Raw genomic sequence first — 205,553 nt, 5'->3', positions numbered from 1 at the left:
CCCCAGGGCCTGTTCATTAGTATAGACTTCGGATGGTCCACCCTACACACTGCTGAGGCCCAGTTCTAAGGTCTCATCAGCCCAAACACTCAACTATGGCTGGTTTATCATCCTTTCTCTCTGATCACCATCCATTAAACACATCCACCTGTGAGTTGCCTACAGCCACACTTTCTCCAGAAATCAAAAAGCTTGGATCCAGGCATTACAATGGGAATTGAGGTCTGCAGACAAGAGAGGAACATGGGACAGACGAATAAAAAGTGGCAAAAGCAAGCTGGGCAGAGGAACTGAAACCCAAAATACTGTCACATAAGCAATAGTTCATACAGCGCATGCCCTGCAACCCCTATAACAGATCTCACACCAGCCCAAGCCATCCTTCCCTGCCACTTCTGCACCTCCCGGTACAAGCTGGTCGCTTACACCTCCACCTCTGCAGGCCCGCATAATCAGGTTCACCTTTTTTCATAGTTTCCCATAGGGCAATAGGATTACATGAAGACTATTTCAAAGAGGGCATTTTTCTTGCACTTCTCTAAGATCCATTGCACACATTTTAAAAGAAGGAGTTTTAACATCCTGGTGTTAAGCCAAACAATTGTGCAGGTCAGGGAGCCACAGGGGCCAGCTGCATCCTACAGGACAGGGAGCCCAATGCCACAGCAAGGCTGGCAGGACAGGGGCTGGCCAGCCAGGGCCCAGTCTCACAGTACTCAAGCAAGGCAGGCAGGCCTGGGGATGGCAGTCAGGACCAACCAGGAGCCCAGACTGCCAGAAAACTTCATGGCGATCAGGCAGGTCTGAGGTTAAGCCAGGAAAGCAATCCACAGGTCAGGTCCCATGATGGTAACTGGGGCCAGACACAGCAGTTACCAGGCAGGTCCATGGTGATGTGGCAAACTCAAACCAGGAAGCCAGCTCACAGGTCACAGTCCAGAGCAACAGGAGCCAGCAACAAGCACATCTCTGATGGAGCTCAGGCAGGGACTGATGGTCCAGGGCTGAGCTTAAATGGAACCCCTGGGCCCATGGACAGGGGTGTGGGTGGAGGTCCCAGGTGAGGTTGGTCAGGGCCATTAAGGCCAGTTAGCGCTCCCAGGGCCCTGACAGTCTGTGCTGCGTCCCCCTTCACTATTCTCATTATGAAACAATGTCAATGTCAAAAAGTGTGGGTCAGACTGCATCGTTATTTGACTACAATGTCAAATAAACGCTGCCAGAGCTTATTTCTAGTGGATGCTTCTTGTTTGACACCAATTCTTACGAAATTAGGCTGTCTGAACTAAACAGCATCTTTGCACAAATTGCAGAACTTGGCATCAAGGTAAATCATTTGAAGAGGTTCGAGTTGCTAGGCACTTAGGACTCAGAGCTTGGAAAGATTGTGCAACTTCTATTGCACAGTCAAACAGTCTGCCTTGTATCACTTACAGGTCACCGCAGTTAAATCCCTCAGTTCCTTGTCCCTGGGAAAACAATAGTTATCCATCGCAAAACCTTTATTTCCACCATGTATTTCCATGTATCCTTTTGTCTCAAATATTTCGTCATCTTCAATTTCTCTAGTTTCCTCCCTTGATTGTACTTTACAGCCACTTCTCTGTATTCAGTTTCTCAACACACACTTTCAAATTTTTGCCTTCACCCAATACTCAGATTTTGCAAGGTGTGGATTTTTATTAGAATTCTGGCAATTACCAAATCAGAATTTGAGCATTTTATTCTCCAGTTTACACAACTGGAAATAACTACATGGTATGTGAGAAGGTAGAGAGTCAAGTTTTGTATTTGTCCACAATTTGATACATTTCTTATGATATCACCCATTTCTCTTTGTGGTTTTAAGATTTTATAAAAACACAGTTGAGATTAAAAGAATATATTCTTTTACCAACAAAAATAATGGGGACATTTCTGGCTCAAAACATTGTACTCCTTTAGGAAAAAAAAAAAGTAAATTATTCAGTGCATGGAGCCCAAAGACACTCCTACACTGTATACTCACAAATTTCAAGCTGTCATTTATGTCTCCCTTTACCCTAGATGACTCCTGTGTGTAGTACAATTCACTGTCTATATTAACCAGTTCGTATTATACCAACCTTTCTTTGCATTTTCATTTCAGAGTACTGTTTTCTCTCCCATGAATGCCCAGAATTTTCTAACAACAGCTTTGTAGTTAATTGTTCTAGTCATTCTGCCCCAGCTAAACTTTTTCATGCTTTTTAAAACTAGTTTTGTTATTTAAGGTAGATTGAGAATATCCCTCAGCAAACTGATACCTACGTACATTTTTCATTTGCACCAATTCTTCCTTTCTTTTCTGAAGAGATGCGACTTGCCAACACCTATGTCTATGACTTACTATAGCAAGGTCACTCTTCTTTGAGGATGGACTGTCATGGGCAGAACTGCCATGGACATGTGTAAAAACAGGACATACTCTATAGCTTCCTTTAAAAATTCATTTCATTATTAATCTGACAGGTTACCTGGTTTTTTAACTTCTAAATTCACTACAGTTCAGAATTTATTACTCCATTTAGGATACTGATGACAATCAGTGTTATTAGCACAATAAAATAAACACAGATTTAGTTTTGAGGTTAAACTCTAAGAAATGTATTCAGGTTACATCCTCTGTATCTCATCTTTGGGCACTGTCTTATGAACCCAAAACCTGTAACTTTGGGGTTGTTCTAGCATTTATTGAAGTAATGGAAAAACTTACCATCAAAAGTTATAGTGGCTGAGAAGGCTGATTCATAAGATGCTAACATATGTGGGGCACCAGGCTTTATCAGGATCTTTTACCTGCTGAGATATTGCGGTATGAATATTAGTAGAACTTCTGAGAGAGAAACAACTTGGAGAGAAAAAAATGCATGAGGTTTCATTGAGAATATGGAAAGAAGGGGGGGGGGGGTAGTATTTGTATTACCCCTATGGAGGTTCAAAAATCAAAGGGAATCTTAAGAATTAGGCTTATAAAGGAGCTCTGACTTTTAAAGGTTGCCTAGAAGATGTGCCAGGCCTTTCAGATAGGTTGGCTACTTTCTCCGCCTATTGTGTGTTACCCTTGTTTAGCTGTACTACCTGACTAATAGGTAGGATAGCAGATGCCTTTCACCACCTGTCTTCCCCCAAAAGGGTCACCTTTCATGTGGTGTGTGATGCCATGCAATGCATAGGTAGCTCTACCTGAGCAGATTCAAGATGATTACAGAAGCAGCACAAGAATCTCACTGCTATGGTCAGTAAGCCGTAACATTCTAAACTGGGACCATTAATATGGCTTAAAATAACATATAATTCCACTCGTCCTTACTCCAGATAATGTGTCACATACGAGGCTTGTTATATCTACAAACAACCACGAGGTGACAGGCAATGCTTCCAAACAATTCTGTGAAGTCTGGCTAGTTAATTGTTTGGATGGTGATATACACAATAACATTCCTAAATTATCATACGGTCAGCGGTCAACTTTAATGCTGACTGACAAATACCTGAAATCTCAGAAACAGAAGAAGCCTCACAGGAGGATACAGTGGTTGCATCTTAAGATCATAAGGACTGAAAATGTTATTAAACTTGTTTTCCTAAAAGCTTGGCAAAATATTTTTGTTTGCTTCACAATAGGTAAAGTACTCTTAGGAAAACTGCAGATAAGGCCCACGAGTGAGGCCATGGATGCATTATCAGTTAGAAGTAATGGAAATAGAAAAAATAGACTAAGAAACAGGAGGCAGGAAGTACTCATAGCTTTTCTATACAGGGAATTTATGTTGACAGAAAGTATGAAAACAAGACCAAAAAGTCCATGTATTAAGCAGCATTTGCGTAAGGGAGGTTATGTAATGTGTGATCCTCAATGAGTGATTATCAGTGGCAGAACACCTCCACTGGGATTGCAGTAATCTCCACTGTTAAATCTGGTTCACGAAATGGATGCTATACGGTGTTTTATTTTGCTTGGTCACAACTTCAAGATCTAAACATGCAGAAATGTCGTTATTCTTAACAGTGACATATTTACCTTCACAAAAAAGATCTTATTCTGTAACCTTTTTCTTACCTTTTGCATATAGGATTACAAAATATTTACAGAACATGCTTTCTAAATGTGTAATTCCATTGCATTGCAAAGCTTATATTTTATGAAAGAATAAGAAGTGGAGGGCATTTATACTGTGGTTTGGGTACGGCCTCTGAGGAATACAAAATTAAAGTGTGCAGAAGACACTTTATTTTATGTCCTGTACCAGCTTGTACAGATTATTTCTGTTTGATCAGCTGTCTTCTTGACTGAATTATTTTTTGCAAAGGGATATCTTTGAAGATCGGTTACAGAATTAAAAAGTAACAGTAACTAAGCAATTCTCAGTTTCATCATTACGGTTCAGAAGCTGTTAACAGTTGTAAAGGGCTAATTAGTGTAACGTAATCCTCTTAGGAGGCTGTAGGCATTGAGCTAGATTTCTTTATAATTTGTATGTAGGCCTTCTTTATTCCATTAGAATTACAATAATTACAGATAGCAGTATGTATTTGCATTCTATCCATCCACATTATGTTTACCTTGCATACTGAATACTGCACAATAAATGCAGAAGTAGAATTTTCTATTTAAATATCAAAATGTTTGGAAGAACAGCCAAATCTTGGTTTTATAACTGTGCAAAATCTACCAAAAGAGAACATGAAAACGGGAAGAAGTGGCTTTCTGAAATCCCAAGCAATCAGAGAGAGAAAATACTGGAAGAGCTGGATGTGAACAAAGTGCTGTCATATTTGGTTTACAAGAGAGTCTTTTCCTTGGAGGAATACAAAGACATTTGGTCCCAGGAGAGCTACAAGAAGAGAACTGAATATTTTTTAGATAAACTCTCTTTAAAAGGCCCAAGTGCTTTCTCTGCTTTTTGTTCCATTTTGGAGGAGGTCTGTCCTAACTTGCTGACATGCTTTCTCCTTGGCTATGAAGGTAAGGTCACTGTCTGCTCTGAAATGCTTAAGTGTATATTGGTAATGTCTTGGAATCCTTTGACACTAATAGTTATTTGCTATAATTAGTGTTTACTTTCTCTCTTGCACTAAACAAGAGAGAGTTTTTGCTGTCTTTATGATTCTTTGTTATGAAAGAGAAAATAATGGGAAGGAAAATTTATTAAACAAATATATGTTATTGTTATACTTCTTTGAACATTTAAACTGGTAGCAAAATACTGTATATTAACATTGCTGCTACTAATGAATACGAGTCAGGATAGGGAAAAGGATTCTTAAGTGCTACTGACAACGCTTAGCTCAGAAATGTAACACTGATCTTTTACTTTCCTTCCCATTTCTGAAATATTTAAAAATAGACTGAGAAGTTCTGTAGGCATAGTGCCTGAGTAATTGATCCCTTTCACATTTTTCTTGTAAGTCACATTATTTACTATACCTATCTGTAAAAAACTGCATTATTCATACCTATTTGAGAAACAATGTTTTACTAGATATTAGCAAAGATAATGTGAAAAAATATGTGCAGAGTGTTTACAATTATATCCTAGTGACCTATTTTTATTTTTTGTGTCTGTTATATTCCAATTTTGAATCTTTCAAGTCAGCTAGAGTTCTCTCAGCAATGACTGCAGGGTTGTGCTCAAAGGTTATATACAGAAGAATGTCCTTTTAGAATTTAATTAAAATAGTCATGTCTTTTACCAGTCTGTTCAGTAACAGGCTTAAACACCTTAGTATTACAACTGTTTATAAATAAAAACCACTAAGTCTGAGTACTGTAAGAATTTTAATAAATTAAATAAGAAAAATTAAAATCTAAACCCATTTTGACCTTTAAAATAGCTGTAGTCTGTGTCCTCTCTTGAAAACCTGATTACTTTTAAAATTGACAGTTAGAGAGCCAATTATTCGAGAAGGCAACAGATATTTTACCGTAATTTGCTTATGAACAGATGCCCATTTAGTGTATCTTTTCAAGATCAATTTACAGTACGGTTTTATGGCAGTTACAAGAAAATCGAAGGAGATTCATAAATGTTGTTGTAGATTTTAATACATGTAGAATGTACTTCATGGACAACCACGTTATGAAAAGGCTACTTAGGGCCTCTTTACACTATCTTTTTTTTAAAAAGCATACAAATAAAAATACAAAGGATTATAAATACATTATAAAGCCAGGTCTTTCGGAATACGCATTTTGGAATGAAGTTTTGGCTTCCTCTGAATTAACTGCAGACAGCACAGGGAGATTTTTATTCTATACCACCTAAATATTTCATGCAGGGGCCTGTCACAGAACAGACTTAAATCTTCCAGTGGGTGCAAGGTTTGGGGAGTAGTACTTTTATAAAGGGTGATGGCCTTGGCAGTTGGGTGCAAGTCAAGGACTCTGTCTCCCTGACAACATCATAGTAGATACAGAGAAAAAAGGAGAAAGCCAGTGCTGCACATTTCCAAAAGAGTAAAGGATATTGTTGGAACAGCGTCCCCAATCCATTCTGTCTGTCTGTGCCTTCTGTAGGCAGAAAAATGCCTCGGGCTGCCTTAGCTCAGCCACTATTACACTCTTTCCTCCTTCCCCTCCCCCAGCAGCATACATCAAATGTGCAAAGCTAGTTTTAGAATCTGTTATTGCTAATAATAATCTACTGGATAGCAGGCAAAGAAAAACACATGCTATATATTCACATTAATTCAGGCACATAATCCGTTTAAATTCACGCACGCATATGTTGCAGATTCAGTTAAATGCATTATGCATTATGGATTTTCATGCATTGTGGATTTTTATAGATTGATTTTGATAAACCCTGTTATAAAGTACACAGAAAGGTATGATGAAAAAGAGCATCGTTTATTATTTCCATTAAAATAATTTTCTTCTCTACCCTGTAACAGCCGATTGATAGGACAAAGGAATCAAAATGGAAGGAACACTGTCTAGATGGATGATAAGAAGTTGCTATGCCTGTGCTATGTGGCTTCAACACCTCAGCTACCGTAGCAGTTGTGTGCCAACCTGCCCACTGTACTTGTTAAAGAGACTCTTTATGGCAGGCTGACTGAGCACACAGAATAGAATCAATCCCCGTTATTGATCAACTGCATGTACAGCAGGGTCCAATTTCTCTCTTCTGGACCTGCCCATGTTGGCAGATATGGGTATTTTAATGTGTTTCCATTGTCTTCATGCCCGACAGAAAGAACCATTTGACAGGTGCTGGAAACGTGGCATGGTTCCAGGAGGTCACTCAGCCTCTGGACTAATGTAGTTCACTGCAAAAACTGTAAACTGTGCTAGTGGAATGTGGCCAGTGAATGATGTACTGTCGCTTGCACACGGTTGATTTAACACCACTTTGAACTCTTTCCTTTCATTGTTTCAAAGAATTACACCCACAGTAATTTAAGGGGTGTTATAGCAGTATTTATTCTTCAAGACACTAGTGACTTGATTCTTCTACTCTTCTAAAATTCTCATTATAGTATAAAGCAAAGCTCCTAGTGACTCCATGGGGAGAAACATTTGGTTGTTACTTGCCCATATGATACAGTATGAAATCAATTCTTCATTGGCCAGGCAGGAGTTATATGGAGTAAGAATTTCAGGTTTATTTCCAAAATTCCTATAAATTGTCTGACCTGTACCTCTCAAGTCTACTGGAAATATAAATATGGAAGCAACTTTATCTATAAAAGGTCAAAAGAAATTATCTTTACCTAAAACAGCCACTTACCCAAATGCAACATCACAGACAGAATTACATCAAACTGTAGGTGTTATTTTGAACTATGTATCAGCTATTAAGAGAAATTTCTTTATTGTTATCCAGACAGTATGCATAGATGTTTCCCACGGTTACCACGGCAAACAAAACTGACGGCTGTATCAGAGATGGAGCTGCATGAAACCTGTCAGATGAGTGACCAAGAAGGAAGCCCTTCTGCTGAGGAACAACTGAATCAATCATTCAACAAATACAGGTTAAAATTATCAGTGTCATGATGTCTTTAATGATCACAATATTTCCTGTCACTTAGTTTCCATCTAAGTGAAGTACACCACTGATGCTTTCAAGAAGTTTTTCATTTGCATCTGATTTTACTTGGCATTTGTAAACTATGATTCTGTTTTGTGTAACAAGTATCTTTTGATGCTGATGAATGCTGGGGCTCACCTCTGGTCTTTACTACAGGTATTCAGTAGTGATGTAATGCATTGATGACACTGCTAGTTTTCAGTGTTCAGGGACTAAGCACATACGTAGAAGTACATTTTACTCATAAGCTTTCTTGGAATGTGAGAGACAACCTAAGTTAATATCACAGTTCCTGTTACTTTTATTTATTTTAAGAGGAATAGAAACTGAGGAAGACCTATGTAAGAACAGCATGTAACTTGATACATGCTGGGATACTGGGATTTAAGTCCCTGCTTCAGAGATCTGAACCTAAAAAGAGGACACAAACAAAACTTTGGAAAGTCGTAAAATGCTGCATTTTAGGTAGACAGTATTCAGTTCAGGCATTTGCAGTTATGTGTTTGGAATCATGCTTCGCCTAATTCAGTAAGGAATCTAGCTGAGAATGGACTAGAGCTCTCAATAGCTCATTAGCTGTTAAGAAATACTGTAGGTAATTTACATATGTCCAGCTAAGACAGAAACTTAAATTCTGAGAAAAATGCTTGAAAAGTAGTTAAAAGCTGTACTGCTGTTTTGATGTGTCAGTAGCATATAAACAGTAAATTATGAAGCCTTAATACCTTTGCATGTCTAGTTTAGTTTTGTTAAGTTTCAGCTAGGGACTGGATTACACTAGCTTGTAGAAGTATAGTAAAACTTAATGACTGTGAAGTGATTGGAAAAAATTGTGATCGTAAGAGGTTAAGTTAATCTTGAGTAGCAGTGAAACATGAAATGGTAATGGAATATGAAGACACTTGATACAATATAGCTTGGGCCCAAATTGTACAGTATGGGCTGATCTATACCCACAACTACTGACATCCCAGTCAGAACTCCTTTCTCCATATACATTCACAAGAGTTCCAGGAGACTTGCAGTCATTCATAATCTGAATATGTGCCGTTCGGCTTTAAATAGATTAATTCTGTAGCACTGGTCCTGTAACATCACAAGACAATTCACTTACAAAACCAAACCAATTAAGAAGTGCCTGCAGCTAAAGAACCACATTAGGGAAGTAGAAGACAAATATGAAAACTTTCCTGAAGCCGGTCTATGCTGGAAATACTTGATAGCTCTAAAAAAATCAACCAGATATCATAAAACATGACAGTATCAGTATTTGCAGAGTCAGGTAGTCTCACTAAAAGATTGTTATATACATTCCACCTGATAAGAAAGTATATGGTGTATCAGTCCTGCATATACCCTGGAAGACGGAAAAAAGATGCTGGGGCTATACTCTCCCCGCAGTGTATCAGTATTAAGCGTGGAAGTTGATGTAGCCCCAGAAGTCACACAGCAAGAAGGGAATAGTCATCTCTATTGGAAACAGAGAACTCAATGTGAAGACAAACTGGTGTGCAATAGCACACAATTTACTTCAACACCAGTGTCCTGGGAAAAAAATATACCTTGACACTAGGTTAAAAAAGCGCCAATCTTTCCACATCTTCTGTTGTATGCTGACACTCATCTCCTCCATCCAAGAGAAAAATATAATAGGTAACTGGCTTATGCTAGTTTTTTCTTAAGTGCCACACTCGTGTCAAACACCAGAAAGAAAATCTTACCCAATCAACACTGTATTTGTGGAGAAGAGAGTCTCAAGTGCTTGTAACAATTTGTGAAAATGACAACCCCACTTTTGAAGAAAACAATATAGCTGGAAGCAAAGCAAATGTGCCACCCGCGTGTATCATGCATAGATTCACACACTACAAACCACAGTTGCAGGGGCCCTATCAACAAGGCAACCAATCAGTACCATCCATAAATACAACGGTGCACAACTATAGGGTTCACAAAGACAACTAGAAATACGTAGCAGTAGTTAGAAGCGATGAGCATAAAGAGAAAATGGAGAATAGCTTCACTGCCCTTTTCCCAATATTTGTAAATATTCTCAATCATTTGTAGAGTATTTTTTCCAATGATAGAAAAATGTCAGACACACAGACACTCTAAGGACAAGAACTTCCTACCTCTGAAGTAAATGACAAAATTCCAGACGATGTTAGTTGGAGCATCACGGTAAGCTAGAGTACCTTGATAATACAGATAATAATAGATGTTACACAATTACATAGCAATTGTAAAGCTATGTTTTTATATTTATGTTTATACAAGTTATCAGAGTCTTATCACTGCAGAATAGATGGTACATATGGTTACTTTACATGTCTGGGAAGAGCAAAATCACCTCAGTTCTAAACGCTAAGATGATCGTATAGCCATTACATAGTTCAGTCAGTAAAGCACCTTGGGCAAAAAGAAAACAAAATTAAAGATGCAAAAGGTGCGTGCATTCACACCAAATTTTTCATTTAAAGGTGAGAGCCCTAATAAGGATACCCTGCTCTACTTTCGCAATTTCCCCTTTTGAGACAGCTCCAGCATTTCTGATGAATGCAATAAAAATGTGATCTTTAAGCCAAGTGAAACAGTAAATTTGGGGTTTGCATATTGTGATTTGGTCTAGGCCTTCACAGGGCAAGCAGCTTATCTACAAACACCCTCACAAAGATGCCAGACAGAAGTACCATATTGCTTGTCTTCTGCAAACCAGTGTTAAGGATATGTTCTTGGTCTGGTTTTGGATCAGAAAACGTTGTCCCTGGTTCTGTTTATTGTCCTCTCTGTACCTTCTTTCCCAGAATACCCTCTCCAAAAAGGACAATCTCTATTAGACAAGTGGATGGAATTATAGGTTGGGTCAGTAATTGCCTGAATATGACCTCAAATTAATTAGTACTGCTTTCAACACTTTTTTTTTTTTGCTACCTTCCTTTATCTCTCGAGCATCACTGGACATTTGATGCTGGCCCTGTGAAAATCATGCAGATGACATAAAAGACGACAGCTAATTATTTTCCTCAGACTTTCTGTTTCTCCTCCAACAACAGTTTTTATTCTCTTATTGATTGAGAACTAAAATGCTGAAGCAGACAACTCTCAGTAGCATTAATAGTACATATATGTGTTACTTTCCCATGTATTAAGAAAAGGTTGTGTCACAATGTCTGTCAAATAAATTATCACAATAAGTAATATCCAAACTGTGAAAATCCGATACTATTTTTGCAGTTGTTATAACACAAGCCATTTATTTTCACACTGTGAGCAACAAGAGATTTTTGCACGCAGCTTTTCCATTTTCACGTAAATGGATTATGTTTGTGTGTATACATGCTTCATAGTTCATGCAATTAATTTGTATTTGAAGTCTGCTTTATGTATTTCCCACTTACGTTTAAAATTTTGGACTGGCTCAGTTCTATTGTAGAATATACCTTTCTGAATCTATTGGAATTGTATTTTACAGCTCTTAAATAAATCATTTTTCAACATTTGAAATTCAACATTTTGCACTGAGGAAAAAAGCTTAAGAGCTTAAGTGTGGCAAAACTTCACTGCTAATTATAAGTCCTGTGGGAAAGGAGACAGTCACTGCTTTGCTTTAGATAATAAAAAATAACGTATACAAATCATGTAAACAGCATTTATTCAGGAAGAAGTGCAGAGCTGAGCCACAGCACCAGATCTTTACAATTTATTTGGACAGCCATATATTGGCATCTGACACCTCTAAACATCATTATTAATTTAGGAATTAGAATTTTTATGGCATTTTAGCGTGTGTTTTGTGTTCCTTCAGAAACTTGGTAAGAGCACAGGGAGCACAATCCAAAAAATTGAATTCATGCCTTAATCTCAGTACTGTTGAGGACAAAGACCCAATTATCTGACAAGGCACTATAGCCTAGCAGTCACAAAAGAATTACTTGCATTTTTCTGTAAGATGGCAATCTGATGCTTATAAATGTAAGTTTCTATTTAACTTCTTACTATTTCATCACATAATCATCAGATTATCTATACTGTATGTTAGGCTGAAAAGCTTATGGTCTGGCTAAGTAACTACAACATTTTTTTTCCTAACAATTAAAAAACCTGAGTTACAAAAATTAAATTCACACTAAGACAGGATGATTGAGAAGGTGTTACAGTATCAGGCTTATTGAATGAATGTAGTAAATTGGCCTTTTCTCATTTTCCTTACCATTTGAAAAGTAATAGCTCAGAACTCCCTTAAACTTTTTCCTTTAGAGATAGAACTTACTTTTCTTTGCAATGAATACTCAGTGAAATAGTAATTGGCAAAAAAAATCTCAAAAAAGCAATGTTGGATTTAAAACTGCAAAGACATTTTTCGAGTATCTTCTGTCCTCCTCAATCAAAACCACAGGATTCAAAAAGCTGTGTCTGAGAAGAAGCTGAGTGAACAAGCCAGGGCAATAAGTTGTTATATTTAGATTTGCAAGGTTATGCAGTAAGTTACATATCTATTAAAAGTAGAAGGATGCTTTCTGCACCATAATAATAATAAAATCAGGCAGCAACTATGCAGCATTTGGCAGTTAATACTGAAAACTTAAGGTACCAGTCTCTGATAAAGTCCTGTTCAATTTGGCCACTAGATGGTACTATATCACAGTTGTTAAAAAATTCCTTGGCTACCTATTTGAAATTATTGCTGTGAATGATTATTTAGAATTGTAACAATATCATAACATTTAGTAGTGATGATTTGTTTGCCCAGTTTTCCTGGACATGATACACACACACACACACAAATATAGAGGATACATATAAGAGGTTTAGAAGCATTTCTTGGTTTGATTCACTAATATCACTTAATGAATCTATGTTCCTTACCAACCAATACAAATGTAACTATGATGTTTCAAAGGCATAGTGACAAATACTGCCTTTTCTTCATTGCACGTGGTAAACAAAATACTCTTTTGGACTCTGTGTTCCCCAGACAGGAACAAATGGCATCCAAACACAACCCAGTGAAGAGTACAAGCCCAAATTTGGAGATATGATAATTTTCACACTTCAGGAATTTGGAGGTGATTCCTTGCTGAGTTGGAAACATTCATACCCACTTTCCATATGCAAACAACAAAATTAAGTGCACTGTAGTGGTAAATCAAGCCCATGAAGTCCAAACCAAATAAAAAACAATAGCCATTTAAACGTTCAGTTTTTATGTTTTACTACTGCTGCTGATATACTCACTCACTTCCAACAGATTATATATGGTTCCTTTTGCATGCGTATATCAAACCAAATCATATTTCTATAGACTTTCTACTCCTCTTTTACATAGTTTCCTCACCAAACTGCTGTATTGGGTCCTATCTTATTGGGTCACGAGGCTGTGAACTGTTAAACTTCCTTTGCTCTAAAATACTTTTTCTATGCCCTGATGCATTCTTTTGGCAAAGAGAATTAGCGTCCTACCTCCTACTAGAAGTCAGACTTCTGACGTTTATTCTTTCTTACATGTGGGACTTCATGTATCTGATCACATGAAGAGGGATATGTAACGTGGGGGTCAAACCACATGACAGGCAAAGGCCATAGGGCTGGACTGCATATAGAAAAAATCCCTTTCAAGAGGACTTCAGTGAATGCAGAATCTTGGCAGAAAATGCACAGTCCTCCACTGCTGGGAAAAGCCAAATTATCCCCTCACTTCCTGATCGGTGTGTCAGGCACAGAAGAACCAGAAGTCACAGATCAGGTTGATCAGCTCTAGCTGGTATGCAGGATCCCACTGCAAGAGACAGAGCATAGTACAGTCCTGCAAACGATTCTTATGCATGAAGTCTGAGATAAGGGACCACACAGCTCTGTAACACCCTATAGACCCATGCTGAATACCACATTCCCCAGCACCATAATCGTGCCCCATCCCAAACCTTCAACTATGTGAGCACAGTGACAATACAGAGAGAAGTCATCAGTGGAATTCTGCAGGGGATTGATTCTTCTTAACAAACTCAAAAATTGATTGGAAAAAGGTCTTAGCAGTGAGGTGGAAAAGTTTGCTGAGGATACACATTTACTCAATGGAGGAAGTGTGAGAGCTGAATGCATAGAACTGTAGATGGGTCTTAAGACTAAGTGACTGGGTAACAAAACGGCAGAGGAAATTTAGTGTAGATAAATGTGAAATGATGTACGTGGGCAAAAGTGTTCTTGGCTTTATGAATAAAGCCATGAGCTCTGAGTTGCCTGTTAACACTCAGAAGTGAAAGTTTGGGATTGTGACAGATGATAGACAGTTTCATAAAAACATCAACTCAGTGCATGGCAGCAGTCCAAAAATTCAAATGTTTGGAATTGTTAGGAAAGGAAAAAAGAACAAAACAGGAAATATGTCAGTCTATAATGCCACCATTTGCTCACACCTGGAATACTGTGTACTGTTCCGGGGCTTGCATCTTGAAAATGTTACATTAGCTCTGAAAAAAGTTCAGAGAAAGGCAATGATGATCAAATGCATGGGACGGAATGTTTTCCATAGGGAAAATAATTGAGCAGGCTGGAACTCTTTATTCTGGAAAAGAAACAGCTTATGGAAGGAGATAAAAAATGAAAAAAGGAGAGGGCAAGAATTAAAGGCTCAGATATGCAAGTATGGGAAACTAGGCTGAAGTAGGGTACACTGAACATGACAGCACGCACTGCTTCTAAAAGGTGTCCGAGGAGCTGTTAGATCCTTCCTAGTTGTGCTTTGTTCAGTGACATAACAGGGTAAGGAAACAGAAAATGGCTTCACAGTAAGTTGGATCCCCCTTGTCAAGCTTCCCTCTCTTCTTGGTGTGGTGAAAAGCCAGGCCAGGCTGGCAACGGCAGTAGGACATTGACAAGGAGGTCCTCCAAATTAGAAGGTCCTTAGATGTGCCACTGTTCATTTTTTGTTAGTGAGTAATTTGTAAGATGAATGAAATCAACCAACCACTGAGCAGGCAGTTCAGAGTAACCAGAGACTCCATCCAAAGACAGAAATGAGGGTCACTGTACTTTCAGAACATGTATCAGAATGCACCAGCTAGCACTTTACAGAAACCACACTTTTAAATCCTAGTAAATACAGCAAGTCCATGCTATATCAGGCAGGATTGTCATGTTGCTGTGATTCATTAACTTTTTAATATTTAAACAAATGTGTAGGGAATCTGAAATATACCCATTTCTAACGAGATGCCTTGAACTATGAACAGGAAATATCATCACAGAAATCCAGACATGACAGTCTTCAAACATAATTGTAATTTCTTACCTGTAATCATCTTTACACTACTGATGTAGTAACTCTCGTGTAGAAATGTAAAGCAGCATTCCAGTCAAATCTCAGTGCTGCCAGTGCCATGCAGTGTTTTTAAAAAGCAGGACTGACTGTACCCCATATTCTGTACAGAGCAATTCTGCATGTGCAAATTCATTCCCTTTATTCTGAAAGTAGGCTCACAGGCTTAAATGATACTACTCTTCTTCCTTCCCCCTCCCAAACTCCTATGTTTTGTCTGGGGAAAGAAGTTGGGAGGATAGGTGTTTCTGTAAAATAGCAACTAGAAAGGAAAAAGCAGAGCCTGGTGCATTTGTTTATTCTACCTCACATTTTCCTACTTCCAAGGATTATTTAGAGAAGTAGTTAGTCCTCAAAAGAGCATCTAAGGATGTGCTTAGTATGGAAATACAGAGCTCCATGAATGGTCATGTTTTTCTCCACATCTGAATGATTTGGAGTGGCATTGGAAATAGAAAACAAATCCTGCTCTCCTGATGACATTTATGTGGGAAGAATCTGTAAGAGAAAATTCTCATGGATTACGCACCTCCTCATAGAGGGTGTTCTGCAAGAGAGGATGTATTGAGCCAATGCAATCAAGGATCAAGAAAAGCAGGAACAGCCATTTCTTGCCAGCAATTACTGAGACAAAACCTTGACTGGCTTCCTCCAAACATCTGCTACTTGGCATGCCCAAGTCATTGCCAGTATTACTGCTGTGAGGGTGCCATCCCTAATTTTGCATGTATTTTTAGTGCAAACATGTTTTGTAAATTGGGAGCTAATACAGCAGGTAATAAGCATATGGAAAAGGTTTTATTCACATTATGTCTGATCCCAAATGTTTATTGAGGTTCAAGAGGATTAGATTTTGATGAAGCAAGGGGCTGCACTGTTGTGCTTCTTTGCCACCTGATATTTTTATGACATGCATCAACAATAAAAATTAGCGGTGACATACCTAACAATTGTTACCAGTTAGCTTGTGGCTTTTGGCATCACAGCAGTCATGTCAAGGTCAATTCGTCCAGTAGCATTGGCTTATTTGACAGGAAGCTGCTCATCTCAGTTTGGAACCTGGAACAGACAAGCCATGGCTATCGTCAGCAGTAGAAAGAAATGTAAAAGAGAAATGAAGGATAAGAAGAGAAAAGCAAATAAAGATGTCAGAACAAGTGTCTTTCCCAAGTAGTTTTGGAGATTTCCATTTCAGAAATACCATAAAAAGTACTTTCCAGTCTGTTATTGGAATTTCTTACAACTGTTGGCACATTAGCAGTTATCAGATACTGTAGTTAATTGTATTGTAAGTATAGTACGTCATAACAAAGACAAGACTGTTTCTTTAGTAGCCTGCTCAGCTCAGGGTAATAACCTGCTTTTTCATCTATATACATTGTCACTTCTGTAAACTGCTACCTTTGCTACACAAAATGTAAAATATGACAAGTTCTAAGATATTATAGATAACTAAAAGGCACTTCTGAGTAAAGTAGCAGTTGCTTATGTAAGCTAACTACACTTACACAGAATTTAATTTTTTTTTTTCCCATAAAAGATACCAACTGTGGTAACCATTACCATAGCAATGCATTATGCATGCTTCCTGACTCAATACCCCATGTCTCGAAATATCCAGAACGCAGTTATCTATTCTCCCTGGATTCTGCTTGCAACAAAACCAGAAAAAATGATGAAGGTAGCTTTTGGCCTTGAAAACATTTTTTCTGATCTTTGAATTTCCCTAATTTCTGGCTTCTACAGTTAATTAGTGCAGCCTCAGACTACTCGAACTTATTTTTGGCTATTCTTGGCTAGGAATGCCCAAAAGGTTGTTCTTTGCGTCAGAAAGAGTCAGAGTACAGCAGTAATCCAGCCAAATACCATACTCCGGGAGCTGTGATGGGGCTACTATAAGCATATTAAGCCATCTCTTCACTATCCAGAGAGCTTTTTTGCATTATGTATGCTTCCCAGGTACACTTTGCATCGTTATAGTAGCCCAGATACAGACAAGGGGATTGGGCCTTACAGCTGCCTGTCCAGCCAGCCAGCCAGCCACCCACCCACCCAATATTCTCATCTTAGGATGATTCTTCCCTTCTATAATGGTTTCCTCTTATAAAACTGAGGGGGTTTTGGAAAAGGTTAATAAAATGGAAGTGTCAGTTTTGAGAAGGGGTATGTGTGAGAGGAGGTGGACTTAGTATGCATACCCACTGTTACTGTGCTGATCAGTCACTTGGAATATGCATATATACTTGCCATAACTTAATTTACATTTAAACCAGTCCTTGAGTAAGAGATCATAACAAAATGACTGCATCTTAGTAAAAACTTCTTACAGAAGCATTCTGTCTTAAGACTTGGCTGTAGTTAGAAAGATTACCTCTCTGTAAATTTACATATTCTTTGCTACAGCTCCACCCCAACAGCACTGAATCATAAAATTGCCACAAAAATATTTCTTCTAAGAGTGCTGTTGGCATATGCTCTGCTTGCATACTGAGGAAAAAAATGTATTAAACTATATGTAATAACATCATTTAGACCTTTCTGTCATAGCAATATTTCCATAAAGACATATTTAGATTGTAAACACTTCTAGGTCAGAATACAAGTTTATCAGTCTCACCTGGGAACTCCAGGCACTGAAGTCATATAAATAACACTAGTAACAATATTACCAAGAAACAGATACTGAGTTTATGAATAAATAAATAAATAAATAAATAAATGTCATTGTTGCTGCTTTTGGTATCATTCACAATATATATTGTACAGCTTTTTGGAAATTTTTGTGTCGGATATTGCATGAATAGTCATGTGAATCTCAGCACAAAGCTTTTAGAGTTCTTGCACTGAAAGTATATGTAGGTGTTTACTGTGCAAGCTAATGATTTCTCAAGAGGCAGAGAGCTATATACACAATCACTTAAAGCAGCATTTCAATCAATCAAATTACTTTTTTTTCCACATCTTTTAAGACTAAGCTATAAATAAGAAATTGTATTATCCACAAATCTGGGAATAAAGCAAAGCATTAAACTTAGAATACCTTTTATACAAATATATTGACCCTGATGCCCATTCTTCACTACACTTTTAAATCTAAGTGGAATGTTGAACATACATACACAAAATTACAGTACAGGCACTGCAATCTTCAGGATGTTTTACGAAGCCAGAAGAAAACTGACAAAGGCAGACACAGGGTTATGAATTGATTTTAGAAGGGATCAAATAATTTGTAACCACTGTCCAATCTTGATTAATTTCATGATTTTTGAGAAAGCTATACATTAATCTACATTGGCGATGCAACACTTGTACAGAAATGGCCCAAATAAATTTTCATGAATAGATCAAAGAGATTATTATATTCTACTTACACATTTTTCTTCATGGTGCATATGTCACAGCCATATAAATGATCTTGAATGCTTAGATTCAGGACAGTTTCTTTTCACAATAAAGTCTGCCCCATAACTTAAGTTTTAATGGTAAATATGGATGAAGATTTTCACCTCCTGTTTAACCTTGTTTACTGACATAAGTAAGGATTTGGGGAAAAAAGTCCTAGGGTAATAACATTCAAGTTTTGGTGTTTTATTAAAGACTTTAGCATCAAAAGTATGCTTGTATTTTAAAAGTCTTACTTTACTGGAGTAGTAACCATGATGGTTTTATTCATTGGTTTGTCTGTTCATTTATGGACACAGGTATAACTGGGATGAAAAGAATTGCCTGCAAGTTAATTTGGCCTATTATCTTTATTTCTAAATTTATGGTTACCATGGGAGGAAAAAAACAAAGTACTTGCCAGTAATATAGAAAGCTCAGTAAGAACTGATGATTGGTGGTCTATAGCAGCCAAAAGAGCAAACAAAATATTAGGGTGCAGAAAGAATCTATTGGAAAACTCTCCTCTGTAATACTGTTCACCGTTCTTTTTACTCTATCCCAGAAAAGAAGAAATAAAAAATCAATAAGAATAAAATTAAAATTATTAGGCAATATATATTATTACTCTAATAAGCAAAGATATCTTTCTATCTGAGTTCGAAAAAAGGGACCGTTTGATTTAGACTAGAGAGTAGGAAAAGGCAAAAGGTAAGTAATAGAGGATATGAATTGAACTTTTAGAGAAGTTATATCAAGAATCCCTTTTCACTTTTTGTCCTGAGACAAGAAAAAATGGAGTTTGAAAGGACAGAGAAGAACAGAGCATTTATTTTTAATTCTTTTATCAAAATCATAAGTAATCTGTAGAATTCATTGCCACCAGACATGATCAAAATCATTAATTTAATGGGATTCAGAACTGCATTTTATTTTGGCACGGATAACATACACTTCTATAATCTCACTAACAGTAACTTTAATTTCCCTGCCATATTGTAAACCCACATCTAACAGAAGAGCATTTAGAAGAAACATGTCCTAGAAAGAGTTTACTCTTACTAAAATCCAAAGATAAGGCAGCTGTGGTAACACAGGTAGTGCACCCTACAGAGTCTATAGGGCTGGCGCAGGAAAATAAAATCTATGCTCCTCTGCGCTATCTGCACTGCTTTACGAGAAGACTAAAACCAAAGTAGATAAAAAATGACGGCATATGAATGACCATAGCCTACACCACATTTGCCAAAATAACCCTGCAGCATTACCTGAAGACTTTCAGAATGCAATGAATCCTCGTCTACTGGTACTGCCTTCTATTAAGATTTATGTTCCACTGTGCCAACTCATCCCATGGCTTTAGTAAAACACAATCCATCAGCTATTCCAGGAACAGTTTGGTCCTTTTTGTGCACTGGTTCCTGTCTCTTCTTTTCTTCTCAAGGCTACTTTCTCAACTCTAAATAAAAGGAGTAAAATAAAAATACTGATTGAAAGTTTCAGTATGTTTCTTAAATTTATAACGTCCCTAGAAACCATTGATGTGATTTTGCATAGAAAATAAAAATACTTTGACTTTTTATCACATTATATTTAAAAATAATCTAGTAAGGTTTAAATTAGTTATTTAATGTTAAAAATTAAACACTTTTAGTCCTAGCATTACTGAATAATATTTTTTTAATGATTTAAATACCACAGAATATCTTAAATATGTTTTCTGATAGATCTGGGGCAGCAAATCCCTTCTGGACATTTATCTCTGAAATTACACTGAGAGGAATAAACAGCTGTCGGGAATATAAATGCTAACTCATCAGAATGCTGACTCAGTGCTGTAGAAATCAAAATATGTTCATACACTGCAGAGGTAACATGTCATACACCAAATAGTCATATTTTATGTTGGACAACCATAAAACCAGTTGAACTAAAATGCTGGAACAAAACTAGGGAGTAGAAATCAAATTATGAATAGGGAAAATTTTAAGGTCCTTGTAAAGACCTGCCATATGACTGAAAAAACAGTAACCATCAAAGTCAGGATTTGTTAATTTGTCACCTTCAGTGGTAACAAACCTACTCTTTAACAAGGATTCTCTCTTGAATCATCATGTGATTAAAGGCCCACTTCTGCTTTCCTTGCAATTAACAGAACGCATTAATTTTGTGGAAGCAGGATTTAGCAATGAATGAACTGGACAATCATTCTGCAATGCCATACTTATGCTAAGTGTCCCATTAGAGACATTGGTCCAATTTTGTCACTAAATATGAGTTGAATGCTAGTGAGTTTTTGTACTAAGATTTCTTCAGGGTGGAAATTTGTTGCAGGAGAAAATTACTGTATTTTACTAAAATATCTGATGTTCTGCCAAGAGATGTGAGAAGACTTTTTTTTTCAAGTAAGTTTTGTTCTGGTAATAAATTCTCTTGGGAAAATAACTGCTATCTAGGCATTATTTCAGGACTTTTTATCCAGACTAAATTTATCTTTGATACCTTGGGTCAACTATTTTGACTTCAGTTGAAGATCTCTGCACTCTGTGGCAAAGATTTTGGCTCAGTCTGGAGTTCTGTCCAAGCAAGTAATGACCTGGACTAATAGGTCGCTGGATGTTTTCTGGTGGAACAAATTACCTTACATTTAATGCATTTCTTGCTTAATATTCCAAAATTGTATTTTCATGTGAATGTATGTGTATATATTCCTAAAACCATTTCTACAGTTGCTGATTTTCCCTTTCATATTTCTTTGCTGATCTGCATCTGACTCTTGTGCCAGACACATCCCTTACAGAATTCAGCCTATATCTTATAAAAGGGTAAGTGCCTAGTCCTCTGGATATATGCTCTGCCATAGGTCCTGCAGCAATGCTGCAAAGGAAGAATTTGCTTTTCAAAAGTATGACCCTGGGCATTACTCAGCAATGATGGCTGTCAAAGGGAAAGAGCAAAAGACAGCAAGAAAATTTATTTTGAAATATGACATTAAAGCTAAAGAGTCTTTCCACTGAAAAAAACCCCAACCCTCTGCCAAAAGAGAATCTAAAAGCAGAAAATCTTAAGCACTTCATACAATGAAATCTTTCTAAAGATAAATGATGATAAACTACAGGTTTATTTCTTAAAGAAATCAAAATATTCATAAAGACCTACTAAAGCATAGAAGCATAGACTTCCATTTTTAATTTTGTAACCTCAAGCTTAATTTTTTTATTCATTTCAACTCTTCAAGCAATCAGGATTTCTCAAGCCAGAATCTTTCCAGGCAGCAGAATTTCTCTGCTGGGCTGCCTCATCCTGTGGCATCTTTGTCATGCCTAAGTTATCACACAGTTTCACAAGGGAGCCCCAGGTTCTGCAAAATCCAATCTAGAGGCATTGTTTTATTGCCCTAGGTAAAGTAGTCTTGTTTTGTAAACTGAGTGAAATTTGCCCTGTACTGGCATGTTAGGCCTTCTGGTTCCAAATCATCCAGCTGTTACTAATTTGTTATGTAGCTAGTATCTCTTTGTGCTGTATGATCTATGAGCAGCCAACTTTTCTGCATATTTTTATACATCAACATGCTTAATAACCTATAACATTATAAAATACTCATGCAGATATTATAGAACAAGACTGCAACTTGGACCTACTTAAGGCTTACCATAGCTTATTGCTTTTGGTTTGAGAAATTAGTCGAGCATATTTCCGTATTTAGTCCTTGGACATATTTTGTTAAAAATCTGTGAAGCAACTTTTAGTTACTTTAAAATAACTACCATAATTTAAACTTTTGACTTGTGCTTAATATCTTTTGTCTCTTCATTAAAAAAAAAAAAAAGCTGTACCTCCCTCCATATTATTTTTTTCTTTTTTCTTGCAATAATCTTACATGAGACGAATAAAAGGAACTTCTTATTATACTCCTAGATACAATATCTGTGATCTTGCCTCCTAAACTTCCTGGCTTATGAAAGATTTGGTGGTTTGGAAGGATTGTTATCTCAGCCAGACTTTCACATCTGGCACCAATATCAGCACAGATAGAAAGAATCTGAAGCAATTTAACCTCTTGCTCTAATTCCAACTTCTGTTGAACAGCCTTTCTTTAGCTGTTCTACTTCCAAATTAGCTTAGGATTTCTTATGTCATGGTAGTTCTAATCCTTCTAGTTAGGGACGTGTTATCCAGTGGCAGCCCCAGGACAAGATTTTCACCGTAGCTGCATACATTCTTTCTGCAGAATTCAGACAAAATGATGGGTTTATATGTTTATTTTGTATTAGCAACTCCATTTTCATTGCTGTTGTAACTATAGATGAGATAGTGGATTACTTCTGAAATGGGATTTTTACCTTGAGTAGTCCTGCCAAATAAAAATTCATTTATCCAGACTTGGCCCATGGCTTCTGATTCTGTGGTTTAACTTTCTTGTTTGTATTAACAGTAAGCTTCGGATTTGCTGCCAATCTCAGTGAGACTTTGAAAGGCTCCTCTTCTCAGAGCTCTGACTGGATTATACAATTCTTTTCCATCTTTCCTCCTGACTTTCTCCTGCTCCTTTAATTTACCTCTTGCAGTCATGAAACTATAGGAGTTTCATAAATTCTCCAGGTTTCCTAAACCTTCTGTTGTGAACTTTCTGTCCTGAATTTCACATTCTCTATTTCAAGTTTATTCCCTATCCCTTTGGCAATCTAGTCTCTCCAGGGAACATATACCTTGGGGAATTTTACCTGGCACAAGAGCAGTTAATGACGGTGTCTAGTCTCAGCTTCTGGCACTTCTGTTTGGGACTCTGGCGTGTGCAGTAATGAAGCCTGACTAAGTATGGTTGGAGCTATGTGATATTTCTGTGTGATAAAAATAAGGATTGAACATCATTATTTGTGATCAGCTCCTCAAATAAATCTGGCGCCTTAGATCTCTCCTTCTTTAAAAGTGACTTGTCTTTAAATCCAATGAGTCTTTTAAAGAGAAAATAGGGTTGATTCTCACCTAAGGTCTGACACTAAATTTTTTGTGATAGGTCTCTTTATATCCAGCAAACAAAACTCCATTTTAAATCAATCTAAACTCTCTGAGTAATAGGAATTTTAAGAGTGCCAGTGCCGCAGGATAATAAAAACCTGGCACAGAGACGTTGCTGTCATGGAGAAATGTTAGGTTGTTGCATTAACTAGTAACAATAGATGAATTAATCAGTTTGCTTGCTTTTCTTTGCTGCCAGCCTGGTAGACTGTGATTAAGTTCTCCATTGCTGGCCAGGTTGAGGGTTTTATTTTTGTCTTATTTGCTTATATGTCTATTTTTCTTTTGCCAATACAATCCCCATTCTATTCTTAGGTCTCCATAGACATCTCCCTAGAAGTGTTACACTTGTGATAAAGAACAGTGTCAAAACAGCCACAGTCTCCCTTGGGAGGCATTCGATCATTCTTTTTATCTGGATCACTTAAAATCTTCAAAGACCAGCTGTACCTGGGTATTAATGCTCTTTCAGAACCATATGTTTCCCTTCTGCATAAAACCCATGTAAGGGGGACGCTTACGTAAAAATCTTGCTGCAAATTATTGCCGTGTGCTCCTTCTGTAAGGGATAAAGGATAAGGAACAAGCAGGAACACTTGATTTTAATCAACCCATGGAAGACATAAGAAATCCTATGGGATATTTAAACATGGCTATATCTTTCCCTTGCCTTCCTCCAACCCTGCCCCAAAGTAACGGTAAATACTGCCTGCAGATAACCCCTATCTATTCAGCTAAGTAGAAATATAGGCAGCTCTTTTAGACTAGGCGCAGCTGGTTTTTTCTTGATATGTTCCTCAGTTACAGAACTGAGAATGTTATATATTATGCTATCTGTTGCTACACACAGCATACAGACATGATGGTTATCTGATAAAGGAAAATTGGATTACATACACATCTATCCCACTCTGCGGCATTTTGAAACATATTCTGCATATGACTTTTGCCCATTGGCTTCCTCTACTTTACATAAGCAAATATGCCATCATTATTAGTAGAGACATAGAAAAATAAAGGCAATATGCAGCAGGCAGGCACAAGAGGATAATTTAAATTCAATTTTGAAGTTCTCTGATTTCCTGGGTTTGTTCATCCCTTTAATATTGTTCTCCTATTCTTTATGTGAATTTCCTTATAACTTTACCAATAGTTATTACTGAAACATAGGTAAGAGGATGTGTATTCCTTCTACAAACAAATGTGAAAAAAGGAACAATATCTTTATAAACCACCTGTAAACTTTGTTCATAGAAACAGAGCTCAGTTATGTGTGTTTCCATTAATTATTTGTAAGATTACAGAAAATTGGCATGTGCAGGCCAGGTGATGGAACTCCTCTTTTCTCTGGGTTGACAAGGGTAGATAAAAATAATTATATGTACCACAGTAACAAGCAGTGTCTGGTAAATAGAATGAAGTTACAGAATGGAGGAATAGTATCTGGGGAGGGGTAAGTTTGCTTCTTCCAGTGGTTGGCTCTATGTCAAACGCCCAGCACAATTTATGAGTAACTTCAGCGCTGCTGCTAAACAAATGGAAGACAGCATTGTCACTCTGTGTAGGTGATACAAGATGAATTTCGTTGTTTCTAGAACACTTACAACAGACTGCAAAGAAAAATTTAGCTTATGATATTGGAGGGGGAAGCATAAAAAACTGAAGCACATCAAAAGCTAGCAACAAACTCTCTGAAAATGTCTCAAGATGTTTCAATGTTGGGCCTGCAGAAGAAGCTAAAATGAAACCTACAGGGCTTTTATATGGGTCCTTTCCTTACTGGCCTCTTTCTATTTAATGTTAGCCAGAAAATATGTGAAGAACAAGAACATGTGTTCAAGGTGTCTTGACAAAAAATTGCAGAAAATATTCTCTGGTTGTTCCATCTAGTGAAGGTCAATTGAGTTCAAAGGGCAAATAGCTGGTTGCTAGAGTAAAGCATGCTAATGAGATTCAGAGAAACACCGACTGAGACAAAAGGTGATAAGAGTATGTACTGTAGGTTAGAGGAAGAAGTGGAATAATTTTTAAATAATGTTATGTATCAGAGCAGGAATGTTTGTCATTGGTGCATGTTAGGTGTGTTAACAGATAAACGTTATTTGTACAGTAGTATGACGATGCATTTGTAAAGAGAAAAGGAAAGTCTCTCAAACTTACGGTTTTTGTACTGTAAAAGACCTATGGCAAAGAAAATGCAAATTACATCTTAAGATTTTATGAAGGTTCAGATAACTCTTGTAGCCAACTCCCCCAGAAATTCATCAGTCTCAAGGCTGGTGTTATTCACCATTATACTCCTTCAGAGAGGCTCGTATAAATTTGAAGATGACAGAAACAGGAATGAAATTCTATGCATTATATTTAATTTAATCATATTCACGCAGATTCTTAGCTATGACCTTGAATTTTGTTGTATTTGTAATGTAATTCACCAGAGAGAAGCTGAGCTTCTGGAGCATCAGATTTGTCAGGAGATGTCAGATGTCTGCATCAAGTAGGATGAAAAGTAACTGAGAAATGACATTGGTACTATTCTGATTTTAAATCCATCAAAAAATAAAATTCCTTGCAGCCAGAATAGCATCAGGATGCTTATATAGAACTTTTCTTCCTTGCTACTGGACAACTCTATCCCGCTGCTATGCTGGATGATTTTTCTTAGTGTGCTTTCCACCCATTGGGAATTGCTGGGATCAAAGCTGTGTAAGTCAGTTGAAAGTTTTATTCTGGTAGAATAGCACTACGTTGTCAAAATTTACAGAAGTCAGTGGGAACTGAAGGTATTTAGTACATGTGATCAGATAAAAGGTGCAGCACAATGCTAAGACAGAGATGCATTCAGAAGTTGCAGTAGAAGGTATCATTTAAAAATAACACAGATTACTTAGAGATGTGTTCACATGAAAATACAGGAAGGGAAAAGCAGAGACTATTTCTGTTTCATTCACAGTGTAGATACCACAGTAATAACATTTCATAAATGCCCAAGACAGATGGTATGTATGTTCTTTGCATAATAAGATAACCAGAAACTTATCTATTGAAAGGAGTGAATCCAATACAATGTGACCCACCTTAATCTTTGGCTTCAGGTTCACAGGAAACCTTCCCTCTAAACAGTTGTAGAACCTGTGATTTATTGCTGCTGTCACAATGATGTGCACAGATCACCAGACTGAATGTGTTTTGCAGTGACTACTTGCAAGTGTTGGTATTTTTGCGTTGTTCCTACAAGCACTATGTCTTCTGTCTTCTACAGAGATCCGTGCATCTTCTTTTAGCGTTAGTGTACTCCGGTACACATTCAAACTGTCAGTGCTGCAACAGGGTATCTCCAGCCACTGCGAGGTCACTCACAATAAGTGGAACATCATCACTTTTGGCTATATGAGCAGATATGAAGCTTGATTTCATTATCTCCATTTGAATATTCACTGCTATTTATTTGTTCTGGTGTCTGGTCACTGCTTTATTCATTCTATTTGTTTGTCACTAAGGTCCAGGCAAAGTTTTGGAGGAGGAATATCACACTAGATTTGTGTGAGACATCAGCTGATTTTCTTCAGAGAAATGCTCTGAACTTCTGTAGCATTTGTATCTTTCACTTGGGAGTGAGATCAATGAATATGTGCTCTAGCTGCTTGGACAGCTGGCTTGAAGATAAGGGCAGTGGGTTTGAGAGTGCCCTTGCTCATTATCCATTAAACAATGGTCTTTTTTGTGTGTTCTGGTTTTCAAATCTCAGTAGTGGTGCAGATGGTTCTGAGGAAGAGTTTGCACTACTGCAATAAAATGAACAGATTTACAGAGATGTTTAGGGTGCCAGGAGAGATCTCTATTTATGGCTCTTTTAGTTAATCTTCAAAATTTGTCCTTTGTACATTATTGAGGAATTTTCACAAAATCAAAAAGTAGGGTTCTTTAACTAAAACAATAAAACCCAGAGCTTTATTTTCATTTTTGTTGCATCCTCTCTTGCTGCTCCAAACATTGGAGAGCCAATGAATAGCTCCCAAAAAGCCGGAGTGCTGAGGAAGAACCAGACAGTTTCATAACTGCTTGGGTGCTCTTCACATGCAGATGGTAGGTAAGTTGCTTGGCTGGCAAGAGAGCAAGTAAGCTCTCAAACCTGCTAGTGTGTAATGAGAAAAAAAGGTTGTAGGTTATACTGACAAGAGTAATTATACTGTAACCGTTAATGTGGTGTATGCTGGCATTGTAGCAATGCAGATCACAGCGTGACAGATCTCAGGACAGATACTATCCAGGTCAGCTCCAGGAAAACACTCATTAGAAATACTGCTTCCAACACTCACCAAAATGCATGGACTAAACTACGCTAGCAGACCCTCACATGGTATAAAATGATGACTTCAGTGTGGCCTTGTTATTTTATGCCAGCTGAGTACACCTGACCCTAACAAGGTCTTGCTTTTTCTTTGGCTGCTCCAAGCAAAAATGTTAAATATTAAAAGGCAAACAAAGGGCAAGGACAGAGAGTGTATTAAAATATAACTTCATTTCATATCTTTTGCTGATTCATTTTTGGAACATGTTAGGAAGCAGAAATATTTCAGTATTAGAGAGTACTAACGCGATGACCAATTTTAAGTTAAATGAATAAAATCTTGTACAACAGTATTGTACATGCTTCTGTTATTTTAATGTCTAAAAACAACCAAGAGAAGCTGCACTGATGAGAAAAATGTTATATAAACTGCCATAACAGCAAAAGGTGATTTAAGGCTATTTACCTTACCAGACAAAATCTTAGTAGTGCATTATTTACCTTATTCTTTTGCTTAAAACCAACCAACCAAAACACACCACAACCCAAAACTTTGTGCTCTGTGTTACGGGAAGGATAGTAAGTTGTTTAATTCTCCCCTTTTTCCTTTTTGCTCTTCACGTGTTTTCTCCAGGATGTAAGGCCTTATGCAATTTGATAGTGTAACATCAGGAATGCCATAAAGGCAGTTTTATTTTTATACTGGGGCAATTAAAAAAAATTGGTCTACTCACAGCAAATTTGGAGCCAGATCATCTATGCCAAAAGTATCAATAACTGCAGTGTGTAAGAGAAGCTAGAATTGATTGTGTCTTCTCTGAAGCAGAGGACAGAAAATTGCTTATTTGTTATAAAAATCTGGTTTGTAGCAAGATCGTTGATCTGCACATGAATTTTTGTTGTTTATAAATAACTTACTGGAGTCTGGAAAAGTCTTGACACCAGTTAGTAAAAGAAGAGAGAAGATTGTAAAGCCCTTATGTAATCAATGAAGTAAAAAGAAATACATGTTTGATATTCAAAAATGCCTGTATCTGGAATGAACAGATCTGTTCTTTATTTTGTATGAGATGGTCTTGAAGGAAACTAAGGAGAAAAATGCTTAATTTCCATATTCCTAAAAGAATGTGATCCAGTTGTTGATTATTTTAATAACATATTTAAAATTTTTATCACATTGTTTTATTAAAAATATTTTATATTCATTTGGACCAATATTTTCACAGTTGAACAAGAATTGGGATACCCAGTCAGACATATAATATATTGTCTGAAGTTAGGCTCTCAGAAATTGAAACATTTATTAAACTTTGGCTCAAGAGTTCCTTTAACCTGATTTTTACAGCTTTCATACATACACCCCTGTCCTCCCCGCCCCCCCCGCCACTTAATGGGAGGGCTTTATCTCCCTGGAACGTTACAAATGCTACCGCTGCCGTTTTCTTAAAATTAAAAATTTAGTGACTACAAGACCGGATCTTGCGGATTCTTAACAGCATGAAGAGCTTTTGCTCTTGAAAATAGTCATATTGGATTTTTGAAAATTTTGTAGATGCAAACTGTAACCCACTACCATATTTTGAATCTAACCAAATGTCTCCAATGGGATAGGTTACCACGTCACTAGGGTATGGCATGAGCTAATTACTGATGAAAGGAAAAGCGACATGGTAGGAACCAATCCTTCAACCTGTTGTGTTCAAGCTGATTCTTTCACCAGGTGTAGTCCCAGATACTCACAAAAATAGTTCCCTGCAGCATCAAAGCTTCTGTTATTAGGTTTAGCTATCATTTTTGGTAGCTTTACATTTTTTAATTCCTACCTGCTAGGCTTACTGTGTGTTTTTACTGTGATCATCTTAAGTTTTATGATCTATCAGGATGTTACAAGAGACAGGTATATAACAACAGTATAATCACTTGGGAAACAGATCTGCAATCTGCACCAAAATTTCATGTAGGTTTCCCTACACTGGAATTATAGGAACATTTGGTATATATTAACACTGATAAATATTGAGCACTTATAGGCTTAAAACCATAAATTCAAATTTGATTCCTTCATCCACATTGTAAAAGTCTTGTTTATCACCATTTTATCATTTATACTCTTTGTTTTCATTTTATCTTTTATTCTGACAGGACAATGAAATTAGTAGCTTGTAGTCTTTTAGTTTTTTTCTGTTTGTATTTAGTTCCACTTCTCTCTGTCCCAGACAAGAGTAATACTTGACTACAACTAACTCTTCTGGGTTGAATTGTTTGATTAAAGTTTTGTCAAAAAAAAAAAAAAAAGAAAAAAGTCTGATTAAAACCAGGCTTAGTGTGATTTTTAAAAATTTGAATAATTAGCATAAACAATATCCCTGTAATGAGCTCCACTAACATTTTTGTGTTCTCTTCATAGTAGATTACTGTATACTTGCCTCTAATTATAGTAAATCCTTTTACATCAATTTTCATTGTACTGGTAATCTGATTAAAATAGTATAGCGTTAACAGTCGTATACATTGTAATGAGAACAGCTTTCTTCCTGAAAGCGAGAAACGGTTTTGTATTTGTAGTAAGTGTGCAAATATACAACTAGACATATAAAACAGTCTTCAGCTAGGATTCTGAACAATTTCAATACATTCATGAAACATCCAGCTAGCCTTCAGGCTTTATATCTCATGGATATGGAAACATTCCTATCAGCATTTAATCAAAGATATTAATGAAGCTAAATAAGGGTCTGAATTACTACTAATTTAAAAAATGAGGCATGTGTACAATTTTTGGCAGGAGAAGCTCCTTAAATTTTAGTAACGCTGTCTCTCATTTTGATCTATTTATCCTGACGTGTACAGCTACCATGCACACAACTCACTATTCAACTAAGAAAAATGTAAAGGAAACGTGAGGAAGTAGTCTTTCTAGACAATTGAGTACAGTCTTATGAATTGGTCCTCATTTCCAATTTTTCACAGTGGTTCTATAACACATTTACCACAACAGTTCAGATATACATATTTTTCTCTCAGCCTCCAATATTCTAAATTTTTGTTTTTCGGAATTCCACACCCTTGCTTCAGGGAACCTTCATTATCCCCTGCTTTTCACAATCTTCCCTTCTCTTTTAAACATTGTGTGCTTGGAGGCTTCCCCATCAGGCATAACATCTAAAAATGAAAGCTATTAGCAACTCTACATCCCAGAATGATAGCAAGGTCTGGTCACACCTCACCTCGGAGTTACATACTCTCACAATTCTAACAATATGCAGTTAGCAAGACTAATTAATTAGATCTTTGTGTACTGAGATTGTGATGTGTTGCAGATGGCAATCTATTTCTTAGAGTCTTTTCTGGGAAGTGATGTTACTTACGCTTCTTTTTCTTTTGCATCTCACATTGAAATTGTATGCTTGGTGATTTCTTCCCTCCAGTAGTTTTCTACATGAATAAGCCGTATCAGAGAGCACTAATGGAATTCATGCATATGCTTATTTTTTTCTACATTAAGCTTATTTTATCCTGTGAGAGGGTCATGCTTGTCAGGCATAATGTGGTATTTGGATAATTTTGACTTAAGGTGTTTCTTCTTTTTTTTTTAAAGAGTAAAATCTTAGAATAACAAGCTTGCACAAAATGGGTAAATGTACTGCCACTATCCAGTACTTTTACAGGTCTACTTTGTTCTAGCCTGAATTCTTCACTTTAATAGTATTCTTATTTTTGCAGTAATCTAAAATTTGATAGTAATAGTGTAAAGCAGCTCCACATTAGACCTAGTAGAACAGCACTAACACTATTTGTACAGGAAGCCATTACTAAAGAGGCCTTACATAGTGAAACGGGGATACTTGCTTGCAAGTTTCTTGTAAATATTTCAATTGCTTAATCTAGCAAACCCTTTCTTCTTGATAATCCATAGTCAAATAAAAGTTATTTATTCTGTGAAGATATTCTTCTTCTTCCAAGAAAACATGGTGAACATTCTTTCCTTCCAAAGCAAAATTATTTACCTCTTTTTATTTTGGCAGCTCAAATGAATGACCAGGATAAACTGTTTCAGAAAATGCAAGTTAGTTCTAAATGACTGTGTCAGTTTATTACCATACCCACTTAGACCCATAGTTTTCTGCCACCAGTCAAGCTAGCCTGTCATGAAGACACTTCAAGGAAATGCGAAAACTTCCCCTTTTGTAGATGGTCAATTGTGCAGTGAAGTGCGATAGGAAAATTCCTCTGAGTGCTTTTGTTTTTTATGATGGTACTGTATGTATCTTTATAGATCTTCACATAACATGGAGTTAATGGAAGAAACAGTAATAGACCAGAAAAAGGCTTTGCGTTATATACAATAAATACATTAATGTGGGTATAGAAAAGCCCTAGTAGATCAGAAAAAGTCACAGAATTACGTATTGTAAATGCATAGATAGGAAACGCATGAACACACACGCACATTTTTTTCTTACTTTTGAGGAGGAAGAAAATAACCCCTGGAGTCACTGCATCTGACATACTTGTAGATTCTAAGGAACTCTTTTGCCTTTGACAGGTATGATCCCTTTCTTTTTCTTTCTGCAGAGAAAATGGGAGATGTACGAAGCTTACATACGACAGATTGAAATGGCAAGTCTGTTTCAGTAGCTTTCTTGGCTGAAGGATCTGCATTAATGCTCTCAGTTAACATAAATCTTTACTAATATTATAATTGACTAACTGTACAAATTAACAGAATAAAATATTACTAACAACTACTGCAGAAAAAGAACCCTCTTTAGTAAACAGGAAGATTTAGATTAAATTAGAGTAGAGATGGAGATCAGTCATCTAATGTTATGTTTTAATGTCAGTGTTGTATTCTATCAGTCTTTGGCATGCTGCCACTTTACCAACTGAACTGTGTAATAAAAAGTTCTCAAATCATATTAAATACCACAGAAGCACAGAATATGACATGTGTATCAAGATTTTTTTATCAATCATTGGAGTAAAAGTCAGCAAGGGGAACAGGTATATCCTAGGAATAAACAAAATGTTAATTCTTCAGCATACACAGTAGCACAGTATTGAGAACTATATGGAATGGACAATGTAATGTTATGAAAAGTCTCTGTTATATGCAGAGTCAAGCTAAAATCAAGACTATGCTACAATGCAAATAGAAGATGCTATTTAATATGCCATAAAAACAGCAACAAGTTTATTTAACGTTTGCTTTAGTTCTAATACAATTTTGACAACCTAAAAATGAATGCAATCAAAAGCTTAAAATGTGTCATTAAGGCCTAATCTACCCTCAAAAGTTGCTGATGCGGCCGTTACAGTACTAATAAAGATGCCATTTATTCTGGTAAGATTATTTTTTTCTTTTTGCCAGACAGTGTAGCTTATACAGGTTTGCTGAACAAAATAAGCTACACCAGCAAAAAAAGAGTATTTTTGCTTGTTCACCAGCACAGCTATGCCAGTTAGAGGTGTGGTTTCTTTTTCCTCACATTATTGCAGGAAAACTACATTATCTGAACTAACTTAAGCACAGCCAAGACTTTTAAAAATGTGTTTCTGTAATGTCTCCAAAGAGTTTTTTGAGTCAGACCTAAATTTCTCCTCCTCCTGTGAGCTCAGTCAAGACTGGGAGAGTCTGAAAAGGACAGGTGAGAGTTTGAAAAGGATGGTACCTAATGGCAACTGGCACTACAGGGATGTGTGATGGGCTAATGATAAAGGAAAGCAAGATAAAGTTCCGCAATCCCTTTTCTAGTGACCGGCTTACTGAAATCAAATCTAAAATCAGCAGAAGTAGATAATGCTGTAAAATCTTGCTTTGCACTACCTGGAATCTCATATATACTCTAACAGTATTAAGACTGAAAAAATGAGAGGCACAACTTAGGATGAAAATAGCTTTACGCCACAACTACACTCCCTTATTCTTAGCTGCTGATGGGAGCTCCCAATGTACAACTGCCTCAGTGGCATGCTCTAAGTTGCAGCCAGTCAGTCTCCCACTGCTGACAACAGCCTACTCTTCACCTAAAAACACCAAGGCACGGGCCAAGATTATATCACACACACTGGCATTAAACTCCACCTTCTCAGGGTCCATCCATCTATCTTCTAGATACATCACTGTCCTAGTATAAACATACTATCACGAGCGGAGTTTGTGCCAACCACACATCCATTCAAGTGCAGCAGTCATACATAATATTGTAACTTGTAATTGTCTGAAAAAGCAGTCTGTTCTTCTGAGCCAAGAAGTGCATCGGAAGGTCATTCTGGAGACAGGCTTCGGAAGAGGCAGGGGCATCGTGGACTGTAAGCAATGGATAGATTATAGAGCTTGTTCTGAGGTAAAGTCTGAAGTTAAGTTACCCAGGCAAATAAAATTAAGAAATTAGTATGGTTCTGCTTGGTTTTATACTGAAAAAAACTATGAAACAACTATATTAACCTGAAGCAATCTAACAGGAATTAAATTGTTTGTAAAATACATGCAAGGTTCAAAAAAATGTAGGCAGCTTTCAGCTTTCTGTAGTGAAGGAGAGGGTATCTTGTCAGACAGAATGAGTTTGCATTGAGAACAGCAAATATGATCAGACTGCCTCTCTTGCAGGGATATCTACCGTATAAATTTTGGACTTAGCTCAGCTAATGGGTCCACGCAGGCCTCAGAGCTACCAGTGGGATGGCTGGATGCTTACCCTAATCTGGAAGCTGCTGACTGACTCCTGTTAAAAATAGGCTGTTCATCTGAAAGGCAAGAAAGACAGGATCTTTCTACTCTTTCAGCTATATAAAACAGAGGTGCTTAAAGTAAGATGTTCTGAAAGGCAATATATAATGGAGCAACACTAAGAAGGAACAGGTATGAGAGAAACAGAAATAATGCCAAGTAAAATTAGAGGATAAAATTTCTTCATTAATATCCATTTTTTGTCTCTAATACACACCAAGAAGTATGGAAGATGATACATAAAATGTACAAAACAAGTTAATTTGTTAGTACCAGATTGATAGAGTATAATCATTGAAAACTATAGAGCTAAATCTGGAATAACTGTAATTATTTTGCAAAGTTAAATAGATTTAGGGATTCCTATTGAATTAAGAATAGGAATCACATTACGACTTTTAAAGAAGCTGAATAAAGATTTGAATACACAGCCAGGCTTCATTGTATGTCTTTATGCAAGGTATTGTTAGCACATTTCTTAACTCTTTTGTATATAGATACTTAAAATAAATTTATGTCCCAAACCTGTTACTGTAAAAATGAAAAGCAATGTTTCGGGACTCTCTAATAGAGAGTCCTTTTACAAGGTAAAGAACTCTGAAAGCTTACCTGCTTCTTTCAGGTTTATCAGCTTTGAAATAAACTTTGCTTCCCTTATATCCTAGATTGTCTTATCTATGAAATTTCTACCACTACAACCAGATTAAGACTAGATTTTTCTTTCAAGAATTTCTATATAAGGATAACATGTATTTTTCTGACAGGTGTGACATTCAAACTGAAATGTGACATTCAAACTGATACAGCCTCATCATTCCTTTAGTCAGCATTTCCTACCATTTCAAGGTGTAAATGATTTTCTTAATAGGATTGCACAAGTATAAATGAATATTTCAATTACAATGTAGCTAGCATTCTACTAATGATGGTGAGAATAAAATCCAGCCCACACTTACTCTCTTATAACTTGTGTGGGTAACAAGCATTTTTTCAGTCAGCTAATGATGACTAGATACGCAGAAGGAGAAAGCAATGTGTTGGTTTTACAGTTTTTGTTTTTAAGGCAAAGTAAGATCTCCACAGGTTTTCAAACTGACTTGATGTTCTGTCTATAGAAGATACAGACTTCCTAGTTAGTATACTACTAGCATTGTTTAAGTACAAAAATTAATTCTTCCTCCTTAACCTTTCTAATAGTTTCAAGTTAGCCATCCCTCATTGCTTTTAATGCTTCATCTCTCCAAAGACAAAGAACCCATTAACAATATCTTGAGAGCTGCAGATGTACAGGATCATACTGGGCATTGAGTGGCCATTTGAATTTTTTAAATCGTTTGTGACACAGAATTTCAGGACTGTTGTATACACCTCAGATTTCTTGGCTGAAAATGCAAAGCTATCAATCTCATTAACTACAGTAATACAACTATTATGTTTCTAATTAAAATCATCTGTTGTGCTTTTAAGTAATACATTTATCTTCTCTGCTTCCTGCATAAAGAGCATGCCTAGGTAGAATGTAGCCTACTACAGTCTTGAGGTATATATTACACACAAAAAAAGAAGAAAAATAATCACTGAAATGCTTATCTCTGAGCCATAAAGCTACAATGCTGTTCACAGTATTTTTCCTAGCTGACAGTGCCACCTTAGGACCTCAACTCTGGGTAAGTATTACAATTCGTACTATTTACATTCAGCATCTTAATGAAAAGTTGTCACTTCAGCATGGATTTGTTCATATCTGCATTCTGCAAAGTATCTATATACTTAAACAGGATATCTCTAGCCAAAGTATTTCCCACCACTATTGATCAATGTGTCAGCTAAGTGCTACCCTTCACTTCAGGGATGTTTGCGCTGAGGAGGGTCTCTGATCATATTGTACCGTGTTTTAGAATTAATTCCAAAAACATTTGTCAAACACCACGGTCTTCTGCCGCTCTCAGTGTGGAGCTTGAGGAGGAAGGCACAAAACAGATTAAAGTTGTAATGATAATTGTGTCACACCTAAGGCCACTACACAGTTACGTGTTCAGCTATTTTTGCTAAAGTATCCACAAGGTGGGCACCCCTCTAAAACCATTTAATACTTTTAGTTTGACTTAATCACCATCTGATTTTCAAACACACTTTAGTTGCTTTCCTCACATGGAAATAAAAAAAACGGGGGGGGGGGGGGGGGGGGGGGGAGGATGTCTTCTCATCCCTATGGCCTCAGTAGGCTTTTTAGAGGCGACTCCCCATGCCCGTGCTCGGGGTGGTGCAGGGGGGAGTGCGGCGGCGGGAGCTGCCCCCCAGCTGCCTCACACACCGCCTTCCCTGAGAGAGGCTTGGCGGGAAGCGCTGATGCTGCTGCAGCGCTGTCCGGGCGGCCCGCCCTCCTCCGCACCTCACCCCACTCTCACCTCACCTCCATCCTCAACTCACCCTCACCTCACCGTTACTTTCACCTTCATCCTCGCCTCACCCCCACCCTCCTGCTGACCCTCCTGCTCACCTTCGCCCTCACCGCCTCCACACGGCCGCCCCGGCAGGTGATGAGGCGTTTGCCTCCGCAGCTCGGTTACAGCTAACCCACAACCGACGTTGTTACCCGGGGGGGAATGATTAAAATAACATGGGGCTATTCTAGGCGCTAATGGGATTAGAGACGAGGCCAGCGAGGCGGCGGGGAGAGGGCACCGCTGCGCGCCAGCCGGGCTCCGGCATGGCGCCCCTCTGATGGCGGGAGGGCAGAGCAGCAGCTGCGCCACATGGGTGCGGGCGGGATACCCCAGGTAATTGGGGAGGGGAGCGGGGCGGGAGCGCCCCGGTAGCCGGGAGGGGGCAGAGATGACGGGGAAGGCCCGCTTGCCCAGGGGGGAAGGGGAGGAGCGGCCCCGCCGGCGGCCCGGCCTGTGGGGCGAAGGGGCAGAAGAGGAGGCCGAGGCCCCACCGGGGGCCTAGCGAGGGGAGGGGGCGGTAGCCAGGAGACAGCCCAGGTGAGGAGGAAGGGAAACGGGGGGCGAGCGGCCTGGTCCGGGGCAGGTGCGGGGAGCGCGGCAGGGCGGGGAGGAGGGGGAGCCCCGCAGCAAGGTGGAGGCGCGGCGGGGGAGAGGGAAGGCGCGGTTGCAAGTCGGGGGGAAGAGTGCGAGGTGGGGGGGGGCTGAGAGAAAGGGAGTGCGACAGCGGGAGGAGGAGGAGAGGAGCGTGGGCCCGGGGGAGGGCAGAGCGCGGCGGGAGGCGGAGGAGAGCGTCAGCTGGAGCAGGGATAGCGGGAGCGCGGCGGGAGGTGGAGGAGGAGAGCGTCAGCTAGGGGCAGAGATAGAGGGAGTGCGGCAGGAGGAGGAGGAGAGCGTGAGCCGGGGGGCAGAGAGAGAGGGAGCGCGGCAGGAGGAGGAGGAGGAGGGGAGGAAGCGCGGCGCAGGGACGGCAGATGCCTGGAAATAAAAATTTGATGATTGCATGCAGCGGCTGGAGAGACTCTGTCGGTGGCGGCGGCGGGGACGAGGCAGGGACAGGGGGGGCGACGGAAAAATGAAGTATCAGAAATACCTGACTGTCTTGCAGATGGCCATAGGGGTGACCGCCTCCAACAGGGGCAGTCTGATGCCCTTAAAGAGGAAGCTGTGGTGAGTAGGCACAAACGGGGCCGGCGGCACTGCGGGCCGGGCCGGGCGGGGGGCGCTGCGCCTGGCCGAGCGCGGGCCGCGGCGGGACGGACGGGCGGGGCGGCGGGGGGTTCCCTTCGGACATGACGGCCGCGTGAGGGGCGCCGTGCCGAGACCCGGTCGGGGCGCTGACCGAGAGCGGGCCTGCGGCTCCCGGCGGGCATCTCCGGGGCAGAAAGTTCCCGGCGAATTCACCGCCGCTCGTGTGGAAAGCGCGGGGAGGCGGCGGTGGTGCCGGAGGAGCTGTCCGCGCCGCGCCTCGCCCGCCCGCCCTCGAGCCCGCCGGAGGACACCCGGCTCGGCGCTTTCCGCGGCTGGAAGCATGGTTCCCGTTCATAACGACTGACGGGTGCTATCGTAGGCTTTCAGGAAGACCCACTGTCGGACGCTTTTCAGAGCACGGCAATGGCAGCTTCAGCGGAGGGGCGCGGGAGTAGCTCGAGCAGGGTCTACCGCTTGCGTGACAGCCCAAGTGTTGCCTCCGACTGTAGCGCATTCTCCTCCCCGCCCCGGGCTGTGCAGAAAGCCGGGGTCTGAATTTCCCAGCCCCTGCTTCTGCTGACAGGTGTATTTAAAAAATGGGAAAAGGGAGATACAAGTCTAATAGGTTAGTGAGCGACAGAGGTAGTACTGTTCATGTATGATAATTTTTTATTTAAAGCCTGCTTTTTCCCCTGACTTATTTCCACTGTTTTTTACTTGCTGATTGTGTGCTGAACTGATTTTTCTGGATGAATCAACAATATGTTATGAAAAATTTATTAAAGTATAATGGTGTAATGTGGGTGAGTAGGGCACCAACAGGCATATGGCACTGCAATACCCAGTCACTCATGGACTTGTAAGAGCCCACTGTTAGCTTGATGGAAGCAGTGGGGTGTGTGTCATCATCAGGACAAATTATAAGGAGAAAATCTGTGAACTTGTGAAGTCAGATGTTTTGGGAGGAAAATAGCAAGCACAAATTTGTACACTGAGAATTTCTTATCTATAAAAGACCAAGAGTGATATTTGGGTGGTAATGTTCATGCGGTTTTCTTTCACTGTACTTACATGTTCCTAGTGAAGGAAAGTAAAGTGTTACAGAAGGCATGATAGGTCATTTTATTTAAAAATAAGTTGTTCACAAATAGAAATATTTTCATGTCAGCAGTTGTAACAAAAATGGGCCTTACGTGAATTGTAGAATGTGTTCTTTTGCCTTCCCCCCCCCCGTCAGCTAGTGTAGACAGTGTCAAGGAAATACATCACTTGAAGAAACATAATGTGGAACTAGTAAGCTTTCTGTCATTAATTCCAAATCTTGCTATTCCTTGCAGATGAGAACACAATTTGGCAAATCTGTTCATCCTAACTGTAATGTACAAAATCAAATGTAGTCTTAGACAAAAATATGTTGTCATACAGATAAGTTTATTACATTTAATCAAAGGTCTTTATAGTGTATTCAGTGGTTTGATTTTGATTATGTAAGTTACATAAAGTGTACCATACCTATTTTATTCTCCCCAAATGCCACTCCTGTCTATGTGCAGCAGTGTATGTATTGGTGTGTTACTTCTTAAAAGAAGTTTAATTATGGGTAATATAATGATAGCAATTGTTCTATTTCATATTTCCTGTGTCTCCTTGGAGATGTTTTCTTTTCTGGCATGTTAAAGTGAAGGTATCTATATTTACGTACTTTAAAAGTAAGTCTGAAAGGACCCCATTCAACTCCTACTTCATGTCTTCAGTTGGAGTTAGATCGGCTCTATATTGCCTAGTTTAATGGTGAGATTCTGTCCTTTTTGAGGTGTAGCAAAACAATATAGTAGATCCCCACTAATACATACTGTAAGCATTGCATTTCATAACATTTGTAACTTGACATCATGTTTCTGCAATGCTGTGTGAAGATTTAGTTGACTAAGATTGTTAAGGAAAAATATTTTTTTTTTAAATTTTACAGAGATGTAGGAATTACTTGAGCATTTGAAGGCATGTCTCTGGGATATTCTTATTAATAGGCGACATGATATTATGTAGTCACATTTCCTTTCAGAACTTTAATAGCATTAGGCATTATCTGTATGGATAGAATTTATGCTTGTGGGTGAAATACTATTTTTCTGATACGTTTAGAGAAATGCTTAAGGATACTTTGTCATGTTAATTTTTTCTTATTTATGCATAGTCTATATCAAATCATGCAATAAGAAAATCTGAATATTAGGGAGAAGAGTATGTTGCTGTTACTAAAATCAATGCCATATTAGTGTATATTTCCAACACGTAAAATAAAAGTGTATTCCAGTACTGTGTCACTGGAAATCTCAGAAATACCTAAAGAAAATGTATAAATCAAGTCAGTCTATAATCAGAGGATGCTTTTTCATCTCTTTTTATTTACTTATTTTTAAAAACTTACAACATTCTGTTTAACTGATCAGATTCATAAACTCTTTGATGTGTTAATACATATTGTAAGTGGAAGCGAAGACATAATTTAATAAAAAAGGGTTAAAATACTCATCTTTTTGTTGGTGGAGATAATCCACCTGAATCCTACTGAAAGAAAATGAAAAAGGTAACAGCAATGTTTTATTTCTTTATAGAGCATCTGTCACTCCAATTTTCTCCTGCTTCCCCCCCCCCAAATGTAAGTCCTATTCTGTGATGCATGAAAGCAGAGCTACAAATGAAAACAAAAAAGGACACCGATGTCTCATGATGGGTTAAGAATAAATTGTTATAAACTAGCTGAGAATAAAACAGACAATTGAACAAACAGAAGGAAGCTATGCCACAGGCTTGCAGTGGGAAGTGGTGGAGCCAGAAACTTGCTTGTATTTAATGTGGAGCTTGATCATTTTATGATGAGGTTTACTTGGGGCAGTAGAGTTTTGGACTCGGTGATGGAGGAAGTTGCTGGAGTCCCAAACTGCTGATTCAGACCCTTTCCCATATTTGTGCGGCATTGTAATCTAATATGTAGGAACCTAAATGAGATGAGTAGGATGTTTTTAATTGTCTTGCTGGGAGGACATTGTATTTGGATCCAGGTATTTGGATACAAAACCCACCATCATAATGCTGCTAGTACAGGTAGAGTGCAGCGGGGACTAACATTTGCTAAGGTGTTCAAGAAAAACTAACTACTGATCTGGGAGCGCCTTAAAACAGTAAATTGACATAAATATTTACTGAAATCCCAGTCTGTGCAACCTGAATGCTTTTACAATAGGGAAATACTAAATCACATTATTAAGGGGAACTACAGAAGTAGACCATAATTTCTTGTCACACTGAATATTATGTTTCTCTGCTGCAAGGAGAAGGAGCAGGCAAACAAACAAACAAAAAACCAGAACAGGATATCTTACCAACTCTAATAGTTCTTCTCACTAATATGCCCTTCTGTTTCTTACAGCATTTGTCTCTACTTTGAAAGGCTTCCTCTGCTTTGGCTTACTCCCCCTGTGCTCCCCTTGGTGGAAGGGAGTGCAGAGTCATGAAATAAGACAAAAAGCTCGGTTAGTGATAAGTTTTCGTAGTGAAGAATATTGTGGAAATGGCTGAGGCTATTCCATATTTCCATTTCCTGCATCTTTTAAGAATGATTGGTAGTTGTCTGAGGCAATCTAGGTTACAGAAAAGAATGCAGATGCAATGCACTACAGAATTTGAGTTTTGACTGGATCCAGTTTCCCTGTTCGGTGCTATTGTTAAAAGAACGTGTGATGTGGAAGCCTGGATGTTAAATGATAGCTGCTTCTTGTAAGATATTGCACAGGCATGTTTATTTTCAAGCATAGGAGTAAACTTATTTGAAATCAGTGAAGAGTAACCAGCGTGTCTGGAATTAAGCACCGATCTAAAAGCTTTGTTGACTCAGAGTCTTTGTATTCAGGCTGGGGCTTGGATGTAGAAGCCCAGGCTTGTAATGAAGGATACCTGTTTTATCATTATGACCATCCCTGGGGAGAAAAGTGCCATTGTTTGTTTATGTCCTAAGTAGAGTCATATTTGGAATAGTCAAGTAATGGAAAATGTCGCTTTAGTATAGGAGAAAGAAAGCATCAAAGATTGAACCTCTTGGGTGTCTCTACAGAACTATGTGGAAAAATACAGATCACCAGAGCGGATATTTTCCATTTTTGAGTACTGGTTCCTGTTAATATTTGTTTGAAATGGGGATAACGATTTCAGTTTAGTCCATTGTAAGGATTTATTCATGTTGCAAATTAATTAATACCTTTTTTTTTCTGATGAAGGCAGGATACTGTGCTTAGAACTGAAGATATTTGCAGACGTGCACAAGAATTTAGCATAGCAGCTGACTGTTCCGTATTACTAGTCATTGTTTCAAATTTGTCTTCCCCCCCCCCCCCAAAACAAATAATGAGCAGCTATAACTATTAGGTCTTCCAGTTTGATCAGTGGGAGTAAGTTTCAGCTTTTCCACCCCTGTGTATGAGCCAGAAGGCATACTGATCACATTCAGCTGAGTCCAGCTGACGTCCTCACTTTCTGTAGTACTGAGGAAGCCTGTCTTCTAATGGGAGGACATATGATTATGGAAATTTTACACATCTCTTAACTGAGATCTGTATAACTACTAGAGGTAGAAGGTTCTAAGAAGTTTGACTTACATGTTGTGAAATCACTTATAATGATAGTTTGCTAGAAGTACCTAAATGCTTTTTTTATAAGATAGGCAGACAACTTGCAGTATATGAAAAGCGTAATAATTATGTCACTGTTCTAAGTCTTGTTGAGGCTACATAGTTGTCAAAAATTTGTCCTCTCTGCATTAACTCTAGCATTAATACTACACTCGGAAAACAAATACAGAAAATGTGTCATTTCAAGAATTGTTTTTTAAATATTCTGATATTGTCTTTTGTAAAATTGTGCCGAACTCTAATCACTAAACAAGAAGAGAATTTTTTCAGTTCTTAAAAGATGTTCAATCTAACTAGTCTGTCTAGAAAATAACATGAAATTAGTCTTTTCAGACAAAATTTAACTACAAAAAACATAGGGAATATTGGAGGTGGTTATAAATAGTAATTATGTGCAAGTAGAATATAAATACAGTTTTTATTAACAAAAAACTGTTACATGATATACATTCCATCTAATTATGTTATGAAGTGTATTAAGTTGTTAGCCCTTGATGTGATGCTGCACCTTGAAGTCATTGTTGCATAGTATTTTGTTAGGCTAGCATGTTCATCAGCGGAATACAAATACTGAAAGTTTAAGGTTTTTGCTTATTTTACAAACTAGAGAAATAATTTAGAGTCACTGTTATGTAATGTGATATATGATCAGGAACCAGTCAAGGTCAATGAAACTGTTGTAAGAATTGTGGATAATAAATAAGGGCCTTGGGCTCCAGGTGAGATTTATAAAATGGTTCAATTTTACTTGACTAAAATTTCCAAAATTTAATGAATTGCGGTGCCTTAATTTAGGATTCCCGTGATGAGCTCCATTAGAAAGGTGTTATATTTCCAGAATATTAAACACATTATTTGAACAGAAACAGCACATTTCAAACAAGGCCTCTGGAATTGTTCACTCCCTTCGAAGATCTTGATGCTATATTCTACTTTTGAAAGCTCTAGACTGCCTTGAATGCATCATTCTTAGGTTTTGATTCAAGAGTACTTGCCTTGAAGTAGTTGATGAGCTGCAGACATTTTAAAAGGGCTCTTACAAATCTTTCTGCTTTAACCTGTGATAATTCATGTATACCCCTGATGCATGTATGACAGCCAGTGACTTAGCAATTCACTTATTAATTTTCTATTAATTAAGCAATACAAATAAAAGATGAAAGGAGATTATCAGGTGTAGTAAATTTAATTAATAATTAATTTTTTTAAACTTAAGGTTCAGATGCCAGAACCGTAGAATATTGCATTATAGTTTCAGTATTCATTTAAAAAGAATAAATTCTGTTTCTCTGGTTACAATGAACACTTTGAGAACACAAAGCAAGATTCAAAAGTGAGAAGGATTTTAAAAAGCTGTTTTTCAGATTTTTGAATAATTTAGTTTCAAGTCAAACTCAAACACTTTGGGCCTTGTCTCATGAATTTGGACTCACTGAAGCTGACACTCGTGTTTATCTTGCAACTTTATAGTCTTAACTTTTGAGTTGTATTCCTTGTGGAAATTTCTAGTACTTGAAAGAGTTCCTGTTGCAGTACTGCACGAGTGTTACTGGAAATGGATTCTTGAGAGTTTCATTGCTGCATCCAGCATTCTGAGAAGACGGGGTGAAATAGCTCCAAGTCTGTCTCAGGTCTGTTATTGCTTCTCTTTGCTAAAACTGTAGAAGTAGCAGAGGCACTGGAGAAGCTGATATTTAATTTCTTTGCACTTGTCCCAAAGTTTCCTCATCAACCATAGAGTCAAACCCCCATGATTCTGTAAATATGGATATCTTGCTTCATAGCCTTCCTTTGGTGCACAATACAGTACAAAGCTTCCAGATTCCCAGGAATGATACTGATTGGATTTTTCTTTGGTTGGTTAAATAATACTTTATTTTCTTGTAAAGACACCTAGAAATTAATGATTTTATAAAGGATTGAAGGGAGTCTTTCAATTGTGATGTTTCTTCCCATGAAATTATATTTTGAAAGTTAAATGTGATTTTAAAAGCATTTTTCTGAATCTCAGAAGCTAACAAGTAATAGCCATAATTTATTCTCCAGCAGAATGAAATGATGGATGGATTCCAGAGGCAGCAAGTTCATTTTTTCAAGTGGCTTTAAAGAGTGGAGCTCCCAAGTGGAAGGGCCTTCAAAACATACCATTAGTTTAGTTCTTTGTTAAGACTACATAACTTTGATTAGCCCGTTATTTTTACTTGTTTTTCTTTCACATAAGGTTTTTCTTATTTTATTTTTTTTTGTAAAGGCTTCTCAATGTCAGAAAACATAAAAGACTTGCAACTTAAAGAAATGCACATTTATAGGTAAGGACCTAACATAAGTGGCTTGAAATATAGTTCAAAATGAAGAAAAGCCCAAAGCAGCTTACAGCTGTTTTAAAAAAATGTCTATTAAGTATAAGGAAGAAGTCTAAAGTACCAAGCATTTAATTCGCCGGAGGTGCACGTGAAGATTTATTGACCCAAATGATAAGTAATGAAATAGACAGCCCTCAGAGATTTTCTGGAGAGAGAATAAATACAGACCTCTAACTGTACTGAAACAATGGAACTCTCTGTGGGCTCCAACATCTGCGTTTGACATGAACTCAGAATACGTACAGTTACGTACATTTGGATTAACTTTTATCAGAGGTGTTTGGAGAGCTTGGTAACAGAAGATACATTCATACAATAGAAACGTACTATCACTGTAAATGTCACTGTCTGTGGAACAAGAGTAGACTGAGCAATTGTCTTTGGAAATTTGTCGTGGTAATTCTTTAAGACATTTTAGCAGGGAATCTGTGGCATTTTTTGCAGTTTCTGTTCTGTGAACAAATAAGTTACCGTAGTAGCCAGGCATGTTTCTCAGAATTTAATCCAATTATACCAAAAGATCTGCTGCAGTTTCAGCAGGAAGTTCTTAATGTAATTGAAATGTCTGAATATTATAGTTATGTTTTCAGTTAGAAATTTTTATTTATCTTTGCAGTTAAAAGTTGGCAGTAAATTAACCAAGGGGAAAAAAACATCTAAAACAAATCACTATATTATCAAGAGAGCTTACAGCAAGCTGTTCATGTGTGTGTATGTGTGCATGTGTAAAAAAACCCAAAAAACTCGGCATCTGAAAACAAAATATTGATTTGGTAATCACAGTAATTCAACAAAAAAATGAAGGGCTTTATCTTTATAAATTGAATAAGAGATTTGAAAAGATCTGTTTTCAGGTTTGGCTATTGCAACTTTTTCTTCTCCCTAGCCTCCTGTGAACATGCATTTGGACCTTTTATCCTGATCATGAAGCTGTGTAGACCTAGGAGTCTCACTAATCAAACAAGTGTATTCAGCCTGTGGTTATTCTATTTTGTACTTTGAATTTTGTATTTCAAGTGTTAATGTGGCCCACTCTATGCAATGTCCCTTTTTGGTGATGTGTATGTATAAGACATCTCCACCTTTCTTTTTGTAAAAACATTTATGTGTATACCAAAGCCATTAATTCTAAGTAAAAGAACCTAAAACACAAATATTTTTTTGTGAGAGGAATCTTAATGGTTACAGAGAAAAACAGTGAACTGCTGTCCAAAGTCTTGGGAAATGCAAACCAGATATATATTATTTCTCATTTAAGCTAGTTTTTTAAGTCTCTTATGGCTGCAGTTGAGAAATTACATGAAACAAGTGTAAATCTGCACATGAAGAATTTTACGTTTTTAGGCGATTCTTGGTGAGCATATTTGCTGGAGTGCAGTTTTCCTTTTTCTAATGTGGTGTCAGACTGACTAGAGACTATTTTGCATTTAAAATATTGACCTCACAAACCTTAATACATTTGGTTAATTGTTAACCCCACTTACTTCTACTCATTAGCAACTTCCAACAAGTTCCTTGAAATATGGATTACTTACTCAAAATATTTTAGTTACTGACTCCCCTTAGGACTATGTGTAGACTACAGTGTGATGAAAGACCTTATAAAGTGTAGTTCCTTAATATATTACCCCTATAACTTTAAGAGATCCTATTCATTTCATTATTGTTCATTGTTACTCATTGCTAGAATAGCTGACGTACCATTAGCGCTCGAACTGGAAAGGTCAAAAGCCAAATACTGCCAGGCTATACTGATTTAACTGACAGCCATCAACATGTATCATAGGATTCAGTTTTTCACTGAATTAATAGAGAAAAAATATTCCTTTTAATTTTTCAGAAGTTAAATATATTTTTCTGTAATCTGTCTTTTTTTCTGATACTTCTCACTTTTGTACAAAAATGATGACTATGATATGTTTTTGACTAAATCTGCAAGCAGTGGTGGACTTGATGGGACCTAGATTTCTACACACTTTTGTGGTCTTATTTTGGCACTTACTGATTGAAAAATAAAGCCTGGAATGGCATTCCTTCTTTGTATAGCATGGCAATGTTTTCCTTTGTAAATTTTTTACTTCAAGCAAATGTATTCAATAAAAACATAAATTCTTTGTCTGATATGTGGCTCTTTTTGTTTGGCAGGGTAACTCCATCTTCTGAAAATCCCAATGGTGCTACCTGTAGTGTAAGTCAGGGAAAGCCCTCTTTAAGAAGAATAAAAGGGAGAATACACAGAAGCAAAAGTCTTGATAGCATTGATTTCTGTGAATTCACTGTAAGTACCATATCTTTTACATTTATCCTATATGAAATTATGAGAATCTTGCTAATAAAGCAGTTGTCCCTCTTGCATTGGGTTTATCTCTTTGTCAGAATTAGAAAAGGTATTGTACTTAATGATGTTGTAATTGCAGTTCTGCGCTGCCAAATGTTAAGAACAGTGAAGTTGCTTTCATAATTAGTGATGCATAAGTATGTTTTTGTTCTTCAGCAACCATTAGATATAAATTTTGATGTCAGATTTCAATATTGCCACCTGCGTAAGTTGAAGTAATTAACTGGAAATGGAGTAATTATGAAAAATGAAATGTGTTGTTTTCAAATTCTGATTTTATATTTAGATTTTGGAAGTTGCATTTAAAGTAAAATAGATTATTTTTACAAAACCCACAAAATTATTTTAGTTGTATATGGCTATAATAGAGTACTGGAAAAAGAAATAAATGTTCCTAAAAAGATGTGTGTGCTTATAGCACTTAGAAGCTAGTATCACAGATGATGTTTTACTACAGTTAAGCAGTACTGGTATATACTTATTTTCTTCTCTTTGGTTAGGGTGTAGATATGTTTGTCTTACGGTTTCAGAAAATTCAATGTGATCATGGTTTCAAAGAATTTGTATAGGTGATACTTTAGAGATTTCGCTGAATTGAGAGAGGAAACGAATAGTTTTTTACACAACTTCTAAGTCAGGAGGAGTTGTTTACATTCAAATAATGGAAGAAAAGAAATTGTTAATGTGAAAGAGTATGGGACACAGGGGTGGATTTCCTGCTATTTATACTGTTTACAAAATATTGGAATTAGTGCTAAACACAGTATGTTTTCAAAAAATCTTTATTGAAAAACCATTAAAAGCTACACCTCTCAACTAACTGAGGGGAATTTGGCCAAAACAAATTATATTCTGATAAATTAATATAATGGAGTTTTGAAATACTAAAATAATGTCAAAGAATATGTTAAATTGTAAACTGGTTATTAAATACGAGGATGAAAGAGGTAGATAGGAAATACGTGCTGTCTTTAAAATGTACAAATCAATAGTGACGTGGAGATATTGTCTGGCATTACATGGTAATATAAACAATATAACTAAAATGTTCAGATGCAATTTGGGGCAACATTTTTAAAGCAAAACAATGGTTTGAGTATGTTGCATAATTCAATGGGATGTTTTTTACAGATGATGCCAATAGCATAATTGGTATTTTTTTCTCAGGACTATTTTGTTTCTAATTACTAAGTCTTATAGTGCTATCTTTGGGACAAAGAGCTTGTTGATTGGTGTTTAAGGAAGTAATGAAATTAGTAGCAAGGATTTGTGATTTAGTGTATTGTATGGTGTCCAGATACTTCTAGCAGTGTGGGTGCTGCAAAGCTGGGTCCCATAGCTGGGGAAACACGTGTGCAGTGAGCCTGTGCTCACTTCTGTGCTGTCAGTAACTCGCACTGCCTAATTTAAAGCTAGTTTTGGTGTATCTGTTGTCACAGCAGTGATATCTGTGTAATCATTACCTTACTGAAGGTTAAAAATTTCCTTAGGGACCAAGATTACTGAAACAATAATTCTGGCTTGTGCTATATGGATCTTCGTCTGTGTGGTCCTATTAAGGAGTTTTATCTAAATCTACTCTTGGGGCCTTCAAAGAAAAAGAGATTATAGCCAACGGTAAAAAGAATATCTTGCATGCCATAGAACCTTTGCAAAGAGATTTGAGACAGATAGTAATGGGGTATGTCTGTATCTGTAGCATACAAATGTGTAGAGTAGGTACATGTATAAATTCATACATTAATAGCTAAGTATTGATAATTAGGATCAGGAGAGGAAGCTCACTTTTTATTCTGAGGTCTCATGTTAAAGGATGATACCAGTTTAAATAACTAAGCACACAAATCAGTTATAAATATGGATTTTCTTGCTGCTACATAATTTAGAATCACACTGAAATATTTCTTGATACTGTGTAATGGTACTTTTATTGTTTTAAAATTGTGATTAAAAATAGATCTAAAGAAATAATTGAGGAAATTAGTATGCGTAAATCTTTCCAGAGTGCTCCCAGAACTGAATGTTTTTCATGTTAAGCATCTTTTTCTAGTAAGAAAGCTCAGGCACTGGCATATAGAATAAAATTGAAAATAAAAGATTTAGTAGAAGTGAGAAATTCTTTTACACAATGAGGGGGAAGAGCTTTTTAAAACTTTCTCTTTACAACTGTTTTATGCTGCAGTATATCCTTTTTATATACAACAAAGATAAGACGTTTCATATTTAAATGTGTGGATAACTTATATGCTGACAAACTCAAAGTGATTTGAGCATCCAGTGAAGTGTTGGTTTTCTTCATCATGTAATGAGATTGAGATCCATTAATAATTCTGAATGTTACTGAATTTCACTGTAAAATAAGTAATGCCTATGTGCATCCCAAACTGATCTTTTTTGTAAACCTTTTGTTCCCTATCACTAAGCAAATTCTTACTGAGGAGAAATCCTATCAGCAGAAAGACGTAAAAAATAAGTTATGCTTTCTTTTCTCCAAGCGTGAAGAAATGTGTCCCCAGTGGGAAAGTTCTGGATTTCCATGCAATATGCACATAAAAAATTCAATACATGAAAATACTGTATTTACTACTTTACCGTGACTTCAGCTATGGCAGGAGATAAGTTGCGGGAACTGCATTAAGCTGGGAGGCTCATTAAAAAACAGGGTGGATATTTGGAAGGGAGGGGATAATCAGCAAAGAGCCTATTGCATGTGTAAAACTTCAGCAGAGGCCAAAGAGTAACTTGGAGGGAAATACCACAGGTGCCTTCTGAGGGTTGTCTGAGATGCGATGCTGCCAAGTTTCTTTTTTACCACAGTTAATAAAATCTGAAGTTTGTGATATTAATGACTTTTAGTTATACCTGTGGCTCTTAATATGGATGATATACCTAAGAATATAGAGAGGTCTTTGCATATAAAACCTCATTATTGGATGGCTTGCTGCTGCAATGACTTATTGCAAGCCTCAGGTATTTGTGAGAGACTGTCAAAGCGCACAACTCCTGGTTGTTGCATTGCATACCTGTGTTACCATCCCATAGCTGGCTCACACTTTAGTATCCTTAACATCCTTTTAAGAGGTATAAATTCTCCCTGATTACAAGTGGTGGGAGTCTGCAGGATTGCTGACAAAATCTGTTTTTTATTTCTTAGTGATACCTCTGCTGTCTTAAGTGGATGATACGGGGGTTTGTAATAGTGATGCCTCTCGTTACCATTTTGCTAAGACAGCAAGCAAGAAGATAAAGCAGTGAAATAATGTTAAGCCACAGGGTGACAGTACAGCAGCTCCCTTAAAACGTGTATCTGTCTTCAACTTCTTTCATCCTTCTTTTCTTTATCTTCTCCATGTATTAGTGCTACCACTTAGTCAGATTAGGACCTGTTCCCACAGACTAAGTAAAACCTGTTTTATTGCCCTTCAGTTCTCCTTTAAGGAGGATCATCATGCTGTGCTTCCCCAGATATTAGCCCTTGAAATGCTCAGCTTTAGTGGTACGTATAAAAAAGAAATATCTGTATTTTTTGTTGAATATTGATAAATGGTTATCTGCAACCCAGAAATGTTGCAGAACAGCTACTCCACGTTGCAGAAGACTTGGGAGAAAAGAGAAAGAATAGGATTATCAGCTCTCAGAGAAAGATGTGGAATACATACTGCCTTGTAGAATGAGCTTGTTGTAGTAACGTTCATTACATGCATATTTTAATGTTTATTACAGTGAAACAAACTCTGACTTTGCACAAGCTACCTTGTATAGCAGTAGCACTTCTGAGTCCAATTCCTCAACAGGGATTTTGTTGTACTAGGCATTGTGTGAACACAAAGTATTTACTCTCAAGGACCTTACAATCTATTTATAACAATAGTTAAGATGTGACTAACCTTTGATTCTTTAGCTGCATATGGCTCTCAAGCTGTTCAAGTGCTGCACCGGTGCTAGGGCTTCTGAAGGTCACGTTGGGATGCAGGTGCATTTTGGGACTGCCCTACGTGATAGAGCACTTGGGCCGCTGGGGAGTCATCGTCCTCATTTGTGTGTGAACTGCCTTGGGAGTCTATGTGACAGCTCTGAGGTGTATGAATGGATCTTGTGGTTGCTGACCATATGACAGATTTTGTACATGGCTCATAGCATTACAGACATTGACCACCCCTACAATGTATAGATGCAGAGAAATTGTTCCCTTCTTTCCCTGAGAGACAGTGATGATGTTTTGTGGGAATGACAGCAAGGGAGACTTTTTGAAAGCATTGATAAGGAGCTTGTCTTATGAACTTTAATGGTGATGGAATGTCTAAGATCTAAGGTCTTTTTCATTTTTAGTATTGTAACTCTTTGATTGGACTTGAGACACTACTAAAATCAGCATCTTGAGAACTGTATGTTTAAAGGAATATGGGCATAACACTTTCCTGCTAAAATCAGCCCCTGTGGAAGAAGGAGCTCTCCTTGGAGATCAGAGCACTGCAGTTACTTAAAATATGAACAAGTGCAGTTCTGCATATTTTCTGGAGGCAGCTGGTGCTAGCCTGCTCTCAATAAACATGCACACAGCAAGTTTTCAGTTAACCTACAGTCATAGTGAGACAGATAATCTCCAGTGTACTTCCACTTGCATCAGGGTGGAATTCCAAGGAGTAATTTTGCAAAATGTTATAGAAATGCCTAGTCTTCTTTTTTTCCACCCACCTTTCCATTCTTTTCTAGTCTTACCTTTTTCAGGTGCATTATTTTGTCTCTTCTTGCCATGTACTGACAATGAAGTGAATTTGGCTAGAATTGCTGTGTACTACTGCTTTAGAGGTCAGTGGATGTCAGCATGCAAAATACAAAAGTAACGCAGTAGGGTTGGAGATTACCCAAAAGAGAAGAGAGAGACAATAAGTACAAAGGGCAGCCTGAATAAAGCACTGTGGAATGCACAACAAAATGGAAGAGGCAACAAAGGAAGAGGTAATCAGAAAGTGAGAATTAGCTAGGGCATGATTGCCTTTTTTAGATAGGGGATGCACATTTTCACCTATAACATTAATTTTTAGTTCACTGTAGTAAGTATTATGCCATTGAATGGGTATGATATCTTGTATGCTTCCTTGCAGAGGAGATGTAGAAACTCTGTGTTTTTTTCTCTGTGCTTGCCTGCTCTCATTAGCAGGATGGAGTGATTGACCTCGCACACTCTCTGTGGGGATATGCATGTGCCCAGCATGCTCTGTGTGCAAGGAGATGTATGTGCACCAGAGTGCTCTGAGAGCAGCTGTGAGTGTCTGTACATTATTTCACTGCATCTGTTGTTACTAGGAGTTTCATCTGCTTTATAATTTGTAATAAAGTTTCAAGACTGTTCAGAAGCTTTAGTGATTGGATGTTTGTGATGACATCCTTATTTTGCTTCCCCAATCTCTTTGGTAGATTTTTAAAGTATATGACAGGCTGCAGAATCAATTTGTTGTTTGAAATGTCCTTACCAGTACACTGGGTAATTGTTGCTGTGATTAGCCCCACTCCCCCCAGTGAAAAGATCTAGTGATCAAAACAGGATACTGTACTATACTGCTTAACTAGTTTGTAGAGCATATTGCTGAGCAAGGCAATCTAGTCTGTAACTGAAGACCATGGGTTTATTGCAGTTTCTATTTTATTTAATCTAACCCAAACTCATCTTCCCTTTGAATCATCTTATAAATGGCTTCTGAGGTGGTAGATATTATTCTGTAGTTTGATTTTTTTAATAAAAATTGTTCTGGTTTTATACTTTGTCTTGATTTTTCCTACTGAGTGTTTTAATTTGAATATGTGTCTGTAAAACTAGTAAAATGATAAGTGAATAATAACACAAATGATATGTATCGGAGTTATTTCTTAGGATGGAGGCATAAGAACACTGACATTCTTTAAAAAGTCCTGTAGGTATTTTGATCATCTCTGTAGATGTGGAAGGAAGAATTCATTAGCACAGCTGGAGTCTTGTGGATGCCCTTAATTTGTTACTGTTCAGAGAAGTGTGGTTGTTATGGAGCTGTTTCCGAGAATTAAATCCTCTGTAGTAGCTTAGACTTGCTTCACAATATTGTTGTTGTACTGTGACTCATTTATTATAATAATAATTTCATCTATTGATGGATATACGAACACAGCACTGACCTTATACAGTAGAGCCAGTTTTGGCTAGTTTGTTTTACCTAAGATAGTTTAAATGATTAAAAAAAAAAAATTAAATTGTTCTATTGAACCAGTTAACACATTTTACATTTAATGAAATGAAAGTATTTTATGTCTTTCTTTTGTATTTCATTGGTCGAGTACATAGAAAACAATGCAGAAAAATACATATGACTGGTTTTAACATATATAGTTAATAGTTTTAAATACAGAGAAATTTTTTTTTTTTTATTTTAATTGGAACAAGTTTTGAAATATAATACTGATGGAAAGGGAAAAAACTGCCGGCTTTTGATCCAAGATTACAAGTCCTCTGGGAAAGAGGAGTATATTTTCAGCATTGTTTATTCTGTCATCTTGCTTTTTATTTAAAAACAAATCCGAAGTTTTATGTAAGAACTATTCTAAATGTCGAGGCAAATTATTAAGTCTCAAGCATAATACTAGGTGAAGCCTATGCAGCCTTAAGATTAACTTAAGGATGTTAACCATAAATGAACAAGGAATTTCATTTGCTAAATTTTAAATTGTCATTAACCTTGATTTGTATTTCTGAATTGATTCAGACTCATTGATTTATGTTTCTGAATAAATTCAGCACTCCAGTTTAAATCTACCAAGTATATTAACTCCATAATAGTCATTATACCAGCGACTGGATTTACATTTAATTTAATTAGAAATATATTTTTGGGTGAGTACATTTTTAAGGTTATTTTTATTTCTCCTCAGAACAGCATTGTGAATTGGGGCAGATGGAGCTGTACTGAAATACTCTTTGGCATTTGTTAGAGTAATACCTGGTTGATTACTTCAACACCATAATACTTTGCATATGTTTGTGACTTGTCAGGTCTCTCGTTTCTTAAGAAAAAGTCGAAAGATATGTAGGCCATCGTGTAGTTTGTCTTTAAATTATATAATATCAGATCCCTTTGTGTGGTTGTATAGGCATCTAGTGTAATGTATTCAGTCTCAATATTACCATGCACATGCAGTTACCTTCCAGTGAACTGAAGCCCCAAGCAGGATGAAGGTCTAATTGTTTGTTCTTCAACTAGCCCAGGGATCCAGGGAAGCAGAGAGGTGATTGACAATGACCACTGTCTCTGTTTTTGAGGTAGCTCTGTGAGCTCCCTTGAATGTCTTAATTTCTGAACTGGATTCTGTATGCATCCACATGATGATCAACGTCGTATTAAAGTAATTTGAGGGGATGACTCAGGGAAAAGAATAACATTCATATAAGTACAAGCTTCTTTAGATAAATGCTAATTTTTTTTTTTAATCAAGGTTTCTTGATACAGATTAGATACCTTAACATTTTGTTAGGCATTACATATTTATGTAGTAAATAATTGTTTCTGTCCAAAAGAATTTTATGTGAGTGAATCTAAACTGTTTTTGAGTCTAAGTGCATTTATCTTGCGTGCCAGAAATTCTTCACTGATTTATTTCTAGAGTAGAAGTTAAGATTATATTGCTCAATCTATTTTCCTGTTATTGATAGATTTTATTTGTTTGGCCTTTCTCCACTGTTGTGCTCAGAGAGGCAGACTGGTTATAGATGAGGAAACAAAGGCTGCAACAATTTCTATTGCAGGCTCTCAGCCTTGTGCTTAAAAATAGCAAATAACAGGAGTGTCAGTATGAATGGCTTTTCAAATATATGACTAGAATGTATATGCTGAGAATTCTAGTAGCATGTCTGTTTTAATATTTTTATTAGGTTGTTGTTGTTTTGGTTTTTGGTTTTGGGTTTGGTTTTTTTTTTTGGCTTTTGCCAATTTTTTGGCCTTACCAGAACTGTTTCCCCTTGGAAACTAGAATTTGTGAGTGATTAATTCTAACCGTCTTTAAAATTCGGTTTTTATTATTAAAAAAAAAGTATGTGGTGTTTTTGTTCGCAAAAGCGACTTGGAATTTTATGTCATGAAATACATGTGTAAATGTGGGCACCATTGGCCAGCCTGCAAAGATATAATAATTTCATGGAAATAATAATGATCCTATAATGCAAGTACAGTCAGCCTCAGAATGCAGTGTTTGGTGGGGGCAGAAATTTTTCTTGCTACTTTTTCCATTGAAAAAATTGAAATGTTTTCCATGACCTTCAGGCTCTTAGCTTCTGTTACCGTCTCAGAAACAGGATCCCTTGGTCCGTGCCTGGCATTACTGCAGGAACCCTTCTGGTTAAGGATGGGAATATTAGTATTTCCCACACACTCAAAACTTGTTTGTGCACTGAAATGAACCGAATATTTTCTTCCTGAAATATGGGAATTGATCTACGTGAAAAATCAGAGTATCTTCGTAACTTATGTACAAAGACAATAGCCACAGTTATAATTAAGGTCTTCAGCTTTTCAAGAGTTTTTAAGCAGTGAGCCTTTCACTAAATGGCATTCTCTTAAAGTGCCCATCTGTTGGTATTCTCACCAAGCAGCATTTCAGGCAGACAGGCCAGCTTGGTATAGAGGTGCTTTTGGAGTTTTCCAGAGGAACAGGTATAGACGTATTTGTAAATGATGCAGACAGAACGTCTGCAAATGTTGCAGTCATACTCAAGGTTTGTTTTGATAAGCCGGAAGACACACTTAGTGAAATACTAAATTGAGAGGCTGAGAGACAAGCTGGGCAAGATCTTGAAATACATTTGGCCTCACTACAAGGTCTTTGAAATTAGTTTTTTCTTAAGTTACGATAGAAGAAATATTAATCAAAAGTATTCTGTAACCATGACTTAGATACTCCAGTCAGAATTGCTACCAGAAACTCTCAAAGTGGGTATTTCACAGCACGGGGTTATATTTCTTTCTTTACACTTTGAAGAAGGTCTTTATAGTTACACAGAGAGATGAGAAGATAGTGTGAGTTCCTGAACAGCTGCAGAATACCTCTTTTTAAACTCAGCCATGCTCAAGGTTATCTGCCACTATCCAGATGCTGTTGTGCATATCTGTCTATATAAATTATATAAATACACATGTATTATATATACACACATGCATGCACATTGCATTTAATATACAAAATTTTACTGGTTAAGGTAGCTTTTTGTCAGCATGTTCTCTACATAAATTTTAGAGTTTTGTTGACTAAACTCTGTCTGTCAAATTATACCTTCTCTGCCAGTAGCAAGCATCTCCAAGAGCAGGGCCTGACCCTAAACAGGCAGTCCTTCAACAGTAGTTGTAAAATGTCATCGCCACCCTGTAAAGGTCTGCTTTTACCAACTTTTTTTCTTTGTTCTCTGGAAGTCCTGGTGGGTGCTCAGGAATGTGTCATTTATCACTCAAGTAAAATATTGCTTTTTTAAACTTTCTTCACCATTCCAAATAATTCTCCATCTAGCCCTTTCCCCATCTTTGTCATCCGAATGGCTGAGGGGTGTGCGAGGCAGGGAACAAAGGAATTTTCCTTTAGCAGATGTTTTATTTTAAGAGGATGCTCCAGTACTAATGTAGAATAATTGACAGGATACTCTCAGCAGTCAATTAGGATTTTGAAATATGGGCTGTAGCATAAGGTTTTGCTGCAGTCACTGGAAAAATATTAAAAAGAAAGAAAATGTTAAAATAATGGAAATAGAATTCTGTGCATTGAAAGTTGAAAATGAAGTACGTTCTACCCAACACCTAAGTCTTCAACCTAAATGCAGAATAAAGTAAAAAAGATTGATTGTAAGCACCTTGGACTTCAGACTGCATGAATTTGCAAAAATGTCGTAGCAAACTTCTAGGAGAACGTTGGGATTTTTAATCAAAGAAATTTTTTATTTTTGCAGTCTGGGGCTATGAATGGAAAACAAATTGTTTATAAGCTGTACTTAGACTGAAAAAAGAGTTAGAATGCATTAATGGAATAGGGCAGTTAGTGTGGGCTGGCTCATCGTTTTTGCAGCAACAAAGACACTTTTAGTTTGCAGAGATTCTGGTTTCTTTTGGCACAGATGTCCTTTTTGTCCTCTGGCACAGTTTTCCTTGATTTTTCAAAGAAATAGTAGATGTTTGTTGCCTGTCTGTATCTAAGAAGAGCAGCTTGCTTCTCCCACTGGTATAATATGCCTTCGCTTATTGCTCTGCAGTATTCCGTGAGGGAGCATACAGGACTGGATAACCTCTAAAAAGCAGCTGCCTTTGGATATTTGGCACTGTTATTAGCAATATACTATTGGGATCACAGGCTCCTGTAATAAATTTAGCAATCTTGGCTGCCCTATTGTTATACTTACCTAGCACCCCTCAGAGCTAGAGAATTTGAAAAGTACATATCTTATTCTCGCTGTAGTGAATGCCACTGCATGAATAGGAGGCAAATAATAAGTGTTTGTATTTTTATGAAGATTTGACATTCAACTTTTGATATCTACTGACTTCCTCCAGCTGTATACTGTGTTGCTTTTCATTGCCTTTGAGGACAGCCGAGGGGAAGGGGGCAGAAAGATTGTTCATGACAAAGAAGGGGAAAAATCAGCAAGGAGAAGATATGTTTTTGGAGCTGCCCAAATGTTCAGAAACCAGAGTGCTTTCTGAACTTGCTCTGAAGGTAAGTTAGGAATAGACAATACTCAAGTCTGAGCGATACGCTTTTCAGTGAGGTTTCCTACAGTTCTTCAGATAAAGGGAAAATAATAGTCACATACTCCAGTGTAACAGTGAGATCATACAACATAACCTAACTACAAACACAGTTAATTTTCTCCCCGTTAGGAAGCCAGTGTGTCTTATTCTTTGACCTGACTCTGATGAATGTAGAATAAGATGATTGTGAATTCATGTACATCAAAGTTGGATGCTGCCTGAAATGCCCGGGCAGCACTTCAGCTGCACTTTTTTAGGTGTATTTTTTACATGTGGACAGTAAAACACTGCCTTGTGAAATCATGATTCATTCACTCTGAGATAGGGCTGTGAGCTCCCAAAGGAACAATCCGTCAACAGCTGCATGAAAGCTTTTCACAATTTATAACTGGATATGCAGTCTATATTCTTTTATTCTTAAACATGTGATCCCTGTGAAACTTGGTGGACCAAATTAACCAAGTTCAACTTACTTGGTTATCTACCAATGTTTGCATAACCAGAGAAATACATGGCTTTTCCTTTCTTTATCTAGAAGGTAACGTAGGGGTGGCCTACATCAGGCTTTTTCATATTGCACCACCTTACTAAAAGATCTTTCCAGTAACTGCATACAGTGTTTCCTCTATGTTCACTGGCAATAGTTTTGGGCAGTATAACAAAATGTCTTTGGATACCTGGATGATTACTACTGAATCATGTACTCACAAAGCAATAGCAATCCAGGGATGCAAGCACCCAGAGCTGACCTGCCTTTATTTCTCCACTTTGTAGCAATTCTTCTGTATGTTCCCAGGCAAGCTAGAATGAGTTCAGACACATGCCCAGAAGTGTGATGCATTAATCCAAAAGTTTTGCAGCCAATACTTTGTAATCTCGTATTTGCATTGTTAATCTCCTCTGAAGTAGCTGTTTCATGGATTCAGATCTGCTGCTGTGCATTCTGTGAGGGAGTCTTGGGGCTTTAAGATGGGTGCACGAAGAAATACAATTTGGGATGGAAAACAGACAGTTTTTTAGAACGAGTGCAAAACCAGGAAGATAATGGATGAGTCAGGAGGATTTGTTGGAATTGATCCCAAACACCTAAAATTCCCTGACAGGAGCTTCATTTTTTTCTTCTACCACTGCAAACTTTCCATTTAAGATAGTACTTAGAATGGTGCCTGCACTCTCTGGAGTGCTCGCAAAAGTGGTAAAGCACAGTTTGCAATGTTGCACATCTTCTGTTGATACATACTGTCTTGTGAAAATATACCTGTATGGGCAGCAATTGGAAATGTAAGTTATCAGCAAAGCATTATAAGTAGCTCCCTGCCAGCAGAAATCTTTCTTATAAACTTTCTGATTCTGCTGATAATCTGGGATTTTCAATATCGAGATTGTGTTCTTTTCAGACCATACCTTTAAAAAGAATCTTCGATAAATTGATGGTACTAACACACTATGCAGGTTTGGGATGAGGCATTAGGTGTCCTTGACTAGATCTGCATACTTCATGACTTCCAAAAAGATCAGCTGAAGATCTGCAGTTATATGTTGTCTCTTAATGATTTTCTTTACTCAGGGGTTGCAGTGGCTTTTACATTAATGTTTACGCAGCTTGTCTTCTGTTTCTTGTTTTCATCTTCAGCTTTTGTGGTTCTTATTATTTATATTACAGTGGTACTTAGAGCACCCTGTTAGCATCAGAGTCCCACTGTACCAGATGTTCTACAAACATAGAAGAAGATTTAATTCTCTAAGCCTCAAATATGTTAAAAAAAACACTAGCGCAGATATATCAATCTGATATAGTGATATATTATGATAGTTTGGGTTCCCCTAATTTTATCTGAAGCAAGGCACTGCGTGTAACTCGTTAGTGTTTGCTCTTCTACCTCTTCACTTTCATGCAAACATCCTAAAATATTAAATATTCAGCAAATTGAGCTGGATTTGTCCTGAAATCACTTTTTATCAGGGCATGTAGTTACTCTGGCATTAAAACATGGGCACTCGTACTGCCTCTTCTGTGGCTGCTCTAATTAAAAGTGCAAGTGGATGCTCAGTATCCTATCAATGGGGAAAACCGTGTATAAGGGTATTAGAATGGAGCTCATGGAAATGAGGGATTGTTGGCAGACCAGAATGACCAGGATAAACGTGGGATTGAACAAAAAGATGTGCTGTAGGGGAACACATGGGAGGAAACTCAACCAGTGCATTTTCACCCAAAGGACATAGTCTGTAATGTTTGTTTAAAGGCTGTATGTTCTTAGTAAAAAGATCATTGAGGAAACACCTTGAGTGAAATAAAGTACGTTTGAGAGGAATAGGACCGAGAGTAATAGCTCTTTTTAAAAATATTTGCTTTTTGAAAAAAGAGAAAAATTCTGAGAATATTAGTTGTCATCATTTTATTTATGGTTCATAATGTGATATTAGAGGAGAGAACATTCTATTTTAAAATTATTGTGGGAATCCTGTCTCAGACAAACACTGTGTTCACTTGTAATGGTGCAGAGAAAGTAAACAAATTTCAGCAGAACATCTGAGAATAGAAGCAGTCACCTCTTTAATGCAGCTGTACCTGTTTTCTGGAGTGCAAGGAAGTATTCTCAGATAGTTCTTTGCTGATGAGGAACAAGGTGACCAAGAGAAGAATGAGACCCATTAATTGATAGTTTTTATGCTCCCGGACTAATGAATGAGCCTGATCTTGGTAGTGCTTTAGGATGCCACTTAACTAAAGATGATAATTGCATCTAAACATTACCTGTGGAGATGCTCAACATGAATAAGAGTTGTCATCTTAGGAACTATTCTTATTAGATAGACTTGTAGGGGGCGGGGGGAAAATCATTCTTGTACCAGAAAAGTTTCTGGGGCCTTTCTGATTGAAGAGGTTCTAAGGAACATAGAGAAAAATACCAACATGTATGTTGAAATTCTACCAAATTTTACCTAGCATTGAGAGGAATGTGCTATGTAAACTATCTTGAAGGCTAAAGTCAGAAGCGGGCAGTAATTACCTTGCTGCTTAAGAGTAGAAGCCTGAAGAAGTGCAAAAATTCCAGAGCCTCCAGTCTAGTCAAGATTTCTCTGTGTGTGCCACCTTTCCTGCAGATGAATTAGATTATTTCTAGTTGTACTGAGAAAAAAAAAACAATCTTTGCCTTTGTCCTGGTTTCGGCTGGGACAGAGTGAATTTTCTTCTTGGTAGCTGGTGCAGTGCTGTGTTTTGGATTTAGTGTGAGAATAATGTTGATAACACTCTGATGTTTTTGTTGTTGCTAAGTAGCGCTTATCCTAAGTTAAGGAATCTTTCAGTTTCCCATGCTCTGCCAGCAAGCAGGTGTGCAAGAAGCTGGGAGGGAGCATAGCCAGCACAGCTGACCCGAACTAGTGAAAGGGATATTCCATACCATAGAACATCATGCTCAGTATATAAACAGGGGGGAGTTGGCTGGGAGGCGTGGATCGCTGCTTGGTCATCGGTCAGCGGGTGGTGAGCAATTGCATTGTGCATCACTTGTCTTTTCTTGGGTTTTATTTCTCTCTCTTTTTTTTTTTTGTTATATTCCTTTTCATTACTATTATTATATTTTTATTATTATTATTGTTAGTATTGTATTTTACTTTAGTTACTAATCTGCCTTTATCTCAACCCACGAGTTTTACTTTCTTTCCCGATCCTCCTCCTCACCCCACTGGGAGGGGGGAGGAGGAAGCGGCTGCGTGCTGCTTAGTTGCTGGCTGGGGTTAAACCCCGACAGCCTTATAGCATATATAAAAATGATAAAATGAATGCAGGGATCTATACCTAATTGAAGGGGATTTTAACCAAATGGAATGGAATCTAAAAACTAACAAAATCTTCCTCTTTGTTAACACAATGCATTTTCATAGTCATTTTGGAAAAACACCAGTAGGGTGCGTAGTTGGGCTGCACAGTGGTATGATGTTGCCATTTACGGTAGTTTTAGTCCAACCTTTTTGATGTACGTGGTGTGGGGTTTTTAAGTTGTTCTTCCTGGGGAAGATTTTCATTGATCCCCTCCCTCGTAACTGTGGGAACAGCTTTAGAACTTGGTTATAGTATGTACCAAAAGCTCAAATAAGAAAGGACAAAAAAATTGTCAGACCTGAAAAAATGTGAAAGAACCCCAAACACCCAAACCCTATGCCTTTTAAGTCACTTATGACTCACAGTTTTGACTGACTGAATTTGGCAGCATTTGTGGTGTTTTGGCTATATTTGTGGAAGCCCACAATAGTGGGTTTTGTCATTCTTTGTATTAAATAATTCAACACAGATTTTAGTCTTTTAAATCGTTAAGTCTTTTTGAGATCTTTTCAGGAGTGAGAGTTAGCTTTGAATTACTTGAAAAGTATTATTAAATAGATTATGTAACGAAAGTGTGATCTCCTTCGGAGGTTTTCAATCCTTTAATCAGGGGCAGAAAGCCTGGGAGCAGGGCCAGAAGTAAGGAGTTGGCAGGGACTGTGCCTCCTATAGAAGAGGGAAGGGAATTTGAACTCTAAACCTGAGCAGACAAGGAGATGGAGAAGAGTAAGCCAAAAACAGGGTGTGCAGCTTTGAGAAGGGGCAGAAGCAGTAGGGAGTAAGGCATACTGACAGCAGCCATTTGACCAAACCAGACTGTACCATCTCTTTCACAGCTGGAGTCAACCTGCATGTGGTCTCAAAGTTGCAGTCACCTGCCATTGTCCTGTCTTTAGGGACACCACTCTGCAGACCTGTGTCCCCACATCATTGTCTTGCTTCTGCCCCCTCAATAGCAGGTCCCTTGGGACAGGGTGGCGGGTGCACAGCTCTACAGCTGTCACCCTCAGCACTGGTGCTGGGAAGAGCCTGTCGCAAGCCTCTGACAGACCCTCTGCACTGCTCTGGGCCCTTTATGTAACATAAGGGAGCTGGAAGAAACTGAGGATTTCAACCTTTTTTTTGTGTAAAGAAGAATCATTTAATCTAGCTGCTAGGGTGAGTCAGCAGAAATAACTAAATATGTGGAAGATTTTAAGTGTTTGGTATGAGGGTGAATCAGCTGCAAAGCTTGGCATGGTCCAAGTACCTGAACCCCAGTAAACTCTGTTTTTATTAAATTAGAGTAAATTACAGAAATTAACTTTTCTAAAATCTTTGTCAAACCTTTATTCTGACACTCAAAGGATGGGCAACCATCTAAGCCTGCTTTCTACTCTTTGATTAAACTAATTAAAATACATTTGAATATAAAGTAAATTCATCTTTAAAGAAGATATTAAAGTATTATACAGTAATATTGTCTTATGTCAAAGATGCTTTATGAAATCAGAGTAGGTCAAATGAAAAACTCCAGTCTGTTTTTTGTTTGTTTTGTTTGTGTTTTTGTTTTTTAGAATATAAGAGCTCAGATGGTTCAGATACTTCAAGATCTAAAGAGTAATGTTGAAAGGATATAAAAAATAAGGCAGTGTTAAACTCCTAGACCGCTTCTCAGAGTTGTGTAGCTTTTCTCCAACATCTAGCCACTGAAATTTAGTTAGAGGTAAAGCTATTTGAATATTGGCAGAGCAGTACCAGAAGTAATATAGCTGCAGTCATTTCAAGTGCAGGTGATCTGTCCTGGGCCAGTCTCTTGATTTTAAGGTAAAGACTTTAAGCACAATGCACAGTTTTCTCCTTTTTGAAACAAGTTTTTACTTATTTTGTAAATATGCTAGATTAATTTTCAGTTAACAATTCCTTCATGACCCATAGGGACAGTTTCTGCGACTTGCTCACTCACACTTTGCTTAGCTATGATTTTCAGTTTATACAATTAATTAAACTAATGAACTTACAAAGCAAGTAAATAATATTATGTTGTTATTAAGCCCTCTTGACTTTGCTTTTTGACCTTTTTGGATGTTTGAGGGTTTTTTTTCTTCAAAAAGCATGTAAGAAAATCCTGTAACTGCTTTTGGAGAGCCATCCCAAGCTTACTGTCCTGCTAAGAACCACCCATATCACAGTCCGTGAGGGATCATGTCAAGTAGGTTACAGAGCGTATCCCATCTGTTGTTGCTTTCACAACCTCCCATTAAAGGCAGTTGAGCCATACCCTATGATACTCCAGTAGTGGTACATAGTGGTTTATACACTAGACTAAACTTTCATGCTTCTTTTTTCCTTCCTTTTGTTTTTAACCATTCCACATTTCCAGACTAATCTTGTTACACTTTTAGTGACCAGAGAAACTTCAGAACTTTTGACAAGTCCTTCACTGTGCAGCTTTGACAACTGGAATTAAGTGTCTAAATTAGGCTAGCCATCTTTTCACAACTGTGTGTATGCTAAATTTAAATGTGATGTAAAAGGTATTGGTATGTCAGTTTGAATGCAATGAAGAAATGAAGTTTTAAGCAGGAAAAGCAGCTAGAAGAATTGATGAGACAAACTATATCTTTTCTGATACCACCTGTAACTTTGCTGACTTACCTGCCTGTGTAAGACATGTTAACATTAAATAAGGTATACACACCTCGCAAATATAGCTTAATGCTGAATCCTGTAAAAAAGTTTTTGAAGAGAATACTTTTCCACAAATGAATGCCTGTGTGCATGATAGGAAATTTATTGTATCACAAATAATCTACTCGCAGAGTATATGTTCAAGCATTTTTATAAAAAAAGTAGGAATATTTCCATGGGGAAGCCTACTGGAGTTTTCTTAGTAAGGGCCACTTGCTTTTCCTCTCTCATACTGCTGCATTTTCTCCCATTCTCCAAATCTTGTGCTAATTAGCCTCCTACCTGCTTTTTCTCAATGCCAATTCTCACTGTCTCACACTACGTTCAGTGCTTGAATCCCCTTCCTTCTGTCTTGTGCTGGCTGAAATCCATCTCTCTGCATGCTAAATATGTTAATTAATTTTCTCATACACTGGACTGATATATAAACTTGTTTTATCTAATCACACATATTGGTCATGCAGTTTCTTACAGTATACATGTACTTTCATATATGTTCTGTAATAACACAGTAAAATTAACTTAAGAGGCCATATCTCCAAATACATACTTCTCCATTATCCCTAGAAACTGAACATACCAGTCAACCAGAAATGTGTCATGAAGCAGTCCGTCTCTGGTTGCATCTCTGCTTTCCCTGTCCATTTTCAATGCAGTCATGATTTTCTCTTTGAAAATGGAGGAGTGTGCAGGGAAGAGAAAGCTATAATGGTAGTGAGCAATGTGATAATATTGTAAGTTAGAACTGCTCTACTACAAAGTACATTGCAGTACAGAACAGTAGGAAGAATTTGTACACAATGCTACATTGCATTTGGGGTTACAATGTCTATGTAAGGGATCATTAGCAAGTGACCAATTTGCCCCTAAGGAAAGGTACAATCTCTGCTAACTATTTACATAGTCATAATATCAGTGAGGGTAGCAAATGATAACAGACATACTGTTTACAGTAGTACAACTTCCTGTCTGTGAGAACAGCTAGAACCAGATGCTGGACATGTTTCAAGTAAGCATAGGTACAAAAATCTTCCCCTTAAATAACTCCATGTTGCTTTTATTTCAAAAGAAATTAGCTTAGATCTTAAGCCAAAATTTTAATATCCTTTTCAAAACTGTTGACAATGTTTGTGTATTCTTGAGATGCAAATATCTCATCTCTGTTACATAGGAGAGAAGAGACAAAGTTTCTGCCCTGACAGCTTCCTCTGGCAATGAGTTCCGTAGTTTAACCAAATTTAAAAAATGTTGTTCTTTTTATGATTTTCTTTTTTATTGGTTTTAGGAAGTTCAGATACTAATTTATTAAATCTTCTTTCTGATAATCTGAGACAAAAATCTAATCTTTGTGTACCCACCATGAGAACATACCAGTTTGTCCAGTTGCAGTCTTTTATCTTTCTTGTAAAAGAGATTTTTCTATGCAATCTTGTATCTTTCCTCTGGTTCAGTAGTTCCCTTTTTAGAAGGAATGACACCTAAATGTAGAATTCAGATGAAGACCCATTATTGATTCCTTGAGGAAATTATAGTGGGTTTGGTGCTATTCTCTATCCAGTTCCCTGTGTATCTTAACATTGTGATACCTTTTTTTTTTGGCACAATGATCAGGTGTTTCTGCTGAGCTTTCTACAGTTAAATCAATGGTCACAAAATGTATTTAGTTTGATACAATGAATTTAGAACTCTCGTAAATTTTTTTTAGTTTTTGTTTACATTACTTGGTATTTTTTAGCATTAAGTTTTATTTGTCTTTATGTTGCCTGTTCAGCTTGATTGTTTAGGATTTCTGAAACTTTTCATGGCATTTTTGGTTTTGACTTGTCAGTTGTTTTATGTCATCTGCATGTATTTTTTAATTTACTACTTCTTATTGTTCCTAGGAGATTTAGTCAGAAGTATGGAGCAATTCATTGCCATAGTGAAAATCAATCATTTATTTTTATTCTTCACTTTATAGCCAGGTTTTGACCCAATATGATGATTTTCTATTGGGCCAAAACGTGCATCACACATTAAGGGTGAGTATTTAGCAAGAGATCTAAAACATTCCTATGCTACCTCAGCACAAGAAGATACTTGTCATGGTTTAATCCCAGCTGGCAACTAAGCACCACACAGCTGCTCGCTCAGTCCGCCCCATTGGGATGGGGGAGAGAGTCACAAGAGTAAAAGTGAGAAAACTCGTGGGTTGAGATAAAGACAGTTTAATAGGTAAAGCAAAAGCCGTGCACATAAGCAAAGCAAAGCAAGGAATTCGCTCACTACTTCCCATCGGCAGGCAGGTGTTCAGCCATCTCCAGGAAAGCAGGGCTCCATCACGTGTAATGGTTACTTGGGAAGACAAACGCCATCCCTCCAAACGTCCCCCCCTTCCTTCTTCTTCCCCCAGCGTTATATGCTGAACATGATGTCCTATGGTATGGAATGTCCCTTTGGTCAGCTGGGGTCAGCTGTCCCGGCTGTGTCCGCTCCCAACTTCTTGTGCACCCCCAGCCTCCTCGCTGGTGGGGTGGGGTGAGAAGCAGAAAAGGCCTTGACTCTGTGTAAGCGCTGCTCAGCAATAAGGAAAACATCCCTGTGTTATCAGCACTGTTTCCAGCACAAATCCAAAACATAGCCCCATACTAGCTGCTATGAAGAAAATTAACTCTATCCCAGCCAAAACCGGCACAATACTTCTGTGAAAAGCACAGGTTTTACAAGTTTTAATTATCTTAGCTAGCTTTGAGTTTTTTCATGTTTTAAAGGATTCTATTGTATATTCATTCAGTATGCCAAGGAACAATATATTGCAATATTTTTTATTTTGTTAGCACCCAGCAAACCTGTAACCCTGTGAATGCACTTTATAAACATAGGTGCATCCAGAACCAAAGTGAGGCATCTTGCTCAATAAGGACCTTTCACCACCTCGTTGGTTTTATTTCAGCTGCTCTACCAATTACCTCATTGCTTCAACAGAAAGGAAACTGCAAATAATAATATAAATGCAGAGTGAAATGAAAAAAAAGCATTAATTGAATGGAAATCCTTTAGTTCAATTTTGTCAATGCCTACTTCTAACCTTACTTTGCTATTTTTGTCTTTTTATTGCCATATAGTGTTCAGACATTAGTGCTATCTTGCTTCACTTTCGGTAGCTTTTCTTTAAATCCATTAATACTCTAAATGGGATTAGTCTATCTGATGTCCAAGAATCAGAAGTGAATCCTCAGAAGCGGATTGTTACGATTTAAAAATGAGAGTATTGCTCCCACTAATGCAAAATTTGAATTCCTGGTAATCATACCCCCTCACAGATGTGGACAGAGGTGTATCTGTTGAAAAGATCTGGCACGGAGGTTAGAGAGCAGAGAATTAGGCTTTTATGCATCCTCCCTTTTTTGTCCTTGTCCTTTGGAACGTGCTTTTGTGGAGGCGTGTTTTCAGGCATTTGCAAAAGACAAGGCAGTAGGGTAGCTCTATGGGTAACTAGATTTTCACAGATTTCTTGGGGTATACCACATCTGCAGGCACAGCTCAGGACTTAAGATGCAGAGCACTACCATTTGGTTTGGTGGGAGGAATGTGGTATAGCCACGGTAAAGGTTCTCTTACCCTGAGTACGTTCACAGGTTTACTGGTGCTTTCAAGTAGATCTAGCTTGAAACCCCTCTTTATTCTGAATGTATCTTTGATACAATCATAAAAGGAGTAAGAAGATGGTCAGTTATTGTTTTAAATGATTGGGTTACAGGAAATACTTGAAACACCGTACATTTTTAAAGATTCATGTTTCAATTGGGCCAGCTGGCTTTACTTTCACGAACTTTTTGCAATGTGACAAGCAGCAGATAGTAGGACTGGGAAAGACCAGGGAATTTAGAACCACAAAGCTACTGACTTGCAGTTACTGCTTACCAGCAGGAAGGGGGTTGTCTCATTACTTTTCCCTTGAGGTCTAAGCCCAGCCCACACACATACCAGAATGTTTAAATATGTATAAAAAGTATTTTCAAACCGTTCTGAGTCAAGTTTTTTCTCACCCCAGCTGGCTTCGTTTCTGTTTCTTGGCCTCTGTTAGGTTCCTGTGTTGAACTTGTAATTCTTTCATTAGTGCTTCTTTAAGGAAAACTACAAAATCTGCTGACACAAAGAATTTTGTCAGTTGTATTGAGTAAATCTTCTTTAAATGTTAAATTATGTTCCAGGTACATCATTCTTAGTATCACTTCAAGGCTTACGTTCACATTGTATGCCGGAATGCATCAGAATGTTGTATAGCATGAGTCATGAAGAAACCTGCAGACTATCTTTGAAAAAATTTTTTATACTGTGTCTCTTATTCTGAACTGTAGATCTGAGAATGTTTTAAACAAAGTTGAATTGTCTAAAAGGGTTAATGAAAGAAAACCAGGGACCTAGAACTAGAAGATAAAGAGTAATTTGTGTGACAAATAATTCAGAGGAACTTCTGAATATTCTCTGGAAATTTTTTAATCTTTGTCTTTTACCTTCCTAGGAATCTAAGATTCCTGAAAACACTAGTGATTTCACCAAATAGATGTACTCATTTTGGCTTTTGAGCCAAATCTGCTGCCTCTAGATTGAGAGTTATGCAACTAACTGGTGAAATTCATTTGACTAATTCTTTCTTATATAGAGAGGAAGGTGCAATAATAATTCCATTTGGAACAGAAGCATGCCCAGGGTTAAGCATGTAGGTAGCTCACTGAAGTATGAGGTACCATCACAGATAAATACCATCTTCTTTGGAATCTCCTGTTTGAGAAAACAAAGTGTTTTCTTTCCTCACATTCAATTCTGTTTGATGTTTAGGAGTGTAAAGATCTCTGATGTTTTGTAGAGAAGACAGAATGTGTAACATCATATGGTGATGAGAATATAATAGTTACATAATGAATCTTTCCACGCTGATACATATTACCAAAATTGTTAACGTTAAAGTTTAAATATTTGGGGTTGTTATTCATGTTTATACAACACTCCATGGACACTGCAGGGGTACCTTTCTGGTACATTTAGAGAAGTGAAAGTAAGGGCAGCTTTAAAAATAGTAGGATGGGAGCACAGCTGGGTTGGATGGTGACCAAGCATCTCAGAAGTCCTTTAGTGACTCACTGTCACAGCTGTCTCGGCACTCCGATTCCTGAGCAGCTGCTCTCCAGGACAGCCATACTGCTGACCCTGTGATGTATCAGAGCTGACTTGAGCTACTTCAGAACTATATGTAACTCAAGAGCCACGTGTTGGTCCCTCTGCCATAGATTGTTCAAGTTTATGTCTTATGGTTGTTGGATATGCTGTATGGTTTGTTATCCTACTACATTATGTAGGTATTACAAGGGAAGAAGCATATCCCTGTGATAGTCCCTGTGAAAGAATTCGTATGAGTATGAAATATAGATACTTCACATTTTTCTGAAAATCTCTTCATGTGTCACTTTGATTCTACAACAAAACTTGTTTTCTGAAGTTCAATTCTTAGTAGGCATTGAGCTTTTAGTGATGAATACTGATTAACATGTCTGACTTTCTGTGCAATTTGTTTCCAAACCAGTTTTTTAAATTGGAATTTAATTTTTTGTGCCTCTGCTAAAGGTAAGGTATTAGACCTTTACTATTTTTATTTTATATCATGTTACACCTTTTTTCTTTCACTATAACAGGAAAATCAGTGTGAAAGCATGAATCTCATATTCCTTGTTCCTCCATTTAGTGCTTTGATTAAATCATAGATTTTAGCATATACAGAAGACATAAGCACTGAATACTTTTCTGACTGAATGTCTTTTTGCCTACTGCCATCACAATTGCCTCGTGCACTTTTTTAGTTGATGCTGATTCTTACTGACCTTAAGCCCTCTTCTGAAGAGAAATGCCTGTCGAACCTTGTAATACTGTCAAAAAGCATGAAGTTCAGAGAATCATAGTGTAGTGATGGAAAAGTCCTGTTAGGTCATCCAGTCCATCTCTTGCCAGCACAAGATTCTCCACAGGGATACTCTCTAATGCTCTGCCTACTTGAGAATGGTCTGTAGTTCTTCAGCTGAAAACCTAGAGGTTGATCCATTGTACATATAGATGTCCCGTTGCAACATTTCTCCTCTGTATTTGCTTAAACTTTGACCTGGAGACCATTCAGGTAATAACCGATTGTTGATCCAGGGCATCTACATGTGCATGTGGCTGTGGTGTATCATATCTAAAAGGCATGAATGAATACTGGCAAAATAACAAAATATTACCAATGTGTAAAGGGACACATGACTGAGCAGACTAGCATCCTATTTCTGCACTGGCAGGCAATTCTTGCCAAGAAGCTGAGTATCAGTGACTATGTTTTTTAGTTTAATAGTATGGCAGCTGTCTTCTCAAGTATCTCAATACTATATTGGGTAAAATTTTGAGCTTAGGAAAGCTGTATATTTCTTTCAGGTTACGTGACCTATAAGGTGGTATGTAAAGCTGTACATCTTACAATAGAAAGTCATTTGTGATACTGGAGGATCTTAAGTAAATGATTATGGATTGATATTATTGAAAAGCTATCTTACTGACAGTAATCTCAAGTGAACTCTATATATACATCTCAGAGTCCGTTTATTTAAAATAAATGTAATATATACCTAATAAAACTTGAGAGATTCTCAGGAGGAATCCTGGTTCATTTACATGGTCCTGGGGCATAAGGCTTCTCATCTGCTACAGACTGTGTTGGGCAGAGGCTGGGTTTTGGAGCTTTTAATTTTGGAGGCTTTTATATGTATATTTGTAATGGTCTTATTTGAACTAAAAAAGTGGTTTTTGTGGAATAGCCCATAACTCTTCTATAGGGTTTGGAGTTCAATATATTCTTTGGGGCTGTAAGGAACAGTCTTATCAGACCTCTCTGGCAGATTTCTAAACAGTATAGCCAGTCATTGCATGTTTAGTTTGTACATACAACTGTATGTTGTAACTGTATACCAGCCATTCATGTTGCAAGCTGTAAGGACAGTGGCTGCCTTGAATTACTATGCATATAATTCATCCTTAAAATACAGGATATCTACAGTATAATTTTTTTCTGTAGTGGTTTGATTTAACTACTTAGTACAATATAGGAAAACTAGTGCTTTAAAAGCTTAGAGTTTATGATAGAACATATAATGTGCCTTTTTTATTGTGTTTAGTCTCAAGGTCTGCATTTTCCTGTTAGAAAAAATGCAAAATTTTAACATTTTTGTACTAGATATTCTAAAAGTGAAAATAAAAAGTTGATGAACTTAAAAGTTAGTTTAATTGTGCCGAAGGGGAAAATAGCCAGCTTTGAAACTTTTTTTTTTTCCTCCAAACTTCTTCTGAGAAGACCATGTCTACCTCACTTTGTATCATCAAACTAATCTTTTGATGAGAACTACCTCTTATTAGGTCCTTCAGGACTGAATTCTTTGAGTTGCTGAACACTGATCACCATAGCTTATAAACAGATTGTGAAAAGGTGATTCATACTGAAGATGAACTTTAAAGTCTTTGTAAGGAAATGCTGGAGTAGAGACAACTATTGAAAATACCTCTTTTCGTAGATACGTGGTGAAATCTATGTATGCAGTCCTTTTGTGAATTTTTGGGTGCATTGCACTGTGAAGTATCAGTTCTATGATTATATCAATATGACAGGTTCTACTCACAAAATCCTTAATAAAATCGATATTTGAAATTGAAATACAAAATACCATATGGGGAAAAGTATCATGACATGCAGAGCTAAGAGCAGAATTGAGGCTAAGAGATGGTCTTGCAAATGTGAACTGCTGTATCATAAGAAGTATGGAAATCTATGTAGCTGCAGAAATCTGGGTTTTCTTAAAATATTAACTTTATCTGTATCATTCTCATCAGCAGAAGAAAAAGAAAGATTAGATAAAGACGTATGCTTCAGTTTGAGCAGTCATCATTGTTACAGAAAATTTTCTTTTTTCTCCCAGCTAGGATTTGAATTTACTGTCCATGTGAAAAATGGTAAAAATGGATAGGGTTTTGAAAATTCAAGTCCTTAGTTTATTATGTACTCTTAAAACTTTGAGAGCAAAGTAGTTATTTGAAACAAAAATGTCATGTAATTTATGAAGTTGATGGAAGGTAAAACTTTTGACATTCCTTAAATTTTAATCCCTCTGTAGTGCATGTGATTTCATGTGATCTCTCACCCTCTGAGAAACTGCTTCATTATCTTGCATAACAGTTTGGCAGATCTCCATCTTTGCTCTGCTGAATAAAGGAATAGTGTTTCTACAGAAAGAAGTTTGAGAATTTACAAGATGGAGAAGGAACTCCAGGTTTAAAATCCAGTTCTTAAATAACCAGTTGTTAGAAGCCAAGCTTTTTTTACTGTATTCATGTTGCTATTAATGTTATAATAGAGTATGAGCTGAATTTTATAAAAAATTTTTGCAAAATATTTAGAAGCTGTTTTCATTCCTAAAATAACAAGCTGGTACTATTTTCCTCTGTCTTTAGAATCAACAGTTTTAATGTTGGTTTAATTATATTTTGTAGTTTTCAGTTGGTAACTTCATTCTGGTCTAGTTCATTTTCTAACTTGTGCCAGTATAAACAGGATCAGAAGCAGATACCTGGTATCATGACAATTTTATTCTGTTGTAGAGTTACAGGTTTCTTTTTTACCCAAAGAAAGATAGTGTTCATATTTTATGACCTAACATCTGTTTCTACAGTTTGTTTTTTTTTTCCTGCACACAGTTAAAAGTTAGGACATGGCATTTTGGGGGGAAAAAAATCTATATTTAAGACACACAAAAAATCTGGACCTATAAATTTCAGTTCAGAATTTGTCTTTCACATACAAAGAATTCCCAGAGAGTGGTCGAACTTTTGTGGTTTCTCTTTGTAGGGGAGGAAGGCTGCACAAACTGACTCTGTGTGTCTCTTTGCTACGCGAGTGATCTGAGCTCAGTGTCCAGGGTGAAAAGAAGCTACACAGATTCACCTGCAGATCACATGTAGAAGGTTGCACTGGGTTGTTGTCAGACTGAGAGGTCTGACAACACGTGTTCGACAAATTTTGTGCAAGGGCCTGAAGCTTCCCATGGCATTGGAAATTTAGAAAGACCCTGTGAAAAATCACAAGGAAAGACACAATTTCTATTCAGTTGCTATTGGGATATGCAGATAGCTTTCTATACTTTGCTTACTGTTCGTTTTTTCTTCTACAGGGACAGATTTAGCCAAATACAGTTCAGAAGTTTAATTAATGTCCTGTTATTGATAACTGTAATTCTCAAATGCCAGATTTTAAAGGAAGTGTGTCCAGTTCATGCAGCAACTCCAAACCTGTGCTGTGACTCCTGTTACTGTGGGGATCGAATTGTAACATTGGTAAAAAGAAGCTGCGCATTCTTTAGGTCTGAAAAAAACAGGGCACTTGGCTAAAGATTGTTGTGTATGGGTGCATGCATCTATTAGTGTGTGTGTGTGCATGTGTGGAAACTAGAGGTCACATGGATTGGCTCAAAATGCCAATTTGAAAATATTTATTTTATGAGTAAACAAATCAATAGCAATCACTAAAGGTTTCATTAGATTAATAATTTACACTCATGTAATGTGATTGATTTAGTTATTGTGGATGCACTTGAAATTGTTTCAGCTGCACTTATATAGTTTTAATTTAATGAATTAATGGATGAATCTAATTCTTCAGAGTGTTATTGAAATTGATTTAAATGTGTCTACACTGAAGTGGATATGAAAGTAGTTTAATTAATTTAGAACACTACAGCAAAATAATTCACGTGTACAGCTGTAGCTGATACTTCTGTGTACACTGTCTTTGAAGCGGTGTAGTATCATTTCCAGTTACAGTACTTTTTCAAACTTAGTGCATGACTAAAGGAGTGGACAGCTTCTTTCATTCCACTGACATCCTACCCAAAACATTATCAAATAGATTTAAAAAATAATCAGAGACATTCCTATCCTGATTTGCTGTGTTCTGGTGTAGAAATTCTGGCCAAGATGTGAGTGCTGCACTGATGACAGCAATCAGTTCACTAAGGAGTCAATCCATTCATCTGAAATAACTGTATTCAGTATTGATCCACAAAGTTTAGCCACCTACATAGGGTTTTTGCTATCTGTGAAGTAATCAACACATAGAACATTCTTCAATTATTGCTGCATTAGCTGCTGAGTTGGAAATTTCATCTGCCTCTTGGGAATGGAAATTTAAATCTTGAGGGAAATTAGGGGATTAGTACTCCTAATTTAACACTTGATTCCTTTGTTCTGCTAGACTACCACAGTGAGTGAGTAGTTCCTACTATGAAATGGAGTAGAAATAAAAGCCAGTGAACTTCAGCACAAGAAGGTAGGGAGGAGGTTTGTCTCTGTCATGGGAAATGGAGAAACAAGCCCCCTTAATATGTACCTGAGTAGTGTATTTCTTTGCTACAGCAAAGAGATGAGCTTGCTTACAGTTCTGTTGATGAACTGGTGGTGTCCTTAGGATATCAAGGAAATTTCTGTTAAGTAACAGTATCTAAACTTGCCAACATACAAGTGAAGTACTGGTAGTAAGACTGGTCTTTTAAACCAAGATAACTTGCCATTGGCTAAAAATAAAGTTTATAAATATGACAGAATGAGCCCTGGTGGAAGAACATGCCATTGGGACCCACAAAGGCTGTAAACATTTTATGATATATGCCAACTCCATTTAGATTCTCTTTTTAAAGAAAGAGGGGACAAGTGGATGCAGCAGACTGATGTAATATTTGATTTACACTTTATGTGAAATAAGAGATTTTGTGATGGACATGTTTAAGGGCATATACTGCCTACTTTAAACAAATAGTTCTGACTACAGTCACATTTAAAAGATAAGCCAAATTAGTCCTCCGAGAAAAGGTACATGGCTCTAAAGAGTGAAATTAAAACTTAGCTTATGGATGTATTACATATTAGTACAACTATAGAACCACCGAATGGAAATTTAAAAAGTTTCAAAAATTTTGTGTGTTTATTTTATTTTATTTTGTGTCTGTTGAGTCCAAGTGTGGTTTTCCACTACAATATTTTTTCCCAAGTAAAATCACTAGGGAAGAAGGTGCAGATAGTTTTGAAATGGACCCCATTTAGATGACTTTGGGGTGAGGTATAAAGTGTGTTAAGCTAGTCAAGGAAGCAAACATACTCTATTATTGTTTATTTTCAGCAGTGAAATATACACCATGGAAAAGATTCTTTTACATTCATGGGAGCAGTTAGACTAGTGCTTAGTGAGCTTTTCTACTTCTGTTTCTACTTTTGATCTACTTTTAATTGTCCCACTTCTTATATTTATCACTAATGTACATGGACTGAAAAATTAAAATTCTTGCTGAAAGGCAAGATGCCACCCTTAAAAGTAGCTTCTGTTGGATCTGTCAGTTGAAAACGAAGCAATGCATAATTTTTTTCTAGGTCATTTGAGCATATGAGGCAGAGATCTTGCTGATGGTGCGGCTGGTATCTTTTGTCCTATGACATTTTATCAACTAAAAGATTTCCTTCTTAATTTGACTGAAGTTGAGTGAAATATTCAGGAAGTACAAGGCATGAAATGTGTATATGGCATATTGAAGAAAAAGATTTTTTTAAAAAGCAAGAAGATAATCAAGGGCTAAGAAAATCTTTTTTGAAATGAAACAATATGGAGAAACAGACTCTAAAATTAGACAGGTAATAAAATAATGCTCACAGCAATAACACCGAAACATTGAGAAGTGATTAAACAGACTGAAAAACTGCAAGACTCACTTCTCAAAAAGCATACATTCATAACTGCATGGAGAAAAGACAAGGACTAACTTAAAAGAAAGCACGGGTGAAAAAAGTGATCTTTCTGTATTGTACATTTGACTAGTAGAGCAGTGCAAACTATCTCTTGAAAACATGCTAGAAAGTACTTCCTTGCAGCAAGCCTTTATCCATCTTAAATATACAAAAATGGTAGAAATCCCATTTAAAAACAATTATATAGAAAGCTGTCCTCAAGTAGAAGCATTATGCAAACCAAGAAATACCACAGATTCCTGGCATTCTCATTCTGTTAGTACTGCAGTTGGTCACTCCAAGCTTTGTTAAGGAGTCATAGGACCTGGGCAGGGCTGTGTTTCAGTCTGTGATGTACTTGCGAGACTTTCCATATGAAGAAAGCTGCATGTCAAAAAATTTCTCCACCAGGAATGGCTCTTAGGATGGTGAAATTGTTGTTACCAGCCTGCCAAAACAAATCCTGGTAAGGAAAAATAAACAAATCCAGCGAAAGTAGAAAGGTGACTTTTTTGCTTTCCTTTTATTTTTCCCACAGGGAAGGGTGGAGTCACAGGGAATAATAGTACATATTTCCTTTAACATTTAGAGACAAGTTGATTCCACTAGCAGAGTAAATATCCTGTGTTCCATTAATGTCTTACAGTTTATATTTCAGAGTGATTTCAAAAGTGGAAACTCTTCATTGAATATTAAGTCATGGCGTGTCTCTTTATGGTCTTTGTATAAGAGAGTAAATAGCAGGAAGTTCAGTTACAAAAATTATTTTATAATCTTTAGATTCTGATTGAGGTTTTTAAATTTTGTTTGAAGTTTTAAAGCAAGTTATAGAAGTGATGTTGTAGCTTAATTTAGTCACAGTTATGATCTCTAGACACCTTTGTAGAAATAAATAAGGCTTACCTGACATCTTTGAAATATAAAAGACCTGTCTGCTTATTTATACAGCTGACACCTAAGACCAGCTTCCAGGATTAGCAGTTTCAGATAACACTGCCAATTTTGTATTTTGGTTTTCATTATAATTGGCTGTAGACACTTTTAATACCACCATGCCTACTGCTCTATGCCAAATTCCCTCTGGCTGTCAGTGAGATTCTGTGGGTATCATGGATCCAGATATTTGAATCTTTAGTATAAAAATCAATTTCAAAGATATGAAAATGCGAAGGGCCAAATTAAACTTCCCTAAGTTTTGGTAGAACTCGAGGAGTCCTAGAAGAGAGTTTATTCCTTGTATGTAAGAATGACCTGTCAATGTAGTCACAATTCTACAGGCAAGTGGGAAAAACGTGCTAATAATGGTCACTTTGTTACAGACATATTTTGAGCAGACTGAAAGCTAGAAGTAGTCAAGCGAAATGTTTTACTGGTGTCTTTGCTTTTTTTTTCCTCATTATTTTAATCTCTTGAGTTGAAGCCCTATTTCAGTTTGCAGACACCTCCCCACTTTTCTGTATTCACACAAAAGAGCAGAGGTTTTTAGAGATGTTTTTGCTACTCCCACAATGATCGTCTAGCATGAAGTATTATGCTTTCTGATCTTATATAGAAAGTATAATGTACATTCCTGTCATATAAAATACAGCAGGTTATATATGTTGGGCAAACATTTGTAACATTTTCTAAAATTATATGCCTTTCTTTCAGCATGCTTACTTTTAAATGTAAAATGTATGAGATAGGGCTTCAACGCTCCTTATTTGATTTTTGGGAACCACTTTTTACATTATATGGTTATTTCAGAGGAGATTTCAAAGTACCATGTCAGAACAGTCCTACCTTGCACTGCAGATACTAGCTAATTTTTCTTTCAGCTATCTGCAGCATTCTTTCAAAGCATTTTTCCTATGATTTATCTTTCAATTGATCGCTCCTATTGTGGAATTATTCTATAGTTTTAATTGAGGAAGAATAAGAAATAATACCACTCTGTTCATATAGTGGCTCACTTGCTGAACAGTTGCAACATTTGGAGCCTTGCCAGTTGGTTTGCCACGGGTAGAAAAAGTTATGATCTAGACTGTAGCATACTTTCTGAAAGTGACTTCATTACCTACCAGTCAGTCATCTTTATCTTGAATGACGATATCTACAGATGGTGAGTATATAATCTTCTCCTTCAGCCCAAGTATCAGTAGCTCAAGAGAAACTACATCAAAATCTACATTAGATACAGAAATTGAGAAAGCAAGCGCTCTTGCTGTTTGTATGAAACCAGTTTTTATGTTGATAGTAAAGTCTTTCTTTGGAGACTGAAAATTAGCTATATTTTAAGGAAAAACACTGCTGAAACTGAGTGGTACAGTGCCATTCAGCAATTTCCAACTTAGCCGTGTTTACTGTTGTTTGCAGTGGTAGCATTGAGAGACCTCAGCTGGTGATAGTGTCTAATTGTGCTAAGAGCTCTAATTGTATGTATATATAGTAAGAGGCAGTTCCTGCCCTGAAGAGTTTACACAGTTAAATATAAAAGGCGGACAAAGCAAAGGAAGGAAACATGCAAATAGTTGTCCACCAGGGCAATGAGAGAACTGGGTATGGTATCCATCCAGGATGCCACTGGACCTCCAGGCCAGTGGTCTGTACACTAAATGAGACTGCCTTAGGGAAAAAAAAGAAAAGAAAAAAAAAAAAAAAAGGAGTAAACCTGCTCTTTTATTTTGAGAGGGTCATATACAAAAATAGGTTTTCCTAGCTATGTCTTTTAGACAGCTTGAAGGAGAATGTCTCTGGCCTTCTGAATACACCCCCTAGATTTAATTCCTAATGATTTAGGTGTGCCTTATGGAATATATATTTAATATATATTAAAAAAAGCACTGTCCAGAGTGGACAGTGTTTGGATTGAGCTTTTCTGGAACATTAGAAAAATCTTCCAGATGGCAGAATAACTGCTTCAGTGTATATACAGTAGGTGTGGATATAGTTTTATCCCTTACTACAAACCATTCCTGTTTTTGAATTGGTGTCTGATAGAGTAACTGATTTTTTTGAAAACAATTTTGATCGGAGCCTGTGGGAAATTACACAGTTTAGAGTAATATTTGCTTGTTATGTTTAGGGTGCTGACTGAGTACCTTACCTTTGTTCTATTCTTAAATAACTGAAAGTCAGAATCAAACTTATTTATATGTGGAGTGGCTTAAAAGATTTCATTGACACTACAAAGAAGGTGGATATACTAGGAGTATGTGCGAAGTTTCCAGATCACGTTTCACATTCCATTTATTACTGCCCAGCGCAGCAATAGTGGTAGGAAAGCTTCAAAATCAAACAGAACATGAAGCGAATTCTGTTTTGACACTTATCTTAATGCACTGTAATTGCCAAAGAAAATTAACTCTCCCCTCCCTTCAGACATCTCCCTTGCTTAATGTCTGTTCAATAAAGTTGTGTGGAATCATAAATTTGATACAGAATTTGTCACGTATGCCATCTTCGTATGTTTTGACTCTTGTGCCTAGCGTCTGTCTCAGCTTTTCCAAGACACATCTCTGGAGAATGCATAATCTCTTTATATTTTCAGGATTTCTCATTCATTATCTAGTAATATAGACTTAATTTTCAATAGAGAAGGTCATATCATGAAATTATTAAATATATTTCAAATTTCTTCTAATGCAATTTTGCTGCTGAAAGCAGCAGGAAAAAAAATAATTTTGTAACTCTCCAGATCCTTACAGATCATCAGCATACATGCTGCAGGTAAGCGATAGTCCATCTGCCACAAAGTGAGAGTATTGGTGCCATTTTGGCATCTTCATTTTGGCTTCTTCATTTGTGGAGAGGCAGCAGATAGATGGATGTATCCATCTGCTATTGCTTCTGAGTCCTGCATGATGGTAAATGATTTCTAAAACAGCATTTTGATAAATAAAACATGAAATACTCTTGAAAGGTGCTTGTCCAAGGTTCTCCCTTGTTTAAGTACAGGATTTGCTTTGAGAGACATTTTGACACATCTGGATGCACAGCATGTTAGCTGAAGGCAAACAGACATTGCAGTGATAAGGGGCAGCTGGATCCTGATGGCTCAGCACACTGGAGGCTTGCACTAAAATGCTGACACTGCATTGTGACCACAGTTCCCAGGTGATCGCTCCATTGCCTGTGACATTAAAAATCAGCAGAAAGTTGGCTGAGAAATCATTCATGCAAACTCAGAGAGAGAGAAAGCAAAAGAGAAACCACAGCTAACTCTTTCTGGAGAAGCAGCAAATTGGTGAGTTTCTCCATTACAGAAGTTTTGGCCAGTTCATTCTGTTCCTCAAATAAAGTTAGAGGTAAGTTCAGATTCAGGTGTATACATTCTGTCCATCACTGTGCCCTGACGTCAAGAAATATGAAAAAATACACAACAAATTTTATTTAAATTCACATAACCTGTATAAATGCATAGGACTTTTTTCATATTAGCTCATTTTAATATTTGCTGATTTCAGGGGGATCAGCAAAAGGAGGGGAAGGAACACATAAACTTCCATGTGGCTTGTAGCCATTATTATTTATCATCCCAGTGTGCAAACACCTTCGGTGGTTTTTTTGATTGGTAGAAAGAAAAATTTGGAATGCTTGAACAACTAAGTCTTTATATAATTTTTTTTTGCTTTACCATGGGTTTTATAGTTTGGCAAGTAAAAGTTGAAATAAGTGCAGAAAGGAAGAAATGTTCGTAAACATTTTTTAGGTTAATGGCATATTACATTTAGTTAGAGCACTAAAGCAATTCCAGAAGGTTTTTATTGGTTCAGAATTCTAAGCATAGAGTTAGGCCCTGGGACCTCATGCTTGTAAATAGTTTGCAGTAAATATGATTGAAAAGCATTAATTCCTGCATTAATTTCAAAAGGGCACGTATGGTTGCTCAAAATTTCAACAAAAATGTTATTAAAATGAGAAATCACATTCTGAGACAATCACTTTTTTCTGTTATATATCTAGACCAAAATAGGCAAAGTGTGTACAAATTGAAGTTTGCCCTTAGCATTTTTTCTGTTTAATCTAAATTAAATGCCTTACTTGCCAAAATACTGCTTTAACAATTCAAAATGAAAAGCTGTAAAGTGCAGTTCTCTTTTGAAAAAATAAGTTTGCCAAAAGGAGGCTGTTAATGTGTGCCCCTTGCTACAGAGAGGTGCTACATTGGGGGAAAAAAATCACTACATCCACTGATTTGGCAAAATAGTTAAAAAGATACTGTCTTTTATTACACTGTGCTTTAGCAAGATAAATCTACAGTATATAATATCTCAGAATTAAAATTAGAACTCATTAAATAGTACATAGTTAAAAAAAGTTAAAATGAGTGACAGTATACGGTTTCTTTTGTGATTCATTTGTAGAAATGGCGTTGAATGGTGGACATGCTATATTAATATTAAGTACATGATATATTGCTGTGTAAATGAGATGATTTAACCATGGAAATCTCCATATCTGTCAATATTTGGAAGTTATAAACAGAGATACTTAGGAATGAAACAGGAAAAACCTTTTAAACTATTTTGAAATGTATTTGCTTAGAAAGTATTTTTGTTGTAGATGCAGAACAGAAGAGTTAATTATTCTGCTTGGAATTCTTGAATATTTATTTTAAGGCTTAAATTTAAAATGTAGAAGGCAGACATTTCAGTTGTTGTTATATGGATTTTAACTTGGCTTTAGTCATCACCACGAGCACAGATGACAGATGCAGAGAGGGCTGCAGGATTTTAGCAAAGGATAAAAGGCAGTTCAGAACAGGAGGGGAATGAGTTAAACTGTGTGTAGATAAGTTGGATATATTCAGGTTGGCAGTTCCCGATGGAATGCATCCTAGACTACTTACGGAAGTAGCTGAAGCAATGTCTGAAGCATTAGCAATTATCTTTGAAAACCCATGGAGGATCGGGGGGAGAGGTCCCCGTGGTCTGGAGATGCACATAATACAGTATATCTCTTTAAACAGGAGAAAAAGAAGAGCTAAGGAATCATAGACAAAGGAGCTTCACTAGTATCAGCAAGATACTAGACCAAATTGTTTAACAACCAGTTTATAGCATCTTGAGGATAGTAAGGTGGTAAAAACATTGAATGTACCCTTGTGATGTACAAATTACATCAAGCCAGGTTCCTTACTTCTTTCGATAGTTAAGTAGCCTGGTAGATGAGAGAAAGTCGAAGTGGTGTTATATATCTGACTTTAGCAAGGCTTTCAACGCAACTCCGTATAACATTCTGATTAGCAATCTAATGAGGTAAAAATAGAAATCCACTGTAAAACTGTTCAAAACAACATGATTAGTATAATACTGTCAGCAGTTTGCTATCAGAAAGGGTAGCCAGTTCAGATGGGGTTCAGCAAGTGTTCATCCTTCCATACCTATAAGGACAGTTTTCATGCATAGTTTGTATGAGGGAGCAGAGAGTATGCTTATAAAACATCTGGATGATAACAACCTGAAACTGCTTCTGAATCCTTTGAGGGGCAGCTTGGAATTTGGAATGATCTTGATTAATTGAAGAAGTAGTCTGAGATCAATAAGACATAATTCAGTAAATTCAAAAGCAGACAAAGAAGAAATCAGATGCAGAACATAAAATGAGGGATAACTGGTTGGCAGCAATAATGCAAAGGATGAATGGGGAATTGTGGAGGGCTGCAAACTGAATATGTCAATACTATGATGCTGTTTCAACAAAAAGCAAACATTGTTCTGAAATATATTCATAGGATTGTCAATATCAGATGTATTAGCGAGACCTCCTCTGAGGCTAGGATTAATTTATTTGCTTTTTGGCTCTGCCCGTAGGAAGAAAACAGATAACTTAGTGTACAGAAGAGAGCAGCAACTACGGTATGTTTAGAAAAATTTGCCAGATGGGCTTTGCTAAACCTAGAAAAGGGAAGAAGAGAATAAACATCAGTTTTCAAATAGGTAGAAAGTTGTTGAAACATAAATAGCAACCATTGTTCCCCAGGACCACTGGCTGTAGGATCAGAGATATAAAGTGCTTTGTTTGCAGCAAAAGTGACAGACACAAGTCATTGCAAAATCCATCAGTCAATCACTTTGTCTTCGGTCCCCTTCCTATCGCATTTAAGTGAAGTCATGAACTGTGGTTTGTGCTGAGGTACATGCGCACAGACTGTGTTTTGGAGATTTTTGAAAACAAGTCTGAAAAACACCTGTAGGAGATTTAGTTATATTTATCTTGACTCACTGGGAGAGAATGGGCTTAAATCATACAGAACATTTTAATGAGATAAGGGCTGGATTTTGCTCTACAGCCTTACCTGATTTTTGCTGTACAGTCTTGTCAGATCATTTGCTGTGATCTAGTAAGGGATGTGTGGCCCCAGCAAAGATGACGATGGGGAGGGCAGCACCTCCAGAAGAATTCCTGTGACTCACAGCTTGCTCCTAATGACTCCTTGGGGAAAAAGGAATGGACCTTGGCCTGGGTGAATTGTCCTGCAGGCTGTCAATCAAGCCCTACTGGGCTAGATGATCTCTTGACGTCTCTTACAGCCTCTAATTCTGTGATTCTCTGGTTATTTAAATGTCATTTTCTGTAGTCAGACTTACAGGCTAAAACAGCAAGTTCTGTTTAGACTTTTCACTTTATGGTTCATTGACTAAAAGAACCGTTCTGGTCTGTTGGTTTAGTGTGGGTGATAAACATGTAGCTAGTCAGTACTTGGGAGGGAAAAAGAATATTTCTTCAGCATTCAGGTTAAAATAATTCTTCATTTGTGTGTTCAGATATTTCCCTAAAACAGAAAATATATTTTTAAACTTGGAGAAGTTTAGAATATAAATAAAATTATGTTTAAATACTGATACAGTTGATGAGATAAAAGTATGTGAAATACGAATCTGTATGGTAAGCTGATTAAGTCTCTTACATACGTGTTTTCCATATTATTAAAAAAACCCAAATGTTGCATCTTAAGGCAAATTGTGACCATATCCAATAATTTTTAATGGTTGACTTACAGTAATGTCTAAAATTAGTGTTTTGCTAAAAACGCTTAACAGGCTGTTACATACAGAAAAGTGTCACTGAGGAGCTGGACTCCATAATCGTCCTGAATGTTCAGTTTCTCTCATGATAGTTCAGTACTAGAAGGACTAGTTACTCAGCTGGTATATCCTGGTGAGGGTCTCCCTGCATCAGAACAGATGCACTGATTTAGACTGTTTGAGAATCTTTAGTGCGACCTACAGTAGGTGCCTTGAGTTCCTGCAGTAAGCTTTTGGTAACAGCTAAACACATTTTAATTCCTCAGGACCAATCTACATGGGTTAGTTGCATTCCTGTATGTTCAGAATCCAAGCAGATGTGTAGATAAGATGTATAGGGCAAGCTTATCTTTGGTTGCTGGGTTTTTTTGAGTATACTGGACTGAAATATGTGAGTTGAACTCCCTCATGTGAATGATGCGAGTATCATGAATTCACTGTCTAGTTATATTATAGAAATATTCCTTGTTACCGTAGCAGCAAGCAGGCATTTCAAGCAAGCAGTACAAGTCTTTTCCTAAAAGTGACATTAAAGCATTTTTTATCACCTACTGTTTTACAGTAAACAAGATGATAGGATGTTTGTATTCAAACTTCCAGCCTAGAATATTTTGAGGAGAGGGAGAACATCATTAGAGGTCACAAGTTGAGAAGCTGGGTGATGCTTTTAGTGAATGACTGCATTAGAGTACATGGAAAAACTGCATCTCTCTGGGACAGTGTGATTTCCTCAGTCATGTACTATTTAAAGTAAAAGGGCTTTTAGTTTAGTGTAGGCAGAGCAATTAGGATTCCCCTAGGGGGAGGTATATAATTATTTTGGAAAATAAGAAGCATCATCAAGAAGTTTCTTAACATGCTCAGCTAATTTTCTTGGTGTTGAGAGAATTTTCCAGTTTTTGTTGTGTATTCTTTAATACCAGGTATTTCTGGTTCCTATCTCAAGTCTTCTTCGAAGGGCCAAAAATCCTACAAAAATGGAGACAATGTCTTACAAGATAATATTAAAAGCATTGATAGTAGTAGAAAAGAAGCTATGTAGCTAGTAGAGTATAATAATAGAAATAATTTATGCATATTGGTATGTGGGGAAGCTCTTTCCCTTTCACTGACATCTTAAGGTTTGGTTCAAAGTTGAGGTCCAGCAGTGGAAGAAATTTGTTGTTAGTGAATTGTTAAGGTGTTTATTTTGTTATTGATGGAAAAAAGATCATGATAAGCAAAAACACTTCCTGGAAAAAGGTGGAATATAAAAAAATAGAAGTTCAGTGGCCTTTCTCTCTCAAATGATGTACTTGAAGTGCTGGTGTAGAAGATAGTTGCCTGATAGGTAGTTGTTCTGGAGTATTGCATATTTCTGAGTTTAGGTAGTAAGGGTGAAATGGTGCCCAAGGATACAGAGTCTTGGTAACTGCAATACACAACATCTCCGAGCTGAAATTAATCCTCATACTCAGGCCAGTGTGAGGTTTGATGTATGCCCTCGTGACGGGCGTCCAGCCCATTGGCGAGGGGAGTACCTAGAAGCCCCTCCTCATCTCTGACCCCTGCTTCATGGCCTGGCGGTCTCTGCAGGGTGTTCCACCGCCTGCTCCACTGGGGGTTAGTAAGAACCAGGGTGGGTCCGCAGCGCGCAAGTCAGTGGTCTGTCACGAGTGGCCTCATTTCCTGTCCTTTTGTCCTTCCGCCAGCTCCATGAATGAGCCCTGCTGTGACTTCCCAGTGGCACTTTGAAATACAGGCTCTGTGGTGTGTTTCTGTGCCTGAGAACAGAGCAATTTTGTGCAAATTCCTGAGCAAATCCTATGCAGCTGACTCTAGTAAACCATAACTGCATTCTGGATCGCTCTAGAAACCAGATTAGGAGTCTGTGTTATTGTCTGTGGTTACAAACGGAGCTGCCACATCAGCTGAGGAAGCAACTGTTTCCTGGGCTGGAGTCCGTTGATCCTCATGCTCGTGTAATATTGTGCCACCGCCAATGAATGTAGCAGTACTTCTGAACTGTAAATAAACATGAACATGAATGTCCTAGAGGAAGAAAAGAAGATATATTCCTGATTTCTTACTGCATTTGCAGAGCCAGAAAGTGGATTTCAGTAATAAGACGCAAGCTTCAAAAGAGACTAAAGAGATACATGTGTGTCGTTAATAAAATCTGCATAGCTACTTCTGTTGATTGCACTGAGAAATCTCAACGAGAACTAATCTAAGTAGCAGGATATCCCTGTGGTAAGGACTCACTTAAATAAATCTGCCTAATTCTATTTCATTTCACCTGGGCAGATGTGTCCGATTACTCTGTGCCATGCTATGCTTTCCTTCATGTCTTTGTACTTGCTTTCTGTTGTGACACTGCAGCTCGGCCCATCTTTGCCTATGTTAGCAGCAAATTCAGAATCCATCCTTTTACAAAAATCAAATAAGCCAGCTCCTGTTCTCTGCAGTGGTTGTGTAACTTGAGATACTGTGTTACTTGCTAGACAAGAATAGCTGGGAGGGGGCTCGATGTGCTTAGGTGGGTCCCCGTAACTCAAAGGAAGGAGCTAGTGGCCAAGCTGGGTAAGAATATGACTGGCTAGAAATGAGGAAGAAGGTTATATTCTATAGAAGAAATTTGGAGGATGACAGAGCCAAATGTCTAGAATGCTAAAGTGGAGAGAAAATCAAGTAGGCACCTTTCTAGTGACCACAAGCCCACAGCTGTCAGAAGCACACTGCACACTCCCCCATTGCTTCCCCATGGTGACAGATGTCCTACTTTTGCAATTCAAATCTCTGGTCATGCTAACTTATGAATTATACAAGGAAAAAACACAGAAATCACTTCACCCATCGCTGAAAAGAAGCTACCTCTAGGCTGCAACATTGTCACTGTTTAATGGTGCGGGACAACTGTATGGAGCACTTATGACTTCAGGAAAATGTTAAGTATAACATAGATACTCATTTTTTAAAAATGACCAGGCTGCTAACACTCTAATGTTGCATGCATGGAAACACAAACATGTATGCATTGCTTTTTCATGGCCATGCATTTTCAAGACATTTTATTCTTTATCTGATTGAAAACAGTGCCTTAGTGCCCTATCCTATGTTGACCTGGGGGAAAAACTGACTTACTAGATCATTACTATGAGCATTTCTAATAACACCTGCACCTTCTCCCTGCTGACCTTTTATACAAATAGATAGCCAAGCTAATCCTGGGTAGTTTAAAGGAAACAGTGAACTACTTTTCCAACAGTTCTGATGGCAAAAATATATTTGCTTTGATTTATGAAAATTTAAAATCTTTTGGGCATAGGGGATCAAACTTCGTGCATACTTAGTAGCATTGTTTTGCATTATTTATGTCTTCAACTGCAAACAATAGCAGCAGCATTTATACTCGGGAAATAAATTGTGCAGTTAAACATGGCCTGAGTTAGTGGTCTGCAGAATAAACTTTCCCACTCTGAAAGAGGTAAAAATACTGTAACAAAAGAAGTTCTGAGAAAATATTTGAACGGAGAAAAGTACATAGGAGTGGCAGACCAATCCTGGAAAATAGTGCAGTACTATTTTCTAGTGATACGCCAAAAAAATTGGCAAACGTTCAGGTATTGTGGCTTGAACTTGGGTGGGAATGATATTTTAATACAACTGCCTTTTCCACTTACGTAAAAAGTAGCAAATACTAAATGTTATGAAAGGAAGAGATGGATCTAACCCTCCCAGTTCATTGAACAAAGAGAAAAGCATTAGACCTCCTTTACTCGTTTTCATTCTGGTTAACAAATATCAATTCACGTGTTTGGAAATAATTAATCCATCCATCTTTTTTGTCTGTCATGCACAAATGTTTTTATTGTTAGTTTAAGTATTCCAGTACACAAGTAGCAGCAAATTTACATGGGCTCCGCTCCTTCTCTCCTCCTCTTTGTTCATGGCGTAATCCTGCATTTACATCTCCACATCCCACACAGTTCCACAGACATATGTGGCTTTCTGGACCATAAATATCTGAAGGCTGTGGTGGCTTTGCCGTAGGCCAGCGTTTTCGGAAATGCTCAGTCGCTACACTCGCTTTCCATTTTCTGTGTAAGTACTATAAAATTACTGCTTTGCCCCTTCCTCCAAATTCTCTTGAGGTTAAATGCTGTACAAGGTTTCCTGCAATCCTAGTAGTAATTTCTTTGCACGGGGCCTGGTGGGAGAAGAAACAGTTTGCAGATGACATTTACAGGATGAGATGATGGCACATGTTTAGGACTAAATGGAGTTGCCAGACACTAATTGCTTCACATGTCAACCTCTTTCTATGCATGTAAGGTGGATATGGAGAATTATAGCTTGCAGCATATCTAGCGCAAAGTTTGTTTCCAGCGTTTGGATATTCTCGCTAATTGTCTCTCTGCATTGTACATACTGTAATAGACTAAGAGACCAGCAAAATACTTCTCTTTAGAGGTTTAAGTTTTGATATGCATTTCAAGATGAATAGCATTAGAAATCTTGGTTGTTGCTGTCGTCAAAGTAAACGTGTCTATATAATGCAATGGAATATATAACTGTAAGTGCTGTCATTGTAAGCTGTCTTTTGGAATTTCTGGTAAAGGTTTGATTAGGACAGCCAGAGTTGAGATTCCTTTCTGGGTAGATGCTGTACTTGAATGACCTTAGAGGGGTAAAAAAATCCTGTCTTGAAATGTTTTAAATGTATGAACAGGAAATGCATACTTTTCACTCTAATTCCTTCAATGAACTTAATATAAAAATAACCTGCCATTGCTGTAAGGTTAATGGTGCAGAGAATTTTTGCTGGAGTTGGGCTGACTTTGACAATTCTCTTTCATCTTCTTTCTCCCAGGCCACGTGGTGTTTCTCATAGCAGAGTGGGCTAAGACTGTTTAGAAATGCAGAGCTGTGTGGATGCACATGTGCATGTGAAAGCAGGAATGTTTACTTTCCAAGTAATTGAAATGCATGAGAGAATAAATGTGTGTTTTTTAGTATGTAGTTGCATCTGCTATAGCAAATTGATCCTTAGTACCTAAACAACAAACATGCTTCTTGGGAAAACGAGAAGTATAACTGTCCTACACATCTTGAGCCCCTATCTTTGTGCAAAAGCATACTGACTGTCCCTCAAAGCTTCCTCTAGAGTGCTCCCAACTTCTTTGGTTATTGCTGCAGTGCCACACAGTAACTGAGAAGTCACCCAGAAGCTGTTCAAATCACCTTCAGAAAGGCTCCAAATCCAGCCTCTTGTATATATTACGGTCAGCAAATTTAAAAAAAAAAAAAAAAAAATCAGATTCCATTATATTATCATTTACATATCTGCAAAATGCTTTCTCAGTGCTTTGGCATGTATGGCATGAAGAAAGATGAGCTGTTGCACTTTTTCTTTCCTGAACATTTCTGTATGCAGACTTCTCCTACTGTAGGATTACAAGCTGGCAGAATAATGCCTGACAGGAATTGATAAAGAATTGCAACATGAATCCCTGCAGGGCACATTGGGGCAAGTTTGTTATAGGAACAGTCTTCCTCTGTTTACATGAACAAAAGCTGGGTTTGACAGTTTCACTGATCAGCAGCTTTGGGAGTGTGTGAACTCACTGTTACTCTGTGTGGCTTTTTCTACAGTTTTCTCTATGGTAGCAACAACCTCTCTTTTTAAACTGTTCTCTTTCAGAGTGTTTTCACCCTGATTCTCACTGCTATGCAGTACTTCCTGATGCAAAGCTTGTAGAGAGAGTATCACTGATCAAATTAAACTTAATTTGCCTTGTACGTTGATTTATAAATGAGAGCAAGTGAAGAACACGAATATTGGGGGGAAAAGCGTGTGGTGATTGTAGCTTGGTTTTCATATACTTTCCGCTGAGATTTATTTCCACAATTATTAGGTAACAGTCCGTTTAAAATGAAGTTGTGCTTTGACTGAAAACAGGTTACACCCATGTTAGTGCTGATACAGATACAATTCCATTAGTAACTTCTGTTAGGGCTAAATTTCAGCCACACTATCATCATCATCATCCTTGTGTAGGGAAAGTGATCGGTTTCAGTCATATAGCTCCTCAGAACTCAGTCAGGCTGATGAATCTGTACATGCTATTTCATGTTGAAAGAATGCATTTTATTTGCAGAGATTTTAGTCCAGGATTCTGCAGAGACATAGTGTAGCATCTCTATTTAAAAGTAACGTTGCACTTGTGTTCATGGCATTCATGGGAGTCACATGCAAACGAGAGAAGAGTCATTAATTTTTAGACAGTGCTTTCCTTCTGCTGAGCCCTGCAGAAGAGTCCTGTTCCGTAGCAGTGCTCCATGAAGCTCCTGCACCTCAGAGAACAGGAGCGCAGCATCTCTTCAGCTCGGGTCTGCTGTGGTCTCTAGCCAGTGGTAGAATTCACGTGACGGTTTCCAACCCAGAGTAGATGGAAGTGTTTTCTCTCTGAGAGTTAAATGGTGAGCATACAAATTAACTTGTGATTATTATTGTGCAGCCTCGACAGTATGTTGACTCATGACACAAGAATATAGCAATGGAAGACGTCACGATGATTTTACACTGGTTTAATTCCACTGGCATCAGTGGAGTAATTTTTGATTTACGCCAACATGAACATACTTTGACTGAGGCCCGGTGAGAAGGTGGACTGAGTTGTGAATTTTACATTGCCAATGCCATCATCAGAAAGATTCTGGTTCTTCATCCATTTTGCAGAATTGCTCAAATCAGCCTGACTTCCCTAAACTCAGAGTAGAAATGCTTTTTGATACATGGTATCTCAAGTGACTGTAGGTAAGAATGTAGAGAGGAGCCGGTTTTTTTCTTTGATACTTTGATTTTAAAAATATCTGAAAGATTCTTTAAACACACAGGTACTACTTCGTTGCGTATTTCCTGAGTCATTTTGCAGTTGTGCTCTAGCACTGGACCTAAAGAAATACAGTAGCAATTGTAGGTGATTTTTCTTCCCTTTCCCTTTTTTCCCCTTTTCCTTTCTTTTCATTTCTGTTCCTTTTCATTCCTTTTTCCTCAGTTTAGGGTGTGACTGTGCAGAAAATTATCCTCTCTGACAGATGGAAAACAGCATTCTGTCACAACAAAAAATGGCAAGGCTGCCGTAGCTATCCCTGATTTGTATGCTAAAAATAGTAATTTTCCTAACCATATGTTGGGAAAATTTGCATCAAAATTAATGGGAAGTGCAACAGCATTTTCCATGGTAGTATGGTCAAACTTTAAGTCCAAATTAAAAAGGACTTTAATCTATCATTCAGCTTCTTGTTATTTGCTTTTCCTGCTACACCCACTTCCGCCACTTGGAATTATGATTAAACAAAGAAGTAGCAGAATCAGTTGGGGCCAGAGATTCTTGTGTGCCCCTTCTTTTGCTTTGACTTCCTCTAATTTGGTGCTGGCAGTCTCTGTGAGAACAATTGTAATAGAAGTGGCTTCAGGTTACTATTTCTTTGAAAAATTTCTGCTGCTTCTGAAACTCTTCGTTGCAAGAGCAAAATATGTGAAATAAGTCCAGCTTCTATTCTGCAAGTGCTGTGCTGAGAGGGAGAAAGAGGTGCAGCCAGGGAATTGCCAGTTCAATTCACAAGATTCAGGTCACAAGCTTCATCTCCCAAAGATGGGTGACCAATGGGTCCAAGTGAATGTTTAGACTCCATTTCTGCACAACATTTCTTTTTGTGTCCATTATATAGTAATCTACAACACGCACATCATCTTTCATAGTAAAGCTATAAATTCACTTCTCCAACAGGTCTTTGTGGAAGAAGAGTTTTATTCTTTACCTAGTACCTGTTGTACAGCTAGTTTGAATAGGTAGTACAGTCATAAATGATACTGTAATTTCCAGGTAACTTCAGGGCTGCGAAGTACGTGTTAGATAGCCCTTCCATCCGTCTTCTCCAGTCTCAGTTCACTCCCTAGACTGCAGAACTGGAGAGAGAGACAAAGGAGACAACAGAGAACTGTTCCATTCAGCCAGTGTTGTCCTGCCTCTCGATCTACAGGCACAATCCAACCCAAAGTATTTTTTCAGACTCAGAAGCAATTTCTTACAAAGGACAGGAAATTGCACGCATCAGGAGAGCTGTGTGCTCAAAAGAAAGAAATGCGCTTTGTAAAATGGTAGAGGGTGCAAACAGCAGACACTATTATAAAACAGTAGTCCCTAGACAAAGTTTTCATTAAGAAACACGAGTTAATGTCTTCTGAAGGTTCACTTAACTTCACTGGGTGAAAAATAGCTTTGGGCCTTGTTGAAAAGCCATTTAAACGTAGCGTCATAGCATTGTTACTGATTTAACCTCCAAGGACTAAATGGCAAGAAGGCTAAAAACTAGAACCTAATTCATGGTGGTTGTGAGACTGATATGCGTTCGTTACATCATCAGGTGAGCAAGCCCTTCAGTATGGAGTTAGCCTTTTTGTGTACAGAAACAGATGTATTTGCAAATGCTAGTTTAGGAAGCTATTTCGAAAATGAGATTAAAAGGCGAAGAGGAAATCATACCCCTTTATGAACGGTCTGCTTTGACAGTTTCATATCTCTAAAGCCTTTCTTCTTTTCTGCTGACCTAATTAGGATTTCATATAACCTAGTGTCATCATTTAACTTATAGGATATTCATTCTCTTTAGAGAATTATGCTATTGAAGCATGTTCTAATCAGCCGGTATTAGTCCTATTGTGTTGGGTATTAGCAGTAGAATGCGTGTGGGGTTTGGGGTGTGTGAAAAGGAGTCAGACTTTAAATGCCAAACCAGACCAAGAGCTATTCTTCTGGTACACACAACCAGGGATTTATCAACATTGCTGTTTTTTCGGATTGTGCATATGACTCTTTTATACTTAACTAGAAGTAGAAAAGACACGCAAGCGCTGGTGTAACCTTAGTATGTTTTCAATACATATTTAAATTATCTGGCATTTGCTTAGGGACTTCAAAGTCTTCATTATATATGCAAAGAAAATGAGTGAATAGTTTTGTAAGTCACAAATTACACAATTTAGTTCAAAATCAGGTTTTAAGGTATTTACTCAATTACTTACAAATCATATAAGTTCTGCCAAGTCTATGAAAAACACTGCGGGGACATAGTTTTTAAAAAGTTCAGACAATATTCTTTAATTTATGACTTTTAAAAGTTGATAATGTATACCTCATTTAGCATTGCTTAGGTGCAGATAAAAGTGTTAATGTATGCAGGTTACCATGGACCTGGTTAAAGCTGCATTAGCTAGAACTCAAGTTTATATTACTTTCAAAACCTATCTATTTGGGCTGAAATATTCCTTTCATTTTGTTGCCTAAAATTTATGTTTTGGAAAGGCTAAGCAAGACTTTGGGGATTTGTTTACTGATTTGGTTTGAGGGGATTATGCATGCTCTTATTTGAACAATACTTAAACTAAATCATAAACTGAAATACCACCTGTAAATAATCCTTTCTAAATGAGAGTGCATAAGAAATTGGCTTTGACCTGCCTGATCTGTGAGCACATGGAATCTGACTTCTGAGTGTTTGCAGCAGAGTTGTTTTCTTTATTTTGCTGAGCTCATTACTGTGCATCTAGGAAAGGATGTCCTTTATACGCACATATCCTAATCAACTTTGCAGCGAGCTGGCTGGCCAGTCAAGGTTAAGGTGGGGAGCTCTTACAACAATGTAAGATCATTCATCCAGACTTCTGAGCAAATAGAAGGGAGAATCCTTTCCTGCAGCCTGGCTGTATTCGTAACACATCCAGTTAAATTAATTTTCAGTTAAGACTAATGGTATTTATGCAGTAAGATATTGCAATGAAATCCCTAATAATATAGCAGAATTGAAAGAGACTGTACTTTAATTCTAAATATCTGCAAGAGGCAGTAGGATTTTGATCATGCTGTTATTTGGACAGGTGTTATTACTGCGCAGGACTCCACAGACACAGAACAATAAGATGGTTTCTGCTCAGAGATCCTACAACTTAAGTAAAAGATGAGAAGCAAGTGATGATACAGAAGGGGCAGCATGGGGAAACAAGGAGGCAGCATTGGTCGGTATGAGAGGAATGGTCTGAACACACCTTCTGTCTAATGCCTGCCAATTTTTTGTAGACAAAGGAGAAGTTAAGAGCTCTTTTCAAGAATGAAGAAGGTACAAAAACGCTGATGTGAAAACTTAAGGAGCCTTAATAGAGGCTGACGTTTTTGCCAAATCAGAGATGAGAGCTGCTATTTCAGTGTTTAAAGAGATCTGATTGATAGGTAGATTGAGGAGATGTTCATGTAAGGGAAGGACATGAAAACCGTGGAAATAAAGGCAAACTTTTTACTGTTAGTTTACTTAGAGCATAGTGCCTATTTTTCATACAATACTATGACAGTCTCTAGTTGTCAATCATCTATAAAGTTTTTGTTGCTACACTTATATGTTTAAATACATAGGAAAAATAAAAATGCTATTTTGTATTTTTTGAAAATGCTTTATAGTACTTTTAATTGAACAGGAAAACACCTCAATAACTAGAAAAACAAATTATGTCAGGTCAGGATTCAGTTAAACCTGGCATTTATAAAGCATTCTCACTTACAAAGACTACTTTGAGTAGCTTATAATAGCAGAGCTACTCAGATCATAGCATAGATGAAAGAGGTTATTCCACTGGGAGTATTAAATTTAAACTAGTCACCTCTGGTTTGGCTTTTGAAATATGACAAGAGAATCAATGATTGCTGCTGTTAAAAGTCTGAGGAAGCCTTTGGCTTACTAACAGTCTAGATATTAACAATTTTGAAGTCTCTTCATACCAAGGGACTATTAAGATGAAACAGTAGCTTTAAATTAAGTACCATCATTCCCTCAATTTATCCTGAAGGAGAGAAGTAATTAGGCTTGTTTATCCAAGAGAAATAAAGGATTAAATGACAGGGAATGCCCCTAAACTGACCCTGTGACTACATTGAGTTTACCAGAGACTTCGTCTTTTTCAGCATTTTAGCGCCCATTCTTTTCAAGCATGTTGCCTCTTGCTGTTTAAACTGAAAAATACCAAACCATGAACTAAATTTGTGTATTTTCCTATTAGCAAAGTCAATGATCCCATGCTTCAGAAATCATACATCCTCCTTTTCTTCTATAAAGCTTGATACAATATTGTAGCAAAGATTCTGAACTGTGTTACATAAAGGCAGCAACCTTTTTTTTGTTAGTAGGGTGATATTCCTCTGACTCCAGTTTCAGCTACATCCTTATTCTTTTCCTGCTTACTCTAGGTGAAAGTAACACTTTGCTTTGACAGCCAAATCCATGAAAATGTAAAAATGAGGATTTCAGGACTGTAATGAATTAATTCCCAAATAGTAGAGTGTCAATATAGTTGTCTTTTTAGCACATTGCTGCCTTTTACCTTGCCACAGGTGATGCATTGAATTGAAGAATTTTGAATGCATTGTGTGTAGGCCTTGCTAGCACCTTCGGACAAACTTCAGGATCTGTGTCATCTCCTAGCAATATGATTCAGGGGCAACTCTGCTGCAGTTAGTGCTGCAGATCACTAATGAGGAGGAAAGCATAAGAAATTCTAAGGCCTTGGAAGTCATTAATACTGAAAAAACCTTGTAAAATGATTTTTTTAAAAAAGAGGGTTTCCAATTTCTCTACTGGCTATTTTTATACCCAGTGTTAAGTTTACTAAGTAACTAATTTCATTGATCTTTAAGAATAAAATTCACAAAGCCATTTAGAGAAACTGCTATGATAGCTTTTCCACATTTCCCTGATGAATATTTCACACTTTCATTAGATTTCTTCTGCTTCTATTTCTAGTTAGGGTGTGCAACTCATTCCATATTTAAAGACCATTCAGTAGCATAGCTTCAAGCCAAGCAGTGTCCCTGTTTGAGAGGAAATAGCTTTGTTGAAAACTAATTCTGTCTTTACTGCATGGTGTCAGGCTTTAAAGGAAGATCATCTAAATGTGAGGAAGTATAACCTAGGTGAAGGTGTTAAGAGTAAGAACCCCAAATTTTTATTTCTGATTTTGTCACCTTCTGTGCAACTTGTCCAAACGGTTTGATCTCTCTCTAATTTTTCTGTTTTCCTTCCTATTTAGATGGTAGGCTGTTTGGGGCAAGTGTGATTCTTACTACATTATTAGACATTTTGATAATATAAATGCAAATAGCTTTATTGGTCCAAGCGTCACATGAGGGATAGGTGTGTTTGAGTAGCTGCCGTGATGGCCCTCCCCTTTGATGGCAGAATAGATGGTAATTGTAAAATGTGTTGTGTTTTACATGCTGTATGCAGTAATTGACACGTGTGCATGGGGACAAAAGGGACTTGCTTTTTCATTTATATGAGGAAAAGCACGAGGGAGGAGGATCTGGATATCAATCCGTAGAAGGGAAAATGCTATTTCACTTGCATGTTAGTCTGGTACGTCCAGCTTCTTCAGATTCCTCTGCAGAGCTGCTCTCTTAGCTGTTCCCCAGGCAGCCCCTGAAAACTGGCACTCCCCTTTTCTCTCTGACTGAAGGGGTTTTATGCTTCTTTTTTTATTTATGCTTCCCAGCTGGCAAAATAAGACAGATTGTAGGATCCTCCAAGTTAATAGTCTTTTGGATATGTACAAAATTATCCTATCTGGGAGTCCTGATGCGACTTCCTGCTTGTTCTTCCAGCAATTCACATTAAATGGTCTTGGTATAGAATTAATGCTTAGCTGTCCTGGTTAAGTTAAGCAGACTTCAGTTACATTATATTTCCATATTCTAACATTATTATACAGTCACATCTCACCCATCACAGTTATCTTACATTACTGATGAGTTAATCACATACACTAGGCACGTTTCTTTGTAGCATCACAAGAGAATTTAAGGAATTGTAACTTTATGCAACTTCTTTTTAAATTCTTGTATTCTTTCATATTGGACTGTGGGGCTGTTGGAAGTCAAGAATAACATTGAACGCTGTACATGGGCCTGTGTAACATTCCTCTGAAGCCTGCTCAGGTAACATATGCAGTGACTCTTCAGGCATCTGTGCAAATATATAGATATGTATGTAGCTATTTTAGTATATTCATGGGAAATGCTAATAATGAGTGAGAATTCAGTCCAACCTCATGGAATTAAGAAAGTGCTTGATTACTAAAGAGAAAGTTCCAACTTATGTAAACTTATTTTATGCAGTGTGGCTGCAAGTCTCACACATTTCTTTTTTGTTAAATCATGACATTTGGAATTAAACAGTCCGAGAGGGAGAGAACATTTTCAGCATGTAAGGAACTGTTGTCTTGTCTTAGTGTGTTTCAGACTCTTCCATTTAATGTGCTTTTCAATTTCTTTACAGGATTTTGTCATTGACTTTAATTGATATATTTTCACAAACACCGTAATTTGACATCATAATTAATGTTTTTCAAGTGCTTGGAAAATATGAACTGTTGTATCAGTGTAAAATTATTACTAAGGGGAATGAAATCAACATTATATGATGATTAATATTTATTGTAGAAATGCTCTCTGGCTAGCGATTGAACATAAGAGGGAAAATACTATGGAACTGAAGAGAGCTAAAGAGCTCTGGTCCTTATCAGAAGGTAGGTTTTGCAGGCAGTGCTGTAGTTAGTTTTCGAAGCTTATGTAATCATACACAAAACTGTCACTCACCTGCAGTCCCTGGAGAACTTCTCCGAGGCCAACCATTGTAACCCTATTAGCAGCCTCTGCCTCTCACGGAAGTTTCTGAGGTTCATAGTAAAAAGTAATGCTGACCTCCTTCAACACTGATATTAAAAATTTATTTAGCCTAGAGATATCAAGTGAAAATTGAAGATGCTAAAGAACAGGTATGGCTTGACATTAGACAGACTTAGTTTAAGGTAAAACTGTAACTTTAACATCTGTACGGGAAGATACTGTAACAGGCTGCTTTGAACTTGCTCCTCGAGTCTTGGATCAAGATTGTCCAAACATTTATCATATTTAGTACTCAATAACAAAAGTCACAGATTTGGTTTTAGCGTAATTACACGCAAAAGTTGGCTGGCTGTCCTCAGAATGAGACATTGACTATGCATAGAAAACCTTGGAAAGAGCGGGCTTTTGGGGGAGATGAAATCAGTTGTTAAGAAGTGCTGAGGAAGTGTTTGATGTGTATTTGATATGAGCAGACCACGGTTCCCCTCGGGAGGTGTTCTCATGAAAAATGCTTACCTCTTTTCTGTTCCTGGAGTGGAGTAAATAAACACAGATAAACAAAAATGGGCTCTTGGACAGGTTAAGGATGTGTCTTAAGAACTATTTGAAAACAAATCCTCTTCATCGGAAAGCTTTCTAATTTGTTGCAGAACGTGACTGTGCAGAAGAATTAACTGTTTCTTAAACAGTCATTTATTTTGGTGACATTTCCTGTTTTTTTAGCAGGAAAAGCAGCTAAAACACAGTCCTAGAAAGCAGTGAGCTTTATTTATATACTTGTAAGCCTTTTTATGTGTTCTGTTGAGACTGCATAATCAGTAAGACACAGTTATATTATGACCACAGAACAATTTTTATTCACGAATTAAATAGAAAATGTGAAAAACATGGCAATCAAGAGAAAAAGAGAGTAAAAATTACAAACTAGATGCTTATTTGTGCATCAGTAGTGAAGGAGAGTCATATATGGTGCTAGAACACGTATTGCATCCTGTGGCTGCTGCTTTCCGTATTTGCTAAGCCACGGTGTGGTGGCGTGGAGCCAAATATGTCAGTTTTTCACCACCTCAGTGTTTCTCAATCAGTAGGGAATCCCCAGTTTACTTACTAAGAAAGATCTCACCTTCTTTTTCAATTAATGCCGAAAGGGTGGAGTTGGAGCTAAACACAATATGATGTTCTTTAATGTTGAATATCCTCAAGGCTTTCAGTGTATACATACATGTTAACTGATTTAATGTTTCTGTGAATTTTACCCAGAATGAATGTTTCATTTTGTGGCAATAATTACATTATGTTATAAAAATCCATCATTTAAACCCTAAGCTGTCAACTCCATGATTTTCATATAAATTCAAAAGTTACTTTGTTATGTGACATACAAAGACAGTTTTGTTTTAGAGACAGTACGTCCTCTTAGCTGGAGAGGATGGTCTGCCAAGAACTGAAATAAAGATACATGTGGTGCTGAGGAGGTGAGTAGGAGTCCTATAAAATGTGTAACTTTGTTACGCTTAAGATTTTTTAACACAATCAGAAATAACTCTTCACTTTCTGTGTAAGACAAGAACAAAGTATGCGTTTCATTGTTGCAAACCCAGATTCTGTGGCAAATTAAGATTTATGCACATCAAAACATACAAAGATGTCTGTCCTGGCGTTCCTTAAAGCCAGCCAAAAAAAGTGTTTTGTATGGGAGTCAGGGTGTGGCATTTCGGCAGAAGTTCAAGAGTCAGATCCATCCCACAGTCATATGCAGAAAGGCCTTGGTCTAGTCAAGGGAACAGTCCGTCCAGATCCATGAAGCACTACACTGTGCTCCGAGCAGCCATGGTCTCTGTTGGAGACAAGATGCACAAGGCCAGTTGCTAATTAGAACGCAGATCCTTTTTCACAGTGACTTACATGGTCCCTGTGAGTTTCAGTCCACGATTCAATGACAGTTTATCTAAGTGTTGTTTGTATACAGTTCAAAAGTTAGTTTATTATGCAGCGTAAAAACATAGCTTTGTTTTGGAAACTGTATGTCCTTTTAGTTAGAGAGGGTGGTCTGCCAGAAACTGGGATGGGACACCAGGGAAAACTGGTGAAGTTTACCAGGGGAAACTGGAAAGTGGTGATAGAATATTATCTCCTGTTAAAACCCGTTTAATATGCTGTGTCACTGTCGAGTCACAGTAATGATTTTGAGCTAATTTAGAAACAGTTTTCTTCTAAATCTGTGTGGCAGGCTGCAGCCAGAACGAAGTGAACATTTTCAAGAGGAATTTCCATGAATGTGTGTGTCTATATATACAATTTTAAAAACATCACTTTAGTGAGTAAATTTCTAGAACTGTGTTAGAACAAAAGTTGCATTGATGGAAACTTTCTGATGGGAATAAAAGTTAAAATCTGATTAGTGAATTGATTCCTTAATTTGCCTGAATGTAATTTACTTCACTGCTGTAGACACCTTGGATTAAGTCCAAGCTGCAAATGGAATTGGTTTTGATGTCTCATTACCGTCAACAGCATTATCTCCAGTTGGAGTGTGATAGTTACAGTACTAATATAAACAGTAAAACTGATCACACCACAACTTTGGATCCTGTCCTGCTCTTACTGAATTCTAGGGCAATACTCCTATTGGCTTCAGTAGCAGCAGGAACAGGTCCAACTGAACTATTTGACAAGAAGATTTTTCCTTCACTCTGTACTGGCTGAGCTATGTAGGCAAATTGTTAAAAACTCTGATACGTAATCCAGAAATCTTCACAGTTGAACAATGCTGATTTATGCAGTGTCTGCTGGTGGTAACGATTTATTAGCAAGAGGATATTCACTCCTTCAGCTCTATCAAAAAAATTATGCATGTTTCATGCAAGGTTTTATCCTCAATTTTATCTTTTCCTAATAGTCTTTGAAATTTTTAACTTAAGACCACACCTAATGTTGAATTACTCTGTTATTTATTCAAATAATAGAGACATTAAATTCACTTTTTTTTTTACAGACTATAGTTTTTCGAAAGAGTACTTAGAAGGGATATTTTTAAACTACAGCAACTATGTGTTGCCATTAGAGTTTCAGGAGCAAACTCTAATGTCAAGACTGAATGCAAGATGTTTTGTGTATCTTTGGAGCCTGTAACAACATAAAAATGTCTGTAAATGATACCGCCTAGATTTCTAGTGTATATATTGAATGTATTTCATACCACTGTTTCTAATTTGCAGTAAAATTTGCTTGTTTGGATGTCATGGTCCACTCTGTGGAGAATGCTATATGTTAGCGCATGCCAGGAAATTCGTGGCCCTGTGCAAGGGTACGGGAGGCAAGTGAGCTGTGCTGCTTCCAGATGATATGAAATACTGTGTTTATAGTGGCTGCATGCTGTACCTTCTTGGCTGGTGTTGTGGGGAGGTATTTAAGGGTGTGGGTCACAAGTGTATGGCTCTTGCTCTCTGGCCCAGCAAAGGACCTGCGCACATAGTTAGGCAGAAGTTATTTCTGGCTTTAGTTAGAACAGCTTGCATACGGGAACCTACTTTGGCTAGCATACAAATAAACTTAATGTTGACTTTCCACAGTATGTGTGCTCCCATTTGAAGGTGGATTTTTCTTTTAAATTCAAAGGTAGTAATGTCAGACTTTTGATGAGGAACTTTGTCTGTTATTTGAGACTATACAGTACAAAATTGATTCCATATTATCTGTATACAGATAAAGTAATTTTTCTCTGATACCACTTAAAATATCGGTTCTCATTCTACATCTCTCTCATTATTTCTTAGCACTGGATTATATCCTTTGCAGCAGAAACAAGTGAAACCTGTGGTAGGGTTCCTGAATAGGAAAATTCTTCTGTCCTTCAGTTTTGCTTGCATTCGTGTATTTGTGTGTAGGTTTTTACTTCCGTTTGTCTCAGTTTTGGAAAACAGCTGAAAAAGATTTTTTGTTGTTGTTGTTATTGTCCCTGGAAGAGTGTATAAAACGAAAATATTCTCCAAAATTTGGCAGCTGAAAAAAAGTTTCTCCTTGAGCAGCAGAAATACTGATCTATGATTTTCTGTTAGTGCCTGAATGCCCTACACCTCTTACTGCCATATCTTTCCTCCTAAAGATAGCCTCTAAATTGTTCACTATTCACAGCCACCTTGTCCTCAGTACTCTTCAGCGTTTCTATCTACTGTCAGTTGGGTAGAGATAGCAGGTAGACAAGATGGTAAGACAAGTTTGTTTTCCTAGGAAACCTAGAAAAATGATGAACAGACACTTTCTTATTTTGAACAAGACTGATTAATATAATCAGCATTGCCAGTCCCATTTGGCACTAGCTATTGTTTAAATATCATCAACAAAGCATATTGTAAATGAGTTTGTAAGAGGAAGCAATGTAGTCATGTTGTCATCATTTCACTGGAGGCTGTTAGTAGTCAGGAGATACATTTGTCAGATCTTGCTTTTACTTCATCTGGAATGATCGGTTTGGCATGATAATCAGTTAACATTGCGTATTTCCAGTGTCCTTCCGGGTTGCAATTCTGTTCTCTTTGTCATTAAAACATGTGAATGACTTTTTAATTTAAGTTATAAAGATTTGTGTGCAGATTTTCCTAAGTAAACTGAGAGTTGGCAGTGGCAGTCAAAAGTGTATTTTGAGATGAAATAAAAAAATGTTAACTGTACTTCAATGACAGAAGAAATAGCCCTTCAGTACTGTTTACCTTTTTTTATTTCCATTAATTTTCTCCAAACAACTTGCTGCTATGAAGCATAAGATCATTTTAATATTAAAAATACAATTTTTAAATGAATTTAAAGGATGTGTTGTAAACTATTAATAGGTTTAGGGAATTATAAAAACAAAATTCCACTTTGAGCTGTTTATGAGAATTAAGATATGTTTGTGGTACTGTTGATACCTGGTATTTATTCTGCTCAAGCTAAAAAAACAGTGTAAGCTTTTTGCTAGAGGGTATTTCTTAAATATTACTGTTACCATGGATAATGCAAGCTGACAGGATCTATAGTTGAGGGGCAAGTCATATGGAGTCTGCATTCAAGGGTTATATTTTGGCAGGCAGAGGACAGGTTGGAAACACTTCAGCAGAATGATAAAGTTTTGCTGCTTTCAGATACAGGTTCGTGCCAGGCATGTACACAAGCCATCGATATATCCCAACTAGGCAGGTGTCTTTGAAGTATAGTGTAAAAAAATGGTCATCGTAAAGGCAAACTGTATTCGAAATGACATCAGATATAGAGTAAAAACTTCTCCAGAAGCATCCTTTGACAAATGTGTGTGTGTGTGTGTCTGTGTGTGAACGGAGGAAAATTCTGCATGGTGAAGGTGACTGACGGCAGTGTTTAATTTCAAGACAATACACAAATGATTTCTAGACTCTGTGAACTGTTCTGGAAGTCTGATAGAGCAGAATAATGTTCACACATGGTTTAACTACATTTCTAGTCTGGCAAATCTATGTTAGAAATTTTTTTTGTTGGTCTGCATCTGAACATTGTTCTGTAACTGTTTTTGAACTTTTGTATGGGTGGGATGCTGAGCTGTAGCCAAGGACACCTGGTTTTCCCTTTTTAATCATGGAATTAGCTCTAGTGTAAGGAATTAAAAACTAGCCTCCAGTGAATTTGGGACCCTATCAGGGAAAGTGTGGTGGAGAGGTTTGTGTATTGTATTGCCAAATGTTAAAGCTAGAAGCTCTTTGCTGCTTTGCTCTGTTGAAAGCAGGGATTTGGTCTACAGGGACTGCGTAGTCAGTCTGTTCAGAGCAGCATGAGCAAGATGCCACCACTATCAAATGCCCTAGTCCAGGCTGAAGTTGTTTAGATACATATGAACTGAGCTTTCTGTTCCTGATTTTCAAACTGCCTTTCCTAAAACACCACAGGCCTTCTCCACCCTGCTTCTGATCTTCAGAGTTCAGTTCGTTGCTTAAATTTGCCCTTTGTTCTGCTTAAGTGATCCTAGAGACAACTGCAACACAAGGCAAGCTGAGTCCTAGCATTAGTTGAAGGTAACTGGGTAGAGAAGTTGAGAATAGGGGAGCATAACACAAGAAGAGGGTGACTATCAAGTATTATAAGGAATGGAAAAGAAAGGGGGAAACAATTAGGAATATGTTGATTTAAGGGAGAAAGTGTGAAGAGGAAAGCCAAAACTGACGGTGGAGCATCCTGCCAAATTTTTCCTGCTCCCGAAGCCAGCCCCCAGACAACATGGAGCCAGTAATTATTCAGCTGCTAAATGGGGGTTAAAGTCCATTTTTAGAAGGCTGAAGGAGAGAGCTCTACCTTCAGAATAATTTGGAAGCAATGTTTCAAGTAGTGTCCCTGTGACTAAAAAATGTATCATCGAGCATAATATCAGCATACCTAGAAAACAGGGATTTTAGTTAGGATGGACTGGGAACACAAGTGGATTTCTTAGCTAGTTCACACAAGTGAAAAATACCCCAATGTGTAATACTGGCACAGGATCACAGTTTGCAAGGAGTATTATGTCTCCTACTCTTCATATATGTGACATAGACCCGTCGGGAGAGGTTGTAAATACAAGTACAGGTTTGTGGACTGGAATTTCTTGGGGAACATTGTAGTGGTGGTACTGATGTTACAGGTTTTTAAACTGCTTTCCTTTATTTTCTTGAGTGATGAGACCCTATACTTTTAAAGTTTCTCATGTCTGACTAACTTTAGGAACTGCAGTAGACAGTGTATTATGCCTGTGCTTAAATAAAACATCAGCTAAATCTTTGTGCAATCTAATTGGGGAGAGGTTGGGGAAAGATTGCTGATTATTCTTTAATATCCTAATAAAACCTTTTGGCATAACTGTGGCTTCTAGTTTCAGTCAATTAAGTGAACAAGTCCTGAGCATGCACAAAGACCTGTATTAAACTTGCAGATAGACCTGAGGAGAAATTAAAGGCAATGAAATGAGACTAGCTACTGCCAACAAGAAATTAAAACTGAAATATAATAAAACCCACAACCTGTCAGACTTTTTTTTTTTTTTTAATCAGACATCTTAAATGGAATAGTATCTGCTCCTTTTTCTTCCCCTCCTACCTCTTCTTGCAGTATTTTGGCGCAGTATTTTGTACGAATCAAGTGCCAGGCACTTACGTGCCTTCTGTACTTGCTCAAATTCTCCATCTCCCAGGGAACTCAGAACAGTGTCAGTCCTGAAAAGCTGGAGGTGGTGGTAGTGGTGAGGAGCTGGGAGGAGCAGGCAGGGGCTGGCGGCGTTCCTCGGGGAGGAGGGGGCTGTTGTCTCTGCACATACCTGTCTACTCATAAAAGGTACCACACCAGGGCCTGGCTTGGCGGATGCTCACATAGGGGACATCACACAGTGAGTTGCCCCTGTGAAATGACCGCTGTCTGTGCAGATGCTGACCCATCACGAGCACCCGCAGGGACTTGTCGATGCTCACCATTGCGTGTGATCTGTAGAAATTCTGTATTCAGTTTTCCATCATTTCAAGAACATCAAGTCTCGCAGCTCCTGTCCTCCCACACCTGTAGTAGCTCTTTGAATTTGGTACCCCAATTTTGCATTTCTTCAATTAATATTACTGATTGCTCACTTCTGTTTTCTTCTGCAGCAAAGTGGTATGCTCACATTCCTGGGCACAATGGGTGGCCCTTCAGATGTTGAAGTGCCTGCAAAGGAAAAAAATAATTATCTGTTAATGAGGCCTGGGGGAAATGGAGACAATGAATTTCTGCTATGCTGTTTCTGTACCTCAGTGCTTGCAAGGTTTATAATTTCTGATCTGCACTCTCTCCCATCTGCGAGTTTATCTGTCTGGGAGTAGCAGGTGACAAATAGAAAGTTTACAGCTGAGAACACCCAGGCAAGTTTTCTTCATTATTAAAGTTTAATAACTTTAAATGAATGTGGAGTTTTACATAACCCTGGCCTAGTGAGGCTGGAGAAGGGCAAGGTGATTCCTAACAGACCATATGTTACCATCTTGGGTTTCATGATTGTTTCTAGGATAAAGAGCATATAAGAGACAATTTTACTGTTCCTGAGTAAATGAGATGCTGTTCTGTGTCCAGAAGGCAGTTTCTTTAGCCTTTCCAAAGGAGATGTTAAGTACTGTGATGGCGGTACAGTAAAGTAAGAGTCAGAAACAATGATGTGCAAGAACAATGTTTCCTTTACCATCTAACCGAATCAGTCAGCTAAAATTCCAGTTGTATAACTAAATTTCAAGCGTTAAGTTTACAGGGAGACTTGGGAAAGTAGGGGAAGGCCCAGAGAAATACCGATAAGAGGTTGTTATGAGTGCTTGTTTGACTACTAACTACAAAGTGATCTCTTCAGTGGCAAGGAGTTCAGTCCCTCCCAGAAGAACAAAAATAATCTGGTAGGAATTTTGTCACTGCAGATATCTGGATGAATTTTGTGTGTTGAAGGGGAGCTTAGCACAGCAGCCTGCAGATTCTTAAGACATTTCCCAGGGGAAAAGGATTAACAAGGACAACACTGACATCTGATAGCTTTTGACTGTTGGATGCTGATAAATGTTAATCATTGAAGAAGCTTCCATGAAAAATCAAAGTTTTACTTCTATATAAAACTTGTAAGATTCAAATCTATGAATATAGTAGTTGTGTAATGCTTTATTATTCATATAGCATATAATATAATAGCATATAATTCATATAGCATATAACGAATCCTAAAGGATCTGTTATACTGTGAAATTTTTCGTGTTTTTCTCATGCAAATGTTTTCCCTCTTAGGGAAACTGTGAAAAGCATAAAAGTGGAAACAGAGGAGGTGCAGAGAGTACTCTGTAAAGGGGAGAAGGCTACTGAGCAAATCCTTTTCTTACAGACAATACTGCATTGCCACAATTCATTAAATGCCAAAGTGCAGGAGAACAAGGATTCTTCCTAGCTGTGAATTTAGCCACCTAGCAGGAAATTGCTGTCTCTTTATAGTGAACCTTGCATCAGCAGTAACAAATATAATAGGAAGTGCTAATTAGTTTCTAGCACCATGTCCTTTTTTCCTTTCATTTTTGAAGTGCGGTTTGGAGTGAGGAGAGGGAGCATAGGGCATCCCATCAATTTGGTGCTGAACACGTCTTCAGAATTTTTTCCCTCAATGTTCAGAGGGACAATTTGTTGCTCAGGGTTTGCTTGGGACAGAAACACCACTGTCACTGTTGCATCAGAGGAACTTTCCCAAGATTCACTTTCTGCTGTTCCCCCCAAAAAAAGGCTTCTGGTGAAGAGCATCACTGGGGAAACCGGCTTCAGTGCTCAGAGCGATCAAGTCATCAGGCAAAGGCATGGAGCCTTGTGGTAGTGTTGCTTCATCTCTTTGATACACACCTCTGCTACAAATCAGCGCCGTATACATACAGCGAACAAGCTGGCCTTAGTTGGTGCTATAATAGTTCCCTTGCTGCCATGGTCAAAATTATAGTGTCTGAAGTATTCCTTCCAGATATTCATCAAAACGTGAGTGTGTTCTTGCCACTAGCAGCAAATCTGAGTCACACCCTCAGTGTGGCTGAGAAAGAGTGAGTCAACAGTCTGAAGCCAGAAGGTACATGCTGAAGTCTGAGGCAGTGTGAGAAAAAGGTTGAACAGTAGGCAGGAGGATATGAAGTGCCATTCAGCATCTCGGTGGAAGGGGGTAGGATGTAGCTCATAGGACAGAGGAATAGGAAGCTGTGGGATTGCCCCTGGATTGTCTGAGCCTGATGTTCCTCATTCCTGGCTATGTGGCAGCCACAATGACATGTCAGTGTGGAGAGTTGAGGGGCAGCTGCAGTGAATACAAACCAAGACCTGGTGAACTGAGGCTGTATTTGCCTTGTGAGATAACGTATGGATAGAAAAGTAAAAAGGGGAAGTAGTGAGGTGGAGACTGTGGAAACCTGGCAGTGTCAACATGTCTTCATATTGAAAGCACTGCAGGGCGGGAACTTGTTTACCCATAAATCCAGAAAGACTAACTTACATGTAAGTGCCATGGACCCCTGGTACTGCGATTTGGTAGAAGCAGCAACCTTTCTAGGATTTCTTTCTGTTCTCTAGGCAAGCGGTTTTGCTAGTCTTTCCTCAGTCCACCTACTACACTGCCATCCTTTACATGATCCAGTCACTTCCCCACTTCTCTCTGACCTATTTTTGCTGTTATGAGAATTCAGTTGATTAACAATGGCACATTTGGGGAGAAAATGGGAATAATGTCTTGATCTTGAACTCCTCACATATCTATATTAGTAAGTCATGGATAAATAGACGTTGAGTACTTCAATTAGGCATTCTTCCCTTTCCTACCACTTTCTGTTTCTCTTCAGGTTTTAATCTCTGTGGGTTAGAAAATGCCAGCAGACTATGGGGATTGCCAGAAACTAATAATAATTAAAATTCCTTGCTATAAAAAGCAGCGTATGCTGTTTGAGCTGAAAACATTAGAACACTTACCAAGAATTCCAGCATATTAAATTCTGCTGTGACATTTGACTTACAGCATGGTAATTTTTTTTTTTCTGCTTCAGCGCAGTGTAATGACAGTAAATCCCAGTTTTGTAAACAAGTTCCCACACAAATTCTTCATGACATCGCATGTGGGAGTTCACATAATAAAAAAGGAATGTTCTCCTCTTCTTCATGTTTCTTTACAAACCTGTTTCCATCATTTAAACCAATGTCAAATTTTCTTTAAAGACACGCTGTATACCTGCCTGAGCTACTAGGTCTGCGCTGGGTTACCTATATTAATGTTCAGAAGTGCTGTATTCTTAATTGACCTCATCGATAAGCAGGTTAAAAAAAAAAAAGGAAAACCTTTTGTAATACTCAACAGCATAATCTAGTTGCTGTAGTTGATTGGACTGGCTAATTCAGGGTGCTTTGGTGGCAACTGCAATCTCAGAACTGGCTTAACTAGTTACATAGGGATTCCCTAGCTGGCATGTTGACATAAAAGCAGCACAGCTACCTTCATCATCAGGCTCTAGCTGAGGTTCAGATCACAGAGGTGGAAAGGAGAAAGCAAGACTTCAGCTCAGGTCTGTTCTCTTGACTGTACTCTGTTGGACCCTGTGAAACTCCGTTAAGGTCCTTACTGATGTAGTTAATTTAAGTTGTGCTGATCTGTTTCTGAATGATGCTGGAGACTAAACTTCAGGGGCAAAATGGGTAATTTAAACCCACATTCCCCGTGATCACTGATGTGTTGACACTAAACCTATACTGTAGCTATGAATTTATTTTTATATGCCCAGGGCTTTATAAGCAAAATCTGCATCACTGGACTAACGTCAGAGCAACTCTTTTTAGTTTATCGCTCATGTACAGGACAAGAAATCTATCCCTTTTTAGTGATCTGTGTTTGGTTAATGAGCACTTCTTTTATATTTGTAAAAAATTGTTGATACTTTGATATTAGCTTCACAAAAGGAGCTAATTCCAACTATTAAGTGGTTCCCTTGCAGCACTGCAGCCTCATCAGGGATTGCGTTCCACTCCGAAACTGCCCGCCTCGTTCACAGAGCCCAGGCTCTGGCCAAACATGAATTGTTTGGCACTCGCACGTGAGTACATTTCCAGAACAAGATCAAATATTCTGATGTTTGACTGTTGCTCTTGCACCAAGGCACAGTGGAGATGTGTCAGACTTGATAAAGGGAACATATTGCCAATTTGGATTTGAATTATAATTTGATTATCGTTTACTGTCTTAGTGGTGTCAGACACTCACATTCAGTTTCTGTGTTGTAGTTGGTCTGTCGGTTCCACCTGCACTCTGAAGCAGTTTTGGTACGGTCGCTCAGAAAAATGTTTTAATAAGTTTCTTCTGAGATGGAAGTACAATATTGCTGCTACTGCGATTGATCTGGGCTGCACACACAGCTGTAGCTGGAAGGAGTGGGGGGCACTGCAGTTGTCTCTTTGTATGCCTAGGATACCGATAGCTGAAACATTAGCACCTGAATTTCCTTGTTAGGAGTCTAAAGAAAAAATATAATTATGAAGCTTTGCATTGAAATGAAATAAGTTTAAAAGCAAACAGAAAATGTTTAAAGACAATAGGTATTCATGTGTCCTGAATGCTTAGTTGTGGTACCAGTGGGAACTTTTTTTTTTCTTTTCTGTTATTTTTTGTTGTGGAGAATTCTGCATAACACATTGAATACTTTGAGGTTAAAAGCTGGTGGGATCTCGTTCTTCACCCCATATTCTCTTAACATCAAAAGCCATACAATTTTCTTTGTATTGCTTGGTATTTTTCAACCTATGTCTCCTGTTATTAATTTTTTTTAAAGTTATTTTATTACATCTTGTCATAAGAAAAGACAAAAATAAAGTGTATATCTAGTTAGCCCAATGGAAGGAGAAAGAGAATGGAAAACAAAGACAGAAGGGTCATTCTCAGCAATTAGACACCTCTTTCTCCAGTAACAAAGTAATTGCCAATTATACAAGTGAATTCAGATCAATGGCAACAGTATTTTCAGAGCCTTGACCACACCACAAATAACCTTTTATTTTCTGTGGGCATGTCCTTTGTAATTCTGTTGCGTTTTAGATTATCATATTTAATGGAAGTTCTGACATTTTCATGTGCTAGCTAACACATCAGTATTTGTTCTGCTTTTCTACTTTTTCTGGATGCATATATGCTCTATATAAAATTAAAACACGGAGACATGCTAATGTTTCTTTTGTATTTTCTGTTCAGCTTTGAATACTGCATAGCACACTATAAGGTGCTGTGACATATCAGTTACTTATAAATGACTTATGTGGTTCTGGTATTACAGTGGGAGTCATGTGGAAAATGCCATGACCATCTGCAGAGTGGAAATCTGGAAACACTGTAATACCATACACAGCATCCATTCATTCCACATGGCACTGAAATCAGTCTGAAGAACAGCACTGTATGGCTATAGAATGGTTGAGGCTGATGATATGAATAGATTTTAAGCCTGTCTCCTTGTGTATGTCTGAAAGTATCTGTACAGTACCAGATCAGTATTTTATATGAGCTGTTTCAGATGTAGAAACATTAAAAATATTAGTATTATTCTAAGGAAAATAACAGGGTAGTCACAAACAAAGCAGAAGTTACAAGGGACTGGGCAGCAGCTGATTTTTTTTCTAAGACCACAGCATTGTCACAAGCAGCAGACATGCAGAAGGATGTGGAAGCCTGGCATTCACAATACAGTGCCCTGTTGCCAGCCTGGTCCTCCAGCACTTTTCCAGTGCCTTGGCCTCTGTGCAGGTTTAGCTTAGATGGAGCTTTATTTTTCAGGTTACGAGTGTAATTTTTATAGCCTTTTTTGCTTCTGTCAGTCAGTCAAAGAAATACATTGTCTTATTGAGGGGTAAGGGTTGATTCTATTTTTCACTTAGCTCAACTGCGAGTCTAGTTTCCTCCCGTCCTCCTGTGTGCTGCAGTGACATGGAGAATTTCAGAGGACTTGCCAGCATCCAGGAGAGAATTCCCATTATATGCTTGATGTTAGGAAGCCCATGTTTTTCCCACTCCAGCTCCCATCGTAGGAGGTACACTGAGGACATGACAAAGTATGCTTGTAGCATTCTGCTAATTTACACGAGGAACTGCCGTAACCCTAAGTATGGACAGCATTCAGGCAATGCAGGTGACTTAAAGTAATTTTTGCCTTCCCCTGGGCTGCACCCTCCAGAAGAAATGAAGTGCAGTATCTGCCTAAGGAAATACGGACAGATAGAAACTTAATTTTAGTTATTCAGGGTCACCTGGTGAGCAGGGGACTGGAATGGAAGGACAGCTTTGAAATCCTTTGATGTACTTCTTCCTGTACTCGGTGAACAAACTCCACTGATTCTTCCACAGAGCTCCTGTAATGATCTCCTCGTTATTACATTGCATAAATAACCAGCCTCTTACCTTTATCTCCAGCTGTTAACTCCTTCAAAAGACAACTGAAAATGAGGTAAATAGCATCCTGATAATTTTCTCCTTTCAGATAATTGCTGTGGTTACTGTGCTACTGCAAACTGGGAAGGGGAACGTTGGCAACAGACGGAAGGCCTCACTCAGAGCTATATGAGGAAAGATACGTAGATATGGGGCAGTGTTGTAACTCCATGACTCTTAACTGGTTTCGCTGAGGATCTTACTGTGTGTAAGGTGCTAGTAGCTGTGTGCAAGGAATGACACAACCCATTCCTCTGAAAAAGCACAGGGACCCCTGCTTTAGAATAGAATTTATTTTTAAATGGAGGCCTTCCCAAAGTATCTTAGTTTTGCTCTGAAATTATTGCCAAAAATATGTTTTTGTGACATTTTGTAAATGTACCTGCATCCTTAGATAACATTATTTTTGTTGTTGCTCAAAACTATTTACAAAAGAAAGGAAGAGGTATAAACTCTATCAAAGTAAGTGCAGGCAGCTACCTAGCAAGACAAAAGGAAAATGACAGAGATGGTGAAAGAAAAGCTGGATTTGAAATGCAGCAAAAATTACTATCTTGCAAAATTCATTCCAGCATGTGAGTTTGCTACAATGGAGAAATGTGATTGAAATGCTCATCTTCAGGTTCAGGTGAAGAGAAGTTTACAGGCATCACATAAACTTAGGAAGTGATTCAGTAGGTCAAAGGCAGTCAAGAGTTTGAGATTGCTGAAGCAGCACAAATGAGAGCGCAACTCCTGTCTGGGGATCAGGAGAAACATCAGAGAGAACAAGGCTGAAAGTAGATTGAGCAGAGGAGGACATCCATGTTTAAAATCAAAGTTGGAAAGTAAAGGATGTCAATGAAGTATTATCAAGACATTTCAAATTCTGTCTGGAGATAGATAAGAGAATTCTGAATGTAGCAAAGAAATGTTTATCGTAATAAATAGCATTTATATAACATATCCATCACAAGATCTTGAAGTAGTTTACAAAGGTACTTACATATTTTATTTTTACTTTATAGGTGATGGAACTGAGCAAATTAAGTGACTTGAGCAGTTACACAGAAAGTCAGTAGCACAGCCAAACTATTGATCAAGAGCCACTACGTACAGTACTCTAAATGTAAAGATGCTAGAATATGCTCTTTCCTGTAAGGTAGCTGTTCATCTCACAGCTGACATTTTTGTGTAACTAAACCACAAAAATGCTAGACTGCTGTATTATAATCCCTGCGTTACCTGAGTTCAGAGCATCACAAAACTATTTCTAAGCATTGGAAACTGATGTCAAATGTTTATCAAGATAGCTTGCCATTTCTCTTTGCATTTTGTCTGCATTTCACAGCATATTATAAGTGGCATGTCAGTAAAAAATAGATTCAGTCTTGCCAGCAACAGAAAGCAAAGAAGGAAGCGGTGGTAGTTGGCTTCCAGCAACATTCTCTTGGGAACAAGTCTGAACTGAGGCAGCTTTAGGGCTCTTTAGTTAAATTAGAGTTTTCCTTCGGCCCTCTACATGATGGGGTTGTTCTTTTAAGGACACCACCATCTTGCAAACATCTAAAAAAAAAAAGAAATACACTCTTAGGAAACAGAGACCTTGTTGCACTGTCTAGGTTATAGTAGATACCAGTTCACAATACACAGAGAAAATACCTCTCAGTACTGTACAAAAGAGAGCAGAAACATTCCATAAAACACTAGAAGAAAACTATCTCTGGCTGATAAGTTTTTATCTTTAAGGCACAAAAATCTTGGGGGACGTAACAGAGAGCCACAGATATCTTACAAGGAACAAAAGACAGTTGTGGCCGTCCTTGTTACTGGGGTTCCGAGGCAGAGCTGGAATGCTGCCGTGCGTGTCAGTCCTCTCTGCTGCCCACTATTTCATAGCACTACAGGGGGCTGAGTTTTGGAGACTGTTTACATGATTATTTCAGTTGTTTGAGGCATTTTCCAGAAAACTTGTCTTGTGCCCGTATTTTGTTGTAAGTTATCTGCCACTTTTATTACTGTATTGGATTCAGTTTGATCTGTGGATTTAATTTACATAGATGAAAGTAGACCTGGGTACATTCCAGTCCCCAAAGCAACTGTTTCCCACCTTCCAGCCCCTCATTTTAGCATCACCTTTTTGCTGATTCTCCTGTATTCCCTAGTCATTATACCTCTGAGATGTGCAGCGCCTTTTTGTAGTCATTATCATGACACCAAAATGGCTTAACAGTGCTTCCTCCACGTGGCTTGTCACAACTGCAAAATAGTGCTGATTGTCCTGGATGAACTGGATAAGAGGATGAACAGATAATCATAGGAATTATTAAGTTTGGCATTGTGATTTATTGCTTTCCAGTACTGCTCAGTCCCACAATCCTTGGTGCTACAATCTCAAACGTGGTATACTGAAGAGATCAACAGATCTCTGAGCAGGAGGATGTGGACTTACCTGGAAAGGCTCCAATGCAGAGTGGCCCCAGCAAAAGGAAGCAAAAGTGGTTTAATCATAGGATAATCATGTCATGGTGACTCACTGATCATGGGTGGATTGCTCCACTTGCATATCCAGAATCCACCAGGAGCTTTAAGTGTGGACAGGCTTTGGCAAGAAACTGGAAAGCGTACAAGTGTTTGTGCAAACAGAGTGTCCTTTTTTCTGTAACTTATCAAAAGAGTTGTCTCGTGGATGCCTGAGCATGAGGATGGCAGTACTCTCACTGTTTTGCTCAAAGCTGTAAGCAACCTTCAGTAATGTGGATAGTCAGAAAATATGCCAGACTTAATGTAGTGGCCCTTAAGGAAAATTACTCACTGGAGCCATTTATACCAGCTTATATTTGCAAGAAAAAAAAAAAAAAGAAAGATATTTTGGTCTAGCATTACAGATCTTAAATCCATAAAAGCAAAAATACTGAAAGTGTTTATGTTTGCATATTGAATGATGCTTAAAGGAGATAAAATATCAACAACAATTTGCTGAAAAATCTAAGTATAGATAAGGTGGAGGTAAAAACAATTGCGTCTTAGTTTGTCATTTTCTAGCTTCTCTCTTTCAGTTCCTGACTCCAGCAGTCATTTTACTAAGTTTTGTATGTAAATTATTTTGTTTTCACATTAGCTTTTAAAGACAGGAGAAATTCTCATATAGGTGCGTGCAGAGCTGACCTGCTTTTTATAACTCTTACAGTATCTCTTTGAGAAAGGAATAAGGAAAAAAAAAAGGCACACTGTTTGCCAAATGGCAGTAATGTCTCCTGTCAGACCGTAGAAAGGGGGGGAAGAAGGTATAATAAAGCTCACTGCTATTACTTAAGAAGCTTGAAAAAGTGGAGGTGGAAAATACTTTAGGAAGCTAGTTAGAGAGGTTGAAAATTTGCAGAACATAAAATTAATATTCTGTTGTAAAAACAAGCTAATACAGAGGTGAAAACCCTGAGAAATTCTAATTTTCACTAGGAAGAAGCAGTAATCATAAGATAGTGCAATAATTCAGGTTAGAAGGGACCTAACAAGGGCTCTAACCTCCTCTCAAAGCAGGGTCAGCTATGAGGCCAGACCAGGTTGCTCAAGGCTGTAGCCAGTCTGATCTTGAAAACCTCCAAGGGTAGAGATTACACAACTGTAATGCTGAAGGAGAAGTTGAGGTGATAATATGAAGAAATTAAAAATCAGTTTGTACTTAGCAGTGTAATGTAGCTTTCAAAAAAGCCCAGACTGTCTGCACTGTATCTGCAAAAAATTTATAGGGGAAGAAAGTGGAAGAACGTGACAACAGGTGGCCTTTTCTGCTAAGAACAACCTGTCAAATTCCCATACTTTGCCAGTACGTAATAAGCTATAATAAGCTACCTTGCTGAAGTAACAAGCACTTAAGACACTCAATCAGGAGAGAAAAAACGAAATTAAAATATTAATGATTGAATGTGCAAGTTGCATGAGTTTTTAAGAATGGCTACCAATATTTGGCTTAATTTTGTCTTTTTCAATTACAGTTTTACAGCAGTACTGTGTATTTATGTACTACCAGTTAATTTCTAAAGCACATTCAGGTTATTAATTTGGCCATATAGCCCCCACTGATGTTTTACTGATGTACAGAGAAGTTACGTGATTAACCCAAGGTCACCGAGTGTGCCTGTGGCAACTGGGTGGTAAAACCCAGGTGTTCGTTCTGTTTGTGTCTCAGTGGTCCTCCTCCACGAGGAAGAGGTAACAATACTAATGTCAAAGAAGAGAATTCTCTGTGAACAATGAATACCTTCTTCTAAAAAGGTCCCAGAAAATGCTTGAAAACAGAATGTTGAAAAGCAGTATGCTTCATGCTATGTTTTACACTTTTTTTTCTTCAGATATACAACATAGCAAAAATGAAGAGCCTAGTAAACGATTTCTATATAAAGAAACCCAAAAACCAGAAAAGAAAAATGAAAAAGACTGGCTTTGAGGCCATTTACAGAGCTGGAGGGAAGTGAGGCTAGTGCAGTCCAGAATTTAACATCTGTATCCTGCTGCTGCTAAAATATGGGTGTAGTCACAGTTGTTTGCCCTTTCGTTGCAAAGTGGAGGTTAATAAACATCCCTGACAATAGAAGCAGGTATGAGTTAATCACAGCTGTTACCACAGACAGGACTGTGCCAGTTATGTTTGCGTTGCATTTATATTTACAGAAACGAGTTTGTTCAGAAGAAAATTATCTGTCTGTGAATCTGTGCTTACATCAAAGTATGTCTATTAAATACTTCTTCCATATAGCAGAGAATGGAGATGGAAAGATAACATCACAAATTAAGTATTTGTTTAAAATACTGAAATAAATGTTAAAAAATAGGAAAAAAATGGTCAATTTCTGGAGCATCTTATTATTAAATATGTTTTCATAATCAGTACCGACTTTCCCAGAGAGGAGAAAGGGCAGAGGACGGTTTCCAGCATAACTATCAGGTTGCTTATGAAGGTTACTACAATATTTGTCTTGCCCATTCCATGCTTTGCTATGCAGTCAGAAACAGATTTCTGTGTTTTCAAGAGCTGTTCAAGCATAATTAGAGGCTCAAAATGAGTTGAAATCTCAGCTGGCGGCCTAGCAATTTGTTTTCATGCTGCAAGTCATTCAAGATTTGTATATGCATAACTTTTTGATGGAGTAAGGGGATATCCTCAATCCAAGTACTCTGTTATACCTCCATTTTTATGCAAGATATAATGCATTCGGTGTCCAGCTGTGTGCTGTCTTCTGTCCCCTAATGTGGCAGAATCTTAGTAGCTGCGGTGCTTCTGTCTCTCTGAGGCAAAGACTGCAATGTAATTGTAATAATGTTATATAATGGTGCATTTGTTTCATTTGTAATACATCACAGTAACAGAGTCATTTCTAAAAATATTAGCAATGCAGGGAGTCAGGCTCCTCTGGAGTCTGAAGAAGGTTTCCATGGCAGAAGCTCTGCCTGGGGGAAGAGGGCTGTGGCGTGCAGATGGAGCATGGCTAAGTAAGCGGAGCAGGTCAGAGCGGGTGCGCGGGGAAGGTGCCTCCAGAGGAAGTGCACTGACTCACTGCGTCCTCTAACCAGCTCTTTTGGGAGGATTTTGGTGGAGTCCTTTGGCAGAGGTGGAAGCTGCCTTTTCCCCAGTCAACGCAGACTGTGGGTGAACACCAGAACCGTCACCCTCTGTCCTTCAGATGACTTCCCCCCGACAGTGCAGCGGGACTGTTTGATTAAGGGGGTGCAGCCCACGGCTGACTGCACACACTGTATAAACAAAGAAATTGCTCCCAAACAACTTCAGATGCATGACTTCTTAAACCATCTCTGTTTCCTTATATTCAAAGAGCCTTTTAATAAAGGAGTGCGTATGTTGGCTGAATTAATGTCAGTTTCAAATACAAGAACTGTCTCTTTAAAATCAGAGAACATGCTCGTGCTGTAGAATACTATTTTTCATACTGTCTAAAGAATAATATGAACAGTGGTAAAGCAGATTGTACGCAGGTGTACTCCTCACTGAGATGGTCCCTTCTCTGTCCCTGACTGCCACGCAGTAGTGTGTTGGTGGAGCACTGGCCATCTTCACTGTTGACACATGACACAGTTTTTGGAAGGGGAGCTGGAGGAGGGTCATGTAAGCTCTGTATTTGCCTTTTCAGTGCAGGCTGGAAGGCAGAAAAAAATTGGTTTAATTAAAAATCAAGAAGTTTATCTGCTTATATAACATACATTTGGGAGACCTCAGTCAACTTATCCTTGAGACCACTGGAATTATTTTTGCAGTGGCATGAAAAAGGCTATGATGTAGATATCCTGCAGTTATACAAGCTAATCTGTTCACTTAGAAACAAAATACTAATTTTTGAATGAAATATGATACATAATGAAATTTTAATTTTAAAAGTTGTAATTCAAATAGCAATGTTCACGTGCTCACCATCCAGCTCAAGTCATGACAGTAAATCACGTTTTGATAAGATCTTATTACTCGTGTTGTAGCATTATCAAGTACTAACACAATGACATGTTCTGAAGACACATTCACCTTATTGCTCTTCTGCCTCTCACTAGCACGTTGTACAAGATGAGGCTTGTGGTGCTGGAGGGAGGCATCACTGTTCACACCCTTGTCTCTGCCTTTCATGACCATGCATGGGTAAAGCTGACCCTGCATATTTATGAGCAAAGATTTTGCAGAGTTCAGAATTTATTTGTTGTTTTTAATATAATGAGGGCAATAACTGCTGTATTATCCCGTGCCTTTGCAGATATAATAAACATCGTACATGATTTGTAAGCCTTGTTGAATATGCTTATGTAGGTAGAGATTATTTCACTGATTTTCCCAAATGATCTAAGCATTCAGTGATTACCTCTCTAATTTATTTCTGTGCCAAGAATAACGAGTGGGTTAACTGCTCATGATGCAGCTCTGGCCGGGGAACAGAGAGAGGAGGTTTCATGTGAGTTATGGCAACTACTCTGGTGTTCATGGAGGAAAAAGGCCTCCACCTCCCCTTCGCTCCTCTTCCGTGTAAATCCCTGTCAACCCCCATTGCTGCCTCCAGATTACAGGGCTTTTAAAGAGAAACAATTAATTATCTTCATAATCAATTTGTCAGGGCCATTAAGGGCCTATTAGTGCAGCTAGGGCCCTGACATAGTTATAGAAATGAAAAGAAGTAGTCTGGAAAGAAAAATTAGTCCGTACTGGAAGCCAAGTGTATAAAAAAGGTGTTTCTTCTAGTAAAATGTTTTTGGATGCTTTCTGTGGTGGCTTAGTGGCTAGGCTTGCTCTGTTTTTTGCATGGTCATGGCATATATTGTTCAGAAAACAAAGAGATGCTCAGTTGTGAAAATAGAATACGGCTACCCTGATAGAAACATTTAGAAGTAGTATGAAATCTCTTTGTCCAGCAGCGCATGTCTAAAAAGCAGCAGTGCATGTGTTTGATGTTCTGAGAAATGTCAGTATGACACATAGCCAGGAAATAGTCATAGGGCTTCTTTCAGCCTCCATATTTATGCTTGGGTCTTCGGGAGACAAAAAAAATGTCTGTTTTGAAGGCTCCCCTTCTAATGAGAAGCTTTTGAAAAGTATGGGAAAATAAGTCTAAATAAAGTATCTGTGGAAGACCTTCTTCAAAATACTTGTTACATTTATTGTAAGAAGCTGTATAAATCACTTCAGTATCAAGCATCTTGTTGTCAATTATAATATTTACTCATCTTAAAACAGTACAAGAAGTAAGACTATTATGTGACTCATGAAAGTTCTCACACTTGGCAAAATTGGCTTCCGCAGTTTTGAAAAGGCTTTCAGAAAGACTTGCTAGCTAGGGAGCAAGATTTATGGGGAGAAGCTGTATCTTTTATTAGACCAAAGCATAGCATTGGAAATAATGGACAAGCTTTCAGGCAAAGGGATCGAGGGACTGAAAACAGCCACACTGCCTAGGCTTCGCAGGGAGGCTTGCTTTAATGCTTGTCCTTGCTTTACCTGCTCTGAAAACAAGAAACATTTCAGTCCCTAGGCTCTTGCTTTAGCACTTATCACAAGTATTAAAATCTCACACATTTAAAAAAAGATACGGCAGTTACAGTTTTTCAGCTTGCACACTGGATTGAACTGACAGGTGTGTAAAGAAAAGATTTAGCTAATGAAATTGATATAATGTGCGCTTTTCTGTGAAGCCTATGCTACCTTAAAAACGTGGAAATGTAAGACGTGAGAAACACTCATCCAAGTGTGGTAAATACAGCGTCTGCCCTGTTAGCTTTACACTGTAAATATTTTGCTTTGAATCTTTCTGTACTGCCTGTATACGTTTAGCTAGATTAAAGCATTGTTCTGATTAGAGCCTCTTGGCATCACTATAATATAGGTTGTGGCATGTGGTCCTACACAACAAGGAAGGTTTCTCTGGTAATGCAGCAGAGTCAGAAAATTTCTGACTGCGTATTTCTCCAATTTAAAGTTGGAGTTTAAGTAAAGATACACCTTAGTCACATATGTTTATCTTCTTAAATGCTAATGTTTTCTGAGTAAGCAAATGCACAACCAGTTTTAACCAGCAGTGCTCAGCTAGGATCAGAATTGAACCCCCCGCTTCCTGGAGACAGATGCCACCTGTGAGTTTCTACGAAGAACTTCTGGTTTGGCAAATGTAGATCAGTTTATAGATCTGTTTGCAGTATAAATGCCTAGAGAGCTGGACTGAATCTAATCAACTGAGAGAAATAAGTGAAGTTTGGACTCAGTAACAAGTATAAGCAGTGTGATGACTCATAAAAAAAATTCTCATTTAGTACTTCACATCTTTTTGAACCTCTTGTTTACTGTCTTAAACATATCCAGTATTACTCTGTGATCAAAACTTGATTTTGTAAATCTTGAACTGAAGTCGTATTTAGTTATTTCTAAAAAATATCTTATGGAAAATGTATCACAGGTTGCAGTTAATGGGACCGAGTGTAAAAACCATGCATGTTTTCTGAGGGCTTTTGAGTGATTCAGGGACAACTGGTTTCACTGAGTCTATATACAGCCAATACTATATAAATCTCCAAACTAAAAAAATGTGCATCTAAGGATTTCTTGCACATGCATGGTGGCATATCTTACAGGACCACTTGAAAAATGTAATGCAATTATCCAAGGAGCAAGCAATCTTAGCTCAGATGAGGTATGGGTGCCTTACCTCTGTAAGGCAGAGGATGCCTTTTGTCCACAAGTTTGGAAATCTGCAACTGAGGAGATCTACGTGCTTGAAGTATAGGTAAATGCTATGTAAGTGTAGATACATAATCATGTTATCTTTGCCAGTAAACCCAGCTTAAAAAGTCCCCATCCTTGGCCACTTATTCCTGCCTCTGTGCTACATGGGTAATTTTTTAACCAGTATCACTTTAGTTATCCCCATACAGAGTTAGCTTGATGCAGCTATGGAGGTGGTGACACAGTGCAAGAGCAGAAACGAGTGGTCAAGTAACATGAGAAGAATGCGAGGCTTCCATCACGTTAGTGTATATTGCCCACTGATTTCATGTGCTGTGACATACCAAAGCCCAAAAGCCAACCCATGACATGTTTTTGATTTCCTGACAACAACAGGTCAGGAAATAATGCAATATCCTCCCACACTAAGCACTTTCTATTCTATTATCCGCTCTTGCCATCTTGAAAGTGTTACATAAAATGAAAACTTTTTAACTTTTTTAAAAAACTTGTCATGAGTTTTGTTTGTATAATTAAAAAGATTAGTATTAACCACACTATAACAGTTACAGCTGAAATGTTCCACCAGGGCATACTGCAAAACCACATGTTGTCCCTGGGAGCTAAATTTTGCTATTGATTGCAGACACAGCTAAAATAGAATATGTAATATCACAGATAACTGGATGTCTCGGTTGCTACAGACTAAAAGTGACTCAAAAGCACTCTTAACTTTAAGATGGGAAGTATGTGATGCTCAATAAATTTGTCTTAAATAAGATCTGTTGACGGTGGAGGCTGAGTTATTGAAACATAGAGTTAAAACTCATAAAACTGTGTTCTACTGTAGTATTTTATAGCAAAATAATATTTGACACGTTCATGTCTCAGGCTTAATGTATTTTTGAATGATAATGGTTTTGAAAGGGAGCCCCAAAAAAACCATCGCAGACCAGTGGTGACACCGCTGTGCAATATAATCATCCAATAATATATAGTTAAGAAAGCTGCAGAGGGTACAAATCAGATAATTTGAGTTTCTTCCACTGACACAAACAGCGATCTTTTTAAAGTGCTTTTCTTTTCACTATTTTTAATACCTGGAGGCAGAAACAAAAGCAAGTACTAAGGTGGAAAGGGTTCATAACCCTGTGGGCATGACCATCAGGAGCTTAATCCCCTTACTTACCTCCTCTAAACCTTACTGAAATCACTCTTATAAAGCAGGTGCTACTAGGACAGAGCTACCAACTAAGGTAAAGATTACACTGGAATTACTGGGTGTAATCTGGTGTTCCTACTTTTAAGTACACCATTAGTCCCTTGACTTGATGGACTTGTGCATGTGAATTTTAAAAGAATAGATGGAGTCTTGCACTAGTTGTAATAAGAAAGGCTAGAGGATAAAAATAAATGTTGAGATTCTAAAAGTCAAAAGCTGAGTGGCAATTAAAATGGATTGCAGTTTACAAATTTCAGTAATCTAAGTTTCTACATTTTTGCAGTTACGCAATAAAGTCTTTCTTATATGAAGAATTAAGAAGTAAAGGAGCTCACACTTTTGCGGTATTATCTATAAACTTTGTTAGCAGTATAACAATTTTCAGTATATGTTTGCGTTCAATGTAACAATTTTCAGTACCTATTTTCATGTTCTATATGCATGCCCTTCTCATTAACAAAAACGAGTCACAATAATTTCCTGTGGTACTCATCGCAACCACGATATTTGTGCTCAAGAAACTGGAGAAATGATCTCACTTTTCAAAACTATCTGGGTTGGAAAACCACACCTCTGCAACCCCCTTTCCTCCCCAGCTTCATTTGTCCTTATACATGGGGATTTCTGTTTGGGTTTCAGAGAACAGTTTTGTCACTTTGTATCTTGTGCAAGGGTTCCTGGAAATTTTTTGGTTTTGAATACAGAGCTGTTTGCCAGCAAGGTAATTAAATCAATCAATTTTATTAAGCTGTCCCTGGGCTGCCTTTCTAAAATACTCGCAGTTTGTAAGTAACGAAGATCTTTATCCTGATGTGCGTTAGTTCGTTCTTATCAAAGTTACCTGTGCAGTTAATCTTTGGTACGTGTTGCTTGCTGTCTGGGCAAGCATTTTTAAGAATGAACTGCTAGTCATGCTCTCTGAAAGCAAAATATGAAAAATAAGAATTCTAGATCAGTGGAGCATGTGTGGTACTTGTCTGTGGTGTAACTGTTTATCAGACTGGAACCACAGCAGCAGTGAATGTACACATAGCTGTCTTTGATTATTTTTACTGTCCCCTCTCTACCAAATAAACCTGGAGAAAGTAGAACAATTCAGAATATCTGACATTTTGACATCCAGTGGCTACTTATAGTGAAGCATTTTGTAAAATCAGCCTTGATCAGCTGCAGTGCATTTAAATATACAGTCCCGTTCACAAAACGTCTCTGAGATGGGAAGTAGAATACTCTTCCATAACATTTCTGTAATAAATTAGCTCTGCTGTCATGAACCAAGATTAAAACTCACGGATAATATTTCCTTCAGCGGTGGTCTCAGATTTTGTCACTACACATAATTATACAGATGACAAAGATTCTGTAAGACCTGGTCCAAACCAAGGAGACAAGAGTTTCTTTTTATAAGGATATCCCAAAATAATAACCAAACTCTTCAGCTCTACAGTGATAACTACTTTAAGTATTTTAAGGCTGAAAATAATCTCGCTTTGCCACTGCAACCTGCTTTTAATTCTATTTGTACATTTGCCATTTGCTTAAAAATTGAAGTGATATTCTGACTGAACAGAAGAACCTTGCACTGTGTTAAACCTAATACTTTTTTTTTTTTTAAGGTGTTAAACCAGAAATAACAATGAGTTTAGAACAGCAGGAGTTTAAGACAGGCTGACTGGCAAAACAGGTTGGGTTTATTCCCATTCAGGGCATATCCAGCCTCTGGTGTGTACTTGAGGTGTCTGCTTTAACCTGTTAATGAGAGGTAAAGTACAGATGTTTGGGATTTTGTCTTTGTCTAACAGTTCCAATATGTGAGAGGCAATGAGTTATTGGAAGACTCTGTTCACTGTACATGGAGCAATTATCTGCAGTGTTTTTAGAAGAGGCACCTGCAGTGGTACAGCCTTTTAAAGAGGAAGTAGATATAGGAAGCAAGCTTTAACTGCGTGGAAGTGGGAGGAAGATGAGAGTCATTACTAGACATCATTACTCCATTATTTTTTTCTCTAGGGACTTGATTCAGCAAGACACTGAAATTCTGTGTAATTTTAAGGACATGAATTTGTCACAGCTTTCTTTAAACCACTTTCTTATTTCTTGAGGTGGAAACATACTTTCTTCTCTTGTGGTTTACATGGTGAATTCTGATTTTCTCTTCCCCTTTTTTCTTTGTTCCTGAAATGCTGAAATCAGGTGGCAATTACAAATACAGAACGTACAATATCGACTAAACTGCTTGACATCATTGATAATATATAGGCACATTTATAGCTAAGAATCCCAAGACTCATAGGGCAGCAAAACCATCTGATATCTCTGAAAGATCGTATATGAATTGTTCTCTTTCTGAGCCACACACACCACAAAACCCACAGGAAGTTGTCTCTGTAGTGGCTGCGGTTCTGCAGTTTCCTTCTTCTCCATCTTTAAGTGGTCAAAACATTTCTTAAAAAGTTAAGTCAACACAAAGTAGAGAATAGACTTCCTGTTCTTGCAGTGTAACAGATACACATGCTTTCAGTGAGAAAGAAGGATTCACACATCTGATTGTCCTTCTGTGTCCTTTGAATCAATTTAGCGTTATGGTTTGAACTATACTGATTAAACAGTAGTTTTATTTTTAGGTTTCCTACCAAGAAAATATAATAGTACTTTTTTTAGACATCTCTCAGTAGCAGTTATTTAAAGGATGAGTAAAGTAGTTGCTTTTCTTCAGCTGTTGACTTTTAAGACAATTTTCTCTCTAAAGATAAGGAAGCCATCCTGTTTTCAGGACCTAAAAGGGCAGTCTCAGGAATACGATTTAAAATTCTGATCCTTCAGCTAACAGATGGGAGTTGGTATATATTCGTATCTGACTGAATGTACTATATATATAGGGCATATATATGCATAAACACTGACATGTATATATCTCTCACTATATATCGGTATGTGTGTATATATACATAGACATTTGCTGTTTCCTTAAAGCCTTTTTAAAGGGAATACATGAATACACTGGAATCCCAACAGTCTTAAAAAAATATAACTTGCTCATTTCAGAGATGAATTTTGTAGTACTTTATTAAGAACTTAAAAAAAAGTCAAATAGGAATATCAGTCAAGGTTTCTTTCACTTAATATAATTATTTTAGGTTGATTCGACCAACGTTTGATTTGAACAGCATTTTCAGTACTGTTGATGGTAGCTTTGCTTATGAGCAATTTATTAATGAAGAGATGAAAAAGTTCTCCTGAAGGAAGAATTTGAAAGGACAGGAACATGGTCCTGCTATTGCTTTGTTTAAAAACAAGCAAAAACACTCGTTAAAATAATTTGTATCTACCAACACATAGATGCATTTTACCAATGCTAATGGAATAAGATGGCATTTCTAGCTCCTCTAATTCATATCAAGAGTAGAGATGGAGTTTTAAACAACTGTTGGAAGGAAGAAGGGAGATGGGGAGGGAGAGAAGGAAAGGAAGGAAGAAAGAAAAAAACAGGAAAAAAGGAAAAAGAGAGAAAAGAAGGAAGGAAAGGAAGAAAGAAAGAAACGAGTCCTATCAGTCTCTGTGGGCCAAAAGAGTTAAGTATGTCCTCTCCCAGACTGGCGAGAGATCATCTGTGATCATTTTATATCCACTGCCAGATGTTTCAAACCCCTAGATAGAAGTCTTTCCTTGTTAAATAGTCTCCTTCCTTGTCAAATTCAGTATATGGATTGATGGCATTTTCTCATCCAGTGTAAGATGATACAAAAATGGCACCTCCATCTTTGCTGGAACTTCATTTGCTTAATATTTTTCTTTCACCTTTTTATTTGTTCCCCATCTTTCTCCTAATACCCGAATAACTACTTTTCTTTCCCATGGGTCTTCTCCGTTATTTTAGGGATCCATCTCCACTTCTCTGTGTTTGCATGCCTGCGGTCCTCTTTCATTCCCCTGCTGGATGCCTCATCTTGTTTTATGGTCTTTAATCTTTGTTCCCAGCCTATCCTCCTCCCCAACCTGCAAGCATTGCCCACCCTCCCCAGAACGATTCTTATTCAAGGGGGGGCAGATGAAAGGGAGGGTTTATTTTACCCTACTCTTTGTCAGATCACCCTCCCCTGAGTTTCTTTTCGTGCGTCTCCACACCTTGAAATCTTCCCCCTCCTTCCTGTTGTGATCTCAGCCTTTTCCTTCCTGCCTCCTCTGGTGAATACTTGTAGACTCTGGCAATGAAGCATGCGGGCATAAAAAATGTCACATTCCACCTTCTGCATGTGTAGCTAGATTAAAAAAAAAAAAATCTGAGCCTTAGTTGTGTCTAGCAATTAACAAAAAATCTGCAGTAGTTTTCATGGCAGGGGCCAGCAGAGGAGCGTTGGCAGGAGGCCGTGCTGCAATGTAGGAGAACTCCCGTGGGGACGAGCCCCTCCTGAGCTCAGCGCAGCCGCTGCACCTCTGTGGGAAAAGGGGAGTGAAGCCACGGTATTCGGGTACCCTGGGAGCAGTCAGGTGCCAGAAAGTCGGGGATGGTGCTGATGAAAGCTAGAGGTTACTGGAGCTTTGAGGCTGTCCTAGTATGTGCTAGGGAGAGGGCTGGCACCGTTTGCTCCGAGGGAGAAGGTCCCAGTGGGCTTACTCTGCCCTGCGGTGCGGCGTTCTCTGCGCCATGGCAGAGGAGTTGGCCCTTCCCCCCGATTCCGACTGCTGCCTTGGGAATTTGCTTCAGCTATTTCCTGGAATATGAATTTGTTTATTTTCAAAGGAGAACAAACGTAAAACTCATACAGTAGCTTTGGGTAGGGCGTTTCTTTGTAGAGTGATTTGGATCATGGAATTATTGCCTCTTTTTAGGAATTTAAGTACTTCTGAAGATTGCATGGAGCACGAAAGCAGCTGGTAGCACATAAAAAGTACAACTGCAAGAAAGTTGTGGCCCTGATACCATGCCTTTTACTGTCATCTGTGCCTCGTGAAATGTTTGAAAAGCGAGCGCAAAATACTCCAATTTTGGTCTGCGATTTTTTCTCACCTGCTCTCCTTTCACTGGAAGATGATGTATCTGTTTAGTCATGGAACTTTTGCTCTAGTCTAATATTTAAAGAGTAAATTAATCAACATAATAAACTATGGACGATAGTGATGTGGCTAATACACAGAGCATGCCATCTTTGCACTGAGGTTCGAAGAACTTCAGCGGGTGATTCTTTTGGAAGTGTTTTGATTAACTTATGACTTGGTCCTACAAAACTTGGGAGTATGCGCTCAGCTTTCTGTGGAATGAGCTGTCCCGTTGCAGTAAAGCGAGTGCGTGCTTGAGTCACAACTCCAGCTCCATTTTCAGATAGAGCCTCATCCTGCATGGGTTAGGCACCCACCTCCCAAAAGTAAGATAACATCTTTAAAAAGGCTTTTTCTAAATGGAAAAAAAAATGTTTGCAGTGTTTCTTTTAGTGCTTAAATAAATACTTACTTTGTAAAAGACACGAAAACCCCTTCACCTAAAATACTTGGAAAAGTTTATTTTTTAAAGCCACAGGCAGCGTTCATGGCGCTACAGGAAATGCTAAGGCTATGTAGTCACCACCTTAAACCAAATCAAATCTCCCAAGTTGTTTTGTTTTTGTGTCTTTATTGCTTTTATCTCAAGAACAAAATGTACAATTAGGAACTTGAAAACTAATGTCCCGGCCCTTCAAACAATAGACAAACACAAAAGCAGGTTTGAGCCCTCACTGATTGACATCCCAGTTCTGCAGTCAGTTACACGGATGCGAGAATTTATTCGCCCCAAGTGTTCGCAGGACCGAGCGCAGGGGAGAGCGCAAATATTCGCCCTGCTCGGCCGTTCGTGGCTAAGCCGCCCCGGCGCTTGCAAAGCAACAACGGAACGGGCGGCCACGCGTTGCTCGCACCAGCCACCTCCCCGCAGTACGTGCCTCTCCGCGCCGCAGCGGAGGCGCTCGCAGGCCCTGCGGTGCCGCTCGCTGCGGGCGGCGGTGCCGGGGTGCTGCGGGCCCCGGCCCGCTCCGCTCCCTGCGTTTCAAACCGCCCCCCGCGCTCCCATAGGCTGCGGTGGGCCGGCAGCCGCTCCGTCGCCCCGACCATCGCGTGGGGGAACCCGGCGGCGGGCGAGGCCTGCGGGCGCCCCCACGCCGCGCGGCGGCCGGCCAGGCCGGGGACGGCCGCTCCGCCGCCGTTCGGGGGGCCCGGGACCGGCGGCGGAGCGGGGGCGGGGGGGAGGGGGACGGGGACGGCGGGGCGGTCCCCCGCGGGCGGGATGGGCCGTGCCGGCAGTCAGACATGTCAGTGGCTGCGCGGGGGAAAGGCACGCGGCGGCGGCCGGGCTGGGGGGAGGCGCGCGGCGCGGCCGCTGAGGGGGCGGGCGGGCGGAGGGCAGCGGGGCCGCTCCCGCCCTCCGCGCCCCGGCGGCGGCACCGCGGGCGGGCTCGGCGGGCCCCGGCGGCGGGGCAGCAGGCGCCGCTTGCCGCGGGAGAGAGACCGGACTTTTATCAAACTTGGGCCTCCGCTCCCCTTCCTCTTTCTTCCTCCCGCCTCCCCTGTCCCCGCCCCTTCCCGGCCGGCCTCCTCTTCCTCCTCCCCCCCGCGCCCTGGGATGTTTATTCGGGCAGCTGCGTGAGACGCGGGCGGCGGCGGCGGGGAGTTTCTCTCCGCCGGCCTGAGTAGTTGCAGGCGCGCGCACACACTCGTCCTACTCCGGGGGAGAGAAGGAAACAAAATGTCTGCCAGGGCCGCGGCAGCTTCCACTAAGGTAAGGCTCAGCCCTGGGGCGGCGGCGGCGCTCCCTCCCTGCTCTAATCCCCGCCGTCCCCCCGGCGCGGTTTTGGCGGCGCCGCCTTGCAGCCGCTTGCCGCGCCGGGGAGCCTGTGCCCCGCCGAGCCCGTGCCCCGGCGGCCGCGGCTTCCCTCGCCCGCCCCAGGGGCGCGGACGGCCAGGGGGCCGCTCGGCCTGAGGGGGTGGGCGAGGCGGGCCGGGGCCTCCCAGCCGCCTTCCCTGGGCGCCCGGCGAGGCTCCCGCCTGCCGGCCGCGCAGACTGAGCGCGCAGGTGGCCCGCAGCCCCCCAGGTCCGTGGTCGCTGCCCCGCCGGCCGCCTCCCGCGGCGCTCCTCGCCCGCCCGCCTACCTGTTGGACGTGCGGCGGCGCCCGGCTGGCGGGCGGGGAGTGCCGCGGGCGCCGGGCCCCCGCGGCGGGACGGGTCCGCGCCGATCCCGGGCGCGCTCCCACGAGCTGGGCCCTGCCCGGGGCGGGGCGGCCCGGCCCCCCGGGAGAAGCCCCCCGGTGGCGACCGGAGCGCGCCCTCGCCGGCTGCGGGGCAGAGGCGTTTGGGCGCGCGCGCTGCCTGCGCGCTGGGGCAGGCCGTGCCCTTTTGTTCCAGGCTGAAGAGTCGGATAGCAATTAGGAAAGGTTTAACTGGGAGAGTCCAGTAATGCAGGATTTTTCTGTAGCCGCTGAATCAGTCGGGGATGATTGTTGCTGACATACGGTAAACAGATTTGGGGCGGCAGTAATCCTTCAGAAACTTGTGCCGGTCCTCCACCTGATCCGTAGGTGTTTATGGTGCAGGTGCACGTTGCGGGGTGTGTACTCTGACCTCCCCTAGCGCTGCTGCGGCGATGAGTAATGCTGAACGTCCCCGAGGGAAAGAGGTGGAGTTAGGAACGCTCAACAGGTTATTTTTCCTTCGTGTAAAATTAAAGGTTTGCTTTGAAACTAGTTTGAATATAAATTTCGCACTAATTTTTAGCTGTGACTCCCGAGTAGCTGCCCTGGCTTCAGCATGACAAGTTCCCATCGTGTTGCTGGTGTTGTTGGAGCTCGGCTTAGTGGTGTTTGCTCTCGAGTGAAACTATGTGGTTTCGGTCTGATGTCACTTACTGGTGTGCACTTACTCAGAAGTGATATTCTGCAGGCTGAAGCAAAATACACGCCTTATTGCATTACTACTGAAAAACTTCAGACTACTTGAAATACTAAGCTTACTAGTAAACTTATTAGTTGTAGGATACTGTTAGCTGTGGCGATTTTATCAACTCCAAAGCCTTAGTTTTACTTTCAAGGTGTATTCAAGGCAACTTCAACTTCCAGAGTGCGATTTAAAAAACTTAAATGCTAGTGTTGACCTACTGAGTTGCATGCCCCTTTCCAAGTATGCTTTCAGAGATCTTTTATTACATTTTAACATATATGTGCACGCATTTCAACAATAAATGCATACGATTGGAGAAGTAATTTATTTTGGGTAATATTTCAAACCGGTGGTATCACCTAGTTACAGAGACAGATAAAGCACGCTTTTTTCCCCCTGTTGAAATGCATTTATATTAACAACAAACAGGACTTGAAGATAAATGTTGTCTTTGCTTCTAAGAAGAATGGTGTTGTGTTAGAATTCTGCCATGCGAGGAATTGAGAAATTGCATCAGCTTAAATTTTGCAGATTTTCTCTTGTATAAAATCGGAGTGCAAGGTTCCCCCTTCCAGTTCAAAATACTCTCTTAAAATATAGCTATTTTGTGAGGTTGTGGAAAAATATTGCCTGTCTTAAAAAAAGAAATTTTTTTTAATTACAGAAGTATTTTCTATTTTGAGTGTAGGCTGGTGTACAGACTGGTGTAAATTTGAAAGTTGTATCTTACCATAGGAGTTAATTTGAAACTTCTTCCAGATCATGGTCATATCAGATTGGCCCTTCGAGCATGTATACAGTATCAGCTAAACTAATTATACTGAAAGGTATGTTAATTTAAGAATGTTGCAAAATACAGTCTCCCTCAGGTTCAACTCTTCACTGATATACTTTCAAATTTTATAAATATCATGTATTTGAAATACCATATCTCTCAGGAAAAAAATAAATTTTGAGTCCTGTAACTTCTTCAGTATAAATTCTTACAGTCTGTAATAGCCTTTTATCAAAGTTATTTCTTACCTTTTTGATCTTGATCGTAGAAATGTCTTTAGAGACCAGAATCTTATGCATACAGTTCATATGAATTTCCTTGTCAAAACAAATGCTTTCAATAGATGTGTAGCATTATTTCTACTTCAGCCATTAGTTCCTGGGCTACTGTTCATATAGTTTTAATAGTTTTAGATGGGGGTTTATAAATATTTTAGAAATACTCGAATATTGGAGGAATTCTGTATTCAAGTTTCAGATGTTGTTTCCTTCAGTCACCCCTTCGGACATGGTATCTGGTTTCTCATTTTGGGGGTTATAATGCATTAAAAAATCCTCTGTGAATGGTTTTCTCTTAAGTTACTTAACATGCTTTTTAGCCTTGTGGGGCTTGTGTCCATGTCCACATTTATCTTGGCATGCTTGACCAGAAGAGAATTAAAAAAAAAAAAAAAATTGGATTAGCTGAATAATTCTTATTTGTTCATGTGGGAATCTTGACTGGTATGATTGATAGTGTTATGCCCTATTATCAACAGTCTTTATGCTACCTTCCGCTGCCCTTCAGTTTTGGTTACTTAACTTCTTCCGTCCTATGCTGTAAAAGAATGTGTTTTTATTAAGGTTTTAAATGCTTGCTGTAGCTGTTAGTAGTATACAATAGAAAACGGTGAGAGAAATGAAATCTTGCTTGGAGTCTGATCTAGTGGTGGTTGTGATTGCAAAAGGTAAGGAGCCTAATCTCTTCTGGTATCTTTTTGAACAATACTAATGGATGCTGTGGGAATGACTGTGTCAGGGTGTTAGTAATGAGATGTAAAGCTTTCCACCTTTAAGCTGAGGATTCAAATATAGTCCACGCTGGTTAAAAAAAAATACAAATACTTTTAAGTAGTAAATGTGGGGACAGGACTTACTGAATCCTTGAGCCTTTTTGAATGCTGAACCTGAGTTCTTGAGACTTCCTTCTAAACGCGTGCACAAAGAATATTTTCCAGTCTTTCACCTCAATCCTGTAATTAATGGGATTTTGGTGGTTCTGTCTTTCTAGCTCCAGGCATGTATCTGTTATCTACCACTTCAATCAGAAGTTGAGAACTTGATCATGTTAGCAGTTCAAGACTCGCTGATTGCAAGGACTCTTTGGTTTCCTCTGCTAGAGGGAATGACCTATAGTTTTCATAAATGTGGGTTAGCATTCTACCCCAAATCCTGTTTGGAGACACCAATGTATTTGTTTCTTGTAGAGGATATATGTGCCAGCTTTTAAAGTGTTTTTTAATGTGCTGTAATCTATGAGATAGCTAAGTTTGGAACAGTATTTTGTTTTTCCTATTTAAGTCTATATGAAAACTAAAACGGTAGATCAATTCTCAGGTGGTTGGTGAGATTCTTCAACTATAACAACAAAGAAAGAAATGCATAGAAGATGTATATGGTGAAGTAACACCAAGTATGGAAATAAGCTGAGGATTTGGTTTAACATCAGAACCTACCTTCTACTTGGAAAAAAAGATCCTGCAAAATGACTGCATTTAGTTTGATAGTGGTCCCATAACTTGTATTTGGACCTTAGGAAATACTTATTTTAATGTTTTGTTTTCAAGGAAGAAATTATATAGATAACTTACATTTTGGGTTTGGATTTTCTTAAATTCTTTGATTGTTAGTTATGACCATAGGCAACTTCAGCTACCAAATGATAGTTTAGGTGCATTTTTCAGTATGAATTTTGTTGTAATGTGAGAAGAGCCATGAGCTCCACACTCCGTAGGTCATTATGAAGTATATTCTGGAGTTTGCTTTTAGTTCAACACGCAGCACAAAGATTACTGTAATTTAAACAGAGCTTGAAATGTGACTGTGCGTGGGAGCTGGTTCAACCTTTATAGAGTGGAAAATCAGTAAGACCTTATCAGTGACCAGCTAGCTAATCTTTGTTTCAAGGAAAACATCTAGAAATGGGTTATTGTATGTCATGGGTATTTTAATGTGCATATTGTACTACTACTTACATACTATGAGAATAGATATTGGGCTTCTGTCTATGCAAAAGAAGGCTCAAAACTTGGTATTTTGAATCGGTGCTTGAAGTCAGAGTGATCATTAAGCTTGAGTATATGTCTGCATCGACACTACAACGTACCATTGTGGTCAAAACTTTCTGGTATAAGAACTCATGAAAATACTTGATAACAAATCCTCAGTGTGAGATACTGAGTTGAAAACAGAATTGTAATTAGTGAACTATTCAAGCTGTGAATTGTGCTAAATTCTTTGGGTTTATTACTTTAAATGCTATGGAAAAGTATTGTCTTTCTCGGGTCAAAGCAGTCATCCAAAAACTTTGTATCAAAGTCGGTGAAGTTCTGACCAAGGACCCAACTGTTTACCCTTTTTGTTACAGGCCTTGCCAATAAGCTTGCAGTATGAAATGGGATCCTCTCTTCTGCTTTGTTCTCCTGTCCTCTAACTAGAGGAAAGGTGATGTCTTGTGTATATTGGGGGCATGGGGGGGAAATCAGATTACACTCACAGTGTGGGGAGAGTCAAGCCATATGTGTGTCTATGTCAAAATTAATAGTCCCAATGTTTGGTTTATTAACACTGCGTCAAATTCTAAGTGTCTGTTTGAGTTAAGGGATAGTATTTGAAGCAAACACTTAAGTTTATAGGATGTCTGAAGTTATGTAATCTGTACAGCAAACTATCCTCTGGTTAAGAAAGAGGTTGGTCATTTATATCCCCTGAATTTTTCCTGTTTATCATAGTATGAATGCAACAAAAATTAATATCAAAGTATGCTCAGTGTTTTCTCAGGCAAATATATTGCTAATGACTTCTTCACTGAATGTACTGATTAAGCAAACAGCCGTAGGGAAGTCTTAAAATGAATTCCATGATTCTGTGCAGTGTATTTAAAGCTGAGTCCAAAAAGTCCTGAAATGAAAACATTGTCTTGTCTTATAATTATGCTGTTTTAGGGACTGATTATTCAAATATGCGCACTACACTCATAAGTAGTAGGGGTGCCTTTGTTTCGAGGGGCTGTGATGTGCTTCAGTGAAGGATCTGAGAAAATGGAGGAACACGTTCTTCTGAATGCTGTAAGGTCCAGTGTTGGTCCCTTGGATCCTGTCGAGTAGCAAGTGCTGCTGAGGCCACAGGTGTGGTGACTTGTCCAGGGACAATGGTGTCTGCTTGGTTATCCATGGGATTTTCCTGCTATGGGATATCCTTAGATAAATACTTAAGCCACAAGCCCTGTGGGCTGTTTGAGCTATGTAGATGGGCTGCTGCAGGGTTGGAGAACTGCCCGAGTGTGTGCAGGACTGGGCACTTTGCTCAAGTTTGCTGTTCCTAACTCTGTAGGATCTTCAGTAGCTCTGTATTGTTTCCTGCCTTTGCACATCAGGATTTATTTAGACACTTGGAAAAATTAAATATATTGTAGGTGCTAAAATTTTAAATATTGGCTTTATGTTAAAATAGTATTTATTTTCTCAAGGGTATTTGGTAATCTCTAATGGGATTCTTGTTTCCTAATCCATTATAAACAGATGTTCTACCCTTTTGTGGTGGGGGAGGGCAGCCTAAATTCAGTAAGATGATAGCAGTGTAGGGAGTGTTGCATTGAAGAAGTTCATATTCTTATGAGAAGTGGGCAAGTGTACTATGACCCTTTTTGGCCTGCATAACTCATCATAAGATATTTTGTTAGTTTTGCATAGCAGAGGAAGCAATAACAGAACTTAGTACTGCTCTGATAGTCTTTTCATCTCCCCACCCTCATGTATGCAAAGTACTGATATGCTAAAAAGAGAAATTGAGCAAAGGTAGGCAGTGTCTTTGATTTGTAGTTCCAAGCCTTTTCCCAGTAAGTACTGCAATGAAGAGCAGTCTTCTGTCTTCCCCACCACTGCCTTTTACGTTTGAGTTCATTCTTAGGAACTTAATTACAAAATATTCCCCCCACCCCTCCTTAAACCATGCAGTAATTAGTTTTCAACTCGTGATCCTTTGGGATTGTATAGGCTGTTCCTTGCCCAGTTTGAATGGGGTCCAGTAACAGTGTCTTCCCCTCTGCCCCACTCAGTCAGCAATCATTTTAACAGATGGCCCCCATTTATGTATCCAGCTTTAGCATTTTCTTGTGAATATTAAATGGTCCTGTTTCAGCTATTTACACTCTAGGCTAGTGACTGTTTCTTATGATGTATCCAGATGGGACATAGAGTAAGCAAGATTCATAGAAAAAGAGTGTCTTTTAGACTTGTTAATAGACTTTAGAGCATATGGTCAAGCTTTTGGACATAGCTATTTAAGAAGAGTTGGTGTGGCTGAAAGAACATCCGTTGCCCTTTGCTACAAACCTTGTTGATTATCTTTCTTTAGACCACAGCTGCTACAACAGTGTCGCTGTTGCTACAGCATTAATGACTTGGTTATATTCATTATGAAGTTGGATAGTACAAAAAATATGAAGTAGTAACTTGTGGCTGAAGAGACACTGCTCAGTTTTCTAAGCAGAGGTAATTAAAAGGAAGTAATAACCTTAAACTATAACTAGAAGCAGTAACATAATGAAACAGGACAGATTGCAAAATTTGAACGATGATGTCAGGTTTTGTATTACTTAAATTATGAGCAGTGGTGACATGAGTTTGCAAAAGGACTGACCTGGCACGTGTTGCCATAAAATGATTTAAAAAACTCCGAATTTATAAGCCTTAAAAAAAAAAAGGGGGGGGGGGAATATTTGCATGGTTGCTTTCAGCTTCATTGAAAATATAATAGGCTTACATTATGCTATCTAAAGATTCGTTGTTTCTAATAGAAAATAACAATTGGAATTACTGTAACTGTAAAACTCTAGAAGTAACTTTAAAAGGTGCTACTTGACAGTGTGGTATCAAATAATGAGTCAGTTGTAACTAATATGGGATTGGGATAGTACCTGGGGCTAAGTATGCCAAATATTGTTTATCTGAACAAATTCCAAGACTCATAATAAATCTGTAATTCATGTTCATTTTAGATGGCTGGCTTCCCCAGAATTAAATCTGGGAGAAGGTCAGATCATGTTAAACCTCTCAGCATGGGATGCGTGTTTAAAAACTTTCTCACTCGAGCCAGTATTGTTCCTACGTGTTATTTGGAAAAATACTCCTTTGCCCATGAATGCCTCCACATGAAGTATTTTTCCAGCATAGTGTTAGGTGGAAAAGGTACAGGCTTTTCCCGTAAATCTGGACTCCCTGAAATAGTATTTCTAGTGGGTATTAAGATCTTGAAGCCAAGCTTGAAGGCATGGCTTTCTGACAAAAGAACTTGTGTTTCCTTCAAAATTGAAATTAAGTTGTGGAAAGTGATTGGCCATCGCATACAGGATAAACCCCTCTGTTAATAACCCAGCTGTGTAGGAGTGGAAATTCCTGGACGGTAATCTCGTATAAGAGAACTAAATGGACTTGCATTTTGTTTGGGTTTTGCCCCCTATGAATGATGTAGACTGAATTAATGCTCCTAAAAGAAGGAGCCTTTAGCTAGCGAATATGAGAAAGGTCTACAAGTTTATAAAAAGCACATTAATAGCTTGCACCAAGAACATGTTTCATCTGAATAGCATACAGTGCTGTAGAAGCACTCTGTAGTATACCAGCTTATTTTTTCCGATCTTGCTAATGTAGTTTATTGTAGTTTGTTTATTGTTGGTAGTTAGATGGTAAATACCCCCTAGAGCTGCCCAGGAAACTGCTGAGTTTCAAATTAGGGGATCTATCAGTAAAAGTGTTTGAATACCCTGTCACTATGCAACTGTATTCAGTCTATTATATTCATCTTGCAGTTGCTGACATGTTTACATGCAGTTTACATGTCTTAGGTGCAGTAGTACCAGATAGACTGAAAAATAAGTATCACTTACCTGTAAGGTGGTAAGTGGGCCATGAAATGTCATCATCTTGGAGGCAGTTAGGAAGCTTCTTGACCGTATACCACTAGCTTTATCAGAATTTTAAGTTTTTGTTTATGTTGCAGTCAGCAGCAGATCTGCAAATCTTATGTAAAGATAGGATAAACGTGTGCACTGTTATCTTGTGAAGTGAATGGCAGAGACACTGTATCACTGCAAAGTTTTTGTCATTGGCTGTCCTGTGCTCCCTGTCTGTCCCACCGCCTCCCCCTGATATTATGTGTCTTGGCGGAATATTGTCTTTGCCACTCAATATTTCTTAGACATCTCTGAAACTGAAAACATCTGCATCAGTGTGTTCTCCTTCATGGAGGTACCAAGAGTGCATCAGATGAAGTTGGTCTTTAGAAGCAAGGAGGATTCAGAAATCAGTAAATAGCAGACATGTTCCAGGCTACTGCAAGAGAGTCTTGTCTCTTAAGAGGGGGAAGCTGGAATAGCTAGGTCTGTGTGATACTGAGTTGTTTGAATTCCATCGTCTTGTGAATGAAAGGTTGGCATCTGGTTTCTCAAATGAACTTTCAGCAGGGGGAGGCTAAAGATCTGTCTTTGGTTATGTTTTAATTGTATTTGCCTACCTTTCCTGGATTTTTGTGCAAGCTTCTGTTGGCTAAGCCAAAAGTGAGAACTATGATGGAAGGCACTACAGAAAGAAAACAGTTAGGGAAGAAAATACTAGGTGATATTTGAGGGAGAAGAGAATGAAAGGAAAGAGGGAGCTGAAGGCAAGCAGACAGTTTTTAAACCTGAGTCAACTACTTACTCTTCTTTCTTGCCTCTCCCCTCCCCAGCAAAGAAACAAAAACCTTAGCACAAAAGCTGAGGTGTCTGGACTCTCCAAATAACCATCGTGAAACCTTGTGTTGTATGACTAAGCCTTACTCACAGAATTGTCTCATCAAGGCTAACTGCATAGTTGTATTTAAAGATTACTATTAAAAAAAAAATAAAGATTATAGTAGCAGACCTAACCTCTGAAAGAGCCATAATAAAAACATGGATGTTTCGCTCAAGTTGCAGGAGTATTGTTTCTTGTAGCTGTCACGCAAGCTCATCTGCTTATTTCTGCTTTCTGTAAGAGAAAGCTGAAGGCAGTGGGGAGAGGAAAAGAAAATTATAAAGCTCTTTTAAATATTAAAGCAAATAAAGGACAGTTTGAAGGACACTAGGATTCTATACAGAAATTCTAGATAATAAGACCTTCCATAGCGAGCTGGAAGTATTTCGAAACCTGTAAGAAGGCAAACTTCAGATGAGAAATCATCAGAAGCTGTAAACAAAACATGCTGAAATGCACCTCCTGCTTATCCTTTCTTGCACTGCATTTGGAAATAATGGAAATCATCACACACGCTAATTTGGGTGTTCCTCTTCAGTTATAGTATTTATCTGAACATATTCCCAGATAACTGGGAAAGGGCAGAATCTTGAGTGTGAGGATAATTTGGCAAGCCACATCCTCTTAAATGCATATCTATACTTTTTGTAAGTCTTGTGTAGATAGCCAACAAAGCAAGCATCGTCTGAAAGTCTTTGATCTTACTGGCTTAACTGTTCATGTAGATAGGACCTGAATTACAGATGGAGTAAAACGAAGAGCTTGCCTTTGTGAGAATACTGTGCTATTTTCAGGGAGAGGAGATGCTGACCTAAATGCTCCCAGTTGTGCAGAGAGTGATAGTTTGAATTAGTTCAAAAGATAGTAACAGTTCCTGTGAAATGGAAAACTATTCTTATAAATGACATGTTCTGGCTTAAGGAAAGTCCTCCTTTTCTCCAGCTAAAACAGTCTATTTAAGGAAGGGGGATAGTTCAGAATTACTTGCTTTCACAATATGCCTTTCTCTTCCAGCTGAGAGGGAACACCACCCCAGCGATCTAAAGGTGCAACCCCTCCCATCCCCCCAAATGCTCTGTGAATACTGGCAGTATTTTTAATGTTAAGAATATGATTTTTCTGTCCATATTTGTCAGCTTCCTCAAATGTCCTGGAGTATCTGCTCTCCTGATATGGGGGAGGAGCTGGCGTGGGGGCTGTTGCGTGCTGAGAAGAGCTGCAAATAGGATTGAAAATTAATGTCAGTTCCCCTCCATCCTGAGAAGAGAATAAAAGTTAGGAAATGGCTGTCTAGCCAGTGCAAACTGCAGTTCCCCTTGGGAGAGGGGAGTCAGTGTTCCAAGAAACATCTCTCTGATAGTGCACTAGTCCCAGTTTCTCCGCTGATGCACTATTCCCAGGAACCGATTCCATTCTTTATCAAGTGGTTTTTTTCCAGTTAAATTTTCCATCTGAAATACAAGATTATGTAATCAATACATGCCGTGTTCCAAATGAAATTTCGTAATTTTTGTCTGATTTCATAGCTGCTTGTCCTGCCTATTAAGAGGAATTTTGGGATTGGAAGTTGAAATATACATAAAGTGTCTCTTTAGATTTTTAGTTTTGAAGAACTCTATTTGTCTTTGAGGGTGTATAAAGTCAGAGATGATTCATTTGAAATAAACTAATGCTACCATAAAGGTTTTCTTACTTGTTGTGTTTATCTGCAATCAGTAAATGCCTCTCTATCTTGGGAAGATGTGTAAACAATAGTAAGAAGCCAGTGGTTGAGTTGCTGAGATCATTGCTCCTTCAGAATGACCAGTGGTGTTGCTTTTTTTTTTTCTTCCAGCATTATGAGGATACCTTTTAAGTCAGTTGGATTATTAATAATGCTAGGACTATCTTTTTGGCTGTAAACTTAAATTATGTCCTGTGCTTCAAAGTGTACTAGCATCTTAGTTTAAAATGCAAACAGGCAGGAGATGCCTTTTAAACTTGAATGTGATATTTCTGCAGCATGTGTTTTGCTAGCCTGAACTTCTGAGTACATTGGCTATCACCCTTTAAAAAAAGATCAAACAGGCCTTAAGTAGTTACTGATAATAAAAATACTTGAAACAAAAGCAAGCAGTCAGAGAAATGTTGTATGGGCTCTTTCCCTTCTCTACGATTGAATTAAAATTGAGAATTTTTATGATGTTCTTTGTATTTGTCCTTGGTTTTACTCCCTTCTGTGTGAACGAAGAATGCTGAAAGTCCCCTAGAGTGAAGTATTAGAAATAGATTTGTTAGTGGTATAGTGCTAAGTATAGAGTAAGCAGACAGTGGTCTTCGGTGCAGCAGAAGGGCTGCACAGGACAGGGTGAAGTAAATTATGTGGTGAGCTGCAAATACAGATACCTGTTCCATGAGCCTTGTGATCAGGTTGGTGTGCTACGTGCTGTGGTGTATGATGAGAGAAGCACATGAATCAAATCGTGAGTTGAAATAATTTGAATCTTACTACAATCCTGATGAGGTTGTTGGCAACTAAATACTGTTTTTAATCTTGTGAGGTAGGTAGACTGAGTGATCTAATTTTTCTTTTCTATTTCTAGAAAAATCTTTGAATAAAGTCAATGACTGGCCTTGCTTTGCTATGAGTAAATTGCTTGGAATTTTTATAGTTGGCAGTAATCATTTCTCTTTTCTCTTATAGAAAGTACCATTTTTCAAATGGAACTGGACGCTTAGTATGAAACTAGATTTTGCTTGCTCTACCTTTTAAGTTCCGGAACAGCACCTTTTAATTTACTCAGTTTCAGTCTTTCTGTATTTAAAAATTAGTTTTATAGAAAATAACTTTAAACATTTTGGAACACTTGTTAGAGAAATAAAAAACCCCCTCAAAGATATTTATACTTGATAAAATACTATAGACAGTGTTACAAAATTTTAGTAAATAATTTTTCCTCTATCAGAAAAGCAGATTTTTCCATGTTTTAATGTTCCATTATTTTTTATTTGTACCTTAGTCCATATTTCCTGGATATACTTACAGTGTAGAGGTTAGTATGTAGCTGACAAAAACATAATACCTAAAATCTGCCTTTACTGTCCTAGCCCTTCAAGCAATGTAATTATGTTGCTTCCAAGCGATAAGCCAAGGCAATTTACAGATTACTGGAATGCTTGAAAACACTGACCTTTCAGGTCACTCTGAGCACTCCTATTATGCAGAGATTGCCGTGGCACTGTTGTAATGTGCTGGCCTGTCACATGCTGACTAACTTGCAGAAAGCTTTGATGCAGCTGTTTTAAAAATGCTTTTGCTGACTGATAGGCACTTAGGCTACTGACTGTGAACAAAGCTGGCTCTCATTCCATGCTTTTAGCCCCCATTTTCTATAACAACACTTCTCCCCTGCTGACTACACACACAGTTCTTATCTGGGCCCCATTGACTTGCCTCCATTTAAATTGTATTCGTGTTAATTTTCACTTCAAAAATAGTCGTGTGTGAGAGAGATTTGGTTTGTGTGGTTTATTCAGAGCTGCTGCAAACAAGCAGCCTTGAAAAGTTGATGTGGTGGCTTTAAAGAGTGGGTGGATTAGGGGGGAGAAAGAGTGTGTGTGACTGGGCAAAGCAGGGGAGGGAAGGGATTAAAAAACAATGGTCCCTTATTGATGATGACCAATACAGTGGAACATAGTTTCCTGAAATGCAGTATACATCGTATAGAAGTTTGAGATTTAATGTCTTTTCTTGAATTGTTACCAAGAATAGGAAGAAGCTAATAAGTAAATGTTTCTTTTGAGTATGTGATGCTTAATGGACATCATACATGGTAACTATAATGCCAGTACCTTCTTCAGTATTAGAAGCAGGACTAGAACATGAATAAAAATTAAACTGACTTGATTTTTTGCTTAATCTCTTTACTTTTATTTAATTTCTTGATAGTTGTTAGATCAGGTAGTGCCTGACTTGCAAGGATCATAGGAAGAGGAAAAATAGGTCCAAAAGTATAAAATCTTTAATTACAGTAGCCTGACTAGAATGTTACAAGGATAAACTGGTTTTTGCTTTCCAAAGACGCTTACAGAGAATCCATATTCTCACTGAAAATAAGGTGCTGGATGTTTGTGGGAAGTAGATGTCTAATCCAAGTAAGCCTGTACAATAAGAAGCATAATAGTCCATTACCTATAAAGGCCAAAGTTTACCAATTCACAATTTAACCTTTGACTCTGGGGAATGTATTTATATTTAATATGATCTATTGGTTACTTGTACCTCAGATTCTAAGCCTGTTTCAGTTCAGTGTGTTTGGATCAAAAAATAAGCATCACTCTTCTATTCTGCTGAGAGATGGAAAACAAAGTAGTAACATTTGATTGATACTGTATATGTGTGTCATGTATGAAGTTTTATATAATTCTAAGACTGAGCTTCTGTTGTGCAGCATGGCATCGTCTCCTTGTTTGGGAGGAGTGTGACTACAGGTATTCACCTGTGTTTACTGCATTTCCAGTAACTGCAAAATATGCACAACCTCTGCCTAAAATCTCTTGAAGCAGCAGTGCATATTCAGGGATAAGCAGCTGGTGTATTTAAAATTGCTTTTGCTGTTTGGGTAAATAGTATACAGTGACAGTGCACCAGAATATAAATTTGATAGCAATGCAGTGAAGAGAACAGAATGACTAATGAATTTACAGGAGAAAACTAACTGAACAGTGTAATTCCATAGTATTTTCCTACTCTCCTGGGTAAAGAAAGTCTGCACTCTTTGTAGTGATTGGTAGGGCAAGAAAATTTGTTCTTTGTATATATTCAGATTATCTTTTTGTAGTTGCATCTTAACTTCCATAGAGGAAAAATTTTTTCTGTGGCTTGGTTCAGCATTTGTTAACCTGGATCAACTTAAATGGCACAGTGAGGCAAAAAAAGATGCATTACTACACCTGTTGATAACATTACAGTATCTTTTAGAGGATTGAATTTCAAAAGGAATGACTTCTGAAGGTGAACCTACGAAAATTAGTGGAAAAGATGCAACTAAATCAATACATTGATACAAGAAGTACAAATTTAGATATTGTCACTGCACTTAATTTTCACTTATAAATTATTAGAACTTGCATGACTATGAAGGTACGAATATTAAATCAGTCAAGCTTTGAAAGCATTCTTTTTTACAGTAAGTTTTCTTTTGCTGTTCAATTCTGGGTTTACTGAAAAAAGACTGTACTACAGCTGTCTTTGCTGGAAGTACTGTTTCATTTCTCATCCCTTCTTTCTGACCAACTTTTTCACTCTGTTTTTTATCCTTGTCTACTTAGTCTTCAGGGTTTTTTCCAAAGAATACTCTGGATTAAATGGTTTCTCTGCAAACCATGGCCTTCTGATAGCGTTTTCCATTGAACTGACTCATCAAACAGATTTGTCTGGTGTACTGAAGCTAGACTCTTGAGGTTTCTTACTCATTTAGGAAAGATGTACCTTTAAAAAAAAAAGGCTATCTGATTTTGCAGGTTTGTAGGTGATTAAGTTGCTTCCTTCTCCCCCCACCATCTGGTTCTTGTTGATGTGTAACTTGATATTTTTGGGGGGCAACAGTTGAATGAACTGTAGCTGTGACCTAGGATAAACAGGTCATTGGCCAAAATTATACAGGCATTTCAGCTGTTAACCAAGAGCTTATCCAGTTTCTTCTCCAGCTGGTTGGATAAACAGCTAGAATGTCATTCATGCTTTTTCATTTCAAAAAATGTGCTGAGTAAACGAAAAAGACATCTGCCCATTAAACACAGATGGGAAATACTTGCTAAGAGGTGGGTTTGACGGGTAGCATGTCTGAGTAGTTATGTATAGACTTTTATTTTTAGTCTTTGTTTTCAGAGTTCATCTTCTGAAATGCTGTATGTGCTTGTCATCATCTTCACCTTAGCTTGGCTAGCAATCAAGGATTATTCTTTATGAAATAATGATTACCTAGGGAGAAAGAGCAGCTTCTCACAAGTCTGTCTCCTAAGCATGTAGTGTCTCTGCTTGTGTTACTTACTGCATAGTTGATTCTTATTTCAGAGTTGAGTTGAAGCCATGACATCCACTATTACTTTATGGACATGTCTCTAGTGATTAGTTTGGGATTTTACACTTCATGTGTCTTATCTGTGCAAAATCAGAACAACATACTTCAACAGAATTCGTTCTTTTTGTTTGTGTGTTTATAAAAGGTATCAAACTGACTGCTATAGAAAATAATTTGTGATGTGTCTCTGTATTAGGTACTTAAGTTGATAGCTTCATAGGCTGAGAATGAAGGTAACTCTTGAGGCCTGTACAGATAGGGAGACCGCCAGAAGTTTAACTGTAGTGACAATTCTCCTAAAATGCCATGACATTCTCTTGCTATTCAACCTGCCAACAGAAAGCTTTCAGTGTTACTTACAGTACTGATATGTCTAGATTTTCCTTGTCAGACATTCTTGATGAGTGTCAAACTGCTGCCTGTATTTACTGGGTTTTATTTCTAACTTTCTTCAACACCTCGGTAACTTCTGGGTTTTTTTCTGGTGAGTGCTTGTAGGATGTGCAAACTTTCTTCTTCTTCTTCTCAAGTTTGAAAACAAGTCTACGGAGGTAACTGAAGCTCATTTAATTATGAGCATTACCTTTGATCATATTAGGTGCTTTTTCTTGGACTGTGTTGTGGTTTAACCCCAGTCGGCAACTAAGCACCACACAGCCGCTTGCTCACTCGCCCTGGTTGGGATGGGGGACAGAATCAGAAGAGTAAAAGTGAGAAAACTCGTGGGTTGAGATAAAGACAGTTTAATAGGTAAAGCAAAAGCTGTGCACATAAGCAAAGCAAAACAAGGAATTCATTCACTACATCCCATTGGCAGGCAGGTGTTCAGCCATCTCCAGGAAAGCAGGGCTCCATCATGTGTAATGGTTACTTGGGAAGACAAACGCCATCCCTCCAAACGTCCCCCCCATTCCTTCTTCTTCCCCCAGCGTTACATGCTGAGCGTGACGTCCTATGGTATGGAATATCCCTTTGGTCAGTTGGGGTCAGCTGTCCCAGCTGTGTCCCCTCCCAACTTCTTGTGCACCCCCAGCCTCCTCGCTGGTGGGGTGGTGAGAGAAGCAGAAAAGGCCTTGACTCTGTGTAAGCGCTGCTCAGCAGTCCTGAAAACATCCCTGTGTTATCAGCACTGTTTCCAGCACAAATCCAAAACATAGCCCCATACTAGCTACTATGAAGAAAATTAACTCTGTCCCATCCAAAACCAGCACAGATGGATATAAATGTCTTATGCCAAATTTTCTTTTAACTAGTGCTGGATTAGACTAATTTTTTGGGGGGGAGGGGGGGAAGAGCCCCTTAAATGTGTTACAGAACAAATGCAAAGCGAGACCACTAAAAAGCAAAAATGCCTTGTGATTCAGTCAGCTGTACTATTCTATCAGACTTGTTTAGGCTGACTTCCAAGTGCAAACTTCAGATACTACAATTGTGTGTGTTTCGATGCTTATCACTTGCTTACATGAGAAGCTCAGATTTCATCTTGGAAAAAGTGTGTACGCAGCTCTAGTAGCAGTAGAAAAAAATAATCTTGAAAATGTGGTTGTATTGTATCCTAAAAATAAAGAAAAAGTAACTAACTCTAAAATACTGCTTTTGAAAATTATTTCAAATTAATACTAATGTTTGTGTTTAATTATACTGATGCAACAATGTGTACTGTGTAGGTACCTGGGACTGTAGATCATTTGAAATAATGATATTAAGCTATCCTGTACCTAATGCTTTGCAACAGCCTTCCCTCCAGTTTGGAGGAAGAAGTTAAACCCTGCAGAAACTTTGCACTTGCATGAAGTGTTGCAGTGCCATTGGTCTCAATATTTAAGTATATTAAGTATATGCATCAATAATCTGCACTATTGATATGATAATGCATGTGTTGTCTTTGATCTTTTGAGAGTAAATATGGCTTGGGAGCACTGACACCTAAGTTGACAGTGCACTGTCAAGGAGAAATGGCACCAGTATGATGATATGTACGTGCTCATGGAACCTTAATGTGTTCAATTTATGATGTGTTTATCAGGATCAGGCAGCTAAAATACGTCCTTAGTTTGCTGTGTAGTTGCAAGATGTAAAGCAGAAGTGGAATGGGAAAAGAGCTTTTAAGTACATTTTTTCTGTATTGCCTTGTAACAACTTAAAGTTCTTTACAAAACAGGTCATGCAGCAATCCTAAAACTATGTTGCTGATTTATCCAAGGCCCAGAAAAGACCATGTGTTGTCACAAGGATGACCTTCTGGGTCCTTGACTTGCAGATACCAGTAACACACCTGATGTTTGGGCTGCTGGTGGTGAGGAACATCCAAGGGCAAGAGTGGTACGAAAACCAGAAATGCTGTGAAGTTCTGCTCTTGAAAGAACTTAAGTTTAGCTGTGAAATTAAATGACATTGTTTTGATGTGCACCTTCACTGTCAAGGGGCTGGCTCAAGTAGGGCAAAAGTGTGGAAGCACTTCTGCTGTTCATTACTTTTTTTTTTCATGGAACAGTTGGAGCTAATATGCAGCAACATGAACAAATATATGTAGAGGGGAAAAAAATGCAGCTAAGTGGGATTTCTGTTATCTTTTTTCCTGTCTTCTTTTTGAACTTTGTCACTCTTCAAGTGAATTTGTTCTCTTTTGTCGAGTAAAGCCTTAACTTGCCTTAGAATGTGAAGCTTAAAGAAGTAAGGTAACAGATGGGGAAGGACTTAAACTTCTACACTAGTTATTTCCCCTGATCTGTAACCTTTTGTTATTTTCTTAGAATATATTACATTCAGAATGTAGAAGTTCAATGGAGCTGCTTTCTGTACCACAAGGAGCAAGGAGTGCTGAGTAATAAAGGGGTGAGGTAAAGGTTGTGTAAACTTGAGTGAATTTTCAGTTTGTAAACTGGAGTGTCAGGTTATAGTTTTGACTCTTGCAGTTGTTAAGTTAAAGTACAATCGGAACAACTTTCAAAAAGGGAGAAGTCTGCCCTTGTTTAAGGGCTTTGGGTTTGCAAAGTCTCCATTTTTTAAATATGGTTCCAGGTAGTTAGAAGATGCGGTTCTGGTAGAAGCACAGTGCATATTTTAAAATAGCCCTGATCATTTCTGCCCACATACTTTTCTTGCCTGTTTGGGAACGTGCATTCCAGAGTGGTGATGAATGGACATGATGCAGTTTTGGTCAAGAATATAATCCTGTATCCTTGATATACTTGAAATTGTGGGAAGAGAAGTTAGTGTCATGTGGTTAAAGCTGCTGGTGAGGCAGTTTGGTCCACTTAAATGAGTTTATTTTTAATTGTTGATGTAATTACAAAAGTAGCTTTGTGACCATTCTTAAGGTTAACCTTTGGCTTTCTGGGTGTGGCTTTTTTTTTCCTTTGATGGAACTGTGCTTTTAGTTACACTTTGGCTTTTTTAATCACCTGAAATGCTCAATTGGAGAAGTAGAAGGTGAAGTTTAAACTGCAGAAGAAAGGCCTTGAAACTATTTGATCTGAAAGATTGTCGTTTTTGGTAATTCCTTACTTACAAAGCTTTCTAAATTTGCATACAAAGTTTTATGTAAAAATCGGTGTCAGTTCACCTACAATGGTCAGAATAATTGAAAGTCTACCAAATGGCCTTTCATGAGAAGAGGGCATTTTATTGGTTTTGAACTGCACTGTTTTGCTTTGTATGCACAAAGGCAACATGCTGCTAGGAAATTCTGATCTGGTCAACAATTAATGCTCTTGAGCATGTTGGTTAATTCCCTTGTCCCTTCCCCTGCTTTGGTGTGCAAACAGGAAAGAAAAAAATCCTAGCTGTGTGTCTGTAGAGTGGGATGGGAAAAAGCATGATGGTTATGTAGATCTGAATACCTACAGAGTTTAATTTGAAGCCTGGGTAAAGCCTCTTGTCCAGTAATTACTCTCTAATTTTGTTCTAGTGACTGTAGCCAATGTCTCTTCTACCCTGGCTTCGGAAGGGAAGGAGACTGGGTGTTGTCTCCTGACTCAGTGAGTGAGAAATGGTTAGGGTAATTCTTCAGCGTGGGATTCATGGGAATTCATAGTTATTTGGAGCAGGGGTAGGGATGCAGTCTACAAAAGAGAGAATCCAAACCCAAAAAAACCAGAACATGCTGTTTCAAAAAAGGCTTGCTTTTCTTAGCTTAAGTTTAATATATGGTGATTTGCATCCAGCTTTTCTTAAGAGGTCTGCAAATTGGAAAAGGTTGTGAATCACTGGTATAGTGAAAGGCAATGGTGGGATTGCTGCTAGTAGGAAATCAAAGAGGAGGATTGTAATCAGGGCAGCTGTTGGTGCTGGGCGGGTATCTCAGGCCTGCTTTTATTGCCTCTTGTCCAGTCTTGGCTCCCCAATGGAGTTGGTTTCACTGCTGCTTTTTAAGAAGATGAGGAGTTACGATGGGAGTAAAAAGATGTTTCTGGCTTGTTTTGGGTGGCAGGGGCATCCCTGTTGCTGCTGTGTGTCCTTTTAGGGGAAGGGAAAGAAACGTGTGGAAATGTCTTGCTGGTTCTTCCTTGCTTGCTGATTCTTCTGGAGCTGCTGTTACTTTCACTTGTGCTTGTTAGTGGCCATGGCTCCTGAAGAGAAGGAAGCAGATCACTTAGAGAAAGGGAAAGGATAATAAATTGGAAGGTAGAAAAATATGCATGTGTGTTCCATAAAATCTGTTTGTAAGTCTTACTTTGATAACAATGAATCTTCTTTTGCCTTCTGAAAAGAAACATCCATATCTTTCAAATATCTAATAGTATAACCAGGATTAAGCTTAAAAAAAAAAAAATCCCACTCTAACTGACTGTGAATAAGCAATTGTTTGTTACCCGCTAAAGCAGCTAGGGTTATAAAAGTGATTGCACGTATGTTATATGGGTGAAGTTTCTACATTTGTAGTCAATGAATAACCCACCAGAAAAGACTTCTATTTTTATGTTGTTAGCTTCTCTTGCCTGCTCCTTTTCCACCTCAAGAAAGCAATCATCAATGCCAGACTGATTCCTTAATTCAGTTCAGAGTAGCTTTGCAAATAAAGGAGATACTCTGCCCTGAGGATGAGAGTAGCCTTAAGTTTAGGCTTTTGCTGCTCTTTAACCCTTTGTATTGTCAAGCAGCAGCCTGAAGGTGCTGTTTGAACAATTTTACTCATTCTGACAGCAGAATTTGCTTAAAGTCCTCTGGCTGCTATGTCTTGCCTCTGCAACACTGTTGGACACCTGCTCAGTTGATTCACACAATTACTGAAATAACCCATCCTTTTTCTTAGACCCCGTTCACCCCTTTCCACCACACTTTTGAAACTGAACTTTCACAATCACTTCAATTTTTCTTAGTAGTAGTGGATAATTTTAATCAGTTTATATTACACAGACACTAAGGAAAAGGGTGCAAAGGACTGACGAAAATGAAGTGGTTAAATGAGGTTTAGGAATATGCTCCTTGGGAAGTGGGAGTTCATCTGTAGGTCTGTGAGCTACTGAATGCAATGTAACGGCTTGGTATAAAAAAGGAAAGGACTATTCTCTTGCTCTATATTGTTCAGAATTTAAATACTGGTAGTGTTGACTAATATTTCTTAATATGTTTTTTCATTCTACATCTTCAATTTATAAGATTACCTGGTTTTGAGTTCCGTCAGTGGTGTATTATTCAGTTTTGTAATTGGATATAAGGACAATTGTAGCATGCTGTTTCTTCTTCATCTCTTAGTTAATAGTTAATGTGTTAGCTTTAGAAAGGAAGTTTTTCAGGAAGAAAATCCTGGAGCAGACTAATGTTGTGCATATAAATAGGGAGACTGGGAGACAGTTGTTGTGAAGTGTCAAAGCCTACTAGATTGTGCCTGCTTAAACAGATGCCTCTTTCCCTTCTTCAAGGTACGTGTTTTGGAAAACTAGGTAAATGAGTACTCCATTTCATGGTGAAGTAATACAAAACTAGGCATTGTGAATAGGATGGGGACAGTCCTTTTTGGTGAGGAAAAATGATGTGTTTTCCACTTCCCATGCTTGCCTGATAAGAGAGTTCAGGAATGCTTTCCTTGCTGATAGCTGAATAAGCCTTTTGGACACATTAACATTAATCACTACTGTAGCGTTTGTTACCTTGTCCTCCTGTCCAAATCTCATGTCTGCCTCTGACCTGCAGGGTATTGCAGTGCTGCTCTAATTCTCATTCCTTCTCTCTCATTGACGACTTGTACTTTTTTCCTCTTCCTCGCTGAACTTGAAAGCACTGCACTTTAAAAAAAAAAAAAAACAACACAAAAACCTGTTGTGTTCCCTGTTACGCACTTTTTTTAACCAAACTATTTGTTACTATTGACTCCTTACTCCAAAGTTACTAACAACTTTCTAACCAAAGCTACTCTTTTTCAAAGAGCTGTAATATTTAACGTTATTCACCATCTCTTCTTTAAACTCCTGCATTTCTGTATCCTTGGCTTCTAACTTACTTCCTTTGAATGTGTAAAGTTAATGTGAGCTTAGAGTTGTAATGTGTTCTGCAGATGCTCTAGCAGCCATGTGACTGCTAAAATTGAATCTTCTTAACTGACAGTTACCCAAATTGGGGGTGGGGAGAAATGCCATCTGTGTGTGTGTGGTTATTCAGGGTAGGGAAAGACACTTAACCCAAAATTTCTTAGTAAGAGTGGTTGATTGAGATTCAGAGGAAAAAAATTTGTACCTATAAAAAGAAAGAAAAAAAAATCTCACTACACAAAATGACATATTTCTTCACACTGAGATTCAGCGGGGAGAATATCAGGAAAAAACCCCCATGGAATTCTGCAACTACAAAAGTAGTTGTCAACTGCTTCTACCAGGCAAAAGGCAGTATGTGTGTGTTTGGAGTACCTGCATTTCAAATATTAATTTCAGGAGAATTTGGTAAATTAACCATAAAATGTACTGTTTTGTTGTGGCTGTGTGGGCTTTAAAAACAAAACAAACAAAAAACCCCAAACATTTTAAGGAGAAATTAACCTATATGTGCTGTTGTTTTCTTGTCAAGCTGAAAGATGGCAAGGCTATAATTCCGTATCTGTAACTTGAACTGTCATGCAAGGCTCTTAAATGTGTATTTGGTCTGATTGATATTTGAAAGCTTTGAGTAGTAACTTGGGAAAAACAACCCTGCTCTGTCTTAGTGGGATACTGTTGCCTATCCTGAGGCTCTTGTTTGACAGATCTTCAGAGTATAATGATCTAAAATTGACACGGTGCTGTGCTTGGTAACTAGGTTATGATTTTCTGGATTAGAAACAAGGTAAGAGGCATTTTGGCTTAAAGTGAGGCGCTTGAATGCTTTGATTGCTGCTCTGATGTCTAGCATCACGTTGGTAATTTTTTGGTGGCCATATCTTATACTTGTGTGTGTTTTGGCTTTGTATTTTTTAATTAAAAAACAATGGTCAGGTACATAAGCCTGATTTAGGTTTCTTATATAAAACTAGTACAGTATGATTTCGTTTTCTGTGGCACTGATACTATGCTCTTCTCCCCCAAGGGAAAAAACAAACTGGAAGAACTGCAATTAATGTTCTTAACTGAGTGATAAAACAGTAACACCGAGCTGTGTATAAGAGCAGGGATGGAGGCTGTGTCTGCAGGTGGATGATTGGATTTGTTTTCAGGAATGTGCTGGACATGTGACTTACATAGAATCACAGAGTAATTAAAGTTGGAAGGGACTCTAGACATCAGCTAGTCCAACCCTCTGCTCAAAGCAGTTCTCACTAAATCTGGTTTATAGCATAGTTGCAGAACAGCGAGGTCAGAAGGGAGCTCTGGAGATCATCTAGTCCAGCCCCACGCTTTAAGCAGGGTCAGCTACAGCAGGTTGCCCAGGATCTTGTCCAGTTGAGTCTTGAACACCTCCAAGGATGGAGATTCCACAGCCTGTCTGGGCAGCCTACACCACCACTTGACCACCCCTGTGGTTTTAAAACAAATGAACCAAGCAGGTAATATCTGATCGGAATTTCCCATTCCAAGTTGTGTCAGTTGCTGTGAAACCGTGGTCACAGCTGTGTACACTTAATGAGCTTCACTTGCATACTTCAATATAGCTTCTTTTACTTTGAAGTGAGGCTGTAGTTTGAGCTTTTGTGTTAACAGGGCTGGCTTACAAATCGTGCCACTGGCAGCTGCTGTCGGTGGAGTTGAGATGAACTGATGGGGAACTGATACAGGTAGAAACAACCACACACATAAGCATAACACTTGCACAAGCATACTATGAGGGAGAGGGGTATTTTTGAGCATGGAAACTGGTAGGAGGGCAGTGTGTGCTGCTTAAGCAGTTACTTCTGCTAAAAAGTGCTTTTCAAGTTGCATCCTGAGATTTAAAGAATTAAAATATCACATTGAGTTTCTTGAAGATCTTCGTTTTGAAATGATTTGAAAAAAAAATCAGATCTGAGCCAAAGTTGATCTTTAAATAAAGAGAAGATACTTTCAATTACATATTAAAAACTATACTCTAATTTTGGAATGATTATGCCCTAACAATACTGACCTAGGTAAGTATGGTAGAAAAATTACTTAAAACCAAAAGCAAAGTGCAAGCTATCTGTGCTTCCCTTTGGCAACATCACTTGTAGGGGAGAAACACGGCTTACCACTCTGCTTTTTAGCCTTTCTGTTCTTTTGTGATTTTGGTTCCGTTTAGCTAGCATACTGGCCTGGGGTAGTGATCTGTGAAATGCTGCTTGCCAGCGCTTTGGAGTTTGTGATCCTACATGATTTCACTGCCAGCTGGAAAGCAAAATGGAAAGAAGCAAAACAGACAAGGATCCCAAATTCTAAAGCACAGTTTTCCCACGCCTTAGAGATCATGAAGCTAGTAAGCTTTGCTTAGCTGCTGGCTGATACTGTTACCAGGGTGTTTGAGTGGTACTCTTCATCTGAAGTAACTTGACCTAGGATCATTTGAGATGTATCTGCATTTGGGTCTTACATTCTGGTTTGTTTTGCCACCTTATTCCTGAGTGTCAGCCTTCTGCCATTCAGGGATAATGGTATTCACTAGGCCTGTATCATAAACACTTTTATAAATACTCAGATTTAACTGGATCTATAATCCAGTATTTGATTATTTCACTAAAATGTGATATCCACCCCAAATTTCTGCATACTGTTCTTGTTCAGGGCTTTTTTTGGAAGGAGGGTCTACTATTTTTTTTATTGAGCAGCAGCAACAACAAAAACACTTTATGACCCCCGGAGATCAGAGAGCTGTCTGTGATGTGTGAGGCTTGGACTTGAAAGGCCGTTCTGGAAGAGTGAGTCATGCTAAAAAAGAAATTGGGTATTACATGGGATGAGTTAAATACTGAGCTATTTTTTTTGTTTTGGAAAGAATAGCGCCCAGAAGTCTGAGCAAAAATGCCTGAGCAAAAATTCATCAGGAAAATTAGCAGAAGGGATGTTTTTAGGTATATACAGTATCTGTGTGTTCAAAATATAGCAAATAATCTTCAGAATTTTAGAGCAGGAAGCAGTGGAAACTGTATTTAGTAAGGTAGTATCCCACAGAGCGGCATGTGGTTGTGGAAGCACAGGGAGAATTGAGCGCAATGGTGAAACAGCCTAGCTATTATTAAAAATATATATATGTAAATTAAGTTTAGTCCTAGTTTTTTTCTCAAGGTTGCTTTCATGATGTAAAGATGACTTCTGTTGTCCAGGCAGTAGGTATGTACTATTGTAGTGGAGACTTTGTACTTCTAGATTGATCTAAGTAAAATTAAGTTCATTTTATTAACATGCAGTGTTAAGAATTCTGTATGTCTTTTTTTTTTTTTTTTTAAAACTTGGATTGCACATAGTCATCTGAAGACCAGCTTTAATAATGGTGTCTTTCTTAATACAGGCTTTTCATGAGGTGGCCTGTTGAATACAAAGAAGTGTTTGGGAGGAGTGGAACTCTTGACTAGCGCTTGGGACCCATGCAATGTATGAAATAAGCAAAAAAGAAAAAAAAAATTGCGATGTGCACTGCTTTACTTTTAGGTGTTTAGTACATCTGCTTGAGAGAATAAGGTTAGTATTTCTGTTTCCAAAATAGATGGGCAATGTCACTTCCATGGATGTACATTCAGACAGAAGGTGAGATTAAAGACTGGCTTCTCAGCTTCAGTGATGAACGAGAACTTCTTTTTATATACATCTCACAAGAGAATGCTTTAGTGGGTGTTTTCTCCTCCACTTATCATTGCTGTGTAAAAGAAATAAATAGTATCAGGTGCATGCTGTTTGTCTCTGCAGCAGTCCCTGAGCTGCTCTGTCTGATCTATCTTGAGTCTTTTCTCAAAAAGACGTTCAGGGAAACAGTCTTTCCTCCTTGCAGAGTGATGATCAAGTAAAAAACAAGGATATAGGCTGCTTGCAAAGTCTAGTGCAGAGGTACCACAGTTCTGAGTGCAAACAGCCAGGTTCAGCAGTGTGCGGTTTGCTGCGTTTATCCTGCCTTGGAATACCCTCCTCTTTGGCTACACTTGCTCTAGTGGTTGGCTTCCAGTATTTGAAATAGCTCAAATATCTCTAAGGTGCTCTGTAGAGTGGATGTGGTGTATTGTGTATGTTGTATAAAGACTATGTAAGACAAAGCTCTCATTTCAATTGATAAAATCAGTCTGATGATAGGATTTTGTCCTTATTGCACAAATAAGTCCTAATTAACAACTGGTAAAAAATTGATTCCCTGCCCCCAGTCAGCTGAAGGCTTTTGTGATAAGACAATTGGAGGGAATCTGTTGGAATTTAAGGTGGCTGTAGTTTAACTAGGCAAGGACAAAGGTGAATGTCTGTAGGAAGTCTTCCTGGTCAGTGTTGGAAACAACACACTGCTCCAACTGAGTGCTGAAAGATGCTGTGTATAGGGAAATGACCTCTTCATTCCCTGCTCTGGGCTGGCTGAGGAAGATTCAGTTTTCTTTTCTGAACTTCCTCAGGAAGCTGTTTATTTTGGATATTGACTTTGATTTTTTTTTTAAGTGAATGATGAATACCACCCCCTAGATACCCAACAAACCTGCAGAAATTCTTGTAACAGTTGCAAATGCTAATTGTTACGATAAGCACTTTTAATTCTTGTTCCCACAAGTGCAATCAAAATGTATTGATTCTGCATTTAACCTTTAAAACTTTGAAGTTCAGTAGCATCCTGCTGCTGAAGTGGACTTCCCCAAGAATAACTGAGAATTAATTTTAGAAGCCAAGTAGAAATACAGCAAGATAGATAAGGTGTATGAATATCTGGTGTGTCCTTCTAAAGAGACTGACTAAATATAAACTTACTTCCATCTTCTGATACAGCCCCTTACCAGTTCTTCTTTCTTTTCTCTTTTTTCATGTCTTGAATAAGAAAACTGTTTCTCAAGGTTGTTATGATTTTATCAGGACAACTAGGAATATTTTTAGACATCAGCATTTTATTGGAGGTAAGGTGTACACCTACAACATGAGGCTGCAAGCTTGGAGCAAAGATAGTGTTCTTTATATGGTTGAGTTTGCGGTCTGGTCATTCAGTTTCTTGTAGTTTGCTTGCTGTGGTTGAAAGGGTTAGAGTAAGGACTTGGATCTGTCACAGGTAGCTTTCCTCTCTATTGTGTTTTGTGGAGAATAGAAACAATATGCCCCCTGAGGTAGCAGAACTAGTTGCTTCATTTTATTGTCTGCAGGACAGCTGTCAATGCTGATCCACAAAACCAGGTTTGTAAAGATACTAGAAGTACTTTACTGCTTCCCATGGTAGGTTACTCTTATGTTGGCCAGAGGAAAATGAAAATCTGCCTGTTCTAAGGTAGATACCTAAATATGATTTTTCTCTGAAAATGTAATAATCTCATTGTCCTTAGTGAGAAATATGTGGAAATGTACAACAGTAGATACTTAACACTTACTGTTTATTTATAGGAAATTACTGTTGAATTTTACTAACAAATAAAGTGATTGAAAACTCCTTTGACCTCGTGTCAAAACTTGATCATAATTGAGCAAACAATTGCTTAAAATCTAACTTGTCATTCTTGACACACTTAACTTCTTATGAAAAGCAGTTCAGTTAAAACAAGAAAGATCATTCCTCTAGTAAGTCCCCCCTAGACTTGCAAAGAAACATTGGGAACTGTTCTGGCTTTGATTTCAAGAATATGTAGGAGCTTTGGCCTTAGTCCAAGCTCTTCCTCTAGGTTTAGAAATCTAAAGAAGTGTTATCCTGCAAGAAACTTCACCTCAGGAACCTTGCATTATTTTATGTATAAAATACTAATTTCTGTGGCGGCTGTTTGAATCTTTCCAAACGTGAACTTAAACTGTCTTCTCAAGCCCGTGGGTGGCTCCAGTGCTGCTGCTGCTAACAGCTTTTCAAACTGCAGTAGAGGTAAACTGAGCAATGCTGTTTGCAAACGTGACAGCATTGCTCAAACTGGTAGCCAGCAAAGCTTTTTTTTCCCTTCACAATGCTTGAAGGAAAAATCTGGATGCATAAGTACAGAATTAATCCTGTGGGGAAATTCAATCTTATGTACGTGCGCATGTGCCTAGATGCATGTGTGAAGGTAAAAGAGTTGTATGAGAGGGCATGTTTTTAAAACAGAAAAATGAAAACCCCAGCCTTTGGGAAGCAGGAAAGAAATGTGGTGAGAAGGGGAACAAAAAAATGTTTGTTTGAAGGACCATTGTAGCTCACAAAGGGAGCTTTCTGGAGAGGTGTTTACTTTGGTATGTTTATATCAGGGCAATTTCAAAGATGAAGAAGTTGAACAAGATTTGATACTTCCAAGATTCTGAGCAAATGATAAGTTGCATTACTTCCATATTGATGAATTGCAACTTCATGTATGACTTTCCTTTTTATTATTATTTAAAGGATAAACACACACATCCACTTGCCATATACAGAGCTGGGAATGCTACTAATTGTCTCTATAAGGGCGTTTAAGATGAGCTTAAGGAAACTATTCATTTTCATAAAGCATAAGCGTAAAATCTTTTTTTCAACACTGAAGTCATGGTACCATCATTCTCTTTCTAGTCTTTTTATTCTTAATACATGTAGAGAACCATAGGTAATATAGACATAGTATCTGGAGTTTGCAAAGTTCAAATGCTGTCAGTTGTCCACTTCCATTTCAAAGATACTTAATGGTCTCTAAGTTAATCTAACCCTAGACTGTAGCATCTTAGTATGCTCATATATTCCTAGTTTCTAGGGTGTTAGGCTGCATGTATTTCTCAATTCCTGCTGAGCCACCTTTATTTCCCCTAAATCAGTGGTGGGTAACATTATTTGGCGTACCAAGCTTGGCACCAGCAGTCAGCAGGACTGGCACCATCACTGCAGACCTACACTGTCTGCCCCCACCCCTTAATTACAAGCAGCGTTTGCCATTTCTAGAGACTTAGGAATTAAGTCCTTACAAGATTCCTGAAATTCAAATGTTGCATGAAAAAATATAGCACTTTGAGTGTGGTCTAAGAGCAGCATCACAACAGGGACATCAGCTGATGGTAGCACAAGCTAGTTCTTCTGCCTCAGTTGTCAGTGCTTAGTAGGGTGAGTACCTTCACAGGTCTTCATCAAACTTCTCAGTCTTTTGTGAGTGAATGCAGTTCTTTACAGATGAGAAACTAACTCACATAAGCAGTTTGTGTCAAAGCCAACAACTCGCCTCAGGCTGCCTTTGAACCGTTTTCGGTGTTCTTGATTGGACTGTTTGGGCATGCAGAAGGAATGAAAATAACATATTACTTGGTTTGCGCTCTAACTAATGGATATTTGATGTTTCCGAGCCTTGGGAATTTGAAATGAATGTATTACTAAAATCTAGGGGAGGTGATAGCAGTAGATGAGTAGAGGAGATAGTGTGAGCAAGAAAATGGAGAAGAACAAGCAAAGAAAGTGGAAAGACTGCGCTTCTATAGAAAGGAAAAAGGCATTGAAAATGGCAGGCTGAGTCAGTAGATTGAGTAGTGAGCACCCTGTCCAGTTTTAGAAAGGTTGGTGAGTTTGTGGGTGGTTTTTGGGGGGTTTGTCTTGGGTTTTTTTGTGTGGTAGTAAGTCTTCTCACAGTTCCCAGAAGCATGTTACACAGGTCATTTCCATTTTTCTTAGTCATTGCTTAGCTGTTTTTGTTATCTTATCCTGCTCCAACTCTGGGATTGCCAGTTCTCCCAGATCTGGTGGGAGCAGTGCTTAGCTAGTTAAACTGGGTTTTATCAGTCTTTGCTATATCCAAACCAGTTGGTGTGTTTGCACCATGCCCTGTGTACCAAGCTCCAACAGTGAGGCACAAGAACTCAGAGCCATTGAAATCTGGTACCTCGTTAGCCAAGAAGCTCAAACTGCGTTGTGCGAAAGTGCCTCTGACTGCCGATAGTGTTGTACCTGCGTGGCGTTGCCAGGACAAATGCAATAAATGAGCCAGTTAGGTTAACTTCTTTGTTGATAATTGCAGATAGAAATGAGGCAGACTATTTCAATTAAAATGTGAATTGTGACTTTGCAGTCCTTTATTGGATTCCTGTTGCACCTTTTTCTGAACAGGAGCTACTTAAAGCCTTTTCTTTTAGAAGTTTACTTGCAGAGATAATTCTTCACTTGTTGACAAGGTGTTTAGCCTGAGAAGCTCTTGCCAAAACTAAGACAGAATGAGAACATCAGAAATAGGGAAGAAAATCAGTATTCATTAACCGTTTAGCAAGCAAAATGTTCAGTTTTCTTTCAAAGGTGGCTTTGTGTGTTACTGTTTTAATATATATTTGGTCTACTTTTTAAAAAGCTGGAGACAAATAATCTAATTCTGGGGTAGAGTTGAATCAATTTGTAATGCAAAGGAGAAACATTTGGTACTGAATGGAGGGGGGAAAAAGCTGTTTGAATGAAATATATCCCAATTAAGTTGCACCAGCACTTTCAGGAGAAGTGAACCCTGAAAGAGAAATAAGCAGTAATGTAGCACATCCTAACTGTTGAAATTAGAGCAGAAAATGTGGAGGAAGAAACCCCACAGCTTTTTGGGGTCGTGAGAAGAACTCACTTTTCAAACCTAGTTGCAAATTCTGATGTTATGAAATTGGATGAAGTTTTCAGAGGTATCGATTGTGAGAGTAAACAGTCCTGCTGCTGTTCTCCATTATAATACAGGACTAGATTAAAAGTTAGGAGTATTTTTCGTTGTAGTGGCTGAATTACTGTAACTGAAACAAAGTAAGAGGAAAGTAGATTTTCAAAAAAACCCAACACTCCCATATTACAGAGATACTTGTGTTCTGATTCTGTTCTTTAGTTAGCGGATTGCTTGCTTATGAGAGGGGATGGTATGGAGCAAAACACTGGGCACTCCCTTTGGAAAGGTAGAAAACGTAGCAGCAGGATAGCAGGAGACTTCATGCGGTTCGCTATGTATTTCCTGCTGCCTTTCTGCCCGTTTCCAAGCCTTTGGCTCTGCTGTTTTTTCCTCCCTCATGCCATCTTCCCCTTTCCAAATGTTTGCTTGTCGTGGCACATTAAGTAGTGCAAGTGTCTGCTCTTTTAAGCAGAAATGCAGGTATGTAAATATTGTCATAATGTTACTATTTAATCTAGTTCCCTTAGAGGGGACCCTGTTTATTTCTGCAGTGCTACTGTTCACCGAAGAAATGAGCCTACACTGAACTGTGGAGTCTGTTAAATGTGACCTGTATGCATAATACAGTAGCACAAGTACTATAATCTATAGCTGGGTGTTCATGAATTAGTGGTGATCTGCATACAGTTAGAACAAGCAAAAGGAGAATGTTCACAAAAGTATGAAGTATATAAGTTAAAGACAACTGATCACAGTGGAAAACTGAAAATGGGCCTTGGACCAGCTTCATTTGCTGTACACTTAAGGAGCAACCAAGAGAGTCTACATCACAAATGCTTCTTGTAGTCCTTCCCTTTGATCTTCTTTATAACTTGAAGTTCTGAAATACATAATGATTAGAAATCTATTTTGCATATTCTTCCCCCTGCCCCCTTCCATAGGAGCATGGGAAGTTCAGATGTGACATGTAAAGTCCGGAAATGTGTAACAAATGAGCCAGCCCTACTTCTCTATAGCTATTCAATATGAATATTAATGTTACTTCTGAGTGTAAGTTTCTATTTGTGGTATTATACAGTCGTTTAGTACAGCTATTGACAGTGAAGTCTAATCTTTGTGGTTTTTTTCTCCTTAGAGCACAACAATGGAAGAAACAGCTATATGGGAACAACACACAGTGACTCTTCACAGGGTAAGTTCATACAATTGGTTGTGTGTGCCTAACGCAGGATACTGGTAGCTTTTGAAAACAATAGGAGAAAGCCAGATGTCGGGAAGTAAAAGAAAAGGAAACTGTCATATTCCTTTGTTTAAATTTAGAAGTGTTGTAAAAGCTCCATTTGATAGTAGCTCTATTTGTTTGTTGGGTTGCAGAGAGAAGCCTGCCTACAAAAAACCATGCCAGAAACAAAGCTTTAGATTACTTCTGTATGTAACTGAAAGTAGTTAGAAATCTAAGTGTTCATTAACGGTTGTGCTGTAACTATACTTAAATGTTTTAAAACTTTATTTGCAGGGATATAAAATAATGTAGTTAAGTATAAATAAATGTGTTTAAAACTGCCTTATTTGCTTGCCAGTTTCTTAAATTAGTGGCTGAAAATAGTGATTTTTGGGTGGTCAAAATGTGCACTTTACACAAAGGAATGTGTACTAGGAATCAGTGAATAGACAGCTTTTACATTTAGACTTTTACATTAGACATTTTACATAAGACTCTTATTTGAGTTACTCTTAAATTGATTTCTGATGTAGCTATTGTGAAGCTGTACAAGAGGGGCATAGGGAAAGTCAGAACAAGGTGGGATGCGATATTTGGCAGCAGCTTAGTATTAAAGCAACCGTGGAATCTTGCCCAAATAGCTATATTTATTCCAACAAAAGGGAGATGCACAAGAGTTTTCCCCAGGGAGCGAGTTACATCATTTGCATACAATTCTTCGGCATAGAATCAAGGCATTTTAGAATTGTAGCATTGATCAGATGAACGGACCTTTGTGACTAAAAAATGTGTACAAATAGATCAGCTGGTCAGATAAAATGTTGATTTTCTGTACAAACATATTATCTGTTGATTATAATCAGAGTTTAATGTTGTTGATTCAAAATAACCATTTTAGTACCTGCCCTCTTAAGAAGAGAGCAGTTATGCTCAGTTTGACCAGAAGGCTGTCTAACAAAGTACCCTGTCTCTAACTGCAACCATATGTTGAAAGAAAAGTATAAGTAAACACAAAAAGGTGTAGTGATACTTATCTAGGCTACTTTTCAAGCTTCCAACAATTTTTAGGTCAGCAAGCTCTTGAGCAAGAAGTATTATTTCTATATGTAATTGCCCTTTATGGTTTTTTTTCTTGAAGCTGTCCAGTTATCCCTGGAACCTGTGTAAATTTAAAATTTTTTACTCGTATTAAATCAGTACTGTCTTATATTCAAAAACAAACAAACAATGCTATAGCAATACAAGGCTGGCTAGTAGACTTGTTGATAGCTTAGTTTCTCTTGAAGGGGATATTTTTCTGGTTAACTGGAGCAGTAACTTCAGTAAAACCTGAAAATGACAAGTTCAGTCAGTGCACAAAGGAATAATGAAATGCTGCAATATGGTGTTACCTTGAATAAATTTTGAAATAATAGGTAGGAACTAGAAATCATGTCTTTGGTTGCACTTGCAGCATAGTCAGTAGTCCTTGTGTAGTATAGAAGTGAAAGAATGATTTGATTATAATTTTGATTGTGATACTTTATGTGCTAAACTTCTGCCAGCTGTACTGGTTTAACTGTTTTGTTAGCAGAGTAAGTATCTCTCATTTAGACGTTGAAGGCTGATGGCAAGTACTGTTAATAACTTTGATAGCATTAATTTAGCCAATTAAAAACATTCAATCAATGTTTTCCATCTGCCAGATAACAAAACCAAAACTCTTATGCTAATGTTAAGCAAATTGCTGCTTAAAATTTATCCTTAGCATTGGGAAGAGGATTTAAGAGAGCGACTGCATATTTGCTTGTGAGGTTTTTGATTTTGCTTTTCTTGTGACATTCTTGTAGTGTTAGATTGTCAAGTAAATGAGGTTACTTCAGTTTAGTCAGGAGGAGTGAAATGCACCCAGATCTCAGTTATCCTCAAAGGTATCTAGAAGTTAATAGAACTGGAATAGACTCGAAATGCCACTCTGAGTGGTTGTAGAATATTTTCTATGTGAGTTTATCTGCTCCACTTGACTAAGCTACAGAACTGCTAGAGACGATCTACTGTCAGCCACACAAAAAAACCACTTTGAAGAACTGAACTTGCTTTCTCTAGTGAGGCACGCTAAAAAGTCCCTCTGATTTTGGCTTAGCTGAGGGCAGTAAGCTGGCTGTGAATGATGGAATTAATGACATTTAACATGTGCTGAATTTCTGCAGGGTAGATGCGAGTCAGGCTTCACGTTACTGGCTTCCTATTTTACTGGTACATCTGCAAAGCTCTTGGGATTCACCAAACTTTTTTGTACGTTCTGTCAGTATTTGCCTTCAGAAATGAGGCTAGACAAGTCATTGCAAGAATCTGATCCAGAATAAATTTGTCTAAAACCTTAGTAAGTCGCCTTGGGAGAGGCAGAGAAGTCCGGACTTGGTGTCATTCTAGATCATCTCTTGTCTCTTCACAAGTATCTGCTTAATGCCAAGCAGATCTGTTGTCCCTCCAAGTGCCCCAAAGAAACTATGTAACCATGGTTTCTTTCTCCATTTTAATTGTTTTTTTATTAATGGTATTTAATCAAAACTAGTTAAGGAGTAAGGACCACTAACATCTATTACAATAAGCAGCCTTAAAAATAGAGGGGAAATGCAGGTAGTTTGTTAGGTGGCGTGTGTGTGTTAGCAAAGATACACAGGATATTCTTGACTATGTTTATTCCTGTTTTGAGACTCATTTTTATCAGTGCTAGAATTACCAACAGGACAATTTTACTTTGTTTTAAGCCTGTGCTGTTCTCTACTGTAACTCCATTGCTCCTGTGTATGGCAGAGTAGGATACCTTTAACTCTTTCTGGGCTCCATAAAGGTAGCCAAAACTGTAAAAACAAAAAGCAGTTTTGGTAGTCATCATCAAATTATAGGAAAGTAGATATCATTTGTATGCAACTTCTTTCTGAAGAAAAAACAAAAAAGCCAGCTTAGCAGGTACTATGTAAGGTATTCTATCTGTGTAGTGTACTGACTAGCATTTTTATCATGTCAGTGTCTGAGGTATTAAACATTTTAAAAATGTTTCTGCATTGTTATAGGGGGCAGTTACTGTTTTATAAACCAATTAATGGTAGTTCAGAAGTGTTATTACATACCTTGAAAAGATACATGTTTTGTTTTTTGAACATGTTTTGATCCTGTAATGGCCCTTTAAAAAGGGGGTAGTGTGGTATATAAACTTTGGAAGATGAACCTTATAAAAGAGAAGGGCGTGCTTTGCATAGGGAGTTCTTGTTGAAGAATGCAGCTTCGCTCACTTCTTTTGAAGGGTTTCTTTCTGACCTTTACTTTCCAGAGACGTCATTAGAAATTAGGGACAGAGTATACTTAATCCAAGTAGTTGCAGTATACATGTGTCAGTTCAGGCACTTTGATATGGTTCAAACATCAGATGATTTTTTTTTTTTTTTTTCATCTGTGTGCTTCAGATATCTTAGAGAATCTGGAACAGAGCATATAAGCAGTCTGACTGTGCTGTGATTTAACACAGTAGCTGGTGAATTCCAGCACTATTGTCAAAAGACTTACTATAAACTTTTTGGGGGGAGGAGAAGCTTGAACTTCTAACCAAGAGTTTTTGTTCCCTTTCTTTATTACCCTTCCAACTTCCTGGACTGCTACTTACCTCTTAAGAGATTGAGCCAGTCTCAAGTTCAGTTAAAGCTTATCAGGTAGCTACAGTTTATCTTTTATTGAGAGATCTTTTGTTTTTATATACTTAACTGTAAAGGATTTGATGGAGGAGCCATGCACTTTGTATATTATGTGGGTTTCTTCATACTTGGAGCTCAAGTTTTCTGTGTCTGTGTTAGATGTGTCTCCTTCCCCCAAAGAACAGAAACCAGGTATGTACATACCTTTCTGCTTCTCCCATGCTGCCTTACTGTGGAAGAGCAAAATAGTACAGTTCCTTTTTTTCCTTGTGTTGTCACTACAACATCGGACAGGTAAATTTGTGATGTGGCAGATTTTTTTTAAAATGCATTTTTAGTTAAGATAATGTTTGTATCTTGTATAATTTGTAGTGATCGACATCTTGCTATTTCCAGACATGTCTAGGAGCTAGGTTTGACTTTCAGTAGTTCAGTTTATTGTTTATCAGTTAAGATGATGGTAGGCAGCAGGATATAATGAAAAGTAGTAGGCTGAGGTTTACTGGAAAGTTTCTTATTTGAGCTCTTAAATTTTCAAAAAGATTTAGGGTTTGATTTGAACTTTCTAATTTGGAGTATTTCTTAAGACTTTGATTTATGTTATTAGCCTTTATCTGACTTGTGGTCTTTTTTGACTGCTGTATATGAGACTGTATTGTTTCAGGGCTTCTTGAAAAGAAGAACATTAAAGCATGAAACTAGTCATCTTAATATTGGTGATTTGGTTTGCAAATCTACTCTAAAAAAAAATAGAATGGCAAGCAGCAAGTTTACAGTGAGTTTCTGCATCGCTGCTGGCCTTAGCCTGATGATTGTATATCTTTTCGTGAGTGGAGAACTATGAGAATGTGGGTTTTTTGTTGTTGGGTTGTTTTATGGTGTAAGGAAAGGAGAACAAAATTTAAATGAAGTTTGACATAAATGCATTTATTATTATCTCTCTTCTCCCTTTCCTTCCCCGCTCAAATATAGTGCAAACTGAATTCTGTTTGTTAGAGTAATGGAAAACTGAAAGATGAAGCAGTGGCATGAGAAAGGGGAAATAATAGTGTTTTGAAAGATGGTTTTGTTACATATTTTCATAGGCTATTATATATTCTCTTTGTCAACTATTTAAAAAATAAAACTGAAAGAAAACCTCAGCTCTGGTCATAAGTAGTCATTATGATCCTTTAGACCATCCTCCTGCATGGCACAGGGTTTCACTTAGTAATTCTTGAATCCCAGCCATGATTTCTGGTTGATCTGGCTGGAATGTATCTTGAAAAGATGTCCAGTCTTCCTTTAATGAATTAAAATGGATGTAAAAGAAGCAGTAACGTGTACCCCTCCACACCTGTTAGACCAACTTATTTTCTTCATACCCGGCAACAGTATTTGCTGACTGAAATAGATTTCTGAACAGTGAATCTCCAAATCTTTGTTTTAATACTGTATGGTCCTATTCACTGCTTACAGGCTGAATCTGGACCATCTTTTTATGACCTCTATTTTGGGGAGAAATAGGAAACAGGTTTTTGGAGCAGTAATTACGGTCCGAAAAGCTGAACATCATGTGTCTTACAGCCAGATGCAGACTGCCATGTTGCTTCTGCTGTCACTGTAAGGTTTTGAAACTCATTGCTAAAGCTGGGTCATGTTTGTCAAAAAGTCTGAAAAAGAAAGGGATAAGTCTGCCAGCATGGAGTGTATGCTGTGTGAAAGGGAGAGGAGGAACTGACGGAAACATGAGCTTTTCCATCCAGTGACTATATTTTGCATAGTTGAAAATTTCAGAATAAATTATTGCACAAAATACAGCATTTAAAAGGTAATATCCTTCTGACAATGTTTTCTGGGCAATGATGGAAGAGCTAGATAGTTTGCAAATCAGTTATATTTAGAAAGTTTATTTCCCACCCTCACTGCTTCCAGGCAGAAATCTAAGCATCGTTGTTGTATCTTGAAATACCTAACAGGAATAACTTTTCAGAGGCATTGACCTTGCTGTAGTGGTAGGTCACCCTAGAGGGAAAAGATTGAAGCAAATTACTTTTGTTAAGATGCAGGTGATTTGCAAGTGCTGACAAGGTTTTGATGTATTTAATGGTACAAGTGATCTTGGTATTATTCCTAAGAACTGAGCCTGCAGTCATACTACTGTGTGCTGCGATCCTGTCAGTTCCTGAGCTAACTGAGGTCAAGCTGCGTAAATACCATAATGTGAAACCTCAAAGAAAGTGTTGCAGGAAGCGATACGGGTTTGAATCAATATCTCAACACAGTGGTATGGTATGTTGTGCTTACTGAAGACTGAGGTCTTACTGATGACCACCTGAGGCCCAGGCCATAAAAATGCAAATGGGAACTCTAATATTTTGCTCTTGGGAGAGATTGGGTAGTTAGTCTGAAACTCTCTGCCTTCTAAAAGTGGTTTTTAAATTTATTTTTAATCTCTCTCCTGTTCTTGGATTGCATAGCATTGCCTGGTTCATTGATCCTTCGTTCTTCCAAAAAGTTGCATTCATCCCATAGGACCTCTTTGTGTTTGACACAGGAATGTGAATTGTGACCATGTAAATATTGGAAAGTAAAAATATTTCTCTTGTTACATTATAGGCCCCTGGATTTGGATTTGGTATTGCGATATCTGGAGGAAGAGATAATCCTCACTTTCAGAGTGGTGAGACATCAATAGTTATTTCTGATGTGCTGAAAGGAGGCCCAGCAGAAGGACTGCTACAGTAAGTGCTAGACTATACCTAGATTCTGATTTGGGGGGCATTCATCTTTGTCAGTGGTAGCTTAGCCTCTTAATTGTTTTGCTCTCAAGATACCTATCTGTAACTGTTTGTATAGTAGGTTTATAATACAGGTATTTTGTTCAGGGACACCCATTCCCCAATATTTTCCCCTTGGCATAAAGTATTTATGCTGTGCATTGTGATGTTTTTCATTTAGAGAAAATGACCGTGTTGCAATGGTTAATGGCGTTTCAATGGATAATGTCGAGCATGCGTTTGCTGTTCAGCAGCTGAGGAAAAGTGGGAAGAATGCCAAAATTGTAAGTGAATGTCTTGATTTAAGCTTACTTAAATTCCATAGTTACAGAGCAAAAGTGAAAAGGTGTAATGTCTGCTGTGAAATACATGCATGATGCAAGGTACTTGGATAATACCTGTGTGATGCTTCAGGTTTAAGTGATGATCATGACATGTTTATCATGTGGGTCACTCAAAATTTTTTTTTAAAATGTGAATGATGATGTTTGGGTAGTGTGCCACTGGATACTTCAGACTCCTTTTCTTTATGGTAAAGTTCTTCTCAGATTGCCAAAAGCTCAATTCTCAGCTTTTTTTAATATTTCTTTGCTTTCTTGAGTGCTCTTCTATCAAGTTTTTCAAAGGCTGGTGCATGCTAGAGGACTTTACCCGCTGTTCAGACACTAACATAGTTGGTTTTATGCTCACTAAGCAGTTTGCCAAAATAAAGTATAATTACCTTAATTCCTATAATTTTGTAGGCTTATTCAAAGTGGTTGGCTTTTGAACTTTGCAAAACGGAACAGGTCATCACTAAAGGGTAGTAATCCAGCTTTCTGTAGAAGTTTGAGATTTACATTACAAAAAATAGAACGCAAATGCACAATCTTTAACAATTTCTTAATTCAGGAAAACAGATTTCTAGGGCTTGTAGAAAAGCTTTTGTGCTGACAGATTTCTAGTGCTCTTGTGTGCTTTAATACAGTTGCAAAAAATTGAGTCGTGTTTTGCATTTGTAGATTCAGTGATTCTTTAAAGCTTACACAAAACAATGTGTGGCAAGCTGTGCAGGGCTTCCAGTATCTTAAGTATTTGGTGTGTAGATTTATGTAGAGAAAAGCAATTAATTAAAACTTCATGGTATAACTTGGTTCAGTTCTGTAACACATAGCAAATAAACCTCTAAACAGGGTTGGGTCTTATTCTAGAAACAGCTGTCTACGTTAGCGCAAACCAACTTTGAACTTTCAGTGGAAATGTTCCCTTTCCTCTGTGGCTTGCATAAAAACATTGCTTTGGAAGATTGGGAGGCTTCAAAGTTGAGGAGAATTGCTGTCAATAACACACTGAGTATACAGTAGATTACATGTTAGCAAAAGAAGTTTTTAGCAGGGCCGGTAGCTGATTTGTGGGTTTAAGCAAAGAGAGAGGGCATTCAAATATGCAGCTCTGTGAAGACAGAATATCACATTATGCTACAACGGCCGTTATTCTTACCCTTTTGCCACTTTTGCGGAAGCAAAAAAGGACTAAAACAACTGTAAAAACAAACATACCCCCTCCCCTCAAAAACAGGTTTCTAGTAATCTGTATTGATGAGTCTCCTGTATTAACTGAATAGAATTTTATAATGAGGATGCAAGAATTCAGAGCATTCACAAATACATCTGTATGTTTTCTTTTGAGTTTTGGGATTAGCTTGGCTTCTGACATCTAGTAACAGCATTAGCATTACACAGCCGGAGGCTGATATCTAGTGTTTGGTTGTAGACTATCCGAAGGATGAAGAAAATTCAGATTCCAGTGGCTCGACCAGAACCTGAACCAGTGTCTGAAAATGAGGATGATAGCTATGAAGAAGAGCTACGTGATCCAAGAAGCAGCCGTGGTGGTCCAAGTGCCAACAGAAGACATGAGAAGAGCTGGGTAAGAGATCGAAGTGCTAGCAGAGAGAGAAGCTTATCACCGAGATCAGACAGAAGGTCGGTTACTTCCAGTCAGCCTGCAAAACCTACCAAAGTAACACTGGTGAAATCGAGGAAAAATGAAGGTAACTTGTATGTAATTCTCTTGCTAAGACTTTTGCTGGTTTTTAAAGGCCAATTGCTTCAGTCAATGTTGTGTTAAGGGCTTTATGGACTGTATGAACAGTGCTGTTAACGGTTTGTTTGCCCATTTTACCAGGAGCTAGCTGAAAACTTAAACTGCTATTGTATTTCTGGTGGTATTTTTCATATTCCAAAACACATGTGCTTAATTAAGGGTAAAGTATTATATAGTGTAAACAAATCCCAACTGTGCACCTGACATCTGGGAGTCAGTTGCTACATACCTTCCATATATTTTACTTGAGTCTTCAGTGTCTGTCTTATTTGAAAGAGGGAAAATTGTAGGTAGCATCTAAATTAAGGTATTGAACAACACCTATGATTACAGGCAGAGTTAGAAAAGAGATTTATATAATGGTAACTCTATAGCGTAATTCCATACAACCCTTCATGTGCGAAGTTCACTCTCCTCGTTGTGTTTCTAGTGTAAATGTTGTCTAAAGCAGTGTTGTGAATCTTCAGATGCCTCCCTCCTTTTTTTTACTGTAGCTTCATCAGTTTCCTTTTTTCTTTTATTGCTGTTATATAAAGAGTATGGTCTACGGTTGGCAAGCCACATATTTGTGAAAGAGATATCACAGGATAGCCTGGCAGCAAGAGATGGCAATATTCAGGAAGGAGATGTTGTACTGAAGGTATAGTAAATGGTGGGGGTGTTTGTTCAAAGGGAAAACTCATTGATATAACTGTTCATAGAATTAGCTATCTCTTAATAGCATAGTTATTGTTAGTAGAAGATTTATCTTTTTTTATTAAATTTTTTCAAAGGTCAATAAATTTAAGTATAAATCAACCTCTCTAAGGAAAGGAAAATTATAAAGCCTTTGTGATTTTTGTTGTTGTTGTTATTCCCCAGGCCTTATTCAGGCAAATGGTGCCCACTGTAAATGCATAACAGAAAATATTTGGGATGGTATGAGACTTTGGCCCTACGTGCTTAGTTATACAATATAATGTTGTGGAATTGTGCTATTGAGCAACACTAAAACTTGCCTTCGGGTTGAATTTTGATTTTTGTAGAAATCAATATACCCAGGGATTTTCAATTCGTACTAACAATTTTTATTTCAAGATACTACTGTAAGTGTGTTGGTGCAGAAAAACATACCATTCCTTATTCCATTGAGTATAGCAGTGCTGGTTCAAAAACCATAACTAATACTTTAAAAGTTTTGTATTAGTGGTAGAGGCTTTGTCTTTGAAAGATAAAAATAATTTTCTATATTATGTTATAGTTTGGATGAGCCCAATAGTGTTCCATTGTATTGTGGTAATTTGATAAATACCTCTAGCTATTTCTAAATATCATCAGACAAAAAGCCACTATTTTTACTGGAGATTCACTGTTTTTTTCAGTAAGTTTTATATCTGCTCTTTTCTTACTCTGTTCCAGATAAATGGCACAGTGACAGAAAACATGTCCTTAGCAGATGCAAAAACACTAATAGAAAGGTCAAAAGGCAAGTTGAAGATGGTTGTTCAGCGAGATGAACGAGCTACACTGTTGAATGTCCCTGATCTTTCTGACAGTATTCATTCTGCTAATGCTTCAGAAAGAGATGGTGAGTATAGATAAACTTGATTTCCAAAAGGAGAGAAGAATTCCCTGTGGTGTGAAGATGTGAAATACCTAAGTGGGATGAGAGGGTGGGGAGGAGAAGAGTTAGGAGTAAGATTGTCATGTGGGTAAATTCTTGTTTGAATGTGATTGAAATCTACACCTTCAAAAACAGTGGAGAAAAAGATACAGTTCTTATTCTTGCAATTGTTCTTTCAGGAATATTAAGTTTAGTTGTTTTGAAATAATAAACATAGATTTAACATCTTCATAAAAATTCTCTGCAAAAGCTTATTTCCATTTGAGCAGGTCACGCCACCATTTTAATTACAATCATTTCATGAGAAAACAACTTTTATTTAACAGACATTTCAGAAATTCAGTCGCTGGCATCAGATCATTCCAACCGATCACATGACAGGCCCCGCCGCAGTCGTTCACGATCTCCTGACCAGAGGTCAGAGCCTTCAGACCATTCCAGACATTCTCCACAGCAGCCCAGCAACGGCAGGTGATGACAGCATTGTATTATTTCTAAATCAACTATTTAATGTGACATATAAGTTGTAGGAGTGCTTGGATTTATACAGTGTAACAAATGTGATGCAGAACTATGGTAGTAATAACATGGCATTCTTTCTGAAGAGATGCAGCTGACAATGATCCAAATTTTCTTAGACTTCAGGAGAAATTGAACCTTTAACTTCAGTGTTATCCCTTTTTTAAACATAATCTTAGAGCGTGGTTGTATGAATGTCAAAGTAAGTTTGATAGTGATATACATTATTGAAGCATATGCAATTATATTTTGGTGTTAGAACGCAGCTAGCTGCAAGCATATTTGAGATGACTAGTAGCACAGTTCTTATTGAATGTCCAACCTGGGTAAACTTGTTGAAATCTTGCTTTTTTAGGCATAGGCTTTTTATTTTCCTCACTAGCCTTCTTTAAAAGCTATCTTATGTTTCTGAATACATTTAATTCCTACAAAAGAAGGTGTATTGCACAGCAGATTTAGCTTTTGGAATGTAGTTTTTAATATTTGAACTTGGTAGTGGGACATTCATGGTAATTCTGAAGTAGGTAAGTCTAACTTTACATGAATTCAGAGAGAAGTAGTCTATTGTATGGTTTGGAATTTTTTCTTCTACCATGTGAAACTTTAGTCTTGAATAACATGCATCTGTCCTGTTTTGCATTTCCACAGTTTGTTGGAAATGGACTTTTTAATTTATTGAAATAGAATTTCAATGTTGGATTTTAGTCTGCTAAATATTTGTAAGAGAAAAGTTTACCTTCTGAGTGCTCATAGATGATGGAGCAAAAGTTAGAATTGATTTGTTGCAAATTCCAAATTCAGAGCCTGTATTTGAAGATTTTTAGATGCCGTCAAAAATTCTGAAAAACAAATTGCAGCTGGCTGTTCCATAAAACTAAGATAAGCCTCATTGGTTATTAATAACATTTTGTTTGCCCAAGGGGAAAATAACACACCTTCAAGGTTTTTAGAGTCTTTTAAGGGTTAATAAAACTGCAAGACGGATCTTGCCTACATGTGCACCTAGTTGGGGTTATGGATTACAGACATCGTCGCTTCTCTTACATGCGTGTCGTTTGGAGGGACCACAAGGCATAAAAGTTAGTTTTCAAGTAGGAACCCCACTTTAGTGGGAAAAACTTAAAAGCAGGGTTCCAAATGCAGGGACTTGATTGTGAAGGTTGTGAGGTCTCTGTCAGATTTAAAACCTTTATTTCTTGACATGCATTTCTAATGCAGTGTGAAAAGGGCTTGTGGAGGGAGGGGGGAAAAAAAAAAAATCCATCAAAACTGAAACTCTGACTTACCCTAGTATTAGTGCTTTCCTGTCCTATTACAGTGGTTTAGGTAGATGGTCACTTCCTCCCTGTGGACTACACTGTCAGAAGAATTAAATCCTTCCTGAGAAGGAACTTTGAAGTTATCTCAACTCTGAATGCATCCGCTATATCTACTTTATGAACAAGAGCTACCTTGGCATGGATTGACTTCCTGTTGGACATGTCCCTTTCAAGATCAGAAAAATCTGGGCCCTGAGCCACATAAAGAAAAACATGTTAAAAGCAGCTTCTCCTTGTAGTGGTTATTTGTGCAAGTTCAAATCTGCTGTAAGATCAAATTAGTTGCAACTGCTTCATTTTTTAAAGTTTGGTGAAAAATCTGGAGGGGGGGAAAAAAGCTTGAGAACAACAAGCTGAGGAAGAAAAGGTGCAAAAAGTCCTCAAACTGAGTTTGAGGACATAAAAAATGTATTGAAGATAATGCGTCTTTATTTAGACCGTGTTCTGCCAAACGTTTGTATGTTAATGAGGAGAGAAATTCCAGGGGAATCCTCTTACTCCTTTCATACAAGCTTAACTAGACTGACACTTAGGTGTGCACTTGAGTACAGAAATCTGCCAGCAGACTTGCTTCAGTATTGCTTTGGGGTCTGGCAGGGTCTTCAATGTTGTCCATCTTTCAGTATTCCATACTGGTGTGTACACCAGTGTGCCTGCAGTTTTCCTGGATATAGAATTTCCATAACAATTGCTATTTGAACATTCTGTCAAAGCACTAAGTAGCACTTGTAGTTTTCTTTAGTCCAGAGGAAATTCATAGATGTCACTTGAACAGTCTTTCTAAAACTCAGATTCTAGAACACGTTCTTTTTAATTTACTAATAAAAAGGACTTATTATGCTTGTATGGTTTTTTTCACTTGTGGAGGATTGAAAATTATCTATAGTCAGTCCTGAAAAGAATCCAGAGAATGAATCTTACAAATATCCAGATACAGATAAATACTCATAGCCGTGGAGACTTGGAAAACTTATAGCCAGCTGATGCTGAATTAGGCACTAAGTGAAATATAAGATGCAAATATGTCCTGGTTTTGAGGAGGAGCTATCTGAGCGGATCGTGTTTTAAAGGTTAAGTACAGTTTTAAAAGATGCATGTAATTTTAAAGATATGCAGAACAACAACTGTTTAGGCAGAGAAAAAAAATGCATCTTTTATGGAATGTCAGATAACATAAGACAACTTTGTATAATCTGCGAAGAGCTGTACTTAAAAAGCTAGAATGAGCAAAAGAGGTCTCTGCACCCTAAGTTGGAGAGTACTTGAGGGGAAAGTATCTTATATACTCTTTCTTACCTATCTGGTCTTGCTGCTGGCAGTAACCAGTTGTTGAGCTAGATAAGCTTTTGGTGTGACTCATCCTGAAAAGTGGCATTTACAGCCAGGTGCTGGCAAGCCTGCCAAATTATGTCTCTGGGCTGCCCTTTACCAATCAAAAGAAATCCCCCTTGGGAACTCTCTCCTGTGCTGCCTTCCTCACCCGGGTACTGGAATAGGAAAAAGATTTTCTGATATGTTTAACACTTCAGCCTCAGCAAGAAAGATGTGGTAGCTTCAAGAAATCCCTGTAGATGTCATCCTTATTTCCGGAAGGATGAGGTTGACTTCCATAATACAGTTGTCAATTTATAGATAGCATGAGAGACTTGTTGTTCTGTTCATTTTCAAAACAAGTTGAAAAACTGGAATATAGGACAAAAATCTACCCTATTTTGAATGCACTTAGGAAGATGCCTCTTGGCTCTTACTGTCTTCTCATGCTAAACAGTTTGAGATGTGCTAAAAACACATTTGTAAAGAGCCTGCATGTTCATATTTTTCAAAACTTTTTCTGTGCAAACAAACATTCTGTGTGTTGCAGACAATCTTTTTTTGTTCTGAAGTAATAGCCACAGTTAATGGCACTAGTGTGTAGCTGACTGCATTTTGTGACTGAAAGTTATTTAAAAATCCTTCTCTTAGGCATACTTTAAAAAAAAAAAAAAGAGGGAGGAAGTGAGGTAAAGGGGGCCCTTACACAGCACAGATGTTAAACAATAGTGTCACAGTGCACACAGTGAACAATACTTTTGTCTCTTGGGAAGTGCAGCTGTCAGTTTTTAACAAGTTTCCATCATCTAGAACCAGTGACAGCATCAAGTTGTTTCCTGTATTGTCTTGCAATGTGAAATAGTCAGTGCTTACTGGACAACGTAAGCAAAATCAAGAAAAAGTCTACTCTCCTGCTGTTCTGATTTTTCCTTTTTGTTCTATCAGAATTGTGTTTATCAGCTTTTTCCCATTTAAACTTTGTTGTCTTACGTAGAGTAGAACTGACCTTTTGCAGGCATTTTACTTGGCAGGGTGTATTTGCCTACATGCATAGCAGTAGCCCAGTCTAGAAGCCTATTGCTTCAGATATTTACCTAACTCTATTTTGTGCTGTGCTCTGTGTCTGTATTTTAGTTACTGTTATTGAGAGCTATTTTCTTCCATACTTATGCTCTTTTTTGATATGTGCAGGTATAAAAGCAGCATAAAATTACAGTGGTTTGGGACAATGTGGAGAGAAAACGTAAAATGAACTTTGTCCTTGTGTAGTAACTGCAGTATTTTTGGCCTTATTTTTAAAGCAAAACAGATACTACTATTTTGGAATAACACTTCTGTTAAGCATTAGGAGATGCTTGGAAACAGGTAGAGAGGGCTCGGGGAAATGTACTGTAATGTCTCATTAACTAGTGCTCATTACTCAAAAATCTCTGGACGGGAAGGGGAATTAGTTGTAGCTTACACTACTACAGGACTTTTTTTGTTTGTAAGACACTTAGTATGCATTTAAACAGCTAAATGTATGTGTCTGTTTTTAACAAGCCAGGAACTATTTTCAAGGGAATGAGGAGCCCAGTTATATTTTAGTCTAGTGCTGGAAGTAAAATATATAAGCTCTTAGCTTATGCACTTAATTTTATGTACAAATGAAAATAAGCTGGAAATCTGAAAGAGGAATTAGAAATTTTTTATCGGTGAAGTTGGGGAGCAGAGTAGAAGGATAAATGCTTACTTTTCATTTTGCTAGACGTAATGGTTTTAGCATCATTTTAATCAACTCTGGAAGCCCCCCAAAAGGGGTTTATCTGAATAAAAAAGGCACAAATAATGATTTTAAAAATTAGGCTGCTGTACTTGTTTTTACCAATGACTTATAACGAGATGATTGTTTACAGTGCAAGGATGCCTGTGTCTTCCCAGATTGTTGTGATGATTGCAGTATTTTTCTGTATTCTGTTGTTTTGGGTTTTTTTTTTTAGCTGCCTTCAGGCACACAGTTTTAAAACTGGCAGAAGAAAGTACTGAAAAGTCTTAGTATGTCTTGACTGAATAGCTAAGCTTTGTTTCTGATGTTTCAAACCTCACATTACTTCAGGAAAGTACATTCTGCTTGTATTTATATGTTTACTATTTCTTTTATTCTTTCTTGCACATCTTGGATGAGTAGATTTGCTGAGGTCTGTTTTCCTAAGTCATACTTCCAACTCTTGAAGTAGCATTTCTGATTAAAATAAACAGTCTTTACTCTGTGTAATGGATTTTTTGGATACGTTTGTACTTTATGGAAAGTGATACTCATTATTGCCTAGGAGCACCATCTAGCTGTTAGTAGTGAGAAACTTTTCTTTTTTTCTCCCCAATACAGACCTCTCCTTTATGAGAGGAGATGGACTTGCACCTACTGACCAAGCTGTTGTTATCTTTGAGGAAGTACCTATTTTCCCCTCCTTGGCAATTAAATCTGATATTATATAAAAGGTTGTGATTTGTTTGTCTGTCTTGTCTCAAATACTTTCTATATCCTTGCTTATTTGCCAACTCTTAGAAATTGAATATATATTTTGAGCATCTCAAATGACTTTTTTTTTTTTTAAATGTACATGCTCTGGAATTAAGACTGTCTCTTTGGTGTATTGATCTACTTCTGATTTTCTAGCTGATTATTAATGTTCATCTGCTCCAACCCTATTAAATTATTTACTATTCAACAGATAGCAGTGTAACAGTTAACATTTTGACATACAGCGTATGTTCTGTTCAGTTCTGCTATGGTACAGCTGGAGGCTGTACATATAGCAATATGAAAATACCTGATCTTTTGAGGTAAAGGAATAGGCATGTTCTTTTGAGCTTTAGTTGCTCTCATCATTTAAAGAACAAGAGATACTTTTTTCTTTTTTAACTTGTCATATATGCCTTTGTTTTACACTGTAACATATACAGGAAATGCGTAAGAAGCAGCGAGTTGTATTTTAGTAAAAAGACATGGATGAATGCATGTATAAGTACTCCTGTCTTGTCATAGCTGTGGATTAAAGGCCTCATCCTCTCGGAAGAGAGAGGGGGCATGTTTGTGTTCTACCTTTTATCTCTGCAAAGCCATACCAAGAGCCACACCAGCAGCACTCGCGTTCCAGGGCAGCTGCCACACAACGGAGCAGATAAATTAGCTTGATCACAGCAAAGCCTAAGAATTAAGTCTAAAAATCCATGATCTCACGCCTCCCTGTAGAAAAAGACCATCGTAACTGCTCTTCTCCTGTTCTTCCCTTTGCTTCTCAATTTCTTATATAGCTTTCAATATACAGCACGCGTATGACTTCTGTGCTCGAAGCAGAGAGCAGTCTGTTTCACCATGTCCTTCCTGTTTCTAAATAGCCATGTCTAGAGAAGTACTTTATTAACATGAAGTTATAGACAAAATGCTCAGATTTAGAAATGGTAAAAATTATTAATAATGTGGTAATCTAAGAACAAAACATTGTTAAATAGTAATTGGTAATTCCTTACCCACCAAACCTGAACTTCGTGAATGAAAGGATTTATTGTTTAGTCTTAGTAGACCAATGTCATAGAAACAATTCTATATGCAGAGTGGAATTTTTTTTTTCTAATATAGTCTTCGAAGCAGAGAAGATGAGAGAATAACTAAACCAGGAGCTATCTCTACACCTGTAAAGAATGCAGATGATATTTCTAAAACTATGGAAGAGGTGGCAGTTGAAAGAACTGAAAAACAAACTCCACCACTCCCAGGTAAAAACATTAAAATATATTAATTAATGGATTATAGAATGGATGACCAGTAAAGACTTCATGCCATTGCGTATTTGTGGAATGATTTTTAAAGTCTTAAAACAGACCAAGGCATGCAGCAGTAGTAGTTTGAGTGTTTCTGATATTTTTATTTCAAAAATTGAATTCTTGAGGGAAGAGTTCCGATGGAAAATGAACAAGTTACGTCAGATAAATCAAGGTGAGAAACAGCAGGGTTGAAAGTAGTCTTGCGAGCATGAAGCCGCCTAGTTCTTGTAGTTTTATGGTGTTCAGAGTACTGATGAAGTACAAAGGAAGTTTTGGGTGTTTTACTGAAGTTATAATTAGGCCAGTAATCACACTGCTTTGAATGGCACGGTGAGAGTGTTTTCTGTTGTTGTAAGTTTCTAATATTTCACTTTGAAGTGGGTTTAAGTGGGGTAGAGGAAGGTTACTAAAGAAGTCGTTAAGCTCTTAATTAAGTTAAGTTTTACTTTCTCATCTTTAAATGACCAAATGGACATTTGAAATCTTTTGATATTTTAATAGAACCAAAGCCAGTGTATGCACAAGGAGGTCAGCCAGATGTGGATTTACCAGTCAGTCCATCTGATGGTCCTTTACCCAACTCGACCCACGAAGATGGAATGCTTCGGTAATGTAACTCTAAACTCTCTTCGAATCTGCCTGGTCCTTGAGCAAACCAAGCTTTTATCCAACGTGATGAATAACCTGTATAAATGGTCTGATGTAAAGTCCAATATGCTGTCCTGACACTTCTGTTCAGGAATATTAGGTTGAAAACTTTAGGGTTTATTCCTGAGCCTTGTTGGCACTTACATTATGTAATATACAATTAAGGCTATTAATTTTCTATGGAAATTAGCAGTTACAATGATCAACTGGTGAAAAGTATTTGCAGTGTTTATCTCTCCCTGGGCACCCACATGCTTCCTGGCCTGTGCCCATCTCCAGAGAGAGGAGAGATACTGTAGCATATTCTTTTCCTTTCATAATTGGAGAGCAATGAATAAAGGTCACTGCAGAAATGTGCAAAGTCATGACGTGGAAATGAGTCTACTTCAGCTGGGATCTCCTTTATGGACATTAGCGTACATGAGAATAGATTGTAGTTTGGTTTCATCTCAAATTCATCTTAATCTCTTTAGAGCCAAAATAGATTTATATGCCAGCACAGCTCTTTAAAAGGAGGAACATTTTCAGAAGAGAGTGTCGAAGTGCCTCACTTAAATCACTGTATGAGTCTAAGACTAACAAACTCCACTAAACAAGTAAATACGGGTGGGTTTTTTGAAGTGCTGCTAATGAGTGTGTTGTAATGCTGCAGTTGATAAGCAGGTAATGGTATGCATAGCATAATATCCTCTAATTAAAATGATAGGCAAATTAGTTCTTTGCATATGTTCAGTGTCAAATTTACCAGGATGTTTTGTGCTATTACACCTCTAAGTGGAATATTTTCTAAATCTCTAGGCCAAGCATGAAACTGGTCAAATTCAGAAAAGGAGATAGTGTGGGCTTGCGACTAGCAGGTGGCAATGATGTCGGCATATTTGTAGCTGGTGTTCTAGAAGACAGCCCTGCAGCAAAAGAAGGATTAGAGGAAGGGGACCAGATTCTCCGGGTACGTCAAAAACAATAACAGTACAAATGTTTTGTTGTACCAAAGTAGGTTTTCCTTTTTTAGTATTGAATATATTGCCTTTGTAGTTCACACAGGTTTTTTTCTGTATGTACTTATTAGGTGACTTAATAGCAGCAAAATTTCCTGTTACTGTACTGTTGCTAGGAAGGTTAGTAAGTTTTACATCCAATTGCTTAGACTAATTCAGTTGATAAAGTTGTTTGGTTTTTTTAACTGTTGGGTCACTAAATTCTCAGAGGACTCTGTTACTGATGTTTATAGGTGCTCCATAATATTGATCTAAAGAATATAAAATTAACAGCTGGCTATTATCCTGGAAGCTATGCTTTTATCAGGAAATAAAGTGGGAGTATTTAGAGGTACAAGGGACATCTTGAGATACATGTACTTGGCGTGTATGTATGAAACTGAATTAAAAAAATATTATCAATAAGTTAATTTAGATTTCCCATTGTATAGTTAAATCTCTGTTATAATATAATGTTGTATGCTAAATCAAACTGATTACTTCATTGATACCAGGTAAATAACGTAGACTTCACAAATATCATCAGAGAAGAAGCTGTCCTTTTTTTGCTTGATCTTCCTAAAGGCGAAGAAGTAACCATTTTGGCACAGAAGAAAAAAGATGGTAAATATTTGTGTATTGGGAGCAATGTAGTAGACTGCTTGGAATAACATAAAAATTATAGTGAATGACTAACTTCTGGCTTGCAGGAAATTGGCACCTTATGAAGACTATTAAGTTGTTCTGGCTTTGGGATAGGTTACTACTACAAATGGACTAGAGGTTGATATTGTAACAGTACACCACCACACCCCCCAAACAAAACAATCTAAAAAAACCCCACCAAAAATAACCCCTAGCATCTGACAAAAGTATTGGCATTAAACCCTGAGGGGAGCAGGAGAGTCTGTTGTAGTTATGCTGTTTAAAATGTGTGATTACGCTGATGTGTGTGTACACACAAACTTCTTTCCCAGTAAGATTCATTCCTTCCAGGGGAACTGAATTAAGCTTGCACTAGCACCAAATTTTTGACCATGAAAGCTGAATTTATGTTGGTAGAGTTTGCTATTAATAGTTATGCTGCTTAAAATAGAGCAGTTCTGAGACAGTGAGGTTTCTTGAAGTAATATTGTATATTTGAAACAAGGAGAATTAAGTTGAGGCACTGTTTTGAGTAATTCTTGTGAGCATTAGGATATCACTTGAACTTACGTAACACTTTATATTTGGGGGTTTCTTTTTCTTTTTTAGTTTATCGTCGCATTGTTGAGTCTGATGTAGGGGATTCTTTCTATATCAGAACTCATTTTGAATATGAAAAGGAATCTCCTTATGGACTAAGTTTCAACAAAGGTGAAGTGTTCCGGGTGGTGGACACTCTGTACAATGGCAAACTGGGTTCATGGCTGGCAATTCGAATTGGCAAGAATCATAAGGAAGTTGAAAGAGGTATCATACCTAACAAAAACAGGTACGATCTTAAAGTACTTAAATTGTTGTTTTAAAACTATGATTTTGAATTCTGTATCTGTATAATGAATGACTGCACTTGTCTACAGGACCCTAGTTTATAGAACTGCTTTAGTCAGGAAAAAGTGACAAAGTGTTAAAACAAACTGAAGTTAAGTATCTGATCTATGGATTGGCTTTTGACTCTTGTACAGTCCACAAAAAACCTTAAAACTTTCTTTTCGATACAAGAGATGAGGCTACGTAAAGCTTTAGAAATGTGGTATCAGCCTCAGTAGTTCGATCTTGTACTTTCTAATACAGAAACAACGAAAGCTTGATTCAGCCAGGTGGTAGTGTGTTTTGGAAGTATAAGCTTGCTAGTCAAGCATTACTTCAGAAGCTGACTTCCTTGATAACTGGTTGGGATTTGTTGTCATCTTAGAGCTGAACAACTAGCTAGTGTACAGTACACGCTTCCAAAGACAGCAGGAGGAGATCGAGCGGATTTTTGGAGATTCCGAGGTTTGCGTAGCTCAAAAAGAAATCTCCGAAAAAGCAGAGAAGATCTTTCTGCCCAGCCTGTTCAGACAAAGTTTCCTGCCTATGAAAGAGTTGTTCTTCGGGAAGGTATGGCTTTATTTCTACTGTTGCAGGTTAACAGGTTTGTGTGGTTTGCTTTGTATTAGCCTATGTATTTAAGAGTATCTTGCATTTGTTTTAAGCAGTCAATATATTTTGACTTTTTTTTCCCCTGTAATTCTAGCTGGGTTTCTCAGACCTGTAACCATTTTTGGTCCAATAGCTGATGTTGCGCGGGAGAAACTTGCTAGAGAAGAACCAGATATCTTTCAAATTGCAAGTAAGTGTGAGATCAGGTTTTTCTGCAGTTACAAAACAGTCAACTTTCTCTTGCTAGATTGTTTGTTTCTACATTATAACTTTAGCTGTTAACATGTTTAACAAGATTTTGACGATGTAAAGGAACAGACTAAATGTAAGCTCTTTCCCTGTTTGGTTGCTGATAATTCTCTGAAGGTAAAAGTAATATTAGTTCTATTTATAGCCTTGTCAAATTTCATTTTAATTCAGTACCTTATTCTATTTCTAAGTGCTTTTGTAAAGATGTAGTGATTTTTATGGCCAAATTGGTGGGTAGATTTTCATGTATTATTTTGAAGCAGGAGGAGTATCTTCAATCTGAATTGACAATTTGAGCTGTGAAATGGTTTGTTATGAGGGAATGTAGAATATGTTGTAAACTTACAACAGGTTTTTACTGTGTTCCTCTTTACCAGAAAGTGAACCAAGAGATGCTGGTACTGACCAACGTAGTTCTGGCATTATTCGTCTTCACACTATAAAACAGATAATTGATAGAGTAAGTCTTTTATTGTCACTGTACTTTTAACACAAGAAGAGTAAAACTGGTATCACCCAGTAAAGTGTTGGGTGTTTTAAATGTAGAAGAACTAATGAGTGTTTGCTTTAAAAACAACTTTCTCATCTTTCTGTTGGTTAATTAAAAAAAACACCATCCCTTTCCTTCTCCATATTAATAACTGCAGCCTAGAAGTAATTCTAGGCTTTGTTGCAGGGAGTGTTGTCCTCTCTCCATTAAGGCTGTTTTAAGCTGTTTCCTCTTTCACTTAAAGCTGTGGTGTGACATTACAGCTAGAAATTGTTACTTTTATTTATGGAGTCATTAGTCTTCCCCCAGCCCAATTTACAAATTGATAACTTGACATCATTTTTTGTGCAAGGACTAGGGGAAAGGGTCCTTCAATCTCACTTCCTTGATATCCTTAAAACTTCTGACATTAGTTCATGGTACGAGGCTCTACTCCTCACCTTTTTATTTCCTTACTTCAACTGCAAGCCTTTCAGATGCCCAAGAGGGGTGGGGGGGAGCTGTTCTAGCAGCAAAGCGGGGATACTGTGTGCTGTGCTTGAGAGAAATCTTGCACTGGATGAAAGCTGGCCAAGTTGTTGCATTCAGAGTGATTTTTTTTTTTTTTTTTTTTTTGAAAAGGAAGATGGAGGTGTGTAATGAGACTAGGTCTTCTTTCAATCTTTCCTTTTTTCCTATTAGCAGAATACTAATAGGAAACTACTTATTTTTAGTTTAGTGCCTGCTTACTTTGAGGAGATTTTTTTTAAATAGGGAGTTAAATATTAAAAAGCTCATAGTTACACAACTACAGTTCAAAATGTGTATGCCTGTGTAGCCTGGTATTGGAACTGGTTTGGTTTCTATGATTCTATTATTCAAATAGGAAAAGAATTTAAATCAATACTTTGAAACAACGAACTCTGTAAAGGTAATACAAAACAAATTTGTGGAGGATGTTTAAAAAAAATAAATGTAGTATATAAGTGATTCACTTTCTTGCCTCTGTCCTTTTTATCACAACAGGACAAACATGCTTTATTAGATGTCACTCCTAATGCAGTGGACCGTCTGAATTATGCCCAGTGGTATCCTATTGTAGTGTTCCTAAATCCTGATTCTAAGCAGGGTGTAAAGACTATGAGAATGAGGTTGTGCCCAGAATCACGAAAAAGTGCCAGAAAGCTGTATGAAAGAGCTCACAAGCTACGCAAAAATAATCACCATCTCTTTACAAGTAAGTAATTGGATATACTGCGTTAGTATTTCCGAGAGAGGGAGAAATGAGATGAGAGTAACTTCTTTCTCCAGACTTTTCTGCAAATGGACCAAGTCAAGCAGTTGTTGACTTGTTCAGGCTCACCCATTCCATAACCAATAGTTTATTGATGTGTGCATTGTTTGCACATGACTGCACAAACGTAAAGCAATCTGAAACATCAAAATGACATTTCTGATAGATCTGGTGGCTTTGCAGCATCATCAGCCAAAGTCAAACATTTGAATAAATAGGAAGATGATGTAATTTTTTTTTTTGTCTGGCTAAACTGAAGCCTCACTTTATTCTAAGCTACTGTTAACTCAGTATTTCCTATGGGATAAAATGTCCCAAACCACATCAGGCCTTATGGTTGCTTTGAATACTAATACTTACATTACTATTTAAATCTCATAGTTTTAACCTACCAGTTTATATTGCTTTTATTACTGGTGGTACAGATCCTTCTCATAGTTCTGCAGAAATCATAAGTCAAACTAACCTGCTGTACTTCTAGCTACCATTAACTTGAATTCAATGAATGAAGGATGGTATGGAGCTCTAAAGGAAGCAATTCAGCAACAACAGAACCAACTAGTGTGGGTTTCAGAAGGAAAGGTAAGAAATAATATGTTTGGGGAGAAATGACAAAACTGTATGTATGAGAGGGTTTTTGTTCTTTCATTCTTACTGGTATTACAGATATGGGCAAATACTTGTGGAGTGAAGTTTGTTTTCCTTTTTTCCTCCTCGTTTTAACCATCATTTGAAGATCTAAAGCAGTAATGCCTCGTGGCTGTGTGAACTGCTCAAAACTGATTTGTCACTATATTAGTGCAGTTACTCTGTTAATGAGGGCTGTACAGTTGTCCTTGTGCATATAGCAGTGTAGTAAGTGAGAGTATTTGCCCATTGCCACTGTTAAGTGGAGGATATATTATTGCTTGGAAGACTTTATGGGGATTGGATGCTTTTTCATGAAAGAACTTCTCGGTGTTCTGCTGCATTGGTACTAGGGGCTGGGATTGCCTGATGATGAATTATTTTTTTGTTAACAAAAGCAAGTGGCATATTCATGTTCTTTCTGACCTTTCTCTCAGTTGTGAGAACATAGATACAAAATCACAAGTTAGTATTATATGTTCCCTACTAAAACTTCACTTGCCTTCTCAAGCTGCATGTTACACCATGCACATTAGATCCATCCTCTTGAAGAACTAATATCAAGCAGTGCCAACTACAAGTAAGCAAATGATGGATCAGCTATTGCAATGTGTTTCTTAATATTTGGATTGTCTATTTCTGTTCAGATTGAGCTCCTTTCACCTCCTTATATCTACCTTCAAGTTAATGAAGGTATCGTAGTATCCAGTATCGTAGTATTCCAGTATCGTAGTATCGCTTTAAAGTGCAGCTTTGTATCTTCCCGAACACTTTGATTTCTGTGGACACTGTGCACTATCCCCTCCCTTACACAGACAGTCATCTGACCCCTTAGTAAAATGATTCAAAGAGCTAGACTGCAGAAAAGGCTTTTAGTTGTAAGCTTAACATCTTCAGCGATTGAAACCTGATTTCTCCTCCCATGTGATACTCAGAATTGCTGAATTCTTATTCTGTTGCTGTGCTGCTGGATTTGGAATATAACTAACTTTTTTTAACTACCAGACTTTCTGTTGTGGTTCAGAACAAGATAGATGCATTCCATTTGTTCAGTTCTTAATTATTCACGCAAAAACTTCCTGGCTTTACATTGCAAGAAAAAGGGCATTCTTTAAAAGGTATTTCAGTAAACGTGTGCTCGAATTTTGTTCAACACAGGCAGATGGTGCTACAAGTGATGACCTTGATTTACACGATGACCGCCTTTCTTACCTCTCAGCTCCTGGTAGTGAATATTCTATGTACAGCACGGACAGTAGACACACATCTGATTATGAAGACACAGATACAGAAGGGGGTGCTTATACTGATCAAGAACTGGATGAAACTCTGAATGATGAGGTTGGGACTCCTCCTGAATCTGCTATTACACGTTCTTCTGAACCTGTTAGAGAAGATTCTTCTGGAATGCATCATGAAACTCAAACTTACCCTACTTATGCATCTCAAGCTCAGCCACAGCCAAATCTCAGAATAGATTCTTCAGGATTTAAAACAACTACTTCTCAGCCGGTAAGTAATTTTATACACTGACCACTATACATTTACTTCAGGCTGTAAGTTCTCTTGAACAAGAAATGTGTGTTTATAGACTGCTTACCAGTATTGTGAGTGCATACAAGAGTCTGTCAACAGCAACAATAATGTGTTATAATTGACAATTAGCCTGTCCTATCTGTTTTTAGTGGCTCATTCTGACAGGAGGGGGATTGAAGTACCATTCTACTTTGAGTAAATGTTTTGCTTTTTTAATCTTCAACATAATAAATTTCTGGAAGTGCTAGTGCATGATACTTTCAGTACATTTCATTCTACATCTAGCTGCGTTGATCAAAGCATCATTTAAATTATTTTAATATAAATCAAAAAGTCATACAGTGATTCAATAGCGGTATATTTAAAATATTTTAAACACTTCACAGAAAGCAGAAGCCTCACCTGCAGTCCCTTACCTTTCCCCGTCGCCTGAATCAAACCCTGCAACCTCATCAACCTCTGCAGTAAATGCTAATGTAAACCTAACTAATGTCAAACTGGAGGAGCCTACTGCTGCTCCTTACAACTCTTACCAACCACAAGCGGGCCCCTTAAGAACATCAAGTACTGAGGGAGCTCATATAGTCCTAAGAGATCAAGAGCCATCATCCTTATCGCCGCATATAGATCCAGCAAAGGTACCTGTGCCACATTGTTGCGCTGATTTCCTGCTATACATCAAGCTAGCACATGATCTTTTTGTTTTGCCCTTACTTGGAGAATTCCTTCTAATTTTTTTTCCTATGAGAGATCATGCAGGTTGCAAAAAACCAGTGCATCTGAATTGCTAAGCATCATCTAATGTTTTGTGTGCATGGCTTCAAACTATACACTTTTCACTTCTCAAAAAGATGCCGTTTTTTAAAAAAGGCTGCATTCTGTATTTTGATTTTACTTTTAGTGTGACTTCTAGCTTGTCAAAGTTCTGCTGTTTATTAATGAGGCCTTGAGAAAAATCTGTTATTTCCCTAAAATGACGCTAGATCTTTGTATACTTTAAATCATGCCAAATCCTTGATCGTGAAGATGAATCCAGCTTGTTGGGTGACTTTATATACTTCCTCAGCAATGCTAGAACTAACTTAAATATATAAATCGATTTACTTCCACTCTTCCCGCCCCCTGCAAAAAAGTGTGTGTGGGCCCCCTTCCCCCCAACACCAAACCCCAAAGATGAGATACTATCTCCTTTGTCTTCCCCTTTTAATCTACTTACGTGTTTTTGCTTAAAAATAGGACTGGAAGGGATCTCTTGAATCACCAAATTCAGCTTCCTGTGATTGCAAACAACTGCATCAAATTATTCTGCTTTTAAACAAAACTAAAGCCAATATTTAAAACTTAGGTTTGTTTAAAATACTATATTCAAATGCAGCTGCAGTTACTCTTCATTTTAACTGAAAAGTATTCATCTCTCTTTAACAGGTATACCGAAAGGATCCATATATTAACGAAGAAGTGTCCAGACAAAGCTATGTCTTAAAACAGCCAGCAGTTAATCACCCAGTACAGAGGCAGGAAAGAGACCCAAATCTGATCTATGAATCCCAGGCTCAGTATGCAGAAAAACAACCGAGTAGAGACTATGAACAGTCAACATATAAGTATGATTCTACAAACTATGTAGATCAGTTTTCTCGTGGTTATGACCCTCGCCTACATTATGATGACCGTGTGCCCCCTTATGAGGAGCACTGGGCATATTATGATGAAAAACAGCCCTACAACCAAACAAGAACAGCTTATGAAAACCAGCCTCCTAGGGATCTTGATTCCAGACAAAATATAGAAGAGAGCACAGAACGCAGCTATTATGCAGCACAACCTCGTTTTGAGGAACCCCCTCCAATGAGCTATGATGGCAGACCTCGCTATGAGCATGCACCCAAAAACTTCAGCTTACCGCAAGTGCGATACGAAGACCAACATACTGTTGGTTATGACACACATGGTAGATACAAACAAGAAGCTCAGCCATACCAGTCAGCCATATCTCGATCTCCTGAACCGAAGCAGTACTTTGATCCACATATAAGGGGCTATGAACAAGGTCCTCCTCAAGCTTATAATGCTAAAGCTGGACAATATGAGCCTTCTCATAGCACTTCAGGTGTTTCTCTTCCTCCTCCCCCTTCATCACAAACCAAACCAGAAGTTTTGCCTTCTAACAGTAAACCACTGCCTACACCGCCATCTCTAGCAGAGGAAGAAGAAGATCCAGCCATGAAACCACAGTCTGTCCGAAGTAGGGTTAAGATATTTGAAAGAAGAAGATCACCATCTTTGGAAAAAATGAAGGACCCAAGTGATACATCAGCTGTCAAGGTAAGTCATTTAAGTTTTTTAATTCCTGCTTTTTGTTAATGAAACTACATTGCAAGAAGTAAAATACTGTCTTGGAAAGAAAGCTTTACTGCTTGTGGAATAGCCTCTTAGCAACCTAACTGCAGTATGTTTTAAAGCAGAAACTGAAAACTTTTATGAAAACACTGAAGGGGATCTTGCCATGCTGAAAAGTCCTCTAATTCATCTTTCACTAGTATTTAGTTCTGTTTTTCCTTTTGGGCGAAGGGGAGGGCAGTCTTAGTTTTCTTACTCAAAGTGCTGTATCTTTCTAAATCTTAGAATCTAAGAGAATATGCTGTGCTTTTCTTTACAGCCTCCAGAACTAGCACCTAAGCCTACACTCACAACTGTGGCTGGTCCAAAACCAACGTCTCAAAGCCAGTATGAACATGACAAAACAACTTACAGGTAGATGCACAACTTATTGATTAAATTTAGCTTTCAATATGAGATTAGAATATTCAGAAAACACATCTTAGTGGTTCAAATTGGAAAATGCAGAGTGGTTGGAGTGTGTCAGTATGATTTCTGTGTCAATAGTAAGGCAGGGCATAAAGTCAGTTCTCATGGACATGATTGCTGGCAAGTGGGGGAAGGACACTATGGTTTTTCAGCATTTTTGAGGAAGAAACTTAGCCAATATCTCCATCATACTTTTTTCTGTGTTTAATTGAGATAATTAGAAAGTTAAAACAAAAGGGAAATAAGATTTTCTTTTTTTATGCTATGTCACAGCTATCTAATTTCCATACAATATAGGTTAAAAAGGCAAGGTGTGCAATTATAAGAATTACATTTCGGTTGCTGTATTACTAGCTGGGTTATAAAATAGAATTTTAATTCGAGTACTTATGCTTGTTCAACTGCGTATGGCAACTGTATATTATCATTCTTGGTTAGGGCCCCAGAACCACAGAGACCTCAAGTGAAGCCACCTGAAGATATTGTGCGTTCAAATCATTATGATCCTGAAGAAGATGAAGAGTATTATCGAAAGCAGCTCTCATACTTTGATCGCAGGAGTTTTGAAAATAAGCCATCTGCGCAGGTTCCTGCCAGCCATCATTCTGAGCCCACTAAACCAATACATTCGCAGAATCAGCTGAATTTCACCAGTTATTCGAAGTAAGTTTGGGGGATTTCTTTTTTTAATTTGAAAAAGGCAGGAGGCATATAGGACTAAAACAGAAATTCTGCCTCTAACAATGGAATTCCAGGGGTTTATGGTATCTAACTGAAATTATTCATGAAGTCAATTTCTCTGTTTAGATGTAGTTTTAGTTTGAAAACATGTAACTGCATAACTTTTTATTTTGGTAAATGAAATGAATAATTTTTGTAGGTTTCAGGACCTTTAACATGTTACTTTTGCTTACCACTTACTAACAGAAAGTAACAAAGTATTTCCTTAGTCTGTCTAACACTGAGTGCTTAAACATCTTTCAAAGCAAAGGGTTTTGGTTTATTCCAGTTCTGCATGCATTTATTCTGCAGACAGGCTTGTACACATTAGCCATGTTTGACATTAGGAAATTGAGCCTTTAGGGAATATTGCTGAGGCCAGAATTTAATCTGTTGATGGAAACATCTGTTTCCTGTATTGTTCTGCTTCCTTGATTTGGAACATTTTGATACAGAAATTGTGTGAAAGCTCATACACAGATTTAGCTCAGGTAAAGAACTGGCTGTCTTGGAGGATACTTATGCAAACTTTGTGAATACTCCCCACAGCTACCTAAATTTCCAAAATTTGTTTTGATTCAAACCATAGCAATGTGGTTGTAGCTGTTACTGTGAAAAGCTATCTTGGCTTACTGCATGCAGGCTGAAAATTGGGTATTTTTGAAGGCTTTGGTTGCATTCTTGCTTGAAATCTGGACTATTCAGGTTAAGCTGAAAATCTGGCAACCTTAATGTAAATGAGATCTTTAGAGTGAAATAACAAACTAGCTTGTTGAAGTTTTATGGTGTTACGTGTATAGTGAAAGCTGTCTTTCATGTACTTGATACACGGTGTTCTAGTGCTTGTCTTAAAGGATTAGAGCTAGGGCTCAGGAATCCTGTTCTTATTTGTATAATATTGTCTATGATCTCCAATGTCTTCCTCTGGGAACTGAGAATATTGGAATCTTTCCAAAAGCTTGATAGGTTTTAAAAGATTCACCTTTTTTCTATTCAAGAAGTCTACATATGGTAACTATTTCTTATTTTACTTTTTTATATGCTAAGGAAGGAATGTGTATAGTAATCTATAACCAGTTCTGATTCTGTCAAGGATGTTCTTTATCCTTCCTTTTCATTTGCCCTGTGTCTTTTGATGGAAAGGTGGGAGCATATCTGTCCTGCTCTCTGGGCGTCATAGGAAGAGACCTAAAAAAAAAAGAAAAAAAAAAAAAAAAGCCTTGGCTGGCCTCATAATGCATTGCGGTACCTTTCAGAATTATGTTCCCACATATAAAAAGCAATGTTACCCATAGATCGTCCATTTTGATCTGTAGGCATGGACTGTGTTGCCATCGTAAATGCAAGTAATGCTTTGGGAGAAACGTTGTAAGCTTTTATCAATTAATTGTGAAGATTGTAAAATTCTTCAGACGGAGAGTATTGTAAGCTTTCGTTGTACCTTTGTTATCCTCTGCAGTGTTGTCACGCTGAAAAACATGAGAAATACACACAACTTGAATTTCTGCTGCAGAACAGCTAATAGTTGAGAGAGATTGTTCCATACTTCTACCTACCACTTCTGTCTGCCATGACACTTCCCTTCCTTGGCTGCTCAGTTCTGGTTTTGTTTTGATTGTGAATTAGTGTATAACTTCAGGGCTTGTACTTATGGGAAGGTGACATCTTACTGCCACAGAGGAATAAGATAATACTGTTTTTAAGGCTGATAGTTTCATAAGTCAGGGGACAAAAATGTGTTTTTTTCTTTATGAAAGAATGTAACCCTTAACAGGAAGGGACAGACATGGGAAAGAAAATTTACCCGGGGTAGTCCAGTGCAAATAGACTAAAATATTTATGGAAGTAAGCGGAAAGAGATAAACAAGATCACTACTCAGTTGGACAGTACTGCCTCTAGAGGCATACTGCAATGTTCTTGTGTGGAAACACAAAACAACTGCTGTCTTGGGAAAGCATTCATATTTAGGACTCTCCTTTCACCAGCTTCCAGTTTGTACCTTGTTACTTGCTTGTTATTCATCTTCTTTTTTCCAGTGAATTTATATGGTAATTGCTATTCTGTGAATAAACTCTTCTAAAAATAAACAGGACTAAATTTGGATGATACAGGAACTGTTGATTATGCAATCTCTTGCTCCTGCATAGTCCATATAATGTATTCTGGGTACAGAGGACAGATTTTATTTATTCATGAGCAATAGCTACAACTTTTTCAGGTTTAAATATTAATGTTAAACATCAAATTATGTAAAGTTCTTTGCCACTGAGTAAGTATTGTGAAAGTACATATTTTTCCCATTATGTGTGTACGAATCAGTTTACTCTTTTAATTTGTTGGGGTTTCATTTGCATCGTTTAGGAAAGTTATGTCATTACTGAAGCTGCTTTGTATGGGTAATGCCATATCTACATGTTACAGTTGTCAGTAACTGGAGAATAAGGGATGGTTTCTCTTGATGTGAGAAAACAGAACTTGTAAATGGACATGTTTCAGTGGATCTACTTGGAGCAGTTTATGAGGCTGCTACCCCTGTGGCTGAGTAGTGGATTTGTTCCTGCTTGATTCAGTGTAGTTACCTGCAATAGCTTGACACGCTGCAGAATGAGGTAGCTTATAAGTTTTGTATTGAGTAGGCTTAAGGGTACTCACATGATCAGTTACAGCCTCACCTGAGGAGGCAGTAAGGAACAGTGTCCTGTGTTAACTTCTTAAACTGCTCTAGCCGAGCTCTTATGTGTCTCTTATAGAATTGGAGCTTTTTGAATGGGAACTGAAGATCAGCAATGCAGTTTGATAAGTTTTCTGTTGTGCACAGAGGCTTATAAGCTGTTGCCCAGTGGTTCATTCTAGTGGTTCATTTCTGTTTCTTTTCAAATTAAAGTAGTGGTCTTGTAACAAAAATGAAGTGGGAAACAGCTTAGAAAACAACACATCAATAATTAGAGGAACTTCATTTATACACTCACAAGTTGTAAGCAAGCATTTTGCTGTGGACCACTTTCATTGCATACAGGTTCTGAACAATGTGCTTGAGATTGTGGCTGACCCTTGGTCAGGAGCCTATGACAGAAGAATGTGCTTCATACTAAGTACAACGTTGTGCTGCTTGTGTTTGTGTAGTCACGGTTCTCTCTTCTGCTCCCTCCATCAAAATGTACTACCTTTCCCCATATTTTAATTCCTCACAAAGCTGGCAAGCAGTTCTGATTAGGTGTGGAGTGTGTTGGGTTTTTTCTGTGGGACTTTTGCAGTGCTCCCCTCCCCTGGTTAATATTCCCCTCTGGGAAGCAGTGATTTCAGGTGGGCAGTTTTCTGAGAAAGCAGCTACTACCCACCTGGAATAAAGACAGCAGTGAATGAGCATGCAGTAATAACTTCTGTTGTTGGATGAATGGCTTTATATAAAATCAGTGGGAACGGAAGCTTATACAGCAGATCTAAAATGATTTTTTTTTTTTTCCTGGCAACACTGATTTTTAGATACACATTCATACAGATGCTGCTTAGCTCACTGAGCATCATAGTCATGTGGTCATTGAGCAGACTTTCAAAAGTTGATCAGCCCTTTTCTTAGTTTCATAACGTACTCCTCTGAAGCAGTAAGGCTGCTGGTGTCTAAAATGCCTGTTACATTTTTATGAGCATACAGAAAGTGAAGGGATGAGGGAAAGCTGTCCTACTGTAAAATGTATTTTCTTGTAACATATAAGCAAGATACGTGTTAAAAATAAAGAGAAGGTCATCAGTATACTTATGGTTTTCTGTCTCTCCTGGTATTCATAAGCAGTTGTTCTAAGACATCCTTTTAGGAGTTGTTGAACACAATCAGAAGCATTTTATGGTGTGGGCTCTGCTATTGGATGAGCTGATAGTGCTATAGAAACATTTGTTATAAATGTACCCACAGTACATGATCTGCAATACAAAAACATCATCATTCTGTGTATGTTAAGACTGAAGAAATTAATGCAAATTGAACCATAAGTGAGAGACTGTTAGAATATGGGATTTATCTTTTGCTCATTTTTTTCAATATATTGAATAACTTTGTTCATACAGATTGTAACAAGTGGCTTAGTGTAATGTCATTCTTACTTTCAATATCTGTCAATTTGAGATCTTGACCACCTCCGAACTCACTGACAAAATCTCATATTAAATATAGTAGGTGATCATTGTACACATGCATACAATAAGGGTCCTATCAGAAACATCACTGTTAAAAGTAGTGTCTCTTTGTTTCACTGCTAGGACTAACATAAAAAGTGTGAAGAAATAATATGCTCAAGATAGAATGACTATTTTCTTTCATTCTTCTATTGCTCTTTGCTTTGCCATCACCTAGATTTCTTGGCTCTTACACTAGCTATGACTACTTGAAAAGGAGCATCAAGTGGTAAGACTGTTGTTGATGTGAGGATGTTTTCAGGTGTCCTCTCACTGTTACATTTCATCACAGGCATTATGTGCACTTAAAATTTTAAACACACAAATTCTGAAACTAAGTGCAATATGTTGTAGTCCAAAATTACAGGTACTTGTGAAATCAATAATTTCCTGAAATAAACTTGTGGAGAAATATTTTTAGTATAAGAAAAATGTTTTGAAAATAAGATTTTAAAGTTATCTACGCTATGCACATAAAGCTAGTGAAGCTTAAGCTGATTACATTTCTAATTAAGATGGCATTGTTCAAATACTCGGTGTATTTAGAGAAGTTGTACTAGAATCCATTGTCCTATTGGCTAATTATGCTTTTCAAAAACAACCCACCCACCCCCCAAAAAAGTGGATTTATATCTTTATTTTGAAGACCTGCTAAATTAGAGAGCACTTTTTCATTGAAATTATCCCAAATGAAATTGAAAAATGAAGATCTTGTAGGCAATTATGCAAATACACCTGAAATGTCATCTGCCTTTTGTTTGCCATGGTTTGTGTTACTAATCTTCTTTTAAAGATTCAATGTTGTCTTAATCTCTTGTGCTTATCAATAAATGTTTTTATACTTGAGACAATATATTAAAGAAAATCATGTTTTAATGTTTATAGGAAGAGATGGAAATCAGGTGATCGTAGAAGAAAAAAGTAACAGTGAATGCAGGAGCTCAGAGCCCTGAGGAAACTGAACAGTCAAATGTTTTTTGTTTTTTTTTTTTTTTCTTTTATTTCAACAGGGGGAAACCAGCTGATACTGAATCAATGGATAGGCCTGTTGGGGAAAAACGCTATGAGCCAATCCCTCAAGTTACAACTCCTCCTCCTGCTCCTTCAGTCCAGTATACACAACCTCAGTCAATTAATAGTCCTGTCCTGTCTCTCCCAGCACATCACAAGCCTGCACTTTCTGAAGGTGAGCAGTTGGAAAGCTAACCTGTCTCATGTGGTAACAAGTATCACTTGTCAGGTGCTTTTGTGGTTGCTTCAGCATGTCTACACTGGTAATGATGTTGTTCTCTAACTGAAACTTGGAAAAATTATTAGTGAAAATAGCTTTTTGCTATAGTGAGATTGAGTTTTTTGAAATGATTTGGTGCTCCTGTCTGAAACTGTCGATCCTGTCCAGGTGTTAATAGTGACTGTAACTCTCTCTTCCATATTGAGTAGTCTCAGCAAAGATGAAGTAAAATTTCCAGTACTTAAAAAAACGTACCTCTCTATGCTTTAGGCCGGAATTCTTTAGGCATGAGTAGTGGTTGTAGGCTTCTAAAAACAGAAGAAAAAGTTGTTTTCACTTTCACATTGAGAGGATTGCCCAGTCCAACTGAATTTTCCAGTTTGTGCAAGTGTGTGATAGTATGTCAATACTGGTTTTCTTTTTTTTATAGTATGAATCAGTCTAACCTTTTTATTGAAAGGTCGTACCGTTGTATCTAACATATCTGTTTAATGAAACATTAGATAACTTGCCTGAACATACAGACAGGTGATCTAAGAGAGCTAAGCTGAACCTATATGTATTTTATATAGTAGATTAAGAATTGACTGAAGTGTATTCTTATGCCATAGTGTATGTGACTAGAAATTTCTGATGGCTACTGATGAGTTGTGGTATTTTTATTTGCGTTGCAGTTAACTCTGTGTCTGATCCTCCTCCACCTCAGAATAAGCCAGCAATTTTCAGATCCTCTAGAGAGGACACTGTGCAGTCCACTTTTTATCCTCAGAAAAGCTTCCCTGACAAAGGCCCCGTTAATGGAACTGAACAGATTCAGAAAACAGTCACCCCTTCTTACAACCGCTTTACAACGAAACCTTATACTAGTGCTGCAAGGCCCTTTGAGCGCAAGTTTGAAAGTCCTAAATTCAACCATAATCTCTTGCCAAATGAAGCTCAACATAAATCAGAGTTGCCATCAAAATCTCCAAATTCTCCTCAACCAATTTTGAAAGCACACAGCTCATCGCAGCCTCCTGAGTTTGATAGTGGAATGGATACCTTTGCTGTACAGGCTGACAAGCCTAAATATCAACCAAATAACGTTAATGCTGTGCCTAAAGCCATTCCTGTAAGGTAAGCTGCTACTTTTTTCTTTCCTTTAGTATATCTATAAGAGTTCATCTGTGAAACCTGTGAAAAATACAGCTGTGTTTTTGCTGCTGTGCTTCCAATTTCTGTTGATGTTATAGTTGAAAGATTGATACTATGATTCTAAAATTCTACCGAAGGGCATTGAAGAGCATTTGGATAGATACATAGTATGTCCTATGTCCCTGTATCATCTTGCATCCTGTTATTAGAAAGTGGCATGGCTTTTTTCTCATAATTATAAATGTTCTGGTAGATAGTAATCATTTGTCCTCTCACTTTTTCTAGAAGATGGAATTAATTTCTAAGGATAACTGTTGCACCAAATTGTATTCATTCTGTGTTCTTAGAGAGACACCTCATGGTACACATGTGTAAAGGATATTTTAAAAATACTTGTAAAAAGAGAAAGTAACTTTAGTAGTTTCGTATTGATTCTCTTTACTATGAGACAAAACAAAAACTGCTTAAAAGCAGCTTGTGCTTGCTTAATATGCTTTAACTATAAGAATTATATCAAAAGCAACGGACAGTACTACAATCTTAAGAATTTAACAAGTCAGCAAATAGCTTTTCACTAATATTTGCAGAACAGCATTTTATTTTACTTTGATTTCAAAATAATAATGTATGAACTAGACTTGAAACCTTGCTTGATGTTTCAGTAACTCGGAAATGTAATAAAGAATGAATCCTATTTGTTCTTAAGCACCTGGGAAATGTTTTGATGCTCTATAGTTTTGTAGACTGCTAGAAATTTTGAAATTACTGGTTCTTTGAGTGAAATTCTTAGAAATTGATCTGAAATCTACTCAAACTAGCCATTTGATAGTGCTATATGTTTCTCTAGTTATATCCTGGCAACCTGGAAAAAATTATGTGGGTGGTTTGGTTTGTGTGGGTTTTTTTGTTGTTTTTTTTTTTTTACAGGCTTTGTTTTCAATCTATATCTGAATAGAAGGGTTTGGTGTGGCTTGAATAAGAATTATTACTCCTTATGGTATTAAAGTCATAATGGAGTTTTGGTAGGAAAAAGAAACTTTCAGATGTTAATTATATTTAGTTTTACTAAGCTGAAGTGTGTAACTGGGTCAGGCTCTTTCTGTATAATCCCAGAAGCGGGCATTTGAAAACGCAAGATTCAAGTGGTCCAAATGCTTGCTTTAACCACTTTCTGAACATTTTCAGAGCCTATGGGCTTTGGTGGGGGGTTTTTTGTGAAAATATTCTCTTCTCATGGCAGAACTTGGAACTACTTTCATCTTAGTTGTCCTGCACAATCGAGTGAGACACACATGTAATGTTTTCCTAAAGTCAGTGCTATCCTACTCTAGGCTGTGCTCTGCTAAAATGTTAGAGGAAAGTGTGCCACTGACTTTCAGGAAGAAAATATTGATAAAACTGCTAGGCTTTCTGTCTTTTATATTCAGCCCTTCAGCACTTGAGGATGAGGAGGAAGAAGATGGACACACTGTTGTAGCCACAGCAAGAGGTGTATTTAACAGCAATGGTGGTGTATTGAGCTCTATAGAGACTGGAGTTAGTATTATTATACCACAAGGAGCCATTCCAGAGGGAATAGAGCAAGAAATATATTTCAAAGTCTGCAGAGACAACAGTATACTTCCACCTTTGGACAAAGAGAAAGGTAAGAGCTGGCACTGTACAGTGTTCTGTTATTTAATACAATTGTTTTCTAACAACAGCAAAATAGAATATGAAAATACCTTAATATGCTTCAATGTATAACATATTTCTGTATGAAGATACAGAGTATACATCTCACAAGGGAAGCAATATTCTGCTTAATATTGAAAGTTGCAAGCAAGATGGAGGCCCTGAATTATAACTTGAGAATATTTAATTTGTACACTGATTTAAAACTTACCTAGTGCACTAAAGGTTCTAAATTCTTTTTTTAAGAATCTTTGAAATTGTAGATTCCCTCACAAAGTGCAGGGATTTATTCTAGGCGTTCGTATTAGAAATATTTATTCACCTCAGTTAGGACCAAAAGAATTATAAAGCACACGATTTAAACTAATATGACTTGAGTTAAATACTTGGAATTTACTTAAATGCTTGAAAATATTCAGCATTTTAATTTTTTTTCAATTTCTCTAAAGAAAACAGCTTCACAGTTTAAAAAATATTCTAACTATACAAATAAAAGTATATTCCTGACTGTCTTATTAATAAGGGTTCAGTAGTGTGTATCGTAGTTGAGCAATCTCTTCATAATAAGTCTGTCTTTCATACCACTGACATGTCTGAAAATGCATGTACACTGGACTAGATTCCTAATTTCTTCAAGTCAAGAAACTAAAGGGGTGAATTGCATAAATTTGCAGTTAGTGTTACTTGCAATCTGCAGTTACGTTGAATCTTTATAAACCAAACATAGCATGTTCCTCAGCTGAATAATCTTACGTTAACATTTGGAGTTTTAAACTGAAAATAGACCTATATGTTTGTATGCTTTATCTTTTGACTGTTAGGATAAGGGTCATAGGCTCTTGAGCTGCTGAAGGTTTTATTCATCCCAGTGTGCCATAAGTTCATACAAGCAGAACATTGCAGTTGTCGTGCAAATAAGGCTACTTACAGATTTGGGGATTTGTTTCTTTTGATGCACCTGCATAGAAATTAGTGGCAAAAAAAAAAATCCCAACATGATTTAATCATCGGACTTGTTTATCCTTTTTCATTTTGAGATTGTGATATGTTCCATTGAGAAGTCACTTGAGCGCTCTGAAAGAGACTATGAGAACCAATCTTGCTAAGTGCTGTTCTTTACTGACAGGTCAAAATGCTTATATTTTTCTCTAAAACTAAGTTGCTGAGTAGCTCTGCAATGTAATGATGTAATACTTTGAACCTATTTCAAGAAGAATCAGTAACAGGTTTTTCCTTCTGTTAACTATAGGTGAAACACTTCTTAGCCCCTTGGTAATGTGTGGGCCTCATGGACTAAAATTCCTGAAGCCAGTGGAGCTGCGCCTGCCACATTGTGCGTCTATGACCCCTGATGGTTGGTCTTTTGCTCTAAAATCCTCCGACTCCTCGTCGGGTATGCTGTCCTCCCTCTGTCCTTTTGGGGCTTTTGGGTGCTATCGTATAACTTAAGTTGATTTGGCTAAAGGTGATGCTGTGTAATATAAAGAACTCAATCATTGTATTTGTGTCAAACTCTCCCATTTCACTTTCATTACAAATGTCTTTCTTACATTTACTCATGGTGCAAATTCATAGCTAAAACCATGATAGCAGAAAAAGAGTAATATCTTTAGTCTGTTAAATATTATCGTATTTTTCTATTGTCTTCTTTCTTGAGGACTGCTACAGCTGAATACACTTGAAATGATAGTCGCACTAAAATTGAGAGGAAATGATTATGTACCTCTGGCCTTTGTAACATAACTGGTGTTTGTCTGTTGCTTAATTAACCATATAGGACTCTGGCAAATCTTAACAATCTGCATGCTCATAAATCATGATTTAATGCTTGTTAACTGTTTCCACGTGTGCAAGTTGATGCTAACAATTGGGTCATTTAAGAAAACTGTAGTGTTCAGTAAAAGCATTTAAGTCATTCTAACGTAGCTGGATTTTCCACAAGACTTTTCTTGCTTGCTTCTGCCTATTTCTCCTCTACTGCCTTTTACCCAGAAGTTTCTGGTTGATAGTAGAAGTTGCAGCTAGGTTGCAATTTTATTTACCTGTTCATTTTTACCTCACTGTGGCTTTCTGGGAAGAGGGTGAGGATGTATTGGCTGAAATTGTCAGTGAGGAGCCTCATTGAGAATTCTGGGCAAGTTTCAAGCAATTTCATGAAATGGCTGTGAGGTTACAGAGATTTAAAAAGGAATGTTTGCACATCTGAGGAAAAAGTCTTAAGGTTTTATTCAGCTACCTTCAAAATTTATGGTGGAAGGTTCAAACCATTATGTGTACATATGATCTAAGTAATGACTGAATGATGTACTTCTGTATACAGCATTTAAGCCACCATGTATGCATATCTTCCGTCACTGATGTATCTATCACTGTCAACACCAAAGCACTGATGCTTTGAAAGATTGAAGCATCACTCCCCTCGATGGGGATTCAATAACCTAGAGGTATTAATGGCAATAATTTTTAGTTGTTTTTTATAAGCTATTATATGCATGTGTTGCATGCATCTGTTTAACAATGTGTGTATACATGGCAGTGTTAAAACATGGACTCATAAATGAAAGGGTCCCAAAAGATATGACAACTATGTACAAAAATGACACAACACTTCCTTTGTAACTAATAGCACCTGTTCATGAACTTACTTGAAGTGAAGGGAGAGGACTCAAATGATCTAAACAATAACTGAAGTTACTGAGACATTTTTCTCCCTTTCCAAAGTGGGATGTGTGTGTGTGTGCATGTGTGGGTGAGAGCAAGAGCGTGTATATTTAAACCCTAACACTTTCTGTACTGTAAATATAACACCACATTCTGTTAATCTGAAATGGGATGTATATCATAACATTGCTCTTTTGAGACAAACTTTAAAATTAGGCAATTCTGTCTTATGATATGTAAGTAGACCATACTGTGTCTTAAATAAATAATTGTTTTCTCTCTTTCTAAATTAGTTGGTTATGGGACTCTGATTTTTGAGGTGGCTTTATAATAACAGTTTATACAATTCTGGGTTTTTTCTCTCTTCAGTCGTCTGCTCTACCTCATCTTTTCTCAATGTATCCATGTTCTGTCTTAAAAGTGACATTCATTTGCACTTACTAACATCCTTTCTGCCACGTTTAAGCCTCATATATTGATATTTTACTGTTAAATCCCTTCAAAAGCTTGAATGATTCTGGTGTTAAAACTGACTGGGGAAAAAAGTTGCCTTTTATGGCCACGCCTATTGAATGTATTAGTAAAAAATACTGAAGGATTTTTTTTTTTGCAAAGCAGTTGTATGTAAGTATGGGAAAAACATCCTCAACAGCTAGAAGTTGCACTGGCTACAGTTGAATCCTTACTATGTATTTAGGAGGAAAGGTTGGAAAAAAGTCTGCCATTGTCTCATGTGCAAGACTAGGACCTGGTTGTCCTACAGTCCCGTTTTACCCTTCTCCTAATATATTTGATTATGTGAGTCTTGAATGGAATTCCCTGCATCTATAAAATGAAAAATTCTCCAGCCTTATTGAGCTTCTTGACTAAAATAAGTACTCGGCTGGTTGCAGTAAGCTTGTTTGCATTCTCTAACTGTACACAGGCCACTTGTATTCTTTGTCCCTACATCAGATGTTGCCATCACTCAGTGCGTTGTGTATTTCATTTTGTTTTCATGAGTTCTTCAAGAAAATTATGTGAATTTACATCAGTCTCATTTAATACAGACGTGTCAGGTGTTTGTAGTCTGTGTGACTGGGTTCTCTAACTTGTTGCACATTTCTCAAGGCAGATCTGCTTTGGCCAAGCTATTTAATGTCACTTATCTGGAAAGCTTAAGAGAACTTCAGTGCATTTTTCACTGTTCTGCCATAGTGGGATGATGACACTTCTTGTGTAGTGGTAGCATTTAGTAGTGGGTTTAGGTGGGTAAATGAAGAATACTTTCTCCAGTTGAAAGAGACAATTGACTGTGCAGAGGGAATGTGACCTTTGTCTGGTGAGATGGCAGCTGATGACTTTCCCTTGTAACAGAATGTTACACAGGACCTTTGACCATGAGTAGATAAGATCTTGTTGTAAAGATTTTTAAGTATGTACCAGTTAACTAGAATCCCTTTTAGAATGTCAGCATTTCAGGCTTTTAAATGAGTATACTGGATGTAGCTGCCAAATGACTACAATCCTGTCTACAATAATTTTCATAATAGAAAATAAAATTACTAATGTGTTAGTGTTTAGTTACAACATAACTTCTGATTTGACTCATCTGTGTTCAGAACTGTTCCAAGAAACTTCAAATGCATCCTACCCATATTAGCTATTGAAATGTCTTGGTTTTTCTGGCAATTTAGGAAAGAGCCAGTGAATACCTGATTCACTGTTAACACTTCTCAAATGGAAAGCACTATGTTGGTGCTGTAGAGTAGAATGACTTATATTTAAAAATTCCTGAGTGCCACAGCATCTGTTTTGAACAACTGATCTATCCTACATTATATGAAAATAAAGGGTTAATTTTTTATTAACATACTGCAGGTTTAAAAAAAAAAACCAACCACAAACAGGTGTTTATTCAGAACTTAAAAGCTCCTGCCCAAAAGCTTGGTTGTTTCAAGATGTACACTGTTTGACAGCGGATACTAAACACCAGCATTGTGTTTTCCTCCCACAGGTGACCCCAAAACCTGGCAGAACAAGTCTCTTCCCGGGGATCCAAACTATCTTGTTGGAGCAAACTGTGTCTCAGTCCTAATTGACCACTTCTAAATACTAAGTTAGCTGACTAAATAATGTGAAACTGAGATGGACCTTACATGTAAACTGAACCACTCTATCAAGTATTAACTGTTCTATAAGTGATAATGGATCTTAGTGTTTAAGCGTCTTGCTTTAACTAACAATGGTTTAGCAAGTACACTCTTTGAACCATGGTCACAATACATGCCACAAGCAGGGAGTGTACAGTGGGAACAAGGTAGGGTTTTTGCAGGTTCTGTATGCTTTGGTTTGGTTGTTCTTTGGTTTTTGTTTTGTTTCCTTTTTTGTGTTTTTTTTTTTTTTAAAGGACACTACTAGTATTTCATTGTTTAAAATCTGAAAGTACCAATGGAATTATATTCAGAGGAACTGAATTTGGTTCATACTCCACTGGTGAAAACACAGAATTTGGCCTACGTTTTTATGACTCTGTAACTCAAAAGACTACATTTTGGTCTCTAGTTTTTTAAATGACTTTCGGTGTACATGTCCAATGAAATGGTAGTCAGCTTGGGGTAGCACAGTTTAGATGTTTTCCTCTGCTGAGAGGCTAATGCAAACACATCTTACTGTATGTGGAAACATTGTCATGAGAACGGGGGGGAGTGGGAAAAGCATGTGGGATGACTATGGTTCAGTTGCCTCTGTGGATTTGTAAATTAACCACATTATTACAGACCTATTAACCAGCAGGGATGCCTTACCCTCATTTTTTTAATAGTCTTAGCTCTCATAGTTCTCTGTATTAAGTTTGTATGGCTTTTGTGCTTATCTAGATAATATATCATGAGAGACTGGGGAAAGAGGAGGGGGGGGGAAACACAATGTGAGTTTGGTTTAGAGAATGAGTATTGTTTGTGTTCATCAGCCAGAAGAGAACCAGAAGAAAATGATGGTATGTTTTCTGCTATGCATTTGAAAATTTATAGATGTTATAGACTGCTTGTATATAATGCGTGCATACCACTTTTGTTCTTGGTTTGTAAATTAACTTTTATAAGCTTTACCTTTTTATATATATAAATATATATAAAAACAAACAAAGTTTCTTAAGGATATCTTTGTACTCTCATACCTTTTGAGCCTTGAACTTTGACAACTGCAGCAATAAAGCAGCATTTCTACAATATATGAACAAGGACATTTTTTAAAAATGCACAAAGTTGTTACCTTTTAAAGTGCTGCATTTAAAGAATATAACTCGGAATTCTCTACTTTGATTAAATTCCTGAAAAGTATCCCTACTGTAATTTGTCATAAGGATGCTGTACTATGTGCCCTGAAATGTATTTTTTTACTAATAGACAATTTATTATGGCACAATGGCACTACTACTGTTTAGATAATATACCACTGCATTCTGTTAATGAGTTATTAGCTGTTCAGGTGTGGTTGATTTTTTTCTCTGCAGTTATTAAAATTACACGTTTCTAAATATACAGAATAAAACTGTTTTTAAAATAATAAAGGAGATTGTAGTACCTTATTGTTTCTGAAATGCATTTATGTGAACATGACAAAATCAATTTTGTTTTTTTTCTACGTAAGTAGACAGCTGGATTCTGCTGCGTGTTCATACATGAAGCAGAGCTCTTTTGTGGAGTCAGTTGGAGTTGTCTACAGCAGGGCTTCTGAAATGAGGAACTCCAGTGTGGATCCGTTGGAAATACTCAATACAAGTAGGAGTGGTAGACTTGTCCCTTGAATCACTATGTTGGTGCTAGTTTACTTATTACACCTATTCTTCCAAATACTTTGGTAGTGTTCTAGCATGTAGATTTACACATAGTCTAGTTATACAATTATAAAGATATTCCTACCGAATCCCCTTATCAGGCCTGTTTGGAGTACTCGGTGGCTAACTAGTAAGCTACTATTATTCTATAAGAGAAAATAAATTCCAGAAGTTATTTTTAAATAGTGCTCAGAAACAGCGCATACCCCTGAGGTTTCCTTTTTGTACTTTTGTACTTTTACTTGACTTTTACTGTTTCTCAGGCATGACTTGCCCTAGAAGATGCATTCACTACTGTTACTGCTACTCCTCATGGCTTATCTCAACTCTAAGAGCAGAGAGATAATTTGAACAGCAATAAACCTGTTCATGTCAGGATGACATTTTTCGTTTGTCTTAGTGATGATATATTGGTGGTATTTTTTTTGAATTAGCAGAAAGGAGGGTTTCAAAATGGCATGCAAAGCATCTTGGAGAAAATTCTAATGCTAAAATTTCTAAGTGTTCTTTTCTAGTTCAGATCTTAGTAAGAAGTATGTGAAACACTACAAAAGGAGTCGGTCGGACTTGAGGAACCCTGGAGTTACACTGCATGGACTATTTGCAATGGTGTCATTTTGTGTTTTGGACATCCTGAGTCTAGCATGCTGTAAGGTCTAACTGTCCTGAGTTGCTTTTACTGTAATGATGCAGATAATATCTTTCTGCTCTTCTTCTAAAGAGTATAGGGTCATGTCTTTCAAAATGAAAAAAACCTGACAGCTTTTGCTCTGCTGTCATTTCATAAATGAAATGAGAAAGTTGATGCTGTTCAAAAATGTGGTAGTTCTCTACTGCTAAGCAGCCTGTCAATGGAATTGTCTTTTGCTGTCTACCTGTAGAAATGTTTATTGAAGCAGTTAATTTAAACCACATACCTGTTTTCCTTGTCATTAAATCTCAATGCTTTTGGTTTAAAACATGGCTATTGAGAATAACTGTGTTAAAATAACACATTTTCTTATTTTAAAATACCAGTGGTTTTGAAATCTTTATCCTTGCAAGAGATTACGTTCCTTACATATTTTATATAGTCTAGGCTCTGCAGGAGGTAAGTTCACATGTAATATTCTAATTTACTGTAGTTCTCTATTCACTATTCAATGTGAACTTCAAAAACTGCATCTCTCAATTCTTCCTGTTTGTCTCAGCAATGTACTGGCCAACTTTAGCCTTGCAAATTGTACAGAATTTTTAATAATGTAAATCTCGAGTCTTGTGCTCGTTTCTAAACAAATGGCTTCAATGGTGGAAACATATTCAATGGATACAGAATTAC

At 38.0% G+C, this 205,553-nt stretch overlaps 1 protein-coding gene and 1 long non-coding RNA gene across 3 annotated transcripts; one reads left to right on the top strand and one right to left on the bottom strand.

Annotated features, from left to right (window-relative positions):
- Nucleotides 1–16,321: 16,321 nt before the first annotated feature.
- On the bottom strand, nucleotides 16,322–32,621 carry LOC127020869 (uncharacterized). The gene is made up of 3 exons (XR_007767128.1): nucleotides 32,530–32,621; nucleotides 20,025–20,215; nucleotides 16,322–16,431 (listed from the first exon to the last, which is right to left on the bottom strand). It is a non-coding gene; the product is annotated as an uncharacterized LOC127020869 (long non-coding RNA).
- A 5,622-nt stretch (nucleotides 32,622–38,243) lies between these two features.
- On the top strand, nucleotides 38,244–203,305 carry TJP1 (tight junction protein 1). Of its 2 annotated transcripts, none has more exons than XM_050903692.1 (29): nucleotides 38,244–38,410; nucleotides 47,625–47,757; nucleotides 160,938–160,994; nucleotides 167,294–167,418; nucleotides 167,636–167,738; nucleotides 169,207–169,486; nucleotides 170,076–170,179; nucleotides 170,938–171,106; nucleotides 171,469–171,613; nucleotides 177,911–178,047; nucleotides 178,597–178,702; nucleotides 179,542–179,692; nucleotides 180,236–180,344; nucleotides 180,975–181,194; nucleotides 181,618–181,802; nucleotides 181,939–182,034; nucleotides 182,471–182,553; nucleotides 183,589–183,799; nucleotides 184,338–184,438; nucleotides 185,642–185,995; nucleotides 186,406–186,657; nucleotides 187,445–188,344; nucleotides 188,679–188,773; nucleotides 189,266–189,490; nucleotides 194,729–194,911; nucleotides 195,598–196,065; nucleotides 197,511–197,728; nucleotides 199,007–199,090; nucleotides 202,415–203,305. In XM_050903692.1, the coding sequence occupies exons 1-29, from the start codon at nucleotides 38,244–38,246 to the stop codon at nucleotides 202,507–202,509; spliced, it is 5,556 nt and encodes a 1,851-aa protein (XP_050759649.1). In that variant the 3' UTR covers nucleotides 202,510–203,305. The 2 variants fall into 2 exon arrangements, with proteins under 2 accessions (XP_050759649.1, XP_050759648.1); XM_050903691.1 differs by having other exon boundaries at nucleotides 199,007–199,150.
- The last annotated feature ends 2,248 nt before the right edge of the window (nucleotides 203,306–205,553 follow it).

Source organism: Gymnogyps californianus, chromosome 11, assembly GCF_018139145.2.
Source record: "Gymnogyps californianus isolate 813 chromosome 11, ASM1813914v2, whole genome shotgun sequence".
Lineage (NCBI taxonomy): Eukaryota > Metazoa > Chordata > Aves > Accipitriformes > Cathartidae > Gymnogyps > Gymnogyps californianus.
The sequence above is the reverse complement of the archived record's forward strand: the minus strand, read 5'-3'. Positions and strand labels throughout refer to the sequence as shown.

Bases quoted from the DNA above. Each gene is read 5' to 3' on its own strand.
- TJP1 (XM_050903691.1), top strand. From the start codon at position 38,244: ATGCAGCGGCTGGAGAGACTCTGTCGGTGGCGGCGGCGGGGACGAGGC. The intron at 167,739-169,206 runs GTAAGTGAATGT...GTTTGGTTGTAG, and splicing joins GTGGGAAGAATGCCAAAATT to ACTATCCGAAGGATGAAGAA. The intron at 182,554-183,588 runs GTAAGTCTTTTA...TTATCACAACAG, and splicing joins TAAAACAGATAATTGATAGA to GACAAACATGCTTTATTAGA.